This window comes from Haemorhous mexicanus, chromosome 17 (assembly GCF_027477595.1).
Source record: "Haemorhous mexicanus isolate bHaeMex1 chromosome 17, bHaeMex1.pri, whole genome shotgun sequence".
Classification (NCBI taxonomy): domain Eukaryota; kingdom Metazoa; phylum Chordata; class Aves; order Passeriformes; family Fringillidae; genus Haemorhous; species Haemorhous mexicanus.
In genome coordinates this window covers 15,412,207-15,656,671 of record NC_082357.1, presented here as the reverse complement: position 1 = coordinate 15,656,671, position 244,465 = coordinate 15,412,207, and the positions used below count along the sequence as shown (strand labels likewise).

The following is a 244,465-nucleotide window of genomic DNA, read 5'->3' as shown; positions in this document are numbered from 1 at the left end:
CCAGTGCCACCTGTGCCAGCGGCCATGGGGATGGCACCAGCCGTTTGCTCAGCCAGGGAGCAGAGCTCTGCACAGGGCTGGAGACACCAGGAGCCCACCCGGGCCCTAGCACCGAGCTCTGCCCAGCTGCTCTGCACAAACACTGCGCCTCAGGGCTCTCAATCTGGCTGTTTTCTTTGGCGTGGAACTTGGCAGGGTTCTGTGTGCCAGAAGTTCCATGCCGTGCTCAGAGCCAGGGAGATATTTCGGTGTGAGGCCTTCCCTCCCTCCCTGCCTCCTGCTGCTGCTCCAGGTTGTTCCAAAGCTGGCTCGTGACACAGCTGCCCCCACACTCCCTGGCCTTGGCTGCTCCATGACCTGGGGCTGGCCAGGCTCTATCCATCCCTGCCTCTCCCAGCAGCCTGCCCAGCCTGCTGCCCTCCTGGTGCCAGCTCCTGGTGCCAGCCCGGAGGGAGCAGAGCTGTCTCTCCAGCAGGCAGCCTGCAAGGACGAGCTATTCCCACCAGGCACCATGTCAGCTGTGCCAGCTTGGAAGATATTCATCTTCCTTGCATGGTGACTGCAGGAAGGGTGCTGCAGGCTCTTTCCAGGTGCTGCTCGTGGTGCCTCTGCTGTCACCTGCTGCAGTGCCACCAGCCAAGGGTTGGGGGCTTCTCTGTCTCTGCTGGGTGCTCGTGAAGCTTTACCTCAAATTCTGGGGTCAGTTCTGGGACCTTCATGACATGGAGGGGCTGGAGTGTGGCCAGAGAAGGGAACGGGGCTGGGGAAGGGGCTGGAGCACCAGGAGGGGCTGAGGGAGCTGGGAAGGGGCTGGAGAATCCCTGAGGGAGCTGGGAAGGGGGTGGAGAATTCCTGAGGGAGCTGGGAAGGGGTTGGAGAATTCCTGAGGGAGCTGGGAAGGGGCTGGAGAATCCCTGAGGAGCTGGGAAGGGGCTCAGCCTGGAGCAGAGGAGGCTCAGGGGCCCTTGTGGCTCTGCACAGCTCCTGCCAGGAGGGGACAGCCGGGGGGTCGGGCTGTGCTCCAGGGAACAGGGACAGGAGCAGAGGGAACGGCCTCAGGCTGGGCCAGGGCAGGCTCAGGGAGGATTTTTGGGAGAATTTCCTCCTGGAGGAGCTGCCCAGCCCTGGCACAGCTGCCCAGGGCAGGGTGGAGTCCCATCCCCGAGGGGATTTACCAGCCCTGAGCACGTGGCACTTGGGGACATGGGTCAGTGCTGGCCTGGGCAGTGCTGAGGAATAGTTGGGCTGGATGGACTTCAGAGGCCTTTTCCAACCTAAACCATCCTGTGACTCTCCCCCAGACTCGTGTGACTCTGCCAGCCCTGCTCAGGTCCTTTGCCAAGGGCACACACAGCTCTGGCTCCAGAGTGGCTGTGGAGGGAGAGCCTGAAGGTGGTGGCATCACCTGGATGGCAGGTGTGGGAGGGCAGCCCGGGCTCCTGGGGCTGGCAGGCAATCCCAGAGAGCTCAGTTTCATCCTACAGAGGAGCAGACATCCCCCGGAGAGGTCAGGCAGAGGGGACAGCCCTGCTGCAGCCAGCACATCCCCACGGAGGGCACGGGGAAGCAGAGGGAGGTGCACAAGGCACGGCCACAGCTGGAGCTGGATCCCAGCTCCTGCCAGGGCGGGCAAGGACTCTGCTGCCTTGGGAAGGGCCCAGCCCACGCAGCCCCGAGCAGGCACCGTTCCCTCCCTCGCCAGTTATTGTTCTCCCTCCCATCGCTCACTCACCTCTGAGCACTTCAATCTCATCGCCTTTGTCAGAGTCGCTGGCTTTTAATTGAAATTCCTCAGACATCTCCTCATCAGCGCAGCCCATCAGTGAGTTTTGTGTGGGAAGTCATTGTTTTCCTTCTGCAGCTGTGAAAGTTAAATTCCAGCGTTTTGCTCGGAGACTGCTTTTGTCTCTTCCCTTTCTTACACTGCCAAGCCCAATCTTACAATCGCAGCCTCTCTCCTTTGTCTGGATATTTCATTTTCCATCTCTCCTCCTCAGAGTCCCTCTGGTTCCATCTCAGGCTCCTTCACTTCTCTGGCCCATCCTGAGGGGCAGCTCCCACCTGTGGCTCCCCCCAGCCACTGCCAATCTTTTCCCTGGGGAGGTTTGGAGATCCCAGCCTGTTTCTAACTCGTTATTTCTTGGTGTTCAAATCCATAAGAGCAGCATCCAGCTCCTCAGGAGGGTTTGGACACCGTGGAACTGAGCAGACACGGAGCTTTCAGCAAGTGCAGCCCAGGGGCAGAGCCTGAGCCCTCCTTCCCCCACCAAACTGCCCCTTGAGCCCCTTCTCTCTCCAAGACAATGAAAATGCCAACCCAATAATGTTCAAGAGGAGGACCCAGACTGTCAGCAAACCATGGGCAGCAGGAGGATGGGATGGGGGCTCTGCCCCAGTGCCAATCCAAGGGGGCTCAGTCCCCTCCTCTGGAGCAGAGCTTTTCTCTAATGCCTGCCCTGTCCCCATGGGCATCCCCAGGGAACCTTGGTGCTGCCCTGGGCCCCCACTGCCCCCTCCCATGCATAAAAAGGTGATTGTGCCAGGTCCTAATGAGCTGGCACTGGGCTGAGGCCAGGACATGAATTTTCCTTGTGCCAAGACTGACACGAGCCAAGGTTTCAGGAGCAGAGGGCTGAGTGCAGGGCAGTCCCCAGCTCAGCAGCCACCCACGAGGACTTTGAGACAGGATGAAGAGTTGGATGTTCAAAAGGCCTTTGAAATAGAGGGAGGGCAGAGCAAATGCCCAGCCTCCCTAATATGAGATATTTCCAGGCCATTTTGTATATTTTAGATGCTTTTCAGACATCCCTCAGCGGCATCAAGTATTTTAGGAATATAACATGTCAGCTTGGAAATATCTGAGGTATTTTGTAGCTGTACACAAACACATCCTGAGCCAGGGAAGGGTTAGGCTGTGGTTGTGGTTTCAAAAGCAAGGGTGTAAATGCCACAGGTGCCTCTGTTATCCCTGCACACTTGGCCATTTCCATCCCAGAACGATTCACAGCAGCCAGACGTGGCTGGAGCACGAGCCCAGCCAGTGGCCCTGAGCCTGGCACTGCCTGGAGCCACCACAGCAGAGCCCAAGGAGCTGGAACAAATAAATCCCTGAAAACCCTCATCTTTGGAAATTAGTTTGGCACTGCAGAGCTCAAGAGCTCCCACGGGCCAGCCCTGGGATGTGAGCAGTGCTCTGGGCCCTTGTAAAACAATAAACAGTGGTAATGAGCAGCGTGGAAATGTGCAGAGGCTCGTAAAGCTGCTGCTCTGGAGAACAAGTCACCCGCTAGGGCCAGCTGGGGAGAGGCTCCCGAGGGACCGAGGGGATGGATGGATGTGTGACTGTGCTGTGGGCACACCCCCGCGGGGGAAAGGCAAAGCCAGCCCCCAGCCAGGTGGGGAAGGAAAGGTAAAGCCAGCCCCTGAGCACCGGGAAAAGAAAGGTAAATCCAGCCCCCAGCCAGGTGGGGAGGGAAAGGCAAAGCCAGCCCCCAGCCAGGTGGGGAAGGAAAGGTAAAGCCAGCCCTTGAGCCAGGTGGGGAGGGAAAGGCAAAGCCAGCTCCTGAGCCAGGTGGGGAGGGAAAGGAAAAGTCAGCTCCTGAGCCAGGTGGGGAAGGAAAGGCAAAGCCAGCCTCTGAGCCAGGTGGGGAGGGAAAGGCAAAGCCAGCTCCTGAGCCAGGTGGGGAGGGAAAGGCAAAGCCAGCCTCTGAGCCAGGTGGGGAGGGAACGGCAAAGCCAGCTCCTGAGCCAGGTGGGGAGGGAAAGGCAAAGCCAGCCCCTGAGCCAGGTGGGGAGGGAAAGGCAAAGCCAGCCTCTGAGCCAGGTGGGGAGGGAAAGGCAAAGCCAGCCTCTGAGCCAGGTGGGGAGGGAAAGGCAAAGCCAGCCTCTGAGCCAGGTGGGGAGGGAACGGCAAAGCCAGCTCCTGAGCCAGCCAAGGAGGAGCTGGGCTCCCACCAGCCATGGGACGTGCAAATGAGTGCCCGCAGCGTGCCCAGGCGTTCATCAGCGCTAATTGGTGGCAGATGGCTGATGAGACACGGGCGGGATCCAGCAGCTTTTGTCTTTCTGCTCTGGCACACCTGAGGTGACATTCCCACCCTGAGTGGGAGCCAGCGGCGCTGCTCCGGCTAATTAACAATCTGGGTGACGACCATGACGATGGAGCTCCGAGTTTTAAGGCTGTCTGTTACTGTTTTCCACGGAAGGCAGGACATTTCCTCTTAGCAAGACTCTAGCGAGCTCAGGCAATCAGGTTTTATTTCAGAATGAGAGTGTGTGAGCAGCACGGCCAGCCCGCAGCCAGGCACTTCAGGCACTCAGAGCTCTGAAGAGCCATCAGTTCCTAATTCCTAATTCCCAATTCCTGATCTCTCCCCGCTCTCTGCCAGCGGGAAGCCGTTCCCCCTGTCCTTTAAAAGACAACCTGAGGATGTGGCCCTTGGGGACACGCGTTAGAGGTGGCCTTGGCTCTGCTGGGGGGCAGCTGGGCTGGGTGGTTTTAGAGGGCTTTTCGGACGGCCGGGATTCTGTGATTCCGTGATCCCCGGGCTCGTTCCCGGCCTGTTCCCGGTCTCCATCCCGGAGGCGGTGCTAGAGGGCGCCCGGGCCCCGCGAACCGGCACCGGGAGCGCGCTGAGCCCGCCGGGGCCGGGGCGGTGGGAGCTCCCGGGTCTGCTGCTGCCATCGGGGGCACGACTGGAGCAGCGCGGTGGGAAAAGGGGAGAAGCAGGAGCCAGGGCTGGGTGTGGAGATGGTCCCTGTGGGGGTGACTCCTCAGGGAGTGTCACTGCCCCGTCCCCGGGGGGATGTGACAAATCCATGGATGTGGCACTGGGACATGGGTTAGCAGTGGGCTTGGCAGGGCTGGGGGGATGGCTGGTCTCGGTGGTCTTTTCCAGCTCCTACTGATCAGAGTGATTATGTTTCTTGAGGAGCTGGTAGGATGGAAGAGAAAATACACTAAAATGCATTTAAGAAAATTGTTTATAAATAAAATGTTAGGGCCATTCAGCTGACTTGGCTAACATATACTCTAACAATGTTTTGTGGGTTTTGATTTTCTATTACAAAACAGGCTCAAAAATAAAGAGGTTGGTGTATCCTGCAGCTCTCATGGGTGTTGGTACCTCCATGTATTACCCTCAGCAAGCGGTATTCCAACCTGAATAATTCCATGATTCTGTGATCACACAAGAAGGGGAGGCACAAAATGCAGCCACGTTTTGTGCCACAGCCTGCAGGGAGGGACAGAGCCACCTCCACCCCGGAGGAACAGGGATCCCCAGCTCCTCTGGGATCCCTGTGTCCCATTCCCACTGGAGCTCCTTCCCCCAGACATTGCAGAGACCAGCTGTGCTACTTCCACCGGGTGAGAGTGATGCTGAGTGGGGAAATCGCAGCAAATGGAGCTGTTACTGTGGCCATGCATAAATACAGCTGCTCTCCACGGGCCCACAGCTCTTGGCAAGGGACCTGAGAGGTCGAGAGGGGCTTTGTCCCTGCCTTTTGCAAGCCCACACGGGGTGCAGTGCATGGGTGCTGCTGGAGGCAGAAGGCTCCCTGTCCTGGCTCCAATCCAGTTTCCAGCTGCACAGTTCCCCCTCCATGGGCCACCGGCACACCTGGACGAGAAGGTTCCTTCCTTTGTTGCTCAAGGACCTGCCCCTGGTGCTGTAGGAGCCAAACCGTGTTTTCTGGGCAGAAATGGGTGCTGGAGAGGGGGTGCCACAGGGCTCCAGGGCTGTCCAAAGCCATCTGCAGTGGTTTGGGGATCTGGATGCAGCAGGGACATTCCTGCTCGGCCACAGCTCTGTCACGTTCTGCTGAGCATGGTGTGGCTGGGATGTGCTGGGTGCCTGCATGCAGGACGGGGAGAATTAGCAGCCTCTTCACTGGGGTTTTAATTCTGCTTCAAGTAAACAGTGTTGAGAAACTCTCCTGTTCCCGCCAGTGGGAGGATCCAGCAGAATCCCTTCCCCACCACAAGCCCTTCCCAGCCTCGCAGAGAGCAGCAGCCTCCCAACCCCAGAGTGCATTTTCCACTTCCATCATTTTCCACAGCTGCTGTTTTAAAACCCATCCCATTCCAGCGACAAGACTTTCCTCCAAGATGAAAAATCGTGATTTGATGTGAACAAATGATTTTCTCACCGCTGTGTCAAGGTTTGCTCTCTCCTTGCACACTCACTCGAGTATTTCCTTGCTCACTGCCCTCGTTACAGCTTGGCAGCTCTGGCTTTTGGGGGAGAGCCCTTAACTTCATTCCATCAGCTGGATTCCATTAGCCAGCTAATCTACTGATTACAATCCACACACAGGATATTTTCTCCTTGCTGTTATCTGAAGGAATATGGGCATCAGTACAAAAGAAAGGGAAAAGAACCCTACAAAAAGCAATTTACAATTGAGGGAGCGGAAATAAATATATCGTAGTCACATGAGGAAATAGTAACCATGGAGCTATTTTGGGCACAATACATCATGCACAGGATGATGTGTCTTTCAAGCACATTTCAAACCCAACATTCAAGGCACAAAATGTTTTTGGAAAGTAAATTCTCACATACATTAAGCACCATGCCAAGGAGGGGGGTTGGAAGCTGTCAGGCTTTGCATTTCAGGTTTGTTCAGAGTTTGCATACAGGAAGCCAGAGCCTCAGCAGGATGACCCCAAAGCTGAAACCACACAGGTGCTGACAGATCGGTTGGATCAGGACCATCCTGGGTCAATCCCACTGGGCAGAGCCAGAGGTGGGGTCTTTTTCCAACTTAAATGATTCTGGGTGGGATTCATAGCCCGCAGTGGATGCACACGCAGTGCTGAAGGGCCAGTCCCTTGCTCCCTAGAGAATCCCACATACCCAAAATCACAAGTGCCTTCAAAAATCCTGCGTGATTCAAACCCAAACCATCACCCTGGCTCACCCTTCTCTGTCCTGAGTAAACACAGCACAGGTGAAGCACCAACAAATCAGGGTGCAATAATCAACTGCCACAGCTCTTCCACCTTTTCCAAGTGGGGCTGGTTTTGGGGAGATACCCTCTGCAATGGTGCTTCCTTTGGTTGTGTGGAGATTTTATTTTGGTTATATTTTAAAATCAGAAATAATTCAGCTTCCTGACGAGATGTTGTGGGATGATGGATTGATCTCACCAGGTCTGAGCCACAGCCAGCGCCCGGGGCCATTGCAGGGTGAAAGTGACATTGAAACCTGACAGATTTGCTGTGTTTGATGCTAAAAAAAAATGCACTGGAAAGTACCTGCCTCGTTTTTCCTGTCTCTCCGAGGGACCCGAGTTACCTGCCGTGCTGGGGGTGTGACACACACCCTGCAGCCCGTACTGCATCCCACAGCCCACGGGAACGAGCACCAGCCTCGGGGAGGGCTCAGGCGGGCACAGCGCCCTGTGTGCCCAGGCACCGGGACACAATTCCCGGCATTCTCCTGTTCCGGGGATGCTGATGCTCCCCGGGATGCTTCTGTCCTCAGGATGGCTCCTGTGTCCAGGAACCCCCGGCTCCCGGGGTGCTCCTGCCCTCAGGGACAGCCCTGTCCCCGGGGACCCTCGTGTCCCACAGGATCCCCTTTCTCTCGGGGTGTTCCTGCCCCAGGGACAGCCCTGTCCCCGGGGACCCTCGTGTCCCACGGGATCCCCTTTCTCTCGGGGTGTTCCTGCCCTCAGGGACAGCCCTGTCCCCGGGGACCCTCGTATCCCAGGGGATCCCCTTTCTCTCGGGGTGTTCCTGCCCTCAGGGACAGCCCTGTCCCCGGGGACCCTCGTATCCCAGGGGATCCCCTTTCTCTCGGGGTGTTCCTGCCCTCAGGGACAGCCCTGTCCCCGGGGACCCTCGTGTCCCACGGGATCCCCCCGTTCCTAGGACATCCCTTCCCCATGGGATCCCCCGATTCCTAGGACACCCCTTTCCCACGGGATCACATCCCCACGGCATCCCGCTGCTCCCGGGACACCCCTTTCCCCCGAGATGCCGCCTGCCCCTCGGGACACCCCTTTCCCACGGGATCCTCCTGCCGCCGGGACCCGCGGTGCCGGGCCGGAGCGGGGGCGGCCCGGGCTGGAGCGGCGCCGTGTTTCCGCCGGGCGGGAGGCGGAGCGGGGGCGGCCGCGGCCGGGCGGAGCAGCAGAGCCGAGCGGCGCCGGGCCGGGCCGGGGCTGTCAGCGCGGCGAGCGGGGCCCAGCGGGCCGGGCCATGGCGGGCGGGCGCTGAGGCGGCGGCGGAGCGCGGCGGGGCGGGCGGCCGGGGCGGCGGCGGCGCGCCGGGGCCATGCCATGCCCGTAGGGAGAGATGCCTTTGGGAAATGGAGCCACCGGAGCACAGCGCAAACATGGCGCCCCGCGGCTGCCGCTGCCGGGCTGGTGCCTGCTCTGCTCGCTGCTGTGCGGGGGGCTCGCCGCGACCCCGGCCCCCGCCTGCCGGCCCTGCGCCCCGGGCTGTGCCTGCGCCGCGCCCGCCTGCGCCGTCAACTGCTCGGCCCGCGGCGTGGAGAGCCCGGGGGCCGCCGTGCCCCCCGCCGCCACCGCGCTGTGAGTACCGGGCACGGCCGGGGGCGCGAGGGGGTCGGCCCGCAGCGGGAGAGGGGGAACCGCGGCGGCCCGCCGGGGCGTGGAGCGGGGGGCTCCGAGCTGGGAGTTTGCTCCGGGGGTTCCGAACCGGGAGTTTGGATCGGGGGGTTCCGTGTTGGGGAGTTTGGTTCGAGGGGTTCCGTGTTGGGGAGTTTGGATCGGGGGGTTCCGTGTTCGGGGGTTTGGTTCGGGGGGTTCTGTGTGAGGAGTTTGGTTCGGGGGTTCCGACCCGGGAGTTTGGCTCGGGGATTTGGTTCGGGGGGTTCCGTGTTCGAGAGTTTGGTTCGGGGGGTTCCGTGTTGGGGAGTTTGGTTCGGGGGGTTCTGTGTTTGGGAGTTTGGTTTGGGGGATTCCTTGCCAGGAGTTTGGTTTGGGGGGTTCTGTGTTTGGGAGTTTGGTTTGGGGGATTCCTTGCCAGGAGTTTGGTTCGGGGGGTTCTGTGTTTGGGAGTTTGGTTCAGGGGATTCCTTCCCAGGAGTTTGGATCGGTGGGTTCTGTGTTGGGGAGTTTGGTTCGGGGGGTTCTGTGTTTGGGAGTTTGGTTCGGGGGATTCCTTGCCAGGAGTTTGGTTTGGGAGTTCCGTGTTCGGGAGGTTCTTGGGGAATAACGGGAGGAGGGTGTGCGGGAAGGAGTGTTTGAATTAATTGGGGGTTAAACACGCTTTAAAGCAAATCCGAAATGCAGCTAACACGTAAGGAGCGTTTCTCCCTGGAAGCGCTGGGATGGGATGACAGATGTGTTTGTGTCTGGCTGCTGTGGGTCGGTCCGTCAGGCGTGTTCCTGGAGGGGCACTGGAATGGTCCATGTGCTCTGTCACTGAAATCAGCTCGCTGCGTGACGCAAAAAACAGACGTAGGGGAAAAGTTTGGTTTTCCATAGGGAGCAGATTGCAGTTCTTGACGAGACAAAAGCATCGAGTGATTCATATAAGAAAGATGACGTGGGGCCTGGCGCTGTGGATAAATCTCACATGAACTAATTTCTGGTGGTATTTCACTCTATTAAGGGTCTGCTTCTCTATTTGGATATTCTTAACTAAGCTTCCACTTTTAGTGTCAATACAGAGATACTGCAGAAGTTGTGGGGTACCACAGTAAACATACATTGTAGGTTTTGCAGGCTGTGTCTGGGCTAACTTCAGGAAAATGTGCACATCTCTAAATCCAGCAGCCAAGGTGTTTTCCAGCTCTTTTCTTGCTAGATGTATTTAGACTTCTGCAAACAAACCAGCCATTGTTTGTTGCAGAAAGTCCCTAACTGGAAAAGACTGGTTTTTATTAAGGAGGTTCTGGGTTTCTGTTATCTGTTGTTGGTTTGAGATGGGGCTCTGCAGCTCCCCAGGCTGCTCGCTGGTCACTGTGGAGCAGCCTCCTGAAGGCTGTGATGATCAGTCCTTCATTTGGCTTTTTGAGGATTTGGGGCTATGACAATGTGTTTCTGTGGTTATTAATGTTGGTAGTAAGTGTTTGAGGCTATGTTATTGTTGTTCAGAGGCGCTGAGTTGTAAAAGCTCCCAGAAAGTTTTGGGTATTGTGCAGTGACAGATGGAAGTGGGACAGAAAGCTCTTGCAGGTGAACAAAACCATGGGAAGGGGAAATGCTCCAGAGTGATGGATGGTGTTTGTGGCACATGTTCTGATTGCAGAGAAGTGTTTGTGCAGGGCACAGAGCTCGTGTTTGGAGCTCAGGCTGTGGAGCCATCCCTGTCAGGCAGCTCATCACTGTGTGTGCTGGCTGGAAATGTGTGCTGGTCCAGTTCTGAGGGCTGGGCTAAGATGTGCTGAAGTTTCTTTCAGGTTTACTGCCCTGTTTGGCCTCCTGGTGATGGCAGAGAATGCAGGTGCACCCACTCTCCTTATAACCATGAAGAGTTTACAGATTCATTTCTGTTGGGATGGAAGGGACCCTGGCTCATGGCTCAGTGAGGCTATGCAAGTGGTTTTGCCTTATAATTTCACATTCCCTTAGTTGAACACGGACTGATAAATAACATTTACATATTCTCTCATTAGAGGAAAAAATATTTTTTAATATCTCAACAACCCCTTTCCAAAAAATTAATTATTCTGAACTAAAAGCAGCCTTTAGGAAGGCCGAGTTCTGAAAATTCCCAACGCCAGAATTCCCGGCCATTTGCTTGCAGCAGCACTCAGCAACTGCGATTCCGAATTTCTGGCTGTAGAAGCGAGGCCTAGGAAATGAATTCCTCTTGTATCCGACGTTTTAGACGGAGCAGCTTTGAGGAAATAAATGCCAACTGCGGCCGCGCTGTTACCAGGAGCTCGGCGAGATGTCCCATCCAAAGAATCACTAAGGAAATGGGCTCTGCTGCTCGCAGACACCACATACCTCGCTGGAAGCAGTCTCCAGGCAGACCGAGTGGGAATATTGGCCCCTTCCCATGGCCAGAGTCAGGTTCTTGAAGTGTAAGGCAAAGTCTGGCTGGAACCAGGAGCAAAGGCTGTTTTTCCAAATAATCCAGTGCGCAACGCGTGGATCTGAACTGGGGCAGTGAGGCTTCCAGTGGCAGCATTTGCACTTCTGAGCTCCTGCATCCCAGGAATGCTCTGATCCATCTCTTTTCAAGTGCTTTGCTCTCAGCGCTGCCGGATTTTGTTCGCATTTATTTGAGCCTGAGCTGTTTCTTGAGCTTTCATTGCTTATTTCGTTCCCCGAGTGGAAGTAAATCTCATCAAGGCTTTCCGACTTCCCCTTGCAAATCCTGATTCTTTCTGACACATCTTCGGTGTCGTGGCAGGTTTGAAGTGGAAATTAGAATCCCGATGTAAAAGGATGGGAGTGGAAACTTCCTTTCTTTTCCCCTCATTAGGATGGAATAGTGTTTGTGGATGGGTGAGAAGAGAAGCTGGGATCAGAGGAGCTCTGCTGTCGTCAGGCTCCTGCAGAAGCAGATTTGGGGATCAGAACTTTCATCCAAAACCCAGTGGGGCTTTTTGTGGATTTGGCACTGAGCCCTGGGGTTGCACTGCCCAGCCGGTGACTTCACCTAAATAAACCTTAAAATGAACAGATCCTATGATTCAGGAACCTGCAGTCTGGTATTTTAAATTTCAAGGGTCAGCAGCGATTGGTAGATTTTGATATTATTACATGATGCAGGCAAAGCCTTTTCAAGGCTTGGGGTGTCTTCAGAAGCTATAAGGGGAAAAAAAAAATTCCAGTTTCAATTAAAATCGAATTCAGGTAAACCCACAGGCAGTGCAGTGTCTGTACAGTAGTGTCCAGGCCACAAAAGCAAAACAGCTCTATTGCTGTTCCTAGAAAAAACTGAGGCAGCCTGGAATGTCGTTCTTGTAGGGAGCCATATCCCAGCGAAAACAAGGCTTCGTTTCTCTTTTGTAAGAAATTTTGGAGAGGGAAAAAGGCCCAAATGAGGTGCTAGATAAATATTTTGCCAGCGAGATTCTTTCAGCCTGTGGAAGGGACCAGTCCCATACACAGCTCGCAGCCATAGTCTGAGTGTGAACAAGGAGGCAATTCTGTGGGGTGGTGTGGGAGCAGAAGGGGCTCTGCTGTTCGAGAGGGCTGGGCTGTTTATTGTGCTCCTTCCTAAAGCTTCAGAGAACTCTCAGTGCTGTTCCCACGACTGAGAAACTTTTTTAAAAATTAAAACTTTTCTTAGTGGTGTTTCAAAGTGTATTAAGAGAAATGTCCAGCTCAGGAAGAGCAGGCATCCACTGGAGAGGCGCATTTGAAGGTGCTCCTGCTCTGTGGCAAAAGTTGCAATTGAATAATCCCAAGCAGCATCACCAAGTCTCACTTTTATGATCTGTAGTTTGGTGCAGCCAAGCCTACAAACCCTGGTAGTGACAAAACCCCACATGTTAAAGAACTGAAATTAAACCCCTTGGAGCCCCACGAGGCAGGAGGAGCTGCTGGTGAAACCCTCTGGGTTTCCTCTGACACCTGGTGTGTTTTTTCCTGTGCACTGTTTACACTGATTTTCCCCTGTGTTTCCTGAAATTTTTAAGTTTCCTGGTGGTCTCTTTCTGCGTGTTGCTTTTTCCTTGCTGGAGTGAAAGTGAGGGCTGATCCTGCTCTTCTCCTGCTGGCAAGCCCCCGGCAGGTCTCTTTGCGTTTCACTCAGCTGCTTTCATTCTGCTCTCACAAAGAGTGGGTTTGAAAGAAAACCACTCACTCAGAAGGTAGAACTCATATGGTTTGCTAATGCTGCTCTGCCTTTTATCCCCTTTTAATGGGATTCCTTGTTTTATCTCTTGTCATGCCACGTTTTCCACGCTGTGGTTTCCATAACGCGTCTCGGCGTCATCCCTTCTCCGTTCCTCCAGGCTTTGTTGTCCTTTGATGGATTCTTGCAGTTCAGCTTGATTTTGTGTTTTATTTACTCCACATGTCCCCAAACATTTATCTGAGTTGTAGTAAGTGAGTAACAAAGTGAGCAGGGGAAGAAGGACAGCTCGGGAGCAAAGCTGTGCATTCCAGTGCCAGGGTGGAGCAGGCTGGGAGCTGTCTGGATCTTGCTCTCAGTGTGAGGAGAGTGCATGGAGCAGTGTGGGCAGTAGGGTGGGTTCTGGGGCACGCAGCACTTGTGAGTTACTCCCTCCTGATTTTAGGCAGTCGCTGTCAGGCTCAGAGGGAAAATTTCCCGTCTCTTCCCCAGTGGAAAGTTGGCAGCTCCGCTCCCGGGCTGTGCTCACGGTGCTGTTGCTGTTCCGAGGCTGCTGCTGCTCACCAGCCCACCCTTTTCTCCCCCCACATCAAACCACCCTCCTCTCCCTCCCCACCATCCCTCCCTTCCCTCCAGCCCTTGCTGAAATGTGCCTCCAAGGCTGGAGAGCCGCAGTGGCTGCGGAGCTGCCGGCCACGCTGCCCTTCAGCTGCACGGACGAGCTGTGCCAGAGGTCACTAGGCTGTCCCAAAGGAGGGTGGTGGTGTCCCCCCAGACCTCTCCAGCCCTCGTTTTTCATCCTTCCCTTGCAGTAAAGAATGAGCCTGTTTTTCATATCGAATCACTGCTCTTTACGTAGACACTGAAGCGAAGTTGGCATCCCTGCGTGCCAAAACTAAAAATGTCAATTGAAACATAATGTTAGTTTTTTGCTTTGCAAAGGGCACAAAAAGCAAAACTCGTGTGATTGCTGCCATTCACGTTTATTTAAAGGATAGCTGTCATCAGGAAGAGCATCAAAAGCGTGCAAGCTGTAGCATTTGCAGTGTATTTATAGGAACCGTGACCAGTAAAGAGATTCTGTCACAGAATCACAGAATCCTGGAATAGTTGGGTTGGGAAAGGACCTTAAAGAGCATCTCATTTCACTCCTCTGCTCTTGGCAGGGACACCTTCCTTTAGACCTGGTTGCTCCAAGCCCTGTCCAGCCTGGCCTTGGGCATTTCCAGGGATCCAGGGGCAGCCACAGCTGCTCTGGGCACCTGTGCCAGGGCCTGCCCACCCTCACAGGGAGGAATTTTTTCCAAAAATCAAACCTCAGTTTTTCCTCTTTCAGTGACCTGTCCTGTCACTACAGGTCCTGATGGACAGTCCCTCTCTGGCCTCCCTGTGGCCCTTTCAGATGCTGGAAGGTGCTGTGAGCTCTCTGTGCAGGCTGAACTTCCTCAGCTTTCCAGCTCTTCCCTTTCCCTTGAAAGATCACATCCTTTTTGATAACGTGCAGATAAGCAAAACACATCAATAAAACAATTCCTCAGCCAGCTGTTTCTGCTGCATTAACAGCAAAATAGTTGCCCTCAGGTTAGGAACAGGTAAATCTCCTCTGCTTCCTGGCATCAGGCCTTGGAAAAACCTCGCTGAGCTGAGCTGGGCAGGGAAGTTTCAGACGTGGCATATGGTCCTGTGTGATTGTGTGTAACCTGCTGTCATGTTGAATTCAATTAGCAGCCCGTGCTAAGGCAGTGTGATGGGCTGGGCTGGTGACAGGGCTGGATGTTCATTCACTCCATGTAGCAGATCTCCCACCTACAGCATTTCTGGGGGCTGGAGCGTGGCCCTGCTGTCCCTGCAGGCTGTGCAGGTTTGGGAGCTGCTGGGATCCTCATTTCTCACTGCAGTTGTGCTGGCAGATGTTCTGCAGGACCATGGGGACAGGGCTGTGCTGGCTCTCCCAGCAGCCACAGCCTGCAGCAGCTCATTCCTGCGGGGCAGCCTGGGGTGACACCGAGTCTGGATCCGAGCCACGACTCTGCCAGGTTCCTATTCATCCAGAATTGTCCCTGGCCACCACACCATGGCCTTGTTTCTCCTGGTGACAGCTGGCAGCTCGTTTTCTGCCAGCCTGTGCAGGCAGCTCCTTGTGTGGAGAAGCACTCTGGGCTCTGTGAGGTGCAGTCTGTGTGTCTGTGATGGAGTCACAGGGTCCAGTCCCTGGTTTGGAAGGGACATTTCCAGGGTGGGGTTTGTAGCCGTCCCAGAGCTCGTGCCCACCTCCTTGGATAGAGCTCCTGATCCTTACAGAGCTCCAGGAGAGCTGGAGAGGGACTTGTGATGAGGGCATGGAGTGCCAGGACAAGGGGGAATGGTTTCACACTGACAGAGGGGAGGGTTGGATGGGGTATTGGGAGGAAATTGTTCCTTGTGAGGTTGCCTTGAGAAGCTGGCAGTGCCCAAGGTCGGGTTGGACAGGGCTTGGAGTGACCTGGGGCAGTGGAAGGTGTCCCTGCCCATGGCAGGGGTGGCACTGGATGGCTTTGAGGTCCCTCCCAGCCCAGAGCGTTGGGTGATCCCCTGGTTCTGTGGTACTTGCAGATCCCCAGCAATGGCCTCTTCCCAGCTCCATTGCAACATCCCTGGCAGCCCCTCAGCCCTGGCTCCCACAGGATCCCTGTGGCTGCTCCGGGCTCCTCTGGCAGGGACAGCACCAGCATCCAGAGGCAAAGGAGGGTTCTCCCTGCAGGGACAGGCAGTGGCTCCTCTCTGTCCTGCCCCTGGCCTGGGGGCTTGCCAGGGATGCTGTGGAGCACTGTCCCAGGGCTCGGGGCTCTGCTCCTGCTGGGAATGGGTTAACTGGGCTCCTCGGGGGTTCTGCTCCTGCTGGGAATGGGTTAACCGAGCTGCTTGGGGATTCTGTTCCTACTGGAATGGGTTAACTGGGCTGCTCAGGGGTTCTGCTCCTGCTGGGACGGGTTCTGCTCCTGCTGGGACGGGTTCTGCTCCTGCTGGAGCGGGTTCTGCTCCTGCTGGAACGGGTTCTGCTCCTGCTGGAGCGGGTTCTGCTCCTGCTGGAGCGGGTTCTGCTCCTGCTGGAGCGGGTTCTGCTCCTGCTGGAATGGGTTCTGCTCCTCCTGGAGCGGGTTCTGCTCCTGCTGGCGCGGGTTCTGCTCCTCCTGGAGCGGGTTCTGCTCCTTCTGGAATGGGTTCTGCTCCTGCTGGAGCGGGTTCTGCTCCTCCTGGCGCGGGTTCTGCTCCTTCTGGAACGGGTTCTGCTCTTTCTGGAACGGGTTCTGCTCCTTCTGGAGCGGGTTCTGCTCCTCCTGGCGCGGGTTCTGCTCCTGCTGGAGCGGGTTAAGCGCTGCCCGGGCCGCAGCCGTGGGAGTGGCGCTGCGAGGAGCGGACCCGGGGTGTGGGCTGAGTCCTCCGGAGGGAGGAACCCGAGGAACAGCTAAGCCTGGGAAAGCAGAGCCCAGCCGGATTGTGTTGGCCAAAGCTGAGCGTTTCTCTCTCAATCCACGCCTCGGCAAGGGGGTGGAGTGAGGCCGGGCTGGAGCTGCGGGTTTTGGTTTGGGGCAGGTTGGTGAAAGCGTCTGTGTGCTGTCCCGGGAGATTCCTGCGCTGACAGCCCCAGGGTGGTGAGCTGGGGGATGATCCCTTGATCCCTGAAACCGTGGTGGGAGCACGTGAATTCCTTTGAGAGCTGGAAAACAAAATCCCATGATTTTTATTTTTTTTTTTTGTGTGTCTGTATTTTTGTAGTGCAGAAATGCTGCTTGAAGAAGCACTCCAGAAGAGCCTGGTTTTGTATTTTTGTACCTCTGTGCTCACCTGCTTGCCTCGCAGCTGGCTGGGTGTGTGTTAGGGCTTGAATGCAGCCTTTCCACGGGTGGCTTGGAGAATCCAGCTGTTCGTTCCTGCCTCTGCTGCCGGTGCTCCCAAATGCCACATCACATTTCCTAGAGCAGGGTGCCCATCCTGGCACAGGTGCATTGTGGCTCTCAGGTGGGGCTGTCAGGAGAGAGGCCAAACAAACCTTCCCTTGCAGGGGATGCTCACGGCCCAGTGTGCAGCCCAGGGCTGGCACCCACAGTCCTGCTGGCAGTGGGACCATTGCTGTCACTCTGGGAATGTTCCAGCTTTTCCCTCCTGGGTTGCTCCATGAGCAGGGGCTGTGTGGCTGTTTGGGAGCAGAGGGAGCCATCCAGGCATGCTGTGCAGGCAGTGCCAGGATCTCTGTGGGGTGATAAGAGCAGGAATCCCAGCCCTGTTCTGTGCCACGTGCTCCCAGCACAGTGTGTGTGCCACATTTCCTCTCCTGGGGCTGGGAGAGCCCAGGGAACAGCTGGAAACCACAATGGGAGGCAGAGTGGAGCCTCTAAGGGAAGCGTTGCAGCCACACTCCCTCCTCTCTGCTGTGCTTTGTACTCCCTCAGACACCTCTGCTTCAGCTTTTGTTTGACCACAAGAGGAGAGGGACAGGTTTTTTAGGGTGGTGATGGCCTTGCCACCCCCAGACAGGTCCCAGGGGCACAGGGGACCTGGTGAAAGGCTCTGAGCTCTGGCAGAGCCTGTGCAGGCAGCGTGGTGCTGCTGGCCCTTGGCAGAGTTGGGTTTCACCCCTCCCCAGATGAAAAAAAGGTTGGAAAGCTTTGTGGAAAGAGTGAGCTTGCAAAGGAGGAGTTTGGATGTGGAAAGAGCAACCAATGGCACCTTCCATGTTTCCTATTGCTGTACCAGCTCTGGGCTCTCGTGGATTGGTGCAGGCACAGCCAAAGGGCAGCTCTGACCTGAGAGCTGCTCGTGATCCAGGCAGTCCTGCAAAAGCATCACCTTGGAACTTGGGCACTGGCCTTTGAGGTTGGCAGAGCTGCTGCCATCCCAGGCTCCTCAGTGATTCCAGCAGGATGCACAGTGACTCCTCGGTGATTTGTGTCCCAGAACTGCCCTCGCAGCTAAAAAGAAATCTATTCCCTAAAGCCAAACACAGCACTCCTCTGAAATATGATGCAGAGTGATTCCCTGGGAGAAGACTTTCCATTGGAAAATATCTTGGCTCCCACCCAGTGCTCTGTGAAGCAGTTGTGGGGGACAGCCTGTTACTGCTACCTGGGTGATTTTCTGGAAGAGGACTCTTAACATTAGCAGGAGTTGGTGGAGCCATTAGTCAGGATCCCTTCTGAGCTCCTTCACTACACAGCAAAGAGAAGATTCCCTGTCCTGCCAGACTCTGGAGACAACTGCAAATAGAGAGCCACTGCCATGAGAAGAGTGGTGCTGGCCAGAGATTCATAAGTAATGAATTAAATCTGTGCAGAGCAAAGGTTCCTATCGGAGTGTGGGAACATTATTTTACTCCTACAGAGGGAAAACATGAAGTCAGTGGCTTTATAGGCTGAGCTCTGCGACCTCTGATTGCATGGATCGGTGCAAAGGTTGGATCAGAAGTCTTAAAAAAATGACTGCAGACAAAACTGAGGTGGGAAAACAAAAGCTGCAAGAGGCCAAGGGTTAGGCTTTGTTAGTCTCTGAGTTAAGAAAATTCACTGTAGCTGGTATCTGTGGTGGATTGTGTTCCTACAGCAGCGAGGAAGGGCTTTATTTAAGGCAAATTAAAAGGAAAGGTGCTTCTCCTGTGTGCAGGAAGGCTGTGCAGGGCATAGCACAGATCAAGCAGCACCGTGGAGACAAAGCTGGAGCTGTCTGGGTGGCACTCGAGGTTCTGCTGGGCTGACACAAGACAATTCCCAAGGTTTAATTGAGAGGGAGGACACACCCTGCTTTCTGCAGGGCGTGCCAGGAGCATCGCTGGCTCCTGAATCTGTGTTTTGTACAGCACAATAACTTCAGTAGCCCAAGAGCCAGAGCCCGAGCTCCAAAGCCCTCGCTGTGCTCCCTCCTGTCACTCCCTGCATCCAGGAATTAACCATTGCTTGGAAAGCTCTGTGCCTTCCCAGAGCTTGCAGGACATGAGCTGTCAAGGTGGCAGTGCCACTGGCCTTGGTAGTTGAATTTCTGAGTACATGCACAGATTGCATCTGATAGAGACACAAATGAAAGTGGCATTACCTTGGCTTTGCTTTGTGTGTAGTGCCCCGTGCTGTGCAGCCAGGCAGCTGGGAATATTTCCCTCTGGCATAAGTTAGTCTTTGCAGCAATTGAAGGGTTAATTACAGCTGATCTCTCAAAGGAGCCAGCAGAGCCCACTGCTGTGCTCTGTCTTGCTGTGGATTAGCCAGACACATCCCAGTCTGTAGCTTGATCCCATCACTTCAGAGGGAGCTGGGAGAGTTTGGAAATTCCTCTCCCAACGCCCACTCCTGCAGGACCCACAGCTTCCCCTGAGCCAGCTCCACTCTGGCTGCTTGGGGAGGACATTCCAGAGGATCTTTTCACAGAATCCCAGGATCATTTAGGTTGGAAACACTTCGGAGCTCATTGAGTCCGACCTGTGGCCGATGCCCCTTTAGAGGATGGGCAGCCCAGCTCTGGATCCTCCTCTCCCAGGTGGGTGCTCTGATCAGCACCTCCAGCTCCCTGTGCACACTGACCACAGTTCCTCGGCTCCCACAGAGCAGGGGGAGCTCCTGGAGCTGCTGTTCCCTCTCCTGGCTTGCTCTGCAGCTCCTGGGAGCTGCTGGATCCTGCAGCAGCCATGGGGCTGTGAGCAGGGCCAGGAGGAGCTCCCCTGCGTGCTGCCCTGGGCAGTCAGGGGAGTGCAGTGCTTGCCTTGGCTGGGGAGGGAGCCGAGCTACTGGGGGCAGTGTTGGCTAAGGGCTGGAGCAGGGGAAGCAGGACTCCTGCTTTTGTTTGCAGTCTGACCCTGCTGCTGTGGGCTGGGCTCTCAGGGCTCTGCATCCCTCTCCCTGACTAAGCCGTGGGGCTGAGGCTTCCTTGGGTGTTGTCCTGGTTGTTTGTGGGAACTGGGTGCTTGTGGAGTGCTTGGCTGCCCTGGGTTTGTCATTCCTGCTTGCCTGGTGCTCTGCCATCCTCGTGGGGAGGCACAAGACCATCCCCCAGCAGCTCCTGGGAAGGTGAATCTTCACCTGAGCAAGGTGAGCATCAGGGCAGCAAAAGGGAGATGTGGGCTCACTTTGACAGGTTCATTGGTGCCCTTGGTCCTGCCTTCCCACCCCTGCTTGGGCTTCAGCCTCTTCTTCCTCATCCTCTGAACCAAACACAGCCTTGTGCTGGGGGAACATCCCGAGTGGCAGGTCCTGGAGCCAGCAGGGTCCTGCTGTGCTCCCACAGCTGGAGAACCTTTAGTTTTGCTTTTAAAGCATCTGAAAAAGAAGCAAAGATTAATTTTCTGCCCAACTTGTATTTTTTGTTGAGGGCAGACCCATCAGTTTCCTGAACAGAGACATCCAGCCCCAGCTGGGAGGTCAGAGTTGTGTCCAGTGCAGGGAGCAGCTCCTGGGAGGAGTGTGGCTCCATTTCAGTGTTCCCACTGGAGTTTGGGATGGCAGGGGTGGCTCCAGTCCTCCTCCTGGCTGCAAACCCACTTGTGCACTTCTCTGAACTTCTTGGGGTCTAATTCTGGCTGGCTCACAGGCTGTGTGACAGGAGAATCATAGAATAACAGAATTGTTAAGGCTGGAAAAACCCTCCAAGACCACTGGGTCCAGCCATTCCCCCAGCACTGCCAAGGCCACCACAAATCATGTCCTCAGCCGTTCCTTGGACACCTCCAGGGGTGGTGACTCCATCACCTTCCACTGCCTGACAATCCTTTCATGAAGAAACCCTTGCTGATGTCCAACCTGAGCCTCCCCTTCCTGTTTTCCAGCAGGGTGAGGCTGTAGGAGCTCCATGCACAGGGCAGGGGAGGTGCCTGAGGTCACACAGGGAGTTTGTGTCCCAGCCCTGCCCTGTTCTGAGGTGCAGCAGAGTGTGACAAACACGTGGGGCCGGTGTGATGTGGAGGTCCTGCGGTGTGAGGTGATGGGCTGGGGCTGCTCGTGGACCCAGCTGGCCCTGGAGCATCTTCAGGGTGGTGGAGCTGCATCCCTGCTCCCATCCTGGCCCCAAGGGGGGCACAGCACGGCTGAGATGTGGGCTGGTGTGGAGGGGGAATAGCAGCAGCTGTCTCTGCATCCCTGTGCCTGCCTGTGAGCAGCTGGCCCTGCTGCTGGTGTCCCTGCAGGTCCCTCTGTGTCCCTGCAGGCAGCAGGATCCATTTGGTGGCCCAAGGGGAGCCAGGTTCCATCCTGGGCCCGTGCTGGGCTTCTGGATTAATCATTAGTGCCCTTAATGGCTGGTAGCTCAGAGCCAGAGCCATGCACATCACCTGAGACTCTGCACAGCAGTCAGGGGGCATCAGGTGCTGGCACAGCTCTGCTGCCCACATCTGGGGTTCCCAGGAGGCAGGAGGGAGCACAGGCAGTGGTTAATAGGTAGGATGGAGTTAATCATCCACTGAATTCCTCAGCTACAAGCTCTCTCCTCAGTATTTTTTCTGGTGCTGTTGCTGGAAAGGAAATGGGGGTATGTGGAGCAAAACCACACTTAACAGCTCACAGTAGCCCTGGTGTGTGCAGGATTTCTTGCCTTGTGCTGAGGGTGGAGCTCCCCTCTGAGAGGAGACGCTTGGATGGTCTGGTAGAGCTGAGCAGATATTTGCTGGGATATTTGATATATCTGCACCTTTCCCTTTGGGTGCCTGGGCCAGGCCCTGGAGAAGGAAGTGTCTGCACTTTCACCTGCCTGGGACTCAGGAAAGATCTGTATTTTTCTCACAGTAGTCAATCCCCAACTACTCAGACAAAAGTGAGAGAAGTTATCTTAATTAATAAAATAGCAAGGATGCAATTACTTACAAAAGTCCAGCTCTGTCAGCCCAAACATGAGTCAACTATCTCTCATAAATCTTGAGATTAAAAAGAAACAAAAGAAGGCCCAGTGCTGATGCCTTCTGTGTTTTGAGCCTGAACTCCCATGTAGGTGACACCTGGAAGCATCTGTGTCTCACTGAGGAGATACAGGACAGTAATATATTTCAACAAAACAGAAGGGAAGGAAAAAGTAGAGATTATAATTTAGTGTCATGGTTCCAGGAGACAAGGGAACCCAGCACTTCTTTTAGGACTAAGACTGAGTGTATTTTCTAATTCTTTTTGAGATAAAGATGAGTGATGTAGAGCTACATACCACAGGACCAGGTACAGGAATTTTTCACAAGTGAGTGAAAAATAGCCCAGTTGGTGTTAGTCCTGCTGCAGAGTGTGTTAGCAGTTCAACAATGGCCTTAAACACTGAGTGGGATCCAATTTAAACCCATAAAAGTGAGGAAGTCTGGGCTTGGAGCCTGTTCTTCTACCTGTGTACGCAGCTGTGCCTGGAGTAGCTGTGGCATAAACAGCCCAGGATGGTGTTGGGATTTCTTTTTACTCCATTAAACAGTTGTCACTTGTTTCCAAGGGTTTGATTTGATTGCTCCTCCTGTTTCCTCGTGCTCTGGTGATGCTGCTCTCCACGCTGAGCCGAGCTGTGATGCTGGGTTAGAGCCCTCAGAGCAGTGGCTGTGTGGGTTACATAACCCCTGTGCACGGAGCCTGCTGCAGGGAGGCAAGGCAGCAATGTCCTCTTGGATCTCAGAGGAAGAGGGGTGCTATGGAAACCTAACTTGTTATTATTTTATGGGAATGAAATTTATTATTTCGCTCTTCTGCCTCACTTTGTGATTACGCCATGGAGCAATTTTTAGCCTTGGCAAGAACATGGTTTAGCATAAGACCAGAGATGCAGCTGAACTCTGTCTGCTGCAAATCCTGAGAGCAGTGCTGTGTCTGAGAGAGCAGGGCCAATTCCCCTGCTGCTGATTTATGGGTGTCATCCTTCTCGATGTTGCTGGGGTGTCCAAGGTTTACCAAGGATGTTTACCCAGACCTTGCAGAGTGTCTGTGGAGCTGAGGAGGGATCAGGCTGTGCTTTGGTGTCCTGCTGATCTGAGCCTGCTTTGGGAGCCTTCCAGTCCCTGCAGGGCTGGGAGCAGGGCACAGAGCACGCTGCACGCCCTGGCTCCTCGGGGCACTCTGTCTGTACCATTTTATTTCTCTTGGCCTTGCCTTGGTGTTTCCTTGCTCTTCTTTCCCTTTTAAACAAAGCAGATTTGCTGGTGGTTTGTGTGCGCCGCGAACGGCCTCTTACACAACCAGCCTGGTGGCTTTCTGCAGAGAAGGGAAGAGCAATTTTGGATTTAATCATTAAACTGGCACAGTCCGAGACAGTTACCTGAACCTGCAGTGAGGCATCAGCCTTGGGCTTCTGCTTTAACCAGCATGAATTGAAACAACAACAACAACAACAACAACAAAATCAATCTGTTTTACTGCAGGAAAAAGCTCCATGAACTGTAAGGGGTGTGACTTTCTCTTGTTTAAGATGTCCCTGTCAGCTCCAGGGACATGAGCCCTGGTGGGTCATGGTTTGTTTGCCCTTTCCTGGTGAGTTTTTCACTGTGTGATGTGTGGGGACTTTGGGTGTTGGACTTACACCTGGAGTTCAGGTGAATCAACACAGGGCCTGTGCTGGGGAACTTTGGAAAAACCCTGAGGAAGATTTCAACTGGCTAATTAAGAAAAGATTTCTGAGAGGAAGAATCATTACCAGTGTCATTCTCAGCATGTGTGGGGAGGAGGCAACAACTTATTATATTTTATATATTTATTATTGAATATATTTATATATTGACCTGGGAAGGAAATGTGCCTTGGCTGTGCAAATGCAAAGAAAAAGAGAAGAACCAGCACAAACAAGGCCCAGGAAGCCACCTCAGCCTTACTCTGAGTTCTCCAAAGGAATGGAGTGTTCCAGCCCTGTTCTGGTCCCATATACAAGGGAATGGCCAGCCTGGCTGGCTGAACCCCAGCCTGGGGTGTCTGAGCAGCCCGTGGCAGATGGAGAAATCAAACAGGGGGCTTTGGGATGTGCCCTGTCCTTGTCAATGTGGTGAAGAAATCAGGAAAAGTGTCACAAAAACAGCAGGGAAGAGCTGCTTGCCAGAGAGATGGAATAATTAAAGGAAAGGGGTGCCTGGGGTAGAAGGGAAAATGCTGATTGTGAATCATCAGCTGTCTGTGACTTTCCTGCTGTAAAAGGGTGAATGGCCAGGCTGTGTATTTGTGCTGGCAGTGAGAGATCCCTGCAATCACAGCCCTACCCTCTTTAGCTTTGCTACTATTTAGAGGAGCTGTGCCAGGACTTATTGGAATCCCCCAGGCAGATGTTTAGAAGATCTTTTAAAACTGGTGGGGCTGTGGGATCAGAAACCCTGGTCTCCAGAGAAATGGGCTTTGTTTGAAAACAGGATCCACAGAGGGATGCTGAAATGTGTGAGGTGTTTTGTACAGCAGTGTTTAATGGGATCAGGAAAGGGATCCCTCCCAGTAGTATTTGCAGGTATTAAATCATTAAGGAGATTAGCAGAGTTGCAAGACCTTTCTTTTTTTTTTTCTCTAGACAGTTTATTCCACATAATGATGTTCTTATAAAAGGATTAGAGGCATTGCTCCTGTGAGAGAAGGGAAGAGGCACGGTGGTGATCCTCCCTTTAACAGATCCCTGACAGGAGCTGTAGTCTGAAGTGAATGGAATTATCCTTCCTCTGATTCCTCAGGGGGAAATCACAGAATCATGGGGTGCTTTGGGCTGGAAGACCATCTCATTCAGGGACCCTTCCACTGGACCAGGTTGCTGCAGGCCCTGTCCAGCCTGGCCTGGGGCACTCCAGCTGAGTCTGCATTGTGAGTTTTATTTGAGGGAGAGGCTCTCTTTCCCCGGGCTGACCAGGGAAGGCAGCCTGCAGGAGCAGCAGTGGGACAGGGATGTGTGTCCAGCCCCTGGCAGCAGCTCTGTGCCTGCTGTGCTTCCACCAGAAGCAGACTGGCCCTCCTTCCCATAGGCTGTGTCCTGTGCTCTCCTCCCGTTTCTCCTGAGTCTGGGCTGACAAAGATGCTCTGGAGATGAGCTGTCCTTGTCCTGGAGCACCTGTGGCTGACCCACAGCTGTGGATAACCTGTGTGCCAGCACAGGGGATGAGACCTGGCTCTGGGCTGGGCAGGGTGGAGGCTCAGAGCCTTCCCCGTCCTTCCCCAGGGCTCCATGGAGGTTCTCATTGTCCCCAAGGAGGAGCACACCCCTGTTCTCAGCCCGGGGTGGCTCTTTCCAGAGCTGCACACGAGCCCTTGGGGCACAGGAGGCTCTGCAGTGGCTGAAGGGCTGCACAGGAGCTGCACAGGAGCTGCACAGGAGCTCTTTTACAGCCAGCACAGACAAGCCCAGGAGGGCCTGCCCGAGCCAGAGGTCAGAGGGAAATTGTTCTTGTCGCTCTGCACAGGTGGAGATCAGTCCAGGCCAAGGGGAAGAGTTGAGCTGAGGGGAGCAGTGCAGGCAGCTTATCTCCAGGTCAGCTGCATCTTTCCAGGATAAGCTGATGACTTGGTTGAAGCATTCTTCCAGAGCTCTTTCCAGGGATCTGTCCTTGGGTCTCCACCCCAGATTTGCTGCAGGGTGGATTTCTCAGCCCCTGATACTTGGCAGAAGTGTGGACAATAACTCTTCTCAGGCAGATCACGTTGTGGTTTTGGCTCTCTCCTGTCTGGAGTTCAGGTTTTCAAAGGAATGGGTAGAACTGGATGTACAAGTCCTGCTGAGCCCAGGAGATCCAGACCCTTCCTGGCTGCAGTGTCGGGCTCGTGTCACTCCAGCTGTGTCACTGCTGAGGGGCCACTTGTGTCACTGGAATCCTTGGAATTTTAGGGGGCTGTTGGATATTTTAGTGTCCAGCACGTGGGAGTGGGTGGATCCTGGATGGGTCTGTTGGTCAGGGTGGGTCCAGAGGAGGACATGGACAGGCTCCTGTGCACAGGGGTCCAGAGGGAACCAGAAATGTGCATCACCTGCACGTGACCTGCCTCGAGAGCACTCTGAGGAGTAGTCTAGGTGAGATACTGGGAAGAAATTCCTCCCTGTGAAGATGTGGAGGCCTGGAAGTGTCCAAGACCAGGCTGGATGGGGCTTGGAGCACCCTGGGTTAGTGGAAGGTGTCCCTCCCATGGCAGGGGGTGGGTTTGGGTGGTCTTTAAGTTCCTTTCCCACCCAAGCCATTCCAGGGTTCTGGGAACTTTGGCAGGGATCTGAAGGTTTTCTGTCTCCCAACCCTGTTCTGAAGGTCTGCTAGAGGGGCAGCTGAGGCCCAGCAAGCTGCTCCCTTTCCTCTGTACCTGCTCTGGGGCCTCTGAACATCAGCGTTTTTGAAGCAGAAATATTCTGACTGCATCACAGAAGACTTCCTAATGCTGAGAGGAAGCAGCCCAACCACACACATTATTAATGCCAGAAACATGCAAATGGCTTTTGTACGGGAACCAGCAGCTCTATATTGGGTTCTAATTGGGTTTTGTTTTCAGAAGGAAGATCTTTAAGGTTCTATAGTGAACATGCTGCAAAAACAGTGAGAGCAGAGCCCTCCAACCCAAACAACCACGTTTGAAAAAGGCTGGGGGAGCTCAGGGATTAGGGGAAGCCTGTCCTTTGGCATCTTCAGGCCAGGTCCCTGTGCTCTGTCTGTCCCTGGCTCTGGGCTCTGCCCTGCCCTCTGATTTACAGCACTGAACATCAACCAGAGCTGCTGCTGAAGGAATTCCTTGAGTGTTTCTGTTCCAGTAGGGATTTGTGGGCCTGACTTTGAGTTATGGAGCCTTTGTGCTGGAGAGATGTTTACAACTAAACTTGGAAGCCCTTTCTCCCATGGATTCCTGGAAACACTGTTATCTCAACCTTCAGGAGGAACTTCTGCACAGAGACCACCCAGGACTCAGAGCTACCTGTCACCAGAGCACCTCTGCTGCCCCTGGTCCTGCAGGGAGCCTGAATTTGGGCATGGGTTGGGCTGAGCCCTCAGCACCTGCAAGGGCTGGATCAGTGTGGAGCAGCAGAGATGGACACATCCTCCTCAGCAAAGTTTCTGCCTACACGTGTGGTGCCTTCAGCCTGGTGGACAGCAGAGTTCTGCCCTCGTTTCTGCTGGGGGAACATCCCTCCTGCAGGATTCTCCCTGGTACCACTGGACTCGTTTCACTCCTTCCCTTCCTGCTGCTGGTTCAGGCTGCCAAGTGTTTCTTTCCTTCTTCCCCTGGAGCTGGCTCTGCATCCACTGCTGTTGGTGCTCCTGCTTTCCTTCAGAGGCTTTTTAAAATTTTATTTTGAGCATCAGTTGCATTGTTATCATATTTGCATCCTGCCAGTTAGTGATCACTGCACGAGGAGGGGACAATGTCCCTGTTCTGTCACCTGCCCCATGGCCACACCAGGTGGGCCACCAGCAGACCAGTTTAACCAGCAGACCAGTTCAACCAGCAAACCAGTTTAACCAGCAGACCAGTTCAACCAGCAAACCAGTTTAACCAGCTGACCTGCAGGGCCACAGTGGGAAGCAGCTCCTTTTGCTGCTGTGCTGGATGCTGCTTTTCAGAGGGGATGGAGAAACACCCCTGGTCCTTGTCTCTCCTGGGATTTCCTTTAGCACAAGGAAAAATTGGACACCTGGAAGAAATGTGGTCCCCAAGCCTACCTGAAAGGGACCTCAGGGAAGGGGATGTCAGTCCCCATGGCAGAAGTGGGAGCCTGGCTCTGGGGGAGGGCAGGGGAGCTGGACAGTGGGATGGGACTGGAGCAGAACTGGTCAGTGGGATGGGACTGGAGCAGAACTGGACAGGGGGATGGGACTGGAGCAGGCTGGACAGGGGGATGGGACTGGAGCAGAACTGGACAGGGGATGGGACTGGAGCAGGCTGGACAGGGGGATGGGACTGGAGCAGAACTGGACAGTGGGATGGGACTGGAGCAGAGCTGGACAGTGGGATATGGCTGGAACAGAACTGGACAGGGGGATGGGACTGGAGCAGAGCTGGTCAGTGGAAGTGGCCAGAGCAGAGCTGGACAGGAGGATGTGGCTGGAGCAGGCTGGACAGGGGGATGGGACTGGAGCAGAGCTGGTCAGTGGAAGTGGCCAGAGCAGAGCTGGACAGGGGGATGGGACTGGAGCAGGCTGGACAGGGGGATGGGACTGGAGCAGAGCTGGACAGGGGGATGGGACTGGAGCAGAGCTGGACAGTGGAAGTGGCCAGAGCAGAGCTGGACAGGGGGATGGGACTGGAGCAGGCTGGACAGGGGGATGGGACTGGAGCAGAGCTGGACAGGGGGATGGGACTGGAGCAGAACTGGACAGTGGGATGGGACTGGAGCAGAGCTGGACAGTGGGATATGGCTGGAACAGAACTGGACAGGGGGATGGGACTGGAGCAGAGCTGGTCAGTGGAAGTGGCCAGAGCAGAACTGGACAGGAGGATGTGGCTGGAGCAGGCTGGACAGGGGGATGGGACTGGAGCAGAGCTGGACAGTGGGATATGGCCAGAGCAGAGCTGGACAGTGGAAGTGGGCAGAGCAGAGCTGTGCTCCAGGCAGGAGCTGGCCCAGCGTTACATAACGCACCAGAGACACGTTCAAGTGATTAATTTGAGGCTCTGGCAGCCGCTTCCCTGTAATAATATTTTAAACATTACTTTTCCACTGGCCCTTGCCAGCGATCGTTATTTTGTGCTGTGGAGGCTGTAAAATTTCACTTCAAGGATGGGTTTCACTCCCGTTACAGAATGTGTCTGGAATGTGCAGATGTTTCCTTCGGGGACTAGGGAGCCAATGGGCTCTAACACATCAGCCCTGCGGGGAGGACTCAACGTGCTAAGCAGCCCTATTCACAAAATCCCAAACAAACACACACACACTGAGCCCACGGGGCTGCCCTGGGCATGGACACCCTGGGTCTGCTGGAGCTCGGGAAGGTTCTGGGCTGGGATGGTCTCAGAGGGCTCCCTCGGGGGGTCTTACACAGTCCCACGTATTCCTGATTTCTGGAAGAGTTGTGCAAGCTTTGGCTGGCTGGGTGCAGATAAGGTGGTTTGGAATGGGGTGGTCACTGAGGTGCCTTCCAGCCCAAACCATTCTGGGTTCTGGAAGAGGGCAGGGTGAGATGGGATATTGGGAAGAAATCCTTGACTCAGAGGGTGGAGAGGCCCTGGCACAGGTTGGCCAGAGCTGGAAGTGTCCAAGGCCAGGTTGGACAAGGCTTGGAGCACCCTGGGATAGTGTTGGGATTGAAGCTGGATGAGCTTTAAGGTCCCTTCCAACCCAAACCATTCTGGGGTTCCATCATTAGCCTCCCACGGGTATCCAAGGGTTGTGCATGTCAAGGACAAAGCAGCTGCTGTGAATATGCCAGAATTAGAGAAAATGGGAAGATGGGATTAATTGCACAAAAAAATAGATTGCATGGAGAGTGGAAAGGATTGAAAATTGCTTTTTATAGAACAGCTTCAAATTAAGGAGCTTCAAATTAAGGCTGTAACCATCCCTGAGGGATTTGTGGTAGGGCTGGTCCTCTTTTAATAGGATGATACAGCAGAGCATTATTTTTTTTACTTTTGTAATTTTCTCTTTCCTTATCATCTTCACTGCAAAGAGGGGGAGAACAAAGACTTGGGGCATCAGGTCCTTAAAGAGGAGCCCTTAAAGGGTCAGTCATGGATCCAGGGAAAGCTGCAGAGGGACTTGGGAGGGCCAGGACATGGGGGAATGGCTTCACACCAGCACAGGGAGGGTTCGGTGGGATACTGGGGAGAAATTCTTCCTGTGAGAGTGGTGGAACACTTCCAGGGCACATGTTGCCCAGAGAAGCTGTGGGTGCTCAAAACTCTGCCTCTGGCATTGTGAGAGGCTGAATGAGCAGTGGAAGCTCTTACAGAAAATGGATATACAAGAAAAAGAAATGGAAAGAGAAATGTTGGTTGTGATGAGCAGTGTGGGCTCAGCTCAGGCCCATTGAACACTGATGAGCAAAAGATCCTTAAGGAAAAGTCTCTGTCCAGCAAAGCTGGGAAGAGTAAAGAGTTTTTCCAAGTGTATTGGGAATTAAAGGAATTAGATGATACTGGTCTGTTAATAGATGAACATGGTCAAGTTATCAATGAAGATACAGAAAAGGCAGCACTGCTCAGTAAATATTTCTGTTTTCTATTTGGAAAAAAGCCAGGTGATGTATTTGTATCATATGAGGATGATGAAACACTTTCCACTCCAACAGTAACCGAGGAGGATGTTAAACAGCTGCTATTAATGTTAGACCTTCTTAAACCAGCAAGTTCAGATATTTTGCATCCAAGAATTTTAAAAGATCTCTCTGAAGAGTCCTCTGGGCTATTAATGTTCACTTTTAATGGATTTTAGGGCCTTAGGGAGATTCCCAGGGACTGGATCAAAACAAACATGGTGCCAGTGTTGACAGAAGGTGAATGGGGTGGTACAGACATTCATTAGCCCAATGTCCTGATTTTCTGTCCCAGGGAGAAACAATGCTGTGCCTAGCATGGCATTAGCTAAAAATTAGGGGGGATGGTGTAATTAGTGGCAGTCAACATGGAAAATCCACTTATGGAAAATAGCTCTCTCTGCCTTTTAAGTAACTTTGCAGATGGAGGAGCAGAAGATGCTGACGTTGATGTAATACACATCTGATTTCTGCAAGAAGTCAGAATTTGAATTCTGAGTCAAGTTTCTGAGTTTGACTCAATGTCACATGTATTTGTGACATTGGAATGAAAAAAGTCAACGCTACAGATGTTAAAGGGATTGAACATTGGCTTCAGAATGTTTCATAGAATGATAGACTTGACCCAAGTGATTGTTTGGGTTGGAAAACACCTCAAGGCCATCCAGTTCCAGCCCCCTGCCATGGGAAGGGACACTTCCCACGAGATCAGTTTGCTGCAACCCAAACCTTTCAATGATTCTCAGTCGTTATGTGGGATGGGAGCATCCTCTGGAAGGCTGGGGGCTGCCTGCTGGGGCTTGGGCAGGAATAGGAGTGTGGAACCTGTGTGGAACCCGATGGTTTGCAGTGTTTGAGCTGTTGGGATGAGCCACAGAGAGCAGCCCTGACATCAGCAGCCCTGGGTTGTGCCAGGGCTGGGGGTCTGAGCCTGCTGCACTTTTTGCTTTTTTGCTCCCAGCCCTGCTGCTCTGGAGGTTTTCTGTCCCAGGCAGTGGCTGTGAACCCAGGGCTGTGCTCAGCATCACAGAGAGCACCAAAGTTTACTTTGGGCTATTTTTAAACATATCAAGTACTAATCTGATGGCCTCAAATCCATGAGTTTTCCCTCTGGGAGGAAGAAAGTAAGTCAGGAGGCTCATCAGCTCTCCAGCACAGGCTGTGCTGCAAAATCCTGCTCAGAGTTGGTCTCCATCACTCACAATGCTCTGCCAGGAGCTGAGTGAGTTCTCCTTTCTTCTTGTCCTTTTCCCCATCCGTGTTTTAGGGAACATCCCATGCTGGAGCTGAAGGATGTTGGTGAGAGCCTGAAACGGGGAGCCCCTGAAATGAAATGTTGTTGGTAAAACATATTGGAGATGAAAATCAAGTGACAGACAGGGCTGAAATAGACACAAAACTGTTTTTCCTCAGCAAACCCAGGAACCTGGAAAACTTGGAGGTGTTGGAGGGGGCTGTTAGCTGAAGGCTGGATGGATTGGGACTGTCAGCTCTGAAGGAGAAAGGTTTGAGGGGCGTTACCTGCCCTGGGAAGGGACAGTCCAGGGAACAGGGGCACTGGGAGGTTGTGTCCTGGACAGCACTGAGGCAGGTCCTGGCAGGTCAGTGTGGAGCCAGGCTGGTGCCATCCCCATCCATGTGCTCCCCGTGCCTGCAGGTGCTGTGGGCTGGGGAATTTGGGAGCAGGACGTGGAGCTCAGACTTTGCAAAGGACTCAGGAGGGAATGACAGAGCCCTTTCATTTGGTCTGCCCAGCTTTGTGCTGCTCCAGCAGTGGAGGGGTGTGGTGGCACTGTCCTTCAGCCACCTCTGGCTTTGCCATGAGGCTCTCCTGTGTTTCAGGATCCAGTGTGCCCTCTGTGTGTCTGCTTTACCTGCCAGGACAGGCTTTGCTGCTGTTGTCCTAAATCCTCAACCCTTTGTGGGCTCCAGGGCTTGGAGCAGCCTGGGCTAGTGGAAGGTGTCCCTGCCAGTGGCAGGAGGTGGAAGTGGCCAGTCTGGAAGGTCCCTTCCCACCTGAAGCATTGCAGGATTCCTGATCTCTGTGAGGGCTGGGCTTTGCTGCTGGTGCCTTTGTTTTCCCTTTGTTTGTGCTGCCGGTGCCTGACAACGCTCTGGCTGCTCTGTGGGAGAAATGGGAGAGTTATTTCCCAGCTGCTTGAAGAAATGGCTTTTGATCTGATACTGCCTTATCAGTCTCACATTCTCTCAGCTGGGTCGTGCTCTGAAGTCAGCTCAGAAGTGGCATGAAGGTTTTTACAGGTCTCCCTGAGTTCTGGAGGCTCAGGCCTGGTTCGTGGCTCTCATTCTGTATCAGTGATGCCCAAATTGTTCCCCTGTTCCTTTTGGGGTACAAAACACAGACACCCCAGAAGGTTTCCAAGGAACCATTCAGACTTTAGCAGTGTTTGCAAATGGGATGTGTGCTTTGGAGAGGACTTCCTGGAGTTCTCCATGTCCTTTGGCTCCAGCTCCCCTGTCAGCTCAGTGTCACATCCCTGTGATCAGTCCAGCATTATCCCGAGCCCCCTGCATCCTGTGAACCCTGCCTGTGGCTCCTTTCCTGTGGACTGCAGAACTCACAGTGCTGGGGCTGAATAGAATTGAGTTTTACTGTTTCTCACATCCCCAGAGGACAGCTGTCCAAGGGAAAGCCTCACTTACAAAATAAATACAAATTGAGTCATAAAAAGCCAGGATGCAAAGATTATCTTTGCCATTCCCTGTCCCAGTGGTGAGGTAATATCAGTAATACCTAAACATTTATTGAAAACTCTTCCCTTTGTGTAAGGGAGATTAAGCACTGAGTAGCTCAGCTGTGTAATCCCTAAATTACAGCTTCCAGAGGGCTCCCTTTTTATGGTAAAATCAAACCTTCCTGGGCTCCTGAGAGGCTGACTTGGTGCTGGGTTCTCAGGAGAGCAGAGCTGGGCCCTGGAGTTGCTGTGTGCTGGCACAGGGGCACAGGAGGTGGGAGCAGAAGAGTTTTGGGGGAAGGAGTGGGATCTGCATGGAAAGCAGTTGGCTTTGGGCTGCCAGAGGATCTGCTTGAGCCGTGCCACGTGGGCTAGGAAGATAGCTGGATTTATCACATCTTTGGTTGCTTTGCAGACTTTCCATGAGACAAATGAGTGTTTGCAGGGCTGACATTTCCCTGGCTGGAGCTGCAGACAGCTCGTTTACGTGCGGTGCTAATTACGGGCAGCAGCTTGGTGGCAGTGTTTGGGTCTGGAGCTCTCTGCTGTTCCCATCCTTGCCCTGGTGGCACAGGGCTGGCTGGTGCCTGAGCTTGCTCCTTGTTCTGTGCCACCTGAAGCCAGCCCTGGGCAGTGAGGGAAGGAGCAGGGCCGGTGCCAGCCCCGGGCAGTGCCAGCTCCTGGTCCCTCAGAGGGTGGGAGGGACCTCTCTGAATGGTGCCATCCCTCTGTCCCCCTCCCTGTCCCCTCCCCTGGTGTGCCCCCCTCACCTTTGGCTCCGTTGTTTGGGTGTTGGGGATGCAGAGATGGAATCAGCTCTGTGTGAGGATGACTTGTAGGAGCAGCTGAGCTGCGGGTCCTGGCTTTGGGAGCCCCCTGGGCAGGGAGGGGGATGGAGCACAGGGTGCCATGGCTGCAGGACAGCCCTGCCAGAGCATGACGTCCTGCCTGAGGTCACACATCCCCTTTGTTCCAGGCTCCGTCCCTGCTCGGCTCCACAGCCTTATTTGGGAAGGTCTGCGGGGAGCTGCTGCCTGCAGGGCTCTGAGGAGCTGCTCCTGCTGCACAGCTGCTCTGCAGGCAGCTCCCACCTGCAGGCAGCCCTTCTCCTCACCCTGCTGGGGCTGCCCTGGCCTGGGGTGAATGCTCCATCCAGGGTTGGGATGCCCTGGGTGTGGGTGGGATGCCCTGGGTGTGGTTGGGACACCCTGGATAAGGTTGGGATGCCCTGGCTGTGGCAGGGGTGCCATAGCTGTGGTTGCAATACTCTGATCACGGCTGGGACCCCCTGGCTGTGGTTGGGATGCCCTGGCTGTGGTTGGGATGCCCTGGCCATGACAGGGATGCCCTGGCCATGACAGGGATGCCCTGGGTGTGGTTGGGATGCCCTGGCCATGACAGGGATGCCCTGGCTGTGGTTGGGATGCCCTGGCCATGACAGGGATGCCCTGGGTGTGGTTGGGACCCCCTGGCTGTGGCAGGGGTGCCATAGCTGTGGTTGCAATGCTCTGATCATGGCAGGGACCCCCTGGCTGTGCTGGGGTCCCCTGGCAGTGGCAGGGGTGCTCTGCCTGTGCATCCTGCAGTGTTTGCAGCCTCTCCTCCTGTGTTTGCTCCAGGCACAGGAGCAGAGGGAGTGCAGGAGGGACTGTGTCACCTGGGGTGCCCCGGGCTCTCAGCTCAGTCTTTTCCCTGCTGCTCAGAGCACAGGCTCTCACAGCCCCCTCTCCTGAGCTGTGGAGAGCCTTGGATTTACTCCTGCAGATCCAAGGGTTTTGTTGTGCTGGTGCTGAGGGAGAGGCTTGAGCAGGATGAGGCAAGGCTGTGAGGTGAGGGAGCAGCGTTGCTTCATCCCCCTGCTCAGGGGGATGAAGGTGATGGGGTGACCTGCTCGTGGTCCTGCCAGAGCTGGGAGAGACCCCTGGCTCTGCTCCTGGCCCTGCTGCCCTGTGAGGATGGGCTGGGAGGGCTCTGCTCTCTTCAGGAGAGCACAGGGTGAACAGAACATGGCAGAGATGCTCCTCTCACCTCGCATTTCCCATCAGCAATCAGGATTTTGCTGCAGGGAGACAAACATTCCATTTTTGGATGAATTCTTGTGAAAAAGTTTTTTGGGGGCAAATTCCTCAGAGAGAGCCGAGGGCTTGGGCCAGCACTTGAAACTCATAAATTCCAAAAGAGCAAATAAATTGTCATGGTGCTGTGCCAGCCTCGGGGAGATGAGGGTGCTGACAGGGAAAGGCCTCTCTTGGTGCTGGGCTGCAGCTCTTGGGGGTGATGTGTGGTGCAGCTGGAATCCTTTTGCCTTGGAAAATCCCTGCTTCAGCATGACTGCAACCAGTGGCTGGGGCTGCAGATCTCCATGTGCCATTTCCCTCCTGCCTGTGTGGAAAGGCAGAGAGCTCCTGGAGCAGGAGAGCTGGGAGGCTGTTCTGCCAGGCAGGGTGTCCCTGCCCCTCCTGCAGGAGCCCAGCATTGCTCCCTGTGCCCAGCACACAGGAAAATCCGTGGTTTTCCAGATTTCCAGAGCCATTTGTGGAAATAATCTCTATCATCACCTCTGCACAGAGTGCTGCTGCTTCTGCAGTGCTTCCTTGGAGAGGTGCAAGCCAAAAGACGAAGGAAAAAAGGAATCTGATCAGCAAAAACCTGTAATTTTTCCTGGCTCAGGCAGGCAAAAGCACACAGAGTTTTTTCTGCTCTTTTCTGGAGAGTCTGTTCTGTGTGTCAGGCAGGATCAGCTCCGTGCTGCCTTTTGTTCCTGGAGACAGGCAAGTGTTTGCCTGGGAGGCAGCCTTGGGGCTGTGCAGGGCATCTCTGGGCACTTTGTGGATCTGGCAGGCCATGGAAGGCTCTGGAAGCTCTGGGGTTCTCTGTGCCTCGCCAGCCATCTCATGTGTGCCTGTCCTTGTTCTCACTGGTCACAGGGTGTGGAACAGTGCAGCCTGGCTTCTCACAGAATCCTGGAGTGGTTTGGGTTGGAGGGGACCCTAAAGCCCACCCAGTGCCACCCCTGCCATGGCAGGGACACCTCCCTCTGTGCCAGGGTGCCCTGTGCAGCCTGGCCTGGGACATTCCAGGGATGCAGGGGCAGCCCCAGCTGCGTGATGGGGTAAGAAATGGGAGCAGTGCTGGCAGCTGTGTTTCCCTCTGGGGCTCTGCTGCCCCCCAGGAGCCTCAGCCTTGCTGTGGCTCTCAGACCCGGGGCTGGGCTGCTCTCCTGGGCCCTGCTCTGCCCCAGCTGCACGGGCTCCTCTCGCTCAGACGTTCTCCATCTCTGGATGCTTTTCCCATTACTGTTCTGGCAGGGCTCCCTGCACCAGAGGGGCTGGGGAAGTTCTGCCCTGCCTCCGCCTCCCTCCCTTTCTGAGAGATGGAGGCAGAGCCCACAAATGACATAATGAGAGCATGACATCAGCCTTGGCAGCGTGGCCGCCCGTGCTCTGCCCAGCTTCGTGTGTTCTGTGGAAGGAGGGAGCAAACAGCAGTGCCCAAAAGCAGCCTGGCCACAGCAGTGGGCAGCAATGACCCCTGGGCTGGCACTGAGGGGGCTCCTGGGCATCAGTGAGGGATGGAGGGGGTGGCACTGAGCCCTCCTGCCCCCTCCTGCTGCCCTCAGTCCTCTCCTTCCCTCCCTCCTCCATCGGCAGCAGCTGAGAAAGGAGCCAGTTCTTGGTGCCTTTTCCTCCAGAATTCCCCCAGGATTGCCAGGTCCATGGGCAGCAGGTCGGGCTGGCAGTGTGTGTGCTGGAGCCACCCTCTCTGTGGGTATGACAGCTCAGGGATGCACCCAGCATCACACAGGGAGTCCTGGCGGGGCTGGGATGGAGCTGAAGGCTCCCAAGGCTCAGGCTGACGCCCTCATTACTGAATATTCCCTTATTTCCCAGAGCTTCACCTTCCTCACTGAAGCACCTCCCTTTTCCAGAACGTTTGACTCTCTCCCTTAGCTGGGCTGGGAGGTGGAACGGGGCAGTGTGGGGAGCTCTCAGTGGCACAGCTTGAGCCCTGTGCTGTAGCTTGGTGACTTCTGGTGCCCCATGTCCCACAGAGTGACATTGTGTGGCTCCATTTTGCAGGACTGAGCAGCTGTGACTCGTGGCTGCCCTTTTCCAGGAGGCACAGCGTGTTCCCCAAGCCCCCCGAGCCTCAGGAAAGGACATTTTTCCTTCTCCTCGTGAGGAGGGCTGTGTGTGCAGGGAATGTCAATGGAGAGCCTTGTTTGCTGCTGGCTTCAGCTCTGCCTTGAACCTGCTCTGAATTTCCTCTGGCCTGGCAGTGGGCTGGGAAAACACAGTCGTGGCAGTTTGTGGTGCCGCCAGGCTGAGCTCAGTCCCAGAGCCTTGCCCCAGCTTTTATTGCTCAGTGTTTCCTGGTTTGTATTTTTCTCTGCAGCCCAGCTTGCTTCCCAGGCCCCTCTCCCATGCCAGGGAGGCACAGTGATGGAGGATTTTCCATGCAGGTTGCAGAGGGAGCAGTGGGAGAGGGCAGCTCCTGGCTGGAGGTGGCAGGCAGTGGCTCCACCACCATTCCTCACTCCTCCCAGCAGCTCTGCACCCAGCAGGTCAGGGAGGGTGAAAACTGAGGGGTTTTATAGCCCTGCCTCACGGGATCATGAGGAACCAACAGGGGAGCTGCCCTGGTTTGCAGGTAGCAGTGGGTGCCAGCCTGGCCTGGGTGGAGCTCAGCAGGGTCTGTGGCTGTGGGAGCCAAGGGCTGGGGATCCCTGAGCTGCAGTGGAGTGACAGATGCCAGGGTTTGGGTTAACTGCAGCCTCCAGGGGTTCAGCCTCTGGAGCTGAGCCCAGCTCTCCCCTGGGAGATCTCTGCAGGCTGGGCTCTGGCTCAGGGTGGTCCCAGGGGTGAGCTCAGCTCATCACCCCTGATGTCAGGGAATGCAGGATGTGCAGGATGCCAGCCTGACATCTCCTTTATCAGCAAGTAAAGGACAGCAGGGCACAGGAGCCCTCTCCAGCTGTGAGACACAGCAGTGCTGGCACCCCAAGGACAGGATGTGAGCATCTGACACCTTCCCCAGCTCCCCCTGCAGCACCTTGGAAGAGGCTCTTGGAAATGGCAGAGCCCTGTTTTTGTAGCAGCTGAATGGTTTGTTTTGGAGGTTTTGCTTGTCTGGGCGAGGAGCAGGAAGGCATCTGAGCTGAAACTCCCATTTCCTGTCCTTGGACTTGAGGTGCTGCCTGCAAACCAAATGGGTGACTTCCAGGTGTTTCAGAGCAGAAGGGAAATATTTGTGCTGCTCTCCCTTAGGGTGGCTGCTTGGAGGTCTGGTCCTGCTACTCCACACGGGTGCAGCAGGGACAGAGGGGTTCAGGGTACAGAAATGCTCAGGGGAGGTGGAGCTGGAGCATCCCTGAGCAGGGTCTGTCCTGGCTGCAGCACCTGGCTTCCAGTCCCAGGCTCCGTGTCATCTTCCAGTGGGAGCTGGCAGCAGATTTGGGGGTGGCTTTGCTGTCCCCTGTGCAGAGTGGGGCTCAGCCAGGGATGCTCTGTGCTCCTGCACTGCTGTCCCAGCTGCTCCAGTCGCTGGTGTGATCTGATATTTTTGTTAATATCCTTTTTCTACTGTATTTACTGAGCTGGTGTTTTCCACATTTCTTGGACTTCTGTATTGGAGTTGCTGGTGAACTCTTCTGAATCCACTCTCAGCTTGGCAAATAACTTCCAGACAGCAAAATCAGGGAAAATAAACCTTTTAAAGAGACATCCATCCCTGTCACTTATCCCCAGTTTCCTGGAATCGTGCATCATTTTCCTGCCAGTTTGGCAGAATTAGTTTCATTTGGATAAATGAAGTTTAAATGTCAGATCAAACCAAGAAATAATTGATTAAGGGGTAAAAATAACAGCTGAGGCAGCCAGGAGAAGTGAGAGGAGGTGTTTGTAGGAAAAAAGGTGAGAAAGGAGTATGGCAAAGCATGTCCAGCCCTGTCCTCTCCTGGGAGCTCAGCCAGAAATCCAGGAAGGGTGAGAACCATCCCGTGGGCTTGGGGGAGTCTTTGGATGCTAAAAGGAAGTTGAGGCCAAGGGAGATTTTTCTGACAACTAATGGTGAAATTTATTGGGAACAAGTGGAGACTGATGAGCGAAACTTGAATGTGGGGAGGAAGATGATGGGTGAGGAGAGAGCTGGGCTGGACAGGGACACTTTGGTTTGGATGAGCTGAAGGCTCTTGGTGCTGCTGGGAGCAACTGGAGACTTTTTTAAGCGGTGTTCCTTTTAGAATGACAATCTGTCCTGATTTCAAACGGAAAGTATTCTTTATTGCTGCTGCTTCTTCCATTTTAAGCTTTTCCAAAGAGAGACAAAAAGAAGTTTAAAACGTGGAGTTGACGTGTCAATTGTGTAATTACTGATCAGGGCTTTGGCACCAGAAACACACTTGGAAGTTCATCAGAAATTTTTCTCCGAGTTAATTACTACTTGAGTCTAAAGTGCTTCTTGATGACTTCTTTGAGCATGGATTAGACTTGAATATCTTTTGAGAGGGTGCATCACATTCAGTGCCACGTGTGGCACGGTGTAATTGCTCCAGGTGTGCTGCAGAGCAGGGGCACATCCTGGGGCTCCTGATCTCTTCTTGCAGGTTACATGAGCAGCAAATGCTTTATGGTTTTGGGAAAGGTGTTTTCTTTGGCTGGGAAAAATGCTCTGCCTTCAACACATCCCGTTTCCAGTCAGGATTCTGGCTGGGGTTTGGAGAGAGGTTTTTCTGAGGTCTGGTAATGGAGGTGTGACAAAACGGGGTTGAACGAAGGCTGAAAATGTTTTTTTTTTCCTTTCCCTAGGGATCTTTCCAATAACAGGATCAGTGGTTTAGATGTTGAGCTGTTCAGAAGCCTGACTTCTCTGGCAAAGCTGTAAGTACTTGCTGTTCCCCCCAGTCCTCCCAGTGCCCCCCAGCAGGGCTGAGCTGGGCCTGGCTGGTGTTGCACTGGTTTGCTTTGTTCTTGCTCCACCTCATCTCCCCAGCCCCTCTGCTCCTGTCCATGGGCTCCTTCCCTGAGGCCTTGAGCTGCTCACTCCAGGGATTTGGGAATTATTGGCATTGGGAGCTGGGCAGGGTTTCACCCTCTGTGCTGCTGGATGGAGAGGAGCTCAAGGCCAGAGAAGGAGAATTATCACAAGATGTCTGAGGGTACTGGAAGGACCTTAAAGTACATCTTCCACTACCCCAGGCTGCTCCAAGCCCCATCCAGCCTGGCCTGGGGCACTGCCAGGGATCCAGGGGCAGCCACAGCTGCTCTGGGCACCTCTGCCAGGGCCTGCCCACCCTCCCAGAGAGAAACTGCAGTGACAGGGAAGTTGCTTCTAACATGATGAACTTTTCTCTCTTTTGCAGAGATATAAGCCACAACCAGATTTCTACATTAGAAGATGGAATATTTGATAATTTATTTAATTTAAGTGAAATGTAAGTTCATCTTTGTTTCCCAGATCTTTATTTAGAGCTTTCCATGGAACATCCCTTCCTTTCCTGCTGGTGGGGGAGGCTGTGCTGACTTGGAGAGATATTGGGCAGGTGCCCACCCAAGCAGCTGCTTTTTTGGGGTGTCTCCAGTTCCTTCCTCAAGCTGTTGGGTCCTGTTGTCCGTCAGTCCTGACCTCTTCCTGGCCTCTGCCTCTGTCTCCTGGTATCTCCAACCTCTGCCACTGCCTTCTTGTCTTCCTGGCTTCTCTCCCACACCAGCTCTGCTGAGGTTCTTGTCTCTGACCTTGGTCACACTGTCCTGTTTGCATGGTCACACCTGGGGCCTGGAGCATCCAGTGATTCCTGCAGCATGGTAGGTCCTGACTAAGGTGTCCAAGCCACTTGAAGATGTTGTCCTGAAGTGATTCAAGTTTTCAGGAGTTGTTTTTTAATGGAAGTCTTTTGGTGTTATGTGAAGGGATGTGAGGGGGAGCCACACATGTCCAGGAGGGATCCCTGAAGTCACAAGTGGCAGTTCTGCCTCTGGATGAGCCAGGGGATTAACCCTGTGCAAGCCCTCCTGGCAAGAGAGAGCAGCTCAGCCCCACTCTGTCCCTGACAGGACACAAGGAGCATCCTCAGCTCTGCACTTTGGCTCCCCAGTGGCTCTGGAAGGACACAGAGGCCCAGGGCTGGCTCCTGGGGACCTGTCCCTGCTCAGCCTGGTGGCACAGTGGTGCTCTCAGCCCCAGGGTCAGGGCTGAGCCCAGCCCTGCTGGCATCAGCTCCACACAGAGCTCCAGCTCTGTCCTGCTCCCAGCTGAGTGCCAGAGGCTGTCATTTGATCAAACTCAGCTGCAATTGAAGTTTCCCTCTTTTCATTGAACTGCCACATGGAAAGATTATCATTGACTTTGCATTTCTTTTTTTGACAGATGAATTTTATTCTCTTGGCTATTTTTTAATGGGGCTGTAAATAGTCTCCCTGAGCAGGAGAGGCTGCCCTCATACCCTGGGGCTCTTGCATGGCAGATTATTTTAGATATATGATTGTCTTTGTCATTTGCTTCTAATTGCAACAATTATTTGTAGAGTTAAAAAAGTACTTGGAGTACTTGCCTAATTCTAGCCTCTAGAAAAATCATGTTAATTATTGCTTGATTCCCTATTCATTAACTCCTCTCCCAGTTATTCCAAAGCCTTTCAGTGGAGTGGCACAGATGGGAACAGGGAGGGCTCGGCACACTGCTGTAATTAAGGCTTAGCACATGTCACATTAATCCCTAACTTGTTCTGATCTCCCTCTGACAGAAACTTAAGTTGGAATCCATTTGTTTGTGACTGCAAACTGTCCTGGCTGCCCCGCTGGGTGGAAGAGAGGAAAGTGAGAGTCCTTGAGGCATCAGACACCAGATGTGCCCACCCCCCCGAGGTGGCCAACCTGTCCCTCTTCGATGTCCTGGTCCTCAATGCCACCTGTGGTAAGGAGAGGCTGTGGTGGAGCTGGCTGAGTGGGAGTGCTGGGCTCGGGGCAGCTGGGGCCTCTTCAGACCTTCAGACCAGTTCTAATCTAATTAATCAGGTGTTGGTCACAGGCTCTGTGCCCTGGCCCAAGGACCAAGGCAGTCACAGCAGGGCTGAGATTAGCCCTGAGCACAGAGCAGACACCACAGGACTCTGTGATGTGACCTGCAGCCCCAGGCTGTCATTCTCCCAGGGTGTGAACAGGCTGACCTCCAGCACTGAAACCTCATGGGAGGTGGTGGCACCTGAGGACGTGCAGGGCTCCACTTTGGGAGAGGATGAACACTGCCCTGATCTACAGCCACCTGCTCCAGGGGCATTCTGCTGACTGCTTGGCCAGGAGAAATGTCAGGCAGTGATTCCCTGGAAAAGGGAGAGCCCTAAGGAAACTGATCCTGCCTGGATGCTTGGTTATTCTGAAATAAGAGTGAGGGAGGGAGAGAAAGGGCAGGCAGCAGGCTTCTCCTTTGGTCTGGGCTGTGTGACAGGAGGATGCAGGGATGAGGACCCAGAGCTGTGTGACAGGAGGATGCAGGGATGAGGACCAGAGCTGTGTGACAGGAGGATGCAGGGATGAGGACACAGAGCTGTGTGACAGGAGGATGCAGGGATGGGGACCCAGAGCTGTGTGACAGGAGGATGCAGGGATGAGGACACAGAGCTGTGTGACAGGAGGATGCAGGGATGGGGACCCAGAGCTGTGTGACAGGAGGATGCAGGGATGAGGACCAGAGCTGTGTGACAGGAGGATGCAGGGATGAGGACCCAGAGCTGTGTGACAGGAGGATGCAGGGATGAGGACCCAGAGCTGTGTGACAGGAGGATGCAGGGATGAGGACCAGAGCTGTGTGACAGGAGGATGCAGGGATGAGGACACAGAGCTGTGTGACAGGAGGATGCAGGGATGAGGACACAGGGCTGTGTGACAGGAGGATGCAGGGATGAGGACCCAGAGCTGTGTGACAGGAGGATGCAGGGATGAGGACCAGAGCTGTGTCACAGGGGATGCAGGGATGAGGACACAGGGCTGTGTGACAGGAGGATGCAGGGATGAGGACCAGAGCTGTGTGACAGGAGGATGCAGGGATGAGGACCCAGAGCTGTGTCACAGGAGGATGCAGGGATGAGGACCCAGAGCTGTGTGACAGGAGGATGCAGGGATGAGGACCCAGAGCTGTGTGACAGGAGGATGCAGGGATGAGGACCCAGAGCTGTGTGACAGGAGGATGCAGGGATGAGGACACAGGGCTGTGTCACAGGAGGATGCAGGGATGAGGACCCAGAGCTGTGTCACAGGGGGATGCAGGGATGAGGCTGAAGGACCCAGCTGAGGCTGGTGGGAGCCAGCTGAGCTGCCTGGTGAGGCACAGTGTTTCCCAGGACCAAAATCCAGGTGGTGGTTGTTCCTCTTCCCCCAGCAAAGCTACCCCAGCTTGCAGCATCTTGCAGGAATTATCAAAGGGAAAAACACTTGGCGCTGTTACTGCTCTTGATAATTAGTTGTTCCCTCTTGAACTACTTTAAGCCAGTGTGGAAACAATAATGTGAGGCTGCCTTCTGGGTAATTCAGTGTAATGGGAGTAGGCTGGGACAGCCTGCCAGCTCCTGACAGCTCTCAGTGACCGGCAGGGGATGAGGAATGACCAGGCTGCTGGTGGAAAACAGAGCAGTTCCCGTGCCGTGCTCCTCTCCGGGGACTGCTCTTAGGAGAAGTGGCTCAGCATTTGCAGGAAGGCCGTGGAGGAAGCTGGACAGCTGGATGGGTTTGATCTGGGAAGATCACTCGAGGCTGGAGCTGTTGAGATGTTTGGGGGAGATGTTGTAGCAACCAGCAGCAGCGGCGGCGGCGCAAACGTGGCCTGGCCACGTGGGCAGAGGTGGAGGGAGAGGCCTTGCCTGGGTGTTTGTGGCAGGGAAATATCCCACCCCTGCAGGCCAGGGAGGGGGGATGGCACTCAAGGGAATGAGCTGTTCCTCTGGGCCTGGCTCTGTGTCCAGGTGTGTCCCTGCTGCCTGTCCCAGCACGTGTTGTTCCCATGCATCCTTCCCGTGGGCATCCCTGCACCTGGGCCTGGCATTGCCCTGCTCTCCAGCTCCACATTTTCCTGCAGGGAGGGAAACTCTTGGCTCTTCCCATGGAGATAGGTGCCCCAGGGAGTGGGCCTGGTGGAGGGTCCATCAGTGTCTCCCCAGTGTCCCCCTGCCCGAGGGTGTTTGGTTTTGGATTTGCTGCTGGAGGTCCCAGGCAGCACATGGTGAAACATTCTGCACTGACCGAGCCAGGGTACCACCAAAGGACCTCCTTTTGTCTTGGTCTCACTTGGTAACAAGTCCTGTGGGCTCCTCTGAGTGTCAGACTCAGTGGCTCCATGTCCCATGGGAGTGTCAGGCTCTCCAAAGCCCTGTTTTATTTACTGAGTGCTGCTGCTCCATAAATCTGTGTGACTGGCTTGTTATTTCTGTCATCACTAATTAGCATAAAGAGTTTGGAAACTGTTGCTGGGGGATTAAAGACTTCCCAGGCAAGTCTGAAAAAGGAAACGCTCAGAGTAGGAGCTGAGCAGGAGAATTCCATTCCCAGGAGTGTGGGGTGGTTCTCTTGGAGGGTCTCACCAACCCATGGCGTCCCAGAGTCTGTTTTGCAAGAGGATCTTCTGTTCTGTCCTGCAGGAGCTCAGTACATCACGTGTCTGACAGGAAACTACACCGAAGAAGCTGAGCTTGTCATCCTCTTCACATCTGTCCACCCTGGGAACCTCTCTGAGGAGACCTGCAGTGCCCTCTGTTACTCCCAAGACCAGGAGTATGGGGCTTTCAGCCCCCAGGGGCAGTGTTTGTGTGGAACTGCCCACGGAACAAACTCTTCCTCCGGCTGTTTGCCGTTTTGCACTGAGCATTTGTCTGGGCAGGGCTGTGCTGGCCCCTCGCTCGTCCCCTCGCCCTTCCAGGCACAGCTGCCTGTGTCTTTCACAGGACTGCAGCCCCGCTACAGCCTGCACCAGCCCGTGCTCTTCAATGTCAGTATTCCCATCGCTGCCAGCACTTTACTGTGGGACTTTGGGGACCAGAGCGAGGTTCTCAACAGCACTGCACACACGGCTGTGCACAGCTACGCCTTACCCGGCCGCTACAACGTCACGGCCACCCTCCTGCTGGGCTCCAGGCTCCTGCAGGAGCAGGCAGAAATCGAGGTGGTGGCTTCACCCCAGCAGCTGGAGCTGCTGTGTCCTTCCCTGGTGGTGGCCAACGAGAGCCTGGACATCCGGATCCGCAACAGAGGAGGCACGGGGCTGGCAGTGCTCTACGGGATCACTGCGGAGCCTGGCGAGCTGGCCAGGGGTGAGCAGGGCTCTGGGCTGGGTGGCACTGCCCCCTGGGTCCCCTGTGCCTCCCCTCCCAGCCAGGGGTGGCTCCTCTGGGCACTGCTGGCTCCCTGGCTGAGCGCTGTTTTGCGCTTTAACAGCCATGGGATTTGTTGGCTCCAGGGCTGGCACATTCCTGCAGCCTCTCTGCCCAGATTGGGTCGGGGCGTGTGGCCCACAGAGAGGACATCACCCTCGTGTTCTTTCTGCAGCAGTTCACCCCATGTGCCCCCCTGAGGGCTTGGTTTTCCCGGGAAACAACCACTGCTACCAGCTGGTGGTGGAGAAGGCGGAGTGGCTGGAGGCGCAGCGGCACTGCCAGGAGCTGGGCAATGGGGACCTGGCTTTTGTCAGCAGCCCCGACATCCAGAGCTTCCTGGTTGCTCATGTCATCAGGTGAGCGAGCAGGGCGAGGGCTGGCATCACCTGGGCACGGGTTTTGGCTTCCTGAGGGCAGAGGATCTGAGTGTGAGGAGTTGGTGGGGTGAGGCTGCTGAGCAGAGAGGGGGAACGAGCAGAGCTCGAGCCCTTCTGGACTTGGCTTCTTTCCTTAAGGGCTGGGGAGGGGAGGAGAGGAATGGGGCAGAATTACTGCTGGGAATTGAGAGATTGGTGGCCCTTGTGTGCCCTGTGTTTGTGCCTGTGGATGTCTCTGAAATGTGGAAAGGGATCCTGTGCCCTTAGACACGGCTGCAGCCCAAAGCCCAGACCCTTTCCCTCCTGTCTCTCACCCTGGGAAGCAGCAGTGCTCCTCTCCAGCAGCATCTGTTCCACCTCAGCACTGGGCTTTATAAACAGAGAGTGCTGCAAGTGTCAGCCTTTGATTAAATCCGCCCCTCTGAGTGCCCTTTCTCCAGCCAGCCATTCCGGGGGAGGGAGGACAACCAGGAGAGCTCTCAGGGCCTGACAGCCCTTGTCAGCACTCCCAGCTGCAGCTGTGGGAGATGGGCTCCTCACAGACACATCCAGAAAGCACATGGAAGGGAGCAGCTGCCTGTGACGTGGGCTTGGAGCGCTCTGGCTCCAGGGCTGGCAGCTCCTTCTTCCCAGCCTGTACCCCTGCCCTGCTCCCTCACACGGGGCTGCATCCTCAGATTGCAAACGTGTGCTCCCTGCTCTGGGGAAGGGAGGCTGTCCCTCTCACGGGTGAGGAGCTGCTCATGGCTGCTGGGGTGAGGCAGGGAGGTGGGATGTGGCAGTGAGCTGCTCATGGCTGCTGGGATGAGGCAGGGAGGTGGCCATGGCTGCTGGGATGTGGCAGTGAGCTGCTCATGGCTGCTGGGATGAGGCAGGGAGGTGGCCATGGCTGCTGGGATGAGGCAGTGAGCTGCTCATGGCTGCTGGGATGTGGCAGTGAGCTGGGATGTGGCAGTGAGCTGGGATGTGACAGTGAGCTGCTCATGGCTGCTGGGGTGAGGCAGGGAGGTGGCCATGGCTGCTGGGATGAGGCAGGGAGGTGGCCATGGCTGCTGGGATGAGGCAGTGAGCTGCTCATGGCTGCTGGGATGTGGCAGTGAGCTGCTCATGGCTGCTGGGGTGAGGCAGGAATCGCGTGTGGAGCTGCCGGGCTGCTGAAACCACCAGGCTGTTCCCCAGCTGCTGCCCCACAGCCTCTGCTCCCCAGCCCCCTCCAGCCCATGTGTTTATTTTATTAATCCATGCAGATAAACACGAAGGAGGCAGCTCCAGGATGTGATTCCCTGCTGATAAAAGGCGAACGGGCCGAGCTGCAGGGATTTGGAACATGCAGCTTCCATGGTTTCTTATGGGAAGATGGCAGAAGCGGGAAGCTGTTGCCCATTAGGGCACTGGGCAGGTCTCCTCTGGAGTGGGATGGCCTCCCCAGGAGCAGCATGTGCTGAGCTGGTCCCTCCCTGCCTGCAGAACAGAGGATGGGACCATCCAGGGGACCCCACTCTCCCCAGGCTTGTTCTGCTCCTCCTGCCCCAGCAGGGCAGCTCAGTCCTTCCCCACAGGCAGAGGAGAGCTCAAATCTTGCTTTAAAAAAAGCTTGTTCAGAGTCCTCCTGTTTCCCCTGCAATGGAATGGGCTGGGCAGTGGGGCAGGGTGGGAGCCAGCCAGCAGCTTGTCTTTTAGTTATTCCTTTCTTTCTTACTTTTTGATTTTTTTTTTTTTCTAATGACTTGCAGTTAGATCATAGCTGGAATTAGAAGAGGAAAATCTCCACTGAGTTTCCCTGATGGCAGCAGGCAGGCAGTTTCCTGCCCTGCTCTCCCTAATTCCCTGCCAGTGGTTCAGGAGCAGAACACAGCCCTTATTTATTTTTTAATCTCATTTGCAGTGAAAACTACTGATTCATGGAACAAGTTATTTTTGTCATCATTTTTCAGCATGACCTCATGAATCATTTCATCTGGCGTGAGCCTGGGGGTGGAGAGGCACCAGTTAGCACCAGTTATCTCCCCAGTCTGCCTTGCAGAGCTGTGGTACCACCCTGGGAGCATTCTGGGGCAGGCAAGGGCAGGGCTGGATTGATTTCCACCTGCAGGAGGGAGTGTGGAGGAGCTGAGAGCTTGGAAGGGTGCAGGATGTTAGTATGGAGAAGTTAATAGGAGTTAATAGGGAACAAATGCCTCCCTTTCTGCTGGGGGAGATTAGAAATGGCTCTCCAGGGTCTTTGTGGCCACGAGAGACCTCTCAGCACTTTCCACCAGGATCTTTGCTGGGATTGAGGCAGTTTCCAAATGGGGCAGGGACATTTCATCTCCTGAAGGAGCCTGGCAGTGTGCTCTGTGTGTGGGGTTCAGCTGCCTGCAGTGCTCCAGCCTCTGCTGCCTTTCCATGGTGCCTGAGGAGCTCATCATCCCCAGGAGCTGCACCCAGGAGAGCTCCCAGACCTGGCACTGCTGAGCTTTAACCCTGCACTGGTGCCAGTCCCACCTGCAGTGCAGAACGGGCTGCTGGCAAATCCCCAGGTGTGCACAGGAAAAGCAAAAGTTTTCTGAGGGATTCAGCTTTCCCAGGCAGGTCTGTGTGACCAGATCATTCCTCTCGGGTGGTGACTCAAGACAGGGTCTGGGAGGGTCATTTCTTGACAGAGTGCAAGTCAACCTGCTGGTCACAGAACAGGGAATCATGGAATGGTTTGGCTTGGGAGGGATCTTCAAACTTATCCAGTTCCACCCCTTTCCATGGGCAGGGACACTGCACTATCCCAGGTTGCTCCAAGCCCCAATGTCCAACCTGGCCTTGGGCACTGCCAGGGATCCAGGGGCATCCACAGCTTCTCTGGGCACCTGTGCCAGGGCCTGCCCAGCCTCACCAGGCTCCTGGGGCAGAGCTGGGATGGCTGGAGGAGAGCAGTGGAGGGGCAGTTCCTGAGGTTCTGCTGGCACAGTGGATACTGAAACCCTTCAGTAATTAAAAGGCTCCATGACAGCCCGATGGAGCTGTTATTATTTTCAGAGAGAACCATAGATGGCAGCTGTCCCAGCTCTTTCTAATACTCATGATTTCCTGAAATCCCCCCTCCCCCTTCTTTTTTTTTTTTTTCCTTTTTTGCAGGAGCCTCGATGTCTGGATTGGATTCAATGATTTTGCAAGCTCTGGAGCACAGCAGAGAGGGGAAGGATTTAATCTGGAGAGCTGTCAGAACTGGCTGCCAGGAGAGCCCCATCCCTCCAACGCTGACCACTGCGTGCGCATGGGCCCCACGGGCCAGTGCAACACCGACCTGTGCATGGCCAAGCACAGCTATGTCTGCGAGTACAAGCCACCAGGTGGGCTCTGCTGGCCCTGCTGCTGCCACCAGGGCTGGGCAGGGGTCCCCTCCCTGGCACTGGGGTGGAAAAAGAGGGATAGAGAGGGATGGAGAGGGATAAAGAGGGGTGCGTGGAGAGGCTCCTGCAGGGCGTCACCACAAAAGGAGTAAGCAGCAATAGTCCCAAACCCAACTTCTAGAAACCCAACTTCAGCCCAAAAGGAAGAGTTTGGCTTACTCTGATCTTTGCCATGAGCAGAAGGAGACAGGGGAGCAAAGTTCTGAGGTAAACACTGGAAACAGCTTTTCCCTCTTACTTGAGCAGTCTCTGCTGCCGCCAGGATCTGAGGCCGTGCTGCTGCCTTGGTGGCTTGGTGTCCTTCATTGTGTATTCTGGGAGATGTTGGGGTGGCTCACACGTTGCTTAGGTGAGCTGTGATGTGCAGGTTTGTGGTTATTCAGCTTTCCAAATCTTCCCCACCGGTGTCAGAAGAAAGAGAAGTAGGATGGACATGAAACAGGGGAGAAGGTTTACATAAAAAGGAAAAGCCATGGCCAGAGAGGGCACTGGGCTGGCCAGAGGGGCAGCAGCAGCTGGCCAGTCCCCAGAGAGCCAGCAGTGTTTGCCACTGCTGGAAACCACTTGGTCGTGGCCATGTTGCCCAAGAAGTCCAGGGGCACAGGGAGGATGAGAAGGTGCACCTGGTGCTCAGAAATTCCAGGCAAATCATTAGTTGTTGGAAGGGAGAATTACACCGTTCCTAGAAGTCAAAATTGCTGAACATGGCAAATGAAAATGTTATTTGAGCTGGATGAGAAAGAAGTCAAGACACCTGTAAGGAGAAGGAAGATAGAGGATTATGGAGCTGCTGCTCTCTGGAGTGGTCCAAGCCCTCTGCAGCTTGGCAGGGTGGAGGGAATGGCCTCAGGCCCTGCTGGGCCTCACAGCTTTGTTCCAACATTCCCTTTGCAAACAGGAGTTCTCCTGAACGCCGAGAACTTCTTTGAGGGAGATGCTGAGCTGGCCCCACACGAGGCCGTGAGGAACATGAGCGAGGCCGTGGCAGCAGAGCCGTGGCAGGCTGAGGAGGTGAGGGGGGTCTGCTCCTCCTGGGCTGCCCAGGGACCCCTGGGGACACGGGCAGGTGAGAGCTGTGCGTGTTCTGCAGGTGCTGGAGTTCCCAGAGCTGGCCTTCAGGCACCAGGGCTTTCTCACTGCCCTGGAGTTCGGGACACAGGAGCTGCACCAGCCCGTCCAAGTGAGGTTCCAGCTGCACAGACTGGTGGATGGAGAAGGTGAGGCTGCTCCTCAACGCCTGTGGGGTTGTTGGAGGTGACACCATCAAACTGGGGCTGGCCTTGTGGCACCTGTGGTCCTCTGACCCCTAAGGGCTCAGAGGTTTGGTTCTGTTTCTGGAGGAGATCAAAGTGTGGGACCCATAGCCTTGGGGCAGTGGTTAGCCTGGAGAAAATAACAGGGAGAAACCTCTCCCCATGCATGAGGAGAGTGTAAGGACCATGTGGAGGAGCTCATTAATCTTCTGAGCTGTGTTTTTTGCTTGGTGAAGACACATGTCAGATGGGAATGTGTTCTGGTCCATCTGGCCCCACGGGTTAACAAGGAAGAACATTTTCCTGAGCCCGTTTCTTCCTGATGGATGAGATAATCTAAAAAGCCTTTTATTCCTTGTACAACAGCTCAACAGTCACAGTTTTGGCAACAATTAATTCTGCAGCAGAATGTTTGTTGTAGCCGTGGGGTTGGCTGGTTACAAAAGGATCTTTTCTGACACTGACAAGCTGATACTTTGACATGGAAACATTAACTTCAGAAAAGTTGCTTAATGTGTTTTCAATGTCAAGGCCAGCTCTTGCTTTCCCTTGGACTGGCTTTTGCTGCAGCACAGATCCTTTCAGATTGCAAATTGGTACGTTCTCACTGGAAAAGAGACAACTTTGGGTTTAATGATCTTGGTGGATTTTTCCAGTAAAAGAGGACATTTATGGAGCAGCAGGATGTGCTGCAGTTGCAGCGTTTGCTAAGAGTGGAGCCATCCCCAAAATGGAAAAAAGGGTGAATTATGAGCAGAGGAGTGCATTAATAGTGTTACTCACCAGAGTGGCCATCGCTGATTTCTCTTCCACTTCTTCCAGACTACCAGGAGGAAAACAATGCTACAGAACCATTCCCCATTGCTCAGGATGATGGGAACTGGACGCTGCTGGAGTGTCCTCCTGGTTTCCAGTGGTGTCCTTTGACAAACCTGTGCTCATCCCACAACAGCTGCTGCAATGGGAGCGAGTGTGCCAACAGCTCCTTTGGCAGCAGCCCTGCCCCCGGCTCCCTGCAGCCCAACACCAGCCAGCCCAGCTATCAGCTCCTCAGGGAGTTCCTCTTTATGGTACCAGCTGGCCCCTCTTCCCAGTACCAGGTCAGTGTTCACTCTGTGACCAGTGGGGGAGTGGGGCAGTTTTCTCCTGGGGGCTTTGGGTGAGTTTGGGTTGTTCCCCTGTGGCAGATGGAGCCACTCGAGTCCGTTGGAATGAAGGGACGTGCCCAGTGGCACAGGGGCTGTGCAGTCCCCTGCTGTGCCTGGGGTGCTGGAAGGTGTCCCTGCCCATGGAACAGGGTGGGTTTTGAGGTCCCTTCCCACCCACAGCATCCCGTGTTTCCATGACAAGGCTGTGCAGATTCCACGGGCTATTCCCATGGCATTAACACGGTGGAGATGAGGCACGAAGCTGATTTCTCTGTTGGCACATTTGATTCAGAGAGGCCAAGGAGGGTGGAGTGGTGACAGTCTCCCCGTGCTGTGTTGGGATCTGCTCCTTTTCTCTTGGCTCCCACCTGGCAGGAAATCCAGCATTGTGCCCGGGCAGGAGCTGGCTGCTGACTGCTCTTAACACGAGCCATTAACCCAAACCGCTCTCCTCTCTCTGCAGGTCACATTCAGCCAAGAAAACATCTTTGTCAGGCCTGGGGACGTTTTCAGCATCCAGCACGACGCAGCCTCAGGCTCGTTCCTGCAGTGCCCCCGCAGTGCCACCTCCGTGGCCAGGAGGAACTCCTCCGGCTGGGCCCTGGGGCTGTCCCCCAGCCCCGTGGGACGCCCGGCGTGCTCCGTGCGCGTGCGCTACGCCGAGGAGCAGCTGGTGCCCGTGCTGGGCCCCAGGAACGCGGGGCTGGAGCAGCCTGGCCACTACAGGCTCCGGGCCAGCGTGGACAGCGGGCTCTTCCACGCCAACCTGTCCTGCTCCTTCCGCGTGGCGTCCCGCGTGTCCGGCCTGCGCGTCCTGCACCCCCCCCCGCAGGGCTCCCGGCTGTACCTGCCCACCAACCACACCTGGCTGCTGCTCAAGCTGTCCTCGGGGGTCAACGCCACGGCCAGCCGCCTCGGGGACGACCGCAGCGTGCCCTTCGTGGCCACCTGCCCGGCGGCCGTGGCCGCGCTGTGTGCCAGGGAGAACAACGACACCTGGTTTGCTGTGCTGCAGCTGGGCGGCCTCGGGGAGGGCCTCAGCACCCACGTGCTGGTGGCAGAGAACTCGGTGAGCTCCCAGAACATCACGGTCACCGTGAAGGTGGAGGAGCCCATCCGCGGGCTGAGGGCCACCCCCGACCCCGAGAGCAGAGTGCTGCTGAACACACGGGTGGTGAGTGCTTGTTTGCTGCTGCTCTGAGCCCTTCCCTCGTGGGTTTATCCCTCCCCTGGAGCTGTCACGGTGTGTTTGCCTCGGGGCAGGGGGGCACTGCTTGCTGCTAAGCTGCCAGGCCGTGCACTGCTGCGGGCACAGCATGTGGCACCAGCACCGGTGCTGCCCAGCAGGAAGGCAGCTCAGCTGCATGTCCCCCTGGAGCCCCTGAGGTAGGGCAGTGCCTCCTGAGAGGGTCACTGCCTGTCCAGTGCCCCAGGACACCAGAAGCCTTAGGCAAGGCCAGTGCTTACCTTGTTTTGCCATGTCCAGGTAGTCGTTCCTTGAGGTGTTCAGATTTGCTCTGCTTAATCCTTACATCAGCTGGCTGAAGCTGTAGAGATGTTTCACCCCTCCAAGTCTTGGAGTTCCTCTGGTGTTTGCAGTCTTGTTTTTTCCAGTCCCCCATCCCCAGAACTACAGCCCTGGGAAGCTGCTCAGTAACTGCCCCGAATGCTCTGTACAAGCTCTGGCTGCTTCTGGCAGATCCTGTGCCTGCACCTCTCGGTCTCACCCTTCCTGCTGCCACAGGCTGCTCAGGAGGCACTGCTGGAGTGAGGAGGGACCTGCCCTGTCCAGCCCCTTCAGTCTTTGGGTCAGGCACCATCCCTGGATGAGGGTCAGAGGCTCAGCTTACAGGTGTAGCTAAAGCCAGGCCGTTTCTGCAGACATTTCAGAAGGTTTTTTAGTCAGCAAGAGGGACCTGATCACGAGAGCAAAGTGCTGGGCTGTGGGAGCAGGGAGCGTGGGGTCTGCTCCCGGCTCTGCTGGGGGTTTATGGAGTCAGGGTCTGCATTTCTCCATCAGCAGCAGAGCCACAGAGGATCTGTCACCTCTGTGCCATGCCCTGAGGGCACTGCAGCTGTGGGAGCCTCCCAGTCTGGCTCTGCTCCCTCTCCAGTTCAGCTGGAGGTCTCCTGGGAAGTGCTGGGCGTGCTTTTCTCTTGCACTAGTGTGAAATGTTCTCGTGCCTTTCAGAGCTACATCCCTGTGATGGAGGCTGGGTCAGATGTGACTTTCCGATGGACAGTAGATGATAAGCCATCTTTCACTTTTTACAATGTTGTCTTCAACGTTATCTACCAAAGCCCAGCTGTGTACAAGCTCTCGGTAAGCCAAGGCCTTTCCCATGACACCATTTCACCCCTGGCTTTCCATCTCATCCCACAAACTCCTTGGGAACAGCAGCAGGGAGAGGAGGCAGAGTTGAGTTGAGGTTTTCACTGTGCTCGTCTGCTGTTTCTCACAGAGCTGCTCTTGCAAATTCAAACAGTTTCTTCTACTCCTGCATTGCTGTGCTGTGTTCCTCCTGTGCTTTCTCCTTTCTCCAAGCTCCCCTTCCTGTTCATGGAGTGTCTGTGTTTCCCTCTCCTCCCTCCCCAGCAGGAATTAGCAGGGAGCCCCTGCTCTGGCAGGCAGGAAATCTGGATTCAGAACCTGACAGAGGCAGGATGCATCATAAGACTTCCATAGGCAGGCCAAAGCTTCTCCCAGGAGCTCCTGTGTTCTCTGTCCTGCTCTCTTTCTCCTGGTGCAGACTGGAATGCTGGGTGTTGCCATGGCCCCTGAAGGAGGGAGCAGAGCCTGGGCCAGGGGAGCTGTGTGTTGTGGAGCAGGAGCTGATCTCTGGCCAGCACATCTTTGTGTGTCATGCCCTGCAGAGTCTGCTCTGGTCCAAGGTGCTGGATCTGCTCTCAGGGTGTCTCTTGGCCTCCTGAGCAGACACCAGCCCAGCCCTGAGGCCATGCTTACACTAATTTGCTGGGTGCAGCACTAATTTGCTGGGTGCAGCACTAATTTGCTGAGTGCAGCACTAATTAGCTGGGTGAAGCACTGTGCTGAGGGCCTGGGCTGCTTTCACTTGCAGAGCTGCCAAGGTGCTGTTAGCCTGGGGGTCTCTGGGTTCAGTGCAGCACATCCACAGGAGCCCAGGCACGAGCTGCTCTTCCCTGCTGGGGTAGGAGGTCTGTCCCTGTGGGTTTGAGCCACTCAAACCAGCAGCTCAGCTCTCCTGCAGGTGAGAAGGTGAAGATGCTCTGTCAGTGTTACATGCCTAGAAAACCATGAGGATTCTGCTCTACTTCTGTCATGTCTCTTCTTGTGTCCCTTTCCCTCCTCTGCCCAGCCTTGCTGTCCCTCTCTGTGCCCACCACACCAGGATCCTTGGTTTTATGAGCCTCTCCCCTCCCTGCTCTGTGCTTGAAGCCATTTTCTGCCACTCTCCTGAGGAAATTGGATGGCTCTTGTCCCTTTGGTGGCAGCAGGTGCCCTGTGCTCAGCAGCTGGAGCTGCAGGGGACATCAGAGCAGGCAAAGGGGCAGCTGGCAAGTTCAGAGCCTCAGGATGAGAGCTCCTCTCCTTGTCCTCTTGCTGTAGCACCTTGGACTGGCTGTAGAGCTGAACATGTGGCCACTCTCTCTGCCCTGACCCGCTCACTTGCCCAGTGGTGCTCCTTCAGTCCAGCAAAGCCCCACTCCAAGGGCAGCAAGGGGACCCCAAACCCATTCTTTGTCCCACTGTCCTCCCCAGCTCACCGCCTCCAACCACGTCAGCAACTTCACAGTCAACTACAACGTGACAGTGGAGATGATGAACAGGATGAGGAACCTGAGTGTGGTGGGGGCCCTGCCAGTGGTGCCCCAGAACAGCAGCGTGGAGTTCAGCGCCCGGGTTCACGTGGACTCGGCTGTGGAGGCTCTGTTCCTGTGAGTCCTTTGCTGCTTGCCCAGACTTAGGATCCTTCTGTGCATCTCTTACCTTGCCTGCACAGTTTCTCTTCCCAGGGCCAACTGGTCCCTCTCAGCTGCTGTTTAGTTGTGTGAAATCTCTGTGAGTGGGGGTCAGTCACACACCTGTAATTCAGGCTGAAATCCTTTCCATTTAAAGTGTTACAGCACTGCTTTAGTTTGGGTTCTTCCTCTTCCTCCTCTCAGCACAGCTGCTGCTTTGATACTTGCATTCTGCTTCCTGTGTTTTTTTTTTGGAGAGCCCAGCCCTGACCTGAAAGACAAGCCAGGATTCCTCTGGGATTTCTGGGATTCTCCTGTTGTGCAGCGTAACGTGGTTTGCCTGTTTCTCCAGGTGGGATTTTGGAGATGGTGTCCAGGAGACCTACCTGTTCAAACCTCCCTACAACAAGTCTTTCCTTGTTCCTGATCCCAATGTCCATGAGGTTGTCATTGAGCACAACGTTTCACACATCTACCAAGACCCAGGTATGCTCAACAAGGCTCTTTGGGGAAGATGGGGCTCAGGCATTTTTGGTCTGAGGGGTGTACAAGGCACCTTCCAAAACAACCAGGGCTTGGACTGGTTCCTGAGCAGACAGCTGGAGTGACTGGAAGTCTCCAGCAGTTGCCATCCTCTCTAACCTGTTTCCCAGGGAAGTTTGGCCACGCTGTAAGAAGCAGGTCCACCACACTCAGCCCCTTTTTAGGCAGTCTCAGCAGAAGGATGAGAGGCAGGCAAGCCCCAGGCTGGTGGGAGGGGTGGGCAGCAGGAGGGGTCTGTTCTGTGGGGGAGCAGGAAGAAGATCTTTTATCTCTACCTGTTGGACTGGCTCCTTTCTTGATACTGGTCCCCACTCACACGACCTGGTGTAATTCCTGCTGGTCCTGGGCTGGAGCAGGGCAGCCCAGAGTGTGCACAGCCCAGGAGCAGTGTCCCCTGCAGCCCCTGTCATACCCCCCACCCCACCACAGCACTGAGAAGCTGTTGCCAGGCACGTCCTCACCCTGCCCTTGTTCTGCTCTCTCCCAATGCAGGAGAATATGTCCTGATGGTTGTAGTGTCCAACCAGTACGAGAACCTCACCCACCTGAGCCCAGTGCAGGTGCACAGTCACCTGGTTGCCGTGCAGGTGGAGGCAGAGGAGGATGTTCTGGTGGTGGGCCGGCCGGTCACCTTCCGAGCCACTGCCCTGCCATCGCCGTACGGCGTGGTGTACACCTGGGACTTCGGGGACAGCTCCTCCCTGCTCACAGAGCCCCAGCCCACAGCCACCTACAGCTACCCCCGCCGAGGGGTGTACAACGTCACCGTGACAGCCAACAACACCGTGAGCAGCGTGGACACCGTGGAGTGCTACCAGGTGTTCGAGGAGATAACGGGGCTGCGCGTTTCCGCGGACGAGGCCGCGGAGCAGGGAGCAGCCGTCACCATCAACGCCTCCGTGCAGACAGGGGACAGCATCACCTGGATATTCGACATGGGCGACGGGACGGTGCTGAGGAGTCAGGTGCCAGTGGTAGAACACGTGTACATAAAGGACGTCAACTGCACCGTGAACGTGACAGCCGTGAATCCTGTGAACTCTGTCTCCCAGGCGGTTCCTGTCCGGATATTTGTCCTGGAAATACTCAAAATAGAGCCTACTTCTTGCATCCTGGAGCACCCCGACGTGCAGCTCACCGCCTACGTGACGGGGAATCCTGAGGAGTACATCTTTGACTGGACTTTTGGAGACGGCTCCTCCAATGTCACGGTCAGCGGGGACCCTGTGGTGATGCACAACTTCACCCGGAGCGGGACGTTCCCGCTCACCCTGACCCTCTCCAGCAGCTTTAACAAGGCTAACTACTTCACCAGTGTCTGTGTGGAGCCAGAGATCCTCAACGTCACCCTCCTCCCCTCCAAACGCTTTGTGAGGCTCGGGGAGGAGACCTCCTTCCAGGTCAGTGCCGTGCCTCCCTACCAGTACCGCTACCGCTGGGATTTCGGCAACAACGAGTCCACCAGGTCCAGTGGGACCGAAGTGACCTACACCTACAAGAACACAGGGGTCTTCCTGGTCACAGTGACCGTCTCCAACAATGTCTCTTTTAACAACGACACGGCGTTTGTGGAGGTCCAGGAGCCGGTGGGGGTAGCAAAGATTGAGTATAACGGGACGGATGTTCTGGAGCTGAACCAGATCTACCTGTTCTCTGCCAGCATGAATGGAACCAAAGTGAGTTACTGCTGGGACTTTGGGGATGGCACTGTCCAGCCTGGGCAAGTGGCCACCCACTCCTACAACAGCACAGGGCACTACAGCATTACAGTGATGGGGCAGAACGACGTGAGCTCCAACGAGACCACCATCGACGTCACGGTGAAGCGGCGGCTCCTCGGCCTGACCGTCAATGCCAGCAGGACAGTGGTGCCACTGAATGGCTCGGTGAGCTTTGTAGCCACCCTGGTGGCTGGCACTGCCATCCGCTACTCGTGGATCCTCTGCGACCGCTGCACTCCCATCCAAGGCTCCTCCACCATCTCCTACACCTTCCGCTCCGTGGGCACCTTCAACGTCATCGTGACGGCCGAGAACAAGATCAGCTCGCTGCAGGACAGCATCTACGTCTACGTGCTGGAGCAGATTGAGGGCCTGCAGGTGGCCAGCACTGACCTGGTGGAGGACATGTATTTCCCAACTAACAAAACACTCCATTTGCAGGCCGTGGTGAGAGAGGGCACGAACATCTCCTACAGCTGGGTGGTCCAACGGGACGGCAATGCTGTGCAGACCTCCACTGGGAAAACCTTCCCCTTGAGCATCCTGGAAGCTGGGAACTACACTGTCTACCTGAAGGCCACCAACATGCTGGGCTGTGCCACTGCTAACAGGACACTGGAGTTCATTGAAAGCCTTGGTGTTCTAAAGCCCTATGCCTCCCCCAACCCAGCTGCTGTTAATGCCTCTGTGAACATAAGTGCCACCATAACCAGTGGCACTGGTGTCACATACGTGTGGTACCTGGAGGATGGCTCCTCTCCTGTCACCTCTGAACCCTTTATTATACACTCCTTCCAAAGCCCTGGGATGATTGAGGTCATCGTTGGAGCAGAAAACAGGCTGAATTCAACCAATGCCACTGTTTCTGTCTGTGTGGAGGAGGTCATCGAGGGGCTGAGTATAGGGACAGCAGAGCTGGACTGTAGGTACGTCTCCTCAGGCTCCACGGTGGTCTTTGAGGGGGAGCTGCAGAGGGGGACTGAAGTGACCTGGCTGTGGGAGGTGCCAAATGGCACACTGAGTGGCCAGTCCGTGGCAGTCACGTTCCCCATGGCAGGGTGGTACACGGTGCACCTGAACGCCTCCAACGACATCAGCTGGGCTCTGGCCAGCAGGAACATCTCCGTGCTGGACAGGATTCAAGGTCTGGAAGTTGTCGCCAGCAAGAAGGTGGTGGAGCCAGGAGAGCAGGTCACCTTTGAGATCAGGATGCTGTCAGGTACCTCTGTGAGTTACCTGGTGAGCATTAGTGGGGACTACTCCGTGGTGCTCAACGACTCCAGGTACAGCCACGAGTTCACCAAGAGCGGCGATTACCTGGTGACCGTGACCGTGCAGAACCAGATCAGCATCGCCCACGCCCAGGTGCTCATCTCTGTCCTGGAGCCCATCCAGGACGTCAGGCTCCTGAACTGCTGCGAGGAGGGCATTCCCACGGGCACGGAGAAGAGCTTCAGTGCCCGCGTGGGCAGCGGCTCCCGCGTGTCCTTCTCCTGGCAGTTCTGCCTGTGGAAGGAGCGAGGCCGCTCCGTGGTTGCTGCATCAGGAGACAGAGTTTCCTATGCTCCAGAAGCTGCAGGGCTGCTGGAGATCCACCTCACTGCCTTCAATGACTTGGGAAGTGTCAACATCACCAGAACCATCCAGGTGCAGGACCCCATAGTCCAGGTGTCCCTCAGTGCCACCAATGCCTTTGTCAACAGGACGGCGCTGTTTGAAGCTGTGGTGGTGCCCAGCAGCAGGGGCGTTGAGTTCTTGTGGAGCTTTGGGGATGGTTCTTCCACTCAAACCACCAGGGTTGCAGTGGCCAACTATTCTTACCTGAGCCCTGGGGATTACCTGGTGGAGGTGAATGCCACCAATCTCATCAGCTTCTTCATAGCCCAGCTCACTGTCACCGTCAAAGTCCTGGAGTGTGAGGAGCCCGAGGTGGAGTTGGCCCTGCCACCACAGGTGGTTATGAAGAGATCCCAGAGGAACTACCTGGAGGCACAGATTGACCTCCGAGGGTGCATCAAGTACCAGACAGAGCACCTGTGGGAGATCTACCGAGCACCCAGCTGCATGAACTTGGATGACTCCAGCAGGATCCGGCTGCCGAACGTCGACGTGAACAGGCCCCAGCTGGTTATCCCAAAGCTCGGCCTGGAAGTTGGGAACTACTGTTTCATGTTTATTGTCTCCTTTGGAGACACCCCACTGTCCAAAAGCATCTTTGCCAACGTGACTGTGATCCCGAGCAAGCTGGTCCCAATCATCGATGGGGGGTCCTACCGTGTATGGTCCAACACCCAGGACTTAATCCTGGATGGGGAGAAATCCTACGACCCGAACTTGGATGATGGGGAGCAGACCCCATTGTTGTACGAGTGGTCCTGCACATCCTCCTCCAAGGTAAGAGCAGCCTCACCCAGCCAGAGTGAGCGTTTGGGAGCTCCAGCTCCACCAGAAACGTGCCTGGGGTGAAACGGTGTCGAGGGGAGCTTTTGTGAGCATCTCTAACAGAGCTGCTCTGGCAGGAGCCTTGCAAAGGTTCCCAGGTCAGGATGATGGTACAGAAATTGGTGTGAGGTGTGGTTCAGTGCCCCTGGGCAGGGCAGAAGGGCTGGCTCTGGGAGGGAGGCATGGGCATGGCTGCTTCCCCGGCCCTTGGCCTCTGGTCCCCGGTGTCAGTGCTGCTGCTTCCATGCACTGAGGGTGTTACAGAGCTGCTGATGCAGCCTGGGAGCTCAGGGCTCTGTTCCTCTCCCAGTAACAGTTAAATGTCTCTAATGGCATCAGGGGACAAAGTTAGACTTTGGAGAGGTCGAGTGACCACAGCTGTGGTCACTAGCAGGTCACTGTCCTCGTGCTGCAGTGATCTGACCCTGCACTGATGGAAGGGCAAGGGAGACCTGCCTGGCAAATCCCCATGGGAATCCACCTCAGCAGCATTTTTCATTGAATGTGGAGCTCTTTTGCTTGTACAGTGTCATGTTTTCTAGCTTTGTCTCAAAATAGCAAATGTGAAGTCTGTGGGGATTGGACTTCTTTGGTTTAATGTGAGCTTTTTATGTTGCTTGGCAATTTAATGAAGAAATAATTGCTGTAAACTACAAATATGAAACTCAGATGTAATACAGGAGTATTCCAGCTACTGTTTACTAACCTGAAGAGTAGGATAATGTGTTTTATTGTCCACACACGCCCTGTTTCTCCCACTGCACAGCAAGGTCTGTGACAGTGACTCTGTGTGGACCTGAATGTTTTGGCTGTGGACTAACCCGATGTGCACCCTTACCAAGGAGGGTTTGAAAGTTCTTTTCTCCTTGCAAGCAGAGCTCGGCTGCAGGGTGCTCTCTGAATTTCAGTGCCAAGGAAGGAATTGTCACAATTTCCAAAGCTCTCTTAGAGGCAGATGTGGAGTACACGTTCGACCTCACCGTCAGGAAGGAAGGGATGAGTCCCGAGGCCACCAACCAAACCGTACGTACCACGCACAGCTGTCACCTTCTCTGCTTGGCACAGCCTCCTCTGAGGCACAGAGACATGGGATGGTTGGGGTGGAAGGACCGTAAAGATCACCCAGTGCCACCCCCTGCCATGGGCAGGGACACCTTCCGCTATCTCAGGGGGCTCCAAGCTCTGTCCATCCTGGCCTTGGGCACTGCCAGGGATCCAGGGGCAGCCCCAGCTGCTCTGGGCACCCAGTGCCAGGGCCTGCCCACCCTCCCAGGGAACAATTAGTCCCTTTCCCAAGGAAATTTCTTTAGGAGAAAGGAAACTTCCTTTCCCACTCTTTTGCAGCTCTTCACATGCCACAGGCTCTGCCCTCATTTTACCCAGAGAGCCTCCTAAGCGCCAGGGCTCAGTTTTACTGTCAACAGTTCCCCTCTTCTCACCTTCCCTGCTCTTTTAGGGGAGGATTTTGTCAGGGCAGGTTGTTTATGTCCCACCAATCCCAACACTGAGTGCACCCGCTCAGTTCCTGTCGGGAACATCCATTGTGGTGCAGTTGGCAACTGGAGATGGACTGGGGCTGGAGGTGGAAACTCTTACAGCCTGGGTTTGAAACCAGAGCTGCGGCATGAAAAGAAAAAAATGGAATTGATAGTCTTTCAAGGACATTCCGTACTATCTGGTTTCCATGCAGGAGCACAAAACAATGCTTCCAGTGTCACAGGAAATCTGCAGATACTGGCGGGATGAGCGGGGCTCCAGCGCAGTGCTGGGGAATATTTATCCCCTTTTCAGAGTCTGCCATGTTAAACAATGTCTTCATTACTGTCTTTGAATTCAGAGCACTCATTATGCCAGGGCAGAGGGCTCAGTCCAGTGCTGGACAAGCCCGTTTCCTCAGGGATTAGAGGAATTTAGACAGAGCACGGGAGTCAGAGTTCAGCTGCTGTTGTGTCTGAGCCACCGGTGCCTCTGGAGCTCTGCGAGTGCTCTGCCAGGAAGGTGTGGTGGATGTCTGGAGATGTGCAGCTAGATTCCAGCTGAAAGCCTGGAACAACGTGCTACTCCCTGGGAAAAGGTGGTTCTTCCATCCCTGCCTGGCAGCACAAGCAGGGTTTGCTGGGAATTCAGCACCAGGGACCAGAGGGACATTTCAGAAGTCATTTATGTTGTTGAAAAGTGTAAATAAAGAAATCCAGAATGACCTAGATCGGCCCAGCTTGGTGTTGGGTGGCCCTTGCAAACCAGTGATGGAACTGGGCAGTGTCAGAGCAGAGGTGCAGCTTAAAGCTGACCCCAAATCCTTTGGGAATCCCTTCCTGCTCTTTCTTAGCACAGACTGGGCTGGTGCAGGACAATTCCTCCCTGCAGCACCAGGTGCTGGGGTGTGTCCTTACCTGTTAGCTGTCTGTTTTGGTGTCAGACCTTCTGATGGAGCCTCTTGCCTTCGCAGGTGTTCATCAAGAGGGGAGGAGTGCCTATTGTGTCCCTGGAGTGCATTTCCTGCAAGGCTCAGTCTGTCTACGAGGTCAGCAAGAGCTCCTACGTGTTCCTGGAGGGCACCTGCCAGAACTGTCACAATGACTCCAAGCTTGGGGTAATGTCACAAGTGCTAAAGTCACTTTCACCTTTGTGGGGGCTCTGGGAGAAGGGGCAGGCAGAGGGGCCAGGGTGGAAAGGGGAAGAGAAGTGAGGTCCTGGACCTAAATTGCCCTAGAGACGAGGAGGGGAAGCAATCCCTGGCCACAAGCAGCAGGTGGGCCTGGTTGAGTCCTTGTGGGGTCATTCTATGCCAAAGCCATCAGTGACCAGGTCTTTCCACACAAAAACCAATTTTTTTTTCTTTCTCCTATAAGAGATCTGTAAGGTGGTTTTTTTCCCTGCTGATTGGCATTTTTCCCATTATTCTGGTGGTTCAAGCAGAGGTGGTTCAGCCTCTCCTCTAATTCCAGCTTCCCCTGCAGCCTGTGGAGTGAAGCAGTCTCAGAACTGGAAGTCCTGTTGCTCCCAGCAAGCCCAGCATGTCCTTGCGTGGCATTTTCTGCTTGGTTATCTCACTGTTTCTCCTGTTATCACAATTGTAGGTTTGTGCTATTAACAGTAACCACCCAGGCCACGTTCAGCTTGAAGCACATAAAACACGGTATCCCGTGGAGACTCCGCCAGTCCTTCATTTATTTCCTGTGTTTTGTACTCTGTATTATGAAATATTCTGTTGGAGGGTGATGTAATTCCAGAAACTAAAGCAGATTTCACAGTGGAAATATTCCCACCAGACATTTTGGAAAGGTTCCAGTTCTTGTTGCTGTAGCACACAAGACTAAAGCTGAATTATCAACTGCAAATTTGGCAGACGCTCCCACTAGAAATCTGTTACTTTTTATAAAAGACTCAATCTGAAAACATTTTAAGGACATAACTTCAGCTTCAAACCAAACCTCTGGTGTCTTTCCCCCGTCCATCCCTGCAGAGGTGGGCAGCTCACAGCTTTAAGAACAAGTCCCTCATCCTGGACAGAACAACCACGTCCACCGGCGACACGGGGATGAACCTGGTGCTGAGGCCAGGAGCCCTGAGGGATGGCGAGGGCTACACCTTCACCCTGCACATCACAGACCTCACCACGGGGGAGGAGGGCTTTGCCTCCATCGACCTGCTGCCCAACCAGCCCCCCGTGGGGGGGTCCTGCCGCCTGTCCCCCGAGGGACCCCTCCGGGCGCTGGAGACCAAGGTGCACTTCGAGTGTGCAGGTGAGAGCCCCTGCCAGCCCCCTGCTCCTCATCACCAGCTGCTCTTGCCACAGAGGTTCCCTTCACCCCAAACTCCTGCCCTGGAGTGCTGCTGGCCAGGGCTGGGCTCAGCAGTGCTTTGCACCATGAGCAGCTTTGTGTGCCCCAATTGTGGAGCTCCCCAGAGCGGGCAGGCAGTTTAAAAATTCCTCACTCACGTAGGTGAATGCTGGTATCCAGGCCAGGCCAGTTCTTGTGGAAGGGACTGGGTATTTCAGTGCAGGAAAAAGAAGATGGTGCCCAAAACTGAGTCACAGTATGTGGGAAGAATCAAAAGACGAAGCAGTGGGGCCGTCTCTGCTGTGTGGGCTGGATGTTCCCACCAGAGCCACCTTCCCAACCAGCTGCAGAGACAGCAACAGTGAGCCCAGCTTTGGAAAAGTGGCCTGGCCGATGTCCCGTAGCCTTGGGCCAAGGACTAAGTGCCTCTGGAAACCAGATTTCCCCAAATGATCCGTGGTGGAGATTAGAGCTGTTTGTGCACAGTGCCGGGAAGCCACGCTGGGAGGGGATGAGCCCTGCTCCTTCAGGGGGCTGGGCACCAGGCTGGGGGAGCAGCAGAAACGTGTTCAGGGTCTGGGGTTCTAGCTTTGGTGTGTTTTGAGCTCTCCAGAGTAATGCTGGAATCAGTTCCTCTTTGGAATGGTGGGAATTTCAGCTCTTAGTGATTGTTTTTAAGCTGAAGTGACAGACACAGTGGCAGTGCCAGCACCTTCAGTGGGGCTCACTGCAAACACACAGTGAATTTCCCAACTGCCCAGCTCCTGTGAAACTCCCCATAATTCCTGAGAGCTCCAGGGAAACCTTTGTGCAGGTTTTATCCTGGACCCAGTTGTTCCTGAGATGCTGAACTGCCAGGGGGCTGAGCCTCTGTCTAAGGTCAGGCTTTGCAGGGCTTGTACAGAAGCTGTGGCTTTTGTCAGTGCTGTTCCCAGTCCCAGCAGAGTTATTCCCCCTTTTTATTTTGATCATGAATTTTTCACAATCCCTTTAAATGTTACAGAACCCAAACACCCAAGGAGAAGCCCCTAAACATGACAGAAATTCAGAGGGAACAAAGGCACCCATCCAACCTGATGGGGTCCTTGAGCTGTCCTCATTCTGGGGACAGTCTGCCAGAGCAGGGGACCCTTGTTGGGACAGCACAAGGGCAGGTCCATAGAACCATCAGAGAATCCTGGAATGGTTTGGGGTGGTCTTTAAAGACCATCTTGTCCCTTGCCAGGGACACCTCCCACTAGTCCGGGTTGCTCCAAACCCTGTTTGTGCTGCAGGGCTGAGCAAGATGGGCTCCCTGGGGCAGGGACAGGGGAAAGAGCAGGGACAAGGGCATGAGCAGGGACAGGAGCAGGAACAGGGACAGGGGCAGGGGCAGGAGCAGGGGAAGGAGCAGGAGCAGGGGCAGGGGAAGGGGCAGGAGCAGGAGCAGGAGCAGGAGCAGGGACAGGGGCAGGAGCAGGGGTAAGGGCAGGAGCAGGGGAAGGGGCAGGGGCAGGGACAGGGGCATGAGCAGGGGCAGGAGCAGGGGAAGGAGCAGGGGAAGGAGCATGAGCAGGGGTAAGGGCAGGAGGAGGGACAGGAGCATGAGCAGGGGAAGGAGCAGGAGCAGGGGCAGGGGTAAGGGCAGGAGCAGGGACAGGAACAGGGGCAAGGGCATGAGCAGGAGCAGGGGCATGAGCAGGGGTAAGGGCAGGAGCAGGGACAGGAGCAGGGGCAGGAGCAGGGACAGGGGCAGGAGCAGGGGCAGGGGCATGAGCAGGGACAGGAGCAGGAGCAGGAGCAGGGACAGGAGCAGGGACAGGAGCAGGAGCAGGAGCAGGGACAAGAGCAGGAGCAGGGACAGGAGCAGGGACAGGAGCAGGAGCAGGGGAAGGAGCAGGGACAGGAGCAGGAGCAGGGGAAGGAGCAGGGGCAAGGGCATGAGTAGGAGTAGGGGCAGGGACAGGAGCAGGGACAGGAGCAGGGGCAAGGGCATGAGTAGGAGTAGGGGCAGGGGCAGTGCCAGCTCCTCTGGGGCGGTGCCTGCAGCTCCCCCCGGCCCTGTCAGAGCGCTCTGGGCTTCCCTTGCAGGCTGGCGGGACACGGAGGACGCGGAGGGGCCGCTGGTGTTCACCCTGCTGGCCTCGCGCCGCCGGCCCGGCCACTGGCAGGAGCTGTGCGTGTACAAGGGCAGCCGGGCCGAGCACGGCGCCTTCCTGCCCCCCGGCTTCCACGAGAGCGGCTTCCAGGTCTCCGTGGCCGTGCTGGTGCAGGACCAGCTGGGAGCCACCGTGGTGGCCATCAACCGGTAAGAGGCCGCTGGCAGGATGGGCTGGGCTCAGCTCCGTGCCCAGCCTCGGCTCCCCAGTCCCAGGCTCGTGGCTTGGCCAGTGGATCCCTGTCCTGGGTGAAGGGATTGCCTCCTGGAAGAGGCTGTTGGCAGGAGAGGGAGGGGAGGCTCAGCAGAAGTGCACACAGAGAATCTTTGTGGATCGATGCTCGACAGGGAGGTTATCCCAGGAGCTAACTGCTTTCATAGAATCATGGAATTGTTAAGTGGGAAAAGACTCCTGGGATCATGGAGTCCCAGGGCTGGGCCAGAGAGGAGCCAGGATGCAGGTCCATGGTGTTTCTCGTGCAGATGGGGCACCAGGGCAGCAGCAGCAGTGCTGCCTTTGTGGGTCACCCACCTGCCTCCCCTCCTGTCCCTTCCCAGCCCAGCCTGCACTTCACCCAGATCCCTCTTTCCTTGCAGTTCCATGGAAATCGGCCTCCCCGAGGGCTTCCCCAGCCTCTCCCACTGGCTCTACAATCAGACTGACACCGTGCTCCAGGGCTTGGTGAAACAAGGGGACCCTCAGCAGGTCATTGAGTACTCCCTGGCCCTCATCACCATCTTAAATGAGGTAACACAGCTCATTCTGCCCCAGAGGGTCCTCCAGAAGTCCTTGCAATCTCCAGGAGATTTTTTGGGCCAGATTTTGTACAACAATCTCTATAGGCAGGGCAGGAATTCGAGGCTATGTTCCTGTTTCCCTGCCCAGGAAGAGGCTGCTGCACACCTGGAAGCCAGGCAGGGATGATCCCCCTGGGCACAGGCACCCTCCTTAGCTGGATAAGCACTGCACTCCAGGTACTAGTTAGCTGCTGAGTGCCAGGCTGTTAAGATAATTGCTTGGAGAGCAGAAGTGACATTGAGGAAGTTCTGCTGGAAAACCAGCTCATTAGATCCCCCTGGGGAGAAACAGAGGCGGGAGATGTGGAGTGCAGGGAACGGGTGACTCCAGCTCAGCTCAGCAGCCTCTGGAACCACTCCTCACTGTGTTATTCCCACTCCACCCTCCTCAACTCCTCCTGTGGTGTTTTCCACCCCCCAGTACGAGCGATCCGTGCTGCTGGAGCCTGAGGCTGGGCAGGAGCTGGAGCTCCGCACCTGGACCCGCAACGCCATCACGGAGACGCTGAACGCGCTGAAGGTGAACACGGTGGATGACATCCAGCAGATCTCAGCTGCCCTGGCCCAGTGCACGGTATGGCCTGCAGCTCCTCGCTGCCTGCTCTGCTCACCTGCCCCTGTCCATGCACAGAGGGGCAGGTGTCGCTGCCCTCCCTGCCAGGGTTTCTGTGCTGACCTCCTGGGTGCTGCCAGCTCGGCCCCTGCCAGCTCTGTGCTGCTCCTCTGGTTGGCAGCTGCAGGAGAGGCCTCCACAGGCTGGAGAATTGGAGAACCATGGAATGGTTTGGCTTGGAAAGGATCTTAAAGCTCATCCAGTGCCACCCCCTGCCATGGGCAGGGACACCTTCCACTGTCCCAGGCTGCTCCAAGCCCCAGTGTCCAACCTGGCCTTGGGCACTGCCAGGGATCCAGGGGCAGCCACAGCTGCTCTGGGCATCTGTGCCAGGGCCTGCCCACCCTGCCATGGAACAATTCCTTCCCAATATCCAATCTGATCTACCCTCTTTCAGCTTAAAGCCATTCCCCATTGTCCTGGCCCTCCATCCCTTGTCCCCAGTCCCTCTCCAGCTCTCCTGGAGCCTTGAGGCACTTCTCTTTTCCAGGCTGGACACTCCCAGCTCTCCCAGAGCAGAGGGGCTCCAGAAACATTGGAATAAATTGCTGGGGGAGTCACAGAATCCGTGAGGACAGGCTGGGCTCCCATCAGGAGTAACACAAGTGGAGCTGCTTTGGGCCAGGGGCCAGTGCCCAGGTGTGATGCTCCTCCCAGCCCTGTTTGGCCCTACAAGATGAGAAACCCCTCTCTGCTTTGCTGTGCTGCTCACTGGAAGCACTGAGATCCTGGCAGTTGGCAGCCCCCATTCCCAGTGCTAGGGCTGGTGCTGGTGGGTTTGGGAGGGAGGAGAGCACAGGTAGGTAATGCACTTGTGCTTTGGTGCTCAGCCAGGCTGCTCTGGGGTCTGGTCAGGTTCCTTGGCCTTGGCATTGCTTCCCCTGCAGCCAGGTCAGTGGTGGGCAGGCACTGCATCCCACCCACAGAGTCCTGAGCTGCTCCTTCCCCTGCTTCTGAGCCTGCAAACCTCAGCAATCCCTTCTTTCTGTGCCCCTCTGCCCAGGGGTTTGGGGTTGAGCACATCCCATTCCATGCTGGAGCAGTGTGTTTCTGTCTCTCCCACCTCCTCCTGCCTCGTGACTAGACCTAGCTTAGGTCTAGAAATAGAATTTTTATTCCATGGGGAAAGCTGACATTCCAGGATTACTTTGTGCTCTGGGCTGGAATGAAAAGCTTAGGAAAACAGTACTCCAGAAATTCCCAGGTGGCTGAGACAAGTGGAGTTCACACATTCCTTTCCTGCACAAGTGTCCATCAGGGCTGGTACAGTTTTGATTTTACCTACAAGGGAGAAGAAAAATCAGAATTAGTTTCTCCTGGAGGGATAAAAAAAGAATCTTGGACTTTTTGGTCAATTCTCCTCCCTGAGTAGGAGCTGCCCTTGGGTGGTTCCTCCCCATAACCCAGTGTCTTCCCCACCTCCCTGATTCCTGACTCCAATTCACACAGAATCCTGGCTTCTCAGAGCTTACAAATAAAGCAGAAAAGGGGGAATTCAAGACCTGCAGATGCTGTTTTGATTCTTCACCAAAACATATGGTGAAGCACGGCTGAATCCTGTGATGATTAAAAGAAAAAAGATGAATAAGAGTGAGGAAGGGGGTTGTAACAGCTTCCATGTGTTCCTCAGTCCCTCCCATCCAGCCCTGGAGAGCGCGGGAAGCTCCAGGCCATGGCTGGAACATTTTGTTTCTTGGACACATCTGGGAGCAGAGGGAGGGACATCCATCATGCCTGAGTGGCAGGATTCCTCCCACAGCCTTCAGGAGGATTTGGACACCAAAGTGGATTCGGTTGGGGCTCAATCCCGCTTCCACTGGAGGTCATGGAGGGGATGGAGGAATCCCATCCAGCTCCTCCTGCTTGGTTGCTGTGTGTGGTCCCAGAGGGGAGGTGTCCTTACGGGTGCACACCAGGGAACATGAATACAGCATCACAGAATCCTGCAATGGCTTGGCTTGGAAGGATCGGGTTGCTCCAAGCCCTGTCCAACCTGGCCTTGGACAATTCCAGGGATGGAGCAGCCACAGCTTCTCTGGGCAGCAATTTCCTCCCTTTACTCCTCTTCCCAACCCAAAAGCATCCTCTTCCAGGCATCCTCTGCCTGCCTGTACACTGGCACTTTGGAATGTCATGGGAGGCAGATGGAAGAGTCTTGGGGCCACCAAGAGGTTGCTCACACTGTCAGGGTGAGCAGGGCAGCCTCTGCTGGCCCTCCCCAGGGCCACTTCCAGAGGGAAAAGGTCTCCAGAGGACAGAGCCAGCTGGTACTCCCTGGGCTGCTCCTGCTCTGTCAGACCCTGGTCCCTTTGCAGGTGGTGAGCAAGGAGCTGGTATGCAAGTCATGCCTGACAAGGACCCTGAACAAGCTGGAGACCATGATGACCATTCTGCAGGGGGAGACCACCCAGGGCACGGTGACACCGACCGGCATCGCCGACAACATCCTCAACATCACAGGTGACCCTTGTCCTCTGGGTGGGGACGGGGGACAGGCCCAGGGGCAGGAGCAGGCTGAGGGGAGCTTTCAGGCTCCCTCCTCTGCCATTTAGGCTTTGGCCCAAATTTTTAGGAAGTTGCATCTGCCATTTGGAGCGTGGCATCCCAGCCCTCTCTGCTCCCTGCGCTTTTCCCAGGGTTGTCCTGGCTTTGGCAGCTGCTCTGTGGACATTTCCATCTGACAGTTGTTAATATAACCCACTAATACTCCTAATAAGCTCACTAATACTCCAGGGGATTCTCTTTTTAGTAAACAATGAGTAACAGCTATGGCTTCCAGATGCCTGTCTTCTTGGTTGGAGTCCAAGGAGGCTGTCAAACCTCACTGGGGCATCTGGGAGGACTGTGTGGAAATTCCCACCTGGGTGACCAGGGGGGAGGCAGACACCTTCTCTGCACCCCTTGTTACCTCTGCACTCCTTTCTGAGTGTTGTGCACTTCATAGTGCAAAAGCTTGGGAACATATGTTTGTTTCATCCGTTCCCTCCCTGTTTCCTGAGCTGTGGTTCTCTTCACTGCACAGGAGGGAAATCAAGTGTGTTGTGATTAAGTATTCCTCACCAAACCTGGTAAATTAGAGCGGCTGCAGGAACTGCTGACAGCTTTGCTTTTAGCTCTGGGCTGGGAACACTCCAGTGGGGAAGGTCATGTGCAGAGGAGCAGTGAGAAGACAGCAAGGAAAACCTTGTCTGATTGCTTTGGAAAGGTGTCAGGTGCTCTCCTGACTGCAGCAGTTATCCAGGCCGTTTACCACTTCCTCTTCATTTCTCTCCTGGCAGGTGACCTGATCCACCTTGTCAATACAGTTTCACAAGAATCCAAGCCCCAGGAGCTGCTGGCTGATTCCCACAATTTGCTGCTGGCCCCCAAAGCCTACAACCTATCTTCCAGCCTGATGCGAATCCTCATGAAGTCCCGGGTGCTGAACGAAGAGCCCCTCGAGCTGGTGGGAGGAGAAATTAAGGCCACAGGCAAGAGGTCTGACCCCTTTAACCTGCTTTGCTACGAAAACACACCAAACTGCCAGTTCTCCATCCCCCAGGCCTTCAACTCCACCCTTTCCAACCTGACGGATGTCATCCAAGTCATGTTCCAAGTGGACTCCAATCCCTTCCCTTTTGGCTACATCAGCAACTACACCGTGTCCACCAAGGTGGCCTCCATGGAGTTCCAGACACACAACGGGGTGCAGATCCCCATCGGGAGCCTGGACTCTGAAAAAGCCATCACTGTCATGGTCTCAAACAGCACAGAGCCCGAAAATCTCGTGGCTGGCACGGAAGTCATCGAGGCGAGAACGTCTGTGAACCTGATTGTGATCATGGAGAGCAACAACAGGGAAGCAGGACTGCACTTTCAGCTCACCTACAGAGTCCTCAATGGTAGGGCAGACAAATCCATCTCTTTGTTAGTCCTTCCTGTGGGAGAGGAGGGCTGGCTGTGGGGGATAACCAGTGTGGAGGGGATGCTGGGTGGCAGCAGCAGGTGTCACACTGCATGGTCGAGGTTCTGGCTGTCCTGGACAATTTCCATGCCCAGTGTCATTCTTGTTTGTGGATTCTGGCCCTGAGAAGCCTTTTGCTTTTCCCAGCCCTTCTGTTGAGCCACATTAGCCCTGGAGGGCATTGCCCAGTCCCTCTCCCAGGCAGGCCCAGTGGTATCCAGTGCTCAGGGACACTGAGGGTTCACACTGAGGGAGCACAGTCTGGAGAAGCATCTCCCACAGCTCTCTTCATTCCTTTTTCCCTGAGCCCCAGTGCTGACAGCAGACCTGTGGTTGAGCCTGCCAGGGGTTTTTAAAGCCCTTTCTGTTCCTTTCCCTCCCCACAGAGCATTACCTGGCCAGTGAGCCCGAGCCCTTCATCATGGCCTATCTCCATCACGAGCCCGAGCCCAACGAGCACAACTGCTCTGCCTCCAAGAGAATCAGCCTGGACGCCCTGGCTGGAAGTGACCACAAGCTCTACACCTTCTTCACCTCACCCAGGTAAGAGAAGCCTCCCTGTCAGCCTCAGGCTGTGCTGTGGATGCGTGTGAGGGGTGCTCAGGTGGTCTGTGGAGCCCCTGTGTACCTGCACAGCCAAAGGGTGTAAATTACACCATGTTCTCTGGGCTTTTCCTCCTTTCTGAGTGCATCCCTGCCCCTGTGGCTGGAAGCTTTCCATGGGCACAGCTCCACCAGAGAATGGAGCTGGTGTCCCTTCAGGAGGCAGGGGAGTCATCTCCTTGTTCTTTTCCCTTCCCCAGAACGGATGACCCCATCCAGAAATACTACCTGAACATCACCAACCACTTCAGCTGGTCGGCAGTGGAGGTGACCCTGGGGCTGTACACGTCCCTGTGCCAGTACTTCAGCGAGCAGGAGAAGCGCTGGAAGACAGAAGGAATTGTCCCCCTGGAGGAGACCAGGCCAGACCAGGCCGTGTGCTTGACCCAGCACCTCACAGCCTTTGGGGCCAGCCTGTTTGTGCCCCCGAACTCTGTTCAGTTCATCTTTCCTGTGAGTACAACAAAGCAGAGGCTGTGCAGTGCTGTCACACATAGAACAGGTTGTTGTCCCCTGGAGCAAAGCCATAGGCTCCTGTTGGTTTCATGTCCAAGCTGGCACCAGCACAGGCATCTGGGAGCCTTTGGGAGGTGCAGATGGGCACAGCTCAGGGGAAGCTGTGTCCCCTGGTTGGAAATCCTGGCTGGAAACAAACCTTTGCAGATGGCTTTAGCCCCTGGCCCAGACACCTCGCACTGTGTTCCTCTCCTAGGGAGATGCCAAAGGTTCCTCTCAGCTGTCACCCAGCACTGTTTGATCCCAGGGAGCTGCACCTGCCAGCTGCTCCCTGCTTCCCAGGGGCATCCAGCTCTTCCTGGCTGTGTCCCTGTGACGTGAGCAGGAGCAGGGAGCTCCTGGCAGCTGCTGCTGCCGGCTCTGCGGGGCCGTGAGCGGGGCCGTGGCCAGGAGGGAGGCAGGGAATGGGAATGGGATCCTCCTGGGCTTGCCTTTCAACACTTTTCTGTTCTGCAGGCTCCAGGCCCAGGGCTGAACTACATCGTGCTGCTGACGTGTGCTGTGTGCTTTGTCACCTACTCGGTGGCCGCGCTGATCGTGCACAAGCTGGACATGATCGACATGAGCCGCGTGGGGGTGATCCCCTTCTGCGGCAAGAACGGGATGTACAAATACGAGATCCTGGTGAAAACGGGCTGGGGCAGAGGCTCAGGTGAGCCCACAGCCTGCTCCCGTGCCTGCTTCCCAGGGGGACACCTGTAGCTCACCTGAGGTCCCACCTCAGCACGTCACGCCCTAAATGCTCCCCAGAGCTCAGCTGCAGGTTCAGTCCAGGGCTTCCCACAGCATTCCCAGGTTTTATTGTGTGATGATGGGGCAGGTCAAGAGAATGGTTTGGGTTGGAAGGTTCCTCAAAAACCTTCTGGTTCCAAACTCCTGACATGGCAGGGACACCTTCCACTAGCCCAGGCTGCTCCCCCACTGGCTGTTGTGGTGGGACAAGCAATTGCTGCTGGAAGGAACCACCCAGGAGAGAAATCCCCTTATCCTGCCTTCCTTGACTGGGCTGTGGCTGCAGAGGCAGAGGTTGTTCCTCACTTGTGACCCTCTCCTGCCCAGCTGGCCCTTTGGATGGCTCCTTTTTCTGTCCTCCAGGATCCTCACTTGGTTCTGAATCCTTCCCAACAGCAGGCAGGCACCAAGTTTGGCTTCCCTTCGTGGGCTGGTTTGTAGATAGAGCTGTCACAGGCAGGGCTGGGGAACAGCTGCACCTCGGGTGGGCTTCCCTGAGGGAGCCCCTTCCTTCCCTGCAGGTACCACAGCCCACGTGGGCATCGCCCTCTACGGGGTGGACAACAAGAGTGGCCACAGACACCTGGATGGGGACAACGCCTTCCACCGCAACAGCCTGGACGTGTTCCAGATCGCCACGGAGCGCAGCCTGGGCAGCGTCTGGCGCATCCGCATCTGGCACGACAACAAAGGTGGGGCACGGAGGGGCCTGCGCAGGGGGAGCTGGCCCCTGGTGACTGCTGGTCAGGGGGACACTGTGGGGGGACTCCTCACAGACAGGCCAGGTGCCGCCCCAGACAGGTGCTGTGCACTGTGACCGTAAATGTCACCTCGGGGTGAGGTGGCTGTGCCGCGCTTCCCTCATGGGTGCTGTGCAGTGCCCACTGATGACAGTCGTGTCACTGTCCCACTGACAGTGCTCATGTGGCCCCTCAGTGTCGTGGGCTCGCTCAGGGAGTGTGTGCCATGAAACAATTCCTTTGTGTCCCCCCGCTCAGGCCTGAGCCCCTCGTGGTACCTGCAGCACGTCATCGTGCGGGACCTGCAGAGCAGCAAGAGCTATTTCTTCCTGGTGAACGACTGGCTCTCGGTGGAGAGCGAGGACAACGATGGCCTGGTGGAGAGGGAGGTGTTTGCTGCCAGTGAGTGCCCCACATCCCCTGGCTCCTTCTCACCCCTGGGGCCTGGGCCCCTCCTTTTCTGCAGGCTGAGCCCCTGTTCCAGCTCCCTCAGCCGCTCCTGGTGCTCCAGCCCCTTCCCCAGCTCTGTTCCCTTCTCTGGACACGCTCCAGCCCCTCCAGGTCTTTCTTCTTGTGAGGTTCCCAGAACTGACCCCAGGACTGGAGGTTCCTCTGCAGTGCCCTGCACAAGGGGCAGGCACTGCCCTGGGGTATGCACCAGGTGCCATTGGCCTCTTGCCCCCCTGGACACAGCTGGGCTCATGTTCAGCTCATCACCCCCAGATCCTTTTCTGCTGGGCAGCTTTTCCAACCCCTCATCCTCAGACCTGGAGCACTGCCTGGGGAGGGCCCCTGTGGATGGAGTGTGGGTACTCTGGAGTTTCTGGGATGGATGTGGCCGGCTCAGCCAGCCTGAGTGTGTCCCTTTGTCCCCAGGCGAGAGCGAGCTGAGGAGCTTCTGGCGGATCTTCGTGGCGGAGCTGCAGCGTGGCTTCTTCGAGAAGCACGTGTGGCTGTCCCTGTGGGACCGCCCGCCCCGCTCCCGCTTCACCCGCGTCCAGAGGGCCACCTGCTGCTGCCTCCTCATCTTCCTCTTCCTCTGCGCCAACGCCGTGTGGTACGGCGTGGTGGGCAGTGTCCACCTCAGGTGTGTGCATGGTGGGCAGTGTCCATCTCAGGTGTGTTTGGTGTGGTGGGCAGTGTCCACCTCAGGTGTGTGCATGGTGGGCAGTGTCCACCTCGGGTGTGCATGGTGTGGTGGGCAGTGTCCACCTCAGGTGTGTGCATGGTGGGCAGTGTCCACCTCAGGTGTGTTTGGCGTGGTGGGCAGTGTCCACCTCAGGTGTGTGCATGGTGGGCAGTGTCCACCTCAGGTGTGTGCATGGCGTGGTGGGCAGTGTCCACCTCAGGTGTGTTTGTTGTGGTGGGCAGTGTCCACCTCAGGTGTGTGCATGGTGGGCAGTGTCCACCTCAGGTGTGTGCATGGTGGGCAGTGTCCACCTCAGGTGTGTCCCCAGCCAGTCCCACCCTGCTCGGGGCCCTCCTGCCTGTCCCCTTGGGGCAGGACACATCTTCCATCTGCTGGGAAGAGCCTCCTTGCTTGGGTGTGCCCTCCCATTCTAAGGACTCTGGGACCAGGAGGTGGATGATAGATGACCAAAACCAGCCTGATTTTGGTTTTCAGGCCCGTTTCCTTCTCTGCACATCTGGAATTCCTGGTTGTGTGCTTTTGTCTCCTGCTTGCTTGCCTGGCCACCCCAAATGCTGCTGCTGACACTTTCTGTGCTCCCTCTTGCCTCCCTGCAGCAACGTGGCCATCTCCAGCCTGCTCCCTGTCAGTGTGGACACGGTGGCTGTTGGCCTGGTGTCCAGCGTGGTGGTGTACCCTCTCTACCTGGTCATTCTCTTTCTCTTCCGGATGGCTCGTGGCAAGGTAAGGAGGGGGGATGGTTGCAGGCTGCTCAGGTGGGTGGGAGGCACCAGGTTTGCTTTTGGGGGACTGAATTCTGCCTTTCCTGGGACCTCTCTCCTCCAGCTGGGCTCTGCTCTTGCCCCTTGTGCTGCACCAGGGCCAGACCCTTCCCTGGCCTCTGCCCCTCTCCCTGAGCTCAGATCACTGAGCCTCTGCCCGTGCCCAGGCACCACAAGGCAGATTTTAGAAGCTGTTTAGGCACTCCCTCCCTCGGGATTTCAGAGTGTGTGACAGGCACCCAAAGCCCAAGGCAGGAGCCCGGGAGCTGCTCAGTGGAGCCTCTCTGATGTCTGCCCTGGGCAAAGCTGAGCTGAGGCGGCTGGGCAGGGATTAGCTGGGGATTTGCCGACTAGTTAAGCACAGTTAGCAGCCCCGTTAAGTATTTCAGCCAGCTGCTTGGGGACTGATGAGCAGCTAATGTGGCTGATGCTGCTGAGAGCACACAGGAAAGCTTTCTGACTGGGGGCTTGTAGCTGGGACAGCCTGGGTGGCCCTGGTTGTGGCACGTGTGGCTACCGGTGTCTGGGAGGCAGAGGAGGATGGCATGTGGCTGGTCTCAGTGGCAGTGTCACCTCTGTCCCTCCTGTGTGCCCTGCAGGTCTCCATCAGCCACACAGTGACTCACTCAGACCAGCAGTCCCTGGAGATCGACAACTACCTGGACTCCTCAATCCTTGACAGCTCCTTCCCCACCTTCCCCGGGCTCCAGGCAGAGGTAAGTGCTTCCCTCCCCGCAGCTGGGCAGGCTCCTGGAGGTGTGGGCCCGGGCTGAGAGCAGCTCAGTGACCCCCGAGTTCCCAGCCCAGTGCTTTGTGTCGTGCTCCTGAAACCTCCCTGTTCCCCGCAGGCCTTCTCTGAGCACACCAAAACAGATCTGTTCCTGGAGGACTCCAAGAGGTCAGTGGGGTCCTGGAGATGGAGCAAGCAGCCCTGCAGTCTGTGCTTTGCTGGGCTGCCCTTGGCTCCCACAGCTGATTGCCACAAGGTTCCTTTTCTCTGCTCCCCTCCTTCCTGACCCCCCTGTTCTGTTTCCCACAGCCTGGTGCCCTGGCCCTCCAGCGAGGCCCTGCTCAGCTGGCCAGACCTGCTGAGTGACCCCTCCATCATGGGCAACACCATCCAGAAGCTGAAGAGAGGCCGGGCCAGCCGCCACCTGGGGCTCGAGGCCCCGCTGGCCCCCGAGGAGGACACCTTGTCCCTTGGGATCCACCAGGGACAGCCCCGCTACTTCTCAGCCTCAGGTGAGCCCCCCTGGGTGGGCAGAGCTGCTGCCATCAGCACGGGCTGACTCTGGAGGGCAGGGCAGGAGGGTTGTGTCTGCTTTCAGTCTGGAAAAACAGAAATCCTGATGGGCAGCAGGGTGGGAGCCAGGAGAGGTGTGTTCCCATGGGAATGCTGCAAGCAGCCAGCACTTCCTCGCTGGCTCAAAGCCACAGGGTGTCCCTGAGGCTCTGGAAATGGCTGGGGAAGGAGAACTTGGCCTTCTGAACCAGCAGTTCTCTGCCCAGCTCTGTGGCCAAGCTGGATGGACAGGAGGTGGAGGAGCAGGGGAGGGCTGTCCCAGGGGGAAGGACGTGGCTGTGAGCCTTCTCCTCCTCCTCCTCCCCAGTTCCAGCAGGTGGCTGAGCCGTGCCCTGGGGTGGTGCTGGGAGCTGAGCTCCTGCCAACTGTCTGTGCTCTCTCTTTCCCAGATGAGGATCTGATCCGGCAGATCCTGGCAGACGGAGCCAGTGGCATCTCCCAGGACCTGGGGCCGTACATGAGGGCAGAAACTGATCTGATCTCAGGCCTGTGAGTCTTTGGGGGGCAGAGTCCCTCACACCCAGCTGAGCTGAGCTGGCTTTGGGATGCTTTCACGGGTCACTCTGTCCCTGCTGGCCGTGAGTCCTGCAGCCCCCACAGCCACAGCTCCAGGAGGGCACTGCCACCCTTCCAGGAGCCACCTGGAACCTCCCCTAAAGCCACAGCTGTGTCTCCAGCAGTTTTTGGGCAAAGTGCTGGGATGAGAGCTCACTTCATGGCACTGATGGGAGGGAGAAGGGGATTCTACCCAAATCTCTGTAGTGTTACCAAGCCCAGGACACCCTGCTGGGCACCCTGACCAGCACCCCAGGGCTGGCAGCCCCCCAGGCACTGCAGAGTGGCCAGCCAAGGGAGGGGAGGGACTGCCAGGCCCTGTCCATGAGACACGCAGCAGTGTCTGTGCCCTGGGGACGTGTGTGATGTCCCAGCCCTGGTGCTGGCACTGGAATCCAGCCCCCCTTGGTGCCAGCCTGCTCAGCACAGGGCCAGCAGTGGCACAGCTCTCAGCAGGCTCCCCCTGTGCCTGGCAGGTCCAGCGTGTTTGGAGAGAAGGTGGAGACTGTCATGATGCAGAGGCTGAACGACAAAGGGCAGAGCGTGGCACCTCCTCCCAGGGAAGTGAGCAGATCAGCCAAGTCCACCTGGACAGGTACCAGGGCGTGCCCCCGGGGTGTGAGGGGACAGGGCCCATCCCACACTACAGCACTGTGGGGTAAATGGGAAATAAAACAGAAAAGGAGCTGCTCCCTGCCTGGGATATCGCTGCTCCTGCCAGCTTCTCTTGGAGCCTGGATCTCAGTAAGGCCTGGGCCAGCACTTGTGCTGTGACAGTCCCTGCCGTGTCCCCTGGGGAGCCTCTGCTCTGCTCCTTGCACCCTCTGCAGCCACCAGTGGTAGAAATGTGTGGGATGGTCCCTCCAAACTCTCCCAGGGCTGGGAGCAGCTCTCTGCTGGGACGAGCGCTGAGCCCAGCCCCTCCTGTGCCCACGGGGACCTTTGCAGTGATGTTCACACTGCTCTCCCTGCTCCTCCTGCTGCCCCAGTTGCAGACCAGACGTTCAGGAAGCGGCTGCTCCCTCCCTGGTGCTCCCTGCTGGCTCATGGCATCAGCCTCCTGCTCCTGGCCACCGCCGCGGGCGTCTCCGTGTGGATCGGGGTGGGCTTCTCCTCCAGCGTGGCCCTCATGTGGCTCATCTCAGGGATATTCAGCTTCCTGGCATCCTTCCTGGTCTGGGAGCCCCTGAAGGTGAGCGTGGCACGAGGGCACTGACCTGTATGTGGGATTAACTTGTCCAGCTGCTGATCAGTCATGGGATTGTTGAGGTTGGAAAAGCCCTTTAAAGTTATCGAGTCCCTCAAGCACCACCCCCGTGTTCACCACTAACCCAAGTCCCCAAGTGCCACATCCATGTGGGTTTTGAACACTTCCAGGCACGGTGAATGCCCTGGGGCTGCCCCTTCCCCTTGACAAGGCCTTCCACAAAGAAATGGGGTCAGAGTGGGCACCGTGTGCACTGAATGGTCTCTCCCATCCCTGCATCCCTCAGGAAGGGTGGGATGTGGACACAGCAGCAGCAGGAGAGGCAGGGTGGGTGGCAGGGCTGGTGGCACTTGGTTTTGAAGGTCCAGGTAGGAGCTGTGCCGTGCTGGCTGTGCCGAGGGGCCCCCAGGAGCTGCTGCTGGGATGCTGAGGTGGCCCAGCTCCCTGCAGGCTCAGCACCCTCTCTGTGCCCCAGGTGCTGCTGGAAGCCCTCTATTTCTCCCTGGTTGCCAAGAGGCTGCACCCAGAGGAGGATGACACCTTGGTGGAGCAGCCCTGCGTGGAGCACGTGTCCGAGAGGATCAGCAAGGTCCGGCCCCCGCAGGGATTTGCCCTCTTCCAGGCCAAGGAGGAGGCCAGGAAGGTCAAACTGCTGCACAGGATGCTCAAGGTGGGTCATCTGCAGCTGCCTGGTGCCCAGGGCTCAGACACATCTGAGTGTGGGTCCTCCCAGTCTGGCTGGGATGCCCGGAGTGCTTGGCTCCAGCTCCTGCCTCAGTTTCTCAGCCTCTGGGTCTGATCCTCTTGCATGGCCACGGAAAGCACTGCTCTGCTGCAGGATTGGGATCCAGCCCTTCCATGCAATCCCATTTTTACCCTTTGCTTCCCAGAATTTCCTCATCTACATGATGTTCTTGCTGGTGGTCCTGCTCACCAACTACGGGGACGCCTCCCGCACCAGCCGGGCCTTCCTGCTGCAGAGCTCCATCAAACAGCAGCTGGGCAGCAGCGACTTCCTGCTCATCAAGAGGTACCTGCCAGCCCCTGGGGGGGTCAGGGGGTTGTGCTCCACACTCTGTCCCGTTAGAGGTTCCTTGGTGCCCCTGTTGCAGACCGGGAGACCCAGGAGCTGGGCACTCCACAGAAGTGAGCAGGTTCTTTGTGTCTGTGGTTCTGCTGCTCCCCTGGAGAGCAGAGGGGCCTTTGGGGATTGAGAGGTTTAATTCTCTGAGGTTTAGTGGTTTTTTCCCCAGTGGGAAGGGGCTGTGGGAGCTGATGTTGATCTTTCTGGAGCTGCTCTAAAGCACATGAGTTTCTCTGTCTCCAGAATTTACAGCCACAAGTTGTAGCCATGAACAGGTCACGAGAGGCAGAAATGGCATCTTGGCCAGAGTCTGCCTTTCCTCACTCTGCACATGAGTTTAACTGGATTCAATTTTCCCAGCTGATTTTCCACAGCCCTGGGAGCTCCCAGCAGCCCAGCCTGGCACTGGGATCGCTGGGCTGAGCTGTGTCCCTGCAGTGCCCTGGGCTCTCTGTGCACATCAGTGTGCCTTCTTCGTGCCCCAAAGTCCCTGGAACTTTGACTCAGCGATCTCACACCTTCCCCCCTGCAGGTCGGATCAGTTCTGGGTGTGGATGTCTCAGGTGTTCCTCCCTTACCTGTACAACAACGGCTCTGGCCAGGAGAGCCACAGCACCACGCTGGGGACAGCCCGGCTGCGCCAGCTCCGCCTGCAGGGAGGTAGGAGGGAGGGCAGGCACGGTGGCTCTGCTGTCACACTGTGAGGTGACAGTCCTGCAGGGGCAGCTCTGGGTGCAGCTGGGGCTGAGGGAGGCAGCACAGCCTGGGGAGGCAGTGGTTCTGCTCTGCACAGATGAACTGGGGCAGTGGATCGTGGAATCCTGGAATGGTTTGGGCTGGGAGGGACATTAAATCCATCCAGGGATACCTGACACTTCCTGGCCTTGGGCACTTCCAGGGATCCAGGGGCAGCCCCAGTTTCTCTGGGCACCCTGTGTCAGGGCCTGCCCACCCTCCCAGGGAACGATTCCTTCCCAATATCCCATCTAACCCTGCCCTCTGGCCGTTTGAAGCCAGTGATGTATCCAGGGACCAGAGTGCAGGTCCCCAGTTACCCAAGGCCAGTTGGGATGTCTGTTCTCCTCCACTTGTACCCAGCTAATCCACTCTGACCTGGAGGCATGGCTATGTCATGACTCCTAAACTGGACAGCTCTATTTTTATGATTAACATCCATCCTTTCCTGAATCCCTGACTTGTGCATGCCCATTCCCTCACCCTGGTGCTCCGGTGGGGATGGGTTTGGAGGGATTGGGAGGGAAGGTGAGCTCCATGCTGGCTGTGCTGGGCTCACAGGCTGGTCTCATTGCAGCTGAGTGCCAGCAGAGTGCCCAGGACATCCTGCAGGGCATGGGCAGTGCCCAGAGGAGCTGCACTGACCTGCACAGCTTTGCCACTGCTGACTATGGAGTGGGCTGGGAGAGCACAGCCGGGAATGGGACGGCGGCATGGGCACACTCAGCACCCGACCTGGCAGGGTAAGGGCTGTCCTGCCTGCTCCCACTCCTGCTCCCACCCCTGCTGCTCCTCCAGGGACCCTCACACACCTCTCCAAGGTCTTTACAATGCCCTGGGTTGTTCCCAGCCCTCACCTCAGCCCCTGAGCCTGGCAAAGGGGGATGGACATGGAAATTCTGAATGGCCTGAGCAGCAGTGTTGTGCTGTTCTGGGGGCCTGGGGACAGAGGGGTCAACTCTGCTCCTTCCAGGGCACAGACAGGGCAGGGGAACCCAGCACCCCAGATTTCTGCTCAAGGGGTGACAGCAGGTTGTCCTGCACCCTGGGCAGGACATAAATCACACTTGGTTTCTGCTCTGGTCTGTCCCCAGAGGCATCATCTCCATCCACAGGGCCTGGGGCTGTTCTGGGGTTGGGAGCATTGAGGTGGATCAGTGCACCCCTGTAATCTGTCTTGTGCAATAAATCCTGAGGGGCAGGATCTGCATCTGCACACCAGATCAGATCCTGGCCTGCCATGCAGGAGAGCAGCCAGTGTCCTTCAGCCTCACCCACGGCTCCTCTTCCTCTGCAGGATCTGGTACTGGGGCTACATCTCCTTCTACGACAGCAGTGGCTACGTGCAGGAGCTGGGCCCTTCCCTGGAGGAGAGCCGGGCTCAGCTGGAGTTCCTGCAGCAGCACACGTGGATCGACAACATGTGAGTGAGGCAGGGCAGAGGGAGTGTGCTGCTGTCACCTGGGCTCCTCAGCAGTGCTGCTGGAGTGTCACAGGGCACAGGACCCATGTCCCACCCAAGAGTGGCCCCAGAGCTGGTGCTGTCCAGCCCCTGAGCTGCTGCTGTCCCCCTGCAGGAGCCGGGCAGTGTTTGTGGAGCTGCTGCAGTACAATCCCAGCGTGGACCTGCACGTGGCCCTCACCCTGCGCCTGGAGTTCCCCGGGGCTGGCCAGGCCATCGCTGCTGTCACCATCAGCCCCTTCCCCCTGCTGCGCCTCAGCGAGGGGGTCACCCTGCAGCTCCTCATGATGGTCAGTGTGGGGCCTCCCCTGCACCCCGTGCCCTCTGCTGGGGGGCTCTGGGGACCCTCACCCAGCCTGGGCACTGTAGACTCGAGCTGCTCTGCCTGAGGCCACTTGTCCCCACATCTGTCACCCTGCCTGGGTGTGGTGTCAGCAGAGCTCTCATCCCCTGGGTGCTGCCACCCTGCCGCAGGGGCACTGGGTGTGGGCACTGGGGGCCTTCAGCAGGGATTGGGGTGATGGATGAGTGAGAGGGCAGGGCAGGATGCAGGGGGTGCTCCAGGTGTGCAGTGGTGGAACTTGGCCTGGTGTGGGGGGATTTTGCTGTCCTGGGTGCAGCACAGCAGTCAGGGCTTGTCCTCTCATCCCCTGGTACCTTCTCCACTCCTCCTCTCCTGATAATGTCTCCATCACCTCTCCTGGTGACCTCTCTGTTCCTCCCCCAGGTGTTCCTCATGCTGTTTGTGGTTTACTTCGTGGTGTCGGAGTCTCTGGCCATCAAGAAGGAAGGCAGAGCCTACTTCACCCTGTGGGGCAACTACAGCCAGTGGCTTTTCATCCTGCTCACCACGTGCACCGTGCTGGTGCACCTCAGCCAGGCCACCCTGGCTGACCAGCAGTGGCTCAGGTACCTCAGCAACCGCAGGGGCTTCACCAACTTCTACCAGGTGGCCTTCCTCAGCTCCGTCTTCAGCAGCCTGGCCGCCTCCCTCCTCTTCCTCCTGACCGTGCAGGTACGGCGGGCTGGGGGAGCTGCCCGTGGGTGCTTTGGCCCTGCACAGCCCTGCCAGGGGAGGGGGTGGCAGGGGGGCCACGTGTCTCTGCTGGGCACTTCGGGTCTCTGAGGTCTCTGGGCCCTCGATTCCCTTGGGGAATTCAGTCAGGTGGTTCTGTCTGCAAGGAACCTGCAGGCTGGGGTGTTTGTGCTCTGCTGGGGTTTGGGTTTCTCACGTGTTTCTCACCCTTCCTGGGCTGGGGTTGTGTCTGGAACTGCCTCCTCTCCCCTCCCAGGCCGCCCAGCAGCTGCGCTTCGTCCGGCAGTGGTCAGTGTTTGGAAAGACCTTCCAGAAGTCCGTGAAGGAGCTGATGGCTGCAGGGGTGGCCTTCGCCCTCCTCCTCCTGGCCTATGCCCAGCTCGGCTTCCTGGTGAGCACCCCTGTCCCCCTCCCTCACAGAGGGGCTGCTGGTGGTCCTGCTGCCCCTTTTCCCTCATGACATGAGCAAAGCCCCTGTGTCCCCTGGGCACTCTGTGCCCATCCTGCTGCCGGCACCTTTGGCCAGGGGCTGTCCCTGCCCCAGCCCGTTTGTGGGCCACCCCTCAGGGCCCACGTGGGAGGGGATATTGAAGGTCAGGGGAACATTCTGCTGCCGCTCCCTTCTCACACATCCCCTCCGTCCCTCCGCAGCTCTTCTCCTCCTCCTCCGAGTCCTTCCGCAGCGTGGGCAGCAGCCTCCTGCTGCTGCTGGCCCTCCTGCGGGGCGGCGCCAGCCTCCGGCCCTGCCTGCCCGAGGCCTCGGGGCTCTACTGCCTCTTCTGCACCTCCTACGTGGTGCTGGAGGCGTGGATCGTGCTGCGGCTGCTGGCGGTGGTGCTGATCCACAGCTACCGCGAGATGCACTTCGAGCTCTACCGGCCCGCCTTCGAGCCCCAGGACTACGAGATGGTCGAGCTGTTCGTGCGCAGGCTCAAGATGTGGATGGGCTTCAGCAAAGCCAAGGAGGTGAGGCCAGCCTGGGTGAGGCCAGCCTTGGGGCTCTGTGGAGAAGGAGCATGCTGGCACAGAGCAGCACCCACCATCCTTAGCCTTTCCCTGCCTTCCTGGCAGGTGAGGGCTGGAGCAGTGACCACCCCTGGGGGCCCAAGAGAGATGGGGAACTGTACAGGCATCAGCTGCCCATTCTCAGCCCCTCAGTCCCATGTGGGATCCAGCCCATGCCTGTCACACCGGGAATGGCTGGGAGCAGCCCTGGAGCTGTTTGGAGTGTTCCCCCTTCCTGCCCTAACGCTTCCCCTTTCTCCTCTTCCCCCCCAGTTCCGGCACAAGGTGAGGTTCGAGGGGATGGAGCCGCTGCCCTCCCGAGACTCCAGCGACTCCAAGTCCTTCCGTGGCCCCACTCCCAGCGCCGCCTCCGACAGCTCCAGGACCTCCACGTCCTCCAGCCAGCTGGACGGGCTGAGCCTGGTGCTGAGCGCCCGCGACAGCCTGGAGGTGGACGCTGACATCCAGCGCCTCCTCTCGCTCTTCGAGATGCTGCTGGCTCAGTTCGACCGCGTCAACCAGGTGACGGAGGACGTGTCCCGCATCGAGCACCTGCTGGAGTTCTCCCGCAGCCGCCGCGCCCGCAGGAGGCACCGCGGGCCCGAGGGCAGCTCGGAGCAGGGCCCGTCCCCGGAGGCGCCGGACACGGAGCCGCTGTCGCCGCGCTGTGCCGGGGCCGTGCCCGTGCCCGGCCGGCTGCTGCGGGCCAGCCGCGGGGTCAGCGCGGCCGCGGGCATGGCGGGCAAGCCCTGTGCGGCCAGGAGGAAGCGGCCGCTGCGGGCCAAGAACCGGGTGCACCCCACGGTCAAGTAACGGGGTGCGGGAGCGATGCCCTGGCAGGGCTTTGTTGGGTGGGCTGTGCCCGCCCGGGGCTGCCGCGGCGGCTGGGCCAGCCGGGCACGGGGGCGCTCCGGCCACGCCGCTGGCACGGCCACCGGCCCTCCGGAAGCGGCCCCAGGGAGCGTTCCAGTGGTAGAGATGGAAGGGGAGAAGGCCGAGCCTTTCCCCGGGGCATGAGCAGGTGCAGGAGATCCCTGCTGGCTCACAGGGAGCAGCTGGGGGTGTTCAACAGCCCCGGCTGCAACCGGCCACAGGTGGGACTGGGGTGGGCACAGGGGGACGGGACAAAGCTCCCCCCTTCCCTGCTGGCTGTGCCGGATGGGAAAGGGAAAGGAGAGCCTCAGGCCTTGAAGGTTTGAACCAAGTCTTGGATTTTTGTCGACCAGACGCACTGTGGAGGAAAGCGACAGCTTTCGAGAAGGTATTTAACCCACCTTGTTTTTTAAGCATAAATAGATATATAGAGAAATGCTATCTACACCCAGAGCAGTTAATTTCCAGTATTGGCTACTTTTATCCTCCAGAAATTGGTACTATTATTTGTATTTAAAGAAATCCAATATTTAAAACAAAGGACATTGCAGCGAGCTGGGGACGAGAGACCCCTGGGCTGTCTCAGCCACCTCCCAGCGTGGGGTTCCCAAACTCCCAGCGTGGGGTTCCCAAACTCCCAGCGTGGGGTTCCCAACGTGCTGGTGTCACTGCGGTCCCCACCCGCCCTGTCCCCCCGCCGTGGCCCCGGGGTGCAGGCGCCGCTGGCTGCTTGGCTTCTCTAACCCAAGGAATGTATTGCCCTAAGTATATGTATTTTTTTTTTTTTTTGGTTTACTTGTTCCTATGTACTGCCCAGCACTTTAAACAAGGCTTTCCTCGGCTACCAGTGACACGTGCGAGCTAAGAATGGGATAATATATCACAAAAGCAGTATTTTGTTTGTTTAAATCATAAACTGAAATGGGCAGGGAGGAGGGGAGCACAGCCCCAGCTCAGGCAGCAGTGCCAGCACCTTCCCTGAGCACAAAGGAGGCAGGTGAAGCCCTGAGGGAGTTTTTTGGGGTCCCTCCAGCCCTGCCAGCTGGGATTCACCATGTGCTGGGCTACAGCTGCTGGGCTACAGCTAGCCTGTGCCATGGGGCTCCCCAGATCACAGCCTGGGGGTGCCTGAAGCCCTCCCAGGGGCTGCCTTCCCCTCCTCAGCTCCATTTCACCTTATGGCTATTGTAAGTAATTTATACGGGGTTTGTTTGGTTTTTAAATGTATATATTTTTGTATGTTTGCTATATTTTCATAGCATCGGTACCGTGTTTGAAACATGTAGATAGGAGACAGAACACTATTGTCAGAGTTATTTAAAGGATGTATTAAGTGCTTCTTCCTGGGAATGTCCCGTGTATATAAGGATTGGGTGTCTGTGTGTGTGTGGTGCGTGTGCTCTCCTGGGCTGGCTCGGGGCAGTGGCCACAGGTGGATGGGGAAAAGCCCCCAGTGGGCTCCTCCGTGTGTTCCAGAACCTGCTCCATGCTTTGGACAGGTGAGAGGGGGGAAGGGAAGGCTGAAGGGGGCAGAGCTGCAGGGCAGGGACCTTGGGTTCAGCAGCCTCTGGTGCTGGTGGGCCTCAAAGCACCTTCCCAGGGCAGGGAGACTTTTCCAGGTGGAGAGAGGGGGCTCCTAAAGCACTTCCATTGCTCCATCCCCTCCTGAGGCTCCCCTCCAGCTCCCAGCTGGGTTGGGTACTTGGGAAGATTTCATTCCAGCATCCATGTGCTCCCCTGGCCATGTGAGTCAGGGTGGCTGCAGGGGGACACTGGCTGCTCTGGGATGCCTTTGGGACAGGTCTGAGTTACCTTTGGAAAACTCAGGTGCTGTGCAGGACATGTTGTGGAAAGGTTGCAGAGGGGTGAGGGCAGGAGAAGACAAGTGAAGTGGTGCTTGGTCAGCATGGAGGTGTTGGAAGAGCAGAGGGCACAGAGACATGGGGTGCAGAGGGGAGAAATGCAATCCTGGTAACCAGGACAGGGGGGAGAGGGCAGAGAAGGGCCCCGAGGGCAGGAGTGGGACAGGGAGGTGCCTGCAGCAGGCAGAACCAACAGCTGGAGGCTGAGCCCGGGGCTGGGACCAGGTGCTGGTCAGCTTTGTGCTCAGAAAAAATACCTGGTTTTCAAGCCAGAGATAGAAAACTATTTGCCTTGGATTTGTTTCTTTAACTTCCCAGGCAGCACAGCACCAGGCTCAGCGCTGGCACATGTCCATGACTCCTTTTTGGTGACAAGGACAGTGCCATGTTCCCAAAGCAAGGAAGTAAGAGGAGCAGTGGTGAGGTGTCCCAGAGAGCTGGGATGTTCCCAGGGCCCAGGGCTGGAGTCCCTCCAGCTCCAAAGCTCCTTTCCCCCACCCCTGCCCTGGCACAACCTGTCTCACCCGTGTGGAGCACCAAGGGTGTAGATCCAGCCACCCCACGGGCTCTGTGGGAGTATTCAGTGATTGAAAGGTCCCAAATAAACCAAGCAGGTCTTGGAAGTCTCTTGAAGAGCCAAAAAGTTCAGTTCCTGATGGTCAGTTCTCAGCTCGAGTATCCTCATTAGAAGAGGTTGGGAGTAGGAGGGAAGGAGGGGCCAGCAGGGCCCCAAATGTTTCTGAGCAGCCATTCCTAAGCTAAGGGACAGCTGGAACAAAGATGCTCCCCAAATCCATCTGGAGTTTTGTTCCCAGGTGCCTGTTCCTTGCCCTGCGTGTCCGTGTGTGTGTGACTCGGTGTGTGTGACTTGTACCAAGTGCTCCTCCTGATGCCAGAGGAGCAGGAATGGGATCAGACAACTGCCCTACTTCCCTGAAGTACGGAGAGCAGCTCTGCCCCCCACAGTCCCTTGCAAAGCCCAGCCCTGCGTGGTGGGCAGCACCCACAGCTTCCAGCACTCTCGGTTCTCTTCCAGCAGCTCCTGTGCCAGCTCCAGCCGTGTCCCAGGGTCCCCTCCATGTCCCAGCTAAGGTTCCCCTGCAGCCAGAGGGATTCAGTCATGGAGTCACACCCTCACAGCAATAAACTTGACTCAAAGCCCGTAAATCCCCCCTGAATGTATATTTTTGTGTCTGTAGTCACCGAGAGATGGTGTCTTATTTATTGCCTTGAATCTCACAGTGATGTATCAGGATCAAGCTGCTTAAATGAAAAATGAGACCCCCATCCATTCGTTCCAAGGGAGAGGGAGGGACTTCTGTAAGTGCCTTATTTTTTCTAATTTTTGGTTTTTTTTTAAAGAACAATGATTGTGACCAAAATGCCAACAGTTCCTGTCTGGTCAGCATTTCACTGCAAACAAAAATGGTGTATTTTGTAACTGTGGGGATGTTTCTTACAAAGTGACAAAGTCAAATAAACACTTGACTGCTAAAACCTGGCTCAGGTGGTTTTGTCCTGCTCCAGATGCTCCTCTCCACCCCACCCTCATCCTCTCTGCAGCCATAATTTTAATTAAGGACTTCCTAAAATCCTCCAGCCTATCAGGGCTGGTGTTAGTGAATGAGCTCACCTATGGTCACTGGGGGTGGCACAAGGACTAAGGTGACAAAGTCCCCTCCCCAGCAGAGGGAATATCCCAGTCCAGGACTGGAACACAGCCAGGAATCCATGTGTCCAGCACTGGGAGGGGTGGGGGGGTGGTTCCATGAGCAAACCAGGCTGGGAATCTAAACCAGGATAGGAGGAAGGATTTATGTTGAACTTTCCCAGGACATCAAGACCACACTGATCAGACAAATATTTTATTTCCTTATGACTCATAAACACTCAAACACAACGGACACTTGGTGTTCCCACACACCTGCACAGGTGAGGGCTGTCCCTCTGTCCCCTCACCTGTCCCTTCACAGTCCCACATTGTGCACATTGCACTTGTCTTCATCTCCCTGCTGGCAGCCATTCCCACAGCCACGCTTCCCACTCACAGACCAAGCAGGAGATGAAGTTCTCACAGTATAGTCCAGCTTATGAGGTGCCTCCCAGTTGGGTGGTGTAGTGTCTGGTGCCCTCCTTGCCTCAGGATGGGCTGCAAGTCCCACTCCAGCTGTGCCCACCTGCCCTGGCAGCTCCAACTGAACTGCTTCAGTCTCCCCTGAGAGCCTCTCTGTCAGGGAATAGGCAAAACTCGTGGGGAGATGATGCCCCAAGACTTGTCAGCAGTCAAAAAGGGATTTATCAGGTGCTTGGGGAAGGGTGAGACACCCCAGCATTCCTGCAACCAGGGAAATTCTGCAGATGGCCAAAATGAAGAAAAATCTTGGGAACATAAGCAGCATTTTGGGCAGGAGAGAACCCAAATTAACTCTTTCCAGAGCTGGCAGCAGAATGAGTCAGAGCCTGAAGAGTCCAAGTGCTGACAGCCTTGAGGTTCAGGGAGGAGCTGGGATTCTGGGGTGCTCAGAAATAGCAACTGGATTTTCAATACTTCATCATTAATTCCCAATAAAGTCCTCAAAAATCCCTCAATTCCTGTACCTTCACATGAGGATTTGTAGAATATCATCCTTTGTCTGCTTCCACCAGGAGCTGGTGTGGAAGGAGTCCAAAGAAAGGTTCTGCAGGGAAGTTCCCAACAGAGAAGCTTTGAAACAGCTCAAATCAAACCAAACACAGCGGGTTGGTCCTCTGGGAGCTTCTGCTGGGAATCCAGTGTCATCCTCAGGGGCACCCAAAGCTCCTGGCAGGTTCAGTGCCAAGTTCACATGCAAAGGAGCAGCCAGGCTGCGCCTCCCAATCCCTGTGTCCATGCAGCTGCAGGGATCAGCAGGCAGGGAACACAATTCCATGGCCTCAGTGTCCCTGCAGGGACACCCTGAGCCCAGCCCTACACAAACTCGGTGAAGTCGTCCACAGAGGAGATCAGCCTCTTCCTCTGCCCTGTCTCGTAGGTGGGAGGGGGGTCCTGGGGGATCTGGGGAGGGGGCTTTGTGGGGGCAGAGGGGTGCAGCTGCAGGGGAAGACCAGGGCTCTGGTACTGTGTCTCTTCACGGAGCTGAAAGGCAACAGAGAGCAGGTGAGCTCCATTCTGGCCAAAATTCTGCCAAATTTCCATCTGAGCAGGGCAGGTTACCAGGACACTGTGGCAGTGCCACTCTGTGTCCAAGCATGGGACACCAGGAAGAATTTCCCCATGGAAAGGGTGGTCAGGCACTGGAAGGGGCTGCCCTGGGAGGTTTGGAGTCCCCATCCCTGGAGGTGCCCGTCTCTGGGCTGGGGACAAGATGGGCACTGGACACAGGTTGCACTCAAGGGTCTGGAGGGCTTTTCCAACACCAGTGATTCTGGATTTCCAGGATCAAGCGTCCCAAAGCCCTTGCTGCCAGTGAAACTGTTTGACATTGCCACACTTGAACTGGATGATCCTTAAGGTCCCTTCCAACCCAAACTCTGTGATTCCACGACCAGCTGGATTCTAATTGCTGTACACACAGCCCTCCTCTCCCTCAGCCAGTTCTGACAGCTGGTTTCACCTGCCTCAGCTGCAGGCAGAGTCTCACTCAAGCTCAGTCCCACCCCTCAGAGCAGCTGCACTCACCCGGTGCCGCAGCCTCTTGATGTGGCGCAGCCTCGCGATCCACTTGGAGGGGTAGGTGTCCGTGGGGTTGGATCTGCTGTGGTGCACCTGGGAAGCCATCTGGGTTGGGAAGGGTGGGGAGAAGCAGGGAAAGAGAGGAGCCACATTAACATAACCGCAACAATAAAATTAATCCAATTTTTCAGAGCAGTTTGACAGCAACTGCAATCCAGCTCTGAGTTAGGACTGTTCAGGTGCTAAGTCTGGCTTCAAGGTCAAGTAGAAGAGTTGTTTCTTTGCTTTAGCAGGCCCTGCCTGTTTCCCTGGAAGCTGCTGATGGCCCAAGGCAGCAGCTGGAAGCTCAGGAAGCTGGGGGTACTCACGTTGGCATGCAGGGCCATCTGACGGGCCACAAAGGGCAGGTTCTTGTCAGAGATGATCTTGGCAACACTCGTGTCCACCAGACCCTCCATGTCTTCAGTTTAAAGGAACAGGAAAAAAATTCTCGTAAGACAGTTAAGAACTAGAAGGTTGCCAGTAACTAAATATCTAAGTCAAATAAACCTGAGGAATTGTATCAACCACATTCCCACAAGCTCCACAGCTCCTGCTCTAACAGAACCTGCTCTGCAGTTTAACACAACTGGCTCTCAAATTCTGGCTGCTCCATAAAGGTTTGGGGAGAGCCTGCTGGGCTCTCACATGAACCATGTGTGAGCCAGAAACACTTTTGGTAAAACACCTGCACCAGCACTGCTGAACCCTTCATGTCCTCCAGCATTCCCAAGCAGCTGCTGGAGGCAGGGGTCTGCTCTGCTGCTGGCACTGGGTCCTGAGCCTGAACACAGCATGAGCAATCCAGAGAAGGCACATGAGCAGGGCAAAGCCAGATGTAACTGGGCAAACTGGTTCCAGAGAGCTTTTCCTGGAAGTTTTAACTTTTGAAACACAAGCCCCCAGCACAGCAAAGGCTGAGGAATTCCCACCTTTCCGGCACTGCAGCGTCACCAGGTTACAGTCGTAGTCCAGGGGGGTGATGATCACATGGACAAAATTGAACTGCCCCTGAGGAGAAGCCAATGAACCAGTCAGAATGTTTCCCTGGCAGCATCGTGGTTTGAGAATGCCATAAACACACACCAGTGAAGCCACCACAGCCAACAGCTGCCCCCATAATGCCCACACAGCTTTTAGGGGAACACCCACACACACAGGGTTACAACCCTGAGCTCCTACTGTAACACAGCCACGAGGAAAGTCCCCTACCTTTATTGTGCCCAGTTTGAAATCCTCTCCAGAATCATTGTAAACAATGGAAACAAAATCATTCCCCAGGTGCCTCTTCTTGTCACAGCGGTATTTATCCAAATCCTTCGTGGGCATCAGAGTAGCAATGTGGAAAATGGCTGGAGAGGGAACACAGAGATCCTTGGGCTGGGCTGGAAAGCAGCAGTGCTCACATGCCAGTAATAAAAATACAAACTGTGCTCCCTCAGTAGGTTTGCCCTCGTTTGTGACAGCTGAATCCAGTCCCACTGGGTGCTCCAGGGGTCCTGGGGCACAGAGGGCAGCAGCCAGTGGGAAGGACCACAGCAGCACAGGGAGGAGAGCCTGGGTTAGGGAGGAAAGAGGCAAAAGAGCTTAAACCAGGACTCGTTCTAACTGAGCTCTGCAGAGCCCCAGGTGGAACTGGACTCCATGTGATGAGCACAGAGCTGTGGGGAAAAATCTGGGAACTTCAGCATATCCTGCTGGATCTGGGATGATTTCTGCACTGCTTTGTGCTGCAGGAGCTGGGTGACACTGCAGTGACACAAGCCATGGCCACAGCAGTGACATCCCCTGCTCGGAACTGCTCTTCAGAGAAACACAGAAACGATGACACCACCCTCAGTGAACAGCTTTTACAGCAGCTGGGGACAGCAGCTAAATCTCCAAACCAAACCCTGCCAGCCTTTAAAGAGATGATAATTTCACAGATACACAGAGCAGATCTTTTCACAGAGCAGACCATTATAAACTGGTGTGATGTTTTTTTGTTAAGTAAGGCAGGTATGTTTTGGCCTGAACTTTATCACATGGCTTGCAGAGCTACCAGAGAGAACAGGAGGGGATCAGAGCCCAGCATATTCCCCTGGGAAGGAACCAGTGTGGAAGGCAGGTCAGTTAAGGTGAGGAGACACAAACCATCCTTCCAGCTCACCTTGCATGATGTCATCGTGCCAGCAGTAGGTGAACTGCCCGTCCTCCCCACACACGTCCAGGCCACCCAGGTAGATCTTGTCTGGCTGGCAGTCCTTGAGCTCGATGAGCTTGCCCAGGCCCGTGAGGAACTCGGTGTAGCGGTAGGAGCCGTGCTCGTTGGACAGGATGGCAATCTCGTTGTTGCTCTGGGACACAGGGACATGCCACGTGTCACACTCAGTGCCAGCAGCACTGCACCAGCACCAGAAACCCCTTCTGGGATTAGGTGATTGCCTTCAGAGAAAGGTTTCATGCAGGCGCTGATTTTTAGCGCAGGAAATTAAGGAAAAGGAAGGTTGCTGCAGGAGCAGGGCAAATCCCACAGCTGGAGCAGGGAAACCCCACAGCTGGAGAGATTCCCCACAAGGATTCAGGCCCCTGCACACACTCACCTGGCCCTCCCCAACGTAGAGCACTGCAATCTTGTGTGTGTCATAGGATGGGATCTGATCCAGGAGCTGCACCGACCTCTCAAACGTCTGCAACCAAAGCAGAGACCTCACCTGAGCAGCCTGGGAGGTGCCTCCCAACCCAAACCATCCCAGCATTCTGCCAGCTTTAAAAAATCCCCTCCACAACCCCAACACAGAGATCTCCCACCTGTGGCACTGCTGGTAGGAAACACCTTTAAACTGCAGCACCAGAGCTGGATATATGTAACTATCATCTGCATTCCAAGAAAGTCATGAGGTTAAAAAAAATGAAGGATTTGTACAACTCCTTGCTTACCTCATTTGGTAACAAGAGGGGTTTGTTGTTTTCATCACCAAAGAAGGGGGAGTGGTACAACTGTAAAAACACAAAGCTGAAGGAGAGAAGGAGGGAGAGGTCTGTTACCATAAAAATTAAGTCAGTTTTGATCTGCTGGAGGTAAGAACGTTATGTACAGCAGAAAAATGGGAGGAATTAAAATGCTAATAGGGTATTATTCATCTTTTAGAGACACTCTGAGTGCCTGGACTACCTGCAGTTTGCAACAGACCCCTGTCAGAAAAACAATGCTGTTTCAAACAGCAGCAGCCACACAAATTCCCTGTTCAAAGGCAGGGAATGGAGGAGCAGGAGTGCCCTCCACAGCTCTGGGGACATTTCTAGGCTCACAGACACATGATTGTACAGACATTTGCATTTTACCTGCCCTCAATCAGATGAAAATTGTCTCATCATGTAATTTTGGACAGGTTCAAAAAGCAATTATTAAAACCCTTATTTTCCTTCTTAGGATTTTGTACATTCTATTTCTTGAAATGCAAAACTAGCAATCCACCCCGTTCACAGCAAAATTAACTCTGGATAACCTGTAGTCAAGCCATAGCCCCTAAATTAGGTATATTAAGTAGAGGAGGAATCTACCCATCTATTTCTTTCACCATTTGGGAGTTCTGTCTCCTAAGTTCATTTGATGGTGGTGTGCTCAACCCGTCTGCATCAGCTCCTGAATAAAGCAGGAGCTTTATTCAGACTGGCACAGGAGTGGCATTCAGGTGGCACGAGTTCAGCTCTCCACTTAGCTCCATATACAAATTTTTAGAGTCACAAAAGTGTTTATGGAGAAAAATGCTTTTGTTTGTAAGAGGTGATAATGTGAATAATTAATTCTTTTATCGGAAGCTGTGCAGCCCGCCCGAAGGAGCCGTGATGGAGCAGCTCAGGGGCTCTGCACCCACCTGGGGTTTATCCCAGGGACTTTCTCCGTGTTGGACGCTGCTGCCCTGCCCTTGAACGCGTCTCTGTCGATCCTCTTGCCCCTCCTGGACGGGGCGGAATCAGAGATGGTGTAGCCCCGCGGCCGGTGGCCCGAGGGCGAGCGGGGCGAGGTGACAGCCGCGGTGCCACCGCCCTGCCCGCCGGCCCTGCCGTCCTCTGCCCTGCCCAGCCAGCCGCCCAGGCCTTCCCCTTCCAGGTTCCCCGACTGGGATTTGGATTTCACTTCCGTGCTCAGCCTGCGCGGCACCTCCCGCCCGTTGGCGTCCTTGAGCACCTCCTGCAGCGTCTGCAGCTCCGGGGAGGAGCTGGACTTGCTGAGGGGCTGTGAGGGCTGGAAGGAGAGCTCCTCCAGCGCCCGGCCCTCCTCCCGCCCGATGGGGATCCCGCCCTCCGACAGCTCCTCCGACTTCAGCGACTTGTCCTCCTGGCTGGACGTGGAGGAGGACTGGGGAAAAAAAAAAAAAAAAAAAAAGATTAACAGTTTCCATGGAATCAGAGAATCCCGGGATGGTCTGGGTTGGGACAGACCTGAATGCTCATCCCATGGTTGCTCCAAGCCCCCAGTGTCCAACCTGGCCTTGGGCACTGCCAGGGATCCATGGCAGCCACAGCTGCTCTGGGCACCCTCTGCCAGGGCCTGCCCACCCTGCCAGGGAACGATTCCTTCCTTTTCCTGACTGCCAGAATAAAAGCCAACAACAGCAAGGCTCAAGTCACCCCAATACTTCCAAGGAATGTGGGCAGGAAGGAGCACAAAGCAATGTGGATCGAGGTCCCTGATAAACGAGGATTTTCCCCTGAACCCCCCCAGTGCCATCAGCGAGCAGTTTCTGAGGGCGCCATGAGGGACTTCATGGCCATTCCCCCCTGGCTGTGAGGCCCTGCTCGCCCTGGGCCTGTCCTTACCCTGCTGTACGAGTCCTGGGCTTTTCCAAACCTCTCCTCGCTCAGGACGTGCTCGGAACACGAGGTCTCCACGTCCTCGCTCTCGGGGGACTCGGCGGGGGACTCGGCCTCCCTGAGCTCCATGTCGCCCGGGCTGCCCTCCTCCAGCACCACGGCGGATTCTAGGGAGACACGGGCACGGCAGCTGAGGAGGGGGGACACGGGGACAGGCCCCCCATCTCTCCTCTCCTCTCAAGTACCAGCCTTTTCCCTACGGGATCTCAACGGAAGGCCATGCCCAGTGAGTGCCCTGGCATCTCTTGGCACGTCAGACTCGCTCCTGGCTGCCCTTTCTCCAGGGAATAAATCACCTCGCCCTCACAGCCTGCCTTGGGCCAAGGAAGTGCAGCTGTTTTTTCCAATTTGTTGCTGATGGACAACAGGGCACTGGATGAGGAAACGGGACCTTGGACGTGGGTTACCAGGACAGACAGGAACTACAGAGATGTAGGAAAGTATGGGATAAAAGCTCACTGGAGACATCAGCTCTCAAAGGGAGCTTTTCTTGTACAGAAATGCAACGCTCCCATGCCTTGAGGCCTACAAGGAGATAAGAAATTTTCCCAGGAGCCATTTCCTTGCAGTTTGGCAGCTTTCCTAGAACGTCTCGGGAGAAGCAGAACAATTCAGCCCTGAACATGTGGAAGGACGAGAGCAGGGGTGACAGGGGCACCGGTGGCATCTGCTCAGACACACAGGGAGTGGAACCACACTGACAAAAAAGCTCCGTGGAAGCCCTGCCTACGTGGAGGATTTAACCTTGGATCTGCTCCAGGCACTGACCACAGGGATGAGTCTGACCAAAGGCTCCTCCTGGCCTTGCTTTTTGTCCTGAGGAAAAGGCTGGAGAACAGGAGGCTTCCCATTATGCACACAAGGGACTGGAAGACCAATCTGAAAGGCCAAGATTTGTTTTCCAAAATAATAACAATAAAAGTAATAAAACCAAAAATTAGCACACACAAAAAATATAAAGAAAATCAGCAAAATTAAAAAAAAATATACAAAGAAAAAAAATCACTAAAGCAGCTTTTCCTGGATTGATTTCAGCTCGCAGGACCAAAGTTATTTCAAAGAAGCAATTAAGAGTTAGCATTGCACACACAAACCTTCTAAAAATACAAAACAAACCAAAAGGAACCAAAACAACGTGCTGATCTGGTTAGCTGTCCAAGCCAGAACACACCTGCAGATACCCAGTGCTGCCAAGCTCCCCTCCTACAGCACTGCCAAGACTGCTGGTGCTTTGAAACAACCCAAGCACTAATTATTCCTTAGGTGGGAAGAGAATAACAGGAGCAGGGGGAAGTACAGAAAAATATTGAACTGCAGCAGCTTTGTGTTGCTTTGAGAGGCCTCTGACAGCAACCAGCAGCAGCTCAGAACACCCCACTGCTGTGCTGGGAATTTTCCAGTGAAGGAAAGAGGCAGAAAGACATTTGAACCCTCTAATTAAAATCACAGAGCATTGCAGGTTATCAAAGCAATGCAGGTGTTGTGCTCATAAGGTGTGTAATTTGATCTCCACTTCATTTAATTATGAAATAAATTTTACTGAAGTGGAGAACAATTTTACGTTATTATAGAGCTTCTAAAAGGTAGAATTTAGCAGGTTTTCTGCTGAAATATATTTCTTTTTTTATTTAAAAAGCTCTTAACCAGGCTCCATGCTGGCTGAACGTTATCCATATATGAAATATATACATATTATCAGCTGCTTTTATCTTTCTGTGCCCAATTCTGGCAGATCCCTGTGGGCTGGGCAGCTCCAAGGGGAGCCTGTCCTGCAGCACACGCTGCTCTCCTCACAGCTGGGAGCTTTTCCACTGGGCAGAACACAAAGCCAATTGGAAAATCAAGCTGCAAATGAAGAATTAATTAATCCAGCCACGTTTTGACAGGTCATTTAACACTGGCCTCATGACTCACAAGCCATCCCAGCTAAAAGCAAAGTTGCTTTGAGGAACTGTCTGCACTTGCAAATGTTGGATCTGGCTTGGACTTCTTCATGCTAGTCAAGATCCCATTTGTTGAGAGTGATGAGACTGGGGACAGACAGGAGACATGGAAGGGGAAAATGAGGGATGAGGGATACATTTTCTATGAATCAGAGGTGTTCTTCTATGGCAATACTGTTTGGTTGGTTTTTTCCTTAAAGATATATAAATATACCTGCCCAGGATATGCTCCTGTGCAACTTCCCTTGACAACTGGACTGGTACATGGAAGAGAAAGAGGCCACTGCAAAGGGAAATCAAGTGAGCAGCTACATCAAAAGGAAGGAGAGACTATATGAAAAAAATATAAAAAAATTAAAAAGCACAGAGTTTAAAATGTAACCAAGAGCCTAGTTTAAAACAAACAAATAAATAAATGAAACAAAGGAAAGAACAAGCTGGGATAAGCTCACCAGATGCCAAAGGGATACTTTAAGGGCACAAGGTCTCAACACGAATAAGGAGGAATAAACACATCCAACAGTGCAGGCTCCAACTGCTCCCTTTGCAGAATGCATTTTGTGAGGCTTAGGAACAGAAAATCCCTTCCTGCTATCCCAGCACACACAGGAAACCAGGCTGAGCCTTTCCTGACCTGCACAGGATCACTTTTAAACCCACAGAAGAGTCTGAAAAATCTGGGTAAAGACTCACAGAGGTTTAACCTCTAAAGAGGCAGAACAGGCATGTGACAGTGGGACAGCAAAACTTCTTCCAGTCACTGCCCAGCCAGCTCCAGCAAGCCTGGTTAACAAGGATGGGGCCAAAGTGATTCCCAGACTGGCACAGGAGTGGCATTCAGGTGGCACGGGTTCAGCTCTCCACTTAGCTCCACATACCACAAATTTTTAGAGTCACAAAAGTGTTTACAGAGAATAATTTGTTTGTTTGTTTGTAAGAGGTGATAATTTGGTTTTGGCTCCAATTTTGTGTTTACACGTTCTAAAATACTAAAACACACCCTGCCCCGCTTAAAGCTGAAAACTGGCATTTTAACCAGATTTCCAGACAATCCATCCCATTTTCCCCAGCAAAGCCTGGTCTGCTGGTACCACTGCTCAATTCTGATGGTGCCTGCAGTGCTCAGAGCCTCAGTGTTGGATATCACCAGTAAGAGCTCGAGCAGGGACTGCAGAAAGCTTTAAAAACTGCACCTGTTGGTCAACACCAATCTCCCAACATTAACAACTTTTTAAGAGGAACTAGCACCACATTAAATAGAGTGAAAATCCTTGGCCACTGTGTTAAAATCAAGCCAGCAAGTGAAACTCGAGTGGTTCAACTGCAGGCTGAACAGTCCTCTTCAGAGGTGGGTAAATCCAAGAGGATTTGCATTCTGCTGTAAAAGCCAGAGGCAGCCAACTCCTCCTGGCTGGCAAGGGTTGGAACAGGCCATGCCCCAGGAACCTGCAGCTCCGAGCACCCAACACAGACTCCCAAACCGAAGACAAATGGAAATGGAAACACTGCATGGAAAGATCCATCCACAAGTGGGATGCCCAGATCAGCCCCAAACAAGTGGGAGAGGGAACAAATCCATGACTTTGTTCATTTTCATTTGGGGAACACACCAACCACACGACTCCTCCAAAGCCGCTCCGTTACTCCCCCGTCCTCCTGTTCCCCCACGCGCCAGCAGAAGCAAGGAGGAAGGGAATTTTTCACTTCTAGGGACAAGAACTGCCTGCCTCTCTCACTGCTGGCCCCCCTCACACTCCCAGCTGCTCTGGCAGCCCTGCAGGGACCCAGCAGAGCCCGGAGCTGTCCCGCCCTGCCAGCAGCCCCCACCTGTGTTGGAGCGCTGCAGCAGCGAGGGCTTGGCCGTGCCCGTGGCCAGGCTGGAGGAGGGCACGGACAGGGATTTGTACAGAGCTGTCTCCCGGTGCTCCTTGAAGCGTTCTGCAGCCATCAGGGCGTTGGAGAGCTCCTGCAGGGGCATGTTGTTGATGTCTGAGGAGAAGGGGCTCAGCGGGTTCTCCAGGCTCATCAGCCAGCTCGTGTTGCCTACACCAGACAAGGGGGGAAGTGGTCAGTACTCCCAGCTCTCCCACAGGTGACAGCTCCTGTTGGAAATGCTCACATTGTTTTGGAACTTGCAGGTAAAAAAGCCAAACGGAGCAAGTTCTGAGTTCTTCAGCAGAATGATTTGATTCATTTGCTACTCCCAGTGCTCTGCACTTCACCCCAAGCTCAAATCCACCCCTGGTAACTCACTGCTACAGCAGATTCCCAAAGCCATCCAAAACACCCAGGTGTCCTAATTAACACCAGGTCAGTTATTTTCTCATGAAACAGCTTTCAGTTGAAGCAGGTCATTCCTGTTAATCTCGTGGAACACACTGGTGTTCACACATTTTGATCTTGAACAGGTTGCTACTCCTTCCCTAAGAGCAAACACAACTGAGCTGCCCAGACTTGTGGCTGCCCCTGGATCCCTGGCAGAGTCCCAGGCTGGACAGGGCTTGGAGCAGCCTGGGACAGTGGAAGGTGTCCCTGCTATGGCAGGGGTGGCACTGGATGGCCTTTAAGGTCCCTTCCAACCCAACCTTTCCCACAGTTCTACAGTTTCAAAAGGCAGTAAGCCACAAAGAGATTAATTTACAACTAAATATGGATTTTTCTCGTTTCCCCAGGCTCTGGTCTCTCCCCAGGATCCCACCCCACACAGGTACCCACCTGTGGGCCTGCGCACCAGGATCTCTGCCCAGCCCTGGGTCAGCAGTGGCACATAGGCAGCCAAGTTGGCTTTTTCCTTCTGCAGGGCTGTCTGTGGAGCAGGACTGGCCTTCTCTGGGCGGGCTGCAGCAGCAGGAGGGCCCTGTGTCCCTTGGGAAGTTGAGCCACTGGGAAAATGGGAGGCTGAGCTGTCTAAGGCACCAACACGTAAGGCATGACCACCTGGCAGGACAGACACAATCCAAGGGAGAGACACGCTTAGTCAGCCCCAAAAATATCTCAGGAATGAGGCTTTTAGCCTCTTCTAGCAGCTGCATACACAATATACTGGTTTTATTTCCCTTGTCATTACAATTATTGTTGTTACTATTATTTCATTTTAATTATTAAACTTGCTCTTCTCTCAATCCACAAATTTTCTTCCTTTTCCCCTTCCAACTCTCTCCTCCATCTCCCTGTGGGGGACAAAGTGAGCACCTAGCTGAGGCTTAGCTGCCAGCTGGGGTTAAACCACAAAGAGAATTTGATGTTCCATGTGTTCTTTATAAACCAGTTTATGTGATCACCAAAGCTCTCCTGCAAAGAGAGGGAAGCAGGAGGAGCCCCACCACACCTAAAGCCAACAGCTCCTGCTACCTGCTCCTCATTAAACACCAGACAGCTCCAGATCTCTAATTAGCTCAGACACAGGAAGCACCTAGACCTTCAAGCTGTGGCAAGGAGAGCCCAGGAATGGCAGGGAGAGCCCAGGACGGGAACTCACCCGACATGGATCGGACTCTGTTGCGGGAGCTCCTGCAAACCTGCTGCCCAGGCTGGGATTCCAGCTTGGCTGGAGCCTCCTTGGTCTGTCTCACTTGCAAAACAGGGTCTGAGCTGTAGGAAAGGAGATATTGGTGATGTTGAGGGAGGAGTCAGCCGTGCTGGACAAATTAAACATTCCTCTTATGCTACAAAGATGTAGCAGTGGTTTAGGTGACTTTGTCAGGTGGAGAGTTCCAGAAATGGGAGCAACACCTACCTTGATTCTGGGGTGCTCTGGAATTCTCCAGAGTCCAGGCCAAGCAGAGACCTTGTCCCTGTTCCAACACTTGTAGTGATGGTCACCAGCTTGTTACCAACCAGCCATGTCTTGGTCCTTCCTCCAGCCAGCAGAAACTCCCCCACGGGAGACCTGGGAACACATCTGGGATGAACATTTCTCAGGAGGCAGAGAACAGAGCTGGTGACATTAAAGATGCAGGAGGTGCTGCCTGCTCTCCTTCTTTACAGAGCATTTGTGCCACCCCCCTTGGCTGCCCACATCCCCATTACCCATCAGAGTGATGGATGAGCTGCTGCAGCACACTGGGATTATCCTGCAAGGACATGGAGCAAAGCCCTGCTCCCACACCATCAGGGCATCTCCTCCAGACAGGTCCTGGCTGAGGCAAAGATTGCTTCTCTCCAGTGGATTTGACAGAACCACAGAATGGCTTGGATTTGAGGAACCCTGAAGTCCATCCAGTGCCACCTCCTGCCACGGCAGGGACACCTTCCCCTGTCCCAGGCTGCTCCAAGCCCCATTCAACTGGCCTGGAACACTTCCAGGGATGGGGCATCCTCTGGAAAATCCATTCCAGGGTCTCATCATCCTCACAGGAAAAAAATCCTTCGAAGTATCCCACCTATTCCTGCCCTCTGGCAGTGGAAGCCATTCCCTGTGTCCTGTTCCTACACCCCTTGTCCCCAGTCCCTCTCCAGCTCTCCTGCAGCCCCTCCAGGCACAGGAAGGGGCTCTGGGACCTCACCACAGCCTTCCTTCATCTCACCTCCTTTTTAGCCAAGATTTTATCAGTGAGGAAAGGCTTCAGAGCCTGAGCCTCCCAGAATCCCAACATTTTTCCACCAATAAGGTGAAACATGAACCTGAATCCCACCCCGTGTCCCTGACTGACCTCTTGGGCACAGCGGTGAAGTTGGAGAAGACGTATCGAGCCATCATGTCCAGGCAGGTCTCTGTCAGCTCCAGGTGCAGGTTTTTCAAGTTGTCATCAGCCTGAGCCATGGAGTTTTCATCTGCAGAGCCCAGGCTGGAGCTGGTGATGGACGTTTGGATGCGGCTGGAAGAGAAAGTCCCCAGGTGCCAGATGAGATGGCACCACGTCCCCGTCCCCACGGGCGGCGGGACGCGGCCCCTGCTGTGCATGCACGTGCCAGCCAGCACACCCAGGCCTTGGGAAACAGATTTTGGGATCAGCCTCGTGCTGTGCTTCCCAGGCTGTCGTTGCAGGAAGGGGATTTTCTCTGGAGAGACTCCAGTGCCAGCTGGCCAGGCCAGCGCTCTCTGACATGGTGGCCCATGGGCAAGTGCACCAAGCAAGGAGAGAGTGGCAGCTTTGAGCTCCTAATCTATGCTGAGGGCAAGCATCCCATGACCAGCACCAGCTTCCCAGGCAGCAGGTTGCCCATGAGCCAGAAACTGGGGCACTCCAGACGTCACTTTATAATCCTGTGGTTTGCTGTTTTCTCTGTTGCATCTCTTCCGTTTATTGGTGTTTTCCCCTCCAAATTCAATGGCTATGTAAAACCTAATTTAACTTGAAACAGGAAAAAACATTGCACTCTGAACAGGAAATTGGCACAAGAATAGAGAGAAGGTCTGCCTTCAAATCAGCCAAATCAGCAAAGCAGGTTAAGACCGTTTCTGTTCTAGGCTGGATTGCAATATTTTATAAAGACAATTCCTTATGTCATTGTAATACAGACTAAGCTGAGGCACATCTAAAATTGTTATCATGTGGCAACTTCTTTGGCTTCATTAAGGGCAATTATCTGAACTTTTCGTTGCTACCATTTACATGGAAAGGCAAGAGAAGAAAATCACCTCATGATTAATGGGGAAATCAGGGAATCCTGGAAGGGTTTGGGTTGGAAGGGACCTCAAAGCCCATCCAGTGCCACCCCTGCCATGGCAGGGACACCTCCCACTGTCCCAGGGTGCCCCAAGCCCCATCCAGCCTGGCCTGGGACACGGCCAGGGATCCAGGGGCAGCCACAGCTGCTCTGGGCACCTGTGCCAGGGCCTGCCCACCCTCCCAGGGAAGAATTTCTCCCATAACATGAAGTGTCAGAACTATAATTGCAATTCAGTCACTTCAGCCTCTCTCCCCCAAACACCACATAGAGCCAAAAATTAAAAAAAATTAAAATCAAGTTCCACTGACAGCAATCCTGCAGGTTAAGGCACAAATCTTCAGGTTCAGCAGTTTACCACTCAAGGGAAGTGATCCAGAAATATGTTTTAAAAACTGGCATCAATTATTTCTCATCTTTCATTAGAGCAGATCAATGCTTGCCATCAAAACCTGTCACTCAACCAAATCAATCACTGAAATGAAATCTTGTTTCCCTTAGTTGTGAAAGCAACAATTCATGTGGGCTGAGCACATCCCTCACTGCCCTCTGGAAAGACAAATCCAGGTTTTTCATGGCATCATTCTTGAGACCAGGACATTTCATCAGCTCCTCCAGAAGAACAAATCCTAAACTGAAGAACTAGACTGGAACTAGACTAGAACTAGACTGGAAGAAGGGCTCTCCATGACTTTGCAGAGCTTCCAGAGCCTCTCCTGAACCAAATCCCTGCTTGAGAGGCTCAAGTTTTAGTGAGCTGCACCCAGGATTCTCACTTGTGCAGAATGCAACCTTTTTCCTTTTTTTGTGCATGGGTTTTTTTGTTTGTTTGGGGTTTTTTTCCCCCCTTCACCACCTTTACTTTGAGAATAGAATCTTTGATTGCTAAAGCACCAGAGAACGTGGCAAGGTGACCACAGACACCCAGGGTGTGACGTGGCCTTGGGAAGCCTCGGGATGCTTTCCCAAAACCCTCGCCTATGGCTGAGGCCAGTTTTTGATGGGATAACCAAGTCATGCAAGCATCCCACATGCAAATCCACCCTGCTTCCACCCACCCTCGCAGCAAAACCTCCAAGGGCCCAGCTGCTCTTGGATTGTCCCCATCCAAAGTGCCTCTACCTGCGGACCACATGTTCAGACACACTGATGCTGCGGGATCGGAAGGCATCAACTGCAGAGGGTTCTTTCAGCTCTTTCACTGGAGGAGAGTTATTCAAGCCTTGCTTTGCATTTTTGGCTAGTCTTAAACTACTATGTGGAGAAGCACCAAGCCCCAAAAGAGGTCACAGAAGGGAGGAAACCATTGTAGGGATGTAGGTTGAAAGGTCACAGTCACAGGGTCAATATTGGGGGATCCCGGAGGGTGATGGAAAATAAAACAAATGCCAAAAAAAAAAAAGGGAAACAAAAATTAAAACATACAAACAAGCAGAGCTGAAAGCATTAAAAAGACAAACCACATTTTGAAAACAAGATTTTAAATGTGCTACAAAACAAATGAAATTAGTACAAGTTAAAAGAAAAAAACTGGTTGAAATGAGAGTTGGAATACTGGGCTGTTCAGCAAAGGCAAGGGCACCTGGGGGCTCTCTGGGCACAAATTCCTCAAGGCTGAGGAGTTTTGTGCACTTCAACCCCCTCTTGTTTTGCCCCAACTCACCATGACTCAACACCTGAGGGCTTCCACAGATCCTCAAATGCTTTACCTGGACTAGGTTGCAGCAGTTTTTAATGACAGACAGGAACCACGACACCCATCTCTGTCCACACTAAGCCTAGACCAAAGCTGAGCTCTCCCCCAAGTCACACCACACCCAGGACCTCCCAGAGGTGTCCCTCAGCCCAGCTCGAGGCCCTGGAGTCACTGAGCCTCCTGGTCCAGACCCTGCCACACTGCAGAGCCAACAAACACCCCTGGGGATGCTCCTGTGCCACCCCAGCTGCCTCAGCCCGGGCTCCAGGGAACCCCCTGGGCTCTGGGCTGGCACAGAAAGGAAATTACTGTGCACACTGGCAAGTGCCAGGAACACGTGGGAGATGGCAGCAATTAAGATCTAAGAGGCACTTTAATTAGTCACTGAGATGCAGCCAGGCTCAGGGCTAATTTGGGCAGAACAGTTGGTCCAGCAGCTCCCATCCCCAGGGATAAAATGCAGGCACTAAATTAACCCTTCTGGCTCTTTCTAAACACAATTTATTTGCCATCCTCATCTCAGTGAGCTCTTACATCTCAGACTGCCACCTGGAGGGATCAGAATTTCTTTGTCCTTCTCCCAGATCACTTTTGGCCACAACTGCTGCAGAGAGCACAGGCTCATGGATCATCCCCTACACCAACATCAGGACATCCAGCAGCCCTGGGAACTGCTGGGATCGTTATCCCTTGGAACACCCAGCACCTCAGCTATGGCAGGGAAACATTCTTTGGGCTTCAGGACTGAAAACCAAGCCCAGAAGCTTCTCAGGCAAGGAAACTGGAATCTGCTCCAGGCCCTTCCTCTGTGCCCTGGCCAGAATCCATGCTCAGCCAGGCAGTGGCACCCTGCTATTCCAGTGCTTTGGGCACTGCCTGAGTATAGCCACACTCCTCAGCAGAGATTTCTGTGGAAAGTGATCCAGCAAAAGCCTTTAGAGACAGTAGTATTCCAACCTGGTAGAATTTAACAGGTTTTTAAAGGGAGAAAAAAGAAAAAAAAAAGATTAGTTGGAATTCTAATTGGAGAGATGAGTGTCAAAAGCCTTCTCTGCCAAGTTTCTGGATGAAAGAGGAGGAGATGGGAGAGATGAAACACAACACAAGGCTAACAGCTGCAGCAGTAGGGCAGGGATGGTGTTTCTGCACTGCAAGACTGCTGCAGCCTTGCAGGTGAAGTAGAGGCACTTTCCCCAGGGCTCAGATGCCACCACGTGCTCACTGCTCACAACACCAAAGCAAGTTAAGTGAACCAATTCAGGTAATCCCTGCAGGTAAAAGGACGTTGGAGAAACCCTGAATGCCTTCCAAGGAATAACTTCCTCCCCTGGCAAATGTTACTTTGAATGACTGCTGGCAAGAAAGGCTCTGAATTCTGAAGGCTTTGCTTAAAACTGTCATGCTGGCTTCAAAAATTCAAAAAATAAAAAGGGATTGGGGCATCCAGACAGACAGAAAGCAGCTGTGTGCCAGCCAGTGCACTGACCTGGCTGGGAACACCATGGAAAAACACAGTACTGGCTCTCTAATTTATCCAGGTCGTTGATCACAACCATTTCTCTGGCAATCATCTGAAAATGACTCGTTACAGATCAATCATCAAAAGGAGTTCACACAATCCACATGAACATGGGATTCTGTTATCTCTGCTATCACCCTCTTCTCCTGCCTCTGGTAACACTTCACTGACACACCCCAACCTGACACAAGTGTTGATTTTCAGAAGTGAACACCAAAAAGGCTGCACAGGCTGCAGGACAGGCAGTGCTGCCTCAGCTGCCCCAGCAGGCTGCCAGCCTGGCTGGATGCCAGCCTCTCACCAGCCTCACTTGTCTTTGACCTAAAGAGGTTTACTTTGCTTGCTTACTGCACTGCCAGATGGGATCAGTACAGCCAGCCTCCCCCAGGGACACGCAGGGCAGGGTGTGAGCACGAGAGCCGGGAGCACCAAACCCTGCTGGGGTCAAAGAGAATTTACCTCTTTGGCCTCTCATTGAGGCTGGTGCTGCGGGCCCTGAAGCTGTCCTTCTCTGGGGTGTCATCGAAGGACAGGAGCACGTTGGAGCGCAGGCCCTGCGTGGGGACAAGAGGTGACACCGTGAACAACCTGCGGCTCAGAATCCGCAACTCAAAGCACGAGAGCTCACAGAGATGCTGACAGGAAAACCAAGAATTCTGCTGGCTTCAAACAGAACCTTCAAAGGTCTCAGATCAGTTTTGGTCAGCCCTGAGCACTGCTGGGCTGAGCAGAGCCATTACCTTGGTGATGTAGGGGACAAAGTCCTTGCGGAAGGGCAGGCGGCAGCGGATGAACCACATGGCGATCACGTGGTGGGCCAGGCAAACGATGTACTGGTTAAACCTGCAGCAGCAGAGACACCCACAGCTCAGTGTGCACTGCTCAGCCTGGCACACTGAACTGCTCCTTCACCTACTCTAAGTGTAAAGGAAAAAAACCTCAGAAATTCTGTTGAAGAAAAACAGGTTTTTGTACAAGGTGATATGTCCCAGAATTGAATCATGGAATTACAGAATGGTTTAGGTGGGAAGGGATCTCAAACTTCATCCAGTTCCACCTTCCACTATCCCAGGGTGCTCCAAGCCCTGTCCAGCCTGGCCTTGGACATTTCCAGGGACCCAGGGGCAGCCACAGCTTCTCTGGGCACCCTGTGCCAGGGCCTGCCCACCCTCAGAGGGCAGAAATATCCCTTCTTCAGGAAAAGCCTGGTGACACCAGAATGAGCAACGCCCTATGAATAACCTTGAACCAAAAACGACAAGAAAAGGCTTTCCAAGCTCTCAGTTTCACAGATGAGGAAAGCACATTGCTGTGGCCTTACTTGGAGGGGTTTGTGTAGGGCAGGGAGATGGCGAAGACGCTGGCGTACTGCTCTGCCGCGAAGTTCCGGTACAGGTGAGGCAGCCTGGCCAGAGCTGCAAGAGTCCAACAGCAAAACCAGCACAGGTGAGCCCTCAACACAACCTCTTCAACATCCCAACTCAGTTCAATTTCTAAATTTCTGTTTTTTTCTGAATGATCAGTGACATGGAAGTTAAAATCATGTCATGCAAGGAGAAGAAAGCAGCTCGTATTTCCGTATGGCTGCACGACACAGAGCGTGTTTCTCTCTTCAGAGCAAGAGCTTCATACAGAAAACTTGTAACAAATGAGGTGATCCAACATTTATAACCTGAGCAAGGGCATTCCATATGACCAACACCATCAAATCCTCCCCATTCCACACAAAACCCACAACTACAGAAACCGAAAAGAAGAACATCACGACTTACTTGACAGAAATTCCAGCAGAGGGATTGCCATGTTGGCTGTGGCAGAAATGTGGGTGAGTTTGACAATTAGGACAGGCAGTGCCTTGATGATGATGTCAGGCATCTCCACGCTGCAGACTGACAGTGCCACCACGCACTGGTTGGCACAGCGGTAGATGAGCCCGTGCTCCAGACAGTACACGATCTCTCGCTGGCAGAGCAGGGAAACACTCAGCACACCAAAGAACACCCTGACACCACCCCCTGACTCCTGCAAGGTACCCCTGCTGCAAGGTACCCCTGCTGCAAGGCTGTGTGACACAGCTGAGTGCTAACACTGAGCTTTAAATAACGCTGCACATACCCCAGACCGAACTCTTATCAGGGAACTCAAATCAAGTAGGTAGCTGAGACTTTAAGTTCCTGATTTAACAGAAATTTTGTGTTTATAAGGGTCTTACTGCAGAGGGTAAAGTCACTCAGTGACCTGTGAGGGGGGAGAGGTGAGGAGTGAACCCCCAGTTAATCCTACATGGAGTTACCAAAGTATTTGTTCACCAACAGCAAAGGGCAGTGTTACCTTGCACTTCTGTCTCCTAACCAGCTCCCAGGCTAAACCATGCTTTCCAGGCTCTGTCCTCCCCACAGCCTCCCATCTCCCCATACCTGCTTGGCTTTGTCCAGGTAGTTGTGGTAAGATATCAGTGCTGTCAGCACGGGGACCACAGCCAGGTGCAAATCCGTGCGGGAAAAGCCTTCGGGGGTCCCGTGGAGCCTGTCCGTGGTCTTCTTGTCTGTGAGCTGAATCACACAGCCAGTCAGGGCACCTCTCACTAAAACACCCTCTGAAAGGCAGCAGAAGGCATGCCCACAGCTCCCCAAGACCTGTATATACATATATCCATACACATGCATTAAAACACACAATTATTACCTAGTCTGTACCTAGAACAACCCTCACAAAAGAGAGCGTGACGGAGGATTGACAACCAACCTGCTAATCTTTAAAATATTAGTCTGAAGACAAAAAAAACCACTCAAAAATCCCCTCCAAGCAATTCCAAGCAAACCAAGGAGCTGGGGACTGTGCCTCAGTGGCATTACCATGTAGCTCAGTGCAGAGGCCAGCTGGTCTATGTTGCAAGGAGAAGTTAAAAATAGCACTTTATAGCGGAGGGACTCGGGTAATTTGTTGAGAACCAACTTCAGCACCTTCCAGTCTGTCTCCTGCAAAGACAGAAAATGTTAAGGTTGAAAATTTTTGCATGATTTCACTTGAGTTTGGAAGATCAATCAAACTGCAGACAATGTGTCATTTCCTAGGCAGATGTAGGTCTTGTCGTGGTTGATACAGAAAAAGAAGTCACAAGTTTCTCCCTGTCTGTCACCCAGCTCTAGGTGCAATACTGGCACCACAAACTGGAAGAGAAATTATATTGAGATCTGACAGCCAGAATCCAATTCTCCTAAGCACCAGCACCAATTAACTCTCAGAGCAAGCCAAGCCCTCAGCACAGAACTGTGTCCAATGCCACCCTCAGGAACAATTCCTATTTACACTTTATTGGTGATGAAACATTCACAAATTCTCAAAACACCTCACAAACTTGCAGTGGGAGAGGTTTTAATTCCAAATGCCCTTTCAGAAGCAGGAGGCTTCTTGGGTCTTGTTTAACAAGCACAGCTTTTGCCCTTGCCTGCTCTGAAGCAGTGCAGGGAAAGCTGTGCTCATTTTCTGAAGAGCTGGACTGCTGCTCCCACTGGTGGCTGTGAAGCTGCACAATCACACCAAGATTTCAGAAAAGCAGAAATTGCTTTTCAGGCTTTATTTAAGAACTCTGGGCTGGAATTCAACAGGCAGCTGGCGTCAGGATGGACAGAAGGATGCCAGGAGGGGACACAAAGATGCCAGGAGGAGACACAAGGATGCCAGGAGGGGACATACCTGCTTCAAACACTGCAGGAGGACCCCAAAGACCATGGAGTAGGGCAGGTGTCCCACCCGGACGGTGGCACCCTGGGAAGGCACACTGGGGCTGCCCGAAGGTGGGGACAGGGTGCCAGGGGGCTTTTTCTCAGAAGCCCTTTTCTCTGCCTCTCTGCAACACAGAAAGAGAGAAAAATACATGTCATTTTTACAGCTTATTCATGTGACCTACAGCAGCACCCTGTTCGGGAGCCAGGTTAAAGAATGAACAATATAATTTGCATTTTCAATTTTACAAAGCAGAGGATGGCCCAGCAGACACACTGCAATCAGCCAATCTGATCAATGAAGGACTTTTCTATCTAATTTAGAAAGATATCTTTTGGGGTGTGTTACACAATTTTAGACAAGTATAAAATCAAAACTAGCCAGATTTGTACAAATCATTGAATCTAATTCAGTGTGCAACTGGTTTGAGGCAAAAAATTGCATATTTTTGGGGGAAACTTTGTGAGCAGGAACTTAAAATTTCATGTCTGAGATTGAGAGCTCTGCAGGTAAGTGATTTGTAAGAACAGCTCACCAAAGCCTTACTGGTTCAGACAATCCTAGGCTGTAACTACAAACTGGTCTAGGATTTGGAAGATTTAGAAAATCTGCAGACTGCTGCTGTTAAAACATTAAGCTGAGAACACAATTTAGCTTGGAAACACAATTTAGTTTGGAAAACAGCTTTTTAAAAATAAAAAATAAATTAAGAAGCGTCCAAGGCCAGGTTGGGCGTGGCTTGGAGCACCCTGGGACAGTGGAAGGTGTCTCTGCCCATGGCAGGGGAGGCACTGGATGGGCTTTAGGATCCCTTCCAACCCAAACCACTCTGTGATTCTTTTGCTTAACACAATGAGAAACCTACACAAAATCACAGAGGCAGTAGGGGCTGAACCTCACTGCTCCATCCTTGTTGGAAAGGCCCAGGCGGTGCAGGGAGTCAGCTCGGAGCATCAGCAGGAAATCAAACACCTGCAACAGGGAAGACACTGGAGTCACTCATACCCTGAGCCACTGCAACACTCTCCAACCCCCACATGGTATTTTTCCAGGTGCAAAAGGATTTTTAAGAGGCCCCACAGCTCGTTCTGCAGGAGGCATCACTGCTGGCGTCACACCGCATTTCCACACCCGTGCGAGCCAAGAACATTTCACTCTGCTTCTTGCAAGCCCCAGAGCACCCAGTCCCCACCTGCCACCCAGGAACCCCGAGGGTTGTGCAGCTCTGGGAGCACAGGGGCTGCTCCTACCTGCAGCCTGATGCTGCTGGCCACGGGCAGGCTGTAGGAGTACTTGTAGTGGCGCTGCACGTGCTGGATCAGCAGCTCGTACACGCGCGTGGCGTGGCTGGAGGGCAAACTGTACAGCTTGGTCTGCAGGCACAGAAACACAGCCCAGCCCCAGGGCTCTGTCACAGGCCTGGGGCTGCACTGCCACTTCCAGCAGAAATGCAGCAAAAACTTCATCCTCACTGTAACATGACCGGGGGGCTCTGCAAGGAACCTCTGCAAAGACCCAGAGCTGCTCCAGAGAACAGCCTGCTCTTCACCACAGCCCAGGACATGCTGCCCAAACACAACAGATCTGTTAAATCTACTCAAGGTCACCAACTCCTCCTTTCTGCTAATTTATGGCCACATCCTCCCTCCACACAGGAAAATGTGCTCATCTGGGTTGTACAGTGGGAATTAAGAACATACAACACTCAGCAAACAGTCCCACAGTGCTCAAAATCAAAGGACTGAGCAAAACAAGACTTAAATATTAAATAGTTAAACAAAAGTCAGAATATTTAGTAGTGGGAGAAGCATTGTCTAAAAAGCCAAGTCCAGCAGAAGAGTATTATGAAAAATTATGAAAAATGCTCTGTAGCATTTACCTGAAGAATTATCAGGAGCCCAAGAACTGCTGTCTTGACATCCTCCAGAGAAGCTGAATATGACAGCAAGTCCCTCTCCTCCAGTTCAGAGGGAGATGACAAAGAATGTGCAGCCACCTTTGAAAGAGAAAAGCATCACGTGGTTGAAACCTGCAGCACATCCTTTCTCTGTTTCCATGCTGGAAGCCTCAGAGCCTCAGGAGGTCACCCCTGCTGGGAAGGCTGCCAGCCCTGGAGGTTTAATTCACCTTCTCTATGATATCCAGCAGGCTGTTGAAGTGGTGAGTGTTGCAGCCTTCAGCCAGGTCCACCAGCAGCTGAGTGGCCAATTTTCGGACCTGGTGGTCTTTATCCTCTGGGATGTGAGCCAGCTGGGAGATCACCACCAGGTTTATCAGCTCTTCCTGCAAGAGGACAGACCCTCCTAAGCTGTCAGATGTTCAGCACGTTAGAGAAAGAACTGCAAACAAAAGAACTCAGCTATTCTGGGACCAGGCTTGCTCCTCCACTGCTTCATTCCTTCACCTCCTCTTCCATCCAACAGGTATTTCTGTCTGCCATCCCTCCAGATATTTGTGACTTTTATGGAACTTTTCAGTGCTTTGGGTTTTGTCTGTCCCAGAGATTTGACAACCCAGGCTCAAACAGACAAGGGACTTCTAGGGCTTGGTTTTTTGAGAGAGAGAGGAAACCCCAACAGTGTCATGTTTTCACAGACCTTGAAGGAATCCAAGGAGCATTTGTGCCCCTTCCTGCCCTCTGACACTTTGGGCACATCCTGAGGAGATCAAGATATCCCTGGATATCCCCAACTTCTCTCTCACCAAGTTTCCATCTTGGACAGCAGTTAAACTGTAAGCACCAAGACCAGTCACTGCTCAGGATGTCCAGTCCCCATCCTTTTACAAAGCTTTCAAATCAGCTTTGCACCTCTCACATCAACTGTCAATTCTTCCAAAACAAAATGGACATAGAATTAATGGCCTTAAAACAGGGGAGCCAAGACACAACCAGGTGTGTCCTCAAAACCCAGCAGCTCCCACTGCAAATTGCACATTCCTGCATCCAGCTAAGGACAGACAATGGCACATCCCCCCACAAGCATCCCAAAGCAGCAGCTCTGTGTGGGCAAGATTTAGAGCCCAGGGCTGTGCCTTCCCCAGGGCAGAGGGGCCTGAAACTCCCAGGACAATGTGCCCCACCAAAGGCTTTCCCACCCACCTGAGACCTCACCTGGGGCCCCAGACAAACACCCACCTCATAGAACTGTCTGTTGATGCTCAGCACAAAGGACAGCACATCCAGAACCTTAATCCTAACAGCACTACGGCTCTCGTTCCTAAAACAGGAAAAGCAAATCCAAAATGAATAAAAGAAGAGTTGTTGGTATTTAAGGAATGGGGAAAAGAAAAGTAAAACTAAAGGCAAATAAGAAACTTTTTCAGAGTTGGAACAGCAGCTGTGAGAGACCAGCTGAGCCCCCAGTTAATGTCTCTACACCTGAAAGCAGATTCAAGAACAATTGGAAATTCAAATCCCAGTTCAGCTTTCACTCCTTCTGCAGACCTGTAATTGCACTTTCCCATTTCCAATCCAAACTAGGAAGCACATGTCAGAAGAACAAGTGCTCTGGTGAGCAAATTTAAAACCAAACACATGGCACTGAGGAAGAGCTGCTCTTTGGCAGCATTTCACAGAGGAGACAGAAGTTTGTTATTGCTCTGTGTGGATGTTTCAGAGCACAGAATCCCTTAGGGAGCACCAATTCAAACCCAGATAACTGGAATACTGGATATCCATATGCAATCCTAATGCTTAACAGGAAAATCTTGTTTGGTGTCAGAACTACAAAGTGCTGTGGAGTGGAACACAACTGCCTAAGCTAATTGGAATAGTATTGAATGGAATGAAAGAGAAGAAGAAAAAAAAGCAGCATAAAGAACTCAGTGGAAAGCTTTTCTTCTGTTAAATAAGTCCTTTCATGTGCTCTGCCCTGGGACTACCACACTTCTCAGCAGCCACTTACTAACTTAGAACTTCAGAACGTTAGAACTTCAGAAAACAAAATGATCTAACATGACAAGGTGGCAAGAAACACTTGAAAGTGCTTCTTAAAAACAAGAAGATCCCAAAGTTATGATTTCCTACCTGAAGAATCTCTCCATGAGGAGCTGTAGGTTGTGGATCCAGCCATCTTTGGCAGGGTGGATGGACTGAGCTCTGTATGTTATCAGGTTTAACACAGAAGATTCCTTCATGGAAAGACCAAGAAATGTTTTTAGTGCATAAGCAAACATAATAAATCCATTCCCCCAACCCCCTCCCTGGGGATAAGGCTCATGGAAGTCCTTGCTGGGGTTTCTGACCATTTCCTATTTTAGGACTCTCAAATTTCAGCTGGAACAGAACAGACCCAAAAGGAGGAACAATAATAAAGCCTTACTGGTCTCTGATCAGCACATCTTTCCACCAGCTCAAAAAATCTCTCTTCAGAGCCATGAAAATCATTCTGGTCACAGAGCTCTTCTACTGTGGTCAAAAGATCATGTACAATGGACTTCAGTTCTTGGCTCTCCAGAACCTGAAAAGAGACAAAACCATTCCTGAAAGAGTTCCACCTTGCCAAAAAGTGCTAATTTTAAATACAAACAGGAACTCAGAGAACCACAGCAGTGAGAACTGGGCTAAGCCTTTCTCAGCTCCCATTTCCCCACAGGGCACAAACAACAGACCAGTTTGCAGAAGGATTTATGGCACAGCCTTGGGACTGAAAGCACAAGCAGGCAGGCCCAGCACCCACCTGCAGCTGCTGCAGCAGCCTCTCCATGATGTCCAGGAGGATGTCCCAGGTGACAGCCTGCAGCCCCTTGCCATACTTCTTGATCAGGCGTGTGATGGACAGGACGATCTCGTAGGACACGACTGCGTTGGGACAGGTCATGGCCTGCAAGCCAAAGCCCTTCAGTCAGGGAGCAGGTGGGGAGCAGAGCCCTCAAACCCTCTGCACCCAAATGCAACCAGCCTTATGAATTAGGGAATCAGCCTGGAGGCCTGAGATAAATCCACTTGGGTCTCTGCACACAAAGCACACAGCACAGAACCACCTTCCCAAAGCAGCTCTGCTCTCCTGCCAGCAGCTGTGGCTCAGATGGCAGACACAGCCCCATCCCACAGGCAGACAAGGGGATTAAAGCCAGCAATTCCTGCTTGAGGCACTCAGACAAGGAAATTTGGAGAGCTCTGAGGCTGCCCCTGGAGACACCCTCCCTCACTTTTTGTACCACCCACTGAGAAGAGTGGAAGTTGTTGCTTTGTATCTTATTTTTTAAGGTAAAGTACCCACGATGTAGGTATTTCCTAGAAAGGATTCAGATTTGCTTTTCTGGCCAAAGATGTGCAAGGAGGAGGCCTCAGCTGCAGACGTTAATCCTCTTGTTTTACTGTTTCTCCCTGCTTCACCCCACACCCAATTCCTTCCTCCCATCCTCCGGGCCTACAAAGATCTCCTTGGCATAGGGGGCCACACTTTTGGTTTAAATTTGTCCAAGTAATTAAAAAGTTCTCCAGCATCCCAGCCTACCTTGAGGAATGAAGGCAGCACTGAAGTGGGGGAGTTCCTGAGGGAATTGAGGCGGTGAGCCCCCCACAGAGCCATCCCAACAAAGAACACAGCTCCTCTCAGCAGGGCTGCATCTGCCATGTAGGATCTAAGGACAGGGGGAAGGGAAGATTCAGACCACGCCACAATTATTTCAGCATACAAAGTCAATAGGAATATGCACTGTCCCAACAGGAATTCCCAGCTGTTACACATCAGGGCCTTGCACAGCAATGGACAAACATGAAAAGCAGCAAATCATTCACCACAACTTTAAACAGAGGGAAATGAAATTCAGAAATGCCCTAAATGAGCACTTCAGCAGCATAACTAGAAAGGGAAATGATTTCTAAGCACCAGAGCCTTCAGCTTGTCCTGCTGAGGTTGGTGACTGCCCCTCTGTCTCACTGAGCCCTTGGATGCCTTGGGTTCCTTGGATTTGCAGGCTCCTCCTCCCTTACCTGTCCTCCATGATCCTGCACATGTTGTAGATGGCACTGTGTCCCAGGTGAGTTCCCAGGAGGTTGCGCATCAGCTGCAAGCACAGAGAGAACACCTCAATCCCCAGCTGTTAAAACACCCAGTACCCAAACATGGATTTAGCTGGCCATGCTTCTGAGTAAATGTGTCCTGCCTTTCCCAAGGCAGGACAGGAGCTGTCACAGCAGCTGAAACCAGGGGAGAACCCCACGGGCATGACACGACTTGCACTAATGAGAAGCTGATCCCGCAGTACTCAACAAGTTTTAATTTTAATTACTCTTAAAACACCTGGCAGATGTGCCCAGGTATGTCTGACACTTCATCCAGGAGTGAACTCATGAAAGCAAGCAGGGTTTCTGACCTTCCAGCAGGGCTCACAGAGCTCCTTCACGTTGATGGTGCGGCACAGGGTGATGATGAACACGGGCAGGTTCTCCGAGGGCAGGCAGTTGTAACAAACAACTGCATCCAGGACTTGCAAGGAAATCTTTGGGAAAGGGAAAGACAAAATGGTTGTACACCTCCCTGTGAATCAACCAGGTCAAATCCTCACCTGGCACACCAAGGAAATCTTCTGGAAGTCAAAATGGATGAAGATATTTTGGGGTTTTTTTAATTTTTAAAAAGCATTGTCAATTCATTTAATAAATTGATTAATGCTCTGTTTGCTTTGGAATAAATTACTGCTGTATGAGATTTACTGGGTTACAAATAACACAACATTGCATCAGCTCTCTTGAATAGATGAGAATAAACCCAGAGTCTGATGATCTGATTTTGTTTGTAAAAGTTACAAAGAACTTCAAAGAGTTCTGCAGTACTAAAAGAAACTCAGATCACTGACCTCTATGTCCATAGATGATGAAGTCTGAATGCACAAGAGGCAGATCTTGCTGTTAAGAAAGAACATTTAATTAGAACTGTTTGCTCCCCATGATTTTAGGCAAATTACAAAGAGCCAGAACAGTCAGGTTAATTGCCATGCTATTTAACTCCTCACTGCCCTTCCCGGGGCAATGTTGGTGACAGCCCAAGCAACACTGAGCTCTGCAATCTCTTTTATAAAGTTAAAGGGAGACTTAAATGCAGCTCAGGTAATGCAACAGCACAGACCCTTGTGAGACTAAGCAATGCAAACAGGCCCACCCCATGGAATGGGAATGGGAGAAGTACATTTAGTTAAACTAAAACAGATCTGAACACCACAAGAACTGAAAATCAAATATTTGTCAGAAATCACCTAGGATGAAACAGATCCAGATGGGGACAGAAAATATCCCCGTTGTCTGTGTATTGATCTGCAACTTTCTCTTTAATTGACCAGGAATAAGCAGGTAGGAGTTAAAAAACCCAACTTACTGGACCATGTCAGCTACGTAGTCTTCCAGGTAGCAGCTATTGAATTTCACCAGGTTCACCAGAACCAGGAGGAACTCAGAAGTCAGCCCGACATCCATCCACTGTAGCACAAAATCAGCTAAAGAGGGGAAACACCCTGTTACCTTCTACCCAGGAATGACACCACTACCTCTTCCTGTTATCACGGGGTGTCTCTGCCTGGATTTCTTCCCCCCAGACTGAAGGGGGGCTGGGACAGTGCTCACCCAGCTCCTCCTCCAGGTAGGTGATGTAGCGCCCGTTCTCCGTCAGAGCCTTGAACACTTCCAGCCGCTCGTGCAAGTCTTCATTGGAGGGATAATCCTTAATAACCTTAAAGAAGTGGGCTCTGAGGATCCCCAGCCTCTCACCCTTGAAATGGAAAGGGAAGGGGTTAAGGCCTGGACATTAGCGAGGTACACCTCAGTAATCTTCATGCTTTAAATTAGCTTTTTGTTGAATCAATGCCTACTCTCTTCACAAGCACCCACCCCTGCTTTCTCAGAACACTGAGAATGACAACTTTGGGCTGATTCAGCCCCATGTTTGTGCAACACGTTGGGAAATCTGAAGAATTCCTAGTGTGCTGAACTTGGCCAGGCTAGAAGTGTCTCACACAGAAACCCCTGCATACCTGAAACATCAAAACCAGCTGCAAACTGGGACTAGAAGGTCTGGGCAAAGACCACATAAAATCTGCTGAATTATGCTGAACTTAACCCAAAGTATTTCCTCTTTCTCAAGAGCATTACCCCAAACCAGAACAGCTTTCTATGAGTTGTATAGAAAGTTTTGCTACGAGGTCAAACGAAGACTTAAAACTAAAATGCTTCCTCTTCTCATTTATGAGACACAACCAAAATTACAAATATGAACCTTTGCAGAGAAGAGCTCTCTGGTGCTTTTCCCACTTCCCCCCTGCACAAAGCCCAGTTTAGGTCAGTGTCCCCTGCCCCGTGGGGCTGTTGTCACCTGGCCCTGGACGATGGACTTGAGCAGGTGGAGCACGGCGTGCCTGGCCTCGGCGGGACGCTCCGGCTGCAGCATGTCAGCCACCACCTTCCACACGGCCTCCACGGCGTGCTGGGAGCAGAGCAGACACCAAAAGCAAAGCAAAAGCATGAGGCAGGAAAGCTCAGCTCCTCCAGGAGCTGCAGCCAGCAGGTCACAATGAATTATGGCAATTCATGCCCAAGATCCAGGGGTTCCATGTGTGGAGTTCTCTGCTCTGAGGGACACTCACCCACCTGGTCACACACTCAGACCAACCCCAGCAGACACCAAATCCAGCCCTACGCCCCAGGAACTGCAATTCCTCATGCCACACTCCCTGCAAGTGGGAATATTTGTGCAGAAGCCTTCACCCAGCTACAAGATGAGTTCAAAACCAATTGGGGGATGCTTATTAACAAGCCAGGAGATAAGGAAACCTCTCTGAACATCACCTCCCATGAGCTGTCCTGAACATCCCCAGCATTCTCCTTCCAGCATGGTCCAGGAAGCCCAACAGCTCCATCCCCTCTGCTGCAGAGCTGGAAGGTTGGGCAGACTAATTCCCTTTTACAGCACAAAGCAGCCTCTGGGATCACCCATTCTGAAAAGCTTTCTAAACAACAGAAGTCCCTTACGATAATCTGAGAGCTGCTGCTTAAATTTCCATCCTTCCAATACTCACTGAACACTTTGGAACTCACCTCTTCAATTTTTTTGGTTTTTGCCACTTCACAGATTTGACTGATTGCTCGTATCCTGTTACTCAATCCACACTCTATGCTCAGTTCCTGGAAAGAAATGGAGAAATAAGCCAACAGTTTATCTTACCAGAAACACTTATCCATTTCTCCAAGGGGAGAAGCAATTCTGGTCTCCTTCTCCCTTTTTTTTTTGTATTTTCCTCCTTGTGTGCCAACTATTCTGCTTACAGCCTTGTGGTACCAATTACTGGAATCAATTATTTTATTTTTCATTTCCACAGAACCGTAAGGTTTTCATAAAACAGAAACAGTTCCCAGCTTGTGGAAACTGCCACCACAGAAACTTCATCAAGCTCAGACCATAAAAAATCGAGGGGACAGGGAAATAGCCTGTACCCAACACAACAAATATCTCCAAAGTATTGAAAGGGTGAATAACTCAAATGCTGGAGCTGCAAAGTAGGTGAGCTCTACATCCAGCTCACTAGAGAATGAGTTGAGAGATCAGGAGAGGGAATGATGGAGAGGAACTGACTGCCAAAAAAACCAGAAAAGGAGCAAGCCCTCCTGATCCCCTCAGCTGAGGTACCCCAGGCACTACCCCCACCTTCTCTCCACTCAGTTCTCACACCTTGAGTATTTCTGCAGTGATGATGAACTCTGTCTGCTTGCCCTCCGAAGACTTGGAACTTCCCCGGGATGTTCCCAGCCCCAGGAGGTTCCTGAACTTCTCCTTCAGGCCAGAATCCTTGCTCTGAGGCTTTGCCATTGCTGCCCAGCGCTGAGGCCCTGCAAACACAGAACCTCTGGTAAGGGAGGCCCAAGGGGGATATTTCAGCAGGAAAACCCCAATAACAGCATCACACCAGGCTCTTCCAAAGAGCTTTTGAGCCTTTTCAAGCACGGGAGAAGCTCAACACTGAGGAAACACAAGGAGCTTGTGCTGTTCCTGCCTTCAGCACCTGCATCCCCCGTGGACCATGGGGCCTTTGGGATACCCTTTCCTGGGAGCCAGGAACACCCAGCCCACCACACAGGCTGATTTTTGCAGCATGTCCACGTGCACACACTTTTTGGAGGGTGTGAGCTGGACACTCGTTCCCAAAGCAAAGGCCAAGCACACCGTGCTGTGCAGTCGATGTGGAAGTGAGGAAGGACTCACAAATCCGAGTGCTGGAACATCCAAGTGCTGCCATGGCAAGGGAGAGATGGGGCAAGAACGGGGATGGCATTACAACAACTCCAGAAACTGCCTCCCCCTGCCCGACCCACTGTCCCTTGGGGACCCTGGCCCTGGGCACATGACCCTGCACAACCCCAGAGCTCCAGGGACATCCCACAGCCTGGCACAGCCTTCCCTGCTGCTCCTGGGGATGCACCACACAGCCTGTCCCTGCATCCTGGGGGACATGGCATGGGCTCCTGCCCAGTGTCACCAGGGGACGTGCCACAGCCCCCTTCCCAGTGTCACCAGGGGACATGGTGTGGACCCCAGCCCAATCTCACCAGGGGACATGCCACAGCCCCCTTCCCAGTGTCACCAGGGGACATACTATGGACCCCAGCCCAATCTCACCAGGGGACATGGCATGGGCTCCTGCCCAGTGTCACCAGGGGACGTGCCACAGCCGCCATCCCAGTGTCACCAGGGGACATGGTGTGGACCCCAGCCCAATCTCACCAGGGTACATGGCATGGGCTCCTGCCCAGTGTCACCAGGGGACATACTATGGACCCCAGCCCATCCCCGGGGACACAGCCAGCCCCCAGCCCTGTGTCCCCAGGAACACTCGGAGTGCACCGCCCCGGGGACCCCCCAGCCCCAACCCACCCCGGACAATGGCACATTGTCCCCCCGCGACCCCCGAACAAGCCGGGACTTGTCACAAGCGCTTAGGGACACACACCGGCGGTCACACCGAGACCCCCGAACACACCGGGGGTCACACCCAGACCCGGACAAACACATCGGGGGTCACACCCAGACCCGGACAAACACACCGGGGGTCACACCCAGACCCCGACAAACACACCGGGGGTCACACCCAGACCCCGACAAACACACCGGGGGTCACACCCCGGCCCCCCGGACACACAGCGGGGACACAGCGCGGTCCCCTCCCCGGTGCCAGGTGCCCCGTCACTCACCCCGAGCCCGGCCCGGCCCGGCCCGGCCCGGTCCCGCCGCCCCCGGCCCGCTCCGCTCGGGGCCCGGTGCCGGCCCCGCCCCGCGCTCGCCCCGCCCGTTCCGGCGGCCCCGGTGCTCCCCGGGCCCGGTAGTTCGCGGGGCCGCCATGAGCGCGGCCCGGCCCGGCCTGCGGCGGCTGCGCTCGGCCGGGGGCAGCGGGGGTACGGGCAGGGATGGGGTACGGGACTGGGGACGGGGTACGGGACTGGGAACGGGGTACTGGAGAGGGAACGGGGTACGGGACTGGGAACGGGGTACGGGACTGGGAACGGGGTACTGGAGAGGGAACGGGGTACGGGACTGGGAACGGGGTACCGGAGAGGGGATGGGGTACGGGCAGGGATGGGGTACGGGACTGGGAACGGGGTACGGGACTGGGAACGGGGTACTGGAGAGGGAACGGGGTACGGGACTGGGAACGGGGTACCGGAGAGGGGATGGGGTACGGGCAGGGATGGGGTACGGGACTGGGAACGGGGTACGGGACTGGGAACGGGGTACTGGAGAGGGAACGGGGTACGGGACTGGGAACGGGGTACCGGAGAGGGGATGGGGTACGGGACTGGCAATGAGGTAGTGGAGAGGGGATGGGGTACGGTTCAGGCGATGGAGAGTATGAAAGAGGGATCACGACTTCCTGGGGTGCGGGAAGAGGGGATGGAGGACACGGGGCGTGCAGGACATGGGGAATCGCTGGGGCGGGAAGGGGGGATCGGGGTGTGCTGGGCACGGGGAGCAGCCGGGGCTGCACCAGGCTCCGGCATGGCTGGGGACAGGGGCTGGGTGTCCTTGTGGAGGGATGTGGCTGTCCTGGGCTGGGGATGCACCTCCAGCAGCCTCACCTGTGTTTGGGACACGTGTCCCCATCGTGTGACATGTGACCCCACTGCTGTCACCCGTTGCCACATGTCTCGCAGGTCCTTCCGCCCTCCCTGGCCCCTGCTGGCTCTGCTCGGGCCGGGGGATGTGCAGTGTTTGGGCTGGGACTAAAAGCAGGGAACTCTCCCTGCTCAGGGTCCCCTGGGTGCCTGGTGGCACACGGGGCTGTCACCAAGCTCTGTGACGGGTGAAGGCAGCTTTCCTGAAGCCTGGAATCTCTCTGCCATCCCGTGCAGGGAGCCAGCTCCAGGGCACGCCCGTGCTCCCGAGGCAGAGCAGGAGGAGGAAGAGCCTGGCCATTGCCTACGAAGCGGGGCAGGGCGATGGGGCCGAGCCCCGGCGGGCGCGCTGGGAGCCGCCGCGCTGGCGGGAGCAGCTGCAGCGCATCCGCCAGATGAGGAGCAGCAGGGATGCTCCCGTGGATGAGATGGGAGTGCACAGGTGCTATGACAGCAGCGCACCTCCAGAGGTAACGGCAGTCCCACAGGGAATGGCATCCGTGGGTAACAGCATTCCCACAGGGAGCAGCATTCCCACGGGTGACGGCATGCTGCCGCCAGCTCCAGCAGGCACAGGAGAACACAGCCTCCCTCATCCTCCTGCTGCCCCTGGATCTGTCCCACTTGGGATGTTTCCAGGACAGAAACTGGATCAGGACTCTGGGCTGGGATTGGTCCCAGAGGATGTGATGAATGTGAGGGGCAGTGCTGCTTTTATGGAGCTGGCTGGCAGGGCATGAAGCCATGTTCCTTTTTTCCTTAAAAATCTTTGTAGGACTCCAAGGAAAGTATCCAGCAAGGTGGCTGTGGAATGCAGAGGAATGTGGGGAGCACCCAGGGACAGGCTTGGAGGAGCAGTGGGAGCCACTGGAGGGGGAATGTGGGGATCACAGAATCCCAGAATTGATAGGATTGGAGGTGACTTTGGAGACCAGCTAATCCAACCCCATGGACTTGGAGCAGCAGGAGCCTCTGGAGTGGGAATGTGGGGATCATTCAGAGGAGCAGTGGGATGTGCTGGGCTCTGAGGGAGGGCTCTGGAGGACACAGCTGGACAGCCTTGGCACAGGGAATGCTGTCCTTGCTGCTGGATTCTGCCCTGGGCTTGGCTCCCTGGGGAGAAGGATGAGCTGTGACCCCGGAGCCAGGGAGCATCACACGCTCTCAGCCACGTGGGCTGGCAGCTGTGGGACCACATGGAAATAGCTTTTCTTCCCTGGGGAAGCTGCGTTGTTGCTTCCAAGAAAAAGTGGATGTTGTAACCCTGAGCTCCTCACACCATTTCTTTGTACCCTGAGATTATCCTGCTTCCACACACGCAGGGATTTTTCCTGGTGCACCTGGTTTTGTAAACTTTGCAGGAGAGCTGGAGGGAGGATTGTGTCCCATGTTATCCGGGGTCATTTTGGGTTAGTTGCATCATCCTCCTCACCCTGGTGGGATGGAATCACATCCGGGAAAAAAGAATTGGGAAATAGGAGGTGATGGCCTGGCTAAACCCTGCGTGTCAGCAGCAAAGGAATTCCTGGGATTTGTCCTCCTTCTCACAGACTCTGTCATCCCAGTGGTTCACATTTGGTTCCCTGAGGAGCTCACTGGAGCCAGACACCCAGTTCCTACTGAAGCCCAGCAGGAAAGGGTTGGGATTTTCAAAAGCTGCCTAGAGCAGGCATTGCATGAAAAATCATTGGGTGTTTGTGCCTGTGCATCCTGTGGCTCTCCTGGGAATGCCATCCTCAGGAAAAGCTTTGTCCAGCCCTTTGTGGCTCATCCACTGATGTCTTTGGAGTGAGATGCCAGCAGACAGAGCTGCTCCCTGCCCTCTCACAGGAACTGACAGCTGAGCTTGAAGGTGTTTTCTTCTCCCTTTATCGTGTGGTGGAATCCAAAGGTTGTGGATTATTCCTGTTGCAGCCTTCCAGTCTCTTGGAGGCAGATTGAGCTGAAGGGTGGGAGCACACCCTGCACTGAGGGTGGTGCCGAGCTGCTGGATCCCCCCAGGGTGTCTCAGTGTCCCCTGTGTCCCCAGGTGATGCGCTACCAGGTGCTGCTGGCCCTGATGCTGTCCAGCCAGACCAAGGACCAGGTGACAAGTGCTGCCATGCTGCGCCTGCGCCGGCGCGGCCTCACCGTGGACAGCGTGCTGCAGATGGATGATGAGAGCCTGGGGCAGATCATCTACCCCGTGGGCTTCTGGAGGGTGAGTGTTCTTCTGGTCTTTTAACATTTGCTAAGCTTTTTGATGTTTACATTCTTGTAACGAACTTTCTAACGCATTTTATGTAAATAACTCATTGTTTTGTATTTTTTTATGGAAGAAGAGAGATTTGATGGACTGCTGGCTTGTCCAGTGTCATTGGAGAGGTGGCACTTTCACCCTCCAATCCACTGTCACTTTTACAAGTCTATAAATGTTAGAGTCCAAAATTAAAAAGTCTCTTTTTGCCTTGAAAAGAGCAGCGAGTCCACGTTGTGTGTATTCGTGTCCTGTAGTGACAGGTGAGTGCAGCATTGCCCCACGGACACTCAGGAACCCCCTGTGCCCTCCTCTCTCCCCTGGAGCCAGGCTGGAAGCTGGATTTTACACCAGCTTTGGCACTTGGTATTGCCAGCAGGATGGGATTGTTGGCTGCAGGCCTGCAGTGTGCAGGAGGTTGGAGCTCCCAGCTCTCAGCGTTTGGATTTCGTGTGGAAGTCGAGGCTCTGTCTCCTCCACAGGTCCCGTGTGTGGCCTCACCTGTAACACACACTCAGGAATGGTTGCTTTGCTGGGCTGTGTGTCTGTTTTCCCTGTGCTGGAGGGCAGCTCGGACTGTGTGCCTTTCCCCCTGGTTTTGCAGAACAAGGTGAAGTACATCAAGCAGACCACAGCCATCCTGAAGCAGAAGTACGGGGGGGACATCCCGAGCACTGTGGAGGAGCTGGTGCAGCTGCCAGGAGTTGGGCCCAAAATGGCCCACCTGGCCATGCACATCGCCTGGGACAGCGTGGCTGGCATAGGTAACCTGCCCTGTGCTTCTGCCACCCCTCTCCTGAATCCCAGTCCATTCCCCAGGCAGAGGGGAAGCACTGCAGCCCCAGCAGCCTGGTGAGATCCCTTTGGTTCAGTACCTGCAGAGTGTCTGGCTGGGGGAATGATGTGACCCCAGCCACTCGCTCAGGGAGCTGTAGGATTTGAGCAGCTGTAGGATTTGAGCAGCTGTAGGATTTGAGCAGCTGTAGGATTTGAGCAGCTGCTGTTTCACCCCAAATCTGATAGCAGAAATTCCCAAGGGAAGTCACAGCCCTGGGGAGCTGGTGCCAGATGGGGCTGGACCATCACCTGCAGGTCCTGGCCCGGGGCCCCTGGGGGCAGATGAGTGTTCCAAAAGGATGTGCTGCTTGATGGAAGAGCCCTGGGAAAGCCAGGAGGAGCGAGTGGGCGGGAGCTGGATGCTGCAGCCCCCCTGGTGACCATCAGCTGGACAGGCTGTGGCCCCTGCCCTGCATCCAGCAGCCCTTGGGGTCTGTTGTTCTCCTGCTGTGGGGGAGGAAAGAACAGAGGCAGCCAAACCAGCCAAGTGCTTTCCAAATAATTGTGTGCTCGGTTTTGATTTGGGAGGCCAGGCTTAGTCTTCCTGTTTACAGCAATTTCCTGGGTTTTGCCCAATTAGCCCCAGAGACAGGTTTATCACTGCTGATCTAACAATAATACACTTTGCATTCAGAGCTTTTGAGCTCAAAGCACATTATAAACACTGCTTTAAGCCTCCCAAGCCCTCTCTGCTGGTGGGTATTATGAAATGTGTTTTCCATGCGGGCAGAGATCACAGTTTGCGTAACTCAGCTGAAACTCAGCGAGGATGAGAACGTGCAGAGGGAACGGGGGCCTGTGCCTGCTCCATGGAGCTGGGGAGCCTTGGGAGAGGCTGGCTCAGACTGGGTGAGCCCAGGGAGAGACAGACAGACACCCACCCCAAATGGTTTTGGCTGCAGGCCTGGGAAGAGAATGTTTGTTCTTGGAGTGAGCCTGCCCTGCCCTGTGTCCCCATCCCAGCTGCTGCTCCTGCTGGCCCAGGGGCAGCTTGGGCCTGGGGGCTGCCACAGGTACCTGGGGCTCTGCTCCCTCCCCTTGCCCTGGGGCTGCCACAGGCACCTGGGGCTCTGCTCCCTCCCCTTGTCCTGGGGGCTGCCACAGGCACCTGGGGCTCTGCTCTCTCCCCTTGCCCTGGGGGCTGTCACAGGCACCTGGGGCTCTGCTCCCTCCCCTTGCCCTGGGGGCTGCCACGGGCACCTGGGGCTCTGCTGCCTCCCCTTGTCCTGGGGGCTGCCACGGGCACCTGGGGCTCTGCTCCCTCCCCTGGGCCTGGGGGCTGTCACAGGCACCTGGGGCTCTGCTCCCTCCCCTTGCCCTGGGGCTGTCACAGCCACCTGGGGCTCTGCTCCCTCCCCTTGTCCTGGGGGCTGCCACAGGCACCTGGGGCTCTGCTCCCTCCCCTTGTCCTGGGGGCTGTCACAGGCACCTGGGGCTCTGCTCCCTCCCCTGGGCCTGGGGGCTGTCACAGGCACCTGGGGCTCTGCTCCCTCCCCTTGTCCTGGGGGCTGCCACAGGCACCTGGGGCTCTGCTCCCTCCCCTTGCCCTGGGGCTGCCACAGGCACCTGGGGCTCTGCTCCCTCCCCTTGTCCTGGACCTGTCACAGCCACCTGGGGCTCTGCTCCCTCCCCTTGCCCTGGGGGCTGTCACAGCCACCTGGGGCTCTGCTCTCTCCCCTTGCCCTGGGGGCTGTCACAGGCACCTGGGGCTCTGCTCCCTCCCCTTGTCCTGGGGCTGTCACAGGCACCTGGGGCTCTGCTCCCTCCCCTTGCCCTGGGGGCTGTCACAGGCACCTGGGGCTCTGCTCCCTCCCCTTGCCCTGGGGGCTGTCACAGGCACCTGGGGCTCTGCTCCCTCCCCTTGCCCTGGGGGCTGCCACAGGCACCTGGGGCTCTGCTCTCTCCCTTCAGGTGTGCCACAGCCCCCTAAACTCTGGGCTCTCCCTCCCCAGCTGTGGACACCCACGTGCACAGGATCTCCAACAGGCTGCAGTGGGTGAAGAAGGAGACCAAGAACCCCGAGCAGACTCGGGTGGCGCTGGAGGAGTGGCTGCCCAGGTGAGCCCCTGCTGCTGCAGCAGCCATGTCTGCACAAAGCCCTGCTTGGGGCAGTTTCAGGGGCTGCATTTTGGCTCCTTCCTCCTTCCAGGGTCGCAGTAGCTGCAGGTGCTTCCCCTCTGCCAGAGCCACAGCAGCAGCATCTCACCTGCCTGGTGGTTCTGTTGCTGTCAGCTGGATCAGTCACCACCAGTGGAGCTCCTGGTCCCTGATTCTTGCCTTGCCATGTTTACCATGGCCCAGGCCAGGTGCTTTTCCACAGAGGGCCTTGCTGAGCCCAGTGGCTCAGCAGCATCAGCCCAGGGCTGGACTTTGGCCTCCAGTGGTGGTTAATGCTCAGAGTCAAACACAGCTGGCACAGAGGGACAGCTCCACACAGGCACGTGCCTGAGCACAGGCATTGCTCCCCCCAGCCCAGCAGGACCAGGAAAGGTTGGCAGGGCTGTTCCTAGCAGGGATCTGGGAGGGCTGGCAGGGCTGGGACTCACCTCCAGGAGGGACAGGCAGAAGGGGAAAGGGATCCCATTAACACCACAGGCTGTTCCTCAGCCCTTCCAGGCAGCTGCATGGCAACAGTGCTGTTTGTCCCCTCACTGCAGGGACCTCTGGAAGGAGATCAACTGGCTCCTGGTGGGCTTTGGGCAGCAGACCTGCCTGCCTGTGAGCCCTCGCTGCAGCCAGTGCCTCAACCAGGACATCTGCCCGGCTGCCAAGAGACTCTGAGGGATCATCCAGCCTTGGGAGAGCCACAGAGCTGCTTGGGCTGAGCCCTGCTAAAGCTGGGCCTGGCACAGGGCTGGCAGTGTGACTGCAGGGGACAGGAGCCTGCTGCAGCAGCTCAGGGGAACAGCCAGGGGCAATGGCTCAGCTCTGCAGAGGAAAAAGGGGCTTTGAGAGGCAGCAATCCTGCTGGGACAGAGCTGGAGCCTCCAGCCTGGGTGAATGGCTGAGCACAGCCCAGCTGTGCCACTCTGAGTCACTGGAGAGAAAAGCTTTGTCCTCAGGGAGCTGCTGCTGCTTGTAAATACTCGTTTAATAAAGGTGGTGAGGGCTTTTTGCACCCACGAGGTTTGCTGGCATTTGTGTGACACTGGCTGAGGGGAGGAGAACGTGGGTGACCTCAGCAGGGCTGAACCATGGCAACCTGCCCTGCCAGGCTGGGCTGAGCAGGCAGCACACACCTGCCCTGCCCTGCCACCCACCCAGCTGTGCTGCCACCAGGACAGGAGCTGGGCCAGGGGACATCCAGGCTGGACAGCAGCAGAGATTCCTTCATGGGAAAGGTGTTAAACACTGGAAGGGGCTGCCCAGGGAGGTGGTGGAGCTCCCATCCCTGCAGGTGTCCAGGGAAGGCCTGGATGTGGCACTCAGAGCTCTGGGGATGGACTTGATGATCCTGGAGATCTTTTCCAGCCTTGGTGATGCTGGGGGATTCTGAGGTGCAGCTGAAGCCTTCCCAAGGCAGGAGCAGAGGAATCACTGCCTGCACGAGTGACCCCTGGGTGCTGGCAGCAGGGCAGGGGCTGAGCCAGTGCCACTCTGTGTGTGCCACAAGGGGTACAGCAGCCAGGCTGTGTCCCCGGGAGCTGACAGGGCAGCACCACCCCTGCGTTTTGTTCTTCAAAGAAAGGGCAGTGCCGACTTCATTGTGGAGCTTCAAAGGCGTAATCCCAGCTCCTCTTTAAAGAGGAAGCAAAGTTTACAATGTGCTGCAGGGCTGCAGTTCCGCCCCGGGCTCCCTGAGCCGCTGAGGAAGGAGCAGATCAGCGCTGGGTCCATGGCAAACCAAGTTTATTACTGACATTACAGTGTACATATGGGTTTGCAGTGCTGCTGCCAGCCTTAGACTTTATTGATTTTTCTTTTCCAAGTTAAATGTACAGGAACTGAATAATTGCTACTGAGCTACAACAAGATGTCAGGAATGCAGTAATGCTTCAACCAGGAGCAGTTTCCTCGGACTAACAGATTAAGGTTTGCAATCTCACCAACACGGGGTTGCACACCTGATTTCTTTTGATCCACATTCAACACTACACAAGGTTTTTTTTTTCTTCCCCCCCTCAACTCCAGCAGTCTGGGATGAGAAGTGGGGTGCTGACACCAGGTCTGTGCTCTCTGATGTCACCAGGGTGTCCTGGCACTGCTCTGCCCTGCCCGGCCCGGGCGCTGCCGGGGTTTGGCGACGCGGGCACAGCATGGGAAAGAGGGGCTCCTTCCAAACACTACCCAGAGAGAAGACAGCATTTAGGGGGCCAAAAAGAGAGCAGGTAGCTTGAAGTGGGATGGGGAAGAGGTGTCTTGTTAATGGCAGAGCCCCGAGGGGCGGCAGCCTCTCCACATCCCCCATCACCCCCACGTCCTGTCTCGTCACCCACAGCCAAACACCTGCACCAGTTCCTCTCCAAAGTCATTATTTTCGACCTGTCCAGCCCATCGACAATCCTAAGAGATAACTTTCATAAAGAGAACTCATCTCCTTCACCCCTGAGGCTCTCCACACTCTCCTGCCAGCAGCATAAGGCCACGGGCACCAGCGGCTGCCCAGGGGAGCCAAACACCCTGTGCTGAGCCCCAGCCCACTGCTGAGGAGAGCAGAGGATGGCATAAGGCACCTTTGAGCTCCACCATTTGGAAATCCCTGAGGAAATCCGTGCAGAGCCGTTCCCACACCCACAGCACGCTGCCCAGCCAAGGGTTCCACCCCAGAGGGGCTGGAGTGAGGCAGGGCACAGCCTGCTGACCACTGCTGCCTGCCCTCAGCTGGGAAAAGGGGCTTGGTGCCCCCAGTCCCTTCCCACAGCAGGGCTGGGATCCTGCTGGGGCAGGGCAGGGAGTGGGGCAGCCCCAGCCCCTGCCCTGGTCACCCAGCTCTGCTCCCTGGGAGCTGCAGCTCAGCTGAGTCACCTCCACTGCCACAGCCAGAGGCAGCACTGGGGCTGAAATGGACTGAAATGAGCTGAGATGACTTCACCTGTAGTGCTCTGAAGATACACTCTGAGGGGCTTTGGAGGAGGCCAGGGGTGCTGCCCACCCCATCCCACCAGAGCCTGCTCCACCTGCAGCCCCAGGGACACCCCACAGCTTCAGAGGATGTCCTTCCCACGGTGACACTCCTGGGCTGGGGACACCAAACCCAGCCCAGGTGGGGCCTGCACCAGCCCCAGCTGGAGCTGCATCCCTGGGCTCCCCCCTGGCAGCAGAGCTGGTCACCCCCAGTGCCAGGTGTGTCCAGAGGGGCTCTGCAGCATCTCCTGGCTCTCCGTGCTCCATGGGGCAGGACTGGCCCTGCTCCTCCCTCCCCTGCCACATCCACGGCTGCAGGTAGGCAGGGCTGTGCCCTGGGGGTTGGGGTTTGCTTTTAAACCCCCCCTCTCCCCTCTGCAGAGCTGCTTGGGGTGAAAAATGGGCTTTTACTGCCTGGACAGGGGCTGCTGGTGAGGGGGAGGTTCCTAAACTAACTGGAAACACGTGGGACTTCATTAAAAAACAAACAAACAAAGAAAAAACCCAACAAAACAAATGTTTTGCTTCAATAGCAAAGCCAACGAACAATTTCCAGCCACAGTCCATTTTCCCATGGTGGGAGCAGCTCATGCTGGGCAGGGGGAGCTGGGGAGGGGGTTCCTGGCACCCCCACCATGAGCCATGAGATGTTTCCATCCACAGGGGCACAGAGCAGCCCACGGGGCTCAGTCTGGGACACCCACAAAGCCAAAACACCCCACATAAAAAGCCAAAAAAAAGAAGTAACAGAAGCCTAAATGCTGCAGGTAAGAAAGAAGAGTTAAAATTCTTCCAGTCCTTTCTCACAGGAACGGGGACGGCAGGCAGCCGAGCCAGGCTCAGAGCAAGCAAGAAAAGGAGCTTTGGTCACATTTTTCTTATGAGAATCGCTGGTGAGTAACAACAATAATAATAATAACAACAATAATAATAAAAAATAAAAATAAAAAGGGCTTTAAAATACGCCTTGTAAAAGCAACCAGTGAAGAGCAGAGCACAAAGCATCTCACGTGGACACCGCAGGACAGGGCGTGGGCACCTCAGCAAGGTCCGAGCTGGGCGGGAGGGGAGCAGCCAGCAGGGCTCAGAAATTGCTGAAAATCTCCCGTTTCTTGTTCCAGTCCATCTGCGGCGCTCGCTTCTTCACACGCTTGGCCCTCACCTTCTCCTTGGCCTCGGCGGCCGTGGGGCTCAGGCTCAGCCCACTCTCCTCAAACGGGTCCTTCTTGTCCGTGTCACCGTCCTGCAAGGGACAGAGCTGCCAGCACTGCCAGCACTGCCGTGCCCAAGGGACATCCCAGGGGCTGCAAACCCCCAGGATCACCAGCTGTGCCCCATGCCATGTGGCACTGCAGTGCCCAAGGGACATCCCAGGGGCTGCAATGCCCCAGGATCACCAGCTGTGCCCCATAACATGGCACTGCCGTGCCCAAGGGACATCCCAGGGGCTGGAAACCCCCAGGATCACCAGCTGTGCCCCAGGCCATGGCACTGCCATGCCCAAGGGACATCCCAGGGGCTGCAAACCCCCAGGATCACCAGCTGTGCCCCATGCCATGGCACTGCCATGCCCAAGGGACATCCCAGGGGCTGCAAACGCCCAGGATCACCAGCTGTGCCCCATGACATGGCACTGCAGTGCCCAAGGGACATCCCAGGGGCTGCAAACCCCCAGGATCACCAGCTGTGCCCCATGCCATGGCACTGCAGTGCCCAAGGGACATCACAGGGGCTGCAAACCCCCAGGATCACCAGCTGTGCCCCATAACATGGCACTGCCATGCCCAAGGGACATCCCAGGGGCTGCAAACCCCCAGGATCACCAGCTGTGCCCCAGGCCATGGCACTGCCATGCCCAAGGGACATCCCAGGGGCTGCAATGCCCCAGGATCACCAGCTGTGCCCCAGGCCATGGCACTGCCATGCCCAAGGGACATCCCCAGGCTGCAAACCCCCAGGATCACCAGCTGTGCCCCATGCCATGGCACTGCAGTGCCCAAGGGACATCCCAGGGGCTGCAAACCCCCAGGATCACCAGCTGTGCCCCATAACATGGCACTGCAGTGCCTAAGGGACATCACAGGGGCTGCAAACACCCAGGATCACCAGCTGTGCCCCAGGCCATGGCACTGCCATGCCCAAGGGACATCCCCAGGCTGCAAACCCCCAGGATCACCAGCTGTGCCCCATGCCATGGCACTGCAGTGCCCAAGGGACATCACAGGGGCTGCAAACCCCCAGGATCACCAGCTGTGCCCCAGGCCATGGCACTGCCATGCCCAAGGGACATCCCCAGGCTGCAAACCCCCAGGATCACCAGCTGTGCCCCATGACATGGCACTGCAGTGCCCAAGGGACATCCCCAGGCTGCAAACCCCCAGGATCACCAGCTGTGCCCGAGGCCATGGCACTGCAGTGCCCAAGGGACATCACAGGGGCTGCAAACCCCCAGGATCACCAGCTGTGCCCCATAACATGGCACTGCCATGCCCAAGGGACATCCCCAGGCTGCAAACCCCCAGGATCACCAGCTGTGCCCCATGACATGGCACTGCAGTGCCCAAGGGACATCCCTGAGGCTGCAAACCCCCAGGATCACCAGCTGTGCCCCATAACATGGCACTGCCATGCCCAAGGGACATCCCCAGGCTGCAAACCCCCAGGATCACCAGCTGTGCCCCATAACATGGCACTGCAGTGCCCAAGGGACATCCCCAGGCTGCAAACCCCCAGGATCACCAGCTGTGCCCCAGGCCATGGCACTGCAGTGCCCAAGGGACATCACAGAGGCTGCAAACCCCCAGGATCACCAGCTGTGCCCCATGCCATGGCACTGCAGTGCCCAAGGGACATCCCAGGGGCTGCAAACCCCCAGGATCACCAGCTGTGCCCCAGGCCTGTAGCCCCACGTTTCTCCTCACAGAGAAAAGCAATGCACATCTTCCCAAGAACATTTCTGGGGTTCACACTCTCTGAACCTCAGAGAGAGAAAACCCAATTCTCATCACATCACTTGCTGTGCCCGTGTTTGTGCCACAGCAGAATGCAGCATGGAGATTGTTTGCCCACAGTGCTGGGTTTGGATCCTTGGCTATCAGGGCCAGGGGTGTGTGTGTGTGTGTGTGTGGGTGTGTGTGTGTGTGAGTGTGTGTGTGTGTGCATGTGTGTGTGTGTGTGTTTGTGTCAGGACAGTGTGTGCAGAGCTGAGTGCTGGGCAGGCTCAGTTTAGATAGAATAATATAGAATAGAATACTGTATAGAATAATACAGTAGAATATAGTAATTAATAATATAATAGAATATAGTAATGAATAATATAGTAGAATAAAGTAATTAATAATAGAGTATAATAAAGTAATTAATAATAGAGTATAATAAAGTAATGAATAATATAGTAGAATAAAGTAATTAATAATATAGTAGAATATAGTAATGAATAATATAGTAGAATAAAGTAATTAATAATATAGTAGAATAAAGTAATTAATAATATCGTATAAAAAGTAATTAATAATATAGTATAAAAAAGTAATTAATAATAGAGTATGAGAAAGTAATTAATAATATAGTAGAATATAGTAATTAATAATATAGTAGAATAAAGTAATTAATAATATAGTAGAATAAAGGAATAGTATAGTAGAATAAAGTAATTAATAATATAGTATAATAAAGTAATAATATAGTAGAATAAAGTAATTAATAATATAGTAGAATATAGTAATTAATAATATAGTAGAATAAAGTAATTAATAATACAGTAGAATAAAGTAATTAATAATATAGTAGAATTAAATAATTAATATTATAATAGAATAAAGTAATTAATAATACAGTATAATAAAGTAATTAATAATATAGTAGAATAAAGTAATAATATAGTAGAATAAAGTAATTAATGATATAGTAGAATAAAATAATTAATAATATAATAGAATATAGTAATGAATAATATAGTAGAATAAAATAATAATATAGTAGAATAAAGTAATTAATAATACAGTAGAATAAAGTAATTAATAATATAGTAAAATAAAGTAATTAATAATATGGTATAAAAAGTAATTAATAATACAGTAGAATAAAGTAATTAATAATACAGTAGAATAAAGTAATTAATTAGCCTTCTGATACCAATGGAGCCAGGTGCACCATTCTCTCCCCTTTGCTGGGGGCATCCCAGTGCATCAACGCCATGCCCACCTTGTCACCTTGTCACCCAGGTGTTCCTCTGGGGACCCCAGCACCTCCCTGGCACCTCCAGGCCTCCACAACCCCTCCCAGGGAGGATTTCCTCCAGCTGCACAACAAGCAAGAGCCCAGGGAAGCCCCAGGCACTTTGCCTCCTGGCCAGGACAGCCCTGAGCAGCCCCCGGGTGTCTCCGTGGCAGGAGGGCTCCAGCAGAGCCCCTTTCCCAACCCCCCAGCCCAGGGACTCTGACTGCTGGGGCAGCCACCCTGCAGCAGCCCAAGGGTGCCTCGGGGGGACAACACAAGGCTCCCCAGAGGACAGGACACAGCCTGCATGTCCCGGGGCAGACCACTGCACCAGGACATGCATTATTCAGGGAGACTGGCAGATGGCAGGCGCCTGGCACAGCTGGTGCCCAGAGAGGCACCTGAGCACTCAGGGCGGGCACAGTGCTGCTCCCAAGGGTCCTGGGGCAGGGCACAGCAGGGCAGAGACCCCCCCTGGGGCACCTGCATGGAGACTTTGCTCTATTTATAGCAGAACCTTGTGCCAAAGATAAATTTCTGAGCACTTTGCAAATCCCTTTTCTTATTTCAAGAGGAAAACCCTGCTAAATTATTAACGCCTGAGAGTGCCAAACCATGCCTTGTGTTGACTTGTGGTTGCCACTTCACCTTGCCCAACAAGTTTTGCCCCTTTCCAGTGCTGAGCCAGACCACAGAAACCCCTTCAGCCCAGCCTGCCACCAAAACCAACTCCTCCCCTCCTTTAAACACTGTGATAAATTCACCGTGCTCCAAACGAAAAAAAAAAAAAATAATTGGCTTTTTTTGAATTTTAGCCTGTCTTGCTAGCAGCTCTTGAGCCTCACAGCTCTGTTCCTCACGGGTTCCCAGCCTTGCTGCAGCTCATCAGTGCAATTAGCTCAGATCCCAGATCCTGCAGACATCCCTTCACCCCCCAGACCACCCAAGCAGGACCCCCTGCCCAAGGAGCTGCCAGTGAACCCCCCCGTGCAGGGGATGAGAGGACAGCCTGGGTTTTGGTTGCTGGGGGGTACAAGAGAGCCCAAGTCTGGGAGCTAAACTGAATCCTCCTGCCCACAGCACTGTGGGGCAGGACTGCAGCCCCAGCCGGGCGTGGAGGGGACAGGAGGAGTTTGTTTGGGGTTTTACCTCAGATTCCTTCCCAGGGCTCTGCAGGTCGCTGTGAGATGAAGATGTGGATCCCCCATTCAGCTGGAGGGAAGGAAAATGTCAGTGTGGTCTGTGCCAGGCAGAGTTAGACACCAAAAACCCCCAGGGCTGGGCTGGAATGGAGCCTGCAGGGAGGGGATGCTCCTGCTGAGGGGACCCTGGGATCCCAGCAGAACCCCCCAGCCCCAACGGGGACACTGCAGCTCCCCCTCTCTCCCTGGCACCAAATGGGGCTGAAACTGGCCTTGCTCAGCCCTAAATTAAGCTGTGGTGGGCAGCAATTAAAGCAGGCAGCAGCAAAGCTGAGCTAAATGAGCCTTGGGGACTCGGGCATGCAGGCTCAGCTGGCACAGGGGGGAGCCAGGGACAGACCCTGATCCCTCCTGCCCACTCCCCCTCTCTCAGCCTCTCTGGGGCAGGTGGGGACTCACCTGGGTCTGTGCAGATCCATTTGTCATGGGCTGGGGTGGCACACCTGGACACAGTGAACACAGAGCACACAGTGAGCACCCTCAGCTGGGACTGCTGCCCCAGCAGCACCACCTGCACCCAGCCAGCCCCTCCTGCTCTGCCCACCCAGCCAGCTCATCCTGTCCCTTCACTCTGTGCTCCTTCCCAGCCCACACAAAAGCCTTTCCCCTCTCCCTGTGCCCTTCCAGACCCACATCCCTGCCAGACCCCCTGAATTCCCTCCCTTCCACCCTTTTGATCAGAGGAAAACCTGATCCATCACCTGCCAGGAGATGGACCAAGTAACCTCCTTCTACAGCCACTATCCTGCCCCTTTTTTCTTTTTTTTTTTTTTGACCATTAGTTTTTTTTCATAAATTCTTTAATCAAAAATCTTAAAAGTCAGCTCAAAAATCCTCACCCAAATCCCCACCACGGTGTTGCCCCAGCAGTGTCTGGCACACAACCCGCTCTCCAGGCACTCTGGAATTTTTTTTTTTTTTGCTCACTTCCAATGATTTGCTCTAACAATAGCCCACACAATGGCAAATTTTCTGCAGCTAAGCTGCCAGTCACCACGATCAAGTCACTGCCCCAGGCACGCCCGTGTCTCTGTCCCAGACTAACAGATGTGTTAATTAGGACAGGATTAATAACTGAATCATGTCAAGCATGGATGCTGTCCCTAGGGACTGACTGGGGGCTGCATCACTGCAGACTGCAGGGATTTCTGGGGCAAAGCAGAAGAATAAACCTAAATTGTGATTTTGAGAGTGTGCTGGTGCAAAAACCTCCCTGTGGCTTTGGGACCCTTGAATATTTATATGCCTAGAGTAGGATAAGCCCTGAGCCATGAGCATCAGCAGAGGCAGCTCACACAGATGTTTATGTCTCTGGTATTGTAAGTAGCTAAATTTTAAATTATTGAAATGAGAAGCTTCAGATGACAAGGAATAGAAAAGTGGGGCTGGGCTTCCAAACCAAATTAGCCATATCTAGAAATGCTAAATGTAAAAGCCACTCATCTGGTTAAAGGTTGGGGTGCTCAGGAGGAGCTGCAAGGCTTGGGAAGTGTCACTCTGAGGTCACAGCAGGTCAGTTCAAGAGGACAATGATTATCATCTCCTCTCACCCTGCAAGCAGCAGGATTTACCAGAGCCCTTTGGCACCTGGCAGGTGCCAGTCTCCTCAAACTCCTGCTCCCTGGGGAACGCAGGGCCTGGAGCCCCCAGCCCCCCTCCCAGGGCTCTGTCCCCTCCTGGAACAAGGGCTCCTTTGTGGCAGGGCCAGCAGCCAGCCCCTGCTCCTCCCGGAGCATCTGACACCCTGTGGCTCCCCAGCAGGGCCTGACCCACTTCTGGGGACAAACCTGCCCATTGAGCACCCCGGAGTCAGACAAGGAGCAGCTGTGCTGGGAACAGAGCTGCCCTTTGAGCAGGGCACGGGCCAGGCTGGGAGCTGCGTCCCCTCCCGAGCAGGGCAGGCTGGGCACTGCCTGAGCAGCTCTCCCTGCCAGGTTTCAGCAGCCAGGAGAGCATGTCCTGCCCCTGCCATGCCCTGATCAGCCGGCGTGGAGCCCTTCCCTCTGCACGGGGACTCTCCAGGGGCTCCTTCACTGGAGCAGAGAGCAACCAGGGAACCACAGAATGGAGTGGTTGGGGTTGGAAGGGAGCTTAAAGCTCACCCAGTCCCACCACGGGCAGGGACACCTTCTGTCACTTTGATTTTTTAAGATTTTTTAAGCCTTCTGATGTTTACATTCCTGTAACAAACTTTCTCACACACTTTCTGTCAATAACTCATTCTTTGGCATTCTTTGATGGAAGAAGAGAAATTTGATGGGCTGTTGGTTTGTCCAGTGCCATTGGAGAGGTGGCACTGTCACCCTCCAAGCCACTGTCACTTTTAGAAATCTATAAATGCTGGAGTCAGAAAACAAACGTTCCCTTTTCTTCCCCCTGAGGGCAGATTGTGTTTTGTGTCCTACAGTGACACCTCCCACCCGAGCAGCCCTGTCCAACCTGGCCTTGAAGGGTCCCCCAAACCCCAGCACACCTCAGTGCCTGGGGTGGGCAGCGAGCTCCAGAGTTCATTACTCACAGTCTAAAAGCACAAAGTGTTTTTTGGCTGGGGGAGGGTGGATCCTCACTATTTATAAATAGCTGGGTGGTGCTCAGGAAACTACTGAGGGATGAGGCAGGAGGGAAATGTGACTGTGCCTGTGATCCCACCCCTGAGTCACCCTGGGAAAGGGAGGCCTCACCTTTGCTGTGCTCCTCCGTGGGGGTCACCCCCAGCTTCTTGAAGTACTCGTCTGTCTCGGGGTCCACCACCAGGAGCCTGGCCTCGCTCTCCCTGGCCTTGATGTGGGACACCACCTCCGAGTGCCGCAGCCCCTCCACGTTTATCCCGTTCACCTGCACGGAGATGCCATCACAGCCCAGCCCACAGGGCTGCTCCTGCCTCCCAGACCCCCTCCTTCCCCGGGGGATGGCGTTTTCCTTTCTCTCTTCCTGCTGGGAGGACAGGAAGGCTTTTTCCTTCCCCCTCTCCAGCCAAGTCTCCTAAACCCCCCCAGAGCATCCTCCGTGTTACCTCCCGCCTCTGGCTGCATCCCAAACACATCCATGGGCAACCTCAGAGCCCAGGCTCCCCCCAGAACGCTCTGCCTGCCCTCTCTGGTGCTGCCAAGCCCAGCCTTCCCCCTGGATGTGCCCCAAATCTCAGGCTCTCCGTGGGCACAGTGGGCTGGGTGCACCCCCGTGTCCTGAGGCATCAGTGCCACCCTCCATCCCTCGGAGAGGAAAACCTGGGATTTTTGTGCCCCTGATGGGCGAGTCCCTGTGCCTGGGGTAGGGATTCATCCCTCCCTGCCCTGCCCTGCGAGCCAGGACCTCCAGGGAACCTGATCCCGATTGTCCCTGCGGCGCGGGGACAATGGTGACTCAGGACATTGTTCGGTGGCAATGAATCACCCTTTGTCCCACCGGGGACAGCCTCGGCACGACCCAGTGCTCCTCCTCATCCAAAGGGACGAGCAGAGCCTGGGCTCCACACTCTGGGATCCCCTCTGCAGGGAAGCAGGCTCCCCTGCTCCTCAGGGCAAGGGCTGGGCTGAGCAGAATCCCCTCCCAGGCTCTGCCCCTCATCCCAGGTGCTGCCAGCCCCAGCTGCCAGCTCACAGCCCTGCTCCATCCCTGGCCTGCCACTCCAGCTCACCCCAATCCATGCCAGGGCTGCTCTCCCCCCACCCTGGCACAGGCCTGGGGGGCATCAAATATTTATCCCAGCCCCAAAGAGCAGGCAGGGAGGGGATCAGGTTTCTGAGCTCAGCTGCTCACCCTGAGCTGCTTTGTGTGTGCCAGGCCCTGGGCCAAGCCCATCAATAAATAACACGACCCCTGGATGTGACACCAGGCAGGCAGTGCCACCCGTGCCCGCCCGGCCCCACGCTGCTCCCAGCATTAAACTTTCAGCTGCTGGGGAAGGACAGCAGCTCCCAGTGCCTGGGGAGTAATTCCTCATGGGGCTGGGGAGCAGGAGAGTGCTCTGCCCTCAGGATTTCCCCAGCTCACACTCTTCCAGGGTGCCAACCCCATTCCTGCTCTGAGCTGGCAGCGAGGGCCACGGCTCGGTCTCTGGGGGTGGTTTTGGGGTTCAGCCTCCTGGGGAACAGCCCAAGCAGGGGACATCCATGTGCTCCCACAGGGAAAGGGGGCATGGCTGCTGTGTGTGCCCAGACAGGCAGCTCTGGATGGGGGCACCTCCTCCTCCAGGAACACCACAGCACACAAGCCAAAGAGAGGGCAATTCCCAGCCCCTTCTCGGGCAAGAAGTGCTGTCCAGCACGTGGTAACCAGCAAGAGGCTTCCAAGAACACTTTCCCCTCATCTTTCATAATTTTGTGTCTTAAAATCTCTGCAAAGCCTTTTCCCCTGTGTTTCCCAGCATTCCCTGGCAGGGCATCAGCTCAGCTGGGCAGCACCAACCTGGCCTTATGCCCACAGCCACCTGCCCGACCCTCCCTGGTGCCAGCCAGGGCCAGCACAGCACCCTGGGGACACGGGTGGCCTTGGCAGTGCTGGGGAACGGCAGGACTCAGCAGTCTTGGAGGGTTTTTCCAGCCTAAAAACAATTCCAAGTTTCTACTCTGCAATCCTGCCCAGAGCTCCCAAATGGAGGAGAGGAGGGAGCACAGAGCCGGGGCAGCCCCGCCAGCCCTGGCACTCCAATTAGAGCAGCACAGGGGGTTCAGATGGGGAAGGTGACGGGCTGGGGGGTGTCCCAGCCTGCCCAGGGTCCCACCCGTGCTGCTGCCCCCCGTTGTTACCTCCACCAGGCGGTCCTGGGGCCGCAGCCCTGCCCGGGCTGCCGGCGAGTCGGGATCCACGGAGCGGATGAACTGCCCCGGCCGGGACTTCTCGCTGTGCAGGTTGAAGCCGTAGCCATTGGGGCCTTTCTTCAGGTGGCACAGGCGTGGGCACAGCTCCTTCTGCCCGTTTAGGTCCTGCTTCATGGAGGAGAGGGTGGGGGAGACGAGGCACGGCGGTGAGTGGATGGCTTTGGGGCGGCTCCCGGCAGATGTGACCGTGAGCAGAGCCCCGAGGAAGCGCCGTCCCCGTCCTCAGCGTGGGGACAGGGGAACAAATGGATTTCCTCTCATTGAGTCTATTTTCGAAACCCAATTGTCCAAAACCACTCCAGAAAAATGAAAACAAAACAAAAAATGCATTTCCTTCAGCAGGAGTGGCTCAGATTCATCCACCCATAGGCTGGGACCCCTCCCCTCCCAAACCCGGCAGGGGCCAAGCCCCAGCCCCGGGCACGGAGGAACCAAGGCCCAGCTGAGCTTTGGCCAGGCCCTCCCAGACCTGGGATTAACCTCAGACAGGTATTTAAGGCAGAGCCACTCCCTCGGCCTCGGTGACACCAGCATCACCCGCTGGTGCCATCATCCCAGTCCCTCCTCCTGGGAGGGGATGAACCCGAACATCCAAGAGCTCCCTGAGGCTGGGGGAGGCTGAGCTGGGCAGGATGAACAGCACAGGGGCACAGCAGGAGCTCAGTGCCTCTCCCCATGCCATGGAGAATGCTTTAAGGCTCCTCAGGGCAGCCAGGGAGCAACAGCTCCTGGTTTTCTCCAGGTCTTCAGGACCCACTCCATTCCCAGCAGGAGCCCTCGTGGCAGGCAGCTCCAGCTTGTGGCACAGCACCACAGCCCTGCCAGAGGCACCTCGGAGATCCAGGGTGCTCATTTGTTCATTCTCACCCAGGCTTTAAGGAAAACATCCCCCCTGGATGAGTTTGAGCCTTCCCTCAGCAGGAGCACCACGGCTCCCCTCCTGCCCATGGAGAGGATTGGTCTGGGATCACACTCACAGGGAAATCTCTCACAGCCTCTCCCTCCAAATTAAAAATCCAGGCAGCAATTTCCTCCTCCTTTCCCCCTGGTCAAAAGGCACCATGAAACACCAAACCCCCAACTCCCTCATCCCCTCAAGGAGGGGTTTTACAGAGGAGAACAAGGTGGGGCCACACAGGATCTACCAGGGATCCCTGTGCTGGGGGATGGGATTTGCATGGAATTCCAGATGGGGTGGAAGGGACCTCACAGATCACCTTGTTCCAGCCCCCTGCCATGGCAGGGACACCTCCCACTGCCCCAGGCTGCTCCCAGCCCTGTCCAGCCTGGCCTGGGACACTGCCAGGGATCCAGCCCTAGCTGCTCTGGGAATTCTGGCTGTGGCTGCAATGCCCAGGGGGACAGACACAGATCAGGGCTCAGCACCAGCCCGACCCCAGCATCCAGGAAGGATCAGGGATGCAAAATGCCCAGCCACAGACACAGAATGGCTCAGCAGGGAAGAACCAGGGAGGGCCATCCAAGTGCAATCTCCCTGCTCAAGCAGAATTCCCCAGAGCCCAGCACTCAGGACTGAGTCTTTCCTCTGGCACAGCAGGGGCACCTTGACCACCAAATTCCTCAAGAACTGCTCTCACACCAGGAATCTCACACAAGGGTCACCACCAGCAGTGCCCTTCACAGGCAGGGGGGCACACTCAAAACTGCTCCTGAATTTTACAGAGATTCCCTCAGTTTTTCATTAAAAACCAGCTCGTGGTGCTGACATCCAACCCCAGATGGGTTCATCAAGGGCAAAAACGATGATACCAGTGGCAGCCCCAAGCAGGATGGGGCTCCAAGCCCCTCCTCCACCTGCTCACACCAGGGCAGCCCTGCAGCCCCATCCTCCCCCTGTGCACCCTGAACCCTGCTGCACTTTTCCCACGGCCCCAGAGCAGGCAGCTCACCCTATCTGCAAACATTTCCAGCCTGCCTGGGAGCTCTTCAAGCACTGGGGAAAACAGGAAATGATTCAACTCCAGTGACCTTAAAGGACACACGGGGCTCTGTGTGCAGGACAAGGGGAGCGCCTCTGGGGTCACCAAAGTGCAGCTGGCATCACCAAAACCCACCTGGCATCACCTAGTCGGGTTTAAAAAAGACCTTCTAAAGCCTTTTTCCTCCTGCTCCATCCCTACAGGGCCAGAGCTCCTGCAGCAGTGTGAAAACACAGAGAAATCACTGAGAATCCCCCAAAAATCTGGGCTGGAGGTGCTGTGCCAGCGTGGGGGTCCCTTGGGGACACCTGGCAGGGTCAGTCCCTCCTCCTCCAGGGATCAGCAGTGAAATCAAATCACTCACTGAACAGAGGGAAAAGCTTCACTGCAGGATGGCCTGGCTGGGAGCTGCTGGCTCGTGCCACGTCCTGCGTGGGCTCCTGCTGCTCCCAGCCTCCAACCTAAGGCCCTTAACTGGAATGAATCCAAAACATTTATTTTTAAATACACACATATAAAAACTAATCCCAATTCAGCATCTGTTCTGGGCAGAAATCCTGGGGGGGAAAACTGCTTATCCTCCTGCAGAGATGATCGGGGCTTTTGCTGGGCTCTTAAACCTCCCAGCAAACACAATCCTTGGCTGCTGGAAAAAACAGCTCTCGGAGCTGAGCTCTGCAAAGCCCCTCTCTGGGATTAAGAGGGGCTGAGCCTCCCCCAGCCCTGCTCACAGCCCCAGCAGTGCCAGGAGCTGCTGCCTCTCCTGCCAGCTCTGCTCCCTGCCAGCCTTCCCCTGCTTGTGCTCTGGGCAGAAATTTCCCCAGCTCCCAGGGGGATTTGGCCTCTGTGAAACCCGAGTTTCCCGGGAAGAGCAGCGTTCCCGGGGCTTCCCAGGGTCCTGCTGCAGGAGGGCTCCGGGGGTGGCTGCTCTGCTTCCCCCCTCCTCTCGCAAAGGATCGAGTTACATCCCCATGCACGCTGCAAAGCAACTAAATTCAGCTCCACTTTTTGGGCTCACAAAGCCAAAAATTGCCCACGCATCAAAAAAAAAAAAAAAAAGAAGAAGAAAAAAAAAAACCAAACCAAAAAAAACCCCACCAAACCAAAAAACCCTGCAAAATGAAGATTTTGCCAAAAAAAAAAAAAAAAACAACACCTGCAAAATGAAGATTTTGAAAAAAAAAACCAAAAACTGCAAAATGACGATTTTGCAAAAAAAAAACCCAAAAAAAACCAACCTGCAAAATTAAGATTTTGCCCAAAAAAACCAACCTGCAAAATGAAGATTTTTGCCCAAAACAACCCTTCAAAATGAAGATTTTGCCCAAAAAAAAAAAAAATCCTGCAAAATGAAGATTTTTGCCCAAAAAAACCCCTGCAAAATGAAGATTTTGCCAAAAAAAAAGCAAAACTCCTGCAAAATGAAGACTTTACCCAAAAAACCCCTTCAAAATGAAGATTTTGCCAAAAAAAAAAACCCTTCAAAATGAAGATTTTTGCCCAAAAAAAATCCCTTCAAAAGGAAGATTTTGCCCAAAAAAAACCCTGCAAAATGAAGATTTTTGCCCAAGAAACCCCTTCAAAATGAAGATTTTTGCCAAAAAAAACCCTTCAAAATGAAGATTTTGCCAAAAAAACCCTGCAAAATGAAGATTTTTTTTTTTCTTTTCCCCAGGAGCCCAGGCACGTCCAGTGGCACGCTCCATCCCTGCCTGTGCCGTGCCCAGGGGTGTCTGTGCAGGTAAATGCTGCCTGCAGGTGAAGTGCACTCACACCCAGCCCTGGAGCTGCAGCCTGGGCCAAAGCTGCTGCATTTTCCAAGGAAAAGGTCTTGGAAGCTCAGCTCAAGCTGCTCCATTTAAAAATGCACAAACAAGACATTAAATAACAATGAAAGGCTTGCAGAAAAAATTTAAAAAAACTGATTGGGTGTTGCCAGCTCTCACAATCTCATGGCAACTCTTTGCAGCATCTGATTTTTCATTTCCCTTGGAGTTTCCAGCTCTGCTGATGGGAACTGGGGTCCCTCAGGGACACCCCAGGCTCAGGGGGTCACCTGGGGCTCCCCAAGGTGCCCCCTGGCCCATAGGTGCCCCAGCCCTGGCTCTGTGCCCCCCCTGCAGTGACCAGGGGGCTGGTGTCACCAATGTCACCAGCTCTGATTAACGAGGGGCTCCACACCATTAATTGGCACTGGCAGCCTCCAGGAAGGCAGAATCCCCTCCCAGAAGCAGCCAAGGGAGCCAAAATCCCCTCCTGGGTTTGAGGGGCAGCAGAGCAGCCCCCAGGCTCTGCCATCCAACCCACCTGGCCCTACAAAAACCCCTCCCCAGCTCTCAGCCCCAGGGCCAGGGACCCTCCTGTGCCACAGCCCAGCCAGGGATGTCCCCTGCTCCCCAGAGCCAGGGTCAGGGCAGTGCCAAGGGACAGGGACCCACAAACCAGCCTGCAGTGCACAGCCCCCCCCAGCCCAACCCTGAGCAGGGACAGGGACAGAAAGGACATTTCAGAGCCAGCCCAGACAGCTGCAGGAGCCCCCCTGGTCTCTCTCTCCACACTGGGGGCCGGCTGCCAGGACTGTCCCCATTCCCTCTGCCCCTCAAAGGGCTGGAATGCCCTGAAAGCCACTGAGGGCTGGGCTCCTGATAAAGGAATAAACCCAAATATGGCACAGCAGTGCCAGCGTGGACAGAGGGTCCTCCAGGAGAGGAGGAGGAGGAGGAGGAGGAGGAGGGACACAGACACACACAGAGCTAGTCTAGAGGCCAGGTTGGTACCATCACCCTGGGTCCTGGTGGCTCCTGCAGTGCCTTGGCCACGATGTCACTGAGCCCTCAGCACAGGGTCACCCCAGAGCCCCTCCCAGGCTGAGGGACAGGCTGGCAGGGTAGGGTGTCCCTGGGGTGTCCCTGGGGTGTCCCTGGGGTGTCCCAGGTGGCAGCAGGAGCTCCAGCCCTGCTCCTGCCCCACTAGGGATTTGCTGGAACTCCACCAAGCTCCTCTGCTGGGTGTGCCACCATAATCACAGGGATCAGGGATCCCAATCGGCTCAGCCCTGCCTGGGACCCCCTCCCCTGCTCCCAGCACCAGCCTGGCCCCCCGTGCCCATCCCAGGGGCTCTGCCAGCCAGCTCCAGCCACCCCTGCTGGCACCTGCAGCACCTGGATGCACTCCAGGATCACCCAGGACAGGTCAAACCTTTCCATCCCGGCTTGGCAGGGCTGGAGAAAACCCAGGCAGGAGCATTCCTGCCTCACTTCCATTGCTGACACACTTTCAGGCAGCAGCCACGGTGTTTCCCCTCCTTCTCCTGTGGTTTGGGTCAGAAAACAGCTCCTCTGCTCCCTCCAAAACAAACCTCAGCTGCAGAACCCACCAGGGCTGGGGGACACCGGGCTGCTGCCCTGCCCTGGGGACACCTGGGGACACAGAGGTGTCCTGAGGGGACAGAGGACACTGCTCAGAGGCCTGGTGTGCATTCCCAGCCCGTGCCCTGCACCGGGGGCTCTGCAGTGCAGGCAGCAGCACTGAGGGATGCAGGGCAGGGGGGCACAAGTGCAGGATGCTGACCCCAACCCAAACCCCAGCAGGCAGAGGAGGGAGGGGCAGCCCTGGGAGCCTGGAAGGAGCCAAGGAAGGGCAGAACCCACTGCAGGAAAGGGGCCCAGGGGATCCTGCAGCACCAGAACGAGGGAGCCATCCACACCCCCAGCAGGGCAGGACTGGTGAGACTGGGAGCTGAGGGGAGTTTATTGCCACTGTTATCACCACAGTCCCGAGGGCAGCTCAAAGGCTGCTGCCTCTGCACGGATTTAGGGATGTGCTTAACTTTAAGGAGCTTTTTGTCACCAGTGTGGGAAGGGGAGGGGTGAAACCCCACTGTCTGCATCACAGCAAAGATGAGGAAAGCTGGGGAAGCAGGAGCCCTCAGTGCTGCCAGCACCCACAGCCCGTGCCATGGGGAGCAGGAGGCTTTGGGATGGTGCCACAGCTGGAGCAGGACTGCTGCCTCCCTTCTCCCCCTGCTCTGCAGGGCTGGGCTCCCTTCCCCTTCCTCTTCCCCAGGAATGACTCCAGTTTTCACAGCAATGCCCCAGGAGCCCCAAACCCACCCAGAGAGAGGGACTGAGGCTGGGGGGAGGCAGAGCACCCCCAGGGCTGCACTGGGGGGAGAGGACAGGGCAGCTCTCCCCATGCCCAGGGCTGCCAAAGCACAGCCAGGATGCTCCTGGGGCTTCCCAAAGCCTGGCTGGGCCTCACATCCAGGCTGGGATGCTGCAGCCCCTGCACACTGCTGGGAGGGCTTGGGGCTCATTCCATCCCTCCATCCCTGCTGGGAGGGCTCAGGGCTCACTCCATCCCTCCTGGGAGGACTTGGGGCTCTTCCATCCCTCCATCCCTCCTGGGAGGGCTCGGGGCTCACTCCATCCCTGCCTCCATCCCTGCTGGGAGGGCTCAGGACTCTGCCTCCATCCCTCCATCCCTGCTGGGAGGACCTGGGGCTCTTCCATCCCTCCCTCCCGGCTGGGAGGGCTCGGGGCTCATTCCATCCCTCCCTCCATCCCTGCTGGGAGGGCTCAGGACTCTGCCTCCATCCCTCCATCCCTGCTGGGAGGGCTCGGGGCTCAGGGCTCACTCCATCCCTCCCTCCATCCCTCCATCCCTGCTGGGAGGGCTCGGGGCTCTCTCCATCCCTCCCTCCCTCCCTCCTGCCGGCCGCACACTCTCCCCCAGCCCCTCCCCCGGCTGGAGCGGGCTCAAACTCCAGATGTTGGTGAAACGCTATAAATAACAGAGGGGGAGGGGAGACGGGGCTGCTGGGACGCCAGGCCCACCAAACACAAGCAGATGTTCCTCCCCTTCCTGCAGGGCCAGAGCTGGGACTGGGCAGGAAGGTGGCGGCTCCAGCATCCAGAAAATCCCTGGGCAGGAGCAGAAAACGGGAATAAATCCTTGGGCAGGAGCAGAAAATGGGAATAAATCCTTGGGCAGGAGCAGCAAACAGGAATAAATCCTTGGGCAGGAGCAGCAAACAGGAATAAATCCTTGGGCAGGAACAGAAAATGGGAATGAATCCCTGGGCAGGAGCAGAAAATGGGAATGAATCCCTGGGCAGGAGCAGAAAATGGGAATGAATCCCTGGGCAGGAGCAGAAAACAGGAATAAATCCTTGGGCAGGAGCAGAAAATGGGAATGAATCCCTGGGCAGGAGCAGAAAACGGGAATGAATCCCTGGGCAGGAGCAGAAAATGGGAATAAATCCTTGGGCAGGAGCAGAAAATGGGAATAAATCCTTGGGCAGGAGCAGAAAACTGGAATAAATCCCTGGGCAGGAGCAGAAAACAGGAATAAATCCTTGGGCAGGAGCAGAAAATGGGAATGAATCCCTGGGCAGGAGCAGAAAACGGGAATGAATCCCTGGGCAGGAGCAGAAAATGGGAATAAATCCTTGGGCAGGAGCAGAAAATGGGAATAAATCCTTGGGCAGGAGCAGAAAACTGGAATAAATCCTTGGGCAGGAGAAGAAAACTGGAATAAATCCTTGGGCAGGAGCAGAAAATGGGAATGAATCCCTGGGCAGGAGCAGAAAAGGGGAATGAATCCCTGGGCAGGAGCAGAAAATGGGAATGAATCCCTGGGCAGGAGCAGAAAATGGGAATGAATCCCTGGGCAGGAGCAGCAAACAGGCTGCTCCCATTTCCATGCAGGCAGAGCTGTAATTACCACCCACCCCGTTCCCAGGAGGTGTTTCAGCTCTGACACCAATGGTCAGAAGAGGAAATCCTGCCCTCACTCCCCCAGCACAGGGCTGGCAGCCCAGAGCCTCTCAGGGAATGCTCCCTCTTCCCACACCTCCCTCGTCCCCATCTCAGCAGGACCAAGCTCAGGGGCTCCCAGGGACTGCCCGGGGTCATCTCTGCCCCACAGAGAAGGAGGAGCTCAAACGTGGCTGAGCTGCCACCAAAAGGCTTTGGGGAGAGGCTGTGATCACCCTGAAAGCAGCAGGGTCACCTCCGGTGTCCCCAGGAGAGCTGCAGGCTCCTGGTGGTGACAGCACACGCTGTGCTCACCTGGCTGTCACAGCCCGTGTCACCTCACCTGCCTGCCCCAGCCCTGGGCTGCTGCACCTCACTGAAATCTCCTGCACTACCCAAATTACTGCAATTATTCCCATTGCTGCAGCTGAGCTGGAGGGACAGCAGCTCTAAAATGCAGGGCTTTATCTGCAGACACTGAGGCTCGTGCTGCTCCCCCAGCACCCTCCTGCCCACCTGGGGGCTGCACCAGCACCCCCCCAGTGCCCCTTGGATGCATCCCCCCATCCCTCCCTCCCTCTGGATGCATGCCAGGCTTCCTGGGCCAGCAGGCAGCACAGAGGATGAGGATGGCAGGGAGTGACTCCAATTAGCAATGGAACACGGCCAGGGCTGCCCAGCAGGGCCAGGCTGCAGCTGATAGGGTCATTTGGGTATTCCTGGGATAGCTCCTGGGAATTTGGGTATTCCTGGGAGTTCTCTGATGGCAGCCTCTGAGAGGAGGAGGAGGAGGGGGATGAGCCATGCCATGGAAAACCCAGACTCCCAGCACAGCTCCCTGCAAGGAGGGGAAGGATGATGCCCACAGTGGGCACCCAGCCTCAGCAGGGTCCTGCTGGCCCCAGGGACACTTGCCCTGAGCCCTGCAGCCCTTTTGGGCACAGCTGAGGGCACAGTGGGGGTCACTGGTGCCAGGGGGGTGCAAAAGTCATCACAAGAGGTTAATGAGGCCCTCCACCACCCCATGCCAGCAGAGCAGCAGCAAGAAGAGGTTTGCACTTCCCTGTGCCCTCCACCCAAGGGTCCAGCTCACTGCCAGGAGCTGTGGGATGCAGAGCTGTGCCAGCACCCTGCCAGAGCCCTGTGATCCAAAGAAAGTGCCAGGCAGGAGAAAACAAGAGCAGGAAGGATGTGGAGGGTGGGGAGGTGCCCGAGGTGCAGCCCGTGGTGGCAGCATTGCCAGGCTGTGGCATGGCACCAGCCCAGCACTGGGAAAAGCCCTTCCCTCACAGCTCCCACCAGGGCTTCACTCCTGGAAACCTCCTGCCAAGAAATCCCAGCTCAGCCTCCCCCAGAGCTGCCCCAGGCACGGGGTAAGCCTGGATTTGCCCCTCTGCGCCATCCCTGCAGCTTTAGGGAAATCCCTGAGCACAAAGGGGCCTCTCACAGGGCCACTCCTGCTTGGCACCTCGTGTCCCCAGTGGGGACAGGCCCAGTGAGGGTCCCTGATGGGCACAGCCCTGCTGTGGGGACACCAGCTCTGCCCAGCCCCAGAGGGTCAGCAGGGATGGAGCTGTCCCTGTCCCTGTCACCCCACAGGGTCAGCAGGGATGGAGCTGTCCCTGTCCCCTGTCCATCCCACAGGATCAGCAGGGATGGAGCTGTCCCTGTCCCTGTCACCCCACAGGGTCAGCAGGGATGGAGCTGTCCCTGTCCCTGTCAGTCCCACAGGGTCAGCAGGGATGGAGCTGTCCCTGTCCCTGTCCCCAGCTGTCCCCATTCCCATTCCCTGGCAGTCCCAGAGGGTGCAGCAGGGATGGAGCTGTCCCTGTCCCTGTCACCTCACAGGGTCAGCAGGGATGGAGCTGTCCCTGTCCCTGTCACCCCACAGGGTGCAGCAGGGATGGAGCTGTCCCTGTCCCCAGCTGTCCCCATTCCCACTCCCTGGCAGTCCCACAGGGTGCAGCAGGGATGGAGCTGTCCCTGTCCCTGTCCCCCCACAGGGTCAGCAGGGATGGAGCTGTCCCTGTCCCCTGTCCATCCCACAGGGTCAGCAGGGATGGAGCTGTCCCTGTCCCTGTCACCTCACAGGGTCAGCAGGGATGGAGCTGTCCCTGTCCCCTGTCCAGCCCCAGAGGGTGCAGCAGGGATGGAGCTGTCCCCATTCCCTGTCCCCACCTGTCCCCATTCCCCATTCCCTGTCCCCAGCTATCCCCATTCCCATTCCCTGGCAGTCCCACAGCTGCCAGGGAGTTTCTCAGCCCCAAGCTGTGGGAAGCAGCAGTTTTTCCCCTCTGTGCTGGTGTTGGAGCAGGCTGAGGCAGCAGAGCACCCACGCTGTCCCCTGGGCAGGGCTGGAGCCAGCAGCAGCAGCAGCAGGAGAGGCTTGGCTGGAGCAGGGAGCAGCTGGCCCAGCCCAGGGAGAGAGGGAGGGAGGATGGAGGAGGCAGAAAGCGCCACGTGCACGTGTTTTCGTGGAGAGAGACAGCTTTTCCAGCAGGCTCTGCCAAGGGAACACACAGCCAGGGCACCAGAGAGCTCCTCTGCTCCACAGGGATCAGCTCCAGGCTGATGTGGGGCAGAAATGTGGCTCCTGGCAGGCTGGGGTTTGTCCAAGAGGAGAAACATGGAATCTCTGCTCTGGATAGAAAGGGATCTCGGCAGATCCACAGGGATCTGTTTTCTGCTGGGTGGGAGGGAAAAGAGCATTGGTCAGTGAGCAGGGGAAAGACTCCTTCCCACGCTCAGCACGAGCCCCCAGGCCAGAGGAGGGGCTGCTCTGCACAGTGGGAATGCAGAAAGATGCTGGGAATGAACTTCCCCCATTCCTCAGTGCTCTCCCCCTCCACAGGGGCCGTGCTGCAGCTCAGAGCTCCTGTCCCACTCTGTGACACCCCAAAGCAGAGCACTGCCACCCCCAGGGGCACATCCCAAACAGAATCCTGCACAGGGCAGAGCCAGGCACGGCTCCCAGCCCTGCTTTCACCCGGGTCTGTGCTGGAGCCAGGCACCTCCAGGCTCTGCCCAGCCCCCTTTGGCCTGCCCAGCTGCTTTTGGAGGCCAGGCCTTGAGCAATCACCAAACCCTGGTGGAAGCTGGCCCCATTCCTTGCCTCCAGTGACCTGGGGTCAGAGCAGGAATCCAGTCCTGCAGCTCTGTGCTCGCCTGGCACCAAGGGCTCCCAGGAGAAGCCCTGGAGCTGGAGGGGGCTCTGTGATACTGCAGGGAGCACCTCCCAGCCCCAGAACACCCCGGGACAGGGAGGTTCTTGGGAAAGGAAAGGTTTTATCCCAAGGACTGAGGCTGCTCAGGCTCTGTCCTGCTGCTCTGCCCCGTGCCAGGGCTGTGCCACCGGGGTCACCCCGGCAGGACCACAGAGCAAACCCCACCAGGGCCAGCACCTACTGCTCAAACCCACCAAGACCTGCCCTGAGAGCCTGAATTTAGGGATAGGGTGCAAGCCCAGTGCCCTGCAGAAGGCCAGCTGTTAGTCAAGGCATCTCATGCAGAATGGGGAAAACTGTTGTGCACCACAAGCCAGCAAGGACACAAAAGTCCTGGTGCCCTCCACGAGCCCCCAGACCCCAGAGGAAGAGGCCATGGGTGCTAGACTGAGCCTTGCAGAGCCCAGCAAAGCACAGGCAGGGTGGGAAGGGAGGCACAAGCCATCCTGCTGTCCCTCTGGGGCTGCTTTTCCCCTCCTGCTCTGCCCCCCTGGCAGAGGGGGGGACACATCTGCACCCCCAGGCCGGCCCCTGCCCAGGGAGGGGGAGAACAGGCACTGCTCTGTGAGTGCTGGGCCCAGGGAAGTTCAATAGTTTACTCCCAATATTTGTCTTGGCCGGGCAGCCCAGCTGGCTGCAGGAAATGGGGCAGGGGGAGGGCTGCAAACATCCTCTGCATTCCTGGTGCCGGGAGCAGAGGCAGCACGGGGCACCCGCCTGGGGTCACCCAGCGTGAGAGGGGCCCTTTGTGTTTGCTGCAATCAAACACCCAGGGGTGCCCCTTTCCAGAAAGCAGCAGGGGCTGGGGGGCCTCGGGGCCAGCCCTCAGCTCCACAGTGAGCTGCTCCCCTGTCCCAGTGCTGAGGACACTCAGTGCTCAGGACCTGCTGAGCTGGGCACAGCAGCCAGAGCCTCCCACTCTGCTGGGGCTCCCCTTGACCTCCCCACCCAGCACTCAACCCTGCTGTCAGTGCCCCCATTGCACAACGCTGGCACCAGCTGCATCCCACAGCACTGCTGGGAAACTCGGCATCTACCAGGACCTGACAGGACCTGACAGGACCAGGGACCACCAGGGCCCCTTTGCCAAGCTCCAAAAATGTCATTTCTTAACCAAAGCTCCCTAAAGATGAGGGATGCCCCTTGCCAGGGAGCTGAGCTTATCTCCAGCTGAACAGGGCAGGGCCAGATGAGGGCTGGGGTGGCCCCTGGAGCCCTGGGCAGTGCACACAGAGGTTCCTGGGGCAGGGAGGATCTCTGAGATAACCCCAGAGCCAGGGCCAGCTGCTCCTGCTGATAAACCTGGGGTGAAGGGGGTGCCAGGGCCAGTCCTGGGCCTCTGGGCACGCTGCCATCCCTGCCTCTGGCAAGGGGGACACAGAGCCCTCAGAAAGGGGGAACAGCCCCAGAATGGCACTGGCAAAACCAAAAGAGGGATTTGGGGGCCCAGCACAACCCATCAGCCCCTCCCAGGGGACTCCATCCCCACACCCCACACCAAACAGGGTCTCCCACATCCCCCTGGCTCAGCACCCCCATGCCAGAGCAGCCCAGCTGCCAGACAGGGGCAGGGAACTCTTCCAGGCAAAGCCAGCTACTCACCCACTTACAACTAATTAGGGCCTGTCTTAATTAAATCCTGCTCTGAACGAACAGCCCCAAGGCCAGAATGAACAGATTTACCTGGGATGGCCTCTGGCTGCTCCTGAGGGGCTGCTGGTGGGGAGGGAAGGAGCCACAGGGGGCAGGAGCTGCCAGGGGCTGGGCAGAGCCCCCAGAGCCCTTGCCCAGGGCACAGCAGCAGTGCCCAGGCAGTGCCAGCTCAGCCAGGTGCCAGGGCCACGTCCCCAAGGGTGGGAGCTCAGCCTGCCAAGGCTGGAGCAGGGGGATTAGCCCTCCAGCACCCTTGGTGCTGCTCAGGTTTCTCAGGGGATCAGTCCATGAGAGGGTCTAAGCACAGAACAGCCCAGGAGCAGCAGGGCTCTGGGCAGGCAGCCACCCCACTGCCAGCAGCTGGGCATGGAGAGGCCCAGGAACACATCTGGACTGCCAGGCACTGCTGCTCCTGGTCCCAGTCCCTCCCCAAGCACCCCTGGCACAGCTCAGTGCCAGGCTGGAGACCCTCGAGGGGAAAGAGCCACAGCCAGGCAGCCCAAGTTGTGCAGCCTGGAGAAGGGGAGGCTCCAGGGAGAGCTCAGATCCCTTCCAGAGCCTGAAGGGGCTCCAGGAGAGCTGGAAAGGGACTGGAGACAAGGGATAGGACCCAGAGAATGGCTCCCACTGCCAGAGGGCAGGGAGGGATGGGATATTGGGAATGGGAATTGTTCCCTGGGAGGGTGGTGAGACCCTGACACAGGTTACCCAGAGAAGCTGTGGCTGCCCCTGGATCCCTGGCAGTGCCCAAGGCCAGGCTGGACAGGGCTGGGAGTGCCCTGGGACAGTGGAAGTGTCCCTGCCCTGCCAGGGGGTGGATTAACTGACCTGCCCCTTCCAACCCCAACCATTCCAGAATTCTCTGCCCACTGAGCAGCCTCTCACACTTTCCCCTGCAGGGAATTGTCTTTCTCCCCTTCCCAGCGCTCATAAAACAACTAAAATTTGGCTTTCACAGGCTCACCACTAACAAACATCCCACACCAGCTTATTGTGCCTGGAAACAAACTCCTGCAAAGCTTTAGTGGGAAAAGAGAGACACTGAGCCAACAAAATCCAGCTCCAGGTCTGGATGTGGTCTGAACGTGCACAGCAATGGAACCAAAACATTCAGGAGTCCAGGCAAAATGTAATGAAATTAAATTACAGTATGGATCTTGCCAGAAAGAATTATGTCAACAGCTTGAGGTTCAGTTCCTTATTTATAGAGACCTGTGGATCTGGAGAAAGCCTCTGCTGATTACAAGTTTAATTTTTGCTCTCTCATATCCCAGCCTGGAGTCCCCCACCAGCAGTGCCTGTAAAATCTCCACATCCAGAGACAGAGCAAAGGGCTGGGAGACAGAACCAGCTCAGAACAGACCTTCACTCACAGCCTGAGCTCTTTTATAGTGCTGGGTACATCACTGCCCCCGCTCCCACAGCCTGGAGGGCAGGAATGACCAGCACAGCAGTGATGCCACATTGTCAGGCTGTGAGCACCCAAGGGATGGGTAAAAGGAGCTCTTCAGAACCTCTTTTGCAAGTCAGGTGTGTCTGGAAGCCTTGGCCCCCTCCAGCCTGGGGGTTCACACGGGAAGTCAGCAGCACTGGGACTCTGCCCCCCCGTGCTTCCATCCCCCACCTGCAATCCCACAATCCCAGCACACCCTACCCGGGGGGGAGCAGGAGGAGCTGGGATTCCCCCACAGCCCCCCCGAGGCAGCAGCAGGTCCAGATCCAGCCCTGGGATGATTGATCCCTGCACACACAGCAGCTCTGGGACAGCCCTGCACCAACAGCTGGGAGCGTGCAGCACATCCCCTTCTCCACAGCTCTCTGGAATAAACAGAGGATCCAAAAGAAACCCCAGCCCAAACCCAATATTGTTGGAAGGTTTCCTGTGCCATGGCAAGCCCCTGAGGCCGAGCAGGCTGGAGCAGCTCCAGGGGATGGAGCAGAGGCACAGCAGAGGCTCTGTGCAGCTGCCAGGGCACACGCACGAGGCCCCGCCGCTGCCAGAGGATTTTTAATTTATTCTAAACCATTTAATCGTTCTGCCATTGAACAGAACCATCCACAGCTGGCCGGGAGCCCGCTAGTGAGCGGGGCTGGGGTTGAAGGAAAGCTGCTGGAGCCCATCCCTGAGAGCCGAGGGGGCTGGGGAGAGAGAGCTGCACTTCCAGCAGCTCCCACTGAATATCAGCTGCCCAATCGCTCCGAGGGAAAGTTTTTGATTACCGGAGGATGCAGAAGGGATCAGCACCGGCTGGACCACCCTCAGCATCCCCAGCGCCCTGCAGCCGGCTCCGGGCTGCGGCAGCCCCCCTCCCCTTCCCGGGGGCTGGGGGGTCCCGGGGTGACCCCGCCGGCCCCAGGGCAGCGTGCGGCTCCGGGAACAAAGGCTCTTGGCAGGGCACGGCTCCTCCCGACGCTAATCTGCCTCTCGCCTCCCGCCCGCTTTGTGTTTCACTAAAAATACCGCGGGGAGGAAGTTCGTGCCGCGGGGTGGATGCTCTCCTCCCCGGGAGGGGCTTCCTGCGCTGCCCCGGCACCAAAATAGCCCCCAGCCCGCTGTGCAGGCCAGCCTGGAGCGGGGGCTGCCTGCCCAGCCCTGCCCTGGCCGTGCCAAGGGAGCTCTGGGCATCCAAGCCCTGTCCCACAGCCCTGCCCTGGCCGTGCCAAGGGAGCTCTGGGCATCCAAGCCCCATCCCAAGCCCTGGCCGTGCCAAGGGAGCTCTGGGCATCCAAGCCCCATCCCACAGCTCTGCCCGTGCCAAGGGAGCTCTGGGCATCCAAGCCCTGTCCCACAGCTCTGCCCTGGCCGTGCCAAGGGAGCTCTGGGCATCCAAGCCCCGTCCCACAGCCCTGGCCGTGCCAAGGGAGCTCTGGGCATCCAAGCCCCGTCCCACAGCCCTGGCCGTGCCAAGGGAGCTCTGGGCATCCAAGCCCATCCCACAGCCCTGCCCTGGCCGTGCCAAGGGAGCTCTGGGCATCCAAGCCCTGTCCCACAGCTCTGCCCTGGCCGTGCCAAGGGAGCTCTGGGCATCCAAGCCCTGTCCCACAGCCCTGTCCTGGCCGTGCCAAGGGAGCTCTGGGCATCCAAGCCCCATCCCACAGCCCTGCCCTGCCCGTGCCAAGGGAGCTCTGGGCATCCAAGCCCCGTCCCACAGCCCTGCCCTGACTGTGCCAAGGGAGCTCTGGGCATCCAAGCCCCGTCCCACAGCCCTGCCCTGACCGTGCCAAGGGAGCTCTGGGCATCCAAGCCCTGTCCCACAGCCCTGCCCTGGCCGTGCCAAGGGAGCTCTGGGCATCCAAGCCCCATCCCACAGCTCTGCCCTGGCCATGCCAAGGGAGCTCTGGGCATCCAAGCCCATCCCACAGCCCCGGGAGGATGCGGGAGCCGGGAGCGTTCCCAGCAGGATCGGATCCAGGTCCCTGCCAGCAGCTCCTCCGAGTGCTCGGTGATGCCCAGCACACGCTGCTCATCCCTGCCAGAGCTCCAGGAATGGCACGGGCAGCCCCAAACACACCAAAAACCAGCACCAGAGGAAGGGGGACAGCACACAGGGACAGGCACCGGGCTGGGGCTGCCCCACCCGCAGGGCTCGGGGATGTGAGGCCTCTGCAGCAGCACCAGCACCCCAAAACCATCACAGAATCCTGGGATGGCGAGGATGGTGAGAGGAATGGTGGATTTGTCTTTACAAACCAGCCGTGGGTCTGCTGGTGGATAAAACCAGCCCTGGGAGATAAAAGAAACAATGGGAAGGATTTCACTGATGGAGGAATGGAAGAAGACATTTGCTTTCACAAATAAACTTTAGGGTTGTTGGTAAATGAATTTAGACATTGAGAGAGGAAAGAAAAAATGGGGAAGAAAAACCCCTAAATTCCATAAGAATTAAAAATGAAAAGGGAGGGTTATACATTAGAGGGGAATCTCTGGGATCAGGGGTATCAGGGAGTCTGAACCTCTCAAGTGCCTCAGCCAATGGGGAAAGAGAGAAGGGAAATGTGGCCGGGAAATTGGGAAAAAAAGGAGGCTGCATCCTCCAAAAATTCCAGCGATCCCAGGGGAATGCCCCATGGCCTCTCGCTTTATTCAAATAAAGCCACAAAGGGACTCCTCTGTCTCCTTTTTGGACACAAACCTCTGGTGTTTGTGGATCAATTTTCCCAGCAATGGGAAGGGAGCTCCAGGTCCATCTCATTCCTCACCCCCCGTTATCCCAGGTTGCTCCCGGGTCCAGCCCAGCCCTGGCACTCCCAGGATGAGGATGTGCATCCATCCCCCCGTGCCGAGGTGCGGAGCTGGAGCCGCTCCAGAGCCACCCCCAGGCGGTGACACGCGATGCCACAGCCCGGCGACATCAATAATGCAGCGGGGTCAGCACGGGCGTGCCCAGAGCTCCGCCCGACTGCTGCCGCCGCTTTGGGATGGAGATCCCAAAACCAGGGATCCCTGTGCCACTCCTGGCTCAGCGCCCACCCCAGGCAGACCCTCACAGCCACAGGGGTGCCAATGGCAGGGACTCTGGCAGAGGCTCTCCAGGCACCTTCCCTTCCTCATCCATCCCATCCACGCCCTCAGCCAGCAGCAGCTCCACGCTGCAGGTGCACAGTTGGCTTTGCAAAGTGGTTCTTTTAAAGCAGAAATGGGCAGAGCCCCCAGGGTGGCACATCCCTGCTGCCCCCAGGGTGGGCACATCCCCTGGTGCCCCCAGGGTGGGCACATCCCCTGGTGCCCCCAGGGTGGGCACAAACACTCAGCCCTGCCCGCTCAGACCCAGCATCCCCAAAAGCAGCTGCTGTGGGAAGGGCAGGAAGGCACTGGGACACAGCCACAGCTCCCTGGGCTCTGTGCCCGAGGGTTCCCCACAGCTCTCCCTGCACAGCAGGAGCCTCACCAGGCCGTGCCAGGGCTGAGCTTTGCCCTCCTTCCCACCTCCCTCTCCCGCAGGGCCCGGCCTGCCGCGGGCACTGGGAGATGCTGCAGGGAAGTGCTTTAATTCAAACCATCCACTTATTTATTTTTTTAAATTGCATAATTGCTGCAGACATTTCTGCTCATGTTTGGTTTTATTACATCTCTGTGGTTATTCTACAAGCCCTAAATTTTGGGCCTCAACTGAGTTGGCAAAGTGCTCCAGAGACATCTGTCCTGAGTTACTCCCCTCGCAGAGCTGGGGCAGGACACACCACAGCACAAGGGGATTGCTTGCAACACAAAAGTTCTTACTCCTGGCCCAAAGAGCAGGGTAAATATTGACTGCCTTGGGGTCAGCACTGACCCTACACCTGGTCCCCACAGCCCTCGTCCTTCAGAGAGCAGCACAGCTGTCCCCAGACACACCGGGGGCTCAGGAACTGCCACCACCCCCCTGTCACTCCAGGGACACCCTCAGTTCCTGCCAGCAGCGATCCCAAGGTGACACATCCCTCCCCAGCACAGCACAATCAACAGCCAGGCACTAATCCCCCCCCCCATGAGAATTCCCAGACTCAAGAGGCTTGAATCCAGGAGCTCCAAGACGTGGGTCTGTCCTCCAAAGGATAAACTCTGGAGAAGTTTATCCTTCACAAAGGCTGTAAAGGTCCCTTTGCACACCCACCCCCTGCAGACCAGAGCACGAAGGAAGGGAATTGCATCACCCCCAAGGCCTCTCTGGCTTGGCTGTTGCTCTTGTTTCTCCTACAAACACACCTGGAGAAGGCAGCAAGTCCCAAGGACATCCCTAATGGCCATAATGGGGTCCCAGTGCCCTGCAGGAATGGGACAGCAGAGCCACAGCCCCTGTAAAGGTGCTGCCAGGCTGGCCAGGACACATGGACACCTCTGGAATGAGCAGCAGCACCCAGGTGAGGTGCTGGCAGCCCTGCAGCTCCCCTGCCTTTTGCTCACCCCCAGCCCAGGAGTTTCATCACAGCCAGCCGTGGCCCAAAGGCACCTTTGCCATTAAAGCAGCTGACAGCCAGCACCTGGAGCAGCCCTGGCACGCTGGGACCCCCAGCCCCCACCTCTGCACCTCAGGCAGGGCAGAGCCAGAGCCCTGGGAACAGCCTGCTGGGGACAGGGGAGCACCTGGCACAGGGGACAGAGCGGGACAAACCCCCCCAGCCCAGCAGAGACAGGAATGGGCACAATTCTGTGGGACAGGGCAGGGCAGCCCTGGCTCCCTGTGCCACCACGGCCACACAGGGCACTGTCCCCACGGTGCTGGGGACAGCAGAGCTGTGACAGCCACAGCTGCTGGCTGCCAGCCCTGCTGACCTGCTCCCCGGGCAGGATTTTAAACACATGCTGAATTATTCATGGCACCACCGAGGTTCCTGCAGCACGAGGTGCTGGGCACAGGTCCCTGCCAGGGTGCACGGTGACCTCCCCAGCCAGGGCAGCTCCGGGGGGTGGCAGGGCTGTGCCCACCCTCCCTGCTCCACCACAACACCAGAGTTCCCTCCTCCTTTGGTTTCAGCTGCTCGTCTCCTCAGGCTGCCCTGAGCAGCCCCGGCCTCCAATCCAGGAAAACTCCAGCCTTTCCATAAACAAACGCTGCTGACAAACATGCAGCTCCCTGGAGCAGCCTGGAGCAGCAGCCCCAGTTCCCACAGGGACAGCTTGGGGCCACAGGTCTGCAGGGGGAAGGAGCTGCCTCCTCTCCTTCACTGAACACCTCCAGGAAAGCTCAGGAAAGCCCTAAATCTGGCTGGGGACAAATGTCCGGGTGTACCCCAGCTGTCACAGCCTGACTGCAGCAGCAGCAATCTCCCAAAAACCCCCCACAGTCAGGAGCTGCACATTCCAGTGCCTGTGATCTGCTGGATCAGGGTCAGGCTCGAGCTGCCCCATGGGGGGACACAGTGCAGGGCAGAAATCAGGTCCACCACCCCTTCTGCACCATGCCCTGGCCTCCTGCTGCTTTGGCAGCCTGCAAGAGGGACACAGCAGCCAGACCAGGAGCCTGGAGCAGCTTTCACCACCTTGAATCACAGGAGCAGGATGCAGGTCCTGCTGCTCCGGCCACCCCTGACCTCACCCCAGAGTCACACAGGGCCCTGGCATGGAGAAGTGACCTTGGCAGGACAGCTGGCAGTGCCCAGCTCTCCTGAGAGCTGCTGAGGCAGGAGCAAACCACCCCAAGGTGCTCAGCAGCCCGACCCCATCCCCACGAGGGGGGAATCACCCCTGGAGCCAGCTCCCCTTGTCCAGCACAGTGAGTGCCCAGGAAAAGCCCCTCTGGGAGGAACAGGGGCTCTCCTCCCCCCTGGCAGCCCTGCTCTCCCTGTCCCACCCTCTCCTTGGAGGAGCCAAAGCCCAAAGGCCGGAAAGGACCGTCCTGTTCCCCGGCCTGACTTCCCGTCAGCTCCCGCTGCTGGAGCCCGACCAGCGCCGGGAGCAGAGCAGGAAATGCCCCGTGTGAGAGCCACCCTCTCCTTGGGAATGGCTCCTGGCCCAGAGGGCTGCAGCCCCAGGGGAAACACAGCCAGCACCACCCTCACACACACACACAGCTTCACATCAGGCAGTAAATCATGAAAAATAAAGCACTGCCTCCGAGGCTGGCCCAGGGAAGGGGGAGCCTCCTCTGCAAGATTCCAAACAGCTCCAGAGGGAAGCACCAGAGCTGAGAGCCCCTCTCCTGCCTCACACCAGCATCACCCTTATCTGCACGGGGGATTTCTGCACCAGGGGCTCCTGAGGACACAGTGCTTTCCCAACCTTCCCCTGGATCTCCTCCTGGCAGCCCAGTGGCCACTTCTGGGCCAGCACTCAGCCACCACCCCCACTGCCAGGGACAGAGACCGAGCTGGCAGTGCAGCCCCTGCAGGGCCCCCAGGGAGGAGGAGGAGGAGGAGGAGGAGTAGGAGGAGGGATGCCCAGCAGCTCCGTGCTGAAGAGGCTGTTGAGCAGCCCAGAGCAGCAAGCACAGGCCAGGGGGACAGGGATGGGAGGGCACAGAGGGCAGGAGCAGGGCACACAGGGATGGAGCAGGGCACAGAGCCCGAGCCAGCCCCGCTATCAGCCCCGCTCCTGCCCGCGCCGGCTCCAGCCCCGCAGCCATGGAAACTGGACGTGTTCCACCCCGAATTCCTTCCCTTCTGGAAAGGAGTTTACCAATAAAAGGCACTTAGTGCCGAATCCCAGTCCAGACCCAGGCCGCTTGAAAAGAGCCAATTAACTTCCTATTTCAGCAAAATCTGCGAACACGTTCAGCCCAGATGTTCCCTCCCTCCTGCTAATAATGGAGGCAGAGAAGCTCATTCATGAGCTCCAGCTTGGCCACAGCTCTGCTCTGGGCAGCCTGTGATCCAGGCTGGGACACCAGCCTTGGCTGGGGTCACTGTCCCCAGGACTGGCAGGCCCCCAGAGCCCCCCAGCAGCTCAGGAGACCCTCGGGGGCACTGGAGGGGAGGGAATGCACAGCCCCCAACAGCCAGTGCTGCCTGGAGTGAGAGCTTCCACAGGGACACTGGGGGTCCCCAGGGTGACAGTCACACACAGAAGGGTTTTCTCTGACGGGACAAGCCGTGCCCAAGGAGGAAGGAGACCCCAGGGGGTGCCCACAGCCCCGCTGTGCCCTCACCTTCCTGCTGCCGTGCGAGGAGAAGCTGTGGGAGTGCCTCTGGAGGCTGCCCCCGCTCAGATCCAGCTGTGGCTTCCAGACCTCGCCGTTGTCGCTGGCCAGGCCCTTGGCAGGGGGCACTGCCGAGCCCAGCAGGATGCCGTTGTGCACCATGTCCTCGGTGCAGGTGAGCCGCAGGCTGCACAGGTACTCGTCCGTCTCCTTGTCCACCACCAGCAGCCGCGTCTCCGTCTCCACGGCCTTGATGCGCTGCACGACCTGGGGACGACAGGGACAGCTCAGCGGGAGCCCAGGGGACACTGGGGGTGGCACCCAAGGGCCATCAGCTCCCCCCCAGTGCTGCAGCTCCGCTCTGGGTACAGGGTTATGCTCCCAGCTACGGGTGATGGGGCAGAAAGGGCAAGGACGCAGCTCTGGGAGATCCCTGGGGATCTCTTCCAGCCCAGGTCCTGCAGCCACACAGCAGCTCTGCCCAGATCACCCAGGATCACCCTGCCCAGCTACCTGGGATCTCCTCCTGCTCAGTCAAGAGCTTCCAGAGGCTGGCACTGCCCCTCGAGCATCAGCAACCCTCTGTCTCATGCAGTCTGTCCCTCCAGGGAAACACCCTCATCTCCTCAAGCCAGGGTGTCCTACTCCCATACCTGGGCAGGGCACGAGCCAGGGGCACAGGAAGGCTCCAAGCACCAATGTAGGCAGTCGGGTGCTGGACTGTCCCCACCACACCATTGTGCAGGCTAGGGGTAGATTTAGGAAGCAAACAGCCCAATCCATGCATCCATGCCCAGCCCGTGCTGGGAGGCAGCAGAGAGGAGGGGAGCCAGTGCTGGGAGCGGGAGATGAGCCCGTCCCTGGCAGGATCCAGCTCCAGCAGGGCTGAATGGGGACATTGTCCTGCTGTGCCCGGCTCCTTTGCAGGGATCAGGGACTGGCAGAGGCTCCGACAGGCACTGACACTGCAGAGAGCCAGGAGGAGCTGATCCCACAGCCAGGCAGGGGGTAAATCCCACCAGAGCGGGCTGGGATGGAAACAGGGAAAACCCAGATCATCCACAGGGAAACCACCTGCAGACTCACTGCTGGCAGCTGCCAAGGACACCTCCTCCCTGCACAGGCCTTCATCCCGAGGAGGAGGAGGGGTGGCACTGCTGGCAGTGCTGCTCAGCCACCATCCCCAGCCATGGGGTGGCCCTGAACACCCCAGACGTGCTGGGGACCCCCCAAAAGCAGCCCGGGGCTCCCTGCAGGGCTCCTGCTCTGATCTAGGTCACAGCGGCCAGACGCGCCAAGGTTAGAGCGACAAACGAGCCTAATACGCAATTAACCAGCATTTATTTACTCCCTGCGAGCTCCACTCAAGGTCAACAGAGCCCGTATCTGCAAACAAGAAAAAAACCAGCCTGTAAGAAATGTACAGGCTGCAGCCAGGGCTGAACTAACTCATCCACTGCAGCCTCTGCCTGCACAGCAGCGATCCCAGGCTCCCTCCCGTAACCAGCCTGGAGGGTGCTGATCCATCAGGCCCAGAAAATCCATCTGCTCCCGTTCAGATCCGTTTACATCTGACATCAGACGGTGCTGCTGACACCAGCAGTGCCTGTGCAGGGACACTTCTCCCAGAGGGGACCTGGCAGCAGCAGCAGCAGCCAACGCACGGCAGCAAAGATGCGGATGGGGAAGGTGCTGGCCCTGCAGGGACATCCCCCAGAGCCAGCAGTTCAGGTGCTCCAGGCAGCACAGGGGATCACAGGGGTCCCACAGACTGCAGAGGAACTCAGAGGGTCCACAGAAGGGTGCAAAGCTGGCATGGAGCAGTGCTGGGCTCACCCCAAGGCCGAGCCCCCCAACAGCCACAGCGAGAGCAGCGATGGAGCGAAGGTCCCACGAGTGCCAGGGCCAAGCCAGGCAGGGATGGAGAGCGGCACAGAGCAGCCCCCTGTCCCCTCCCCACGAGCAGAAGGGGCTGTGAGGAGCCCCCCAAGGCAGCAGGTCTCCCTGGCACAGAGCAGAGAGGTGGGAGGCAAAGCAGCAGCCCCCGGCGAGCTCCTGCCCAGCGCCATACCCGCTTCCGAGCCATGCTCCCAGCCTGGAGTCCCGCAGGCTTCTGGAGACAATGCAGCCTGCCCTGCTCATCTGGGACCTCCTCAGCACCCGACCCAGCCCCACCATTTCCGCAGCTCCACCCAGGCAGACTTTATCCCTGCGACGGCAGCGCCAGCCCGGCAGCGCCGGCACGGCCCCGCCACCCTTGCCAAACAGCAGCGCCCAGGAAGGACTCACGGTGCCACCAGCAGCAGCAGCTCCCACAGAGGTGCCCGTGCCCTGCTCCATGCTGCCAGGCTCCCTGGGCACCAGGAGCCTTTCTGTGCTCAGGAGCTGCGGCTCTGCCCGGTTCCGAGGAACCCAGGATGCAAGCCGGAGACACAGCATGCACTGCATTTGCTTCTTGGGCATGGCCAAGAAAAAAAACAGAGAACAAAGACAAAAATGCTGCCAGCTTCAGCTGGAAACACAGTTACACCCAACCAGCGAGGCCTTGCGCACTGCGGGCTCCCCTGTGCACACGGAGAAGTGTTACTTGTTCAAGGCTGGGCAAGGAGCAGCAGAGGAAGGGCCACGGTGAGGCGGCTGCTCAGAGCCATCGTGTGACCCGCCCGGGCATCGCCCTCGCCACGGCCCATCAGTGCTTTTGGGCAAAGGGAGAGGTTCTTGTGGTATCGAGGCAGGGAAAAGGGTGATCCCAGGCAGGGCTCCCACCACTGGCACTCTCACAGACCCCAGTGCCACGGCAGCCAGAGCGGGCACTGGATGGGACACCCTGTTCCAATCACTGCTCTGCAGCAGCCAGCGAGTGCCAGCGCTCCATCCTGCCGCCAGCAGCAAAAACAAAAACAAACAACCAAAAAAATAAAAGGAAGAAAGAGAAATTTCCCCCTCCCATTTCACTTGACCTACTGGGAAGCCCCAGCACGTTTCAAAGGCACAGCTGGCTCCGCTATCGCCTGTCCCCAGCAGCTCAGAGCCAGCAGGGAGCTCTGGTGGCTTCCAAGGCACCACAGGAACACAGCCCTCCTTCCTGCCCAGCCACATCAAAGATGGGGATCCTCCTTCAAGGGGTTTGAAATCACACTCAGGACAAACATCAACTTTCACACGGCTGGCTCAGAGCATCAAAACAAGCTCAGTTAGCCACCAAATCCCACCAGGCTCATGAGAGGAGCTTTATTGGAGCCACCTGGAAGGATCAGCTTCACCTTCAGCACAGCAACATCCACACCTGGGGTGAGGTCTGAGAACAGAGCCCCCCAAAACTCTGCGGGGTCGATGCACATCCCATCTCTGTCCCCTGCAGTGCTGGCAGCAGGGCTGAGCAGATGTTTTAAGTTACTAAAACACCAAATCCTGCAGAGCCCCACAAACCACGAGGCAAATTGTGCCCCCGCCAGGCTCCGAGTGTCCAGCAGGACCTGGAGCAGCTTGAACCTCACTGCTTGTTTGGTTTTTTTCCTCATTGCTTGTTTTTTTCAGCATTTCTTGGTTTTTTTAGACTAAATTGCTTGACAAATGTAAGTTTCAGTTTTACAAGGAGACAATGCCACAGCCTGAAACAGCTTCTGTTGGAGGAGAAACAGCACCCTTGGAGCTGCCCAGTCCCAGCGCGGTCAGGAAGAGCCACGGCTCCCCTCCGAGCCCTATCGCTCTCTGGCCAGCCCAACCGCTGAACATCTGCACAGCTTTATCTGGAGATTTTCAGGCATCTTCCTACACTCCGGGCTGCACAGGCAGGCGCAGCTCGCTTAAAGCAGCCAAGAAAACCCACAGCAGAGCCGGAAATAAAGCCCGGGTCTCCCCATTCCTTTCCACCACAGATTGCATAACGCGGCAGAGCCCTGCCCAGCCCCACACACCTTCGCCTTTCCCACCTTGACACGACTGCAGCGTCCTGCGCCCGGCGCCGCGACCCCGCACGGAGCTGCGGCTCCCGGGCCACACAAAGGCCAGCCCTGGCATCTGGGGGGGCACCCACCCCACCGCGGTACCCACCCCCACCGCGGTACCTACCCCCACCGCTGCACCCACCCCACCGCCGCCAGGCCGGGGATGCTCCAGCGGGGATATTTGGGGTGAAACCCCCGCTGGAGCGGGCACAGCCGCGCTGGGCCCGGGGTGCCGCGGTGCCCTGGCCGTGTCCCCGCTCCGTCCCGCACCTGGTGATGCGTCTCCTGCTCCACGTTGAACCCGTTCACCTCCACGACGCGGTCCCCGGCGCGCAGCCCCGCCGCCTCGGCGGGCGAGCCGGGCTCCACTTTGCGGATGAACTGGCCGCTCTTGCCCTTCTCGCCGTGCAGGTGGAAGCCGTAGCCGCTCTCCCCTTTAAGCATTCGGCACAGCCGCGGCTTCAGCTGGTCCTTGGCCATGGCCGGCGGCGGAGCGGCGGCGGCGGCGGCGGCGCTGGGCGGGCGCGGGGCCGCTTTTATGGGCGGCCCGGGGCGGGCGCCGAGGGGCGGGTCGGGACCGGGGCCGGCGCCGGGGCCGGGGCCGGGGCTGGGGCTGCGGCCGGCGGTGGGAGCGGGGCAGCAGCGGGGCTCGGGGCCGGGGCCGGGGCGATGCGCAGCTCGGCCATGCTGCGGCTGCCCCGCGGCACCGGGAGCGCGGCGGGCGGGGACGGCGGCGGGACGGGAGGGGACGGGGCGGAGCCGCAGAGAGGGACGGGGCGGGACCGGCATCGGCACCGGGACCGGCACAGGAACCGACACCGGCATCGGCACCGGGACCGGCATCGGCACAGGAACCGACACCGGCACCAGCGGCTGATGGAGCCCCGGGGTTAGGGATGCTCGGCACCGGCACCGGAACCGACCCCGGCACCAGCGGCTGATGGAGCCCCGGGGTTAGGGATGCTCGGCACCGGCATCAGCACCGGAACCGACCCCGGCACCAGCGGCTGATGGAGCCCCGGGGCCAAACCCCCCCCAGCAGCGGCGATCTGTTGGATCCCTGTGGCACAGGGTGCCAGAGAAACCGTGGCTGCCCCTGGATCCCTGGAAGTGTCCGCAGGTTGGATGGGGCTTGGAGCAACCTGGGACAGTGGAAGGTGTCCCTGCCCACGGCAGGGGTGGCACTGGATGGATGGCACTGTGGATGGATGGCACCGGACCTTTAAAGTCCTTTCCAACCCAAACCATTCCAGGATTCGATGGCTCCTGGTGGGGAAAGGCTCCAGCTCCATCTGGGCTGACCCTTGGGGAGGCCACCTGGGTTTCACCTGGGCTGAGTTTGTTCAATGAAACACAGAGATCCCCGTCTTCACCTTTCTGCATTCCTCGTTTTCATTTCCTTGAAACCTCCTACAAGGAGGACACGACCCAGAGCAGCTGTCACAGTGATGGCCCTGAGTGTCACATTCATGTGACACAGGTTCTCAGGCCTTCTTCTGCGCCTTCTCCTTCCTCAACAGCTTTCCTACAGATTTTACAGGGCTGAAGCAAACACAGCAGCCAGCTGGAGGCTGGAAATAAAAGGCTTCAGAAATTAATATTGATTTACTTTTAATGTGCAGTTTGCTTAAAAAACCCTACTTCCACTGCAGTTATGCATAAATTCACCCTGAAAAACCCTGGAACCAAAAACATACTTGGAGATGGTATCCTGAAAAATCACAGCATTATTTATCTCTGCCAGTCCTCCCCCCTCTGGGAGCTGCAGACCAGGGGCTGGGTGGGGGCACTGGGGGCTGTCCCTTGGAGTGTCTGTCACTGTGGGCTCAGCCTTGGCTCCAGACAGGTCATGGCAGCCATGAGGTCCCACCAGGAGGGTGTGATGGTGTGATGTCCCACTTGGATGACGTGTGTCCCACCAAAGTTGGATGCGATGTCCCACCAAAGTTGAATGTGATGTCCACCATGAAGATGTGATGTCGCACGAAGGGACGAAGTGACATCCCCCCATGAGGATGTGATGTCCCACCAAAGTTGGATGCGATGTCCCACCAAGGGATGATGTGATGTCCCCCCATGAGGATGTGATGTCCCACCAAGGGAGGATGTGATGTCCCCCCAGGAGGATGTGATGTCCCCCTAAGGGACGATGTGATGTCCCCCCATGAGGATGTGATGTCCCACCAAAGTTGGATGCGATGTCCCACCAAGGGAGGATGTGACGTCCCACCATGAGAATGTGATGTCCACCATGAAGATGTGATGTCCCACCATGAGGATGTGATGTCCCCCCAAGGGATGATGTGATGTCCCCCCATGAGGATGTGATGTCCCACCAAAGTTGGATGTGATGTCCCACCAAAGCTGGATGTGATGTCCCACCAAGGGAGGATGTGATGTCCCCCAAGGGACGATGTGACGTCCCCCCAGGAGGATGTGATGTCCCCCCATGAGGATGTGATGTCCCCCCAGGAGGATGTGATGTCCCACCATGAGGATGTGATGTCCCCCCATGAGGATGTGATGTCCCCCAGGAGGATGTTTTAGTTCCCCAGTGACAATGCTTTGGCTCCTCCACTGCCTGTGTCACTCCAGCAGTGCAGCCTCAGCACAGAGCCCTGGGTGACCAAGAGGAGAGCTGGGAACCTGAGCCTGTTTTATTTGCTGTACAACACAACTGCTCCCTTGAGCCTCTTTGTGGAGTCCTGAAGCTTTTTATCAGGCTAGAGGAGTGCGAATAATTGATTTTTCCACTCACTGGCTAAACCAAAATGCTGGAGGGAAGGGGGGAGGAGAAGGAATTGTTTCAAGTTTATTTGAACCAAAAAGTTTTTCTTTTGATTCGGTGCAATAAAAACACGGTGGGAGAAAATCTTTCGGGTGGTCAGAGTGCATATTTTAACCCTTTTGGATATCTTTTTGAAAGCATTGGGAGCATGAAAATTTTTTAAAAAGATAATAAAACAGAGAAAATATTTTGAAAAGGGGGAAAACAGTTGTTTGAATTTTTTTTTTTAATGCTCTTTTTTAAGCACAAGCATTTTCTCAAGTGTGCCCTGGATTTATTGATTTCTTCAACGTCAGTGTCTGCAAAAGACATTCCTTCCCCCAAAACCCCCATCTGTTTGTTGTAGAGAATGTAGGGGACTTGGTAGAGCCCTGACTCAGCACTGGATCTTTGCCTGAGCACCTTGTGATCCTAAAATAAAACATTTATTTTGTGATCCCTCTACTTTAGGAGCTGTGGTTGTGCCCCTGGCAAACAGCTCTGGGCTGTCCTGCCTGTCCTGGGACACAGCCTGTGCATCCCCTGCCACAAACGTGGATCACAGGGAAATCCTGCATTTTTTCCCTGCAGCTGATGGAGAAGGAGCTGGAAGGAACATTAAAATACATTGTGCAAATGTGCATCCTCACGAGGTACAAAATCCCTCTGGCTCTGCCCATCCTGCCTTTTCCCATCCTCCAAGTCTCACTGAAAGCAAAATGAGAGAGCACAGAGAGCACAGGGAGGTTCCTGCACCCTGGAATGGCAGAGCCTTGGGTAAATCCAGCAGATCCTGCTCAGGCAGAAGTTTTCCATTTAAATTTCTGGGTGTTTTGATTTGGGCAGATCTCTAAGTCCTGGAGGCAGAGGCAGTCCAGGGACCTGTGAGCTCAGTGGCTTGGAAGGGTTTGGAGTTCTTTTTGGTCGACATCTGCTTCCAATTCCCTCCCTGCACTTGGCTGAGCAGCGACAGAGAATCCCACCTGTGTCCTGCTCTGTTTGCCTTAGGCCTGATGCTGTTGCAACACCAATTTAAAATGCAGGTGCTGGGAAGACTTTCCCAGTTACAGAAATCAGAGTCACCCTCCAGGCTCCCTGGCAGCTCCAAGTGGGGATTTTGGGGAGCCCACAAAATCCATCCTCATTCAGAAACTGGGAAATCCTCAGCTGACCCCCCCAAGCCTGCTCACTCAGGTTTGTTCCTGAGGCAGTGGGAGGGTGAGGAGCTCTTTGAGGAGGAGGATGGTGATGATGGAGCTGCGGGGCTGTGCCAGAGCTTCCAGAGGGGTGGGAGGTTTTCCATGTGCCTTTGGCTGCGATGCCAAGAGCCCTGTGTCTCACTCGTGGCTCCATGAGTGGCTTTGGGCAGATCTGGTGGCATTCCCATGTCCCCCAGCCCATCCCTGTCCCGGGATGTTGGTCACTCCCTTGAGCTCATCCTGCTCGAGGGCAGGGCTGGACACTCCTCCTGGCTCCGCTGGTTCCTTCCCAGCCATAGGAGCTGCTCTTCCTCCAGCTCAGCCTCCTCATCACCATCAGTGCTGCTGTTTATCCACATCCAACTTTCCACCCCACAGCTGGAGCTCACCTGGCTGCACTTCCAGCACCCCCAGCACCTTCTGCTGGCTGTGGAGGGAGCTGTGCCCGAGCTCAGGGCTGCTCCTCGTGCTGATGATCCCTGCTGGCAGTGCAGAGCCCGTGCCACTGCAGTGATTAGCTTAACTGGGAATAAATGAACTCCTGGGATTTCCCACTGGCTCGGATGCTCCGTGCTCATTCCTCCCTTGTTTCACCATCACTCAGTGTGGGGCCGCTGGGCCTGGCTGCTCCCAGGGGATGATTTCAAAGGGGATGATTTATTTGTGCTGCTGGAGGAACCAGGAATGAGAGGAGAGCTCATAAAAAACACCATCTCGTTTTCCCTGAGCCTCTGTGTGTGGCACTATTGAGCTGTAAACATTTCCCAGGTGAGATTGATGGGGATAGAAGGAGAACCGATCATTAGCACCATTAATTACAGGTTTTGTGGGTTGTGAAAGTCCAGAAAGTTCAGCCACGCTGCTGAGAGCCGGGAGATCCGTCTTGCACAAGCTGGCAGCTCCTTTATTATCTGCAGGAGGTGGCAGAGCTGTGGGAGCTGAGCTGTGGGAGCTGAGCTGAGCCGGAGGGGCCGGTGCTGCCGGCTGCTGAGCAGGCGTGAGCTGGCCACGGGCCCAGCTGGGCTGGCCACACCTGAGGCTCCACCTGGGAATTCCGGGGATGCTGCTCCCACACCCAGAGTCCCCGTGGGACAGACACCCACTGCCTCTTCCAGGCAGGACACACCTTTCCCTGGAGGAGCTGGGATGTGGCTGGTGCCTACAGGAAAGCCCCATGGATAATGGAACTCCAGAGGGACTGGCTCCTGAGGAGGCTGGTGCCCACAGGGCCATCTGGGGCCACTGCAGGGACCATCCCAGTGCAAGGGATTTCCATCCACAGCCAGAGATGTGCTCAGTCCTGGCCTGCATCCCTGAAGAACAGCTTCTGAGCAGGGCCGACGGTGGAGGAAATTCCTTGGGGAGTTTTCTTCCTCCTGGTACCCGCAGGGGCCATTGTGTGTGCCCGGGCCAGCCCAGTGTGAGCTCACAGCAGCTCCCCCGGGCCCGCCGGTTCCTGCCCGGCCTCTGCCCTTCCCAAAGCCCCCACTGGCTGCTGCTGCTCCCCTGGGAGCGGCCAGGGAGCCGGGAAGGAAAGGGAGCTGCCCCGGCTTGGGGTGGGACATCTTCCTGCCTGCCACAGTGGCTGGGATTCACTCGCCTCTGGGCCGGGAACAGAGCGCGTCCGCTGGCACCGGGAACCGCGGGCACTGCCAGCCCCTCCGGGGCACTGCCAGCCCCTCTGCCACCACGGAATGCCAAGGCAGCCTTGGGCACGGACCCGGGCCACATCCAGCCCCAGAGCCCAGGTGTGCTGCATGGGCACCCCGAGCAGCCTCACCCCTGGGCTGCCCAAATCCACACACGGGGCAGGGGGCAGGAAAGAGCGGAGCGTCCATCCCTTCCAGGACCTGTGGCCTTGGCTGGGGCCACGCAGGCAGAGGGGCACCCAAAGGGGCAATTCCCTGCTCTGCAAGGGTGCAGGGATGGGGACAGAGTGGCAGGGCTCGTCCCAACCCCCGTGGTGGCCACTGTGATCACAAGAGGGCCCGGGGTAGCCACCAGCTGCCACTGCACTCCTGGTGGCACCTCCTGTGCACCACCCCACAGCCCCCAGGACATGGTGGGAGGGGAGGGATGATTTGTGCCACTGACACCTGGGGGTTTCTGAGCCCCCCACCTATCCTACCTGGGAATTGTCCCCCTTGGCTGCAGTTGTCCCTGCACAGCTGCTCTGCGAGATGGGGAAGCACCAGGACCCTGAATGGGGCCAGGGCCGATGTGCTGCTGCAGCTCTGGGCCTCCCCATGCTCCTCTCTAAAGCTTTTGTCCCCTCACTTTGCTCCCAGCTGTAAATCCCAGCTGTTGGCATTCCCCCCGAGCATCCCTGTGGCTGCATTTCATTTTGGAGCATTCACTGGGGCCTGGACAGGGACTCCCTGTGGCCAAGCCGTGGGATCCCAGTGGTCTGGGCACGCAGCCTCTCAGAGCTAGGGGATGTGATGGGGAAGAATGTGGGATCTCCCTCAGGATCAGCCTGTAGAAGGGATCAGATTAACATCCATTAGGGATGGCTGGGTCCTGCCCTGAGGTGGGAGGGTAATTAAATGTCTTTTTAAGCTTCCTTCCTTTTTATTTGGCTCACTGACCCCCAGGGAAGGCCCAGATGTCTCCAGAGAAACAGCAGCACAGAGGAAATTATTTTACAGCCCAGTGGGGAATCAGCTCGAGCTTACAGGGAAAATTATTTTCCAAGGTGAGGAGTGAAGGGTTGGTGGTTTTCACTGAATGTCTCACTGGGTTCACTCCAGCAAGTGGCACATTCAAGTCTTTGCTACCAACAGATGAGGGTCTCTCACCCCATCATCCTTCACCCCTCTGTGCAAAGCAGAGCTTTACCTGTTCTGCCTCATTTTATCCCATCTTTTCCTGGAGGAAGTGGCCTCATGGCCACTCCAGGGGCTGCTGGCTCCTGCCAAGGATGGATTCAAGTGCAGCAATTGTGTCTCATCGGGCCCATCCCAGCACCGCGCCATCAAAGGGCAGGAGTTGGAAAATCGTGGGAGGGGGGGAAGGGGAGGGGACATGGAGGAGAAACTGGTGGGGAAACAACTGGGAGAGAATGATCCTTCATGGGTTACAGCCCCCAAAATCCTCCCCGAGAGCCTGTGAGGGGTGACAGAGCCCCGGGGTGAGGGGAGCATGGCAGGGAGAGCTTGGCCTGACCTGGATCCCCTGACAAGCCCCAGAAGGGGACTTTCCTTCCAGACCCCAACCAGAGGCAGCACAAACCTTGGCATTCATCTAAAAGAGGTGGAAATGTTTATTTTTGTCAAATTTCCTACAAAATCCGCTGGCAGGTTAAAGCTCAGCAGTGCCAGACTCAGCTCCCCACAACTCAGTTTTCCCTAAATCCCAGATCCCACCCGCTCCAACACCCCTTCCCCACGTGCTCCTGCCCAGCCCCGAGGCTTCTCCATGTTTTAATGGGGATTGACATTTATTTCCATCAATGGGAATATATAGAAATTAAACCCTAAGACACAAGCAGAGCAGTGAGGGCTCGCAGATCTTTTGTACAGCACAGTTGAGGAAATATCCTGAAATTTTGTCATCTGAGTTGGCACTTGGCCGGGCAGTGACTCCCCAACAGGCAGTAAAAGAGATTTACTGTAAAACTGCAGAAAAAATTGTGTCAAGGAGTTAAATCATGTCAGAAAAATCTGGGAGTGACCCAGCTGCTGACGTGTCTGCCCCGTGCAGAGCTGGACCAGGTTTTGCTCTCAAAAAATCCCCACTAAGACTCTGCAACAGCACCAGGAAGCCAAAGATTCCTTTGATCACATCTCATTTTAATGAGGGCAGGTTCCGAGGAAGCGAACAGTACATGTTTCTATCAGATTGCAAACAAGCCAGTACAGAAATGTAAAAAAAATAAACAAAAATAAATATCTCCCCTGTTTCTTTCTCCCCGAGTTCATAGCGCAGGGCTGGCCTGGAAACAAGATGGATTTGCCGCTAGGCAGCGGCCGTGAGAAATCAGAGTTTTGGGATGTCAGTGTCTGTGTGGTTTCAGAGAGGTCAGAGTACCCGCAGATCCACCGAGGAGACCCTTCCCTGCCAGCCAGGTGAGCAGGTCCCACCTGGGGCAGCCAGCGCTCCTCTGGCACAGGAAGCATCTCCACCACGCCTGTCAGCGGCTCAGAGCCAGGTCTTCAAGAGGGAAGAGCTGGAAGGAGAAGAGGGATTGGATTATTTTGGAGTATCCAGCTCCAGCACCACCTACCCTCCCACGTGGGACCCCGTTTCAGTGTTTAAACCACAGCTCCATTCACAAGTTTCATTAAATCTCCTCCTCCACAGGCTCAGATCTGACCTGCAGATTCCCTTTCTGCCACCGTGCATGCAGATAAACCCCACACAGATAAACCCCACACAGATAAACCCCACTCAGACCCAAATTCCAGGCTTGGACCTGCCCACAGGGTTCCCAGTGGGAATTTGGTTGGGAAATCAGAAGGATGCAAGGGTGTACCCAGGTCACAGCCTGCAGTGCACAGGACAGCACAACGTATCCAGGCTGGGCTGACCTGTCTGGGCTTTCCCAAAATGATTCTTATCCCAGATTTCCTCCAAAAAAATGAAGTGGGGGAGGAATACAGCTACATGTTTCAGGGGCTGATCCAACAGCTAAAAGCCTCGGTGGATTTCAGCTGGATGTTGGCTCCAGCTTTACATAAGAGGAAAGAAATGTAAAGCCTGGAGCCGGCCCCGAGGCAGTCCCACGCAGCCTGGCTGAGCCCCGAGGGGCAGGAAAAAGTCCTGAGAGGGGGAGGGCCATCCCGGCATCACCAGGCTGCCAGCCCCATGGATACCCCATGGATATCCCATGGATAGCCCATGGATACCCCACGGATAGCCCAGGGACACCCCTGGGGCACGGGCAGCTCGGTCCCACAGGGTTTGTGATGCACCAAACGGGGGACACAGAAATCCTACAGTCCTGGAATGGCTTGGGTTGGAAGGGACCTTAAAGATCCTCCAATTCCGCCCCCTGCATGGGCAGGACGATTTCCACTACACGAGGTTGCTCCAAGCCCTGTGCAACCTGATCTTGGACACTTCATCCAGATCTTTTTCTGCCCTGAAAAGTGCAGCCCCTACAAACACGCACTTACCTGGTGACGCCCCTCCAAGGTTCCCCGAACCCCAATTTCCTGATGAAACTCCTGCAAGGCTCCACCGTCCCCATGACCTGGTGACCCCCCAGCACCCCGGGTGCCGCGGAGTGACCGCAGGACTCCACATCCCGCGGGTGGATCGCGCCCCTCGAGCATCCCGGAGCATCCCGGACCGACTGCTCCCCCCGGATCCCCCCGGATCCCGTCGGGCCGCTCATTACCTGAGGCTGGCGGGGCCCGGGCGGGGGCCGGGCGGGGGCCGGGCGGGGGCCGCCCCAGCCCCAGCCCCGCCGGAGCAGGCGCTGCAGGAGGCGCCCGGGGCCGGGCGGCGGCGGGGCCGGGGCGGCGGCCGGGGGGCTCTCCCCGGCGGGGCGGCCCGGGGCCGGGGGGCTGTCCCCGGCGGGGCTCCCGGGGTGCCGGGGGGGCTCGGCCGGCAGCTCCCGCCGCCAGAGGTAGGGAGAGCGGCGGACCCCCATCAGCAGCCCCGAGGCGCGACCCACCGTGTGGTACCGGGGGCTGGCGACGTGCTTGTACCAGGCGCCCGCCGGGGCGGCCGGCAGCATCAGCCCCAGCAGCACCAGGGCCCCCCAGGCGCCCCCCGATAGCTGTCCCCTCGCCATGGCGCGGGGCACGGTGCGGGCGGGCTGCGGGCAGGGCTGTGCCCGGCCCCGGGCACCCCAGCGACGGCTGCCCCGCGCCCGCGCCCCGCCGGTTTATAGCGCCGTCGGGAGGGGCCCCGCGGCTCCGCCCCGGCAGCCCCCGGCCGCCCTCCCCCGGCAGCCTCCCCCCCCGGGATGCCGGCCCCCTCCCCACGGCCCCCAGCATCCTCTGAGCATCCCCGAGCGTCTCCCCGCAACCCGCACCCGTGAGCATTCCCCTTGTTGCCTTTAGCATCCTCCCCATGGCCCCGAGAATTCTCTGAGCATCCCCGTGAAACCCAGAGCAACCCGAGGGTCCGTGAGCATCCTCCCTGTAGCCTTCAGCATCGTCCCCATGGCCTCGAGCATCCTCTGGGCATTGCCCCGCAGCCTGGAGCATCCCAAGCATCCGTGAGCATCCTCGTGTTCCCTGCGGTGAAGTGCTCAGGACCATTTGCAATGGGTTTGCCAGGCTGCTCGCCCATCTCTTCTGCCACTCAGTTCTTAAATACGATATCACCATCAATTCTGCCTTTGCAGTCAGCTGATTCCCCCCCCCAGATTCCATGATGAAACCAAGCAGGTCAAGTTTATGCCCATCAGAGAGCAATTTCAGTTCCGCTTGTTTATTAGGGAAGTTCTTTATATGCTGAACTAGGACTAAATAATTTCTGGGGTTTTTTCAGGCTACACAGAGATTAATTTTAATCTCAGCATTTTAGAATTATGGAATGGTTTGGTTTGGAAAGGACCTTAAAGCCCACCCAATTCCACTCCCTGCCCTGGGCAAGGACACCTTCCACTAACCCAGGGTGCTCCAAACCCCGTCCAGCCTGGCCTTGGACACTTCCAGGGATGAGGCAGCCACAGCCGCTCTGGGCAGAGGTTGGAATTTCTCCTTGTGGATTTCATTTTAACATGGTCCAAAGGAATCCCATCCAGGCTGCTTCCCATCATCAGGATCCCCCAGTTCTTCACCATCCCGCCTCCTCTTCTCCCACCCAACAAGCACAAGTTCCCAATGGAAACTTTCTCTATCAGCCCAGCCTGCAGTTGTTGGTGTTCTGTGCCCCTCCACTGTGGGGGATGTTTTTCCAGGCTCACACTGCGGACAGAACCACGCTGGGAACCCCTCAGAGTGTGGGATCTCAGCCAAGCAACATCCTGCTCCTGTAGGAGCCAGCCCCTTGGCCCGGCAGGGATCAGGGCATGCGGGGATGGGCAGTGTCAGTGTGGAGCCTCTCGGTTTGCCGCTTCTGAGAAGGCTGGGAGTGACTGCAAATCCCAGTCGGCAGGAGGGCTATCCAGCCTTTCATGAGAGGATGCTGGAAGTTACGTCTGTGCAGAGCACAACTCGTTCCTGTAATGAACCAGAGCAGAGTCCAACTCAGCCAGGGCTCGAGTTCTTGGAAGCGCCCAGGTTTACAGTAAGGATGCGGCCGGCTCCCGTCTCACTGGAAGCCAATCCCTGCTGGATGGGCTATTTTTGTCACCCCTTGAGTGCTCTGGACATTAGAAGGCCTCAGCACTTTGCTGTTTGCTGGAGCCATTAATGAATGGCAGCGGTACAGCCCAGCTCACGGAGCAGCCCGGCGCATCCCCCGGTCACCTGGCACGGGACACGCACTGCCTCCAGGGCTCTACTCCCTCCAGCCAAAGCCATTACACTCCCTCCTCCCCACAAGGGAAGGATCGATTCAGAAGCACCTGATGCTCCTCTTGGCTTGTTCTGCACCTGCCCTGTGCCCAAACAAAGGCAGGTTTAGCAGCTCCTGTTTCACTGCAGCCGCACTCCAACGTGGGCTCAGCCTTCCCAGCCGGGAACGGAAGATTTTCTCATTCCCAGGCATCTGCCTGAAGTGTCTTTTCTGCATGTTTTTGGTGTGATTTGGGTAACTTGTCACCCTGATAAACTCTCCATGAACTGAACTCTTTCCTCCCGGGAATGATCCCTGCTGACAGCCAGCAGCTCTGTCCGCAAGGCACCGCGACCCTTGGGATGCAGCACGGCTCTGGATCTCCAGCAGAGTGCACGTTTCCTCTCCCAAGTATTTTTAAATATCTTTCCAACGAAACAGCTGATAAGCAATTTGTCTTCTATTTATATTCTAAGTAAGTAAAGATAATTTTAGGATTCTTCTTCCCCTCGCAGAAGCCGATGCTCCGCAAATACGGTAGCACGTCAGCGGGCACATGGCACTGTGCTGCTCCGGGGTGGGCTTGTGCCAGGAACTCCCCCAGCAAAATCCTGCTTATTTTTGGGAGATAAAAAACTTTTGAGCAAGTCCTGGTTCCTATGGAAGTCTTGTACAGACTCACAGGAATATGAGATAACAGCCTCTCAGGTCATTTCCATAGCTGCAGGTGTTTATCAGCCCCAGGCAGGGTCCAGCTGACCCCAAGCCCTTTTGGAACCCCCATTTTTATGGTTTTATTTAAACCCTCAGATTTTGGCTCCAGCATCACATTTCCCAGCCACACAGACACAGCTCCCAGTGCTGGGGTTCATCCCAGTGCTCGGATGAACCCTTAATGATGTCATTCCACATTGGCTGAGGGGAAGGGGAATGGGATCATCATTGAATCACAGAATCCTGGAATGGTTTGAGTTGGGAGTGACCTTAAAGCCCATCCAGTCCCACCCCCTGCTGTGGGCAGGGACACCTTCCACTATCCTGGGTTGCTCCAAGCCCTGTCCAACCTGACCTTGAACACTTCCAGGGATGGGGCAGCCACTGCTTCTCTGAGGAACCTAACCATAGGGATTTACCACACGGCTCTGCTGCTGACAGGATTTAAGGTTTTCTTCTTTTGTTTTGGAACAAAGTCACTCTTTTTGTAAGGGGAAGGCTCTGCTGTAACTCCCATGCTGCTGGATGCTCAGGTTCTCCCGAGGGTACCTCCAATTTCTGCACTGTGCCCACCATCCCCACCACATCTCCAGAGCATGAACTGGGGTTTCTGGAAAACATCCAGAGGGACCCCACGGCTGAGGGGAGAGAGGGGTGAGCAACTGGAGGCAGCATATCTTCAGCCCTGCAGTAAACCCAGCCAAGCTCTCTGAAGAGCCTCTCCACCCGATTTCATTCCTGCTGCGCTCTCACCTCCCACCACACACATTACTGCAGCCACTCAGGATTTGTGGCTTTGGAGAATGAGCTAAATGAATTTGATGTCCCAGAAAGAGGCACTTGAAAGCGAAACCGGTGGGGTTTAATGACAGCATTTTCCACATTTTTATGATAATGACTCTGGTGTTTATTGGAAGGTTAGCAACTCAGCCGAGCAGGAAAACAAAGCAATCGGAGAGGCCAGCCCTGCCATGGGGCCTCTGCACTCTTGGGCATTAATGCCTGTTCAATTCATGACATTTTTGAGCCATTTGGGCTCTCCAGCATGTCCCTGTGAGAGTATGAGAGGATGGAGGTGACATCACTTGGGATGAAGAGGAACAGAGCCTGCCCTCCTGCACTCTGCAAACTCATCCAACTCTGCTAATTGGGATCATCCTGTTCTTCAGGCTGGGAAACTGAGGCACAGAGCGTTCAGCACATTGCCCAAGACCACACAAGAAATTGAAGTTTGGCCCAAGCACCCTGGAGTCTCCTGCTCTGGGGCCTTCACCTGGCCACCGCCCAGCTCTGCCTTCCTGTGCAGGTTGGCCTGGGAGAGATGGACACAAATCAGCCATAAGCAGCTTCCCCACTGGAGGCACAAAACTGAAGTTGGAGGTTGGAGAAGGGATGAGTTTTGCTGCCCATGCCATACCAGGCAGTGCCAGGCACTGCCCAAGGTGGAGCACAGCCACTGCTGCTGTGAGGAGGTGATTTCCAGACAAGGTTGGAAGCTCAGCAGCTGAGCGAGCTGGGACTGCAGGTCTCACCCCAAAATGTGACATTTTTGTCACATTTGTGTGAACACCCTGCTGCCCAGGTCGCTGCTCTGATTCCCCACTGCTCCATCTCTGCCCAGACACCAAAATCCTGCACTTCCCCTCCTTTCCCAGATTCACATCCCTGCTGCCTCCTGCATTACTTCAACCTGGGAGTGAGCAAAGTCTTGATGGCAAGAAAAAGACATTCCCACAGACATGGCTCAGTAAATCCTGATGTTTTCCAACACCCATCCCACTGCTGAGCTCCTGGGCAATCAGAGCAGTGTTTGTGTGGGGCTGGGATGAGGCACTCAGCCAGGGGGACCCAAACAGCCCCGGTCCCTCAGGTGCTGTGGTGGCAGCACACCAGAAAGCCCCAGCAATAACAACCTTTGCCATTTTCTCTCTTCTCGAGGGTGTCCTTGTGTAACAAACTCGGATCACGGAGCAATTCCTGCCCCCGGTGATTCAGAACGTGATTAAATGCTATTTGTCTGTTCCTCTGAAATAAAGGAGCTGCAGTTGCTACAAACAAATTACGGTTTCAAGCTGTGAGGTAAAACACACCTTGACTCCTGAGAAAGCTGCGGCAGGCTTTGGTGGCTCTGAAGAGAAAGAGGAAACAACAAGGGGTGTTTCCTAGTGTTGCAGATCTTGCTAAAGTGCTCTAAATTAATTATTTGACTTCTAAGAAGCAACTTATTCCCCACTATTTTTAGCCTCACGCACTATTTTAAGAGGTTTTGTCTTCAGGGTCCAGTCACGTGGAAGTTAAACAGAAGGCAGTGAAGTCTCCAAAGGATAATAAACCATCTCAAATTACTTTGCTAATGGAACAAAGAGTACTGTAAATGTCACACAGGATAGAACAAGAGCAGGAGAAACCTTTACACGAAACAATGGATCCATTAGCACAAAGGTAAGAAAAAAACCCCACAGACTTGTGAGACTTGTGCAGAGCTTGACGGAGCTGCTGCTCCAAGCCAAGGGAATTTGTTTCCTCACTTGGATTCTGTGCTGAGCTCACACCACAATCACCCACACTCTCAAGGCATTGATCCTTTAGGATTTCAAAGCCCTTTACAGAAAATAGCTAAGCCCCAGGTGAGTCAGTGGAATTATTTCTGCTTCAAACCCAGGTACAGAGGGGGAATCACTGAATCACTGATGGGAGACCAAAACCAAACAGAGGTCCAGACTCACCAAACCCACCGAGGTGTCCTCACCTCCAGCTTAATGAAGTTGTCCATCATCCTGCAAGCTGCAGGAGTGACCCTTTACTCCTGGGGTGACTCATCAGCTGGAGAGCCCAGCTCTGGTGGGGCCTCTTGGGTGAGAGGATGGACTGTGAGACACCATCACCCACCCTGCCCTGTATTTTGCCTCTTCTGCATTGGCAGAAGATCAAAAGTCTTCAAATGCATCAAGAGCTGCAGCAGCAGCATCACAGAGTGGCTTGGGTGTGACATAACACCACCAAGGAGCCATGATGAGAAATTCCCCACCGTGTGGGATGACAGCGCTGCCTCAGGAAAGCAACAAAGACGAAAACTCTGAGAAGCAGGGAAAAGAGCAGGGAGAAAAGATGCCAGGGGCTGCTGTCTGAAATGTGAGCAGATCCTCAGCCCCCTCCAGTCCACGAGTCAGGATTTCTCCTGGAAGTAATTCCCAACCCCATCAGGGAGTTAATACCCAGACGTGTGAAGTGCAGAGTTCATTTGGCTCTGCTCTGCAGAGTTGCTGCGAGAAGAAAGAGTTGGGAGATGAATCTTTCATTTGACAGTCCTGAGATCTCCTAACCAAAGCCCACACAACTCCCAAGAGCTCTCCTGTTCTCCTGAAATGTAATTAGCTGAGGCTCTCCAGTGCACACACGTGTGAGATGGCTGGAGGGCTCAGCTTGGAGGGGTGTAGATGAGAATGAATCTGCCTTCAGGCAAATCTGCACAGGTTAAGGTTGGAAAAGTCCTCTAAGATCCCTGTGTCCAACCATCAGCCCACCCTCTCCTCGTTCACCCCTAACCCATGTCCCCAAGTGCCACATCCACACATTTACTGAGCAGTCCAGGGATGGTCACTCCACCCCTGGCCTGGGCAGCCTCTGCCAGGGTGTGACAACCTTTTTTCCATGAAGAAATTTTCCCTAATATCCAACCTGAACCTCCCCTGCTGCAACTTTGGACAAGGGCCTGGAGAGCCAGGACAAGGGAATGGCTTCCCATTGCCAGAGGGCTGAGTTAGATGGGATTTTGGGAAGGAACTCTTGACTCACAGCGTGGGGAGGGTGCCCAGAGAAGCTGTGGCTGCCCCTGGACCCCTGGCAGTGCCCGAGGCCAGGTTGGATGGTGCTTGGAGCACCCTGGGATAGTGGAAAGTGTTGGGATTGAACAGGATGGGGTTTAAGGTCCCTTCCACCCCAAACCATTCCAGGATTCCATGCAACGAGGTACCTGTGGGAAGCCACTGCTCAGGGGTTGGCTGAGACTTATTTTCCTTAAAACAGAACGCTGAGAAAATCATCACTTTTAGCAGAAACTTTATCAAATGAAGACAAATTTCCCCGTTCTGCACTGAGAGCCTTGGCTGCAAATGAGCCATGTCGGCACCAAGCTGGGAGTGGGAAATTAATCCAAGGCTTAACCTTTGGTTCTACACTTGGACAGGATCTCAGAGCTGAACAATAAATATTGGGTCTGGGGCTCTGCTGAGTGCAGTGGGCTTGCTGTGCTCATCTCCAGACTGATCAATTATTCCAAAGTGTATTTATTGCTGATGAAATGACTGGAGAAGGGCCTTCTCCTGCAGTTGTTATGGGATATTTAGTGAGTAAACGCGGAAATCAACTATCCCAAGTGTCAATATTAACCCTTTTTCTTGGGAGGGAAAGATTCCCTGCCAGCCAACAGACAGAGATAAGCACCAACTAAGATATTTAGAACCCAGTTCATTCTATAAAATTTTATTTCTTTATGTTTTGGGGTCACACTCAGTGCTAAGATCCAGCTTTCATTTGCAATCACCAGAGAAATAAACCAGCATCTTTAAATCATCAGCAAAGAATGATTCAATCCCTTCAAACAGGCTTATAAAAACCTCTCTGCACCACAAAATAAATTAATCTCAACACATGACTCACAGGCACCAGCAGGATGGCTCTCCAGAAGGGTGAGGAGCTGGAAACAGGATTTGGTGAAGTTTGAAGGTTTCAATGTTGGCTTTTTAAAAATTCTTTGTGCTGCTTGCTAATGGTGGGAATGCCAGGAGAGTGGGAATATCTTGTGTGATGATGTCAAAATGGAACAGAGAGGGCTTTTTTTTGGCATTTTACAGCTGTGGAAAGATGTGTCCAACTGCTGGAAAAGGCATGGTAGCAGCAGATCTGTGTTAGCAGGATTTGGAATCATGGAATCACAGAACCACTGAGCTTGGAACAGAGCTCCAACACCACTGAGTCCAACCACGCTCCCAGCACCGCCAAGGCCACACAAACTCGTGTCCCCAAGTGCCACACCCAACACTACCCTGGGCTGGACAGCCCTTTCCATGGAGGAATTCTCCCAGTATCCTACCTGAAGGTTCCCTGGTGCAGCCTGAGGCCGTGGTGCCATGGAAGGGCTGCTCCAAGCTGCTCCCTGCCGTGCTGTGGAGGAAGAGCAAGAGGCAGCAGGTAAGGACACCCAACTCTGGCAATGGCAACGGGCCTCAGGCTGGGACCTGGGCTGGGATGGCTCATCCCATGGTGGATGGAGAGGTCAGGGATGGATCTGGCCTCCAGCCTGTGCTGGAAGGAACACAGATGATCTTTAAGGTTCCTTCCAGCCCAGGCCATTCTATGAAGTCCTTAGGTGGGTTTTGTTCCAAATGAACTCCCTGGATCTGAGAATTGAGGATGGGATCTGACCTAGCAGGAGCTGTAAGAGCTGGGGGAAGTTCACCTGCACCATGAAGGGACACAGAATCTTCAGTGCTTTCCCCCCAGCCACTGATTATAACAAATATCATCCCAAAAGCAGAAAATGCCCCAGCTGAGGAGCTGCTGCCTGCCTGGTGAACAGCAGGACCAGGAACACCACACGCTTCTGGGAGAAAACCACACTGCTGTGGACACACCGTGCAGGATCAGGGCTTTGGATCAGGTCCTTGGTGCTCCTGGGCTGGTGGGAAGTGATGTCACCAACTCTGAAATGTCCCAGCTCCTGCTGAGTGTCCGTGTCCCATTGTCCTGGCAGTGAGTAATGTCCCTTTCCATCCCAGCTGCTCAGGTGTGTTTATGATCCCGAGCCATGGTGTCACTCCCCAGCCAAGTGACACTCAGGACAGCACATCACCGCCAGCAGCCTCCAGCTCATTTCGTGCTAATTGCTCTCCAAAATTGGGTGATGCAGTTGGGGCACAAAAACATTTTCAACAGTGTCATTAATTCGGGGAACATTTCCTGGAGTAATTACAGCCAGCATCACCAGTCATTCCAAATTATTCCACGCAGCCCCACCCAAACACACTTCAGGCTTGATTAGCGAGACGTGTGTTATCCCACTCCACACTCGAGAGGGATAAATGGGGCTCTCTAGGAGAAAGTAAATATTACCTGTTGTACCCAATGATCCAAATCGTTCAAATCCTTCATTATCTGCTCCCAAACACTTAACAAAGCTATCACTTAATTTATTTGATGGCACAGATGTCATTAACAGAGGCTGGTGAACATCATGGGATGTTTTAATGATCTGTTTGATGAGTTGCTTTGTCCTGAAATGATTGTTTATGGCTCAAAGAAAACGAAGAGCAACTTTTGACTCAAATGACAAGGAATTCAGGGAAAAGAAAGGAACTATAAAGGTGCTAATCAGTACTTCCAGGAAGACCCTAGGAATTCAGTAGGAATTTCATCATGAACTGGAGTGACAGGACAAGGGGGAATGGCTTCCCATTGCCAGAGGGCAGGGATAGATGGGATATGGGGAAGGAATTCCTGGCTGTGAGGGTGGTGAAGGGGCTGGGATGGAATTCCCAGAGCAGCTGTGGCTGCCCCTGGATCCCTGGGAGGGTCCAGAGCCAGCCTGGACAGGGCTTAAAACACCCAGGGACTGTGGAAGGTGTCCCTGCCATGGCAGGGGTGGCACTGGGTGGGCTTTGAGGTTCCTCCCAACCCAAACCATTCCAAGGTTTTATGACTCAGTGATCCTACGCTGGTCACTTAGCAGGGTTACATGAGGAAAAAGAGGTGGGAGACAGCAAACTTTGAAAAACTTCCTGTGTCTTCCTCCGTGCTCTCGCCAAACAAGCTTTTATCCTTTTTTTTTTTTTCTTTTTTCTTTTTCCCTACTTCCAGAGGAACATGGCTGCTGTTGAAGCATTTTTCCCTGCTCCTGGAGCACCCTCTCCTGTCCAAGCAGCCGCAGTTTCCATCTGTGCGCCTGGGAACAGAGGGGATTGAGCTGCGGGCTGGGCTGTGAGGGGACACAGGGACACACCTGGCCGAACCCTCTGCCACAGGTGTGAAAAATGCATATTTTATGATTGGCTTTTCGCAAATATTAAAATGAATATTATATGTGTTATGTTAGAAAGTTATGCTGTATTAATTTTCTTAAGTAGTGTGTTAAATATAGCTTTAGGTTATAACATAATGTTAAAATAAAAACTATGCGATGTAAGATACTTTTGTTAAAGAGAGGACTCGCTACGAGATAGCAGCCACAGGACACTTAAATCTTTCAGAGAAAATGAATTTATTTCTCCATTATCAGAAACTAAATTCTTCCCACCTCACTCAGCCCTGAAGGATTTAGAGGAAGAAGCTGACGCTGACCAGACCTAATCCTTTGTTTGAATGGAATTTATGCATCATATATGATGTGTATGAATATGCAACAGGCTATTGCCTTTAAGGGTTAATCTTCTATTAACATGTGTCCTTTTCTGGGTTTATTTTGCCCAGAAAGAGGTACCCAGACTGTCCTTAATTCTTTGCTTCTATTGTCTCATATTATCCTAATCCTAATTATCCAATTTTTTATTACTCTAATTCTATCAGTATTTTTATAACCATTTTATTACTATTAAACTTTTAAATTCTAAAACCAAATGATTGGCCTGTTTCACACCTGGGCTGCCTCTGCCCAGGGGGAACCGTGTGGGACTCACCCCCTGCAGCAAATAAAGGTTTATTCATGTTACACTGGGCTCGTTTGTGCTCCTGCTCTAGTGGATACCAAATCCCACTGTCTGCAGTGTTCCGAGAATGTTTTTAACACTTTTATTTCCCCAGTCACCCCGGTTTACTTGGGAAAACGCACGGCTGGGTTATAAAATTTAAACTTAAATCAAGGGGCGGAGCTGGAGATCTGATGAATCCATGGAGGGTCTGTTGGCATCCCAGGGGAGGCGTTGGATCTGGGAAAATCCCACATCCATCAGCAGCGATGGCAGTGGCCTGAGGGGCCCCGTGTCCCCACAGACTGAGGTGACAGGAGCGGCCCCGGGTCCCTCATGTCCCCACAGACTGAGGTGGCAGGAGCGGCCCCGGGTCCCTCATGTCCCCACAGACTGAGGTGACAGGAGCGGCCCCGGGTCCCTCATGTCCCCACAGACTGAGGTGGCAGGAGCGGCCCCGGGTCCCTCATGTCCCCACAGACTGAGGTGGCAGGAGCAGCCCTGGGTCCCTCATGTCCCCACAGACTGAGGTGGCAGGAGCAGCCCTGGGTCCCTCATGTCCCCACAGACTGAGGTGGCAGGAGCAGTCCCGGGTCTCTCATGTCCCCACAGACTGAGGTGCAGAGTCTGAGGTCCTCATGTCCCCACAGCCAGGAAGGACCTGGGGACCCTAAACGTGTCCGAGACCTCCGAGCACCCCCGGGGTCCTCCTCCCCCTCAGAGCCACCACAGAGAGGGAGCCAGAGCGGCGCAGCCGGGGCCGCTCCGCCCCGCGCATCTCTATGGTCACCGCGCTGCGTCTCTATGGCCGGCCGCTGGAGGACCGCGCGGTGACATCAGTGCGGCGGCGCTGCCGCCGTAGGGGGAATCAGTTCCGGCAGCCCGGCGGCGCTCTGGGCGGAGCTCTATGGCCGGCGAGGGCTATGTGAGCGTGCATCTCTATGGTGGGGCGGCGCTCTAGCCCGCGCTCAGTGGTGCGGGCGGGGCGGCGCGGGGCCGAGGCCGCCATGGCCGCCATGGCCGGCGCGGGGCCGGGCCCGGCGGAGGGGCCGTGCGTGCTGTGCTGCGGGGAGCTGGACGTGGTGGCCCTGGGCCGCTGCGAGCACCCCATCTGCTACCGCTGCTCCGTGCGGATGCGGGCGCTCTGCGGCGTCCGGTACTGCGCCGTGTGCCGGGAGGAGCTGCGGCAGGTGAGGCCAGGCCCGGGGCTGGGGGGGCCGCGGGCCGGGCGGGGCAGCTCCCGGGCGGGGGTGGACGGGCCCGGGGCTGGGTGGGACCGGCGGCGACGGACGGCCCGGGTTATCCGCCCTCTGCCCCGCTCCCGGGGGTGCCGCCGCCGCCTGGGCGAGTGGGAAACAAAACGTGAAGAAAATGGAGTTAGAGCGAATGTTTATGGTGTGAAGTCAGCAGGGCTCGCTCTGGCAGCAGAGAATGGAGCCTTTGCTCCCTGCTCCAGGAGGCAGCAGCTCTTAGGGGGCATAATGGAATCGTAAAATCCTGGGATGGTTTGGAATGTAAGGGACCTTAAAGCCCATCCAGTGCCACCCCTGCCATGGGCAGGGACACCTTCCACTGTCCCAGGCTGCTCCCAGCCCTGTCCAGCCAGGCCTGGGACACTGCCAGGGATCCAGGGGCAGCCACTGTTGCTCTGGGAATCTACTTCTAGATTTGTGATGTAGCTTTCGCTGTAAGAACTGAAATTCTTTACTGTATTTATGTCTCAGCCTTCCTGGGCTGGGGCTGGTGACTCCAGCTGTTCCCGCAGCAATTCCCGGGCTGGGAATGTGTGCTGGAGGTGGGAGCTGCAGTGCTCCGAGCCCGGGGGGGCAGCTGGGAGCGAGGAGATGCCCCGAGAGGGGTGTGTGGTACAGGTGACTGGGAGGTGCTGTGTGTTTAGCTCCTCGCTTTCCTGGCAGTTAAGGAAAGAGGAAACAGTGGTTTCCCTGCCAGCCTTAGTGAGTCACTTGTCACTTGGAAACTCCAGGTCCCCGAGTGATCCCCCAGGAGACGGGGAGGAGCCGGGGGCAGGGCTCCTGCCAGGCATTGGCTGTGGAAGGGGTTGTGCTGGCTGAGGATATTTACTCTGGAACAGCTGTGGGAGCAAAACAGAGCAGGAGCGTTTCCTAACCTCGTTCAAACTCCAGAGGCCAGGCTGGGCCAATCCACGTTTCCCTGGCGGGTTGATAAGATGTCCCGTGGCCCTGCTGACAGAAGGGGACAGTGCCCAGGGGAGGTGACAGCTGAGGCTGGCACAAGGCTGTGGGCGTGGGCAGCTCCCGGAGGTCGTGCCTGCCCGGAATGCCCGTCCCGGTGCTGTTCCCACAGGTGGTGTTCGGGCGGAAGCTCCCGTCCTTCTCCTCCATAGCCCTGCAGCAGCTGCAGCATGAGAAGAAATATGACATTTATTTCATGGATGCCGAGGTGTACGCGCTGTACAGGTGAGCGCTGGCTCCTCCCTGGAATGTCCCCAGCACGTGGTGGCACACGGGACGTGGCAGGAAGTGCTGTGCGGGAGGGCGGGGTGCTCTGCTGTCCTGGCATTCGGGGAGCTGTGACTCACCTGCCGTGCAGGTGTGTTTGGCAAGGTGACAGCCCAGAGCAGGGCACTGAGCACTCAGCAGCTCCTGGGGCTGCACTCTTGGATTCACCAGCACAACGCACAAGCTTTGCTCTCTCAATAAAAGTCACTTTTGGCATCTTTAGCAGCAGCAAACTTGCTGTAAACCTTCCAGTTCCTTGTGTGGCTGCTGTGGAAATTGATAAAGACTTAATTACTGTTGTAATTGTAATTACTGCTGTGCTGAATAAGAACTAACCAAACCAAGGCGTGCCAAGTATTGCATGAAGAGTAACGATGTCTTTACACAAAGATCTTAATTCTGAATGGGAGGGAGAAAAGGTGAAGTGAAAAAAACAGTGCAGAGTCAAAACGTGGCATTAGCATCGTGTTCTACAGATATTTTTCATAGCAAGCCTAATTGGGAGGGTTTGAGATAATGGAAAGAGGAGTGAAAATGATGCATAAAGGCAATGGAGCCTTTTCCTTGGAGAACTGGGCATTATATTCACCCTGATTTGAGCTGAGAATGTAACTTTGGGACATGTACAGTTCTGCATGGCTTGATATTTGTGGGAATGAGGGAGTAGGAGTTCTCCCAGTAGACCAGTGCTCAGCTCTTCCTGGGAGCCATGGTGTTGGGGGGGTTTTGGAGTGGGGTTTTTCTCTCCTTTCCTAATACAATTCCTTAATTTCAATTTATCTCTCCCCACTGTATTCCTCAGTTTCTGACAGTGGGAAGTGTAATGGAATTGGATGTGAATGTTGCAGGAATCTCCACCAGGGGAAGGGTTTGTTTCAGTTTGCTCAGTTTTGCACTGAGTTCCTACTGTGGTTCCTATTCTGAGGCTGCTCAGCTCTGCTCCAGCAGTTGGAACCTCGGTGTAGTTTGGTTCCATCCTGTTCCTGCCATCCAGCAGAATTCTTGCAATAAGCAATTCTTGCAATAAGCAGGTCACAACCCTCACTGCAGATCGCAGGGGCAGCCTTAAAGCTGGAGCCTTCTGCCAGGGATGGAACATTTGTGTTTTGCTAAAGGTGTGGGGGTGCTGAGAGGGAGTTGGGTCATTTTTGGGAATCTCTCATCCCTCAGGAAACTGCTGCAGCACGAATGCTCCTTGTGCCCGGATGCAAAACCCTTCAACACCTTTGCAGATCTGGAGCAGCACATGAGGAAGCAGCACGAGCTCTTCTGCTGCAAACTCTGTGTTAAACACCTAAAGGTGAGCTGGACCTCTGCTTGGATGTGTGGGAAGGAGGGAGTTTCCCTCCATGACCTCCAGGAGTTCCTGGGAAGATGGGAAGGCAGAACAGCAAGGATTTATTTAAGTTCCCTCTTCCTGCAGTGAGGCCAGTTGTTTTATTTTAAGCCTTTCTCCTTCCATAAACTGATTAATGAAGAGGGCCTGGAGGTTCTCCAGGTTTTAAATTAAACACCACGGTGGTGGTGCCACAGTTGGTTTGTGCCAGGTGAACTGGAGTTTGCTGCCAGAAGGGATGGGATCCAGGAGCTAGCAGGTTGACCTAAATGAACCCTGATGAGTTTGGGAACTGGGCTGAGTCTTGGAATTCCTGGAGCTGATTGAAGGGAAGTGGGAAAGGAGGGCAGGACCTCCTTTGGTTTCTGGTGTCCTTTGAGCTCTGGTGAGGTGCTTCATGCTTTGTACATAGCCAGCACTGAGGGAACTTGTTTGCCATTTTCTCTCACAAACAATATTTAAACTGTTGCTTTTTAGTTTCAGAGTACTGTAGAGATTTTTGTTTCAAAGAAAGAAGTCCCATGTTACTCGTACCCACTGAAAAGAAACTCTTAAACTAGTGGAAGCTTCAGTCCATCAGCCTTGGCAAAGCCAAGCAAACCTTTTCCCAGAGCAATTTCCCAGTTCTTATCTAAGCCAGAAATAAATGATATTCTGTTCTCAAGGCTGGCTTGATCTATTTGGCATCTCCAGATCCTTCCTACCAAAAGAGCTCACAAGGTAGTGGGGACAGAGGGCTGGCTGGTGATACAGGAGTTGTTCACTGAAGTGAATCCTCTGTGTGCAGCTATTTGGGGTGGTTACTGTGAGAGGAAAGTAAAACTGCTCCCTTGGGGTTTTTAAATTTGAGAATGCAAAATACTGTTTGTTGATAAATACATAGTTAGGCTTTTTCCACTCCAGAGATTAGAATTTAAACTCGTTACAGTATAACAAGATTCCAAAGGGAAAAAAGTGAATTAAATTCATTCCCAGTGTTCAGAGAAATGCAAGTTAGATTTAATTTGAATCCATCAGTTGAATTTTACTTCCTGTCCACCAAAAATTTAGGTGTTGGTGGTCAAACTGCATCTTTTTGAAGCAAAGCTTCCACTCCTACAGATGGAGAAGCTGGACCACAGCCTGGTTTGTTCTGTTTGGTTCTGTGTCCATAGGAAACAGTACAAATCTATAAATACCAATGTATTAACCCAATCCCTGCCCTCCAGATCTTCACCTACGAGAGGAAATGGTATTCCAGGAAGGACCTGGCCCGGCACCGGATCCACGGGGACCCCGATGACACCTCCCACCGGGGCCACCCCCTCTGCAAGTTCTGCGACGAGCGCTACCTGGACAACGACGAGCTGCTCAAGCACCTGCGCAGGGACCACTACTTCTGCCACTTCTGTGACTCTGAGGGGGCTCAGGAGTACTACAGGCAAGCAAACGTTATTGATATGAGTCCTTTTCCCAGCTTAAATTTCCTTTTTCTAGCTTAAATTCTGAAGTAAAATTCCTTGGGTGTGCTTTGAATTTAGGGGGTAAGTAGTGTTTGAAAGTAGAGTGGAGGAATGGCAGCAGGTTAGCTGCAATTCTGTAAATAAATATCCAAAATGTTCACTTTGAGTCTAGTTCATGCTTTAGAATTTCTTTATTAAAAGTTAATTTTGCAGCCTGACAGCAACTGTCTGGTGTGTTACCCCTAATGGGGGACAGGATGAGAGGACGTGTTAAGTTGCATCAGGGGAGGTTTAGATTGGATATTGGGAAAAATTCCTTCATGGAAAGGGTTGTCAGGCACTGGAAGAGGTTAGCCAGGGAAATGGTGGAGTCTCCATCCCTGGAAGTGTTTAAAACCATGTGGATGGGGCACCTGGGGACACGACTTAGTGGTGAACATGGTGGTGCTGCTGGCTGATGGTCTTAAAGGTCTTTTCCAGGAATTCTCTGATTCCTTGATCCTACTGCTCCAAGGTTTGTGTGCAAGGGGAATAGAAGTAACTTTTGTTGTATGCACAGCTGGATGTGCTGACCATCTGTGGGTGTGGTTTAACACCTTTGTACCACATTGGCTGTACAGAAACAGGATCAGCTGGAAAATATCCCCTGGGATAAGGACAAATGAACCACCAGGGCTTGTCCTCACCTCCCCTTGATGCCTTGAGGCTGCCTGGAGCAGAGGCTGGACAGAGTTAAAGGATAAAATACAGATTTATTAAAAGGCCTCAAAGGATACACCTTGGGCAGTGCAAGGGCCTGGCTGTGGCTACACCCAAGAAGGACAATGGGTCAGGAGTTGTCACTCTTTGATCAGTTTTGGTCCATTTCCATATTGGGTTAACTGATCAATGACAGCTCCAGGTTCTGCAGTCCCATCCTCCCAGACTGCTCTCCTCCATTCCCTGCTGTTTGCACTTTTTGGGCCTGGAGCTCAGCGGTGTCCTTGGTTCTGGGGCTGGAAAAGGATTGTTCTGTGTGCCTGAGCCGTGAGAAGAACTTGCTGACACTTTACATGGAGTTCAGAGTTATGTTCCAAAGCAGGGAATTCCCAAGAATCTGGGAAGTGGGAGAGCTCAACCTGAAGGCATGACCCTTGTAGGAGTGGCTGTGTCAGAGGCTCAGCTCTGTGTTTTCCCTCCCCAGTGACTACGAGTACCTGCGGGAGCACTTCAGGGAGAAGCACTTCCTGTGCGAGGAGGGCCGCTGCAGCTCGGAGCAGTTCACGCACGCCTTCCGCACCGAGATCGACTACAAGGCCCACAAGAGCGCCTGCCACAGCAAGAGCCGCGCCGAGGCGCGCCAGAACCGCCACATCGACCTGCAGTTCACCTACACGCCCCGGCACCCGCGCAGGACCGACGGTCAGCCGGGCTCCCGGGGCTCCGGGGCAGGGACGGGCGCCCCGCCGGGGTGGGCAGGCACAGCCGCGGCTGCTCCGTCCCTGGAAGCGCCCTGGACAGGGCTTGGAGCAGCCTGCTCTGGTGGAAGGTGTCCTTGCTCTGCAGCAAGGTGTTCTTTAAGGTCCTCCCACCGCTCAAACCAATCTATGGGTCTTATTCTCCAAGAGTTTTCAAGAACGCCTGGTGAATATTTCATGGCCGTGAAGAAATTCTTCCCAAAGAAGGTAGACGGGGCCTGGAACAGCACCAAGAGCTTGTAGAGGTTAAGAAGGCCTCTCCAGCCTGAGGGGTTGCAGAGTTTGAGGAGGCCTCTCCAGCCTGAGAGCTTGCAGAGTTTGCAGCCTCTCCAGCCTGAGAGCTTGCAGAGTTTGCAGCCTCTCCAGCCTGAGGGGTTGCAGAATTTGCGACCTCTCCAGCCTGAGGGGTTGCAGAGTTTGCAGCCTCTCCAGCCTGAGAGGTTGCAGAGTTTGCGACCTCTCCAGCCTGAGGGGTTGCAGAATTTGCGACCTCTCCAGCCTGAGAGGTTGCGGAGTTTGCGACCTCTCCAGCCTGAGAGGTTGCAGAGTTTGCGACCTCTCCAGCCTGAGGGGTTGCAGAGGTTGAAGATAACCAGAACTTGCCCAGACAAAGCCCTCTGATGTAGTTTTAGAGCTGGCCTTGCTTTGAGTAAAGGGCTGGAGCAGGTGATATCCAGACATCCCTTTGCCTGAATTGTAGGATTTTATTCCTTGTGTGTGAGTTTAATGAGGACAGGTAATTTTAGGAGAACTGCTGACTTGGTCAACAGAAAGAAATGAAGATAATATATTTGTACCAGTACATTTTTGCATTTTTCAGGCACAGCGTGATACCCACACTAGAGAAATAACTGAGAGTGATCATCCCTCCCCTCTGTTTTAGGTGTTGTAGGTGGAGAAGACTACGAGGAGGTTGACAGGTTCAACAGGCAAGGGAGGGCGAGCAGGTTGAGCAGCCGAGGGAGCCAGCAGAACAGGAGAGGCAGCTGGAGGTACAAGAGGTGAGTGGCACAACCTTGTGTGGAGTTTTACTCCCAATTAGTCTTGGCTTTTACTTGCCAATTCACAGTATTTTGGTGGATTAGGAGGAAGGAAGTGATACAAAATTTGGAAGCCTCCATGGTGAATCCTTAGCTGAGAGTCCAAGCCTGTGTCCTGGCTATGTGCTTGGTCATCATGGAATTATTTTGTGTGAGGTTTCAGCTCAGGAAGCAAACAATGTAACCCTCAACTTTTGGGTTAAATAAACTCAGAACCCTGAACTAATTCCAGCAACTGTTCTTATGCAAACTTCTCTAAATAGGATTTTCTGAAGTAAAAGGTGACAAGTCTGTGCAGGTTTAATGGAGTTTTTGGTCTGGGTAGTCATGAAATTCCTGTTCTAAGGACCATGCTTTTCATTGAACTAACAGATCTCTGTGTGGCCAGACTGAGTGCTTTGGAAAAGGAAGAGGGTTAAGTATTGAAATGAAACTTTCATTTCTATGTCTCTTCATCCACACCAGACCCAAGTGCTTTTTACATTCTGCACATCTTATTTTCTTCTTTTTCTGGCTGGACGGGCAGCTGGTTCATTACTGGTGATTCCACTGGGGAAAAAAGTCCATCCCAAAACACTCCTCTGTTGGTGTCGCATGTGGATCGTGCATGTGTTGAGAGTTCATGCCCAGCCATGCCTCAAAGAGTTCCTGTGGCCTCCAAGAATGATTCCATACATTTGGAAATGAATGGGAGAGACAGGTGCCCCCTGCATCCATGGTACTGTCTCTCCCAGTTCAACCTGGTGTCTTCTGGCCTGGATTGTTATTCCCACACATGGAACTTGGAAATCCAGGGGGGAAATGTTGTCTGGCTGGGGTGGATTGGAGTGGTGGGGCTGGTTTGGGCTTCTCAGCAGGTGGCAGCACGAGATCAGGGATGTCACCGGAGCTGGCACAGCAGAGGTGACACTGCAGCGAGGCAGTGCTCCGTGATCCTTGCTGTTTGACCAAGGGAGTCTGCCCTGTCCTGCAGGGAAGAAGAAGACAGGGATGTTGCAGCAGCAGTCAGGGCATCTGTGGCAGCCAAACGGCAGGAAGAGAAGAAGAGGGTGGAGGACAAAGAGGAAGGCAGCAGCAGCAGGGGGAGAAAGGAGGATTTGAGGGATCCCGACGTGCTCGGCTCCAAACGTGTGCCAAAGTCTTCAAACGATGTCACAGGTGAGTGTTGGACAGGTCCTGCAGCTGCAGGGCATCTCAGTGTCTGGAAGGTTCCCTCAGAAAGTTCAGCCTTACCCATGTTTTACTCATTTAAAGTATCATGAATTTCCTGAATGCCACAACATAGTGGGCAACACGGTTAATTGAAGGAAATAGTGATGCATGGATTTAAATTGTTCCTCTGGAATGTTAGTTAATGACATCATCAGCTGCTGAAAATAGGCCTTGGTGGTGCTGCAGTCATGGCCATTGATAGCCCCTGCTCTGGAATGAATGGGTTTGGGTTGAAAACAATGTCTTTGCTCTTTCTGTCCCTGTTCCAAAAGAAGCAGCTGCTAACGGAGTGCTCAGCCAGGACGACTTTCCAGCAATTGGCTCTGCAGCAGGACCTCTCCAAGGGTGAGTCTGCAGGGCTGCAGCTGGGGCAAAGCACGTTTAGAAGCTGATTGATATGTTCCGCATTTCTGGGGAAAATAATTTTCCAGACCATTTGATCCCTCCAAGGTTTTCCCTGCCCTGTCCCCTCCTGCCTGGAGCTGTTTCTGTGCCACTCACCAGCATAAGCAGCATCAGGCATTGCTTCAGCTCCTGGCTTGATCTTAGAATCATGGAATAGAATCATGGAATATCCTCAGCTGGAAGGGACCCCTGAGGATCATCTGGTCCAGCTCCTGTTGTGTCAGTCTTAGTGACAGTCTGAGGAGGAGTGGAGAGCTGTGGGTTTGTGCTGTCCCTTGGGGTTCTGCTGCCTCAGTAACTCCAATCCTCTGCCTTCCCCACAGCTCTGCCCAGCCAGCACTGGTTAAGCTTAAAGAAGAAGATTTCCCAAGCTTGTCCTCCTCTGCAGCTCCCACCATCTCATCAGGGATGTCTCTGATGTACACAGCCACTGCCAGGAAAGCAGCCTTCCAGGAGGAGGATTTCCCAGCCCTGGTGTCCAAAGTGAAGCCCACCAATAGGACGGTAACTCACATCACATCTGCATGGAACAATGGTTCCAGTAAAAACGTAGTCAAAGCCATGTGCAGCCCCTGTGTCAACCAGCCAGCCAAAAAACCATCCTTGAACACCTCCAAAGGAAGTAAGAAGAGCAATAAACTCTGTGAATCAGACGACGAGGACGGCAGCGGTGGCCTGACCACCCAGGAGATCCGCAACACCCCGACCATGTTCGACGTCTCGTCCTTGCTGGCAGCTTCTACCTCACAAACTTTTACAAAAGTGGGCAAGAAAAAGAAGATGGGGGTTGAGAAGCAGAGCCCATCATCCCCACGCCCGCCCCAGGAGCCGCCGTGTCCCAGGCCAGCCGCAGAGAAGCCCCCCGAGGCAGAGCAGCCCTGCAGGGCGTTCCCTGCTGCTCACGGCCCCCTCGTCAACGGGCACGCGGAGAAAGCGTCAGCTGGCTGTGCTGCACCCAAAGAGCCCCCCGGCCTTAAAAAGCCCCCAGTGACTAACAAATGCCCTTTACCTCAGGAAGACTTCCCAGCCCTTGGGAGCTCAGGATCAGCCAGGATGCCCCCGCCACCAGGTGAGCAGGGAGTGAATCTCAGAATCGTGGAATGGTTTGGGTGGGAGGGGTCTTAAAGATCATCTCATTCCACTCCCTGCCGTGGGCAGGGGCACTGTCCACTGGACCAGGTTGCTTCAGGCTGGCCTTGGACACTTCCAGGGATGGGGAAGCACTGCTGAGCATGGCCAGCTTTGCTTGGGGAGAGCCCAGAGAACACATGGGATGTGTTGTGTAAACTCCTTCTGGCGCTTGTGTGGTTCTGCCACCAGCTGCCAGATTGGGCTCTGGAGGTAGAGGCAGCCTGGGTGTCACAGGGGGGCTGGAATGTCCTCTGGGAATCACCTCTGCCCCACAGCTGGAGGTGTTTGCTCTCTGGGGGTGGCTCATGCATGTAGAGCTGGTTTTTCCCTGTCCCCAGGGCTGACACATCCATCCGTATGTTGTGCTCCAAGATCTGCCTTGGAAGCCGCTGCAGGCAAAGGGAATCTGGCTGTGTCCTGTCCCTGCTGGCACTTGTCACTTCTCTTCCTCCTGTGCTACCAGAGGTTTCCTGCTGTGCTTTTAGCCATGACCTTGTGAAGGCAGGGAGAAGGAACAAACGTGACCTGCAGTGGTTTTCATGGCAGTGGGATCGCATCGGGAGGCGCCGGCCCCGCTGTTAGTGCGGCTCCTGCTGGGAGAGGCCAGGCTGGGCCCGCTGCCTCCTCCCGTGGTTTGTGTTCACTTTAATAATGCAAAAGTGTTTTTCATTGTGACTTGGAGTGGGCTTTCAAAATTATTTTCCATTGAGAAAGTAAATGAATAATTAAAGCACTTTCTCTGTAGAGGAACATCAGCCACTCTCAAGTGCTTCTTGAAGATTTTTTTTTTAGGTTTTCTCTAATATAGTGATGTCTGCACTGCATACTCTTCTTGGTGCTTCTGCAGAGTGTGTCAGGAACTGGTGTGGGGTTTAGCCAGGGGTCTGTGGGTGCTCTAATTCCCGCCCCTTCCCTGCTTCCTTCAGGCTTTAACTCCGTGGTGCTGTTGAAGAACCCTCCTCCGCCTCCGGGCCTGTCGGTGCCTGTCAGCAAACCCCCCCCGGGCTTCGCTGTCATCCCATCCTCCACCATCTCTGAACCTGTCACTACAGCTCTGAAAGAGTGAGTCAAGGGCCTGCCAGGGGCTGTGGGACACCTCACACCTCCCTCGTGTCACAGGGGCTTCAAACAGTGACTCTGAGCGGGGCCAGCTGGGGGAAGGTTCCCGTTAGGAAGTCCCAGGGTGCTGTGGGTTGGATTGAGGAGAATTGCACAAAACAGCCCTGTGTAGTTACAACTCTGAGGAACTGCAAACCTGTGCAATGTTTTGGCTGCTCAGACCTTGGTCTGTTCTAGATTTATTTGGGAATCTGCAGCTCCAACATATTCCTGTACTTCCCATCGATTCTGTGGGAGTCCCAGCAGCAAGATGCTGAGGCTTGTTCTCCTTGGTGACCTTCACTGCTCTGGTCTTTCCAGGAGCTGCTCTCTGGTTCCTTCTGGGATAGAAAGAGGAGTTTTTGGGAAAAGGAGAGAGAACACTTCGTGTCAGTTTCATACAGAATCTGCATTATCTGTTGGTTTATTCACAGTGAGGTGTTTGCTCAGGTCTTTTGAGTGCACCCAGCTCACAGAGCAGCATATCAGGACCATGTTAAACTTGGATTTTAAACATTCTGTTTGTGTAAAGCTGGAATCTGATATGGGAATCCCATATTTTATTATCCTGACAAGACAGCTGTGTGCTGCTTTTGTGTAGCTTGGTGGAGGAAGAATGTGCAGCTGTAAACCAGAACAGCCTTGTGATTTATGTCCTAGGACATCTTTGTGTGACACAAACCAGTGTCAGGGTCACTTCTGGTCTTTTCCAACACAGGCCAAAATCCTGTCATGGATCATACTTGATACCTGAGAACTTCCAGCAGAGGAACATCCAGCTCATACAATCCATTAAAGAATTTCTTCAGAGTGATGAGTCCAAGTTCAATAAATTTAAAACTCATTCTGGGCAGTTCAGGCAGGTGAGTGGCTCCCCAAAGCCTCCCTTTCAGGGAGGCCTGAATTCCAGTGGGATTTTTGATAGCTAAATCCTCATTTTCCTCTGATTCTTGCCCTTCCTGTCCCCTGCAGGGGCTGATCTCTGCAGCTCAGTATTACAAAAGCTGCCGGGAGCTGCTGGGGGAAAACTTCAAGAAGATTTTCAAGGAGTTGTTGGTGTTGCTGCCAGACACAGCCAAGCAGCAGGAACTGCTCTCTGCTCACAACGACTTCCGGGTCAAGGAGAAGCAAAGCTCCAACAAACCCAAAAAGAACAAAAAGAACGTTTGGCAGACGGACTCCCCCGCCGACCTCGACTGCTACATCTGCCCCACGTGCAGGCAGGTGCTGACCCAGCAGGACGTGGTGACCCACAAAGCTTTGCACCTGGAGGATGAGGAGTTCCCCTCGCTGCAGGCAATCAGCAGGATCATCAGTTAGCTCTCCCCAGGGCCACGACCCAGGCTCTGGCTGTGGCTGTGCACTTTGGAACGAGGTTTGGCAGCAGCTGGGGGCTGGTGCCCTTGAGGCAGAGAGGAGCAGGTGACTTGGGAAGCCCTCCTGGGCAAAGGGATCACGGGAATGTGCCAGAGCTCGTCCCCACCCACTGTCTGAGCTCCCAAATCTGGGCTAGGGTTAGGCTGAGCTGCAGGGGGGGCAGGCAGGGCTGCTTCCTCCTGGAACACGCAATAGCTGGGAATCCTTTTGGATCTGCAGAATGACAGGGGACAAAATAGGGGAATGAGCTTCTGGTTTGGGGGTTTCTTTCTGGTTTGGGGGTGGGGGAAGTTTATGGATCACTGAAATGAATGGAGGTGGCTTCCCTTATAACATTCTGATTTTTTTTTGTGCTATTTCAGTGAAGATCACACTAGTCAGGGGTAAAAGGTGCAGGATGGTGCTGCTCCCTGGGGTGTGTGACCAGGAGAGCTGCAAACACTGGGCTGCAGAGTTTCCCTTTCTGCAAACAGAGTCAGTTCTGCTGCTTGAAGAATTGGGCCGATCTGTGCAAGATTTGAAGTTGCCTCTGACTTTTTCTGTAAAGTTCTTTCAAGAAGCTGATTTTGTAGCCCTGCATGTACAGTAACAGCATTAAGGCTTTACTCTCTGTAAAGCACACGGGAATTTTATTTAATGACTGCCGTGTTTCTAATTTCTTGGATGTATTACTGGTGGGAGCTCCCAACAGCATCCTGGGACATTAAATGCTGCTGATTACTGACCATGTTTTCTGCAGTGCCTTTAAGTGCATTTATCTGTTTACAGTAGTCTGACACCTGCACCTCCCTCGGTACCACCGGGCTGGCCTAGCTTTGCTCCTGTTCCTTGGCACCCCCAAATTCCACCTCAGAGGAAGAGGGGGATCTCTTCCTCCTCTGAAGTGACTCCTGCAGCAGCAGCTCTGAGGTGCTGGAGTGCCAGGAGTCCCCCCTGGCTCAGTAGTTCAGTTTCTGATTCTCTCCCATCTCCAGGTTTAGTTATTTCTAACGTGTAGGAACAAAGCTGACATTAATTTATGTAATTTGTAGTGATGAAACACAGCTTTTGTAGCATCATCATTTCTATGAAATCGAGCTCAGAGTATTACCCAAGAGCTACTCCTGCCTACAGCCACTCTTCCTTGCCTTACATGTGTTATTTTTGCTTGCTCTCAGGCTGCAAAGTGCTTTGAGTTTCTTTTCTTGAATATTTAAGACTGTTCTGACCACCTGTGCACGTTGGGTTTGGCCCAGAAGGGGCTGGGGAGGGTGATTTGGGTGCACGAGCCCCTGGCAGTCCCTGTTCCTTGCTCAGGATCTTGGAGCTGATCCTGGCCCCTGAGGGGGCTGGGTGCTGCCACCACTTCCAGTCAGCAACTCTCCCCATCCCTTTGGTTTGTAAAGTTCAGGGAGTGAAATGTCTTCCCTGCAGGAGCATCTTGTCTTCCCTTGGGTTTCAGTTCCTTCTCCATCAGCAGCTCTGAGTTCCCTGGGAGGTGCTGCTGGGAGTTCCCTCGAGCTGCTGCATCTCTGGGGCCTGATGTTGCAGTTTCCTTGTTCCTTGTGCTCACCTGATTCAATAAAGTTATTACCAAATCTTTTTTTTTTTTTTCTATTCATTTTTAGCTCTTTATTGAAAATAAGTTGCAGTTGGTTACACAGACACCGAAAATACAGAATCACAGATTGTTCTCTCAAAAGATATTTTTATATATATAATATATACAAAATTGTAAACATTTTAAACTTATTTCCATACACAGTCCACTTTATACTACACTGCACAGAGGTTAGTGACAACTGCAACTCCTGGAAGCGTCTGCTCAGACAGAGGTATTGGCAAAGAAACTGCACTCCCCAACCCTCAGGTGGGAGCTGTTGGAGAATAAAACTCTGAGAGGAGATGAGGTTTGAATGTGTATTGCAACAAAATCCAGGCAGCTGAACTGGGGCTTCAAGTTGAGGCAGTGAGGGCTGGGCCTGAGCCTCACTGAGGGGGAGAGGGGCTTGTGACACACACGGGGGCAAATGGAACTGAGAACAGGACCAGGGGGACCAGAGCCACCTGCTTGGGGACAGCACGGGCTGGGAGGGGTCTGAAATACCCAGCAGTGTGCATTGAGAGAAATTCCACTGCATGGCACAATGATGGCATTCCCCAAGGAATGGAGAGGGCAGCAGGCAGAGCCAGGACTGGCAGGGACTGATGGGCAGGAGGACAGCAGTGCTGGGCTGTCACTTGAGGTTGTGGATGAACTGAGGGGAATCTCATCCCAGTGTCCAGGCACAAGAGCAGTGAGATCCCCAGTGCTGTCCTGTAAAAGGAGGGGTTTGCTCCCAGGGTCTGCTCCAGCCCCTGACCCAGAGCAGGTATGCTGGGGGGAGAATGTTTTTTACTTAAAACAAACTTTTATCACTTAAGCAAAGCTTTCACCTTTGCTAGGAACAGCTTGAAATGTTGGCAAAAATTCCAAATCTTTTAATGTGCTTGAATTGCACAGTGCATGATGGGGTTATTACCTCGGTGCTGAGGAACAGAGGTGGTGTGACTGAGCCTCCTGGAGCAAGAGGATGGGTGGGGCAGAATGCAGCTCCAGGAAAGGCAGGATGCTGGAATTCTACTCTTTACACCCAAATTTAGTGCTAACACTGTGCAGAAGCTTTTGGGCTGGGCTGAGCACAGCTGAGCCCTCTGTGAGCTCAAGGTGCTGCTGACCTCTGGGGAGAACAGAGGGCTACAAACAGCTTGTGAGGATGGCAGAGCCCTGGCACGCTCAGGACAGTCCTGGCACGCTTTTGGGACACTTTTGGGACAGCCCTGGCACCCTCCTAGGATGTGGCCTGGGTGGTTATGAGGGGGCAAGCGCTGCTGTAGCACAGCTGGGAGAAAAAGAGGAGAAAAATGGAAAATTGATGTTCCAAATCCCTGAACCCCCAGCACCCAGGGTCACTGCAGCCATGGCTCTGGTTCTCCAGCCACAGCCCCTTTGGGGTGTGTTTGGTGACAGCCCCCACTGCACACCCTGACGGGCACACCCAGGGCTGCCACGGCCACCGCCGGGCACGGTGACACCCGACACTGGGGGGACACTGGGGGGGCTCCCCAAGGCTGTGGGGCAGGATTCCAGGCACGGCTGTCACCCCCTGAGCCCGGGGAGCTGCACCAGCAAACCCCCAGACGGGCTGGGCCAGGCAGGCTGAGCTGGGTGAAGGCTCTCACCACAGCCAGGCAGGTTGGGGCTGTCCCGTCCTGCCTGGTGACACGGCCTTGGCACGGCCACATGGGACACGGGCCAGGGCCATTCCCTGGAAAAACGCTCCAGCTGTGGCTCCTGCCTGTCCCAGCTGCCTGTCCCACTGCCTGGCACGGGCACTTTGGGTGCAGAGGACCAGGGCTCGCCTCCCTCCAGGTGCCTGTTGAGTGCTGAGGCTGACAGGTTATTTATTCCCAGTTATTTAATCCAGGAGCATCTCCTGTGCTGCCAGGAAGCCCCTCAGGCACCCAGCCCTTCCTCCTGCTCCTGCCCAGCACAGCAGCTCCTGCAAGGAGAAGCAAACACCGGGAAGCTGAGGCGAGCCTCGGGAAGCACCAGGAGCGCTGCTGGCGTTGTCCCTGTGTCCCTGCTGCTGCTCCAGAGGTCAGAGCGTGCTGGGATGTGCGTGTGGGGGCAAAGAAAGGCAATGCAGGCCTCGGGGGGACATTCAGAGCGTGATATATTCAGCAGGGGGGCACACGGGGCAGGACGTGTCCCGCAGGCAGACACAGCTTTAGCTCTTTACGGTTACACGGAAACTCTGCAACAGTTATGTTATAGTTAGAAAAAATACACTGTACCCAACGAACATTATCTCACGTACAATCAATTTAAACATTTAAATTGATTATAATTTTGCTAAAATATTAACACAAGTACTGTTTGTGCTGCTAAAGTTTCAGTGTTCCCTCTAAGGAAAATATTGCTACAGTTCTACCGTACCCTGTATTAAAATCCTCGGGGTTTTTGTTTTTCTTTCCCAGCAAAACTGACTCCACAAAACCACAAAGATCCCGGAATCCCTCGAGGCTGACACTGCTCTGGGCTGGGGTGTCGTGGTCAGGCACCTGTGAGGGGCTGGGCACAGCCAGGACCTGAAGCCAAGGCAAGGAACGTGTGGTGACCTGGGCATGATCGGCTGCTCAATTAGTGCACTTATCTGCTGCTCATTAATTAGCGCCCCAATCTGCGACTCAGCAGCAGGACGAGCTGTGGCGGTGGTGACAGGCCCTGTGGCAGGGAGGGGACAGCACAGGCAGTGGCTATTGCTCCTCTCGAGGTCACAAGGCAGCGGTGGCTCTGCCGGCAGGAGCTGGAGCCTCCAGGGATGGAGCTGCCACCCCCGGGCTGGGAATTCAAGTTTCAGCCCTCGGTGACACAGCCTGGAGCAGCTGCCACACGGGCAGGGAAAGCTGGCAGGGGGCTGAACATTCCCTCCTTCCCTTTGTTCTTTGCAGCTGAACCCCCAGCCTGAGCCTCCCTCCTGGATGCTTTCCACTGACTCTTCCCACACCAAGCACGGGTGTGAGCCCACACGGGATGGACTCCAATGGCCTGTGAAGCCCTTCCAGCTCCCTGCCTGAATCCCTCTTTTCTGGAGGCTGCAGGGTGACACACGTGTCCCCACCCGGGGTTCTGCTGCAGCTGACAGATGGTGGCTGCTCCCAGAATAAAAATACAAGTCCAATAATGCTCCTAATGGCCTTGGATGTCGAGTCTGAGCCCCTCACCTCGGTCCTCACCTCTCCAGGGTGGGGACGTGTCAGCGCTGCCAACCAAAAATTCCTTAGGAATTCACACATTTCCCAATCCCCCACGAGGAAACGGAACCACAAAGTGCCCCATTCCCACTGATCACAGGCTATTCCCAGCTAGCAACCAGCTCCTGCTGGTTTCCATTTCAAACAGCAACTTTTCAAACCCTCAACCAGAACCTGCTGAAGTGTAGAAGCCCTCTGGATATTGATCCCATCCCCGGCCTGCTGTGCCCCTCCTGTGCCTCTAAACCAAGTTTGGAAACAGCTGTTTGGATATTTGTACAGCAAGTATATACAAAGGAAAAGAACACAGACACCACTGACTCCCCGTGAATTTGGCACTTCCCTGGAGCCTGGACTGGAAGCTCCACAGCGGGAGCAGCCAGGGCCAGCTCCCCCCCCTGCCCACCCACCCTCGGTGGATTCTGTGTTAGCTCTGGAAGAACGAGATAAGGATTCCTCAGCTGCTGTTTTCTAAGAGGAAAAGGTGTCCTGGGCTTTCCCGGCAGAGCTCGGAGGGGACATTTCCTCCTCCTCCTCCTCCTCCTCCTCCTCCTCCTCCTCCCCACCTGCAGGTGATGTGGTACCAACCTTCCTTCCTCCTGGCTTAGAGGGAACACTGCTTTTAGAAACCCTGGGACAGGTAAGACAAGAACCAATACCACTGTACAGAATTCACTGCACAACGAGCTAATAAAGGGACCCGGCACTGACTCGCCACGGCAAGGAAACGGGGCTGGGGACACCGGGGACAGGGCGGGGGTGGCCCCGCCGCAGCCCCTCAGTACGCTGGCACTTGGTAACCTTTGGGGTTGGCCTCTAAGGTCTCGCTGAAGGGCGGGCTCTGGTAGGTCTCCGTGCTCTCCACGCCGCTGCCGCCGGGGTAGCCGGGGTAGGAGGCGCTGGGCTCGGTGCCGAACTGCTCGGTGGCGAACAGGGACATGTCCGTGCCCAGGCGGTACCGCTGCAGCGCCCGCAGCGCCAGCACCACCTGCGGCGGCGAGGGACAGCGAGGGACAGCGTCACACGGGGCAGGGCTGCGACCCCACTGCACCCCGGAACCCCCCCGGAACCCCCAAGCATCCTGTGTCTCACCAGCATCACCCCCGGACCTCCCAGGATCCCCAAACCCCCAGGACCTTGAATCCCACCAGGACCCCATGTCCTCCCAGGGTCCCCCAAACCTCGCATCCCACCAGGACCCCATTTCCTCCAAGGACGCCCCAAACCCCCAGGACCTCAAATCCCACCAGGACCCCTCCCAAGACCCTACAGTCCTCGCATTCCCCCAGGACCCCAAGTCCCCCCGAGACCCTACAGCCCCCCGGAGCCCACATCCCCCAGCACCCCACATCCCCCCATCACCCCACATCCCCCAGCACCCCACACCCCCCATCACCCCACACCCCCCCATCACCCCAAATCCCCCCAGCACCCCAAATCCCCCCAGCACCCCACAACCCCCAGCACCCCACATCCCCCATCACCCCACAACCCCCAGCACCCCACAACCCCCAGCACCCCAAATCCCCCCAGCACCCCACAACCCCCAGCACCCCAAATCCCCCCAGCACCCCACATCTCCCCATCACCCCACATCCCCCCATCACCCCACATCCCCATTCCCTGCAGAGCACCGAGCCCACGCAGCACCCCACATGCTGCCACCCCACTCCGTTGTAGCCCAGAGCCAGCCCAGCCCCAAACCCCACGGGAACACTCCAGGGGCCATTTCTGTGGGGCAGGGTGACCCCCAGAGCTCTGCCTGGGCTGGGGGGCCCTGGCCGGGCACATCTGGCACTGCTGGCCCAAATAAACACATCTGCCGTGGGGAGGGCGAGCTGCCGAGGGCCAGCCCAGGAAAATAGGTCAGTTCTGCCGAGAGTCCTCCAGCCCTTTCCAGGTTGCTGGAATTGAGGCTGCAAACGGTGGGAAAGCCGGGAGGGCCCCGCGCTCCTCTCCTTCCAGGAGGCTTCATTAACAACTCAATTAGTTTGTAAATGACGTTCTGAGGAGGCTAAAAAATGTCTGTAAGGGCCAGGAACGGCTTCCCAAGCATGGCAGCCATCCTCTGGGATGGGGCAGGGTGACAGCAGTGTCCCCACTGCCCTCCTGGGGTGGGAGCAGATGCCGATGGGATGGGGAGCATCCCCCCCACTGCCCTGCCCCGTGGCAGGGATGGGGAAGAGCTGGGATTAAAAGAGATTTATTGGGATAATCATAAAGCAGGGAGCAGCTAAACTGGGGAGAACTGGAGCCAGGCTTGCTGCTGCAAAGCCTGGCACTGGCTTTTGCCCCAGTTCTTTTGGGCCAATATGGAATTAGGGCACATCCCAGGGCTCTGTGCCCAGGGGAAGCTGGGGGGAACCCAGAGCCATCCCTGCCTCCCCACACACAGCTCTGGGCTGGGATCCCCCTGCCTGGCACAGCCCCCCAGCCCACGTGGGGTCCAGGTGAGCCCCAGGGCTTCTCACAGCCCTGGCTGGGGTCCCTCTGCCCAGGTGGAGCTGGAAATGGGATCAAGGGGGGTTTCTAAGCCCCTTCTCCAGGTGCACAGCAGAGGGGCCAGGCTGGTCTGGCCCAGGAGGAGCTGATGAGCCTGAGAGCTCCCAAAGTCCCCCAGCCACCCCATGAAGCTGCTCAGTGCAGAGATCTGCTCCTGGGCACTCTCTGCCTCCAACGAGGGCCTGAAATCAGGGCAGCTCGTGGCTGGCCACACCTTTTCAACGAGAACAAAACCTCCCAACCTCAGGAGAAAGGGAAGCCTGGAATTCCCCAGGCAGAGGAGACTGAGCTGAGGCTCCCCTGGTGAGAAACCACCAGTGCCACGTGTGCAGGCTCCCCAGCAGAGCCCCTCAGCACCCAGCAGGATTCACTTCTGCAAAGGCAGCCTGCCCCAGCAGCTCAGGGCAGGTTTCGTTTCTGCTCTGCCCCCCAGCCCCTCACCCAGATGATGATGGAGAAGAAGGAGAAGGTGATGGCCGCCCGCGCCGCGTCCGCGCCCTGCGCGAAGCCCCGCGTCAGCGTCGTCCTCTGCCACTGGTTGGCCAGGAAGCAGAAGGCCACAAACCACAGGAAGGCCAGGAAACCTGCAGGGAACACGGAGTCTGAAACGCAGGGAACCCTCAGAACTCTGGGGGTGCAAGGCAAAGCTTAGCCTTAAACCCAGGATTTGATCTGAGACCCCGGGCGAGGCTCCCAGACTGAGGTGCCAGAAGGGAGAATGAGGGTTTATGGTTTAAAGCAGAGAGGTGTTAAGCTAAGTAGAAGAAAGTTTAGAGTTTTGAAGTGTAGTACTGTAAGTTTGTGTGTCATCACTGGATTGGCTAAGAAAGCTTACACAGCAGCCTGGGACAGTGGGAGGTGGGCCTGCCATGGCAGGGGTGGGATGAGATGGATTTTAATGCCCCTCCCAACCCAAACCATTCTGTAATTCTGTGATTCCATGACACGTGAGAGCTCTGCTCATCCCTGCAGAGAATCCCCCTAGGCCTGTGGAGCTGAGCAGAAACACTCTGGTGATTATTTGATTATTCCTGCCTGGAAGCAAAGCTGGCTGAGCAAGATAGGGCTGCAGCTGCCCTAATTCCATCCCCAGCCACCAGCACTGCCCAGAGCCAAGCAGCTCAGGGCACAGCCAAGGAAAAGCCAGGAGCACGCAGGGCCAGCAGCAGGGGTGTTCTCCAGCTCTGGGAAGAGGAGCTGCACCATCTGGACCCTCCCATGGTGCTGCTTTCAGGGTCTCCATCAGATTCGGGGTGTCAGTGCACACGTGGATGTTGGGAGTGCTCAGCTGCCCAGCAGCTCCCAAGGATCATCAGCACATCAGGATGAGCAGCCAGTCCCTGTCTGACTGCAGGGAGAGCAGAACCTTCCTTTATTCCCATTTATTCCCATTTATTCCCATTTATTCCCATTTATTCCCATTTCTCTTGCCAGTTTTCCCTAAATATGCTATAAAATGCCTGGGAGCAACCCCACCGAGTGCTGGAGGTGCAGAGCTCAAGGCCATTAATTCAGAATTTGCTCCTAACTGCACTTTAAGACACATTCCTTGTCTCCTCATGGGCCTGGGAATTCCCATCCACCAGTTCTGGCCCTGGAAGGAATCCTCCCTTCACAGGAAGGATCAGGCAGCTTTCCTTTTCCAAATGACAGCTTCAGCAACTGCAGCCAAGCCTGTCACCAAACCCACCCAAATCTCTGCACAAGCATTTTCACTTCCCTTCAGGACAGTGACTGGCTGCCAGCACTAAAGGGCAGAGATTTACTGGGATTTACTCCTTAAAGGTCAGCCTTTAACCCAGGGATGTTTTCTGTCCCCTGCTGTCACAAGGGGGCTTCCCCAGCAGCTCCTCCCTGGAACAGGAACCAGCTCCAACCCTACATGTGGCCCTCAGCCACTGCTCAGAATCCCACTGGGGGCTCTTTGGGAGTCAAAAACCCAGAGGGGAAACAAGAGCAGCTCCCAAAGGTTAATTCCCACTGTGGGAGCAGCTGGATGGCTCAGGGACAGGGCTGGGGACATGGGGCTGGCACAAGGGACGTGGGGCTGGCACTGGTTAGGCTCAGGGACAGGGCTGGGGTCACAGAGCTGGCACAAGGGACATGGGGCTGGCACTGGTTAGGCTCAGGGACAGGGCTGGGACATGGGGCTGGCACAGGGGACATGGGGCTGGCACTGGTTAGGCTCAGGGACAGGGCTGGGGTCACAGGGCTGGCACAGGGGACTGGCACTGGGGCTGGCACAGGTTTGTGCAGGGGAAATTGTTCCTGTGTTACCCCTGGACCCAGTGCAGCTCACCCTCCCTGGCAGGACACTGCCACTGCTGCCCTGCCCACCGTGTCCCCAGTGCCACCCCTGCCGCGGTGGCACCCCGGGCTGTCAGGAGTTAAAATGACATCATGCAGAGCCCGGAGGCAGCACGGCTGCGCTGGGTACTGCAGCTGCCAAACCCCTCTGCAGCACCGACCTTCCCCAGGCCGGAGCCAGCAGCAGCTGCAGCAGGAGAGGCTGGGCAGCCCTGCCTGGGCAGCAGGGGGATTGTCCCAGTGCCACGGGCAGGGCAGGGGGCACTGCCAGCGCAGGGGAGGGGGTCGGGCATGGCCAGCACCCCCAGAATAGCAGCCAGGTGTGGGTGATGCTTGGACACGAATTTTGAAGCCCTCTGAGAGGGCTGAGCTGGCAGTGAGGGGTGAGGCTCATGTGCCAGCCCCAGCTCGGCTGGAGCAGCAGCTCCTCTGCCTCCAGCACCCCGGGAAAGGAGAGCCCAGGGAACAGCCCGGCAGGTAAGGGTCACTGGAGGAGATAAGGATCACTGGAGGAGATAAGGATCACTGGAAGAGATAAGGATCCTTGGAGGAGATAAGGATCACTGGAGGAGATAAGGATCACTGGAGGAGATAAGGATCACTGGAGGAGATAAGGATCACTGGAGGAGATAAGAATCACTTGAGGAGATAAGGATCCTTGGAGGAGATAAGGATCCTTGGAGGAGATAAGGATCACTGGAGGAGATAAGGATTACTGGAGGAGATAAGGATCACTGGAGGAGATAAGGATCACTGGAGGAGATAAGGATCCTTGGAGGAGATAAGGATCCTTGGAGGAGATAAGGATTACTGGAGGAGATAAGGATCACTGGAGGAGATAAGGATCACTGGAGGAGATAAGGATCCTTGGAGGAGATAAGGATCACTGGAGGAGATAAGGATCACTGGAGGAGATAAGGATCACTGGAGGAGATAAGGATCCTTGGAGGAGATAAGGATCACTGGAGGAGATAAGGATCACTGGAGGAGATAAGGATCCTTGGAGGAGATAAGGATCACTGGAGGAGATAAGGATTACTGGAGGAGATAAGGATCACTGGAGGAGATAAGGATCACTGGAGGAGATAAGGATCCTTGGAGGAGATAAGGATCACTGGAGGAGATAAGGATCACTGGAGGAGATAAGGATCCTTGGAGGAGATAAGGATCATTGGAGGAGATAAGGATCCTTGGAGGAGATAAGGATCCTTGGAGGAGATAAGGATCACTGGAGGAGATTAGGATCACTGGAGGAGATAAGGATCATTGAGGGGTCTGCAGACAGTGTGTTACCACCCTAATCACAGCTGCTCTCCAGCAAACGCCTGTCCATGGGAACAGCTGGAGGAGCAGCTGGAAGAGAAGGCTGCAAATGCTGCTTTCAGGGTGGTGGCCCTGCCTGAAGCCCCACCTGTGGCCCAGAGCCACCACCAGTTACTGCCCAGGTGCATTTTAGGAGAAGGTTCTTCCCTGTGAGGGTGGAAGAGGCCCAGGGTGCCCAGAGCAGCTGTGGCTGCCCCTGGAGCCCTGCAAGGGTTTAGCTGGGTCTGGGCACCCTGGTCTAGTGAAGGTGGAACTCCAGGGGTTTAACTTCCCTTCCAAAAAACCCTTCCAGGATCTGATGGTTCTCTCACTTCTGCTCTCAGTGCATCCACCACAGGGACAAAGGGGAGAGGAGGCAGGGGGTGAGAGCAGTGCCAGCTCCCCGGGGCTGGCAGGGAGCAGAGGCTGCCAGGGTGGGAGGAGGATCCCAGCCTGGCTCGGTGACACACAGCAGCAGCCACGGGAGGGATATGGTGTCCCCCTTCTGCTGGAACCCAGGGATTTCAGGCACCAAGCCCCACGGAAGGAGCTGTAAATTTTATCTAACAAGGGCTGGATGCTCCAGCACCTCGGAAATGAGCTTTGCAGCCAGGAGAGAACACCTGAACAACAGGCAAGGCAGGGAGGTGATGATGGATGTCCTCACATGGGACAGAGAGCCATCAGGGAGCTTGTGCTGGATAAATCAGACTGTGAACAGAGGCTGGCAGGGCAGAGCAGCAGTGCAAAGGGAGCCAGGCAGCTGCCAGGGCAGGGCAGAGCACGGTCCCTGCCAGCCCTGCCTGCTCCTGCCTGCAGGAGGGCACAGCAGGTCCCAGGGCAGCCCCAGCTGCACAGAGCTGCTCCTGCTCTGCCCCAAAGCCGTGCACAAAGTGAAACCAGACCCGAGGCAGCTGCTGGAACCACCTTTGCTTTCTGAGAGCCAGAGCAGGAGGTGTGGGCAGGTAAAACCCCCGTGTGGGCTCTGAGATGGGCCCACCGAGCCTCACCCCTGCGGGCGGCCTCACCAAACCCAGCTCAGTGAGCACCTGCAGAGTGAGGACACCCCACTGTCCCCAGCCACCACATCTGCCTTCCTCAGTGTCACCGAGCCCGTGGCTGCATGGGACAACTCCCCTGCCACCCGTGCTGTCCCCAGCCAAGGCACAGGAGTGGTGCCAGGCCACGGGAGGAGCTGGGAAGGCTCCAGAAAGGAGGGGCAGGGCACAGAAATGAGCCCAGGGAGGCAGGGCAGGGCAGGGCAGAGCAGGGCAGGGCAGGGCAGGGCAGGGCAGGGCAGGGCAGGGCAGGGAAGGGAAGGGCAGGGAAGGGCAGGGCAGGGAAGGGCAGGAAAGGGCAGGGCAGAGCAGGGTAGGGCAGGGCAGGGCAGGGCAGGGAAGGGCAGGGAAGGGCAGGGAAGGAAAGGGCAGGAAAGGGCAGGGAAGGGCAGGGTAGGGCAGGGCAGGGCAGGAAAGGGCAGGGCAGAGCAGGGCAGGGCAGGGCAGGGCAGAGCAGAGCAGAGCAGGGCAGGGCAGGGCAGGGCAGGGCAGGACAGGACAGGACAGGGCACAGAAATGAGCCCAGGGCAGGGCAGGGCAGGGCAGAGCAGGAAAGGGCAGGGCAGAGCAGGGCAGGGCAGAGCAGGGCAGGAAAGGGCAGGAAAGGGCAGAGCAGGGCAGAGCAGGGCAGGGCAGGGCAGAGCAGAGCAGAGTTAACCCAAACAGAGCAGAGCAGACACAAGCAGAGCAGAGCAGAGCAGGGCAGGGCAGGAAAGGGCAGAGCAGAGCAGGGCAGGGCAGAGCAGAGCAGAGCAGGGCAGAGCAGACCCAAGCAGAGCAGACACAAGCAGAGCAGAGCAGGGCAGAGCAGAGCAGGGCAGGGCAGGGCAGAGCAGACACAAGCAGAGCAGAGCAGGGCAGGGCAGGGCAGAGCAGACCCAAGCAGAGCAGAGCAGGGTACCTGAGAAGCCCAGGTCCAGCAGCACGGCCCGTTTGCGGTCCTTGACGCTGCTGATCTGCTGGAAGTGCAGGTCCAGCACGAAGAAGAAGATGCAGCCGAAGAAGGCGATGACGCCCACGGCGATGCCGTAGCTGCAGGCGCTCTCATTCTCGTTGAAGATGCAGAGCAGCTCGGGGTGCTGGCTGTCCTTGTTCACGTAGCACTCGTTCACGATGGAGCCGAAGACCACGATGGAGAAGATCTGCAGGGGTGAGCAGAGAGCACAGCTGGCTGCTGGTGGCACTGACCTCGGCTCCCCAGCAGCAGTGACAATCCCCCACCCCGTGGCAACGTGGCCTTTGTCAGACACAACCCGGCTCTGCTCTGGTTGGTGGCTCCAGGCTGCACCGGGGTGTTCCTCTGGGAGGTGGGACCTCCTCCTGCCTTCCAGGGCCCTGCTGTGCAGAGTGCTGTAAGGACCTGCTTCTCCAGACACGCTGGGGAGGGAAAAGATTCCCAGGTGGGGCAGGTCCTGCACAGCCTCTGTGCCGTGCTGCTCTCTGCTGCCAGGCTGGCACCAAAAAGCCCCTGGTGTCACCAGGGACAGGGGGCAACCGAGCAGCTGAGCCAGGGAAGGGCTGGATGGCTGCTGGAGGGGACAGGGGACATGTGTGGGGAGGTGGCACAGGGGCACAGGCTGCCCTGGGAGCAGCAGGGTGATTTTTTAGCAGGGGGCAGCTCCTGAATCCATTACCAGTGACCTGCTTGGGCCCAGGAGGGACAGAAGGGCAGGGGCTGCTGGGGCTGCCCAGATGGCCATGCTGGCACCACAGGTGCCACACCCTGTCACAGCCCTGTCACACCCTGTCACACCCCTGCAGGTGGGGAAGGAGCCATGGCTGTGGCTGCCTCAGGTGACACCAGCCCCTGCTGCACGCCCCAGGAATTCCCTCACCCCCAAAGGCAGGAGGGGAGGCTGCAGGAGCAGCAGAATCTGCTCTGGATCCTGCTCTGGATCCTGCCTGGATCCTGCCTGGATCCTGCTCTGGATCCCACCTTAGATCTTCCCTGGATCCTGCCCTGGATCCTGCTCTGGATCCCTCCCTGGATCCTGCCTGGATCCTGCTCTGGATCCCACCCTAGATCTTCCCTGGATCCTGCCTGGATCCTGCCTGGATCCTGCTCTGGATCACGCCCTAGATTTTCCCTGGATCCTGCCTGGATCCTGCCTGGATCCCACCCTAGATCTTCCCTGGATCCTGCCTGGATCCTGCTCTGGATCCCACCCTAGATCTTCCCTGGATCCCACCCTAGATCTTCCCTGGATCCTGCCTGTATCCTCCCTGGATCCTGCCTGGATCCCTCCCTGGATCCTGCTCTGGATCCTGCCTGGATCCTGCCTGGATCCCTCCCTGGATCCTGCCTTGGATCTTCCCTGGATCCCTCCCTGTATCCTGCCCTGGATCCCACCCTGGATCCTGCCTGGATCCCACCCTAGATCTTCCCTGGATCCTGCCTGGATCCCGCCCTGGATGCCTGGGAAGGGGCTGTGAGCAGGGCAGGGCAGGCACATCTCCCTCACACTGGGAGCCTCTGATCTCACCCCTGCCAGCACCAGCAGCCCCGCTGGCTCCCTCCCGAGGCACGCCGGGCAGGCAGAGATGAGAGGCTCCTCCAGCTCTCCCAGGAGCAGCTGGGGACGGGCACAGGGCACCTGCAGGGACAGCACGACGAGACAGGGACAGGTGACACTGGGTGCACCCTGTTCCTCACTGGTGCTGTGCTTGGGGAGCAGCTGGGATGGCCCAGCATCATCATATCATCATCATCACCACCAGTATCTTCATGGCCATCATCACCACCATCCTCACCATCACCATCCTCATCACCATCCCCACCCTCCTCATCCTCCCACGCTCGCCCAGGAGGGGCTGTGTGTAAGGCACAAACAACAACAAACAGCTCCAATCGTTTCCCCAGAGCTTTGGCAGCAGCTGTAACATCAGCAGTTGTAAAAATCTGCTCATAAATAATGCAAAATTGTTATTTACCATCAGAAATAGCAGCAGCATTTATGAAGCAGGCCCTGGGAAGAAGTAATGTGATTCTGGAAAACATGAATAATTGAGGACCTCTGATTCCACACCATTACTTCTCTGGCAGGCCAGCAAACTTGTACTCAGCTGCTCTGAGAAGTTCCTCTCAGCCCTCCCAGCATGAACACATTTCAGTGTACACAACACAGCACAGGCAGCTTTTCCTTGGGAGGCCAGAGGAGCCACAAATTCCACGTGCACACACTTGATAGATGAGCTCAAGACATCAGCACTGCCTGGAATATTCCTGTCAGAACGAGCCTTTCCCTGGGTTACCTCTCCCTCACCCCAGGACTGTCATGTTATGGTTTTTCTTAAAAAACCCACTGGTGCTGGTGAAACGTTTTAATGAGAATAAATTTGGTGTTGTCTTTCTAAGTATAGATGAAAAAGTGCTTTTATTTTAGGAAAACGTGGGTAGATGAAATAAATGTGGGCAGGGAAATAAACCCCCAGTGTTTTTTTTGAAGTTCCCACAGAACAAGTGCATTTTCCCCACCACCTTCACCAACCACAGTGGCTCAAAGCCCCAGCCAGCTCATCAGAGACTTGAAAGGGAAAACACAAGGTCAGATTTTCCACTGTGAGCGAGGTTTGGTGGGCCTGAGCAGCATCTCAGAGGATTTGCACAGGAGCCTTCACAGGACACTTCATTTTCCAGCTGAACAACCCAACTCCACCAGCAACAAATTCTGCTTTTCCTGGCTGAACCGGTGCAAGGCACAGCATAAAACTGGATTGTGCCCAGGCAGCCCGGTGGGAAATTGCATTTTCCATCCTTGCATCCTGCCAGAGCTGCCATGGGGATGTGCTGGCAGCTCGGGGGCTCCTGGTGTGGGGGTTCCTGAGTGCTGGGAGCCCCAGCTCCAGCAGACCACGAGTGCTGCCCTGCCTGTGGCTGCAGGGGAATGGAAGGAGGAAAGCTCTTCTCTCCCATCCCTTCCATTCAGAGCTGCCCCACAGCACACAGAGGAGCCCCCCTGGAGGGAGCAGAGCAGCCCCCAGCCCCACGGGGACGTGGAGGGGCTGCTCGTGCAGAGGGAGCTGGGGCTCCACCACACCTGGAGCCTCTGGGACCTCTCCTGTTGGGGGAGACCCCAGCACAGCTCCCCCAGTTCAGAGTCCAAGCCAGGAGAGACACCTCTCCAGGCCAGGCAGCATTTCTGTGACACAGGACAGGGGGACAGGGCAGTGGGACAGGGCAGGGGGACAAGACAGGGGGACAGGACAGGGGGACAGGGCAGTGGGACAGGGCAGTGGGACAGGACAGTGGGACAGGACAGTGGGACAGGACAGGGGAACAGGACAGGGGGACAAGACAGGGGGACAGGACAGGGGGACAGGGCAGTGGGACAGGGCAGTGGGACAGGGCAGGGGGACAGGACAGTGGGACAGGGCAGTGGGACAGGACAGTGGGACAGGACAGTGGGACAGGACAGTGGGACAGGACAGTGGGACAGGGCAGGGGGACAGGACAGGGGGACAGTCTCTCTGCTCAGAGGATGGGCAGCCCTGGCACAGGGTGTCCATAGAAGCTGGAGCTGCCCTGGATCCCTGGCAGTGTCCCAGGCCAGGCTGGACAGGGCTGGAGCAGCCTGGGACAGTGGAAGTTGTCCCTAAACATGGCAGGGGTGGCACTGGGTGGGCTTTAAGGCTCCTTCCAACCCAAACCCTCCCAGGATTCTGCTGGCCCCGTCAGGCCCCTGCAGGTCCCAGGTGCTGGGAGCCTGCTGTGCCCAGATGGAGACACCTTTCAGGTGTGATGGAGCTGGAGCTGTGTCTGCCTCCCTGCAGCACATTTTGCCATCTGGAGGATGCTGGCTGGCCAGGCTGCCTGCCTTTCTCCTGGAGTTGTGCTCTGCAGACCCCCGTTCCCTCCAGCAGCTCCAGCAGCCTGGAGCCCAGCACACACAGAGTTTTCTCCCTGCTGCTCTCAGCTTTCTGCAGCCCATGCCCTAAAATGTGCCTCAGCAGACCTCGCAGCCTGAGCAGAGCCAGGCAAGGGAAACAAGCAGCAAACACAGGAGAGCAGGAGCTGAGCTTGGGTGGGAGCTGCCAGCCATCTTAAGGTGAGCATTTCCCACTGCTGAGGAGCTGCTCTTGCACTTGGGACCTATAAAAAACAGCAGCAGAAGGTGTGGGGTGGCAGAGACTGCAGAGCCCAGCCCTGGTTACACACACACTCATGTTGGTGTGGAGGAGATGGAGTGCACGAGCAGGAACAGCCCAGAGCTCCTTTCCTCTGCTCTGGCTCCTGCCCACGGGCTCAGAGAGCCAGGCCAAGCTCTGGAGATCCCTCACTGCCTCCCAAACACCTCCTGCTCAGCTCCCTGCCCTCCTCAGAGGGAAGGAGGCACCACCAAACGGGAAAGGAAAGCAATTCAGGTCGAATTAGCAGAGGCCAAATCCTGCTTAGCACCGAGTGTTTCCCTGAGCCCCTCTAAGCCCTGGGCTGGGCACGGGGCTGGCACAGATCCCCTGGCACGGGGGGCAGCCAGCCCCAGGGCCCCCTGCAGTTCATCCTCACAGCACGGGGAGGTTCCAGCACTGATCTGCACCAGCTCTTGGGGGCTGTGAAGACCAAAGCTCAGCTCCAGGCAGCGCCAGATCTCCCACAGGACCGCGGAGATGGCACCAAGGGAAGGCCTGCTGTGGTGCTGGCACAGAGAGAGCTGGGCTGATGCTGGCTCTAAGAGGTTCAGGGCCACGTTCACCAGGCTAGTCAGCTTGGGAGGATGTCTGTTGATGACCACATGACTGATCTTTCCTGAATTACTTTTTCTGATGTGGTAAGAGATGCTGGCTGAGACACAGCGTTCATTCAAGGCTCCCAATCTCGTCCTGCAATCTGAGCACATGGCACACCAGCAGGGCTTGAAACCAGAGATGACAGGAGCATGACAATTCAGAACCATTTTAAACTCAGATGCAGCAAAGGTCCCCTATAATTCCATTATCAAAATGTTAAGTTTAAGTTCTGCCTTTAATCCATAGCCTGCAGAAAGAGAAAATTAAGGCAGAAATCTGATGACCCTTCTGAAAAGTGGTCAGGGCTGAAGTCTGAGGCAGCTCAGATCATCCTAATGACTCTGAGAATTGCTGGGGGCTCCTGGAGAGCCAGAGCAGCCTTGGAGCTCTTCCCTAAGAGCCCTGAGTGCTCAGGAGTCAGTGAAACCCCTGAGGAGCCATCCAGAGCTCATTCCCTGCACTTCTGCTGAGCTCCAGGGAGGCAGGGATGGGATGGGATGGGATGGGATGGGATGGGATGGGATGGGATGGGATGGGATGGGATGGGGTGGGATGGGATGGGATGGGATGGGATGGGGTGGGATGGGATGGGATGGGATGGGATGGGGTGGGATGGGATGGGATGGGATGGGATGGGATGGGATGGGATGGGATGGGATGGGATGGATGTGGTGGGATGGATGGGATGGGATGGGATGGGATGGGATGGGATGGGATGGGATGGATGTGGTGGGATGGATGGGATGGATGAGTCAGAGGGTGAGGATGCACTGATGGGACCCAGCACTGAGCTTCTGCTGCTGCTCTGCACGGAATCACAGGAACTGCTGGAAAAGTTTACCAGAATATTTTCCAAAACTGCTTTTAAAAGCCAAACCTAAGCCTGTGTTAAATGAACAATTGCCCTGAGGAGTTGAGTGGCCACTTGAAAGTCTGGCTGGCAGGGGCAGTGACAGAGAAAGGAGCTCATGGTTCTGCAGGCAGCCCTCATGAATATCGACTCTGTTGGGCTGTGCAAAATGTCTCAAAAGGAAACCACAAGAGCGATCACATCTTCATCTGACAAACTGCATCAGACAGAGGGGGAAGAGATGAATGAGGAACTGCTAAATGGTTCTTTCCAGCTTTTGATTTTGCAGCTCAAGGCAGGAGAGGTGTTTTTCCCCCTCAGAACTCAGAGTTACTCCCCCAGGGGGAGGCAGGACCAGGAATCCCCTTTGGGCACTGCTGACATTTGGGGATTTCTGTGCTGGTCACCATTCACCTGCCAGTCCCTCACATGTCTGCCAGCACAAGGTCCCCCAGGCAGCCACTGGAGTCCCAAAAAAGGGAACTGCACCTTCCTCTGGTGGTGGGAAGTCCCAGCAGTGGCCATCAGCCACACCAGCACGATCACTCATCTCAGGGACCTGGGGCTGGCCCCAATCCCAGTGGGATTTCTCCATCACCCCCACCCACCCCAGCCCAGGCAGGCAGCCCTTCCTGTCCCCAGGAGAAGCTGAGATCACCCCCAGAGCAAGGCTGGGTCTCTGCTGTGGGATCCAGCTGCTCAGGGTAACCAGGGCACCAAGCTGTGCTGCCGAGGCACGGGAAGGAAAACCACGTGAGAAATCCCACCCCAAAGCTGCCCTCAGCCCAGGGCTGGCCCAACACCCACCCGTGGCTGCTCTGTGCTCCCACAGGCAGCTCACCCCCCTGGCATGGCAGGCAGGGCAGCCTGGCAAGGTTCTGTTTGCTCTGGCAACCAGGGATGGCACGCTGGGCATCAGCTCCAGCTCTGGCCCGGCCACCAGCACGGATGTCACCACGTGCCACAGCACTGCCACTCACCCAGGGCAGCAGCAAGGAAGGCAGCAGAGACCCCAGCAGAGCCTTTGGCTGCCTCCCCCACCCAATCTCTCCGTGCTGTGAGTGCAGCCCCAGCTCACACTGGGCAGGAGCCACAGATGCTGAATTGGTTTAACTGGGAACTGGGCTGAGACACCAAATTGGGGCTCTGAACCCCCAGGCTGGAGAGGTGATGAGCCCTGACAGATCTGCCAGGGAGTGTGAGACTGGGAAAGGCCTCCAAAGGGAGCTCCCCCAACCCACTGAAAAGAGCAAAACCTGCCTTTTTGCCCAGTGGGCTTTGGCCAACTCTGAGTGCTGCCAACACCTGTGGGATGGCAGCGTGCTCATCCCAGTTTGTCCACACTGGTGGGCCCTGCACTTGTTTGGAGTTAAGCTGATGCATTTCTGTAGTTGTAAGCACTCGTTTGTCACTGATTCCCTGGGAGCACAGAGCCAGGGAAGGAGGGTGAATAAACCAGTGAATACGTACAGGAATATCTCCTAAGCAGGGATTTTTATTTTGTACCTATATTCCATGCTCTGGTCCAATCCCCTCCATCCAACAAGGATGGGGACCCCTCTGGGTGCAAGGTGGCACATTTATTTTCGGAGGAGCTGAGCTCACCAGATTGATTTAACTGTACCCAAACCCTAGACCACTGCCAGCAGCTTGCCAATGCCACTCAAGGAGGATCCAGGAGGATCCAGATGAAGTTTTCTTCTAGGAAACAACTGCTGCCCTGCACCTCAACCCTGCCCAAAATGCCCCATCCTGACCGAGATCCACACCACGTCCATGGATCTGGATGCCCCAGATCCATCCCTGGCCCCGTTTCTCCCCAGCAATGGAGCTGTGGGCCTTCTCCAAGCCCTGGGAAGGACAGCAGCTCCCACCAGGCACACACTGCAGCGTGTGGTTTAACTCTGAGCATGTGACTGCAGCTGGAATTGCTCATGTGCTGCTGCTGGGGCCTCTCCCAGGGCAGCCCCGGCCAGAGAGCCCCTCGGAGGCAGCGGCTGTGCCTGCTGGAAGGAGGGCAGCTGAGGACTGGCTGCACCTCCCCAGCCCAGCTTTGTGAGCTCCCTGCCTCGCTGAGCACTGCCACGGTGACACAGAGCCAGCACAGGTGTGACACGGGCGAGGACAAGCCCCAGGCTCATCCACAGCCTCCAGCCAAGCGCTGGAGCCAGGGGAGAGCTGGGCAGATCTTTCCCACAGCGGGGTTTTTGGGAAGGACCTGGCATTCCTGATCTGCCAAGGCCCTGCACACCTGCAGATCTCAGCGAAACGCCCGGCTGGGGGAGGCAAATCAGGGGCTGTCCTTAGCCCTGGGCATCGAGGCACCACGGCCCCAGGGGCACCCTGGGCACGGAGCACCAAAGCCTTCCTGAGCCCTGCACAGCCCATTCCACCTCCGGCTCCACGGTGGGAATTCACAGATGGGAAACGTCCAACAAACATCCTCTGGAGCTGGGCAGGGCCGGCTCCCGGATTTCTGTCACACACACGCATGCACGGAGCGTGGAAGGCAGGAAAATGTCCTCTGCCTCCCGCTCCGAGCTCCATCCTCCGGCACCGCACGGGAGCGGGGCAGCGGCGCATCCCGCCGCCGCTCCCGGCCCCATTCCCGAGGAAACTCCCTGCCAGCTCCCCGGGGAGCCGGCACTGCCCGCGGGGCTGGGCAGCGCCCGCCGCACCGGCAGCGCACCGAGCACCGGCACCGGCAGCGCACCGACACCGGGAACGATGCACCGGCTGCGGGCACGATGCACCTGAGCTGCCCATCGCCCCGGCACTGCCCGTCGCTCGAGCAGTGCCATCACCCGGGCACTGCCATCACCCGGGCACTGCCCGCAGCACCGGGCGCTGTCCCCGCACCGCCGCTGCCCATCCCCGCGCCGCCGCGGCCGTTCCGCCTTACCCAGGTGGTGACCCGGAGGAGGGTCTGCGGCTGCTTGAGGAAATCCACGGGGTCGATGGCCCCCCCCGCCCGGCCCGCTCCGAAGGACGCTCCTTCCATCTTCCCCCGCGCCCGCTCCGCGCCCAGCCGAGCCCCGCCGCGCGCGCCCCGCGCCGGCCGCGCGCCCGCCCCCCCCGCACCCCTCCCTCGTGGGCTCGTCCGCAGCGCCGCGTGCGGGCGGCGGGAGGAACCACCCGTCGGGTGGGGGGGGGGGGGCGAGAGGGGGTGGTGGGCACGGGCAGGTGCGCGCGGCCGGCGCGAGGGGGGCTCCCTGCGCTGCGCCCCCGACACCGGCATGGGGCTCCGGGCACTGTGACAGAGGGACAGCCACTGTCACCGAGCTGTGGGCATGGGCACTGTGACAGTGGGACAGGCACTGTCACCGGGATGTGGGCATGGGCACTGTGACAGTGGGACAGCCACTGTCACCGGGATGTGGGCATGGGCACTGTGACAGTGGGACAGCCACTGTCACCGAGCTGTGGGCATGGGCACTGTGACAGTGGGACAGGCACTGTCACCGGGATGTGGGCATGGGCACTGTGACAGTGGGACAGCCACTGTCACCGGGATGTGGGCACGGGCACTGTGACAGTGGGACAGCCACTGTCACCGGGATGTGGGCACAGGCACTGTGACAGTGGGACAGCCACTGTCACCGGGATGTGGGCACAGGCACTGTGACAGTGGGACAGGCATTGTCACCGAGCTGTAGGCATGGGCACTGTGACAGTGGGACAGTCACTGTCACTGAGCTGTGGGCACGGGTGATGTGACACCGTGACAGCCACTGTCACCGAGCTGTACGCAGGGGCATTGTGACAGTGGGACAGTTACTGTCACCGGGATGTGGGCATGGGCACTGTGACAGGCACTGTCACCGAGCTGTGGCCACCACAGCAGAGCTGTGAGCACTGTGGGTAACCAGTGCCGCTGTGCTGTGGCCATGGTCACCATGCTGTGGCCATGTCACTGTGCCATGGCTGGGGACACCACAGAACAGCCAGGACACCTTGCCACTGCCAGGGTCACTGTGCTGTTCCAGGAATGACCGTCCTGTGGTCACCGTGCTGCTTCTGGGGGTAGCGTGTCATGGGCAGGGGTGGGGTGTCCTTGCACAGGTCACCATCCCATGCCAGTGTCACCAGGCAATGGCAAAGGCTCCCTGTGAGCAGCTGTTGGCAGGAGGGCGATGCCATGGCCAGGAGCACAGGGAGGTCACCACGCTGCTCACTCACCTCAGCTGTGGGCACTGACCCTAAAATAAACACCCCTTCTGTGCCCAGCCCCCCAGAAAGGGTGGCTGTCACCCTTTGGGGACCCTCAGAGGCCCTGCAGCCGGGAGGGCTCTCAGACCTGGCACGAGCAGGGCTCTGCTGGCCACCCACCAGGGCCAAGGGCCGAGAGCAGAGGGCGAGGTTCGGCTGTTCTTGCTCTTTGCTGCTGCACATCTCAGCTGCTGCGAGAAAAGGGAAGCGAAATGGATGGGGCTGACCTCTCGCTTTCCTCACGCACGGAAGGAGCCACCCAGAGCTGCCCTGGGACGGGAGGAGGCCAAGCCCCATCCCTGCTCCCTCCCCATGGACAGCAGCGAGGAGGAAAAGGAAGAAGCTTAGAGGGAACCCCTCGATTAGTGCGGAGGGAGTTCCCCCCGCGGCTCCAGGACCGTGTCCCGAGCAGGTTTTGAGCACGGCGATGCTGATCCCGGTTCCATAGATACCGATGCCATGACAACCCTGACATCATCCCTGCTCCGGACGGGAGCTGCAGGGAAAGGCGCAGCCAGGAGGAGCCCGCCCGCCCTGCTGGCACGGGGCTGTGGGGCTGGGGTCTTCTCCCGGCCCCAGCACAGCTGCCCTGCCCTCTGCAGCCCCGTTCCCCTGGCAGGGACCGTGTCACTGCCTCGGCACACGGGGCACCTGGGGGGCAGGTGTGTCACACCCCTCACCCACAGGATGCAGCCACAGAGCCAAGGATTCCCGGGTGCTGGATCCTGTCTCCAGCTCCTTCTGGCCTTTTGCTGCTTTGTCAGTCTGTTCTTTCTGGCAGGTTGGAACCAGGATTTAACCGTTGAAGCTCATAATGATGCCACGCAGTTTTTCTCAATTACAGGTGAGTCATCATCTCTCCAGGTCTATTTCTGACTCCCAGCAGGAAAAGCAGAACTCGGCCCTTCATTCCTCAATGTCACCAGCTCAGGAACCAGCACATTCTTCTAGGCAAAACCGAAATGGCCATGGAGAAAATGACAGGTTGGTCCCTCCTGCTTTCTGCTGGCAGGATGGCTCGTGGAGCTGGCCAGGGAGGGATCCAGTGCCAAGAGCATCACTGCCAGCTCATCCCTGAATTGCAGGTCAGGAACAAAGACCAAATTAACCTGAAGGGATTACCCGAGGTGGGATTTTCAACCAGCTTCAGCAGTTTAGAAGCAGCTGTTTCAGCATCCTCAAAAATCCATTTCATGCTTTGGGCACAAACCATCCCAAACCCATCAGCCCAGAGTTCATGGGATGGCACAGGCTGCCCTGCTCCTCCAGGGAGGCAGAGTGTCCCAGGGATGCTGCACAGGGAATCAGCTGGACCTCTGGGCTCTGCTCCTGGTTTTCTGGTTATGTTGGGGAAACCACTTCTGTCTCTCTCTCTTTCCAATGTGTCTTGTCCAGCTCATCTCTCCCAGCTGGAATTTTTGGACAATGCAAAGCACAAGGGAGCAGAACAGTGCCCAAATCTTTGAGGTGTTACCCTAGAACAAACCATGATCATTTCCAGACAGGTATGGGCTTGATACTCTTCCAGGCATGACCGTGGTGCACTGAAATCTCTGCTCCTAAATTTGTCCTTTCTTTGAGGTTCATCCCCCCAAAGACTGTGTGCAGTGTTTATCCAACCATTGCCCACATCTTGGGGTGCCAGTTTTCTCCCCCTGCACCAGCTCAGATAGAGCACAGGAGGTATCTCCAGCCCACATACAAACTGTCTTTCTGTCTGGCTTCCTATTGCTGCAGATCAACAGATACACAGAGCCAGCCAATAGTGGGGAAGGATAGTGCACCTTCCACATTTTCCCCATCAAATGGAGAACAGCAGCATTTGGAAATGGCACTTCCCAGAGTGTTTGTTCCGTTTGAACAAGTTTTGTCTCTATTTACCATTCCCACTGGATTTCAGGGACAGGGAACAAGGACAGGAAGCAAACAGAGCAGCACGCAGACAACTGCCCAAGAGCTGCCCCTGTCTTTATTTTCCATGAGTTTAATTAAAGGTAGTGGAAAAAATCTGTATTTGCTTTCTGCTTCTTCTCGTCAAGCCAACTTCTTATCTTTGTCTCTATCACAAAAAACCTATCAGGTTTTCTCAGGGCTCAGTATGTGGACATGACGACCTGGAGGAGACAAGAAGTGGAGCTTTCTCCTTCTTCAAAACCTGTTCCAGTCAGCCTGAGCCACTCAGCCAAGGGCTGAGTACCCTTTAGGTACTGGGAGGGGCTTCTCTTCTCCAGGCTGGACACCCCCAGCCCTCCCAGCCTGGCTCCAGAGCAGAGGGGCTCAGCCCTGGGAGCAGTGACCTCAACAGATCCGGGTCCTCCTTGTATGTGGGGCCCCAGATCTGGACCGAGTGCTCCAGGTGGGAAAAGCAAGGTGAAACCACCTTGTTCTGGGAGCAGCTGCCCCAGTGAGTGTTTGGAGTGAAGCAATCCCAGCGTGCAGGACACAGCCTGGCTGCAGAGCCTGGCCAAGGGAGCTGGGCAGGCTCTGGACACGGATTCCAGCCACTGACTTCAGCAGCTCCCCGTGGTCTGAGCCGGCCCTGGCACAGGCGTGGGTGGGAAAACAGCTTGTCCTTCACATTCCCCGGGCAGCAGGCTTGAAGCAGCACTTTGAGAGATGTTTCATTGTTGCTCTGAAATGCTTTGCTTGCCCTGCATTAGAGCTTGGCTGATGCTGCTTTCGGCCATCAAATGAGAAAATGAAAATGAGAGTTGATGGGAGTATTGAGAAGAGCTTAGAACCATAGGGCCCAGGGGCAGGGAGAATGGGCTTCCTGATGAGCACTATCTTAGCCCACTGGCACTAGAAAGCTCTTCATGCTTTCCACTCTAAGAGATCCAAAAATATCTGGAAGATCATTTATTAGCTGTTACTCATCTGCTTGTGAAACATTTCTCAGGTGGGATTCAGCATTTACTGTATGTGGATAAATCCAGGATAGGTGTGCCAGAAAAAACTGTGGAAAACTTTGCTGACTGAAATCACCGAGGGAAGGCTGGGATAACAGAGCTCAGTGAGCTGAGGTAGCTCTGGTTTTGAACAGGGGAGCTGGTATCTCAGTGCTTGAGTAAAACCCAAACTGAACCCAACCCCAGAGGGTTTCAAAACTCCTCTCAGCGATGCAGCCGTGACCTCAAGGGCTCAGGAGGGAACTCAGCCTCTGCTCCTCCAAATACCTCACAGCATGGAAATTTTGGGGCTTTTGGCAAACCAGAAGCTAATCTGATTCAGCCACTGCTCTCCACCTTGGGGGAGCTTGAAAAAGGGGAACAAGGTCTTTGCTGTCCCAAACTGGCCTCCCTAGGAGCACACTGAGCTGGGACGTGCCCGCCAACAGCTGACACTGGTGCCTGTCACCTGCAGCTGTGGCACAGGTGAGCAGAGCTGACAGGTACAAGGACATGGGGCAGCTCAAGCCGTACTGGACGTGAAGAGCATCCACAGCTACATCAAGCTTTGCTGCAAAAATTCACTGAAAATAAGAAGAGCTTTGTTTCTCAACTGAACACAACCCCAACAGGTCCTCAGATTCAGGAGCAGGATGCAACCTGGTGGAAAAGAGATTTGTGAGATGGATGGAGATGAGGGATTTTATAAGTGTGAATGCTCTCAGGCCCAGGCTTGTGCAGCACAAACACATTAAAACACCCTCTCTGAAAGAGATTTTCATCTAAACAGGAAATACAGGCGAAGACTGCCCTAACAGCCATTTTTACCCCCCCTTATGCAGAAGTGAAAGTGTGGCTGCAGAAGATGAAGTGATTTACCTGGTGTCTAGCAAGAAGCTTATGACTAAAAAAGAACTGAATTTTGATCTCGAGAGCCTCCAGCCACGTGCTCTGGCCACAAAAGCATTGTCTTTTATACCTTGCATATCTTTCACACCATCTAAGCAGCAGAACATGAGGCACAGTCACACTATCCACTTCCTTTTTTATTTTTTATGCACACCTGGATGGAAAAAGCATGGAAAGCCCAGCTTTGCCTGACCATACTCACAATTCACAGGGCAAGTCTCCATCCAGCAGTGGGACTTGAGCTTAGAACTAAAGCCTGGTGTTCTAGGAAACATGGAAGGCTTTAGGGGCTGCACGAAATGCCTGGTGGACAGACATTAAATTAACTGGAAACAGTGTTTTATTCTGCTTCCAAGTGCAGATTTTAGCTGCAGGCAGAGGAATAACACATCCCTCATTTTGGTAATTACACAAGAGGCTTGCACACTTGTTTGAAACGTAACTGAGGGCACCAAAATCTCCTCCCAAAGTGACAGGAAAGGGACGAGGATGAGGTAAAACATTTGGTATCTGGAGCAGTCTTGTTCCAGAGACGGGTAAGAGGTGGAAAAGTCAAGGAAGTGCAAGGAAATACATGGCAATACATGGAAATACATGGCAACACAAGGAAATACATGGCAACACAAGGAAATACATGACAATTCATCCTCTGTTGCCCTCTGCTGTTGGCTTGGTCAGATGTGGAGGGGATTTTCCCGGTAGCTCTCCGTGGGAAGCACACTGCAGCCAGGAACAGAAGCCAAGGAGAATCACGGGATGTGCTGGATGGGAGGGAAAGCTGGGACCAGGAGGGAAAACTGGGACCAGGACTGGGCTTCTGGATTTGGAGTGCTCGGGAGGAGCACTGGCACAGCACGTGGGAGTGGAGGGCACCCTTCCATCGGAAGCAAGGGCAGAACTGGGCAGGTCCCAGTGCCAGGGACCCTGTCGGGGTGCCAGCCCATGCCAGGTGCTGAGCCCTGAGAAATGCCAGCAGAACTTTCTGGGCTGGATCAGCCACCCCTCACCAGGACTGTCCCATGCCAAGGGGAACACAGCTCGGCAAAGGCTGGTGTGGCTCGTCAGACTCGGGAGCTGGATGGTCCCTGTGGGTCCCTTCTGACTGAGGATATTCTGTGATTCTACTTGTGGAAATCTTAACAGCAGTTACAAATATTCAGAAAGGACAGAAAAATCAGCTCCATCTGGATTGGTTTGGGGGTTTTTTTTACATGCATCAGCACAGAGAAGGGTACCAAACCCCACTGACCCTCAGCAAACAGCCTTTGGTCACAGTTTTGCAGAAGATGCCAACTACCATCACCCCTCAGCTCCCTGCACTGGGATTAACACCTGAACTGAGGGTTGGCCAGCCTGGAACCAGGGTCTGGTGTTCATCAACACTTCCCTGTGGGACTGACCCAGAGCAGTGCCCCAGCTGGTCCCAAGGCTGACCCTCGCTCCCTTGGATTGCAATTTAACTGATTTGTCTCTGTGCCATTACCTGTGGTTTGCTTTCCATGTTTTATTACTTTTCCCATTACCCTACAAAATGAAGAGTTGACTTTACATCACGTTGTTGGCTGTGCTTAGTCCTGACTTCAAATAATACTGGACAGCTCCTCTCCATCCTTCAGACAAAACCCTGAGCAGCCATTCCAGGAACGGAATAAAACCCCAACAAAATCAGGGCTTAGAGGGAGAGGAAAGAAAAACCCTAAAAAATCCAAACCCTTCCCTCTCCAAGCCTGCAAAACTCCAACAGGAAGAATCTCCCACACTGCCTGGAACAGACTGAAGCAGAAGACACGAGAAAACAAAGCAACTCTTGGGAATCCTTCTGTAAACAGGAGCCTGTGTACACCCAACGCACTGCAAAGGAACAGCTAATCCCTGGAAAAATGTCAAAGGCACAGTGCTGCTTCTGCCAGCATCTGCAAGCCTGCCTGCCAGCCATGGAACAGATGATTCCCCCAGGGCTCCCTGCTCTTTGCTTTTGAGGAGGGAATAAAACAAAAATAATATAAAAAAGAAGGGAAAAAGGTGAAGCACGCTTTGGATGTAAACCAGCCCATGAAAACAGAGGAATTTGGGAAGCTGCAAGGTTGGTCGGGTTCCTGTCACACAGCAGCAGCTCTTGAAGAAGGTCCCATAAGCTCCTCAGGTAGCACCTGCTCCTGATTCTGCTCTTCCTCACGAGCTGCTCCTCGTATGGAGAGGAAGCAGCTTCCCCATTCCAGGAAATGGGATTGCAAACCTTGCCCTTCAGTGCTGCCACCCTGCTCCAAACCACCAAGAGCTGAGCTACTCCCAACTCTAACGCTGCCCCTCACGCTGTCAGCAAGTCAAAAAAATCACTGGCATCCCATAAAATTCCCACTGTTCCCCATAAAAAAGCAAATTCTGACCTGACAGGACCTGCTGTACAAATTCCTGCATTGTTGTAGGGCCCACAGAGAACTGCATCAATTCAACAGCACAAGAGGAAAGGAGCAGGAGCAGCCCCACCTTGTCTGATCAATCCACACAGAATCACACCATTTACCTGAGCCACCAAACTACAATATACACATATATAACTATATTTATATATATATATATCTTGTTTTGTATATGTAACAGCAGCATCTTGGCATGCAGAGGTTAGACCCACCAGCACAGCTTGACCCCTTCTCCTAAGATCCCATGCAGTAGGAGTGAGCCAGGAGTGAACTCAGTTGCTTTATTATTTTTACATCAACAGGAAATACAATTTGAATACAGAAATTTTTAAAACTAGATTTAATCAAGTGCAATTAGTAGAGAATTCACAATTTTCTGTGTATGAGTATGAGGACTTCCAATGGAAATTCCTCACCCAAGACTAAAACTTGTGGTAGAAACGAGCAGCAGAACAAATCCCCCCAGTCCTCACGTGGTCAAGCCCACAGAGGTGAGGATATGCCTGAGAAACAACTACATCAGAGCTCTTCTGCCAAGCCAAAAACATGAGAGAACAAAGTGCAAGCACAGATTTTATCAAATGGCCACTTGGTAAAGATAGAAACTGCCCTAAAAGCATCCTGGCCACAGCTGGTGGCCTCATTTTTAGGCAGGATTTGCTAAAGACACAGACTCAGCTTGAAGGCTGTTCCCAAGCCCTGCCAGGACAGGCCTTTCCTCCTGCACTGCACCACCACCTCCCTGAGGCACACACAGTGACCAGAATGTGCTGGATACACCCTCACTTCCCCCTCAGCACTCAGGGAGGGGACAGGTGTGCTGGGAGGCTCCTGTGTCCCTGCTGGTCCCTGAGCCTGGCCAGCACATCCCAGGACTGCTCCCCTGGCAGATGAAGGGGACAAAGGATGGGACAGATGTTTCCCCAACCTGCTCGTTTACACTGAAACAAACGAGGGAGAAATCTCATCATCTGCTCCGTGGGCGAGGACATTGTCACACAGAACAGTGCAGGGCAGATTGGAATGGAAGAACACTGAATTCCTGCTTTAGCACAACCAAACCCACAGGGAGATGCCTGCCCACACCCCCAGCTGCTAAAAGTGTCCTGACAGAACTGAGTCAGCTGGGTCCAACCTGCAAAAAATGGAGGGCTTCCCTTTTGTTGGTCCTCTAGTGGATCCCAATGGGCTTTGTTTCGGGGGCTGAGTTTATTACCAAAGACAAAACCCAAGAGCTGGGGTTTATTTGTTTTAAGAACCTCAACAAGCTGATAGGGAAATTGTCTGAGCACTTTTAACAGCCTGAGTGACACCTTCAATCACACTCTTCATGCAGTACCTCGTTATCAGTTCATTTGGGTTTGTGTTTAGAAATGTTACGACATAAAAAGTTCAGAAATCATTAGTAAATAAAAGTCCCACGTTCATTGAACAGTCCTGACTCGAAAGGACTTGACTGTGCCACAAAATACTACAATGTGTTTCCAAAGGTCTTCCTGGTTCTCAAACCACTAAGGAGCCCCACACAGTGGTGTGAGGACCAAAGGCTCAGATAAGAGGTGCCTCTGCTCTAATTACAGCAGCACCATTAACCTTTCCAGTCAGAACTTGCCAAAAAACCCCAAGGGTAAATTCACAGGTGTGCTGTAGGGCACAACACAAGGAAGCTCAATAAAACAGGCAAGGAAACCTCAGCAGGAAGCAGAGAAGGAAAAAAAACCTGTTGCTGTCAGGGTTTGTGCAAACCTCTCCCAGCCAGGAGTGCAGGAAGGGATGAGATCACCACCTACATGAAGAACTTGAAATGATTTTGACTCTGTTTTGTCCTCTGACATGTTAAGTTGAAATACAAAACCAAACTGAGAAATCTGGGCTCCCTATTTCAGTGTTTAAATGAAATGTACCTGCCCTCAGGACTTTTACCAAAAGAACTGGACACTAGAGTAACAACAAATGTTGAAAATACTGGAAAGAGAAATCTGGGGGTACAGACTTGGCCCAAAACCCAGCATGAGTTTTCTCTTTCAGAACAGAAATAAAAGTGACAATTAATCAGATGCATTTTCTAAAACATTCAGGCAATACCTGTGGAGAACACCAGTGTTCAGGGAAAATGAATTCTAGCCACAGAAATAAGCAAATGCCCCCAAAATCAGGAAATGTCATCATGAAATGAGTTTGTCAGTGACCCAGTGTCAGAGGTTTCTGGCAGCCTCAACCCCTCAGGTACCATTACTTATTTTCAATTCTCCTTTTGGCATTGGTTCAGCTCTGAATCAGTCCCCCACAAACAGAGTTATTGACTCCCACTGTCCCTGCAGCAACTCCACAGGGACTGCACTGCTCTGCTGGATTCCCAGAGCAATCCCTGCGGGTTAGTCACAGCTCCCATCCTTCCAGCCATCCTTCCAGCGCTCATCCACACGGGAGCAGTCGAATTCTGCCTTGCCCAGCTTCCTGTTCACTTCGTTGTGCAGCAGACACAGCCACCGGGAGAAGTTTTTCCTGTTGCTCGTGTCGGGTTGGTTTGTCCGTAATCTGCAAACAGGGAATGGGAAACAGATTACTGGAAACTTCTGAGAAAGAAGCTGAGAGCAGCAGAAAACCTTATCATGGAATCCCAGAATGGTTTGGGTTGGAATGGACTTTAAAGATCATCTCATCCCAAGCCCCTGCCACGAGCAGGGACACCTTCTACCAAATCAAACAGCTCAGCCCATTTCAGTCCTTGCCTCCAGTACTCAGATTGCCAATGCAGGGCATTTTAGAGGGTAGAAGAACACTTGTCTCCTGAAAACCAGATTATCCCAGTCTAATTCCCACAAGTCCATTTTGAACCAGAAAACTCCAAAATTGCCTCAGGAAGGCCTTGGAGGCAGCACAGAACCCAACAGCATGAGGACAGGTGTTTGTTTTTTGAGTAAGTGCATCTGTGATTGATGCAACAATGGAAGAAACCAGTTCAGGTAGCTACAAACCCCAAGTGCAGGAAGAGCTACTGATATGCAAACTAGCTGCTGCAGCCCAGCACTTCTGATAAGCCCCTCCAGCACAAAGAGCTGCTGAGGCTACTCACCTTTCCCTCAGATCTTCAAAAAACCCACTGAGGAAACTCACCTTTCCCCTAGAACCTGAAAAAACCTGCTGAGGCCACTCACCTGTCCTTCAGAGCCTCAAAAAACCCACAGAGGAAACTCACCTTTCCCCAGACCCTGAAAAAACCCTTTGAGGGTTTTCCCACTCACCTCTCCCTCAGGTCCTCTGCGCAGTGCTTGCAGGGGTAGAACTTGGAGAAGAGGTTGATGAAATCCCTCATCTCCTTCTGCTGTGCCCCGGAGGGCCGGTCAGGGTAGTAGGCAGCCATGGTGTGCAGGAAGGCCCAGGTGTTGCGGCCCAGCTGCTCGCTGTCCAGGGGACAGTCTGGACGGCGGGACTCCTTCTCGTCCTGAGAGGGACAGAGGGGTATGAGGGGACACCGGGGTGAGTGGAGAAACAGCCCTGTTGCACTGGGTGGGAAGGTGAGATGCGGGAACAAGTCCTTCACATCCTTTCTGAGGACATGGCAGAGCCCCCTCACACCTTCTGTGGGGACAAGGCAAAGACCCTTTCACACCCTCAGGGGACATAGCAGAGCTCCCCTCACACCCTCTGTAGGTCAAGGCAAGGACCCTTTCACACCCTCACGGGACATGGCAGAGCCCCCCTCACATCCTCAGCGGGGGCAATGGCAGAGCCCCCTCACCCCTAGGGAGAAGATGGGGACTCCCTTCCCATTCCCACAGAAGGGAACCCTGTCCCCGGCTCCTTCACACCCTGAAGGGAACATGCAGCCTCGTCCCACTTGCGGGGGCAGGATGGAGGATGGAAGGAGCTCTGCCGGGACTGGGGGTCCCCAGGGGTTCCAGGGAGGGCCCCTGCCGCTCCTCACCGCGCTGACCGGGGCCACCTGCTTCTTCTGGTCCCGGAACCAGCTCTTGAAATCCGTGCAGGCTCGGCACGGCTTCTTGGTTGTCTCTTCCGCCGCACCCTGCGCGACGGTGAAGGGGAAGGAGCCGCCGTCGGTGCCCGAGAAGGGCGCGTACCCCCGACCCGCACGGCCCTCGCTGGGCGCCGCCATGTTGGCGCCGCGGTGCAGGATGGGCCGGGGCGGCGCCATTCCCGCCCGGGCGGCGTGAGGGGGCTGGGACTCGGCGCGCGCCCAAGTGCCATTTCTGGTGTTTTTTTTTTACCAAAAAACAGCAGCAAACTCGGTGTTTAAGTCTTATGTGTGGGGAAAACACGACACTCACGTCTGTGCATCCTCGATTTTCGCTTCACATCGCCCTTGGGGTGTGGTAGAGCTGTGCTCACCCACACAGCCGGAGGCTGAAGGAGGTCTCCCTCTGCTTCCCCTCTGTGTGAGGGGCTCGGCCACGATCCCCCCGAGGGTGTGAGGGAGCTCGGCCATGATCCCCCCGAGGGTGTGAGGGGACTCTGCCATGATCCCGCCTGAGGGTGTGAGGGACTCCGCCATGGTTCCCGCCCGAGGGTGTGAGGGGGCTCGGCCATGTCCCTTCAGTGCGTGTCAAAGAGCAGTTCCCCTCCTATGGCCCTCCCAAAAGAGCACAATAGTACATATAAATATGTGTTTCTATGGGGTCTGGAGCATCTCTGTGACCGGGAAAGACTGTGGGAGCTGGGCCTGGTCAGTGTGGAGAAGGGAAGGCTGAGAGGGGATCCCATCAATCCACACAAATCCCTCCCAGGGGTGTCAGAGGACGGTGCCAGACTCTGTTCAGTGACAGGATGAGGAGCAGTGCCCAGAAACTAAAACACAACAAGTTCCATGTTGACATGAGGAAGAACCTCTTTCTATGACAGAGGAAAGAGCAGAGCCCTGACATGGCAGAGCCCAGAACAGCTGCCCAGGGAGGGTGTGGAGCCTCCCTCAGGAGACATCCCAAAGCCACCCGGACACCTTCCTGTGTCACCTGCTCCAGGTGACCCTGCCTGGCCAGGGGCTGCACTTTGTGATCTCTTCCTACCTCCACTGTTCTGGGATTCCGGGATGTGGCAGAGCCCATGGCACACAGCAGCTCTCCTCCGTGCCGGCGGTGCTGACAGGCCCCTCAGCCTTATCTCCAGCAGACTCATACAATCAGCAGGGCGATTTTATGGACAAACAAGTGGATAACTCCATTCAACTCATGCTCCTTTATAGCAACACGCCCATATGAAGTTCTCCATGTTTTTAACACCTGTCATATGCTTGTAAATCCATACTGAGGGAGGATTTTCCTCTTTCTGGGAGTGCTGGCATGTGTCACACCAGGGCAGGCACTGCCTGGGAGTGGCTGTGCTCCTCGGGGTGATGGAGAGGCAGACCTGGTCTCAGAGCCTTGGTCTTGAGAGGACATTTTGCATTTTTTCTTTTATTCCCAGAGAGACACAGGCTTGTGAGCACATGAGGGTGGTGACCTGGGCAACTGTCCAGCCTGGCATCAGACTTTGGAGCTTGCTCTTTCACCCCTTGGAAATGTTAATTAGCTGTGGCCTTACAAAATTCTTAATAGAGGTCAGAGAGTGAAAACTTGGAGAGCAGCACAGACTCATCCTTCTTTTTGGTTCGATTCTGTCATGCTCTTAAGGGTTTGGGAGCCACAAGTCTCCTACCATGAACAATGTGAATTTTATATCCACTTCAACTTTTCTCCTGTTCATCACCTGTAGGTCAAGTGAAAAATATGATTATTTTGTATAATGCAAACAAATGTATGTCCAGGATGGAGCTGGACCAAATGTCACCTTATATAAAAATATATATATGTGTGATTTATTTAACACAGTGTAATGTAAAATGTGTATTAGAAAAAGCATAATTTTAGGGAAATACCTCAAAGACTTGCCCTCAAAAATACTTCAACACTTGGTGTGTTTCATGTGGAAATGGCTGAGCTGTTCCTGCTCTGTGGAGCACTGAGCTGATGGTCTGGATCTCCATCTTGGGGTCTCTATTTACCAGTGCTCCTTTATTTTTATTTATTTGCAATTTCTTGGGAATAGTTATTTGCTGATTTTTTGTGAGGGAGGGAGAAGACGTGAGTAACTGGTATTAACTGCTGGAATGGCTTTGTTTAAAGTTGTAGACAACCATAAAGATAAATTTCACCCACAAAGGAAAGATCAACTAGGGACAGCAACATTTTTATGTCTGCTTTCCTTGCCCACCAATAAATGTTTTAACTGATGCTCATGACCTCATTAATTTTTGTAAAGTCAGGAAAAAAGAGAATGAGGTACTGAGGGACTTTCCTCTAGAGCTTTATTGTTTGGTCTTCAAGCAATTAAACAGCTGCAGAGATGTTTCCAAGTCACAGCAATCTCCTGGTTTGGCCGTTAGCAGACTTTGCTTCCTTGATTGTGATTTAATTTATGGATTCAGTTAAAACATCAGCATTTTTATTGAAAATGAAAAGCCTTGAAGGAGGCTGTTGGTTACAGAGATTTGTGCTCCACATTGCTCCCCTTGCCCATTTCCTGCTCAGCTCTAGGGGCAGAGCTGGCTCTTTAGGAAAAGGTTCTCCCAATATTCTCCACTTGCCTTCAGGTCCAGCATCAGTTTGGATTTCAAAGTTTAAAAAATGGAGAAATGCTCCAATTCAAGTCAGAGCAAGGAAATTCACTTTACTGTCTCTAATTGAATCCAAGTGCAGAGCCAAATTATTTCCATCCAAAGGAAGGAATGTGGTGCAGAGCCGAGGAAGGATGAGGGAACATTCCCTCCTGCTCTCCTTTGGACAGCCCTAACCCACCTTGCCCTCTTCTCCCAGCACTGATTTAGGAGCTGGAGTGTGCTAGAGCCTGTTACCAAACAAACTCCTCACACAAATTTGATTTTGGGGAGGAATCCTTCCCCGTGAGGGTGGGCAGGCCCTGGCACAGAGTGCCCAGAGCAGCTGTGGCTGTCCTTGGATCCCTGGCAGTGTCCAAGGCCAGGCTGGACATTGGGGCTGGGAGCACCTGGGATGGTGGAGCACCCTGGATTGTATTCCTGCAATACAGCAGGAAGCTGACTTGTATTTACATGTAAGAATCTGAGCCTAAAGTCTGACCAGTGATAAACCAGCACCAGGAATTAGTCATAGACTTGTTTGAGAAATTACAGCCAACTAGGAAATAGCAACAACAATAACAACAACAACAACAAAAAGATGTTTATTTCTAGATAAGTGAATCATATTGATCCTCTCTGCCTGTGTATAAGAACTTTATCACCTGCAAAATTTCCCAAAAGTATGAATTTATCCTGTAGATATGAGGAAGAAGCCTGCAGCCCCCCTGCCAGGGAATGGGTGAGATGTCTCAGTTCAGAACCATCCAGAATGTTGAAATGAGTTCAGAACAATCTGAAGTGTGGGACAGCACAAGGCACTGCCTTGCTCAAATCTGGGCACCTGCACCCCACTCTGAATTTGTTCTTTTAAAGTTGGTGCCATTTTTATGTGTGGATGCTGATTAAAATGAGAATCCATGAGTAATGGTGATGGCAGGGGCAGGGAGAAAACCAAATTATTTCTGCAGGTTGTTTTAGGTGGTTCTGTTTGTGTCGTGCTCCAATCTATCTCCTCCTTCCCAGACCCACCCCGAGCATCCCTGGAATCAGTTCATCCATTCTGAGGATAAACACAGCAAAATTGGGGTTCCTTTTGTGCTCTTGAAAAACAAAGTCTTCAGTGAGCAGCTCCTGTTCCTCTTGGCTTTGCAAAAGGAGAGTGGCCCCTGATTTGGGATTATTCCTTTTTTCCAGAAGGAGGGCAGAGGACTTCAACAGGAAATCTCCTTCAGTGGAAGAGGTTTTCCTCAGGTAACAGTTGCTATGTTTGGACTCATTAAGAATCAAACATAAATGAAAGAACAATTCCTTCCACATTGCTCTTCTCCCACCAGGCTTTTGAGTGAAGATTGGATCTGGTTTTCCCTGAAGGGGCCGAGGAACACAAGTTGCTGTCTTTGCTTTGAAATAGAGGTGGACTTTTAGCCAGAGCTCCTGGTGCTGCTGGAATCCCCAGGAGAGTTAAGGCTTTGCATACGCTGCTCCTCGATGGCCGTGGGGAATGAGGAAAGGGAAAGAGTGGGATGAGCATCTCTGACTAATCTGGAAGGAACACAACGGTCTTGTCTCCAATCAATTTACTATATTTAGCATGATGCAAGAACAGATTTTCCCCAAGTGAAAACAGTATTTCTCCATGTGCGCTGGTGCTTGCTGCGCTGGCTGTTGGCTGTATTGGTGTTGCTGGGATTTTCTCCCACCAGATTTTGGAATGTGTAGGGCAGAATGAGCACTGCAGAGCCTCAAACCTCCTTGGAAACTCAACCCTACTTTTCTTCTGCCTTCACATCTCATTCCTGGGTCACAGCACATCCACAAAGCTCTGGTCTCATGCTATGCACTCATCAAACACTGCTTTTTCCTGAGAAAATAATTCAGGGAACCTGAACCTCCTCTTCTTGAAGCGGCTTAATTTACATTCTCACCCTTTCTGGAATATTCCTTCTTGAATCACGCTTTTGTATGTTGCATAACCCTAAACAAACATGTCACTTTTTTAAAAGAACTATGAAATTATTTCAACAAGTGCTTGGTAAACAAGAGCCCGTCCGCTGTGCGTGCCCCAGGCAGCGAGCAAAGCTCCTGAGACAGGCAGAGCTCTCCCTGGGCTGGGCAGGGCCATCCCAAGGGCTTGGCAAAGAAAATGACACCTCGGGAGGGAGGTTTGGGGGAGTTTGATGTGATGCTGTGATTTTGGATCCTGAAGTAAAGCTGCCTGTGAGGAGGGAGTGATCCCTTGCACTGAAGAGGGATGTGCACCTTGGGAAGCTGCTGTGATGGAGTGGGAAAGGGCTGAGCTGCTCCCTGGGCTCAAAGGGCTCCTGAATTGGGTCTGCCATAGAGAAATGCTTTAGTGCCTGCAGCAGCTGCTGGAATTAGGATAAAATTAAATACTTTCTTCTGGATTAGTTACTGCAAAATCTCTCATCCCAGCCTGTGTGAAAGTTCAACTGCTCCCTTTGTTCATGATGTGAAGGAGACTTTTGTCAACTCCAGTGTCTGGGTTTTCATTATTCTTTTTAAATAAAGGTCTGTTTCTCTATTTATTAAAAGTCTAAAACCTCTTTGTACTTTTAAAATCGGCTTTTAGCATCTGGGCTTTTCATTAAAGGTGCTGATAGGTCATGTGTCATCACAGGTGACCTTCAAGAACAGTAAAGGGCAGGTTTTGATCCTGAAGGTGAGCAAGGGAAAGATGAAGCTTTTCCACCAGCTTTGTTCCAGGCCCCCCTTGGCTGTGCCCACAGCTCCTTCCTGTATCTCTTCCTCGCAGCTGCAGTGTCCTGAGGGTGGTTTGAGGACTTTTCCTCTCTTTGCCTTTCCTGTGCCAGCCATAGAAGGAGAAATCCCTGATGCAGGGTCCCACATATCGTCAGCCATGAGGGGCACAGGTCACTCAGCAGCCCAGAGACGACTTGTGTGTGTGGGAAAGATGTTCAGAACACAGCTGCTCCTCTCCAAGCATTTGGGACAAGGCTGTTTCTTGTTGGACCTGGAAAACGGCTCAGGAGGAGCTGGAGAGGAGCTGCCTTTGGCTGCCCCGAGCATCTGTGCACTCAGATTCTGCTTCTACTGAAGTTACTCCTCATCCACACTGAAATGAAAAGAAAAGCAGAGCACCAGTGTTTATTTGTCATGGAAGGGAGGCTCATCTTGGAATGAAATACTCAGTGGGACAGCCCTGGTGACTTCCTGCAGCCTCTGGGTGACCTCCTTCATCTTCCCAGCCATGGGTAATCTGGGGCAGGCAGCCTGGTGTGACTCCCTGGGACAGTGCCTTAGTCACCTGCTGTGACACAACCATGTTTCTGTCCCCAGAGGAGCAGTTTGTGGCAGGAGTGATGCTCCTTGAGCAGCAGAGCTGCACCTTGGTGGGGTGCAGGAGGCTCTCTTGGAGCAGACTGCAAAATTATGGGAGTCATTATGGAAAAATCTGTGTTTCCTGCCTCTTGGCAAAGCTGGGCAGTGCACTCCTGCATATTGCCTGTTAATTTATGATCTCTCTGGTACCTTGTAAAAAAACTAAAGGAAAATTAACTGCTGCCCTCAGAGCTGTGTAAATAAATATCAGTGATGAAACAGCAGCGTCCAGTAATTCTTTTTCTGGGCAGACCCCTCCTCCCCTGCCATTAATTATTACCCATGAGAGGCACTGATTTATGGCAGGATGACATGGAAACTGTAGAAGACACAAAGTAAACTTGATAATGCCAGAAAAACAATGTTTGTCTTGTGTTTTATAAGCGAGTCCAAATGCATCCAGCAGAGCAGTGGAGTTATGGCCTCTGCTGGTGGGTGACCCATCCTTGCCGACAGGAATGGCCCTGCCATGGCTGGGAGCTGTGGAGAGCTTGGAGGAGCACTCTGCCCATCCAAGGGCCATCTGGCCCAGCCTCCTTCCAGTTTCGTAGGCGGTGTCACTGCAGATGTGAGGTGGCTCCTGAGGTCATTCTGGAGCTGACAGTTTCGTGACATCACACTTGACACCACTGGGACACTGATCCTGCTGTGACAGCTGCAGAGCTGGAGCTGAGCCCTCCAGGTGACTCCAGAGGTGTTGGTGTCTCAGAGGAGTGGCAGGCTTTTCCCCTCCCTCCCTGCACCTCAATTCTGTGCCACAGAGCCCTTGACTTCCACAAAACGTTTTCTCAAAAACCAGTTATTGAGTTTTGAGCAGTTTTGCTCGTATTTGGTTTTATACAACACCACTGTCACCAAACTCTCAGTCAGTCCAATCTTTTCCAGAAGATCAGCTCTCCAAGCTGCAGGGCTGGTCCTTCTGCCTCAGGTGACTTGTAAACCCCTGTGTAGCTTCACCTTCCTGTTGTAACATTCCATTAGATGTTTTCCACACCTCTTTTCTGCTTGAATTCCGTGAGAATGGTGAAACACAGCAAAACCAAGGCTGTTTCCTACTCTTCTGGTTTTTGTGGCATCCTCAGATCAAGGTGCTCTCTGAGCCTCCCCAGCTGTCTCGTCATCCTGCAGCTCCTCCAAGGCTTTCCTTGTCTTTGGCTTTTCCCAGTCAGGATAAACATGTTTAAACCTTTACATTTTAGGAAATACATCGTGGTTTGTGTTTGCTCTGAGACAGGAAACCAAGCCAAGGTGCTTCACTGGGAGTCTTGGTCCCAGATATTTCCAAGAGCCACTTGACAGAGCCACATGAGGGTGAGCTTGGCCCTGGCTCAGCTGCCAAGGAGAAGACAAGGAGTGCAGGTTTGAGGACATGGAGTCAGCAAAGGGTTTTGGCACCTCAGAGACTGGAACTTTCTAAATAAGTCTGCTGGATGAAGTGATTTCCTCTCACTCCATAAAATCCTCACTCTTTGATCCAGGGAGATTTACCAGCACATGGTTTGGCTGCAGGATTTATAACAGGAATGGAGGGTCTGATTCCAGGGCTGTGGAGGGCAGGGAGTTGCTCCAGATCCCTTTTCCACAGGGCAGCTCCTGTGCAGCTTCCTGAGCCAGGAAATGCCTTGGAGATGCTGTGGGAGAGATTTTCTCTCCAAAACCCACACCGAACCAAAGTGCTCTTTGGATAACTTTCCCTTTTTAATGCAGGATAGATATCCAGCAGCAATAAATCCAACTGCAATAAACCTGCTTTCTTTGTCTTCAGAAACTGATGCCCTGCTCATGGATCACAAACCAAGACCCTCCTGACTGTATTTTCCAGAAGGAATCTGGTTTGGCTCCCTGTTTCAGTTCTGGGTTGTTTTTTTGGTTTTTTTTTTTGTAGATGAAAAATTACCTGCAGCCATTTCTGAGAGTTTGAGACACCAGGTGTAGCTGGGAAATGAAAGGGAGGCACGGCTGAGCCTCTCAGTTTGGGTTCCAATAATGATAATGATAAAGATAATTATAGTGATAATGGTTCAATTGAGGCTTTATCAAAGAAGAGTTGCTTTGATCACACGGTGCCCATCAGCCCTGAGGTTCAGGGAGAGGACAGGCTGGCCAAGGCTGGAATTATCTCTCCTGCTGAGCCTCTGGGCAGAGGAGCTGCTCCTTAGGAAGAGCCCCTGGCTGCCCTGGGAGGGTGTGGACACCTGGCTGGACACAGGGCAGAGAACTCAGAGCTGGATTTCCATCACCTATTTACACCTGAGGAGCTTTCAGTCTTTTTGTTACATCCTGGGGATGTGTCTGTTCATTACATCGGCATCTCAATGGAGATACTGATAAAACTGGCCGAAATCTATTTAAAGGAACTCGGCAGGTGGGACTAAGCAGGAAAAAAATATTTGCAACAAATATTACTCACGTTTAATGGTGACTGATTTGTGTTTTACAACCCATGTTCTAAATCAGTCTTTGGGGCTGGGTGAGCTCAGCCCGAGCTGCAGGTCCGTGTAATACAGCCATAAAAACCTCACCTGTCTCCCGGAAACATCTCGGGGCAGGTGCTGCAGCCCCTGTGACCCACTCTAACCCAGCGCTGGCAAACAGCCCCGCTCCCTTCCCTTCCCTTCCTTCCCGGCACTGGTTAGTAAGGATGTGATAAGAATGGGGTTTTCCTCCCCGGCTACCTGAACTATGTCCCGCCTGCACCCGGCAGCATTTGCATGTTAAAAGCGGGGCGAAAGGTAAAAGGCACGCGGCAGTTTGGCAAATCGCGGAATTTCTGTTTGTGCCCGGACGCTGGGCGGAGGAGGAAACTCGGGAACACCTCTGCCCTGCCTCCTGCTCCAGGCTATTTAAGCTCGGCAGTCGGGGCTGGAGATGCATCGCTGCTCTCTCCAGCTCCCATCCCTCCAGCTCCCATCCCTCCCTCTCCCATCCCTCTCTCTCCCATCCATTCAGCTCCCATCCCTCCAGCTCCCATCCCTCTCTCTCCCATCCCTCCAGCTCCCATCCCTCCAGCTCCCATCCCTCCAGCTCCCATCCCTCCAGCTCCCATCCCTCCAGCTCCCATCCCTCCCTCTCCCATCCCTCTGGCTCCCTGCGAAGGAGGAGCAGCAGCCGTGGGGAGGATGAGCTGTAACAGGTATCCCGTGGATGTGAAGGCTGTCGGCTTCATGCAGTGCAGAAAACAGAAGGTAGTTTAAATTTTATTCTTTTATTGTTTTGGGCTTTGTTTTCTTCCTTAAATAGAATTTACAAATTGGGAGACTAGAGGATTTTGAGTTACTCTTCCAGGGATATGTTTGCTCATTCCCCATAGTATTGGGATTGGAGCCTAGGGGTCGAGGATAAGGGGCTTGTTTTTTAATGAGCTTAATATCTTGGGGTTTGCTCTCTTTTTGTCACTGCACCATAAAATTCTCCTGGTTTCAGCAATGATTACCCATTTGGGACTATGAAATTAAAACCATATTTTTGTAGGTTTAATGTTTTATTCAATTTTTTTATGTGACATTAAAAGCCTCAAATAAATCACAGCAAATGCTGATTATCTGGAAGCATCCAAAATTTACCATTGTGATTAAACTGCTTTTCTTTTCCCAGAACTACATGATGTTTGTGTCCTGGTCAGATCAGAACAACATTCTCATCTACAGGACATTTGAAGACTTTAGGAAATTCCACGTAAGTGAATTTTCAATTCCTGAAATTTCAGGGTTCCTGTCCTAGGGAGGAGAAGGAGCCTGGCCATGTGTCAGCTGTGGGGAATGACTGTTCTCTCCTTCTCCTTGCTTTTAGAAAGAGCTGAAGAGAAAATTCCCCACCGAGAGTGGGTCACTGAGGAGTTTACCCAGGTTTAAAGGTAAGGACAAATCTCTGATGGACCAACAAACCCGAGAGGGATCAGGGACAGCCATAACCCATGACAGAGACCAAAGTCTCTGTGCCTGACCTTCTCTGGAACAGATCAGGGGCTCAGTCCTGCTCCTGCCATGGCATCACTGGGTCACATCATGTTTGGCTCTAGAACAGACTTTAAATGACCCAGAAAGGCTTTTTTAATATTGGCAAATTAATACTACATTTCAAATATTGACCTAGAGCTTCTTGAAATTTGTCCTAGGTTGACTATATGATGCTTTTATCCCCAATCGTCTCATTCCATTTATGCTGAATAGTAAGTTTTGCACCTTTAAGACTTGCTCCAAGGATTGAGGGGGGGAGAGGAGGCGCGCAGTTTGTTTTCAGACATTGAACTCACTCCTACACATTCCTGCTTCTGGACTGTGTGTTTTTCTGCGGATGAGCAGACGGCGGGACAGGGCACTTTTTTTTTCCTTGCTTTTTAGTTAGTTTAGCTAGCTGAGGCAAAGAAGTTCCCTGGACTGCGCTTTTTTTCCTTTTTTTCCCCTTTCTCTGGACCTGTTCACACCTGCTCTGGACTGAACAACCATAAGAGCACCAGCAGCTCGCATCGGTGGGCCGGGCCGGGCCTGGGCCACGGCATTTCCAGCGCCGGAGGGACTGATAAGGGACTGAGTGAGCTGAACTGGAATCTGGGGAGGGGACTTTCTGGGTGTGTCATCTCCTTTGGAGCAGCAAGGGGTTTTATTGTTTAATATTAAGTTTTCTTGTTTAATAAATAGTTTTTTTCCACTTTTCTCCAAGGAAGTATTTTCTCCTGGACCGGTTGGGGGAGGGGTGGTAGAATCCGATTTCCTAGGGGGGCCCTTTGGGGGTTCTCTCCCAAATTTGCCCTGAACCAGGACACATATGAAAAAAAGAGAATTTTGGATGTTGAAAAATCCCATCAGGAACTGTTAAAAATGACAGGGAGGCAGGGACAGTGACTGTACAGTTTGGGCTTGGGCAGGAAGGGTGGTGGCTGAGGGCACCTCGGTGTTCAGGGAAAAGATGCTGCTCCCAGGGATCCAGATCCTCTGCTGTCCTATGCCAACTGTGCCCTTGTTATTTTGAAGGAATAACTATGCAGCAGAGGAAGGGTGGGAAGCTGAACAGGTGCCTGGAGATCCTGAAATTGCTGGAAACTTATTCCCAGGAGCTGCTGAAAACAGATGTGAAAATCTCCCGGGGTGAAGAGGTGAATCAGTTTTTCAAGGCACAGACTCAAGACCTCGACCCTTCCTTCCCTGAAAACAGGTGTGAAATATGAGTTGTATTTTTTTGTTTGTTGGTGAAAAAGAAATGTTACGGGATATGGATAGAAGGGAAACACCAGTTACACTCCAGGGCAGTTCAGCTGGGTGCTTTTAATTTTGTTTCTGATGCCTGAAGCATTTCTCAGCCTACTGCAGAAATTATTTTACCAAAATCAATACTAAACTCAACATCTCTCGTGAGTTTTTGACGTGCACCTTCATTTTCCAGTGCAGTGATCATGCCATCAGTATTCAGAAGGGAGAAGAGCCCCCAGCCCCTCTCCATCACCCTCCCTCAGGCGTCGCAGAGCTACCGCTGCATCGAGGCCTTTGAAACCAAAGACACAAAGAACAAACCCTTCACAGTGGCTCAGAAGGAGATTGTGGAAGTGCTCATCAAGGACATGACTGGTAGGTTGGAGAGGATTCAGTGTTGGGGTGCATGGGCAGATGGATTCATCGCTAGGCAAACGCTGAGGTAGTGTCAGGGGTTCAGGTGCTTGCACTTGTGTGCTTACCTGGGGGGACAGTGAATGTCCCTTCTGTCCCTTGTGTCCCCTACCCAGGGATTATTGTCATGTCTTGACTCGCAGGCTGTTAAACTCTGGGTATTTTTTCCTCTTTGTAGGCTGGTGGCTGGTGGAAAACGCAGACAAGCAGATAGCCTGGTTCCCAGCCTCGTACCTGGAAGAGCTTGATCCTTGTGAGGACATCCAGAATGCCTTCAGCTCAGATGAGGAGGGTAAGTCTGTTCCTCCTTCAAAACATGAGTTCTGCAAAGCCCCACCACTTTACCCACTGCCTGGTGTCCCTGCCTGGATCTCTGACTCTTCTGGTTGGCACTGCCTCCATCTGTGGGTCATGGAACCATGGACTGGTTTGTGTTGGAAGAGAGCTTAAAGCCCATCCAGTTCCAACCCCAACACCTTCCACTGTCTCAGGTTGATCCAAGCCCTGTCCAGCCTGGCCTTGGACACTTCAGGGATCCAGGGGCAGCCACAGCTTCTCTGGGCAACCTCTTCCAGGGCCTCCCCACCCTTTTTGTAAAAAACTTCTTTATATTCAACTTAAATGGATCAGACTGGGGTCCCTGAGCAAACCAGTCACTCTCAGGGACAGCTGTTTCTCACAGGGATCAGAGCATTTTCTGCACAAGGTAAATCCAACCTCTCCCTCTCTCTGCAGGCAGCCTGTACTTTGTGGTGCAGGCCTACGAGGCTCAGAAGGCAGATGAGCTCTCGCTGAACCAGGGGGTGGTCGTGGAGGTGCTCAGGACATCCCACAATGGCTGGTGGCTGATCCGGTGAGGAGGCTTTCCCAGAGCCCTGGCTCCCCGAGGGAGCTGGTGCTGTTCCTCCCGTGTGGGATGCACAGGAGCCCCCAGAGCTGGATGTCCTTGCCTGGGGATGCTTTCCCTGTCCTCACACCCCGTGTACAGCACGGACCTGCTCCCCAGGTGCTCCCTCCCCTTGGCCCGAGGTGCTGGAAGGGTTTTCTCAGTGTTCTTTCCATGCCTGCCCTCAGGTACAACGGCTGCACGGGCTACATGCCCTCGCTGTGCCTCCGGCCCTACCAGAACCCTCACCACAAGCTGCAGACCATCCTGAGCTGCGGCCTCCACGCCTGCACCCCGAGCCTCCGCTCCGGGCAGGAGCAGGGCAGCTCTGCCAGGAGCAGATCCCGCTCTCTGCCCCGGGCCAGCTCCACTCCTGAGCTGGATTTGGGTTCGGACAGCTCCTCGCTGAGCTCGGGGAGCAGCAGTGCCGGGGACGCCCGGCTGGCCTGGAAACCCGACTTGTCTCGGTCCCTGCCCGAGGTGGAGCCGGCCAGGAGCGCTCCTGGCCCGAGCCGCGGGCTGGCCACGCACAGCAGCAAAGCCCCGCAGCTCCGTGCCGGCGACAGGAACGACTCCGGCTTCGTGGAGTCCCCAGCAGCCGAGCTGCCCCTCGCCGAGCCTGAGCTGGCCGCGGGTGTCCCCAAGGTGCCAGCCCGTCCCTCAGCCCAGGAGATCCTGCAGCGCTGCAGCACCGTCACCAAGCGCGCCGTGCAGCGCTCGGCTCCCCGGCCGGCCCTCCCGCTCCCCAGCCAGCTTTAGTGGCCCTGGGCAGGGGACACGGGGACAGCCCTGACACTCCTGGGAGCCTTGACAGCTCGCTGGAGCCCCCTGGGAGCTGTGGGCAGCGGCTCCAGAGCGTCAGGGCTTTGGACTGTCCCTTCCCCAGGGACACACACACCTCCATCACCCCCGGAGTGTCAGGGCTTGGGACTGTCCCTTCCCCAGGGACACACACACACATCTCCATCACCTCCGGAGTGTCAGGGCTTGGGACTGTCCCTTCCCCAGGGCACACACACCTCCATCACCCCCGGAGTGTCAGGGCTTGGGACTGTCCCTTCCCCAGGGACACACACACCTCCATCACCCCCGGAGTGTCAGGGCTTGGGACTGTCCCTTCCCCGGGGACACACACACCCATCCATCACCCCCGGAGTGTCAGGGCTTG

The 244,465-nt window shown here is 55.2% G+C and overlaps 9 protein-coding genes across 24 annotated transcripts; 4 read left to right on the top strand and 5 right to left on the bottom strand.

Moving 5' to 3' along the window:
• Positions 1-8,282: 8,282 nt before the first annotated feature.
• On the top strand, positions 8,283-88,088 carry PKD1 (polycystin 1, transient receptor potential channel interacting). 2 transcript variants are annotated; one of them, XM_059862095.1, is made up of 46 exons: positions 8,283-8,544; positions 39,334-39,405; positions 39,888-39,959; positions 41,268-41,437; positions 44,151-44,819; positions 45,058-45,238; positions 48,368-48,582; positions 49,541-49,653; positions 49,733-49,859; positions 50,718-50,995; positions 51,507-52,217; positions 53,235-53,366; positions 54,786-54,961; positions 55,338-55,471; positions 56,021-59,643; positions 60,568-60,714; positions 62,141-62,284; positions 63,158-63,437; positions 65,547-65,763; positions 66,211-66,361; positions 66,833-66,985; positions 69,340-69,484; positions 70,303-70,905; positions 71,354-71,510; positions 71,771-72,023; positions 72,543-72,738; positions 73,340-73,510; positions 73,817-73,960; positions 74,435-74,645; positions 75,305-75,431; positions 76,069-76,185; positions 76,318-76,367; positions 76,509-76,711; positions 77,162-77,261; positions 77,804-77,922; positions 78,317-78,519; positions 79,010-79,204; positions 79,425-79,564; positions 80,151-80,278; positions 80,931-81,096; positions 81,651-81,776; positions 81,931-82,105; positions 82,543-82,830; positions 83,108-83,242; positions 83,503-83,817; positions 84,130-88,088. In XM_059862095.1, the coding sequence occupies exons 1-46, from the start codon at positions 8,306-8,308 to the stop codon at positions 84,667-84,669; spliced, it is 13,011 nt and encodes a 4,336-aa protein (XP_059718078.1). In that variant the 5' UTR covers positions 8,283-8,305; the 3' UTR covers positions 84,670-88,088. The 2 variants fall into 2 exon arrangements, with proteins under 2 accessions (XP_059718078.1, XP_059718077.1); XM_059862094.1 differs by having other exon boundaries at positions 45,055-45,238.
• Positions 88,089-88,440: 352 nt separating this feature from the next.
• On the bottom strand, positions 88,441-120,882 carry TSC2 (TSC complex subunit 2). Of its 6 annotated transcripts, none has more exons than XM_059861178.1 (42): positions 120,813-120,882; positions 119,296-119,453; positions 118,665-118,751; positions 117,943-118,053; positions 117,198-117,342; positions 116,953-117,070; positions 116,438-116,486; positions 115,955-116,080; positions 115,572-115,645; positions 115,093-115,219; positions 114,313-114,456; positions 113,956-114,093; positions 113,661-113,764; positions 112,770-112,851; positions 111,761-111,916; positions 111,513-111,629; positions 110,884-111,006; positions 110,499-110,605; positions 109,604-109,757; positions 108,763-108,885; positions 108,325-108,459; positions 107,680-107,869; positions 107,229-107,322; positions 106,648-106,750; positions 106,367-106,461; positions 103,815-103,946; positions 101,735-101,899; positions 100,819-100,971; positions 100,561-100,673; positions 99,798-100,019; positions 98,910-99,125; positions 97,297-97,365; positions 95,086-95,246; positions 94,140-94,624; positions 93,202-93,277; positions 92,865-92,951; positions 92,432-92,618; positions 91,495-91,634; positions 91,215-91,293; positions 90,612-90,703; positions 90,250-90,348; positions 88,441-89,706 (listed from the first exon to the last, which is right to left on the bottom strand). In XM_059861178.1, exons 2-42 carry the CDS (start codon positions 119,431-119,433, stop codon positions 89,539-89,541), a joined length of 5,484 nt encoding a protein of 1,827 aa, XP_059717161.1. In that variant the 5' UTR covers positions 119,434-119,453; positions 120,813-120,882; the 3' UTR covers positions 88,441-89,538. The 6 variants fall into 6 exon arrangements, with proteins under 6 accessions (XP_059717161.1, XP_059717162.1, XP_059717163.1 ...); XM_059861179.1 differs by having other exon boundaries at positions 103,815-103,943; XM_059861180.1 differs by lacking the exon at positions 97,297-97,365.
• Positions 120,883-120,915: 33 nt separating this feature from the next.
• On the top strand, positions 120,916-127,925 carry NTHL1 (nth like DNA glycosylase 1). 4 transcript variants are annotated; one of them, XR_009488674.1, is made up of 6 exons: positions 120,916-121,013; positions 121,968-122,200; positions 123,760-123,930; positions 124,571-124,730; positions 126,715-126,861; positions 127,461-127,599. XR_009488674.1 is itself a non-coding variant. In XM_059862122.1 (6 exons), exons 1-6 carry the CDS (start codon positions 120,959-120,961, stop codon positions 127,582-127,584), a joined length of 849 nt encoding a protein of 282 aa, XP_059718105.1. In that variant the 5' UTR covers positions 120,916-120,958; the 3' UTR covers positions 127,585-127,925. The 4 variants fall into 4 exon arrangements, 2 of the variants coding, with proteins under 2 accessions (XP_059718105.1, XP_059718106.1); XR_009488675.1 differs by having other exon boundaries at positions 127,420-127,557; XM_059862122.1 differs by having other exon boundaries at positions 126,756-126,861; positions 127,461-127,925.
• A 710-nt stretch (positions 127,926-128,635) lies between these two features.
• NHERF2 (NHERF family PDZ scaffold protein 2) lies at positions 128,636-165,708 on the bottom strand. Of its 5 annotated transcripts, none has more exons than XM_059862117.1 (7): positions 165,453-165,708; positions 161,245-161,502; positions 140,036-140,215; positions 137,969-138,122; positions 135,687-135,730; positions 135,235-135,297; positions 128,636-131,110 (listed from the first exon to the last, which is right to left on the bottom strand). In XM_059862117.1, exons 1-7 carry the CDS (start codon positions 165,660-165,662, stop codon positions 130,952-130,954), a joined length of 1,068 nt encoding a protein of 355 aa, XP_059718100.1. In that variant the 5' UTR covers positions 165,663-165,708; the 3' UTR covers positions 128,636-130,951. The 5 variants fall into 5 exon arrangements, with proteins under 5 accessions (XP_059718100.1, XP_059718101.1, XP_059718102.1 ...); XM_059862118.1 differs by having other exon boundaries at positions 140,036-140,212; positions 165,453-165,707; XM_059862119.1 differs by lacking the exon at positions 165,453-165,708 and adding an exon at positions 163,525-163,713.
• A 7,572-nt stretch (positions 165,709-173,280) lies between these two features.
• On the bottom strand, positions 173,281-174,940 carry NPW (neuropeptide W). Its single transcript, XM_059862079.1, has 2 exons — positions 174,490-174,940; positions 173,281-173,316 (listed from the first exon to the last, which is right to left on the bottom strand). The coding sequence occupies exons 1-2, from the start codon at positions 174,886-174,888 to the stop codon at positions 173,281-173,283; spliced, it is 435 nt and encodes a 144-aa protein (XP_059718062.1). The 5' UTR covers positions 174,889-174,940.
• Positions 174,941-185,862: 10,922 nt separating this feature from the next.
• ZNF598 (zinc finger protein 598, E3 ubiquitin ligase) lies at positions 185,863-199,491 on the top strand. Of its 2 annotated transcripts, none has more exons than XM_059862046.1 (12): positions 185,863-186,126; positions 187,262-187,374; positions 188,587-188,716; positions 189,961-190,172; positions 191,378-191,595; positions 192,535-192,652; positions 193,665-193,849; positions 194,176-194,248; positions 194,632-195,377; positions 196,366-196,501; positions 197,256-197,400; positions 197,510-199,491. In XM_059862046.1, the coding sequence occupies exons 1-12, from the start codon at positions 185,878-185,880 to the stop codon at positions 197,855-197,857; spliced, it is 2,673 nt and encodes an 890-aa protein (XP_059718029.1). In that variant the 5' UTR covers positions 185,863-185,877; the 3' UTR covers positions 197,858-199,491. The 2 variants fall into 2 exon arrangements, with proteins under 2 accessions (XP_059718029.1, XP_059718030.1); XM_059862047.1 differs by having other exon boundaries at positions 185,916-186,126; positions 194,179-194,248.
• A 2,101-nt stretch (positions 199,492-201,592) lies between these two features.
• SYNGR3 (synaptogyrin 3) lies at positions 201,593-219,469 on the bottom strand. The gene is made up of 4 exons (XM_059862048.1): positions 219,336-219,469; positions 210,761-211,001; positions 205,634-205,776; positions 201,593-203,678 (listed from the first exon to the last, which is right to left on the bottom strand). The coding sequence occupies exons 1-4, from the start codon at positions 219,432-219,434 to the stop codon at positions 203,469-203,471; spliced, it is 693 nt and encodes a 230-aa protein (XP_059718031.1). The 5' UTR covers positions 219,435-219,469; the 3' UTR covers positions 201,593-203,468.
• Positions 219,470-227,126: 7,657 nt separating this feature from the next.
• GFER (growth factor, augmenter of liver regeneration) lies at positions 227,127-231,015 on the bottom strand. 2 transcript variants are annotated; one of them, XM_059861667.1, is made up of 3 exons: positions 230,788-231,015; positions 230,105-230,304; positions 227,127-229,397 (listed from the first exon to the last, which is right to left on the bottom strand). In XM_059861667.1, the coding sequence occupies exons 1-3, from the start codon at positions 231,013-231,015 to the stop codon at positions 229,235-229,237; spliced, it is 591 nt and encodes a 196-aa protein (XP_059717650.1). In that variant the 3' UTR covers positions 227,127-229,234. The 2 variants fall into 2 exon arrangements, with proteins under 2 accessions (XP_059717650.1, XP_059717652.1); XM_059861669.1 differs by having other exon boundaries at positions 230,797-231,015.
• Positions 231,016-239,717: 8,702 nt separating this feature from the next.
• On the top strand, positions 239,718-244,207 carry NOXO1 (NADPH oxidase organizer 1). Its single transcript, XM_059861529.1, has 8 exons — positions 239,718-239,996; positions 240,406-240,486; positions 240,601-240,664; positions 241,782-241,962; positions 242,191-242,372; positions 242,590-242,703; positions 243,147-243,264; positions 243,486-244,207. The coding sequence occupies exons 1-8, from the start codon at positions 239,931-239,933 to the stop codon at positions 244,054-244,056; spliced, it is 1,377 nt and encodes a 458-aa protein (XP_059717512.1). The 5' UTR covers positions 239,718-239,930; the 3' UTR covers positions 244,057-244,207.
• Positions 244,208-244,465: the final 258 nt, after the last annotated feature.

Excerpts from the sequence above, each read along its gene's own strand:
- GFER (XM_059861667.1), bottom strand. The coding sequence starts at position 231,015 with ATGGCGCCGCCCCGGCCCATCCTGCACCGCGGCGCCAACATGGCGGCG. Across the intron at positions 230,305-230,787 it reads AGGTGGCCCCGGTCAGCGCG|GACGAGAAGGAGTCCCGCCG; the intron begins GTGAGGAGCGGC and ends TGTCCCTCTCAG. Across the intron at positions 229,398-230,104 it reads GCAGAGGACCTGAGGGAGAG|ATTACGGACAAACCAACCCG; the intron begins GTGAGTGGGAAA and ends CCCTGTTTGCAG.
- NTHL1 (XM_059862122.1), top strand. The coding sequence starts at position 120,959 with ATGAGCGCGGCCCGGCCCGGCCTGCGGCGGCTGCGCTCGGCCGGGGGC. Across the intron at positions 122,201-123,759 it reads ACAGCAGCGCACCTCCAGAG|GTGATGCGCTACCAGGTGCT; the intron begins GTAACGGCAGTC and ends CTGTGTCCCCAG. Across the intron at positions 124,731-126,755 it reads GGACAGCGTGGCTGGCATAG|CTGTGGACACCCACGTGCAC; the intron begins GTAACCTGCCCT and ends CTCCCTCCCCAG.
- PKD1 (XM_059862094.1), top strand. The coding sequence starts at position 8,306 with ATGCCTTTGGGAAATGGAGCCACCGGAGCACAGCGCAAACATGGCGCC. Across the intron at positions 74,646-75,304 it reads GTGGGCAGTGTCCACCTCAG|CAACGTGGCCATCTCCAGCC; the intron begins GTGTGTGCATGG and ends GCCTCCCTGCAG. Across the intron at positions 76,186-76,317 it reads TCCCCGGGCTCCAGGCAGAG|GCCTTCTCTGAGCACACCAA; the intron begins GTAAGTGCTTCC and ends TGTTCCCCGCAG.
- NHERF2 (XM_059862117.1), bottom strand. The coding sequence starts at position 165,662 with ATGGCCAAGGACCAGCTGAAGCCGCGGCTGTGCCGAATGCTTAAAGGG. Across the intron at positions 138,123-140,035 it reads CCCAGGACCGCCTGGTGGAG|GTGAACGGGATAAACGTGGA; the intron begins GTAACAACGGGG and ends ATCTCCGTGCAG. Across the intron at positions 135,298-135,686 it reads ATGGATCTGCACAGACCCAG|CTGAATGGGGGATCCACATC; the intron begins GTGAGTCCCCAC and ends CCTTCCCTCCAG.
- TSC2 (XM_059861178.1), bottom strand. The coding sequence starts at position 119,433 with ATGGCAAAGCCTCAGAGCAAGGATTCTGGCCTGAAGGAGAAGTTCAGG. Across the intron at positions 106,462-106,647 it reads TTGTCCCCTACATCACCAAG|GGCCTGCGCTCCAACGTGCT; the intron begins GTAATGGCTCTG and ends GTCCCCACGCAG. Across the intron at positions 100,972-101,734 it reads TTCACCGCTGTGCCCAAGAG|GTCTCCCGTGGGGGAGTTTC; the intron begins GTCAGTCAGGGA and ends ATGTGTTCCCAG.
- SYNGR3 (XM_059862048.1), bottom strand. The coding sequence starts at position 219,434 with ATGGAAGGAGCGTCCTTCGGAGCGGGCCGGGCGGGGGGGGCCATCGAC. Across the intron at positions 205,777-210,760 it reads GCTGGACCTGGGCTTCTCAG|GTTTCCTGGCCTTCCTGTGG; the intron begins GTACCCTGCTCT and ends TGTTCCCTGCAG. Across the intron at positions 203,679-205,633 it reads TCTTCTCCATCATCATCTGG|GTGGTGCTGGCGCTGCGGGC; the intron begins GTGAGGGGCTGG and ends TCGCCGCCGCAG.
- NOXO1 (XM_059861529.1), top strand. The coding sequence starts at position 239,931 with ATGAGCTGTAACAGGTATCCCGTGGATGTGAAGGCTGTCGGCTTCATG. Across the intron at positions 239,997-240,405 it reads TGCAGTGCAGAAAACAGAAG|AACTACATGATGTTTGTGTC; the intron begins GTAGTTTAAATT and ends TTCTTTTCCCAG. Across the intron at positions 242,373-242,589 it reads GCTCATCAAGGACATGACTG|GCTGGTGGCTGGTGGAAAAC; the intron begins GTAGGTTGGAGA and ends TCCTCTTTGTAG.
- ZNF598 (XM_059862046.1), top strand. The coding sequence starts at position 185,878 with ATGGTGGGGCGGCGCTCTAGCCCGCGCTCAGTGGTGCGGGCGGGGCGG. Across the intron at positions 190,173-191,377 it reads GGGGCTCAGGAGTACTACAG|TGACTACGAGTACCTGCGGG; the intron begins GCAAGCAAACGT and ends TTCCCTCCCCAG. Across the intron at positions 195,378-196,365 it reads CAGGATGCCCCCGCCACCAG|GCTTTAACTCCGTGGTGCTG; the intron begins GTGAGCAGGGAG and ends TGCTTCCTTCAG.
- NPW (XM_059862079.1), bottom strand. The coding sequence starts at position 174,888 with ATGGCGAGGGGACAGCTATCGGGGGGCGCCTGGGGGGCCCTGGTGCTG. Across the intron at positions 173,317-174,489 it reads CCGGGCCCCGCCAGCCTCAG|CTCTTCCCTCTTGAAGACCT; the intron begins GTAATGAGCGGC and ends TTCTCCTTCCAG.